Raw genomic sequence first — 288,358 nt, 5'->3', positions numbered from 1 at the left:
TTTTTGTTGCATTTGTGGCAGAGACATCATATGGGATTAAGAATCAGAAAAATTTATACCAACCTGCATTTCTATCATTCGCTTTTCATTAGTTGTTGATAAGACCACACTACTTAAACTTCCTGGGCATCTGTTTCTGCATCTGTAAAAGGGGGATGGTAATGATTATTTTAGAGTCTGGGGGAGGCTTACATGAGATAATTTGTTTGAAAATAAGTTGCATGATCTAAAAACATACATGCATACAATAAAAATTGTCCATGTCTTAACTGCAATGACCAGGGATTTGAATATAAACTAATTAGATTGATAATAGCAACTGATATTTATTGAACTAACAATGTAGGAGGCACTGTTGTAGACATTTTCCATGCCTTAACTCATTCATTTCCCTCATAACCCACAAGGTCAGTTCTGTTAATAAACTCATTTCCAGATGAGGCAACAGAGGAGCAGAAAAACTCAGTGATTCATCAAAGGTCAAGCAGTGAGAAAGAGCAACAGAATGTTAGCCAAACAAATGGCTGCAAAGTTTACATACTTATGGGAATTATGTGATGCCATGGTCTTGGACTTGATTCATGGAGGGGCCTCCCAGCCAGACGGTGAATACAGTCAAAGAAATGAGGAATTTCTGTCAAAAGCCACTGTTAGACCACTCAAGTGAAGGATGGGGCTTCTACTAGACCTCGTAGAGGATGTTTTAGAGTAGGAAGGGAATTAATATACATTGGATAGTTGCACAAAGATACTGTCAGGTACTTTACAAAGACCTGAGGCAGAATTGTTATTCCTATTTTACAGATAAGAAACAAAGACTTACATAGATTCAATGATTTGCTCAGATTCACAGAGCTAGGGATAGCATCAAAATTCAAACTCATGTATAAGCAGCTCTTTCCCCTAAACCAAATTTGTCAGGACATTTAAAAACTCCCAGTTAGGGGGTGGTAGGACTTATCAGTATCTTGGAGGTCATAAAAATAAATTAATAAGCTGGTGCTACCACCACAATCCAATATTATGCAACGTTAATAGCGCTTAATATATCTCTAACAACTAGAATTTTTTCTTACATACATAATTGAAAATAGTTGGAAAGGGCAAGAAAAGGCATGGGATCCTCCCTATGAAGCAACAGCAATGACTAAACTGAGCAAGGATCATAACAATAAGGAAAGTTTTCTATACTAACAAGCGACCATTCACTCATGATTTCAACCAAATCAGTGAAAACCAACAATTGCCTCTGATTGTTCAATCTGCTTCTCTCTGGGCTGCCTCAGAGGGATCTTAGATTAGATATGAGACAAGTTAATACCCTTTATGAATGGTCCTTCTGTGGTAGCAACCATCTGAACAGATACCTAATAATGAAGTTCTGGAAAAATTTCAAGTGGCAACAATTGCCTTGAAAAAAGTAACATTGAAGAAAAATCTCTATAAACATTTTCTCTAGAATTATAAAACCTATCAGGAAAATTAGCAACAATGGCAGTGAATTGTTCTTTGATTTTATAGGATAAAATAATTGGAAAAGCAAATTTATTTTCTAGACTTTATATGCACCCACACATATGAGAATTCAAAAGCATATATCTAAAATCAGCCAAAAATATGTTTGTATGTCCACAGATCAGGAGGATGGGTCTGGTATTTTCTCCCCTTTAACAGGGAAGGAATGCTTACATGTGAAATTTTTAAGATTTATATTGAAGACAATATATATATAAAGTACAGAACTATACAACTTTAAGCTAACAATCATCTTAATGCCTTTAAAATAAAGCCTATATTAATCAACAAAAATAGTTTTTATTAAAATATATAATGACCCTAATTATGTCACTTGTAGGTTAAAGGTCAAGCTAAAAAGAAAACCATTTCACAAAGTTCTAGTAGAATTCATATCTTCATTCCTTAGGGAAAGCAAAAGAAATAAAAAAAATCAGTTCTTGGCTATCCAGATGTTATATTCTTTCTTCCTACAGCAAAAGAAGGAGAGAATTTGTGGGAAAGATTATTAGCCCTCAAATGCACAAATCTGAAACAAAATAAACCAGCGACTAGGCTTCTCTCTGACCAGGCTTCTGTGGATGTTCTAGGTGTAAGGATTAGGCTATGTTGGCCTCAAGTCTTTGATTCTTGTAGCCATTCTCTGCTCGGCAGCCACCATCATGCCTGGAGCTTCCTCCATCCTCCTTCCTCTTCAATTCAGGGATATCACAGGAGAAGGAGCAAGTAGTAAGCTGGTTCTCGTACTTTCTTAGTTCCTGTCTCATGGCCACCCTGGAGTAATACTGTGATTTATCATCTATACTGTCAGCTGCATAGGAGAGATGAGGGAAGTTCCCTATGGCTCAGACATCAGCCACCGAAACTTAAATATGTACTTCTTAAAATGGCACCAGTTAAATGAAATGAAATTACATTCCAGAAGTTACCTTCTATCGATGCAATTCACAGAGACATAAGCAAAAGAAAGATTTGAATTGAGTCAGATAATTTTTGGAAGTCCTTGGTGGTGGGGAAAGGAGAAATCGGAGAAAACCTTTTGGTACAAAGGCTCTAATACCAACACCTGTGGAGGTATCGGTTGAGGGGAACATGAGCAAACACTGGGTTAGGGAAGTGTTTTGCTGGGATAGATTGGGGGAAAGTGAGGAAATCTAGACCAGTGTTTTGATATTCTAGAATAATGTAATTGGAAAATAAGAAGAGAATAAATACAAAGTCAATAAATACATTAGGCTGCGTCTATGGTGAAGAGATTTGGTCCATTTTCTCTTTATTGATTTTCAGAGTCAGACCATTTCCCCTTAATGGATTTTGTTTTTTTCTGCTGACACGGTGATGTTTATTAGATTCTTTCTTTATTTTTTACTTTGTTACAACTCTTCAATAATAATATTAACCTCTGTTACATGAGAAAACACCCTTAGCAAGCACTACTCACTTTTTCTCTGCTCCCCACCCCTGATCCATAAGGATTATGTGGAAAGGGTGACGGGGTAATACAGTCCTATATTTCATTTCCTTTTTCCTCTTGTCTTAAAGTTGTCATAAAGTATAGTTCTTTATATTATACTTTACATTACATATAGTAAGGCACACATGGGCCTCCTTCTTTGTGGTACACAAAGAAAGCTCACATATACTTTCTATTCATTCCTTCAGTAAACAATTACTAGGACCACATTCTGCTCTAGCACTCTCCTGGTACTAATCGGGTAGACCAATCCCATTAGGTCCAGGCACTGTTATCTTCATACTTTTCGGTAGTAAAACTATACTCCAGATCTGTGACTGGAGGAGGAGAGCAAAAATGAGAAAAGCATGGGTAGAAGAGATCCACTCAGGACAGTTTCTAATCAAGGGACTCTGAGTTCACAGTTTAATCTCTGTGAGCCTCAGTTTTCTCATCTACAGCACAGAGACAATGATATTTACTTCATAGGCAATTCTGAAGATGAAATCAGACACTGAGCAAAATGCCTCCTGCGGTTGGCGGGTATAGTACACACTCTGCAAGGGACCATCATACTAGTAGCAGAGAGCCAAGCATGCTCATGGCAAGGAAAAAGAGAGGATCCCACAAACAATCTTTGCTCTGCCCCTGGGGAGACAAGTGGTTAAGATTCTGCCTCAGAGTCTCCATAGCTATTAAATGACATAATCATATTCTCTCCCTGAGAGGAGTATCAATAAAATTAAATGAAAAATAGCACATTTCCTTGGGAATCATATGCTCCGGGAGAGGTAATACTGCATTTATGCAGCAAACTTCTGTTGCCAAGCACCATGCTCTGCCCTGGGTTTACAGTTCTCGGGATCGCAGAGACCTTGGCTCATGGCACTGCTATGTACAGCAACAGCAGGAAAGGGAGAACGAACACTGAGGTCTTCGGAATCAAAGTCACGTTTTCTCTTCTTTAAACATCACTATTGTTTTGTGCCATAGGAGGAAGAGAATGACTCAAAACTGAAAGAGAGGGGGGCACCTGGGGGGCTCAGGGGTTGAGCATCTGCCTTCGGCTCAGGACGTGATCAAGTCCCACATCGGGCTCCCCGCAGGGAGCCTGCTTCTCCATCTGCCTCTGTCTCTGCCTCTCTCTGTGTCTCTCATGAATAAATACATAAATAATCTTTTTTAAAAATTGAAAGAGAGAGAGAAAGAAAAAAAAGGAAGGAAGGAAGGAAGGAAGGAAGGAAGGAAGGAAGGAAGGAAGGAAGGAAGGAAGGGACTTAGAGAAAAATACCTATATACAGCTCCAGAGAAAAATAACTAAAAGGAAATACACCCAAATGCCAGTAAGATTGGTAGAATTGCTGCTGATTTAATTTCCTTTTGAAATTTTTGTCAATTTTTCAAATCTTCACCAAAGAACATATATTGCTTTTATCATCTGAAAAAAAAAAAGCAAAGAAAAAAACATAAGAAAATAGAGATACTTTCCAAAACTGAATTGCGTTGCAATCATCCACCACAGCACACATGGAATAATCTGACCTCCCATCATCCTTTCTACAATATCACTTGGGGTAGGTCACAGTCTCATCAACTGGCCGACAGAAGTCTGCAGTCTCTTAACTGGTATGCAAGCTTGAAGGAGAAAGCAGATGGGCATTTTAAAGATCTAAAGATACTCTCTCCACAAGAGTCAGGGGAAAAGTGAGGCAGGGAGTTAAAATATTTTGAAGTCATTTGGGGGCAAAAATGGCAAGTCCACTTGGAAATTTTCTATCATTTCTGGTAGCAAAACTAGAAACAAGAAAATAAATGATTCGGATTGAGTTATGGGGTAATAGCCTTGGACAATCATTTTTAAAGTTTCTGCTGTAGATGTTTGCTGTAACGTCTTTAACTTCTACATGTAAATTAAGGAAGTAACAGTTTGTGTAAATGGGGAAATGCAGCCTGCTAGCTGTCTGTTTTTCCAGTCGAAGACAAGCAGTATCTGAATGCCCATGGCAGTGAGGGAATGTGCCAGCCACTCATCCGCGACCAGGAAGAGAGGACACATCAATCTCACCGAACATTTCATTTCCATGCTATGAAACAGTGTGCAATGCCACGGCCACATTTAATGGCCCAAAGTACAAAAGGAAACCTGTCATCCTGTTAAAACTATCAAGCACTGAAGAATGAAGCTGGGACCAGAACAGTGTGGAATGTGCTTTTAATACACTTCTGATTTCCCCAAACAAGCAGAGGTTGATTCACATGAGCTTCTCCTAGCTTACAAGCACAACCTTCTGCAGTATTATTTCAGAAATTGCCCTGAAATTGTTTCCTCTACTTTTTTTGAAAGCAAAACAGTGTCTAAAACTATCCCAAGTTTTTCATTCTATAGCACAGGAAATATTTTTATCTTAAAGAGAGCAATCACGTCCATTTTAAGTATTAAAATGGTTTTATTTGGCTGATCTTTTTTTTACAACATAATCTGCATGTTATTAAGAGCATGTAATTCTAATGTCCATTGGCTTTGTAGCCTCTACGTACACAGTAATAAGACCTTGTGATCAGTTTTTATCAACTGAGATAGTCTGTCTCCATTTATTTCTTCATAAGAGCCTGGATGCCTCATGGTGCTTCCAACCCAGGCAGGCAGCATCATCTTCTCTTTCTTCTACAGGGTCTCATACAAAGCTATGGGAAGTAGTCCCTTCCCAATCCGATGGAACCGCTGGTGAGTCTTACAAGATGTCTCTTGGATACTTCTATGAACTCCCAGTCTTTACTTAATGCCCAGAATAATACCACATTTGTCATGAAAATTCATTTCCAACATCCACTGTTATTGTGTGTCAACAAAATCTGCAGAAATCCAAGGAGAATAGCTGCTACAATATCCCATCCATATCCCACCCCTCTCAGCTAAAACCCCTCCCTGCTTCATCAATTACAGCAGTTCCCATGGATGTCTCAATAGATTCAAGTAGATATGGTTTGGGGAAGGAGGAGATGTGGGATGGGCGGGGGGATGTTTATATAGATGGTATCTTTGTCTCAGCTCAGCCAGACTAAAAGCCCCAGAAGTAAGATTAACACATATTATTTTTTACCTACACTCCAGGGTGAAAGATTTCACTGTTAGGCTCATTCATCACACATGACACTTGCCCTCTAGCTGAAAAGACATATTGTGGAATTTGGAGCTGTCGACCAAAAAGTAGGAAATTTGGATTCCAGTCCTCATCCTGCCCCTTTCTAGCCTTGAGTCCATGGACACACATGAAGGGACACACTTTGTCTTGCCCCGAGCTCTGTTCTCACAGCTGAACAACTGTTCAACCAACGTTCTTAGCTCAAATTCCTTTGAGCTCTCCCCTTGAATTGTCCATATAGTTGAAATGATAACAGCTATCTCATGTGCCAAATGGAGCTGTTAAATTAAGATATATTACATGTGAACATGTGCATTCAGTGTCTCCCTTCTCCTTATGAGTCAAAACACAATCCTAACAAAGTCTGATAAGCTGCAGATACTACTGTTATTCCCCATCCAGAAAAAGAAGCAGGGCCCAGCTTTTCAAATCCTTCCTGGAAGGTACTCAGACATCTTCTTCAGGGGCCTCTTCACCATCAGAACGTGTGAGCACTTCCTCCTCACAAACTCCTTTTATTCAAGCACTGGCACTCGAGAAGAATTTTTTTGATGCGTTTATTATTTTGTCTTAGCTCAAGAATCTTCTACTATTTTCACCATAAAATGCTAGTGCCATAGGAACCAAAAAGGCCATGCATGCCCAATAATGCAACTGCAAGGCAGCAGACCATCTATTCACCTGGATTCTCCAGAGGCTGCAGAGTCAGAGTTCCTGCCAATACTCACTGGACATGTATCAAAAGCAAGAAACAAACTTTCGTTGTGTCAGCCACAAGAATTTCAGGATTAATTTGGGGTCTCAGCATAACCTAGTCTATCCTGACAAATTCTGGCTAAGGATAAAAACCCATTTTTGTTGGGATTTTAAGATAATTTTTAACTATGGCATGAGTTAAGAACATGTTGCCAACCACAGTAAAAGCCTCCCACACAAGGTGTCGGAAGACCAGACTCCAGCCCCACCTGGACCGCTACCTTGTCATGTGGCTTGGTCATCTCTTTGTATTGTACAGGCTTCACTCTCTCTCTCTCTTGCTCTTTTTTTTTTTTTTTTAACAAATTAAGGGAGATGACTCAATTAGCTTTAAAGGTCTAGCAGTCTATAAACAAACTTCTGGTTGTTTGTTTAGGAACCTACCCGCTATCTGTAATCGTGTATAACTATGCTTGCTTCAAAAAGTTAAAAAAAAAAATACTGACAGTTGTTTGGAACGTGATCTATTTGTAAATGTAGGATTATGGTAAAGCCTGCATCTCATTTACTGTCAGGTTACTTATAAATCCTATATAGAAACAATTCTACCTTAATATTAAAACATAAATAAAAGAAGCCGTTCTACCCTATGAAGGAAGTTGCATATGTGTGTGTATGTGAGTGTGTGTGTCAGTTAGGCAATGAACACTTCTACAATTTACACAACTTGAGTGCACAAAAATTGAACTCAACAGAATCCAAGCTTAGGTGCCTTATCAGTGAAAAAGCTAACAAAATGATCGTTGTATTCAGAATAATAAAAGAGAAGGTGCTCTAGAAAGAGAGTTAAATGAAAAATTATAAAACTAAGCTCTTGTCAGAGAAAACTGAGCCAAGACTTTAGGAAATGTCCCATATGATGAGGAGGTAATACTTTTCAATCTGCAAGGTCCAGTTCTGGCTTTGGGTTCTTTGCCATGTAACTTTCAGAGGGCTTTAGAAAAATTGAATTACCATAAGAGATCGTGCACAAATGTTTCTGGAAGGGGCGTGGGAGACCCAAGGCTCTTTGTTTTGATATGAATTAAGTTTTCATCTCTGGTTCTGGACCTGCACTATTGGCTGCTGCTCCGGTTTTTTCCTCTAACATCTGCCTTGGCTGTGGTGCTAAGCTTCAACTGCATCAATTAACATCTCATGCTTTGCCCAATCCATGTCCTGCTTGTCACCTAACATTTTACTTGAGTCATTTTCAAATTCTCTCTTCTGAACAAACCTATACTTATCCCATGATTGGGCACTGACATAATCAAGTCATGTTTGTGCATTCATTCCTACTGCTTAGAACCGTGTTTAGGAAAATGAGTACCTTTTACTTTTGAATAGTGGATCAAGAATGCAAATTTGTGCAGGTTAATTTTGTCTTCAATCCTGATCGCTACTCCTTGGTTGAGTTACCTGATTTATAATTTATATATATATATATATATATATATATATATATATATATTACATATTGTGTGTGTGTATATATATATACATATGTATCTATTACTACATACAGAAAATAAAATCAAACGTGTGTCAGAGTTAAAACTAATAATAAAAACATATTACCTCCTTCGAGTTTATGGATCTATAAATACACATATATATTTACCTGCTGATAGTAATTTGTATTTTATAAGAATGTATGTAAAACAAAGAAAATAAGTATAAATGGAATAATATTTTGAAAATCGTTTATGAGTTTTCCTTTCTACCCTCCATGAGTTTGTGCATTGGCCAGCACAAAGCAACCACATGGCTGAGCAGAGATTAGGTTTTATGACAGTGGTTAAGGAGAAAGAATGAGGCAATAGCCCGCATCTGATGTTCATACGATTTCAAAACAGGACAAGAGACTTGAGGGCATTGCTGAAGGGAAAGGCTTTCCAATCTTTTTCTCCTCCCTTATCCTACCTGCCGCAAAGCCACAAGACCCATGCTCTATGAGTTCTTCTTCAGTTTTAAGAGTTTTTCTTTCTATGCAAGAGGTAAAGGCCATGAACTTGACCCTCTAAGATAAAAAGAAGAGGAAATGCAAGAAAAGCCTGATCCTTTCTGGTCCCAAGAAGTGTAAGAAGAGCAAAGAGAGAGAGAGGAATGAGTCAGCAAGAGGCCTGGAGCAGGTGAGGTAACGGTTAGACACAGAATTACCAATGACACAGACTTCAACCCTGGGGGCCAGCAGGACTCCAGCACCCAGATTCACACTCCACAGAAGCCAGAGGCCACCAGGTTCCAGAGGCCCCCAATGTCTCCTCTCTGCTTTATGGTCAGTTTTGCTTTAGATGCATCTTTTTTTTTAATAAATTAATTTTTATTGGTGTTCAATTTACCAACATACAGAATAACACCCAGTGCTCATCCCGTCAAGTGTCCCCCTCAGTGCCCGTCACCCATTCACCCCCACCCCCCGCCCTCCTCCCCTTCCACCACCCCTAGTTCATTTCCCAGAGTTAGGAGTCTTTATGTTCTGTCTCCCTTTCTGATATTTCCCACACATTTCTTCTCCCTTCCCTTATATTCCCTTTCACTATTATTCATATTCCCCAAATGAATGAGAACATATGCATCTTGAAAAGGAGCCAGAAGAGGGATGAAAGACTGAAAAATCAGAGACACAGCATATTTACAGAGGTGACTATCAAAATTAGTATCTCATTATTTGTATTCATGGACTGAAATGTTACTTTTTCCCACTGACCACTGTGGGAACTCATAAAGGAAACAAGATCACTTTAAATAAAACGAGTTACATTATCTTTACTAGTCTAAGCTGTCATGTGAGTTAAAACTTTCAACGCACCTCGCAAATTAAAAGGAGGTTACCCTAAAGTAGATTTGAAAGCAGAGTCTATTTGACTCAAAGTTGAAGACGTGCTATGCTATAAAAGCAATATAAAAAAAAATCATTGTCTGTTATTGTAATTATTCTTTTGCTCCCATCCAACTCCCATCCAACATCCAGGGGTATTAAATGCAATTAAAATATTTTTATGCAGCATGGATTCTTTTAATATCAATAAGTATTAGATGCCTTTTCTGCAGGAGATTTACTCACCTCATCCCACTGCACTGAGGTGTGGCCACATGATTTGCTTTGCCAATTAGAGGTGAGAAGTAACTCCTCTCACTTCCATGCAGATCCTTAAGAGCCATATTACAGTTCACCATGATTTCTTTCTCTCAACACTGGGTTGTGGAAGCACATGCCAAGGTGGAGCCTCCATCAACCTGAGCTCTTAAGCAGCTACAATGAGCAAAGCCCCCAGCTGACCCAAAGAAATAGGTAGCATGTGCAAAAGATAAACCTTTTTTAAAGGCACTGAATTGTTCAAGCTGCATGTTATCACAATAAAAGCTAGCCTACCCTCACTAATACACATTAAGAAGCACGGAATGTTAGACTGTCTAATGTTTATGTTTCTGCTTTTGGTGAATTTAAAGAAATATCACAGGATGGTAATTTAAAAGGTGTCTGTTTTATTCAAATGATTTTAAGATCTTGCCAAGACATGCTCATATTAAGAAGATAAATCAGTTAAAGAAAACTACTATGAATACAAAAGTGTTCATGAATAATATCAATGTTCTATGCAAAGTGGCTTTCAAAGAAATTCTGTGTTAAGGGAATAAATACCATTAAAGCAATTGAGCAGAAAATATCTCTCATCAAAAAATTAATCAAGGTCATGAACTTGTTCGGAGATTCAGTGAAATGAGGATGGGAAGAAAAGGGCACACTGCCTTGAGAAGCAAAAATCTTTGTAATGGATATCATCTTTCTTTTCAATCGTTTTTATCAAGATTCTTGCCTTTTTATCATGGAAATCTGAGAACATATATGAAGTAGGTGGTGTGAGACCCAGTGTACCCACCATCCAGCCTCAACATGGTCAACTCATGCCTAGCCTTCTTTACACACGTTCATTTCAATATACCCCAAATTATTTTAAGCAAATCCCAGACATCATTTTATATATATAAAATATATAAAATATATTTATAAAATATATAAAAATCATTATATATCTATATTTCATATATCATCCTATATATAGATTAAATATATATATGACTCCATATTAGATATAGTTATTTTTTGTATATGCCCATAAATGATGTCATTTAAACATAGGTAAAATTGACAACTGTAGTTTCCTAACATTATCAAAAGTCCAATCAGCTTTCTAATTTCCTTGAGTTTCCTTATTTTTATTAGCTATTTGTTTGCATTGGTCTTAATTCAAGGTCTATACAATGATTACAAATGATCCATATAGCTCATGTCTCTCTTCCATATAGGTTCTTCCTCAATTTTTTTTCTCTCCTTGCTATTGTATTATCATTGTTGAAAAGACAGAATGGTGAGTGCTAGAGATTTCTCATTACCTAGATTTTACTGATTCTAACACGCAGTGTAATTGAATATGTTCCTCTGACTCCGTATCTATCATATATCGATATTTAGATCAATAGTTAGATTAGGCTTGGTCACTTGATGGGCTTTAATCCATAAACTATTGTGCTTATTGGATTCTCAAATTGTCCGTTCTTTGGTCTGTGACAATCTTTCCAAGTTGGGTCCTAAATCTTTGTGCCATGGCCCTAGTAATCTTGGATGCCTTCCTTGTTCTAACAAGATGCTCAAGGGCCATCATTCATTTACTGTTCTGGACCTGGGCTCAGCCGTTTTCTAAGAAGCCTTCATTTCTTTAGGACAAATTGCCACCTGGGGGTTCTCATTGTAGCAGAGTTGTACATTTTCTTCTAAACTTTTTTTAATGGAAGAAGCTAGAAAAACATATTTTAAGATAGGAAATGTCATAAATTTATACTAAAATTTTAAATTCAAAATCAGCTCTACAAAGTTGTCTACATAATCTCATCCATCTTATATCTCTTCACACTCTGAAAATTCCAGTTCTTAATGTCAAAAAGCAAATTAGCTCATCTGCTCCATCACATGCTATACATACATGGTCTCAGAATAACAAACTAACATCACCATCAAACATTTAAGATTTGGGGAGGGAGCAATATTCCATCCTTAGGGTATATATTCCGCTAAGTACGTACAGCTAAATTACTGTGCTGTAAAGGACTTGGAATTATTACTAAGTAGTGATGATGTCAACCTAATACACAGTTAAGTTCATTTGTTTCATTTTACTTCTGGCTTCTAAGGACTGCTTTTTAAAATTTAATTTTCTTTTCTAATTATATGAAATAGCTACATTGTTTTAAAATGATAAAAGCAAATCTACAAAATAAGACATATGCCAAGAAATTTAGCTTCTAACCATGTCCCTTCCACTCCATTTTCTCCCTCCTACTTTGGTTAACTTTTAGAATTTCAATTTATGATTTATTCCTATATATTTTATAAAAATTAATATTCCTATATATATTTTATATATAGGAATATATATAAGAATTTAATATAAAAATATGTGTGAATATATATTCCCTTGCTAGATTGTAATATACACAAGTTTCTTCATCTTGCTATTTCTCATAAAAAATATATTTTAGAGCTTGATCTAAAGTAGTATATAGAGACATTCCTCATTTTGTTTAAAAAAATACATAATATTCTATGACTTGAATATGCCATATCTTATTCAATCAGACCCTTGTTAGGTCCAAACAAAAAAGAAAAATGGTCATATATTTTTACCAGAGATTGCCAAACTCTCTCCCATAGATATTGTACAGTTTTACAGTCCTATCAACACAGTATGAGTTTGCCTGTGTCTCCACCATCTACTGACAGATTATTTTAATCTTTCTGAGTTTTGCAATCTGATAAGTGAGAAACTGTATTCCATAGCTGTTTTAATTTGCATTTTTCCCATTATAAACAATGCTTTTTATACAGCTGAGAATCTTTCAAATCTTGTTTCCTCTAAATGGAGTGTCCATCTCTGTAGCCCATTTTTTTCATTATAGTTGCTGGCATTTTTTTCTCTATTTTGAAAATCTTTTCTCTGTTAGGAATACTAATATTTTGTGAGGGGTGCCTGGGTGGCTTAGTCAGTTAAGTGTCTGTCTTTGGCTCAAGTCATGATCTCAGGGTCTGGGATCTAGCCCTTCATCAGGCCCCACACTCAGCATGGAGTCAGCTTGAGATTCTTTCTCTCTCTCTCTACCCATCCTGTTCGTGCTCTCTCTTTCACTCACTTTCTCTCTCTGGAATAAATAAATAAAATATTTTTTTAAATTTTACTTAATATTTTGTTACTATGTTGCAAATATTTTTGCAGTGTGTTCCCTTTCTTACTTGGCTCATTTTTTTTTCTTTTTTTAATTTTTATATATTTATGATAGTAACAGAGAGAGAGAGAGAGAGAGAGAGAGAGAGAGAGATTGAGAGAGAGAGGCAGAGACACAGGCAAAGGGAGAAGCAGGCTCCATGCAGCTGGAGCCCGACGTGGGATTCGATCCCGGGTCTCCAGGATCGCGCCCTGGGCTAAAGGCAGATGCTAAACCACTGCGCCACCCAGGGATCCCTTGGCTCATGTTTTTATTACTGTTCAATTTCATTTTGACAAGGTGATGACTGTCACACAATAATGATCTTTTAATGTAATCAAATGTATCAATCTTTTCCCTTCTTGTTTCTGAGTTTTGAGTCATATTTAAGATTAAGTTTTCCTCACTACCAAGTTACTGAGAAATTCACCTATATATTTGCCTAGTACTTGCTTGATGGCGTATTTTTATATGTAAGTCTCTGATACAGTATAATTACTCTTGAGTTTAATATAAGGAATTGATCTTTTTTCATAGCATAGTTTTTTCAATAATCCCAGAGCCACTTATTAAAAGTCCATCTATTTCCCATTTATTTAAAATACTGTATTTGTGCTATTGCTAAATGCCATTATGCAATTGAATCTGTGACTAGATTTTCCATTTCATTCCATTGCTCAGTCTGCATAAACCAAAATCAAACTTTAATTACAGCAGCTTTATATTACCTTTCAATATTTTGTAGGGAATAGCCCAGTCTGTTCCTCTTCTTCCTCTACGGGGTTTTCCAACTGTTCTTGCTGATTTTCTTACAAAGGAAAGCCGCCCCCACAAAATATCTGATGGCATTTTTATACAGAGTATATTAAACATATACATTGTTTTTCACAATAACTGGCATCTTCATGATACCAAATGGTGTTATTCAGAAACATTGGTTCTCCCTTTATCTACTCAACTCTAATGTTGTGTCTTCCAGGGGAGTTATGGTTTTCCTCATAGAGAATTGTGAAATTGCCTATTAAGTTAAAGCCACAATATTTTGTCTATTTTGTTGTCATAAACATCATCTTTTATTCTATTATATTTTATACTGATTTGTACTTGAACATATGAATGCATGAAGCTTTTGGTAACCTGCTACTTTCTCTCTCTCTCTCTCTCTCTCTCTCTCTTTTTACTAAATAATCTGATTATTTAAGGTAACTTTCCTTTTACTCTTTCAGATTTTTAAGTATAGATAATCATATTGTCTACAAGTACAAACAGATTTACCTTTTTCTTCCCAATTCTTAGGCCTCTAATTGCTCTATTTTTATCTAATTGTGTTCAGTAGTTCTCTTAACATAATGTTAAATATAATCCTTTTCCCTACTCACTTTAACAAGAAAGCCTCTGGTATTTCTCCATAAGTAAGATGAAGGTTTTGGGGAATGAAGTACACACACACAGACAGATACACACACATAGCATGCATAGTGTAAGTTAAGGAACTATCCATTAATTTTTATTTCATTTATTCTTTTTTACATGAATGGGTATTGCATTTTGTCAAAAGCATTTTCTGTGTCTATGGAGACAAACATATTTTTCTTCCAAACTCTATTATTATGATGGATTATAAAAATGGATTGCCTAATATTGATCTACCTTTGCATTTCTGGAATAAAACCTACTTAGTCATAGATTCTTAATTTTAATGTACTGTTGAATTATATTTGCTAATAATGTATTTGAGATTTTTGCACCAATACTGATAAGTGATATTGGTTTGTAATTCCTTTTTGTTGCAAACTTCATCAGGTTTGGGGAGCAATGTTATACTTGCTATATAAAAAATGTTTAAATGTCCTATCTTCTATATACTCTGTTTTCAGTAGAACTGGGATTGTTTTCTTTTTAACAGTTTGACAGATATACCCTGAGAGGCCATATGGGCCATTTTGGTTGGAGAAGCTCTTTAATTTCTTTATTCTACTATAATTTGTCTGTTTAGACTTTCTCTCCCTACTGAGGTCAATTTGGGTAGGTTATATTTTTCTCTATAAATAATGCTCAATTTCACTTGTTTTTCATTTATTGATTTCATTTACTGTGAAATCTGTTTTGGTCAGCAAAGCTTTGAATACATGACACAGGCTGGGGCTCAAAGCTGTTGCATGTTGAAGCTCACTCCCTTGCTACAGTGGAAGTGCGAAGACCACCCTGTAATGAACCTGAGTTGGCCTAGGTGAGGAAGAAAGGCCACATGGAAAGGAACCAAGATGCCTTAGCCATCAGCCTACCAATCATCAGACATGTAAGTGATGCCATCCTAGACCATCCAGACTCCAGTTGGTCACAGAACTCAGCAGAGATTAGCCAGTTCAGGGCACTTGAGTGGCACAGATAGTTAAGAACCTGAATCCTGATTTCGGCTCAGGTCATGATCTGAAGGCCATGGGATCGAGTCCCACATGGGGCTTCCTACTCAGTGGGGAATCTGCTTCTCCTTCTGCCCCTCCTCCTGCTCATGCTCTCTTTCTCAAATAAATAAAATCTTAAAAAGAGAAAGAGAGATTAGCCAGTTTAGCTCAGAAAAACTATCCAGTCAAACCACAGGGAGAGAAAAGCAGTGATTATTTTAAGTTGCTTACACTGAGCTTGTTTGGGGTTGTTCATTATGCAGTATCAGCTTATTGATAAAAAAAAAAAAAAAACAACTCAAAAAGAATTAGGTAGACAGTCCCTGAAGAAGTGATATTTATATGGAGACCTGAAGGATAGGAAGAGCCAGGTTTTGAAGGGGGTGGAGATGAGGAGGATGGAGGAGCAAGAGAGGAACCAATAACATAAAGCAGGAAGGCTATGCACAGCATTATAAAACAGCAGGCAGAGTTTGGACTTCAGGGGCAATAAGAAAGCCTTGAAAAGGCTCTAGGGAGGAATGGGAGCTGATCAGGTTTTCAGGGTTTTATTTAAAGGCTTACAGATGATTCTAATGCACAGGCTGAGGTACAGAATCACTATAATGGTGAAATTATAGGAAAGGCCAACTAGGAGATCTCCGAAATAAACCACTACTTGCTTTAAACTCCTCTTTCAATCATTTTTTCCATTATTTGTGTAGCTTCTACAGTGTACCAGGCATAGTGCTAGCAGCTGATGAGACCAACAGAAATGATAAATGGGTTCAATTGAGGAGGACAGCAAAAAAAAGAAAATTATATTAAAACTAATTAAAATTAAATTGTGCATTTGCCTAAAGTCAATACCATAATTTATATGCTGAAATTATCTCACACTTTTATAATTTTAGTTATTCTCTTGATTTGTGAATACTGAATGAGAGTAGGAAAAGGGGGAGAAAAAAGGTGCCACAGAAAAATAGAAAAGAATGGAGGCTGTGGGTCAGGCATTACTGTAAAATGTGCAGGTTCAACGTGTGATGATGGAGGGAAGAAAGGAAAAAGAAACATGGCACCAGCATCTAGGGATCAACTCTAAAGCCAATATGTGATAGGAAGGGGTAAGCCCAGCTTGGTGCAGGCAGCCCAGGCTTCAACCTCCAAGCAAGAGTGATTTTGTTGGCAGCATCTCAAGCTTCCCAGGCCAGGACATCCCTGGTGCTGTTAGGAGAGTAACACTCTGGTGCCTGGGCATGATGGACTTCATCCAGCAACATGAACACCAGCACAGCACCCACTGGGCTTAGCATTTCCATTTCCAACTTACAAGCTGATATGAATGGTTGGCTCAGGAATTTGGTGGGAATATAAAGCAGGTTGTAGTCTGAAGGTTTATACTCTGCAGGATGGACAACCCAAATACCATTAAAAGTAGGAGTCCGGTAAGTAAAGTAAAAGAATAAAACAGGAGAGATTTTTTTAAAGGTGGAGCATTCTACTGTTACCCTACTGGTTTTGATTTTTCTGTATTTCAACTGTTTTGGAGACATTAGGGAGTGGTGGGGACTGTGGCAAACTGACCAAAGTGGCTTCCAAGGCTCCGATAACTTTTTAACTAAAGAATGCTGGCCCAGTGTTCCTATGCCTTTTTTTCCCACAAGAGCATCCAGGAGATAACTAAGTCTTCCAATTTTTATAAAAAAAAATACTATGACTTTTTTAAAAATCTTAATTGCTACCCACCCCCCAACAACAGCAACAGCAAGAGGAAAATTGGACAGACAATACATCTGTATGCTGAATTTGGTCCTTAAGTTCTCAGTTTAAGACTTGCAATCTATGAACATTTCATTGCATAGGCGAGAAAGGGGCAGGATCTGACACGTGAGGTTTTCAGCTAGGAAATGAGTTCCTGCTACTCCACGATGCAGACAGCAGTGGTGCAGAGCTCAAAAGAAAGTTGGTGAACAGATGGCAACTGTGTTTATAACAAGGGTTAACATTAGTCCCTGGGCATCATTAGAGATGAAAGCAGGCCTTCGATATAGGATGCTAAAGAAAAAAAAGTCGGGATGTCATAGACTTTAAGAATCTCTTTTACTCTATCCTCTTTTTCTGGCTTTCTTGAGCAAATTATGCCTTTCTGGCTTCAAATTTCTCCTGGTTCCCTAGTCAAATGAGTCTATTGTACTGTGTCCGCATTCCAGGATTTATTGTTTCAGGATTCTTCAAATGAACTATTTGCCGGACCTCAAAAGTGCATCTTATGGCAAATCATCACATTAAAAGATGTACAACACTATTAGCATTCAGAGAAATGCAAATTAAAACCACAGTGAGCTATCACTACACTCTCATCAGTATGGCTGTAGTAAGGAAGGGCAAAACCGCAAATGCTGCCCAGGACGCAGAGAAACTGAAACCGTCCCATCGTTTTAGTGGGAATTGAAAAACAGCACCACTGCTCTGGAAAACAATTTGACAGTTTCTTATGAAACTAAACACATAATTACTATGAGACCTAGTAATTTCACTCGTGGGCATTTATCCCAGAAAAGGAAAACTTACGTTCATTCAAAAACCTGCACACAAATGTTCATAACAGCTTTTTGTTCATGACATCCAAAAACTAGAAACAACTCAGACATCCTTCCTGACTTGAATAAAGTGTCTGCAAACTATTGGTAGGAATGACCTTATAATTCTGTTTTTCTTATTAAGTTCTTTTTTTTTAAGATTTTTTTTTATTTATTTGAAAGAGAGAGAGTGAGAGACAGAGAGAGAACACAATGGGGAGGATGAGGAGCAGAGGAAGAAGCAGATTCCTGGTCCTGGCTGAGAAGGGAGCCCAATGAGACATGGGGCTCTGGGTTGCATCACAGGACCCTGAAACCATGACCTGAGCCGAAGGCAGACACTTAACCCACTGATCCACCCAGGAGCCCCTTATTAAGATCTTTAATCCACCCAAAGATCTTTAATCTTTGTAAAGAGCGTAATAAAGAGGTATAATTTTATTTGTCCTAGTGAGTCCGTGTTCTCAATACAACCAATGAAAAACCTACCACTTCCCCAATGTTTTGAGGTGCCAACTTTATTATATATATTAAATTTCCAGAGACAAATTCTCTGGTCCATTTGCATGATCTCTCATCTGCCTCTGAGGTTTTTTATCAGTTTCTGGTGCATGTATACTTGTGGTATACATTCAGAGTTGATCTGGTGAGTCTCCCCTCTTTGTTCTTTTTGTTCATAGCTATCTTGCCATTTAAGGATATTGAATGTCTCGTGTACATTTTAACATCTCATGTACAATAAATCTGTCAAGCTCTGCAACAAATTCTGCCAGATGTCTTACAGAAAGAATATTTAATTTGTGGGTTTTTATATTTGCATCTGTATAGTCACACAAACACCGCTGAGTTGTACCACCCAAGAAAAAACTATATGTTTTAATATAATCAAGTGTTTACATCTTTTAATAATGCTTTAAATTTTTCCTATAAAGCTATTATTCATCTCTTGTTAGCTAAAGCCATAGATACTTTATTCTTCTTGGTTGGTTTTGTAAATAATATCTTATTCTCTATTATACTATTGATTCTTTTTTTAAAAAATAAATTTATTTTTTATTGGAGTTCAATTTGTCAACATATAGAATAACACCCAATGCTCATCCCATCAAGTGCCCCCCTCAGTGCCCATCACCCAGTCACCCCCACCCCACCCACCTCCCCTTCCAACACCCCTAGTTCGTTTCCCAGAGTTAGGAGTCTCTCATGTTCTGTCTCCCTCTCTGACATTTCCCACTCAATTTTTCTCCTTTCCCCTTTGATTCATTTTTGTAGTCTAGAAGAATACTGATGATTGGATACATTTCTCTTGAATATGCAAACTTGTATTTTATTAGCTTTTTATTATCTTTCTATTAATTCCATTGCTTTTTAATGTAGATAACCATATCATCTGTCAATTATGGCCTTTTACAAAATGTATCATGTTAGGACAGTTCCATATCTTTCTTCTTTTCTTGTCATACAGCATTAGTGTCACCCCACATTAATCAGTAGCAGTAACACTGAGCATCACTATCTTAATGGTACTGCCTGCCTAGCTTCCCCACAAAGTATGATGCTACTTTGGCTTTGGGCATAGCCCTTGTGCCAGACAGGAATTCATTTGCCCTCAAATCCACTCTCTGCCCCTCCCCTGTTCAGTAAGCCCTTTATTACAGACAAAAGATCCCCTATGGTTGCACATCCTGGTGTCCGTGTTGGATCATTCCCAACTAGGTCTAGCCAAAAAGCACTGGCAAAGAGATTAATTCGATCATAGGGAAAATAGAACTGGGGTATCTCTTCACTTTCCTCCTTGCTTCTCTCCTTGGCTCCCACTCAGCCATCTTTCTGTGATTCCCATTCTTCAGGGTGACCTCTGCCACTGGGCTCTGGTGACACCATCCTGGGACCCCCCAGTGTTGGGGTGCTACAGCCATCCCCTCCTTGTGACCCCTCCAGGGTTGGGGTACTAGTGGCTTCCAGCTCTCTAGTTTCCTCACTATCCCATGTTCAACATCCCACCGATTATCTGTGAAACAAATTTCCTGCATTAAACTTTCTTTGATGTAGATATTAAAGTCATTTCTGTTCTTCTGGTTCAACCCTTAGAGAGTTGGATAAAAGTTGGAGTCTTGTCAGGGTGATAAATCTCCTTCTATGGCTAGTTTCTGAAGGTGTTATTAAAATAATAAATAGGTATTTTATGTTATCAAATATTTCTTCTGTACCATTTGAGATAATCATCTATTTTTCCTCTTTTTGTTTATTAATGTGAAGATTATGCAAATTTTTTCTGCTATTGAATCATCAAACCATTTGGTTACCTACTGTTTCATTTAAAATGATTGGAATTCTCCTGCCACTCCTGATGACCTGAGTTAGGTCTAAGCTTGCTATGTTTCTTGTACAAGCTGCCCTGGACCGCTTAGCAGCCCTTTGTTATTAGCCTCTGTGGCCAAATCCAGCCTGGCAAAGGCTTCTCCTCTATCTTTAACCTTCCCTGCTTTCTACCACTGAGCCCACCAATTGACAGAAATCTACCCAGAAACAAACTTCCTTTTTTGTTGCCCTAAACCTCATGCCACCATCATGGCCTGATGTTCACATGCATTCCGTCCTTGTAAATCATCATGGAATAATTTGTGTCCCCTTCAAAATTCATATGTTGAAATCCTAACCTCCAGTATGTCAGAAAGGATGGTAGCTGAGGTAGAGTCTATAAAGAATTAATAAGTTAAAATGACATCATTAGAATGGGCCCTGATCCACTATAACTTGTGTTCTGATAAGAGGAGGGAATTAGGATGGAGAAATGCACCGAGGGAAGACCACGTGAGGACACAGGTAAAAGATGGCCAGCTATCAGCCAAGAAGAGAGTCTTCAGAAGAAACTATCCTGCTGACAACTTCACCTTGACTTCTAGCCTCCAGAGTGTAAAAAGTCATTATCTCATACCCAGTTTAAACCCAGTCTGTGACACCTCGTTATTGCAGCCAATGCAGACTGATATAGAGGTATGGGGAAAGTGTGTATGTCGAGGTGGGTGAAAGCAGAAGTGGGCAGTGTCCCTGCAGGACAATTTGTGCATTCACTTTCCTTCATCCGTACATGTACATGAAAAGTATTTATTGAAGAAAAGCCAATCCATGTAAAAATCATTTTCAATAATTAATGGTCAACAGCTTATGCTTTTTTTTGGAAACTGACATAAAAGAAATAGTACAAATAATAAGAAATAAGAGTAATTATAATATTTTAAAATATTAATAATAGAAATTGGATATTAAGCAGATTATTACTCAAACATTGTTTTACTTTTAATCCTCAGAACCCAATGAAGTGATTCTCATGAGCCCCATTTAACAGATGGGGAAATGGAGGCTCACCAAGGAGATAACATACCGAGGATAACTCAGTAAATGGCAAAAGCAGATTTTGACTGAAGGTCTGACTCCAAACTGTATTCTCTTTCTAATGCAGCATATGTGTTTTTAAAAATTATTCTATCTCAGGGATCCCTGGGTGGCGCAGCGGTTTGGCGCCTGCCTTTGGCCCAGGGCGCGATTCTGGAGACCCCAGATCGAGTCCCACGTCGGGCTCCCGGTGCATGGAGCCTGCTTCTCCCTCTGCCTATGTCTCTGCCTCTTTCTCTCTCTCTCTCTCTGTGACTATCATAAAATAAATAAATAAAAAAAATTTAAAAATTATTCTATCTCAGTAAATTTTCATCGGGAAGAATAAATGCAAACATTATTTCATTTAACACTGCTGATGAAGTTGGAAATGATTTTAAAGCTTGCCCTGAAAGGAAAGTAAACCTATAATCAGTGCAAAATAAATTATCTTTATCTTTCACAGAAATAACTATAATCAAAGCTGTTCTCATATCTCATTGATGCTGACCTCCTTTTTAATGGCTTGTGTTTCAAACAAGCTCAGACACAAATAGAAGGCAAAATGAAATATGAATACATCTGCATTAGCCAGAATTTTTGGATTACCTAGTCTTAAGAATTTTATACTCCAAAAATATAATCTGTTTTACCCATGTTAAAAAAGTATAAGAAAAAGTTTTAATTCAGAAATTTAAATATTATGCAGCTTTAATTGGATGTAAGGACTTTAAATCTCTATAGAACTTAATATAAAAAAATGGTTATAAATATATCCTAGTTGAAAAAAAATGAAGTGTAATTTGAATACACTATTGGCATGTTTCGAGGAGATTGTGTTTTTTCCTTGAATTATTTTCATGTATTCTTTATTTAATTTAAGAGGATTTATTCAATTTAACAGGATAATAAGAACACTTTATAATAGTTTTATCAAGCAGTATCTTGCTTTTCACCTTTTATATTTTATCCAAATTCACCTAATGGAAGAGATCTGTGTTTCACTTTGCTGTCATTAGGAATTGTGACTGAAATCTTTATTAAAGTATCATCTCACTTTCTGTTTGCCATGTGAGGAAAGCATTCGGCTGTAGGGGAAGTAGTAGAAAGAAAGGCCTCCATAACCTAACGCATGTGCTTCAGAAGACAAATGGAATTAAACATTTGGGAGAACATGTTGGCATCTTTTAACTATATCAGTAAAGATTTTGTCTTTGAACAAAGATGAGTTAATATATTATTGGTTAGGTCTGGTCTGAAGAGAATGTCTTATCTCTCTACCCATCCCTGCCTGCCCCTCCAAGATCACTATTGCCTGAGATTTTATTGGGCTGTTTGTCTGTTTTCCAGATAAATGGTAAGACTTTAGAATCTGAAGTAAAGAAGTAATTAAATAATGGTAGTTTTTAAGGAATTATGGAGAGATTTAAAATTGAGCAATCTCCTGTTTTCTTCCAAATACAACTTATTCAAATGAATTTCTTCTGAATGGCTGTTTTGGATGATGCTATATTTCTCCAGAAGGGTCCTATTTACATGGTGTGGATGAGATAAATTTTATTCTTACCCCCACTGTGCAGGTGAGGAAGCCAAAACACAATTTTCTGCCTACAGTTTCTGATTCATGAGTGAAGGGGTGTATTAGCTATCTACTGTTAAATAGCAAATTATCCTAAAATTTAGCTTAAAGCAACAAAAATGTATTATCTCACAATTTCTGAGGGTCGGGAGTTCTAGAACATCTAGCCAAGTGAATGTGAATGGAGGTCTTCAGTTGTAACATCAGCTAGGACTGTTACAGTCACCCACATGACTGAGGGAAATACATCCAAGATGGTTCACACACACTATGGGCAGGAGGGACTCAGTTTCTCCCTGGTCCAATGCTTTGCCATATGGGCCTCTCTACAGGGCTGACTGTGGGTCTTCTCAACATGGGAGCGAGCACCCCCAGAATGAAATACAAGTGACTGACCAAGAAGAAAGCCCCAGGGCTCTCTATAGCTTGGTCTCAGATGGACACACCTTCACTTCCACTACATCCTGTTCATTAGAAATAAGTCTCTTAAGGGGCAGGAAATTGAGATCTACCTTTTGAAGGAAGGGACACATAATTAATTTGTGGACATATTTGAAATCACTACTCAGAAAATCTGTCTTAACCAATTATTGCTGTCTTGAGGTATACATTGCTTCAGGGAACTGTGCCTTAGACACACAAATGGGCAAAGGACACCCAAAAATATATACTTCCACTTATAAAATAAGTAAGTCTAAGAGATGCAATGGTGACTAAAATACTCTAAGAGTCAACATGGTGACTAAAATATGTAATATTATTATATAGTATAACATAATAATTTATATTATATGTGTAGCAGAATAAATAATACATACGAAATATAATAAATAATACTGTATCGTATATTTGAGGGTTGCTAAGAGAGTAGATCTTTAAAGTTCTCATCACAAGAGACACCTGGGTAGCTCAGTAGTTGAGCATCTGCCTTCAGCTCAAGTCATGATCCTGGGTCCTGGGATCAAGTCCCACATCAGGCTCTCTGCAGGAAGCCTGCTTCTCCCTCTACTTATGTCTCTGCCTCTGTGTGTGTGTGTATGTCTCTCATGAATATATAAATAAAATCTTTAAAAAATTCATCTTCTGAAAAAAAGTTCGTATCATAAGAAAAACATTTGTAACTGTGTGTGGTCATAGATATTAACCACACTTATTGTGGTGATCATTTGCAGTATGTACAAATATTGAATCATTAAGTTGTAAACCTGAAATTAATGTTGTATGTCAGCTATAGCTCAATGTAGAAATCAAACAAAATAAACCCACTTTTGTGGACAGATAGTAGCCTCTCAGTTTTGTCTATGTTCCAATCCTCAGAACTTTGAGTATGCTACAAGGGACTTTTTTTTAGAGTTTGATATGCCAACATATAGCATAACACCCAGTGCTCATCCTGTCAAGTGCCCCCTTCAGTGCCCATCACCTAGTCACCCCAACCCCCCCCCACCTCTCTTTCCACCACCCCTTGTTCTTTTCCCAAAGTTAAGTGTCTTACAAGGGACTTTGTTAATGGGATTTAGTTAGGATCCAAGATGGAAAGATGATCCTACATTATCTGCATGAGCCCAGTGTAATCATAGGAATCTTTATAAGGGGTAGGCAAGAAGACCAAAGGCAGAACTAGAAGACAAGATCGTAACAGAAGAGGTTGGAGTGACACAAGGAAGAAGTCACAAGCCAGAGAGGCAGGTGGACTCTACATATTGAAAAAGGCAAGGAGCAGATTTTCCTCTTAGAGATTCTAGAAGGAACCAGCTCTGTCAATAATCCTGACTTTAGTCCAATGAAACTGACTTTGGAACTTCTCCAGAACTACAATATAATAAATGTGTGATGCTTTAAGCCAATACCTTTGTGATCCTTTGTTACAACAGCAACAGGAAACTAATACAATCATAGTGGGATATTATCACATACCAATGACAGTGGCAGAAATTAAATAGTGTGACAGTATTTGTGTGGCCAAGAGGATACAGCAGTAGGAATTCTCATACAGTGATAATACACAATGATCAGAGTGCAAAAGGATATGGCAACTTTGTGAAACAATTTGCCACAAGCCAGGAAAGTGAAAGTATCTGTATATTCTTCAAACCAACAATTTTCTTTTATAGGCATGTATTCTAGAGAAAATCTTGCATGAGATTGCCAGGAACACACGTGGAATGAGCTTTGCAGGAACACTGTTTGCAATACTAAAACTACTAAAGACATCCCAAATATCCACTGAAAATTGATTGGAGAGAAAAAAATATATGGCTTCATAGACTGGGAAGTTATACTGCAAGAAAATGGATGCGCTAGAGTCACACACCTCTTTCTAGATGCATGTGCAAAATAGCTGGCTGTGGAAGGACACACATAATAAGATTCCACTTAGATGAAGTTCGGAACACATAAAAAAGTAGGCATACAAAACTGTGTGTTGAAGAATAAAGGGGAGCAAGCTTTGAGATGATAGGTCTGGAGCAAGCAGGGCAAGGAGAGATTTCAAAGACACAGACTGCTAGTGTTACACTTGCTAAACTGTGTGGCAGGATTTCATCCTTCAAATTGTTTTTTATATTTACATTTCAGTTACATACACTCTGTTGTGCATATGACAGACTTCAAAATACAAAAGGATTATTCTCTGGTACCTTTCAGTGATCTTTTATAATGTTCTCAACTAACTTCTTTTACACATTTTTGTTAGGTTTGTTCCTACGTATCTTTCTTCCCTCTTCTTTCTTCTTTCTTCTTTCTTCTCTCTTTCTTCCTTCTTCTTCTTCTTCTTCTTCTTCTTCTTCTTCTTCTTCTTCTTCTTCTTTTTCTTGGCTGTTATGATAAACGATAAATTTTGGAATCTTTGCTTTAATTCTTTAAAAATTTTCCTTTGAGTATAATTGATACACAATGTTATATTAGTTCCAGAGGTACAACATAGCAATTCAACATCTCTATACTTTATACTTCCTTTATGCTGACCACAAGTGTGTAAATAGTAACTTTTGAAAACTGTGTTCATTGCTTGTTTGTTAAAATGCAACTGGCTTATGTATATTGTTCTTCCATCTGAGGACATTGTTAAACTCATACTGTCGATTATTTGGGTTTTCATTTGATAACCATGGCACCTGCAAACAATAATAACTTGTTCTTTCCCTTTCATCTTTATAGCTTTATTATTTTTCTGTGGGTCTTATTATTATTACAATGAATAAAAGTTTCAGAGCAGTGTTTAATAGATCCAGTGAGGGTGGCTGCCCTCTGTTTGTTCCGGACTTTAAAAATCTCATTACTGAGTAAGACATCACGCTAGGTTTTTCTAGACATCCTTCATCAGGTTTTAAAATTTCTCTTCCGACGTAGACATGGCCAACAAGCACGTGAGAAAATGCTCCGCATCCCTTGTCATCAGGAAAATACAAATCAAAACCACAATGAGATCCCACCTCACACCAGTGAGAATGGGGAAAATTAACAAGGCAGGAAACCACAAATGTTGGAGAGGATGCGGAGAAAAGGGAACCCTCTTGCACTGTTGGTGGGAATGTGAACTGGTGCAGCCACTCTGGAAAACTGTGTGGAGGTTCCTCAAAGAGTTAAAAATAGACCTGCCCTACAACCCAGCAATTGCACTGTTGGGGATTTACCCCAAATATTCAGATGCAATGAAACGCCGAGACACCTGCACCCCGATGTTTCTAGCAGCAATGTCCACAGTAGCCAAACTGTGGAAGGAGCCTCGGTGTCCATTGAAAGATGAATGGATAAAGAAGATGTGGTTTATGTATACAATGGAATATTCCTCAGCCATTAGAAACAACAAATACCCACCATTTGCTTCAACGTGGATGGAACTGGAGGGTATTATGCTGAGTGAAGTAAGTCAATCGGAGAAGGACAAACATTATATGGTCTCATTCATTTGGGGAATATAAAAAATAGTGAAAGGGAATAAAGAAGAAAAAATGAGTGGGAAATATCAGAAAGGGAGACAGAACATGAGAGACTCTTCACTCTGGGAAACGAACAAGAGGTGGTAGAAAGGGAGGTGGGCGGGACATGAGGGTGACTGGGTGATGGGCACTGAGGGGGGCACTTGATGGGATGAGCACTGGGTGTTATTCTGTATGTTGGCAAATTGGACACCAATAAATAAATAAATAAATAAATAAATAAATAAATAAATAAACAAACAAATATAAATAAATAAATAAATAAAATTTCTCTTCCACTCCTGTTTTGCAAAAAGTCTGTTAACTGAATGATTTCTCAATGTGAACAGTGCTTTTTCTGAACCTGAGGGGATCATATTATTTTTTTCTGATTAAATCACTTTTTTATAATTTTTTTATTTATTATTTATGCTAGTCACACACAGAGAGAGAGAGAGAGAGAGGCAGAGACACAGGCAGAGGGAGAAGCAGGCTCCATGCACCGGGAGCCCAACGTGGGATTCGATCCCGGGTCTCCAGGATCGCGCCCTGGGCCAAAGGCAGGCGCCAAACCACTGTGCCACCCAGGGATCCCTGTTTAAATCACTTTTTATAGTGATTCAGGTACTATAAGTAGTGAATTAGTTTTTAAATCACTTAACATAGTAAATTATAAATTAGTCCAATTTGGTAATAATCTCTGTAGTGTCCACAGTTGATGTCCCATTTTCTTTCTTTTTTTATAAAGTTTTTTTTCATTTATTCGTGAGAGACACACAGAGAGAGGCAGAGACACAGGGAGAGGGAGAAGCAGGCTCACTGTGCGGAGCCCAGTGAGGGACTCAATCCCAGGACCCGGAGATCACCCTGAGCCAAAGGTAGACACTCAACCAGAGAGCCACCCAGGTGCCCCAGTGATGGCCCATTTTCATTCCAAATAATGCCAAGTTTTATAGACAGAGACATACAGAAATCTAAATAGACACATTATATAGTAATATAATGTAGATTTCTGTATGTCTCTTTCTATAGAACATAGCTACCATTGGCCTGTAAGAGAAAAATTTTTAAATGATGGGATTTATCTTCACAGACTTAGCTTGTGTCCTTCACAAAGATACAGAATCTAAGATTCTATAAAATTATCACCAACTTCATTGCCTAGAAAGCCATCGCTGTGGTTATAGCAATAGTACATTGCATTCGAAAAATATCTGATGTACCATTAAAAATGCCAAGTGTTCAGTCCTCATCCTTCACTTATAAGCAAGGTCTTTCCTGGACTGCATTAATTTCCTCTCAAGGTTGGAGGTTAAGACTGTGCGTTATGTATTTTGACAAGCCAAGAAAAGGAAATTTGTCATTTTTTTCCTCTTGCTTTTCCACGCCTTATAACAGCAATGAGATTTGCAGTTACCCATCCATTGGCTGCGCACATCACCTGCACTCATCAGCTACACACTCAATTCTCTCCCAAATGCATCACAAGGAGGAAGGGCTTAGGAATCCTTCTACTGGATTTGTACTATGAGGGCATTAGAAACTGGGAAAGAAGGAAATTAATAGACTTAGGAGGGGAAAAACCGCTCACATTTGCATATGAGAAAACTCAGTTCCCAAAGCAATGGGAGGACTTACTCAAATGTGTTGCTAGCAGGTAGGAGCAGACCCAGAGCTCCAGTCCAAGCTGGGACTCCCAGTCCAGGGCTCAGCCCCTGACATCACTGAGGAACTTAGTGGTGCTTGACAGAGGGCCACCGATAGGCTGCTCTGGTGATACAACCTCCATCCCTCCTGGCAGGTCAGATGGCAAACATCATTAACTGTTCAGTTGAAATCAAAATGAAGTATATTGAAAGGGACCATTATTTACCAAGCTCTGCCCTCGAAACGTGTCAGCAGTCTTGGCTTGACTAAAAAAAAAAAAAGGCTTTTATTAAAGTGTAAATAAAAAGTGGACAGATGGCATTGAAGTTTTCCTGAGAGGTTTCAAAACCATATTCTTTAAAGAACCAGGACTTCCCTTGGAGCAAAGCAATAGGTTAGTAGGCTCTAGAGAGAAGAAATAAAATGGTCTGATGTTCATTTTTCATTCTCAGTAAAATATTGATGGAGTACTGCTGTCAAAATCTATTTGGCAAACTGCATACTGTGCCTGGAATTACCACCCTTTGTGTTTTCAGACACAAAGAACATTGTCTTTCAAAATGTTCTGAAATAATAGGCGTAGAAAAAAATATTGAATTCTGGTTTACATGCTTAATAATAAAACCATCAATATTGTATTTAAAGAAATTTGTATATGTTATGAAAACCATCAAAAGTCAATGTACCTTCTGACTGTGCTTATACATAAGTACTGAAAATTTATTTTTTCTTTCCATTAAATTTCAAAAAGATCATCTGTGTCACTAGTTTTACAGGCCATTATTAAGCATTTTAAACATTTTATTTCTAGCATCGGTAATCATGTGCCATGCCAGTTTAAATCCCACAGCAATTGGAGAATAACTCAAACCTAACATGTATTTATTTACCAAATATATAAAGAATATTCTGGGCTTATAGTAGATAAAAAGTTTTTATATGCAGGTACAATATTTTTTACAGCAGTAGTATAAAAACACTGGAGAAAGTATTTTGACTTTTTTTTTTAATGTACATTGTTCTCTTTAGTTTAGTTTCAGCCAACCTTTACTTTAGTTCTTATTACCTACAGAGAAAAAAAGCAGCCAGACATAGCTTTCAGCAGGTAATTAAGGGTTCTGTTCTCTTTGAATTTCTTGTACTTTACCAATTACACTGGAACAAAGCACATGAAAACAGGAAGAAGAATATCCATCTAAGTTTAACACAACTTCTGAATTACTTTTACAAGCTTTAATTGAATTTATAATTTTAATCACGTTTTTATTTTAGAACAGTTCTCGATTTACAGAAACATTGCAAAGATATTATAAAGTTCCTGTAAACCCCACATCCAGTTTTCCCTTGTTGTTCACATCTTGTATTAGCCTGGTACATTTGTTACAATTAACAAACCAATACTGGTAAACTATTATTAACTAAAATTCTTACTTTATTCAGATTTCCTTAGGTTCTTTTCGCCTAATGTCCTTTTTCAGGTCTAGAGGCCACTCCAGTGTATTTAGTGGTTGTGCCTCCTTAGGCTCCTTTGGGCTGTGACAGTTTCTCAGACTTTGCTTGTTTTTGATGACCTTGGCAGTTGTCAGGTACACTGCTCAAGTATTTTGTAGAATGTCTCTCAGTTTGGATTGGTCTGATGTTTTTTCTCATGATTTGATCAGGGTTATATATTTTGGAGAGGAAGATCACACAGACAAAGTGCCATTTTTTATAAAAAATCACATGGTATCAATGACACCATTGACGTGATTTACCAAATGTTTAATTTGGTTATGTGGCTAAGGTAATGTTTGTCCTGTTTATTACTGTAAAGTTACCCTAGTTTTCCCCTTTTTCATACTGTACTCTTTAGGAAAAAAGTCATCAGGGGACGCCAGGGTGGCTCAGTGGTTGAGCATCTGCCTTTGGCCCAGGTCATGACCCCGGGGTCCTGGGATCGATTCCTGCCTCGGCCTCCCCACGGGGAGCCTGCTTCTCCCTCTGCCTATGTCTCTGCTCCTCTCTCCCCATCTCTCATGAATAAATAAAAATTAAAAATCTAAAAAAAAAAAAAAAGATACCAGGCATAGCTCACATTTCAGGAGTAGAGGATTATATTCTCCTTCCTTGAGGACAAATCATCTGCATCAATTATTTTAGATTCTTCTCCATAGGAGATTTGTCTATTCTCACCCATCTGTTTATTTATTCTTTTCTTTATTTCAATATAGACTTATGGATATTTATTTTAAACTTTGGGTTATAATCCAATGCTACTTCATTTATTTTGTTGTTCAAATTGCTCTGGCTTGACCAGCTGGAAGTCTTTCATCTGGCTCATGTCCCTTTGATATACCTATATCATTAAGTGTCTCTGGGGTCTTTTTGTTTTGTCTTGCTTTTTAACACTGTCTCACTTTCTGGCACTGTGAGATGCTCCAGGATCATCTTGTGTAGTTCCTGGCTCAGTCCTAGAATCAGCCATTTCTCCGCAGAGCACCAATTCCTTTTATTAGAGAATGGTTTGAGAAACCGAGATCTGGGTACTAGGTCTGCTTGTTGCTACTAGGGTACCATTTCTTTTAGGCATTCTCCACTAACAGGGCAAGGAAATATATGTGTGTTTACTAGTCTGCATATAGATGCATGGCTCTAAGCATTTCTTTCTTTTTTTAAAAAGATTTTATTTATTCAGAGAGAGAGAGAGAGGCAGAGTCACAGGCAGAGGGAGAAGCAGGCTCTACGCAGGGAGCCCGACGTGGGACTCGATCCCGGGTCTCCAGGATCCCACCCCGGGCTGCAGGCGGCGCTAAACCACTGTGCCACTGGGGCTGCCCCTCTGAGTATTTCTTATATGCAGCCGTGTATATGTATGTTACCATCACTATCTATATTAAGCCAAACCATGAGTTCATATAGATTTCTCCAATTCCTATCCATTAAAGCATGGATCATTCTAGCTTCCCCTTCTTACATACAGGAACCCCCCACTCCAACAGTGAGAGAACCATCCATCATCCACTTAATGCTATTGCTCAATTCAGGTACGCATGCATGGAGGTGTCAGAATTGCTAACCCATCTCTCCATGGGAAACCTTTATCAAAGAGAGTACAGTGCTTGTGTACGGGTTCATTTGCCTGGGCGTACAGGCTATACGCATCTCTGAAGTTCCTTAGGTCAGCACCTGCCTCCTCTCCACCCCCAACTGGCTTTACTTTTGAAAGAGAAAGGAAGCAGGAAATCATCAGCTAGTAAACTTTGGTGCGTTGGTGTTTCCACTTACAAATTAGAATATTGCAGCAGGATGAAGAACTCACCGTGCAGATCACAATTCTAATATTTTTATGTAAAAAAAAAATATTTTAGAGCAAGAATTAGACCAGCAGGCTCTGGAAGGAAACTCTGGGTGTGTGTGTATGTGTGTGTGTCTATTTTTCAAAGAGAAATTGAAAACACAGCAGTTCAGAATATTGATTTTGCTTAAGCTTAACTATCCAGCTGGCACTTTGTGTCAATAGCCCGGCTACGTAAACAAAAACAAAGCACAGGACAAGACATAAGAAAGTATCCTTATGATGGAAGCATTTTGCAAGACTCAGACTTCCCTGGATAGAGAGCCCAGCTGTGTAATCTACCTTTCAGTCTCAATAAAGTCTCATATTCAAATATATTCTTTTAAGGTGCTGTTGGTTTTTTGTCATTGGATTGTGAAATAATAGCTTAAAGAAGTTTTAGGAATCAAACTTTAGGGAATCAAACTTTAAGGAAATATTGTCTCTGTTAAGCTTGACCCTCAAACTAACCCTAAATATTTGAGCACAGCACTGATTGGAAGTGATGTTTCTTAGTACTGGAAAATAAAGACAGATAATGATGGACTAATTTCTAACATCTCTTTAATCACTGGGCGACCGCCTCAGCTCTGTGGCACTTACTTTAAATAGTGCTTTCTCCGTATTAATTTTTCTTTCTTTTTATTGTGTGACATCTAACGACCTAACAGCCTATTTTGAACAAAGATGAATAAATTAGTCATTTGTGGAGCTGAATGTACTTATCATGATTATGGAGTGAATATATTAAATACATTAGTTTATACTATATATATTGTCCTAGTTCAAGGTATAATACTGACCAAGGGCAACAACACAATCTACTTTCTATGCTTTCCCCTCCGAAGGTTATATAATGAAGACAGAATTCTATGACCATTTTGGAGAACTTCGTTTGGAATCTTAGTAAGATTTTAAAACTCTTCCCTTAATTTGGAATTAAGTTTGAGGATGCTAAAATTGACATTGAGGAAAAAAAAATCTCGTCTGCCTTCTCCCTCTCATCTTCAAATTTCATCCACTTTTTAACATACAGAAGGGGCAAAAGATAATTAGCTATTTTTCTACATTTCATTCTAAACAACGAGGCCGAGCTTTTTCACTGAATTGATTTCTGTTGAAAGAACAAAGGCATAACAACTGCTTAAAAAGTGATCAATTTAGTCCTTGCCTACAGTGACTTTGTCAGAGAGTAAGTCAGTCTAGCTGATGCTAGGTGCTGCCTAGGTCCTGAGTTGAAGAGGGGATTGAAAATCCAAGCTTGGGGGTGCCTGGGTGGCTCAGTGGGTTAAGCATCTGCCTTTGGCCCATGATCTCAGGGTCCTGGGATCAAGCCCCACATCAGGCTCCCTGCTCAAGGGGTAGTCTGCTTGTCCTTCCCCCTCTGCTGCTCTCCCTGTTCTCTCTTCCTCTCTCAAATAAATAAATAAAACTTTTATTAAAAATGCAAGTGTAAAAAAATGTAAGTGTGATCAGAGGAGAAGCATGCTGTGGGTTATAAGCAGTGCCTGTCCTCAGTGAGGAAATGAGAAAGAGTGGCAGACGTGCTGTATAAATATTTATCTTTTCTAGCTTATAATATTGACTGTTTGTGATGACATTAACTCCGTTTTAGAATCTAATTAATAAAATCAGCGTTGGCTTTTCTGATAAACATTTATTATATTTTTGCTTTACACTAAACTGAATCCATTTTGGGGTTCTAACTATATCAATTTTTCCTGCTCTCAAGAACCAAAGATCATAAAATATATTACATAAAGTCTCAAAAGATGTCATTTTCTTAAGTAATTCTTTCTAAATCCACATTACAGTATTATCATCTATGAGGAAAGAAAGAATGCCTGTTCAGCTCTCAAACTTTCTGCAATGCCCTAACTCATAATTTAAAGTCATGACTCCATTGCATAAACCTGGCTTTCCACCCCACTTATAAGTAAGTCCAAAGTTCTTACCATGATTTCTCACTCCCTACCCAACTTGGCTCTGAACCACTTCTCTGACCTCCCACACCCTCTCACTCACTTCAATCCAGCCATTCTGACCTCCATGCAGAGTTCCTTGGAGGATGAACCCAGTCATGCTCAAGAATCTAAGAATTCACTGATTCTTCTGACTGCAACTCCTGTCCCAGGGCAACTGCATGGCCCACGTCCTCACTCACTGCATTTCATCTGCTCCAGCACCATTGCTTCAGGGAGGAATATCCTGCCAGAGTGCCCCATCCACCCTGTCCCCTTCTGCTTTCTTTTCCTCCAGCACTCATCACTATCTTGCATTATAGTGAATACTTAGGTGCCATTTCATCTTTCTACCACCAGAAGGGATGGGGCACTGTGGCAGGATATTCTTCACTGAAGCAATGGTGCTGGAGCAGATGAAATGGCAGTGAGTGAGAAGTTCTTTCTGACAGTGCTTTATTTATCAATGAATCTATTTATTGAGCATTTACATGTTTCATCTAGGGCTCAAGGTATTGGGGCTCTAGCAGTGAATAAGATAACATTTCCTGCTTCTCCCAGAACCCAAGCCCCAAGTCACAGACTCTGCCCAGACCCCAGAGACATCAATATTGAGGGAAAGCGCTAAATTCCCACCCTTGAAAACCTGGGTTGAGTGGTTTCCATTTAAACTTTGTGTACAACAAAACCCTCTTCTATATGCTCAGACACACAATATGGAATTCTAAATATATAAAATAGAGCCTTCCTTTTCCTCCTGGAAGATCACTGTCAAGGCACTTCTCCAACACCAGGGGCTGTGCTGGCTTTACCCAGCTGCTGCCTGCTGAGTCTGTCTGCATATTGTCTGTGCATTGTCTGGACACAATTTGCTGTTCACAGCAGCAACTTAGGTCGTTTACACTCTCTTATTCTTGAGCCTTGAAATACAGAGCAGCAGACTCAAAGCATAGCGTTAGTTTTTATGAGGACATTGTAGATAGCACTTCAGTGTATCAAGCGTCTTGGGTGCAGGATGTTGAATATCATTCCTTTCTCAAGCTGGCATGCTAAAATGTGTGTGTGCCTCTTAATAAGAATGTAATTATTTTCACCAAGAATTATATACATTCTAAATTTATTTGTACTTGAGATAGGAATTCTTTCAGGATGTGATTGATACAGAGCACTTACAGAGGCAATATGTAATTTTCGCAAAAATATGGTGCTGTCTGCTACTTTTTCAGCTAAAAATAAACCATTAATAATCCATTTCCACCTTTTGAGAATGCAGCGAACAAGGAGACTGCAAAGTTGGAATGTGTATGTTTAATTGGAAGCTCAAGAAAACGACTTTGATGATGAATGTCCAGCAATAGAAAATGTACAGCTCTAAAATGGATTAAATTTTAGTGGTTTCAGAAGTTAAAATCTGAATAGTGAATAGTAGAAATAAATGCAATGAGTGGGATGGAGGGAATGTAAGCAAGCACAAGAGGGAAGTAACATCTTTCCTTACCTTAAAATTTGTAATTGATGCAACTTCACATGCCTCTCCTCCAAGCCTGCCAGCTAATTTAAAAATAAGACTTCATTTTAATCTCCAGCTTTCAGTTGGAAGTAACGAAGAAATGGAAGTTAAGTGCTCGATCCAAATTGCCCGAGCCTCCAAATTCTTCCCAGCCCTCATCTCCCACTCACAGATAGAAATAGGCAAATCTTTAAATGATATCGCGTATTGTCTATCCTTTTCTAATGGCTTTAAAAATCTTCCACATGGGCAATAACTTAAGAAGGGAGCTATGGAAAATCTACTACAGCCCCAGCTCAAGGGAATTCTGTCCTCTTCACTGCTCCTTTGTTATGCGTGAAGCTCTCACTCGAGATTTCCTGTGCCTGTCACTTTGCCAGCTGACAGTGAGTGAGCTGGCATTTTCTACACATGTATCAGTACTTTTTCACCATGTGGACAAAATCCAATTTAGGAACAGGTTATATCATCAATAAACTGATGTGTTAAGGCAGTAATTTGGATCTGGAACAGGTTCCCTCATAGAAACAGTGTAACATATGGTAGCTAGGTTTTAAGACAAGACCACAAAGACCGTCTAATCTGTAAATAAATAAAAATTAGCATATTAATGCATGGTTTTGATGATGCCGAGGCCCATTTTCAACTTTTTGTCTTTAGAAAAATGCACTCTGAAACCCAAATGGGCCCCTCAGGAACATGTGTTTTCAGAGCAGGTGACACTGGGGGACAGAACTCCATATGGAATGCAGGGTAAATGGGTCAGGCAAGCGTATTACAAACACAGTGATTTATGAATCTCTTCACCACTCAGAAAGGAAGGTGGCGAGTCAATCAGACTCTGAATGCTTTAATTCAAAAACCAAGGTGAGGTTACTTCTGAGAAGTAGACAAATCAGTTCTGGGATGCACCTGCCAGACATTTTGTATTTGGGGTTCTTTGTAGGGCAAATGACTATACATTGTACACAGATGAAGATGTGTTGTTAATGAGGCAAGCTCTGCCAGTAGGCTCCACAGGTGGTTGTCAGACAAGGAGTGTGCCATGAAGGGCCCTGAATGATCCAGTTTCCCGAAACTACTCCTGTTATCAGCTTTCTTTCTTCTCTAGTGTAACACTCCCATCTTAGCGTAACTCAAGGATTTGCAACTTACACGTCAACAGGTCTGCAATTGCAATTTCCACATTAAAAATAAAAGGGTGAGACTCTTCTACCTTCTTCTAAGATATCAGAAAACAATCAGGACAAAGAGAGAAAAAATTGTAAATGTCACCATTGATGAAGTAAGTAGAAATCTCCCTTAGCCTCGTTTGACACCACGGGGAAAGCAAAGGACCCAAGACCAAACAGGGCAGGGTTTGACCTTCCATCTCAGCACCCAGGGTCTGTGGCAGCCCTGCACCTGCCACCCTAGGTCACATGTGGAGAAGGAAACATCGAAGTCCCTTGCACATAAGACCCAACCTATATTGTGCTTGGCTTCACAGAGGCTTTGCTAAGTTGCCTAGTCAGAACACATCTCTTTCAGAGATGATAAGGAAAGAGCAGGCTGGCCTCAGTCTTCTCCATAGGAGCTAGAAGTGCTAGAAGACAGTAGCATCATGCTTGATCAAGGGGAGAAAGCAGGATCCAGAAAGTGCATGTCGAGTTGAAGACAACCTCAGACAAATGCAGATGGAAAGAATTTTATGAAATAATAGATCACTGCTCTTCCACAATATTAAGGTTATGAGAAACTGTCCCACACCATGGAGGGACAAGAAGTAAATACAATTTGAGATCCTGGATAGGATCCTGGAGCAGGAAAAAAAAAAGATATTCTTTTAAAAACTGATGAAATTCACATAAGATTATGTGAATTCACATAATTCACAATATCACACCAAAGCTAATTTTCTGGTGTTGGTAGTTGTTCTAGAGTTATGCAAAATGTTTATACAGAGAAATCCAATGTTACTTTTGCAACTTTCCTGTAAGTCTCAAGTGAATTCAAAGTAAAAAGTTTAAAAAGTAAGGCAGTAGATGATTATATTTAACATGCAAGACCTTAAGGAGTATAGTTCCTGTGAGTTCTTCTTAATAAGCATTAGAAGATGGATTTAAGCCAACGACTAAATGAAGGGAAATTATGACAAAAGAATGGCTAGTACTTGAGCACTGGATCCCTTAAACATAGGATTGAATTCAAACCAGCTTGGCTATAAGGTAAAGTGTGAGCAGTTTTTAAATTATACATTGCAATGATGTATTAAGAAATATTGCTATTAAAAGATGGCACTAGTGGTCAGAGATGAGAAGTGGGAGAAATATAATGAAGTATTTATGTATTAAAGTTAAGTCTTCAAAGGATGGGTAAATTAATTAGAGGTATAAGTACTTTAAAATACACTTGAAAAACAATGATAATGACCCAATCAGTCAAAATTGGGAAGCAGAAGAAACAAAGCAGTAAGAGGTGAAAAGGCATTAATCTCGTCATTGTTTACAGTGGGCAACAAATGGATGCTGTCCAAAAAAGAGCCAACTGTCTTATAAAAGGCATTCTTAATGGTACCACTGAAAGATTTAAAACCAGACTTTCTAAATTATAATAATGAACACAACTAAAATAAGGGGAATGTTTTAAATATTAAGAGGAATCATAACATAATAAGTTTATAAAATGGCAGCATAGTTTTATAATAAATAGTAAGAGACTAGAAACTACCTATAAAACTATCACTGAGGAGTGAGTTAAATCAATTATGATAAGAATACAATATATTTATTACCAATAAAAAGACAGTAGCTCTATATATTGATACGGAATGATCTCTAAGATGTCTTAAGAAGAAAAAGAAAGTTCAGTACCATTTGTGTAGCAAAGAAAAAAATGAAAGAAAAAAAATCCCTGAATTTGTGTTTGTGTGCTTATATCTTAGACGGATATACAGAAACTAATAGTCGTGTTTTCTTTGGGATTTAAGTGGTGAATTGTAGGAGCTGGATGAAAGGAAAACTTTCATTTCGCTCTAGATAACTTTATGTGCCTTATATACATTACGCATTATATAAATCTATTGCCTATTGAAAACATAGATTGCTAGATCAATAGATGGATGATGGAAAAAACCATTCACCAGAAACAGTGTTTAGAATAAAGCACAAGGAAATGCTGATTCCCAGTGTCTCCACATTACCTACAAAATTGTGCCAACAGTGGAGGCTTTCACAGTTAAAAAACTTTGGCTCTTAGAGAGAGGGGCATGGCTCACATGGTAGGTGAGAATGACCCAATAGAAGGGCTTTTGACTATGTCCATGCTCCTATTAAGCAACTAGGAAACTGTTTCAGCAAACAGAAGAGGCCCCTTGGTCTTCTAACCATTCCTAGGGCTCATGGTTTCATGACCAAGAATGGGTGTAAGAAGTAACAAGGAACGAAAGATGTCATCCAGAGTTCCAGCTTAAGAAAGGTTGAATGTGGCTCCATTCACAAGATAAAAGACAGAAGAGGAATGGTGGTTTTCCTAATAGAGGGGCAGGGAGAGGATGGAAGTGGAGGAGGGATTATTACTCTTTGCAGTAGAAGGTCAAGTGAACGTCAGGTAAATTAGGTTTGTGCCTGGAGCACAGACATCCACATGTAGATGCTCATTAACTAGTTAGAGTTAGTCTGTGTCTCAGAAGAGAGATCTGCCCAGGAGATAATTATGTAGACATCAATGTGTGGCTTTAATTTCAGCCTTGAGAAAGGACACAATTGATAGCCAGATATACCGACTGAGGAGGGAAGAGCAGATGGAAAAGGAAAAAAAAAAATCAAAAGGAACCTCAAATGGAAGGATGGGCAGAGGAGGAAGAGCTAGGAAGGAAACTAAGACGAAGAAGCCAGAGAACTCACAGATTTTACAGCATCCAAGAAAAAAAGAACATTTTAGTTCTTTCAAAAAGGAGAGCTGCATCCAGGAGATATGCAGCGCAGAAGCTGGAGGATGAAGCAGAGTCCAAAGAGAACTTTTTTAAGACAAGAGGCTTCAGATATTCAAATGCCAATGGGAGGGTCCACTGGACAGGGAGAGGCTTAAGATGTGGAAGTAAGAAGATTGGTGGTGCTCCTGATGAGGGTGAGGTGAGGGATTCGGAGCCTACAAGGAGGGTAAAGCCTTGGACAAGATGAGGACCACCTCTTCTGTCACAACCAAGAGGAGGAAGAAAAAGAAAGGTACAGGTGCAAACACACTGTGCATCAGCTGGGAGCAGGGGGAGTTCTGACCACGAATCTGAAGACAGCTCTTTCCTCATTGCAGTGAAAGGTGAGTCATCTCCTCAAATTGTGGGGTGAAGTGGTGAGGCTAGGAGATATTTTAAGGAGTAGACATGTTATTATTGCAGCACCTTGGCAGGAAAAGAGAAATTGCCTACTATAAAAGATAGGTGGAAGAAGTAGGAATCCATACATTTGCAGAGGCAAGAGTTGGCAGGGTCATGTGGGCTTTGTTCTGATTGGTTGGTTTGTTTTTAGCATCATTCAGCAGATGAAATGTGAATGCAAGCAAAAGGAAATTGGCTGGATTGATCCAGAGGGGGTTCAGAGAAAGAGCTGCGGGGGAAGGTGTTGGATGATATGAAAAGACGGTTGAACTAACAGACGATGAGTTAAAGACCAGACAGAAGAGACACACAGAAAGGAGTGAGCTGATGAATAGGAGTGGAGGGCCTGAAGTTCTGGAAGTCTCAGTCAGGTAGAGAAACACATGCATAGACTGAGGTGAAAACACTGGAGATTGAAGAACAGGTTTCAGTTTTCAATACATAGCTAATAAAACTCTAAAAGATGCTTCTGCATAATTTTATTTTATTTTGTAAAAAGACTTTATTCATAAGAGACACAGAAAGAGAGGCAGAGACACAGGCAGAGGGAGAAGCAGGTTCCCCATGGGCAGCCTAATGCAGGATTCGATCCCAGAACCCTGGGATCACGACCTGAGCCAAACGCATATGCTCAACCACTGAGCCACCCACATGCCCTGCTTCTACATAATCTTAAATGCAAATCAAAACCTTTTTATTGGTCAGATTGGCAAAAAAACAGAATAATAAGCTTGATATTGAAGTACAAAGTGTGGTGAAGATAGGAGGAAATGAACATCCTCCCACACTATCAGTAAGACTATAATTTGGCAATATCTACGAAAATGCCCAGTGGCCATCGTGCCCGAGCAGGCAGTTCTGTGGCTAGGAAGTTAAGCCAAGGACATACTCAGACAAGTTTTCCCAAAATGCATGTGAGGGATATTCTCTGCATTGTGTACTCACTCATTCAGCGATTATTTACTGGGCACCTACCATGTTCAGAGGACAACTGTCAAAATGTAATTTTCGAAAATGAAAAACATGACACTCAGACAAATACAGAATGAATTCATGTCACCAATTTTATTCAACTCATTAATTATTGAGGCCAACAGTAATGCAGCAAAGCTGGTTTAAAGGAGACTCTGAAGAAAGGGGAATTATATGGTCCTTTAAAAAGAGAATGTTAGAATAAGGTTGTTGGGGGTTATACAAATGGGTTAAATCTTACAGAGAAATAAGCTGCAATCTTTGAAGTTATCTTTCCTACGAGACAGAAATTATTTGCTCCTTGACTAGACATGAATCAATAAGTTAATGTGTGTCTTTATGGAGTCTAAGCCCTTAATTAATAGTAAATAGCGGTCAAACAACATATTCTCTTGGAAAAATAAATAATTTGAGAATGGACTTGTTGAATGATGCCCTAGAATGACACTGAAAGACTATTCTGCACTGTTTTGCATTTACTTCCAAATGCAGATAATTTTTCTTAGTGTGACCTTGTGCTTGGGAAGCAACAATGAACAAAGCAAACAAGTTCCTTGCCTTCCTGGAGGGAACCCCCACAGTGCCAAGGGGTGGTTATGGATGATATGGTATGTACGATATGATGAATTAGATGTAGCCTCTAGAAAGACTAAAGTTGATCTGTAACTATTGTTAGCCAGAGGCCAGAGGAAAGGTGTTTGCTTGTTTGTTTTCCATTAGAATGAATGACTTTGTATATTGGGGTAGACAGAGAACTCAGAATCTAGAAGCACTGTGTCTTCATTTCATCCCAAGGAAAGTAGGATGTCAGGAGGTAGAGAGGGGGCTGTGGAGCACCAATCCTGTATCAGGGTTGCCAAGAAAGCTGGATAGAATGAAACAGTCCATCTAGCTGGAAACAGAAATTTGAAAGAGTACACTGAAAACACTTGGCAGGAAGGGGAAGAGAAAAGGGGAGAAATACGAGTTTGAGTTTTAGAGCAAAAAGCTTAAAGCATGTAGAAATTAAGAGGAGGGCAGAGCCTACTGGGGCCACCCAGGATTGACACTGATGGGAGTGACCAAGGATAATGGTGCACGATGAGGTGATCTGACCCCATTTCTCAAAAGAATTAATCAAATTTCAATTTCAGCTTCAAAACATAAAGACCCTGGACATTGTCAATAACTGTCCAACAACTTCTCACAGCAAGATGGAAAAATTAAAAATCGGTGACTTTTCTTGGACCTGTCAGGGAACTCAAGTCATTGGGCAAATCATCACCCTGGAATCCAAAGCTATTTGCTTCTAGGGAGGTACAGAAACCAAGATCTACTTTCATGGAGCAAATGCCACAAGAGACATCAACTTGTAGGAACAGTGAAATGGTAATGTTGACCAATTGCTGGGGCCTAGTTGTGGACTATCATGAAGCTGTGACACTCCTAGATGTCACAGTCTTAGAGACACTCCCTCACTTTCATGGGTTTTTCTCTCCAGAACCCCCAAGAGGTGCTCCCAGTGAGAATCCAAAAAAAGGATCCCCTGTGACTCTGGTCAGGGCAGGGGAACTCTCCAGACAGAAAGAATTTGCAAGATCTCAAATCTTTTTTTTTTAAGATGTTATTTATTTATTCATGAGAGATACGCAGAGAGGGGCAGAGATATAGGCAGAAGGAGAAGCAGGCTCTGCTGGGAGCCCAATGCAGGACTCAATCCCAGGACCCCAGGATCACAACCTGAGCCGAAGGCAGGCACTCAACCACTGAGCCACCCAGGAATCTCTGCAAGATCTCAATTCTAAAACCCCATCTCCATTGGGAGAAGAGAATTCCTTCCAACACCAGTTCCCTCCAACCTTCCTGTTTCATTTAAGATGAAACACACACACACACACACACACACACACGCAGAATCAATAAGAGTCAGGACTTCAAGAAAATAGATTAGAAATTCTGTAGTCAGGGAAGAAAATAGGGTGGCACAGGGTAGATAAAGAACCACTTATGAAGGTCACAGGCCAGAGACCCAGGACCTCAAAAAGACTAAGGTTTTATTAAGAGGTTATAAGATGCTCTTTTCCCCCACACCTCACCACCACACCAACGGGGCCAAGTATAATAACAGAAGATCTACCTGTAAGAGCTACCAGATGCACTCTCTGAGGAACAGTACTTAAGTAAGCCTAACATGAAGAGAGGAGGCAAAAAACAGGATACCAAAGGAATTTGATGCCTCTGGTACCTATAGCTATAGTAAAGATTAACACAACCCAACATCTGATCAGATTAATATAAATATTCACACTAAAGCTCTATTTATTTCAGTCCTTTTACCCAATAAAACATACTTGAATTTCAGCAAAAAAATACAAGACGTGCTAAAAAGGCAGAAAAAGGAGAAACACACACACACACACACACACACACACACGTAGTTTGAAGAGATATAGCAAGCATCAGAACCCAACACAGATATGACACAGCTGTTGAAACTCTCAAGCCAGAAATTTAAAATAACAATGACTAATATGCTAACGGCATTAATGGAAAAAGTAGATAACATGCAAGAATAACTGGTTAATGCAACATAAGCAGAGAGATTAAAAGGCTAAGAAAATTTCAAAAACACCATCATAGAAATAAAGAATGACTTAGATGAGCTCATCAGTAGACTGGACATGGCTGTGGAAAGAATCTGTGAACATTCAGAAAAGTCCACTAGAAACTTCTGGAAGCATCATGCAAAGAGAAAAAAAGAATGAGGAACAAAAACCAGAACAGAAGATCCAAGAACTGATGGATATCAGTAAGTATAAGATATACATAATTGGAATAACTGACAAAGAAGACAAGGAGAAGGGAATGGAAGAAATATTTGAAGTCATAATGGTTGAGAATATCTCAAAATTAGTGACAGACAACAAACCAAAATACAGATCCAAGAAGCTCAGAGAACCAGGCAAGAAAAATACCACGAAAGACTCCACCTGGGCATATCATAGTCAAAAGAATCCACCCCAGCACTCATCTATAAGTGGGTAGGTGGTGGGAATTAAAGAAGCATTTCTTGAAGGCATTTCAAACTTGGACAATTCAACCCCTCCCTCTTTTCCACCTTCCACATCGAATTGCTCACAAAATGCTGCCAATTCTCCAAGAAATGTCTCTCAGATCCAGCATCTCCTTTATCTTCCTATTGCCACTGCCTGAGTTGAGGGCTTCATCTGTTACTTGGAATTATCACAACATTTTTTTAATCTGTCACCAGTTTCTTTCCCACAGGCATAAGCCAGAGTTATTATCCAAAAAAATTCAGCTGGCTCTTTGGTACCTACAAACTGAAACCCAAAATTCTGTTGAAAACCTGGCTACTGATTCATTTCCACTCCCCATCTCCATGCACCCAGACTGAGTTTAGTCCCTTGCCTTCCAGGCCCTGACACATGCTAGTCACTATTCCAAGATCACATTCACACCACTCTTCATCTGTCAACTCCCTCATCTTTTCATATCTAGCTAAAATATTACCTTCTCAGTGAAGTGGTCCCATATATATCCCTGTTGTTAAATTAGTTGCTCTATAATACTGTGCCTTCGGGACTTTTTTTTTTTTTTTAATTAGAGTGGTGGGGGCAGAGGGAGAGGGAGAGAATCTTAAGCAGGCTCCATTTCTAAGCATGGTTAGAAAATGCTTCGAAATGGAGCCTGCTGAGCATGGAACCCAACATGAGGTTCGATCTCATGACCCTGAGATCATGACCTGAGCAGAAATCCAGAGTCGGATGCTTAACTGACTGAGCCTCCCAGGCACTCTGCATTAGTGGAATTTTATTAAACTTGTTGAAGCACTTATATTGCAATGTATTTGTTGACACACTAATCTATAATCCTAGAATGAGAGCTCACCTAGGCCGGAGGCATTTGCACATAGTAGTCAATACATGTGTTTGAATAAAATGAAATGAAATGATGAGATAATTTTTGGAAAGGTGTTGATAATAATGGGCACTCGTGATAAAGACAAAGGGATATTTTCTGAATGAAAAGGAAACCTTATCTTGGCATTTGCAGCATGGCTTGGCATTTGATTTAACAATTTGGAAACCAGAAGCTGTTTTTGGACTTGTCTGCAAAGTGAGGTGGTCATGGCCTTCTTATACTTCAACATTCAGGTACCTAATAGACAATCTCATATCAGGGATGTCTTTAATACAGCAAAGTCTAGGCACTCTCTTGGTGGTGGTGTTCCATCTTCCTCATTCTCTCTGTCTGGGCTCCTATAACAAAACGTTACACACTGAGTAGCTTAAAAATAGGAAATATTTGGTTCTCACAGTTCTGGAGGCTAGGAGGTCCAGATCAAGGCATTAGCAGTTTGTGAGGGCCCTCTTCCTGGTTCATAACTATGACCACACCTGGTAAAAGGGGAAAGGTCTCTCTGTGGGACCTATTTTATAAGAAGCTCCACCCTCATGACCTGATCACCTTCCAAAGGCCCCACCTCCTCATTCCACCACCTTTGTGGGTTAGGATTTCAACTCTTGAATTTGGGGACAATCCAAACATTCAGACCATGGCATCCATGGTCTATCCTCACTACCCATCTTTGTCATTACTGGAAAGGTATGCCCTATATTCAAATTTTTGATAACCATGACTTATCAGAAAACTCTGGTAATACATAATAATAAAATAATAGATTTTTAGGAAGTATTTCCATTAAAAACTTTAAATATTTTTTGAAATGTTAGCAACCAGGTGACTTCATTTTCTAATGTTCTTATCTCTTTCATTTTTTTTTTTTTTTGGCCCAAATTCAGGGTCTGAACTAAATTATAGTCATTTAGTGTTTAGTATTTAGTATACTTACTGTTATATAGTATTTTCTGGAGAGGTTCCAAGAAGACCTGACTGCTTCTGGCTTGGACCTTTCTAGACTTCCCTAAAACTTGTCCACAGTTCCAATCACTACCAGTATGGCACCCCAGAGAACAGGCTATGGGTCAGGATAGTAAGGAGCAGGGGAATGACCTCACTAGCTGGACCCAGAGCTTAGTCAAGAGTGAGGCAGGAATCCTAGGAAGACTGAGGACCTGGGCTCTCAACTACTCCCTTCTCTTACTACAGGGCTTCTGGACTCAGTGTTCCAGATGCTCGTGTGATCTGCAGATAGAACTGTACTTCAACATCATTGATTTCCTTTGTAATTCTATGGATTTTACTTTATGGCTTAAAAACCTCATCTTGGGAAGAGTTCCATGGCATGAAAAGCGTACAAATGCCTGTAAGGCTTCTTTATCAAAGGATCATATTTCAGGGAGATATGAATCCCCTGAAAGAGAAAGACAACTTTTATGATCTATGCCTTTTCTTTGAGAATGCCCAGAGCTTTCACTTGTAACAAAACAGGATCCAGGGAGCCAAAAAGGTCTGAGTTGAGATTTCTTTAGTTTAGCAGGTTTTGGGGTGGCTTTTATAGGGATTCCAGAACTTTCTCCACCCTATTTCTAAAAGCAAGCACTATTTCTTTTCATTGCTTGTAGGTTTGGTGAAAGAGTGACTGATAAATGATGTGCATGCCAAGTGATCTTGCCTTTTACTTAAATCCACTAATCCAGACCAGGGCTTTAATTTTCAGTGCTTCAAGCAGCCATATCTATGTGACATCCCTGGAATCAGAATGAGTTCTTTTGGTTAGGACATTTTACTATTTACCAATCTTTCCCCAAATGCCATATAATTTTATTTTATTTTTAGTAAGGAAACTTGTATAGTACAAAGTAGTTTATTATAGTGCAGTAGTGTAAGTGTAAGTAGGTATAAGTAAGGAAGTATAGTCAGCCTATAATTTTAATTCTTACCTCTTCTAAACTGGGGTACTAATTCCTAAGAATTAGGGGTAGAATCCAAAAATGGTGTGATTTCAAGCAAAGTCACAGACTTAGCCTGATTCAGCAGGAGAGCTCTGCAAGAGAACAGGCTTCTGTATCCTTCCACTACCTATACCCTATTTCTTTGTTGTTGGTCATTGGTGGCAAGCTGCCCCAATGCAATGAGAGGATGGGGAATGCAGATTCCCAGGATCTTTGAACTCTCTGACATAGAGCAAACTGGGTCCAGGAACCTGAGAACAGTTCTATAAAAGAGTCACAGGTACCAACCATTAGAGGCAAAATCACACCAAAGTCAGAGATGGGTGCAGAGATAAAGGGATTCCAAGGGATTTGGATGGAGTGTTGACAGTATTGGCTGCAAAGAGTTTGAGTGATTTTTTTCAAGCAAATCTAAAATGAAATATAGGTCTTCAAACTTAAAATATCACTATTACATCGAGTCTCCTATTGTCTAGAAATCATACTTTTCAGAACATTTCTTATATTCCTGCTATGGGATATAGCTAAGACCTAATTGCCCCTCACTCTTGCAGACTCTATTACAAAGCTACCAAAGTCACTTAATAAATCCCAAATGATAAAATAACAGGTCTTGGCTAACTTGATTGCCAAAAAAATCAGTAACATATTTTGTCAGGTCCCTGTGATGACTGTGGCTTCCCTCAACAAAAAACAGGCTGGGACAGAAGTAGAGAGACCAATCACTGCTGAAAGAAGGGTCTGAATTGAATATCTCCAGTAAGATGAATTCACAGGAAATGAAGCTTCATTAGCTCAGATGCCTCCATATGGAACTACTTGTTGGGTCAAGAGCTTTCCAGAAAACCATATGAAACCCTGGGAAATGTCTGTTTTGGATACAAGAAGTCTCAAGAGGTTTTATGGATTCAGATCTTTGTTATGGAAAAAGGAACTTCGACTTTTGCTTGGGAAGTTTGCTTCTGGGAGACATGCCAAACTCAAAGCTGACGTGATTTGCAATAACCTAGTTAATCAGCCATAAAAATCAAGGCTTTATCATTTTTTAGAGATAATCACACACTGTAATTTCAAATCGTAAGACTTACTGTGAGAAAACCATGTGCTTTAGCTAGGGTATATGTTTGTTTAAAAGATAACTAAATGTAAAAATCTCAGCCAAAAGCTTGCCTTGTACATAAATATCCAATATACTAATGTTTTCACATACCACTTGCCCATATTTTTAAAAGATAGAGTGACATCAGAGGCCTTTCATGACTTAAACTTGGCTTTAGTAATTATAGAATCATTTTTTAAGCAAAAGAAATTGGCTTTCACTGACAAAAGTCAGAAATTCATTCATTACTTATGAGTAGTGTGAAGCTGAATTTTTATGTAAACAAATCAGAATTTTGAAACCAGGACACAGACACATGCATTCTTACTAGCATGACTCTATCTGAGACTGTTATTTCTTTTAGATAATTAGAATTTATACCCGCTTTAAATATATATATTTATATGTATAGACTCAGATAGACATAGACTATCTGAGATTGTAGGCTGAAATTTTATAGAAGGCCTAGAAAAGCAGTTTTGAGAGTCTGGCAGGAAGAGGGTGAAATTGAACAGAGAAGCAGATCAGACATATCCAGCCCAAGAGAAAGAGTGAAGAAAGCAAAATTGAGCTTTCTGTCTCCCACTTCAAGCCCCTTCCCTTTCAAAAGTGCTTTGAAGCCTCTCAGGATCCCACAGTAGGTCTCAGCCAGACATCTACAGTAGCATGACCTACAGACTTTTTTTTAAAAAAGTACAATTTTCTAAAACTTCAGTTTCCCAGAGTGTGTTCTCATTACTCCTGGGGATCCCTGCAACAGTATCAGAAGGCAACCAGGTCAAAACTATTTTTATAATAATGCAAAGATGCTTTTTACCTTTTTACTTTTATTTTCCTTTTCAGTAAGCAGTGGCATTTTCCATAGACTACTTGATAAGTGATGTCATAATAGATTGAAAGCATGTTAAAAAATAGCTAGAATAACAACTACATAGGCAGAAAGCATATACTTGCCCAAAAGGTGTCAATTTTAAAATAAAAACAGTTAATTTGGTTTCAGCTCAGGTAGTAATCTCAGGGTTGTGAGGTTGAACTCCACATTGGGTTCCATTTTCAGCATGGAGTCCGTTTGGGACTCTCTCTCCCTTTCCCTGCCCCTCTCTAAAATAAATAAATAGATCTTTAAAAAAAAAAAGTTTAAAAAGGGCAATCAAATAAATGGCAAAGAGGTAGTAAGTAGGGCAGCAGAAAAGAGAAGAAACAAAAAATATGGAATAATAGAAAATAAACTTGAGAAATCACAATAAAAGTAAATGGGCTAAACCATTCAGGTAAAGAAGAAAAATTAATCTGACAAATATTTTTAAAATAAATACTGTTATTTATAAGTAAGACTAAAACAGAGTTGGCAAACTGCAGCCCATAGGCTATGTCTAGCCCATATATATTTATATATGGTCTTAGGCAAATGATGGTGTTTGCAATTTAAAGTGATTGGGTAAAAAGAAGAAGAATATATGACAGAGACCACATATGACACGGAAAAGCTAAGATATTTAGTATCTGTATCTTTACAGAAAAACTGTATGAACCCCTGTATTAAAATATAAAATGATAAGATCCAGAGTTGAGACAGAATGGAGACAGATTTAGAACACAGTCTGGTTTCCCTCCACTATTCAGATATTACCTGGATACATGAATGCCCTCGCACGTTTATTAGCCTCCCTTGTAGTTAGATATGGCCAACAGGAAATGAGCTGCAGTGACTTATACAATTTCCAAGTCAAGTCTTCATAAAGCATACATATGTCTCCAACTCTACTTTCCCTCCTTCCTATAGAATAAAGAAAAAGGATGGATGGAACAAGTCAACTTTGAATTTTTGATTATGTGGATAAAGCCATCACTTGGAACCCAGCAAAGCAATGATATAGGAGTCTAAGTCCCTAGACAATTTATGAAAACAGAAGTTTGCAATAATCCCTGTTCTGCCCACCCCCAAATCATTATAGATTAGAAAGAAATGGACTTCTCTCTTACTTCAGCCATTGTTGGGTAGAGATCTTTGTCACTGTAACTTGGCCTGTATCCCAACTAATACACCAAGGAGACATGAACTAAGAAAAACCTATGCTGTTATAATGTCAGACAAAATACACCTTAAAGCAAAAAAAAAAAAAGATTAAAAGTATCATAATGGATGGTGCATGTGGGTGGCTCAGTTCATTAAGCCTCTACCTTCCACTCAGGTCATGGTCTCAGGGTCCTGGGATTGAGTCCCACATGGCGCTCTCTGCTCAGTGGGGAGCCTGCTTCTCCTTCTCCCTTTGCCTCTCTCCTGCTCATGCTGTCTCTCTCTCTCAAATAAATAAATAAAATTTTTAAAAAAACTGTCATAATGGAAAAGCTGATTTTACAGGAAGATTCAATCATTTTAAACCAGAATTTAACTCTATGATGTTATGTATCATCACAGACCCACAGAAAATTAACAAATCTCTCTAGTGAAATATTTAACACCTCTCAGAAATCAATGGATAAAGCAGAAAATTAGAAATAAAAGATTGAGGCAGAAAAGTGAATATGCTTTATCTAGTAGGTATATAGAGAACATTACATCCAATAATTGAGTAAGTTATAGTCTTTTAAAGCACAAATAGAACAATTTTGAAAACTGATCCCATTCTAAGTCATAAGGTTAGTTTTAACAAATTTCAAAGGATGATAAGGTATAGCATGTAGTCTCTGAGTACAAGGTAAATAACTTAGAATTTAGTAACAAAATCAAGCAAGAGAAATATTTACAAATTTTATAACATTCTAAATAACTCAGAAGTCAAAGAAGAGGGAATAATGCAAATTATAAAATATTTGTAAATGAGCAGTAACTAGAATACTATGTAACAAAACTTGTGGAATAGAGCGAAAGCCCTGCCTAATGACAAATGCATAACCGTGTTAAGTCTCATTGAAAGGTAAAATCATGACTCTCATACAGATGTAAAAGTGAACAAATGCTAAAAACTTTACCCTATTTGTTAATCAACAAGGGAATCAAGCATATGTCATAACTGCTCAAAAGAGAATCCAAAGAATAGACACATTTATAGATACAGGATATTGAAAAGAATACGCAAATGGAAGTAAAACTGGGTTTTCCACAGGGGACAAGGGAAGTCAGATGAACTTCTCTACCAGAATCTGCAGGTTTCTAGATAAGAATGATTCTGTGCTGCTAGCAGTTACTGGCAGTGTCATAACATAGCTCAAAGATAATGACAACAGTAGAATCAAGTAACTCAGAAGGTAGACAATGCATAGTTTTCCATGGAAGCACAAGTTTTTCCTTACAGTTGCCCTCCATATGATCAAAAAATATTATCACAGAAGGATTATTCATAACCACAGTGTAAAGCTGGTCTCATTACTGCTCGAGGCTCTGCAAGAGTAGTAATCTATCATATAGACCTCTTTGAGATTGTTTTCTTGCAATGAACCAAGCAGGTAGCTTTTGAAATATGGGAGGGGGGGAACAAATAATAACACAGCAAAATAAACCTAGAGGAAAAAAGATATGGTGCATAAAGATAAGTGGGAAAAACATGAAAAGCAAAAAGTTCCCGCATCTGCCCCAGGAGGCAGAGCGCTGGAAGAGCCTCACTCCCACCCTTATAACAAAGTCAGCCGTTCTCACTTCAGATTCATGAATGGGTTTAATTAAGCCCATTGGAGAACTGAAGTAGCAAAGCAACAAATGGCCTAAAATCAAAGGAGACATGGTACATGCAGAGAGAGAGGAGATGAACACCCAGCTGGGTGTGGCAGATGCAACCAGATGCCATTTAAATCATTAGACTAGAAGAGCTGAAAAACTGGTGAAAGTCAAGTGTGGACCATCCAGTGTGAAGCCCCACCCCCAGCGGTTGCAGAAATTGAGTTTGCCCCAGACTCTTTCTGTACAAACCCCATTGGCTGCTCATAGAAGAGACCAGAAAGGGCCCTATGAAGGAAGCACCCACACATCTCAAGTGAAGAAGGAAAGGAGAATTCCAGATGAGGTAAGAAACGACTGGTGTCTTCGAGGCACTACTAAAATTTCCAGGCAGCTGGCGAGGGAAACAGAGGAAAATACCTGGAGAAGGAGCAGGATTACACGGACCTCACAGCTACAGCCAGCGGTGGGGAAGGAGTTCACGTACCCCAAACCCAGATAAATACCGCAAGCCTAAATCGGTGGAGTAATCAAAACAAGAGACCAACAACCCCAGCCCCAAGCTAAGAAGCTTGAGATAATAAGGACCAACAGCAGAATATTAACGGTGGGAACAGGAGAACAAGAGCACTCAAGTGATCTTTGAGGCACAATTGCAGAGGGAAGACCTAAAACCCAAAATTTAGCTGAGTCTCCCCACAACCCCCTGCACTAAACAAAAAGTATCTCTTAGAGCATGTTGAAGCCTGCCGTATACTGACAGTTGCCATAGCAACCACAAAGCTCCAACCCAGGCAATCTCAGACTCGGCCATGAAGCAAGCTCAAATTTTAAAAAATAGAAATCGCACAAAATATGTGTTCAGACCCTAACGGAAAGAACTCTACAGATGTTACAGTAAGAAAACAAGTGACCCGTAAAAGGGGGAGAGGAGGAGAGGAGGAAAGATCTGAGCTGATACTTTGTCAGGGAAGATGTCTGTAGAGAAAAAAAGCACATACAAAGATGCTAAACATCACAAATGAGTCAGAAAATGCTAATCAGAACAAAAATAAGACACCGCTACATGCCCAGTGAGGATCTTAACAAAACAAAACAAAACTAGAAATATCAAGGCTTCACAAGGATGTGGAGCGACTGGAACTCCCATGGCAATGTGAGACAGTGCAACCACTTTAGAATCGACAAAGCTAAAATTAGTTGTTGGAAACCCATAGTGAAACAAACATAGTTCCCTTCCCTCAAGGCAAACAGAGAAAAGGCACTAAAAAATATGGTACCTATCCCTAATATCTTCCCTCAATTCCAATGCCAGGTTAGTAGGTTTGGGATATACCCCTGGACCCAGACACCAGTAGACTTTCAAAGATCAAAGTGTTTCCGAGAATCACTAAGGCACTCTTATTTTGAGCCTCACCATTGTACTTCATCTCAGTATCTACAAATACCATTTAGGTTAAGTCTTTCCTTGTTTCTCTTTGGCCTTTCCTGTCAAAGTCACATTTGATGAACAACCAGATTCAACTCAGGCCATCTATGACTTTTTGGCTACCCTCTTCCAGTGTCCTTAACTCTATGGGGTAATATGAGAAGAAGACATCAAGGCCTTTGGGGAAACCCAAAAAGGTTTGCCTAATTCCTGAATTCATAAGATGGGCTGAAAGGTCAATGATGGCAACATTCAGTTTTGGTACTAGGAAGATAGATGAAATGAGAAAGGAAACAGGTGACTGAATTTCTTTTTTTAAAGACTTTATGTATTTATTCTCAAAAGACACACACAGAGAGGCAGAGACATAGGCAGAGGGAGAAAGAAGCAAGCCTGATGTGGGACTCGATCCCAGGACCCCGGGATCATGACCTGACCTGAAGACAGATGCTCAACTGCTGAACCATCAAGGTGCTCCAATGATTGAACTTTAATCAGACTTTGCTAAAGCACAGATTCTAGATCCTGGGGTCATGGAGCTAACATGATCCAGACACTCGGCTGTACTTGTTTCATGTTCTCCTCACAATAACCCCCCAAAAGAAAGTAGGTTTATCCTCCTTTTACTTAGGAGAATACATTCACTCAGCAAACTTAAGTAAACAGCTTAGAGTCACACAGCTACTTAATTGGCAAACAGAGGGTTTGAAGCCAGATTCTTCCAACACGTAAGCCCTTATTAATTCTACTGTAACCGCATATCAGCCAATATGATACTTCATTTAAGTTTACAGTCAGGTGACTGAAGTGATTTTTTTTATTCGTTTTATTTGCTCCCAAACTGGCGTCACGTTCTTTATTTCTCCATGATGAGCCTTTCTCTTTAAAGCTAAAGAATGAGCCTCAACCTCCCATAAGATTTTCATGTTACAAAAGAAACTTTCATAAATCCTGTCTTGATTGACTCATCCTAGGGTGTGGAATAAGACAAGAGGCTTTTCATATCTGTGTAAAACTAGCCCTGTTCAGTGGTATTATGTATGAGCCCTACCAGCAATTCTTTCTTTTCAAAGTGATGGTGTACCTTGAATTCATTTGGCATAGCAAGGCATTCTAGTCTGAGCCTCACTGATGAATTACGTCCCCAGTGGGATTTTTTTTTTCTAAATAATGTTGAATTAAATTTAATCTGAGAACTTCTCCATCCGGCTTATTTTCTTATAGCAAGTATTGAACTGAATCTCTCTTCTGACTCCCTTGGTTCTTTTCAGATGAGAATAGCCCATCTAATCAGGTCTACATCATTCTTGGATTTGAATAAAACCTTCAAAGCCTGTGGGACTTAGCATAGTAATAAATACCACAAACGTAGATAGAAGACGCAAAGGTAGAACAAGCTGCCAGCACTAAAGAAAGGGAAAGAGTAGGCAGGAATTCTTTTAGTTAATTGCAAATTAAGTCTATCTGACAAGAAAGGAACTCTTCCTGATTCATATTTTCTCTCTTGGGATCTTAACACTAGGTTATGAAACATCTCTTGACAGTAACTGCCAATGGATATTGCCATTGTTTTGATGTATGTTATTTGAAAATTGATGTATGGAAGTAACATTCCAGAATAACTTTTTATTTGGATGTTTACTCATCACACCAAACGAAATTTGCCAGCTCCTTTCCTCCTATTTTTGCCTGATGTACATACTATTATACGTACATGAATATTGTTCAGTATATTACACATACTATATTAATGGCTCAAGTCTTCTTTCTCTTCTTGGCTTACCTCTCCCTGGCAATGGCCTCACCATTCCCATATTGAACATGGAATCAGCTCTAATTTTGTACCTTCTTTAAGTGGGAGTATAAGGCACAGAGGGAATGGCTTTGCAGCCAGATGAACCTGGGTTCAAATCCTGATTCCACCCCCTATTGGTATGTGCCATTGACTAAGTCATCTTAACTGATTTGAGACTCAGTTTATTCATCTGTAATGTAGGGATCATAAAGTCAGCCCTCCCCCATTATTGTCAGGATTAAATGAGATAAAGCATACAGAATATTCAGCACAGGGCCTGATGTATGTTAGGAGTTCAAAGTACTTACATTCTTACTATTAAAAATAGAACTGAAGCGATCTTGAGAAAAAATTGCCTGCTTTTTTACCCAAGCCTTGGAGTTAATAAGTTCATTTGAAATTGCACAATAAGCTGCCACAAAACAATGACAGTCTATTTCAAAGAAAACATTCAGTGGAAACATTCATTAAGAAGAAAACATTTTGGTTTATATATCCACTACTTTAAAGCTAACCAGGCTGAGAGGATAATGGACAACATTATCTAGAGCAGAACTCACACAGTAGGACATGTGGTGGCAACTAGTTGGCCACTGGTGAGTGGTGGAAGGTTCCAGATCTACGGTCCTTTCCTTGGCTCTCAGGGGAGTGCAATGTCCATTTCCACAGTATTTCTAACTTCACATTTGACTAAAGGTTAAGTGTTGGTAACCTACTTCATGAGTGATTAAAGGTTAATTTTGATTGATATTCATAAATTCATTTACTTGTTTAATAATGACTTTAATTCAGCATTCTACTAAAAAGTACCACCCAAACTTAGCAAACTGTAACCTACATGTTTTGCACACTCAGAGTTAACATGCTTACAATTTTCAAAAAAGCTGCATTCAGCTTTTGACAGATACTTATATAAAGGACATTTCTTTCATGTAATATCTCCCACATAGTAAGTGCTAATAGGTAGTAATTATTCATGTTACTTAATTCCCCACAACCATTCACTGGCCAACTCCTTCTATTCCTCTGAAAAATTTCCCCTCTCCATTTCTGTCACAACCACCTTAATTCAGGAAGGAATCATCGCACGGCCAGAGAATTTAATACTTGCCTCTAATACTTTCCTGTCTCCCTGACCTTTCTGCTAAACCACCCTACAGCTAAATCGAAATGCATGTATGTGTCTGATTTTTAAAACCACCCCCCAAAACATGCCCTTCCTGTCCAGCCATCCTTGATTCCCACAGTCTATCAATAAAAATCCTCCATGCCTTGCAAAGGAAGCATTTCACAGATTCACAGGGGCCTTTGGGAACTCAAGATTTATATTCTGAGTAGGGGATAGGTGGAGATTTAATAGTAGATGACTGGAGATTTGTGCTACACCTATCCCAATCTGCCAGTCATCAAGATCCACACTGATGCCTTTTTCAAACATTCTTTCCAAACCACTCTAACCACATTAATTTCCCCACTACCAAACCTCAGAGCACTTAAATACCGTGCCAACCAATCCAACACTTAATTATGCATTGTCTCACAAAGTTCTTTAACCACTCCATATACACTTCCTATATATTATCCTTTCCTGTCCAATAGATAATTTCCCCAAAGATAGAAACTATGTTTTATTCATCTCCTACATTTTTTTCATCTCCTACATTTTAAAATAGTGATGGGTGTGTAATATACATTACCACATAGCATACAATTATTACTACCAGGCATATTGCTAGGCATTTTAGCCAAATTATTTAATTCAATACACGCAACAATCTTATCTGGTAGATGTTTATCATTCTCCCCTGCAAAGATGAGTATTCTGAGATTTAAAAGCAAAGTTACTTGTCCAAAGTCAGAGAGCTAGAAGACAAGCAAAACCACAGGTTGATTCCAGGAATGTCTGATCTCTAGGTTTTAACTATAGCTGGTATCCAACACAAAGTTAATTGCTGATAGGTGTTTAACACCAACTTGCTCCAAGACAACCTCAGTAACTCAGTAACTCCTACACCTCTAAATGGAGAGTGGAGTCTCAAGTCTCAATAAATACTTGTTGGCTGATTTACTGGAGGCAAATGTCATGCAATTAGCCAAATAAGCTTTCAGTATTTTAGTGAATAATACAGCAAATGTCTACATTTTACAAGATGACTGAGAATTTTTTCAGCTTATTTTCAAAAACTTAGAATTCTACTACCCTTGAAATACACAAACAGAAGCTGTTCATTCAGATCTCGTTACAGCATGGGAGTCAACCACTATCACTTGGATTTGGCAGAGGCTTGAGGCAGGCAGGAGAGTGGGCATGCATTATAGTGGACAAAGGAGAAGTCTCTGGGCATGTCCTGATTAAAGATTGTTGGTCTGTGGTGGCTGGAGGTGGGCTAATAATAATAATATTTTGTATATCTCTGGTTGGCTCTGAGTTGAAATGGGGGTGGGAGTGACAAAAAATAGGGAAGCTGGCAGTCTGACCAAGTCCTGGCCTTTCTGGGCCAGTTGCTACAGATGCTGTGGGTCAGAGTTCTATTGTCCTGTATGGTCTGGCCATTGTCCATTGGTATGTTCATTTTCTCATACTTAGCTGGAAGCCACTTTTTATCCTAATTTACCTTTGGTAGATATTTGGAATGCTGTTTCTATTTGTTTGTTTGTTTTTTCTTATTATAAAGATATCTATTTATTTCCAATGACTTAAGTTTAGTGGGTTAACAAATTGCTTTCTTAGGAAATGCAGTTTTCTACAGAGGTTGCTCATGTCTTAAAAAATAATAATAATAAGGTTTTCCCTCCAAGAAAGGATGAAGAAGGAATTAAATTAAAAGATGATGATAAATGTCACTTTCTCTACATAAAACAGTGAAATTCTAGTAGTGACAAAGAATGTATTTCAAAGACTGGAGATTATAAACAATGGTATTGGTCTGGTTTCCATGTATACCACAATGAACCCTCTCCCATAACTACACTCAATACTATCTTAAATCTCTGAAGATTTTGACATGTGTAAAGTCATTGGATGTCTTTCCCCATTTTTACAAAGTTCTGTCCAGCTTGTATTTGGCAGTAGGAAAAATATAAAAAGGGGAAATCTTATAAGGTAATGCTGGACAGGGAGCAAAGGGAATTTGGGAAATCTCTGCACCTTCCTCTCAATTTTGCTGTGAACCTAAAACTGCTCTAAAAATCAGGTCTTGGGGGATCCCTGGGTGGCGCAGTGGTTTAGCGCCTGCCTTTGGCCCAGGGCGCGATCCTGGAGACCTGGGATCGAGTCCCACGTTGGGCTCCCGGTGCATGGAGCCTGCTTCTCCCTCTGCCTGTGTCTCTGCCTCTCTCTCTCTCTCTCTCTGTGTGTGACTATCATAAATAAATAAAAATCAAAAAAATAAAATAAAAATCAGGTCTTGCTGTAAATTAAATGTACTACAACTCTCTTCATGCTGCTTGCATCAAGTTAGAAATCATAACTGGTTTTAGTTTTTAGGTCCAAGAGAGTACAGTACTCCATTATTTAGAAGTGTTGTTATCTCTTGGAAATAAGGGAAAAGTCAGCCTATTCTTATCAAAACTATAAACAATTTTCTCAGGAAAATAGTAAAATAAGTATGTTCTTTAAAATTAGGATTCTTAAAAATGAGAGCATACAATGCTTTGTGCTAGTGAGTAGATCAAAGAAAATGGAAGCTTGTTTTCAAGAAATTCTGATCTAGTCAAGCATTATACTCTCAGGTAGGCACTGAAACCACAAGCCCAGGCCCTGAGTAGAAAGAGGGAAAGACAAAATATTGGAATGAGGGCAGCCCTGGTGGCTCAGCGGTTGAGCACCACCTTCAGTCCAGGGCCTGATCCTGAAGACCTGGAATCGAGTCCCATGTTGGGCTCCCCGCAGGCGGCCTGCTTCTCCCCCTGCCTGTGTCTCTGCCCCTCTCTCTCTCTGTGTGTGTGTGTGTCTCTCATGAATAAATAAATAAAAATCTTTAAAAAAATATTGGAATGAGACATAAAATGTATGCCTATGGGGGGAGGAGAATACTAATGATTAAGGCTTCCTGGAGGAGGTCAATCTTTAGCCAATTCTTGAAACATTTATGATAATAATATATATTGTAGAACACTTAAAATATATTATTAAAATATACATTATAGGTGGGCCTGACAAACACCTGGTCACTTCTACTTAGCTTGACTTCAACTTCCAAGCTGTAATTTCTGCCACTATCAAACCATAAGCCTAATTCAGTCCCTAAATGGGGTAACATAAGGGAAATTTGTTCAGAATTCAGCATTACATCAGCCCAGCTGCCAGTTAGAATATTATGCCCAAGGAAATAATTTGCTATACTCTCTCCCAAATGTGCCTGCAGAACACAATTTTCCCCTCTTCCCTTTTTCTGCTGCCATGAAAAATAAAAATAAGAAAGTCCCATATGTATGGTGTCAGAAAGGCAAGAGTAAATGAAGCAACATTAATGCACACATACTCACACACACATCTTGACTCCCAGAAGAGTGTACCCTTTTCAATCCAGTTGAATGAGTAAGTGGTATGGTCCAGGTATAGTTTGAAATTCTATCTCCATCTGCTTCTGGTTTTACTATCCACTGAGTCACATGCATTTAGAGTTAGTCTTGAGGGAGAAAGAGAAGCTTTGTCTGTGGCCCTGGGCCTTCTAGGGAAGGAGAAATGCTTTCTCATTACAATCTCATGGCAGCCATGTCTTCACATCTGTTTTCTCCACAATGGACATAATTCCTTCAGGATAGGGGCTGAATTCCCCACCAGGAAATAAAAAAATGACAATAGCAGGGGGCAAAGATTCCTGCCCTGCATATCTTCCCACCTGCATCTCTTTCTTCTTATTGGTAAAATCACCCTTCAAGCTTCGAAAATGTTGAGTTTCAGTTATCATGGAAGCCATAGTGGAATCACTTCTGGTTTGGCAATTGCTTCATGTGCTTCACCTCTGAAACCAGCAAAGCAGCTCTAACAATTTCCCATGTGTTTGGCAGTGCTATTACTGAGCACAGCGCAGTTAGTTTGTGATCTTTAAATAGCACCAAGTCTGACATTTCCAGTTGACAAGCATTTTAGGGAATAAGGTAAGCACCCTTGACAGCTGCATTTGAGTTCTGTTTTGATGAACTAGACTAGAAGGAGCCTGCCTCTAGAGAAGGGTGTGTGGGCCCATCTGTTTAAGGCTGATTATGAGTAATTGATAATGAGTGACCAGACTGAAGTGATGCCCTGATAACAAGACTGTTTGGACCAGCAAATACCACTCTTTAAAAAATATTAGAGATAAATGCTATCTCTTTGAATGCCTGGTCTGGTAGTTAGGAGCCAGGTTACATTTTTCCAATTAAAGTGATTCATTTGGGGTTGTGTTAGTGGCAAGAAAAGAAGGAACACTTTGGAACGAAAAGCGAATTGCTAGGGCAAAGGTATTTTAAATATGAATAAATGATTTGGGGAGCACTAGTAGCTATTTAACCACTTTCTCTTTAACTTCAATACCAACACACTGATGATCATTAAATGCAGTTAAGTGGGGAGGAAGGAAGAGAAGGGAGAGAGGGAAAGAAGGAGAGAGCTTTTGGACATATTTCAGATTTACCTGCCAGTTTTGTTCCTCCTAACACCATAGCTGTACTATTAAAAATATACAATGAAAACCTATACGAATTAACACACACTCATTATACCCACAGCAACCCAGATTAGGAGAGAATAAAATGAGAATTAGAAATCCAAGTTCTTTTGGTGATAAATCATATTTTTATCAACCTTAGAAACTGAAAAAGAATAATACAAAACCAACCAAACCAGTCACTGATGGAAATGTCTTTTAACACGGGAGTAACGAATGTAAGCTTCCTGCGCAAGGTTTTACTGGTAGTTCTGTTTTTCACCACCATTCCCATAATCCATAGCTCTGAGCCTGGCCCCATGCTGTCAGTCCACTTGAACACATTTCGATGAAGGGAAAATGGAAAACATTGTTCTCTAAGCTGCATCACAGTAATTTCTAACAGTGCCTGAATGTGCACTGAGTATCTTGGTGTTCACACTTGATTTAGAAACCACTTTGAAGCTTTGAATTAGAGACATCAATATAATAATTTGACAGCATTAATTCCACTTGGTAATAAAAAGTGCTTCTTTTTTGGAATCTCTTAGCATTACAAAGAAACAAGGGCATTCAAATCTCTCCAACACACAAATTCTAGCTCAAGGGCACTTGGGTTCTAATGTATATCCCTAGTGCATATTTTTGTTTAAAAATATTAATATCCATTTGCCTCTTCTAAGTCTCACCCTTATAATTTCACTTATCTTTATTGTTAAGGTCACATGAATACTGAAGATTAAGGAATTGAAGTATGATTCACTTTGAGACATTCTGTGTCAACAAAATCCCAGCTCAAACCAGTTAAATATGATTTTTAGTTTTCTAAAGAGGGCATGGAGTGTGAGAAATAAATTAGTCATTAAGATATCTAAGATGCCGGGGTGAGGGAAAATGCTCCAACCGAAAAATTCCAATAAATGGGAGCTTAACTAATGACACTGTCTGTTCCGCAACATGGATAAAGAGGAACAAGTGGATTACGACAGGACCTACCACCCTGATCCATGACACCAGGGCATTAGTAACAACATTCCCACATACATTTCCAAGACAGCTTCTGCAGTGCAGAAGACACCACATTTTTTTTTCTGTTTGCTTCTTAACATACATGCATTGTGAAAATTTTACTCACAAGGTAGTAACGCAAAAAGCAAACCTGACTATCAAAACAGGTGCAAGCAGATTTCTTAGAATAATAAAATTAGGCAGCTGTAAAAACTACTGAAAGTGGGTTCAGTGATTTCTTAAATCACTGATACTGTCAGTGAATAATAATAACACCATATGAGTCCAAATTAGGACTGGTGGGCCCCAGGTAGGTTTTGAGACAGACTGCTTTGTTGTTAACTGCTTGCTCAAAGTTAAGGAAATCAGAATTTGTGGGCTCTCAGTCAGATTCTAGGAAGCCAAGAGGTCTGTCTGTGTATCATGCTGACTGTCTTTCTAGTCCAACCTTCCTGTGTCTCTTAGAGAATACTGCCTATGTAAAAGTCCAGCTAAAATGCTACTTCCTCCAGGAAGACTTCCCTGAGCTTCCCCTACTCTGAAAGTTCACTGTTCTTTTTCCTATATGTTGTGGCACACATCACAGAAGCCTTGTCCATACAGAACAAAGACTCTTTATGTTTGAGCTCCCACACCATTAAGAAGCTAAAACAATAGGAGTTGCCTGGTAACCCATACTCAAACTATGTGCCAGGCACTGTTCTAGGCACCATGTAGCTATTAATGCACGTCTTTCTGAGAACATCCCACAGATTAGGTAGTCCTTTGATCTCCATTTTTCAAGTAAGGAATCTGAAACAGCAGTTAGGTAGGGTGCCCCAGAACACAGAGTTGGCACATGCTAAACTACCCTGTTTGTCACACACCAGACAATTGAACGCTGTGAACATGCCTAGATTTTATATTTGATTGACCAACCAACCAAAATTAGCCATGAAGAGCTAACTAAAGTCTGTGCATCCTTAATAATATATTCTGTGCATGTGTAGGAAATCTAAACCTACTTAGCCTCATAAATTGTAAATTTGTTTCCAAAGTGTTAAGACTTAGCACCATACTAATTAAGCTCTGGCACAGTCTCCCACAGCCCAGAATAGAAGTTCGGGATGGCCTGGGTGATGCCTGGCTGTACAGTGCTGACTAATCAAAAGTACTGGTCGGCTCCAGTCCTAACAGAAAGGTTGCCATTCCGTAAGGCTATGTATATGTGCTTTCAGGAAAAAGGAACATTTAGGTCTTTGTCTTTTCCCTCATTTTTTCTCCTTTTAGTATATTGGTTCTTTCTATTTACATAGTAGTGAAACAGTTATTATTGTTTGTAGTCTGTATTCTCTTTCTATTGTTGTAAGAACAAATCACCACAAGCCCAAAAAACAACCGTATTATCTCACAGTTGGTAGGTCAGAAATCCATGTGTGCTCAGCTGGTTTCTCTGCTTCAGGTTTCACAAAGATGAAGTCCAGGTGTCAGAAGCACTGTGTTACCATTTGGAGGCTCTGGGGATGAATCTGCTTCCAGGCCTAGTCAGGTGTTGGCTAAATTCTGGGTCCTTGCTGCTGCAGCACTGAGCAGATTGTTTGCTTGCTGGCTGTCAGCAAGGGCCCCTCTCATCTTCTAGAGGCCTCTATTCACTCCTTAGCTCACTGCCCCTACCTCCCTCCTCCTCTGTGTGATAGCCAGCAACCAGCAACCAAGAGGGTGATGAGGGGGCTGGTGGGGGGGGGATCTCTCTCCTACTTAGAATCTCTCTGTCCTCCCTTTGTCCTCATCACCACCACCCTCTCCTGCCTTCCTTTTTGTCATTTAAGGTCTCATGGGATTATACCGGATTCATTCCAATAATCCAGCAGGATAATCTCCCTGTTTTAAGGTTGGCTGATTAGTAACTTAATTCCATTTGAAAAGTCCCTTCACAGCAGTATATAGATTAGCGTTGGCTCAAAGAACCAGAGGACAGAAATCCTAGGGGCATCTTTAGAATCCTGCCAACCACACATGTTGACCCTCAAAATGTAAACACAACAATGTTTTCTTAATCAGAAGTTAAGAATTTTGGTGCATTTTAATTTTGTTACGCTACATTCTGTGGTTTCCCACCTAACAGCTCTTCTACCTATTACAAACAATTATAATGAAACAAGAATTTAGATAACATCCCTTTATGATTTGTAAGCATACTGATTGAATTGAATAATATAAAATATATGAACGTTATTAACTTTTGGGTTTTTTAAAACTACCAATAAAACGGTCTATAAAATAATTTCAACACCATGATTAAATTTTGCTTTGGATTTTGCATGCAGCATAATGATGCAAGCTTGCACAAATAGTAAGCTGGGCTTACTGGGAAGGGATAAAAATCTCTTTCCTAGATATAAGCTAAATTATGTCAAATAGATGATTGGTCACGATTATATCATACTAGTGGACTCAAGGACTTATGAGAATTTTATGTATTGTGAAGATGAAATCAATCATCCTCAAGATCCTTTGTGACACTATGGGGCACATGATAGTGTTCAGTTTATACTGTGGAAGAATGAATAAATGTGATTTGGTGGTGGTAGAAAGTTTACTGATGTGTTTATGAAATGCTCCATGCTTCTCATCCATGGAAAAAGGTTACAATTGCAAGTTATCTAATATCCCTCCAGCTTCATATCCTATAATCATGATTTGTGATAATTTTCCTTCTGAATTCTGTTTATTCCGCTCAAGATATTCACACATGTTCCAGGATAGAAAAAAAAGTAAGTAGAATTTTTCCTAAGGAAAATTTAGAAAGCAATTAAAAATAGGATTGCCATAAGATTGTATCAAGTGCATAGAGATGCAACTTGTTTTCAGTGATAGCTGTCCAAAATCTATGGATGCTCAAGATATTAGTCAATGGCCCTAACTGGGGAGACAGAGGCAATATGATGAGGAAGAAAGGCTCTGGTATTTCTTCCTGCAACCCCCGCCCCCACTCCCTGCCACAGTAAATTGAAGGCAGGACTTAGGCAAAGCACTTAAGTTTTCTAGATTCCACTTTCTTAATCTGTAAGAGAAACAAGACTTGCCAAATGAGGGGATATTTAATCTAAACAATTAATCTCTACTGGTGGATGAGGCTGCTTCTAGTGACTAGAGTTTTATGGGAGGTGGAGCTGCAGCCTACACCAAGTTGTTAGGAATGGCAGTAGGCATTGGCTCTTAATATTATTAAAAAAAAAAATCTTTGCAAGTTTAAAATCTGGCCTCTATACATTGAATGGCATTGTGTGCCTAGATCATTAGAGAAAGACATGTGTCAATCTTTTAAAAATCTCTAGCGATGATTCTCCTGTGCTGGGCTCTCACTGTTCATGTTTCCTCTCCTCTGACATTTCCACTGCTGCAACCAAAGGCCATTTCCTTTTTGGTCTGTCAACAGTGGAAATTGCAAACAGCTGCTTGCCAATCCCTTGGATAATAGGTTCACTGTGCACATCATGTTATCAGATCTTTAAAGTCACCTCCAATATCTGAAGAGGTCACAGAGGAGAATTTTGAAGTTGAAAGGGGCCTTAGTAAACATCTAATCCAACTTCTACCGAAGGCAGGAGTTCCATCTGTACCTTCTGTCTTTGAGGCATCCCTTGGCCTCTGCACAAAAACTTCCAACAACAGAGGATTCATGACCCCAAGGCAGCATACTTCTTGTTCAGATGACTTAAATTGTTAGAAATATTATTCTTATATTTAAGTGGAATCAGATGGTAGTTTCTACAGGATCTTATTCTGCTATCTAGAATCAAACAGAATGTGTTCATGTATTGTTTTTATCAGGTAGTTCACCTATAAGAAGAAAGATCTGTTCCCCCAAAAGGTTTATTCCAGTCTGAACTTTACCATTTCTTCATGTGAAAGGGTTTACATTCATCTTACTTCCTTTTTATTCGTTTCTACATGTTCTTTATTTTGTGAATGTCCCTCTCTTATAAAGTTATTTGAATAACAAAATTTGCTACAGTTCAGTAAAAAGAAATGATCTATAGTCACAGGCAAAGATGTGGCTGAAACTCAAAAACAGAATATTCAATAAAGGGACACCAGGGTGGCTCAGTGGGTTCAGTGTCTGCCTTTGATTCAGGTCATGATCTCCGGATCCTGGGAGTCAGGCTCCCTGCTCAGTGAAGAGTCTGCTTCTCCCTCTCCCTTTGCCCCTCCCCTGCACTCATGTGCTCGATCTCTCTCTCTCTCTCTCTCAAGTAAAAAAAATTAAAAATCTTGAAAAAAAAAGAATATTCAAAAAAATAAGTAGGACACAAAAGAATGGAGTATGTTTCCATTCATATAAAATCAAAGTCTAATAAGATTGCATATATAGATAATATAACCACAAAGAAAAACCAGCTAATGATGATTATGAAAGTCATAATAATGCTTACCTCTAGAGGAAGAACGAAGGTGAGATCACAGAGGGACATGTAGCTAGGTTTGGGGGATGTTTTGGAATGTCAGTAATGTTTCATTCTTTGACCTGAGTGGTGATTTCATGATATCTACTTTATAGTTTCATCAGTTTACATATATATATTTTTTTCTGAATGTATATTTTGCATTTGTGCTCATTTAGCATTTTACTCTAAAAATTTGCATGCATACATTTTGACCCCAAAATTCAGTTTCCAGAAAATTATCACAAGCAAATAATTAAGGATATACACAAAACTTTTAGTTCAAGGTATGTATAATGCAACAATGATTATAATAGAAGGACAAAAAAGCCCAGCATAAGTTAAATATTCGAAGTTAGACTGCATGTCTTGATATAAAAGTGTATTCATGATTTTTTCTGAAAAAAATAAAATAAAAGAAGATACAATCTGTAAGATTACATTCTTGAAAAAATATGAAAAGGATTTCAATTAAATATTAATAAGCACTTCTCAGAGGCTTACTAAAGTTCATTTTTGTTTTCCTTCCTCTTTTTCATCTATACTTTTAGAGTATTCTATGATGATATGTACATTGTACTCTTTTGTAATAAAATTATTAAAAATAAAAATAAAAATAATGGATCTGGTGGGCATAATACTCTAAATGAGGCATGGATCATGGCCACTTGGGTCCTACAGAGTCTATTTTTCAGTGCAGTGAAATTTTTTTTTTTGGCATCATACATTTATTAGCTCTCTCTCTCTCTTTTTTTATTGGTGTTCAATTTGCCAACATATAGAATAACACCCAGTGCTCATCCCATCAAGTGACCCCCTCAGCGCCCGTCACCCAGTTATCCCAACCCCCCACTCACCTCCCTTTCCACCACCCCTCGTTCGTTTCCCAGAGTTAGGAGTCTCTCATGTTCTGTCTCCCTTTCTGATATTTCCCACTCATTTTCTCTCCTTTCCCTTTATTCCCTTTCACTATTTTTAATATTCCCCAAATGAATGAGACCATAAAATGTTTGTCCTTCTCTGATTGACTTACTTCACTCAGCATAATACCCTCCAGTTCCATCCACGTTGAAGCAAATGGTGGGTATTTGTCGTTTCTAATGGCTGAGTAATATTCCATTGGATACATAAACCACATCTTCTTTATCCATTCATCTTTCCATGGACACCGAGGCTCCTTCCACAGTTTGGCTATTGTGGACATTGCTGCTATAAACATTGGGGTGCACGTGTTCCAGCGTTTCACTATGTAGTGAAATTTTGAACAAACTCCATAGGAGCAACTATAGGACACCGAAAAAAGAAATGGGGAATAGTCAAGTTAAATACAAGATCAACCGAATTCAATCCATATCTTTTTAAATTTAGTTTTATTAAAAGCAATGTTGTTCAATGGCATAAAGTCAAAGCCTTGTTAGAAAAAAAAGCAACACATCATGCCTTGTCCTTTCCCTATTTCCTACCTCCCAGACAATTTCAACTGTTTCCCCTTATTCTTTCAGTATATGCCTGTCTGTTTTATTAAACAACATGTTTACGATGCTTCATTCTGTAGCTTTAAACATAATCTATTGACTTCCCATGGCAGAAGGTAAAGATTTTTCTCTTTTTCAATATACCATGCACATGCATATTCCTGTCTTTGCAACCTCCCAGTATCACAAGTTTGATTATACATATTTAGTGTTTACATCATCATGACAGGAATGCAATACTCATAACTAAGTCAGGTGCCATCCATCACTGAAAACCTTCTCACTTTCCCTGGAGTTAACAATTATTTTTGTTTGTTCATTTGCTTGGGTTGCAATGTGCTTATCTTCCCCAGTTGTATAAACCCCAACTTATCCCCCTGTTGTAACCTCTCAATTCAACCAATGTGTCTTATATTTATCAGGTTAATAAATTTTTTTAACAGTTTCATTTATTTATTCATGAGAGATGCACACAGAGAGAGAGAGAGAGAGAGAGAGAGAGAGAGAGGCAGAGGGAGAAGCAGGCTCCATGCAGGGGACCCGACGTGGGACTCGATCCCGGGTCTCCAGGATCAGGCCCTCGACCGAAGGCAGGCGCTAAACCGCTGAGTCACCCGGGCTGCCAGATTAATAAAGTTTTTAAGAAATCTTTCCCAGAACTTCTGACTGTCTCTAATCACACCTGGGTGCTCACTCAGGACCTTTTTTATCTTTCTACTTAACTCTTTCACCTCTCTCGTTTGTTGACCTTCTGTTTCCTGGATCCCATGACTTCCCTCTTGGTATACTCTCTTTGTTTGTTTGTTTTAAGATTTATTTTTTTATTTGAGAGGGAGCACCAGCGGGAGGGACAGAGGGAGAGGAAGAGAAAATCTCAAGCAGACTCTGAGCTAAGCATGGAGCCCTACGCAGGGCTGTATCTCATGATCCTGAGATCCCCACCTGAGCCAAAACCAAAAGTCAGATGCTTAACTGAGCCACCCAGGCACCCGCGTGAACTCCCCTGTTTTGATGAGATGCATTCTTTTATAGCTTCCTAACAAGGGGGGCATGGAAAGTAATTTTTTGAGATTTTGAATGCTTCAAGATGTCTTTATTCTAACTTCTCACTTAGTTGATGGTTTTTGCAAATACAGAATTCTTTTTTTTTTTAAATTTTTTTTTTTTTTTTTTTTTATTTATGATAGTCACACACAGAGAGAGAGAGGGAGAGAGAGGCAGAGACACAGGCAGAGGGAGAAGCAGGCTCCATGCACCGGGAGCCCGACGTGGGATTCGATCCCGGGTCTCCAGGATCGCGCCCTGGGCCAAAGGCAGGCGCCAAACCGCTGCGCCACCCAGGGATCCCCAGAATTCTATGCTAGAGTCATTTCCCTTCAGAATTTTGAAAGCATTGCTCTACTATCTTCCACTTCCCAGTGTTGCTATTGATAACTCTGAGCTCAATTAGATTTCCAGCTTTCACATATGGGCTTATCATATCTCTCTGAAAAATCTTGGGGTCATCTCTTTGTGAAAATTCATCTATTCCTCTCTGTGTCTGGATACTTTGTGAAATGTTGAGTCTGTCAATTCTGGGACCTTGTCTTGAGTTCCTTCTTTAACAATTAATTCACCTCTGTTTTCATGCTCCTTTCTTTCTGAGTCTTCTATTATTCAGATGTTGAAATTTCTGGAAAGTCTTGATTTTCTTATTTTTTCTCTCCTCTTCCCATACTTTGCCTTTTGTTCTGCTTGCTGAGAGTATTACATCAAATAATTAGTCTCTACCAGAGTCTGAAGCTGTTTCCACTAAATCGAGTCACTGAAAACTATAGCTCCTGATCATTCCATTGAGGTTTCTCTTTCTACTATTACACTTTTAATTTTAAGACCACTTATTTTAATCTGTGAATGCTCTTTTCTTGATGACATTCTATTTTTATCTCATCAATGGAATAGCTTCCCTTATCTCTCTAATAATAGTTTTCCTTTTCATTTTTTAAGTTATCTTCTTTCTGTATTGTCTGTTTCCTCCAAATTGCTCTTGTTTTTCTCTTCTTGTTTTGGTCTTTTTCATATTTTACAGTTCTTGGTTAGGCACCAAAAAGCTGCTTGGGAGCTCTACAAAAGAGAATAGGGCTTGTCAATTATGGATGTCACTGTGGGGTCATCTGGCTGAGCCCACTCGTTGGAGAACCTCCAATGTTCATATCTTTAGATCTTTTTCCCTGGGGTTATTTGGCTGACAGAATTTTCTAGTGTCTACCTGGAGTGAAGAAGCCAGCATCCTAGGTCAAGCTGAGGGAAGAAGTCTGGAAGTGATGATAAGGAAGTCTCAGTATTTAATATGCATATATTTTCATATAATCCCCCATTTTCAGTGAAGAACACCAGCTTTCAGCTCCACCAGAAGTCCTCCAGTTCAGTCAGAGAGCCACTATTTTGCCCTCCCCAGAGACATATATCCAGTCTTCTATCAGAGCAAGAAGGGAACCTGGGAGCTTCCAGCTTCTTAAACATGATTTCATAATGACTTCCAGGCTCCAGGCCCACTTTCAGCCATCTTCCAGGGGTACTTGGCACTGCCAATCCCTAGCTTTGAGGAGTTTCTTGTAAATCAGATGCTTCTCAGCTTTACCAGAGCCAGCTGAGATTCAACTTTCTCAAGTGTGCTAAATTAGTAATCATTCCTTCATCTGCTTTTTAGCTTTCTCGTTATCTTCTCTTAGAGTCTCTTTGTGCACACTATGTATATATACATATTTTAAATAATCCAATTTATTAGGGATTTGGCAAGATGCACATGTAAACATGTGCATCTTAATTGGAAACTACCTATCTATTTTGCCCCATGAACTTCTTTTATGACAAGTTTTTCCAACTTTTATATGTTTCAATCTATTTCTTGGGGGTGGAAAAAGTTGGCATATATACTTCTAAATTTGAATCTTGTACTTTTTGCCCATGTTTCACCTTTTTGATGTAATTTGGAAACCCAATCATGTGATAGGAATGATAGTAATAATAAAGAGAGCTACTAATTTATATGCTTCTGACACTATACTAGATCAAAGTTATATATATGTATCCTTCATAATTTTGTATTATCTGCACATCTGATAACCACATTCTTTGCCTTCCTTTAAGTCATGGGTTGGCAAGCTACAGCCCATGATCCAAACCTGGCCTGCTGCCTGATTTTGTAAACAGTTTTACTGGAGCACAGCCATGTCCATTTGTCCACATACTGTCTATGGCTACTTTTGTGCTACAGTGGCAGAGGTGAGTAGATACAGCAGAGACTATATGACTTGCAAAGCCTAAAATATTTATTTACTCTTTGGTCTTTTATAGATACAGTTTGCCAATGCATGCTTTAAGTATTGATAAAACATAGGTAAGTATGATAAGGTTAGATCTAATCTCATTGGTGAGTCACCAGACCTTTCCAATGGCTGACATTGGTTTATTAACCAGTACAGTTAAACAACTAGCAATAAACCTGTTTAACTCCATGTCTTTCAGATTTTACGGATCAAGTACATAAAAGGTTAAAAAAATTACAAAAATTAATGCTAACCTCACATTGAATGAATTGTCTTATAAGATAAGAAGTCCCCTGTCAGTGTGTGTTTAAAGAGCGATAACATGCAAATACAAAAGAATCACCATAGATGATATTCATGATCCTGTGCATCAGATTCTGGGGAAGTATGGAATTCTAAGAATTCACAAAATGACTTCTAAAAAATTTTACATCGGTGGAAGGGAGAAAAAGTTTAAGGCTACATCAAGTTAGTGAAATATTATTTACTACATTCTCCTTCCTGGAGATTTATAATATATTAGCACATGAGAGATCCAGAAAATTTCTGCAAAAGAAAAATATAAACACCTTTGTTTATGCAAATATTACCCTTTAGAAATTATCTCTTCCAATCCTAAAACTATGATTTCATCATATCTGCATTTATATCATTAGAAACATTGTTAAACCCTTTGCTGACTGAGATGAATAACCATGTTTTCCAGAAACTCAAACAACTTTATGGTTCTGTGTCTATTAGAGCAGTGTTTTACCTGGAAGCTAGTTTGAAAGAAGCTGACAGTTAATCAAGACAGAATCAGAGCACTAAGATAAATGGTGTTTATCATTCATTGCTTCCCTTTTCCTTATTCTGAAGCCACCAGAAAGGAATGAGGGGAAGGTAAAAGCAATAACTATTGGGCTAAGGACAAATGGGATCATTTGGCACTGCTGGAAGCAACTGGAATGTTCTGCATTCCACAACCAACAGGCAAGAGAGCCCCTCAGCAGATTTCATCTGGAGTTTGTCTGATCTTGGACAGTAATGGCCACTGCTTTTATGCTCTATTGGTATAGATCTGCTGAGGACCACTGATAGATGATGGTTCAGTCATCTCTCTGGCCATTGAAATCCTCTGTATTGCTCCAGCATTTTCATTACTCTTTTCCCTATCAGAGGTGATTCTAATCATTAATAAGAGTAATTTATTTGAACTCTATCTGAGGCTTTAACTAACATAGAAATAACAAAATATAAACTTAGTACTACACACCAGGTACACATTCAGGAAAAGCTACCCTTACAAGTTATTTCTTTTCACACAAAGTATAAAATGGAAAGGGTCCCAAAGGAGTGAGAGGTTTTTCTCCACTTTCAGCAACTTAAAATGATTTATTTCCTGATACATTATGCCATCGAAGAATCAAGCTGCATTACCATTCCTGTTTTACAAATAAATAAAACAAAGCTTCGAATGATTAAATAACTTGCCAAAGGTCTCAGAAAAGAGCCCAGGATTCACACTGAGAACTTCTATCTACAAATTCCAAGCTCTTTCTAACAAACCATGCTGTCTGACCAAATACTTTTTGTTTTTCTCATTCTCCAACTCTGTTAGCCTAGTAGTTCTATTTAAAAAAGCAAAAAGCAAAACCAAAACTACAACTAAAAATGGTATGTGGTTCACATCATATTTCTGTTGAACAGCACTATCTCAGATTTGATGCAATCCCAATAAAAATCCCAGCAGGCCTTATTATAGAAATTGACAAGCTCATCCTAAAATGTATATGGAGGTACAAAGAATTTGGAAATGGCTAAACAAATTTGAAAAAGAACAAAGCTGTAGAACATATACTCTCTGATTTCAAGAGTTACTAGAAAGTTATAGTAATTAAGACAGTATAATATTAGCATAAAGATATGCATAGAGATTAATAGGGAAATGTAAGACTACAGAAGTAGATCTATACTTGTATAGGCAACAGATTTTTAACAAGTACCAAGGTATTTCAGTGGGGAAAGGATGGTATTTTTTCATGTATGATGCTGGAATGATTATATATCTGTCTGCAAAAATGAAAATAAAATAAAAATGAATTTGACCCTTACTTCACACCAAATATAAGCATTAATTTGAAATGAATTACAGACTAAAACTCAAAAATAAACTTTTAAACTGCCAGAAGAAAAACATGGTAAGCTATATTCATGAAGTTGAGGTAAAAATAAAATTCTTGGATAGAACACCAAAAAAGCATAAATCATTGAATTTAAAAAATGATAAATTGGACTTTATCAAAATAAAAAAAAATCTGCTTTTTGAAAGATACTGTTAAGAAAACGAAAAAACAAGCCACAGACTAGGACATAGCCACAATATGTAAATCTCACCAAAGGACCTGTATCCAGAAGGTATAAGGAACTCTTATAATTTAATAATAAGAAAATGAAAAACTTAATAAATAATGATTTGAACAGTTCCACTGCAAAAAATACATTTAGATATATACATATTATATATGTTATATATTATATATACATATACATATTATATATGTTATATATTATATATTACATATATTATATATATAATATGTGCATATTACATAATATGTATATATTTACATTATATATATATATATAAAATGGTATACCAATAAGCAGATGCATGAAAAAAATGCTCAGCATCATTAACTATCAGGGGAAATCAAACTAAAGTCACAAGGAAATACCACTATGCACCCACTACAATGGCTGAAATTAAAAAGAGTGACTCTACTAAGTGTTCACAAAGATGTAGAGCCACTAGGACTGTTTATATATTCCCATTAGGACTTGGTGGGATTGTTACAGAAGGCAAAAGGGGGAACCAGACAAAAAATGGTACAGATACTTCAGAGAACAGTTTGACAGTTCCTTATAAAATGTCAATTGGATAAAAAATCCAATTGCTAAATCACCATGACCTAGCAATTGGATTCCCAGGTATTTACCCAGAGAAATAAAAATGTGTGTTGCCACAAAGACTTGGCCTTGAACGTTCAGCACCTTATTCAGAAGAGCTAAAAACTCTTCAATAATAGCTGAATGGACAGATTATGGTACAATTATGTAATGGAATGCAATCTGGCAATGACAACAAATGAACTAGGATACATGTAACAACGTGGTTGAAGCTAAAGTAAGATCCGAGCAAAAGCAGTCAGACACCAAAGGGTGAATGCTGTATAATCACATTTTATGAAATTCTAGAACAGAGAAAACGGTGTAGAGTAACAAAAAGTAGATCAGTGCATGCCCCAGATTTTCAGTACAGATGGGAGGATTGACTCTATATGGGCAAGAGGGAACTTTTGGGGGCAATATTCTATATCTTAATACTGGTAGAAATTACATGGTTGTGTATATTTGTCAAAACTTATCCCATTGCACATTTGAAATGGGTGTGCTTTGTACACCTGAAACTAGTAGAACACTGTATGTTAATTACACTGGAACTTTTAAAAAATTAATTAATTAATTAGTCACATGTGTGTGCTTTATTGTTGTAAACTATACCTCAATAGAGTTGATTTATTTAAAGTATATGTACAGAAACAGAAAAAAAATCCCAGAGTACATATGTCATCATAGTAATGCCTAGATGGTAGAACTGTGGTTGATTTTTACTTCCTTTATCTTCCCTTCCTGTGTAAACTAGCATTTCTATTATTATATCTAATGTTAGTGATAAAAAAGATAAAAGTAGAAATAATATCCCTTCATTTAAAAAGAAAAAAAGTCATGTATGTGTTTTTCTCACCCCGGTAGTAATTTTCTTATCTAATCATGAGAGAGTGGATAGGCTTATTCATCCCTGAACCAGCTCCTGGCCCCCAGTAATATCTAGTGAATTGAACTGAAATGTTGGATTCACTGTAGTCATCACCAATACTTAGACTACCAGTCTATTGCCTCTTGGGAATCACTCAGAACATTTTCCACCCAATGCTCTTTTTCTGAGCTTTACCTACTGTCTTCCATCTAATTTTATCACCCTATAGGGTGTGTCAGAGAGAATCCAGAGATGGACAGTAGTTAAAAAGGTAAAAACAGATTTATCCAAAAACTATTGCAATAGGGGGGAAAAAAATGTCAGTGTAGAACTACGCTCAACTCCAGATACAGCAAGGAAAAGTGAGTCTTTATAGCCAAGGAGCAGCACGAAAAGTAGTAAAAGGAATCAAGAGGATGGGGAAAAGGGAGTGTCTGGCTAACCCAATTTGGTGGGATTGTTGCAGAAGGCAAACAGGGGGATCAGATAATCCCCTGGGTGGGGGAGCGGGGTGGACAGTGGGAATTTGATCAGATATGAAGGGCTATCAGGCATTGAGGGCAGAGGATTCTCACCAAACTGACTTAGCAGGATTCTTCTTGCTCTTGAGGTCAAGGCCCAACGATGGGGCCCAGTCCAAATAGGGCTTAGAGGAGCCTGACAAAAGTTGAGTCTTTGTCGGGTGCCTTTTCTCTTCCCACTTCAAATTGCCTGCACTGGGTTGGCCGGCTCTCCTTCCCTAAAAGACCCAGGCTGGTAACAACCCCTGGAGGGGGTCATGGGTTGTGATGACAACTTCTTCTCCCAGAATTGGGCTGCTGCCCTTTCTCGGGCCCTGTATGTGCTCCTTGCTGGTGAGAGAGCTTCTCCTTCTTTGCAAGGTACTTCAATTATGGGGGGCCCCTTTGTGTGATTATCCCTCCTGTTCCATTCGCTCCTTGAAATCTTTCTTTCTTGGCTAGCTTCTGCTATTGGATTTTGATCCTAGGAGGTATTCCTTCCCCTGCCTAGAAAGTCAGAGGATACAGGAGCATTATTTAATCCTTGTCACTTCCTCATTCCTCTGGCATCGTAGGCCTTTGGTGTGTGCCTTCTCCAAGACAGATAAAGAAAATATCTAGTCTATCCGGTATAGCATAGGAGGTTCTTCTGGGCCAAGGTGACAGGACTGATAAATGGAATCAGGGACCATGGATGTATTCCTGGGCAGAGAAAGGAAACTTCTTCTACCCCAGGAAGCTAGCCAGTAGCAGGCAGCAAACTGGCAAAGGTTCCCTGTATGTCTTACCATCTTGCTTTACAGTGCCTCCTCCAAAGCTATTTTTCATCAGAGTCTTTTACCCACCATGTCAATGGATCATAAGGAATCGCCCAGAAAGTGCACTTTCAGAGACTGTAGTCAAGAGACTTGCACTCCTGTCTAGCTGTCCTGTTCCCAAAGCAGGGTTGGGGACATCACAGAGAAGCCAAACTCTTGGTGGCATGAGCTCCTGGTGCAGGCAGTACTGGCATTTGTGACAACTTCTGGGCCGTAGAAACAGTGGTCCAGGTCCCTGAGAAGTCTTGCAGACACGTTTAACTGGAGGAATATAGTTAAATTGATTCCATGTCTCCCCCAATACGGCGCACTTCCTTCTTGATCTCGAGTACATACTTGCCTGTAGAAGAAAGATAAGGGAGTATAGTGATCTCTATAGGACTCATATAGCTGCGTATAGATCGGTTGCCAAACGATATTAAATTACTTTAGTTCTTGTAGAAAGGAAGAACCTGAATTTCATTCTAATGGGCAAATCTGTGGTACTTGAAAGATTGCAAGCCTTGCAAGGACACTGTCATATTCAATATTTGAAAAGAGCATTTGTAAATGATGCACAGGCCCTTTAAATGAGGGGGAAACACACCCTCTAGGCTGCCCTAGGTATTCTCCATGAATGAGTGTTCGGTGCTGAAGAGAGGGCTCAGGGCTACCATACAGCACAAAGTATTATGCCAAGTTCAAATCTGAACAAGCTTGAAAATACAAGCTTCCCCTCTTTCCCTGTGTCTTTCCTATTACATTTAAAGGGAGGGCTTTGAACATGCCCTACTATCAGTAGAACATGCAAGACAAGGAGCATACAACTTTAACAGTTGCTCACTAGAACCCTGAGAATCTATGTGAGCTCTTCCCCTTCCAACTTAATGCTCTTTTGTTTGCATGAAAGGCGCAGGCACCTTAATTAAGCGTGATCAATGAGATTACCCTGTGTAAGATCTTAATTAGGTATAAGATTGAAGAATAGATTAATCCATATGAAAGTTGCCTTTTTGCCTGCAATATATGGTGTTAGTCATTGAATAAAATGTTTTTGAGCCCAATCTTCAGTTACATAAAAACAGGAAATTCATTTATTCTAAAAAAAGACAGAAATGTAGAGTCATAAATTTTAAAATTCAGAAAAAAAAATTGAAATGCATGTTTGCTGACAGAAAGTTTTCTTAGCATTCCAGTAAAGCGGACTCACAATAAAGTTGGTTCTCCAGATAGATAGGAATGTTGTTACATGAAAGTAAAATCAAAATCAAGATATATGTATAATTTACCAACTTTCCTATTTTGGTCTGAATTTATTTATCTGGGAGAAAGGGTAAAAAATACAGTAAGGTGTTCTTTAGCAGTCTTCTCTAAAAAATAAAAACAAAATTGTGCTTTTGAAATATACTTCATGTACTTCTGAAAATACTGAAGAATATTTGCATTTGTTCATTAAAATAATGAGATAAATAGGTTTGATATGTTGACAACTTAAACGTGTAATTTTCATTTTCATCAAATTTATGTCTTCATTCTGAGTGTATAATAAGTAGCTATTTTGGGATTGATTGGCACTCATTATTAGGAAGGGGAAGGCAGGATAGGGCTAAGGAATCTTAGGACTATGACAATCTGTTATCTATGCCCAGAAAAAAAGTTATCATCATTGGTCTAAGCCTTAAATAATACTACTTTGTGCGGATTTTTTCCCTGAAGGATCTGTCCAGCTCCAGGATTCTGTAATTTTACAAGCCAATTAAATTATACTTATTGGTGGAACAGAACAATTATTTTAAATGTTCTGTGTTATTCTCCACAGTTCATACTCTTCTGCTTATTGGGATTTTAAAGTTAGTACAATAGTGAGCAACACTGATTTCACCAAATTTCTAAACAACTGAGAAATAAGATAATGGAAAAAGGCAGTTGAAGAATAGGGCATGATTGGAGAATGTGGCTCAGACTAAAGGATTCCTTAATAGTGAACCTAAAAATTTATCCAGGGCAGCTTGGGACAAAGAACAGTGTGGGACCAGGAGAAGCCTGCCCTCACCCCTACCCTACATTTCTCTTTCCCACAGAGCCTTCCCCTAGAGGGATAGTTGAGGAGAATGCTTATTTCTTATAGGCAACAAATCCCAAATGAAAGTAGCTAGGCTAACATCCTCAGATTCTCCTTCCAAAATCACCACATGGGTCGCTCCAGGTCTCCAGAAATAGAATGATTAAGATGCATAGAGATGCACAGATGTTTTTTTTCCATCTAGAAAGGCACATCAGGATGGAATCATCTTTTAACCCTCTTGTTCTTTGGCAATGGCTGGGGGTTTTATGACTGTAGCATTTTCATTGTCCAACCCAAGAAAGGCAAGTTAGGTTTTATCCTGCATGACACATCCAAATACTGTGACAATCTTCTTGGAGTAGTGGTTGGCCAGGACAGTGAGGACATATGTATCCTCTGTGGCAAATAATATCATAATGGATTTGTATCATCTGCTATGGACAGGCACAGGAAAGTGAGTGACTGAATATATGCAACCAAATTCCTAATCCTATACCCTGGGGTCTATGAATGCAGCTCTTTGGAATCAGGAATAATACAAGTAGATAATAACATTTTTGTGACACTAAAACACTCATAGGCACCCCTCTTGCCTCCAGGACAAGGTTCAAGTTCTCTTCTTCTACACCAGCATTTTCTCCCATATTCCTCTCATGACTCTTCTGTGTCAGTCAACAAGAACTCTGTCTCTACTAACATAAAAATAGACGAAGCCAACCTGGCAGAAACTTCCAGCTCTTACTGATGCTCAAGAATCAAGCAATTGGGTGGCTCAGTGGCTGAGCATCTGCCTTCAGCTCAGATTCTGATCTCGGGGTCCTGGGATTCACGGAAGCCTACCTCTCCCTCTGCCTCGCTCTGTGTGTCTCTCATGAATAAATAAGTAAAATCTTAAAAAAAAAAAAGAATCAAGCAATGTGTACTATGATCTGAAGGTTAACATACCCTCAAAATTCATATGCTGGTGTTAGGAGGTGGGGCCTTTGAAATGTGATTGGATCATGAAGGAGGAGCCCTCATGAATGGGATTCTTAATTTTCTATAAGAGACCCCCACTGAGATCTACTGACAATTCCACTGTGTGAGGACACAGCAAGGAGCCTGACAATGAACCAGGAGAAGGGCTCTCACTAGAATGTAACCATGGCAGTGCCTTGATCTTGTACTTCCAGCTTCCAGAACTGTGAGAAATAAATTTCTGTTATTTATAAGCCACCCCCTGGTATTTTTGTTATAGCAGCTCAGATGGTCTAAGACACTGTGAATCCTTTGAAATTGCATGAATACATGTGCAGTTTTCTTGGGAGAGGATCCACGGCTTTCATTAGACTTTTCAAAAGATCTGGACCCAAAAGAGAAACACTCTGCTCTTCACAGTCCCTGGCACAGATCATGGACAGAGAACAGCATGCTTTTCTAAAATACCCTCCTTGTCATAAATCCCTTCACCAGGACCACTTTTCCTTATAGAAACATGTCAAAAGTGTCATGTCACAAGAGGAGCAGGGAGATATTTTGCATCTTCTGATAGCTTGGTTACAATCCTTGCTTCACTATCATCATCCATCACTACTATAATGATAGATCCAATTCTGCTCACATTCCTACCAACACCACAAATTCCAGGGCCTGGCTTTTGGAAATATCTAGTGGCCCTGTTCACTGAGAATTTCTTAATTCTGCTTTTATGTCAATCAACCTAATTGAGCACTTTTCCCGGTAGGGACTGGGTGAATTAGGGCACTACTGTATTTCCCCCAGAACTGTTCAAGTGCTGGGCATGGAGTAGACAAAGAAGAGAATTTTGGCTGAGGAGGAATCTACCTCAAGTTCATAGTACCTTCAGGTAGGTTTGAAATGCCTGCTCTGCAGGTATTTGCCATTGCTCATGGATGCCATTTTTAACAAAGGGAAGAAAGTAAACCACTGTTTATGCAGGTTCTCCACTAGTTTGGAACTGCAAAAAAATTCTCAGACTGGCTGTCTACTGGGGTCCTTTTTCCAAACATCTTTTCAAAGCTTGATCTGTAAAAGCAGTAACCATGTTCTCAGAGAGAGCTTAAATCTGTCCTTTTCTCTTCCTAAGTTTCTAAGATTTCCTATTTTCTACTGAGATAGACGAGTTGCTGGAAGAACTCTTACTATAATGTTTTTCACTTCTTTATATACAATCCAATCTTGAAAGTGGAAGAGAGCTGTTTGTGGGAAGTTAAAAACAAAAGAAGACAAAACAAATCCCCAGTTTCTTAAGTCTCCAGTTGGTGAAGCCCAGACCTTGTCAACTTTCTTTGATATGCCATTTTAAAAAGAACTTAATTGTGGAAAAAATAATGAAAAAAAATTTCATTCAATTTGAATTTAAGAGAAATGTTGGTAAAAATAAGAAGAGTATATAAATTTGAAAGTTGGTTCAAACTGCTCTCCTAGATTCTCTTCTTCCTCTTACTTTCCTACTGAAGTGAGAGATTTATTTATTTTCATTGAGAGCCAAAACTCAGTTTACAAGGGGCATATGCTGAAATGGTCATTCATGGTTTTCTTCTCCATTTGTCTTTCTTCTATCTTTTCCTCCTTCTTGCCTTTGGTTCCCCTCTGACCAATTCCACCCATATCTAAATTATTTAGTTGCTAAATTATTTAGTCATTATGATTTTTCCTCGATGCCCAGGAGTTTTACAAGTATTCTAGAGGTGCTCACCAAGCCTCCTCCAGCCTCATCCAAAGAGAAGGACAATGGATTCCTCTCTCATCCACCTCATGGACAGGGAAAAAATTGCTCTCATCCACTCTCCAGAAGAACATGGCTGTTTCTATGCTTATTCTGAGAAAGGTGCGAGGAACTTACTCTAGTCAAAGGTGAGAGAGACAAACTCAATCTTGTTGCCCAGAAGAACTGGTAGCTTCCAAGGAGGTTTCTCTTCACTCAAAGCCACCCTTTCTCCACACACAACCCCCCTGGGCAAACCTCCACCCCCACTTGGACTCACAATTTAAGATTTGGAGGTGCTGAGGAAGTATCACCTACAATCCATGCTCAGGGACGCACCTAGTAATAACTTCTTCACCTCAAGGAAGCAAGTCAGGCACAGTTGAACTTGGAAAGTTTTCAAATCAGAATTCCTTTGCTCTAAAATGAAGTCTCCAAAACTACCCTGAATCAACTTCATGAATTTTTACCTACAGATGCAGCAGATTCTCTTGTCTCAAGTCATGGCATTGATTAAAGTAATCTGTATTTCTTAGTTAGGTAGAGTAGGTAATAAATTAATTTGCTTGATTACAAATGTTATATCAGTTTGCTTAGTTATGCTAAAAAATGCTATTCATATCAGTAGGTTAAAGAAATGCCTCTCTTCTGTTTTCATTTCAGTGGTTTAGTAGAAAAGAAAAATCAGTTGAGAGATCTTGAATTACGCTTAAATAACAGGAAAAAAAAAACATTTTCAAGGGATTTCTTAGTAGAAATGTTGATGTTCTGGTTCTCAGCTAAGAAGAATCCATTTATGAAAATATTTTTAACAGTCTATGAAACATCATTAAATTTAGAGGAACCCTCTTGGGTGAGATCGAAGTATCAGATTGCAACAACTAGCTTCATTTATATGATAGTTATTGTGCTAATCTTCAAATCAATATTTCTACAAAAAAGAGGAAAGAAGTTTCCCTGAGTTATGATATGTTCTTAGGACTTACTCTGTATTTTCTTCTCTGGATGCCATTTCTAAAACCATGTAAAGCAGTTAATGACAAAGTTAGTCATGAGATTTCCTATTACTATGCATGTTGTTTGAGGTTACAGTTTTAAATTCCTCTTCCAAAGTTACTTTGTACTAATCCTGAATTTGATGTATTTAAAGATGATCCGATTTTTAAAGTGGATCCAAACAATTTGGCCTAATATCTCACCAAATGACATTTTTCAATGTACAGAGACATTTCCATAGTCTGATGAAATTCTGTTATTGAAATATAAGGATATGCCCTAAGTGTGATCTTATTATGAGGATACTACAAACACACTCTGCAGATGTCCACTTTAAATGTAAAAAACTTTCCCAGGAAACTTTGGATAGTTTACTGTAATTCTGGAGCTTCTATGGTTCTCTGACCTACAGCCTAAGTTTAACTTAAGGAAAGTCTTTAAAAAATGTTCCCTTTGAGAAAATGAGTAGGAAATATCAGAGAGGGTGACAGAACATGAGAGACACCTAACTCTGGGAAACAAACAAGGGGTAGTGGAAGGAGAGGTGGGCGGGGGGTTGGGGTGACTGGGTGACGGACACTGAGTCGGGGCACTTGACAGGATGAGCACTGGGTGTTATGCTATACGTTGGCAAATCGAACTCCAATTAAAAAAATATACAAAATAAATAAATAAATAAAAATGCTCCTTTTTAGAACTGTTTCTAGGAAACAGGGTAATAATGAATGACCTCCAAGTAGACTGGCCACTAGGATAGTCCTCACAATATACAGAACTCAGACACAGTTGTAGGGAATTTTTCAAATAAATAATTATAAATCCACCACCATGAAGATCCAACATGCTAGGTTAAATCAAAGAATAATAATAGATAAAAGCCTGCAGTTGTGCATATATATTCTTTTCATTTACAAACTGAATCAAAAAGTAACTTGATTTTGTGGGTCATTATTGTTTGCTGTCCATTCTTTAAGAGGACACTCAGTGGTTTCTTAAATACTTTGATACAGTTATCGTATTTAATGGCAAGATTGTGTAGGCATATGGGGTTGCTTTGTAAATCTGTAGAAGTTTCTCTGGTTAAAAAAAACTAATAAATCTTGTTCTGTTCAATATCAACATTGACGTCATGGTGTTGAAAAGCTTTATTCTTTAAAATCATAGACCCTCAGAACTTAGTGTTTGCAATCATATCAGGAACTAGAGCAGAATAAACAAACTGTACACTGAGCTAAATTAGAATGCTGAGCATGGTAACATAGCCCCACTTTAAGTCTGGGAGCAATGGAATTCTTTTTCTTCTCTGATAGAGCCAGTCATAATCTTCCTGCTTCTATTAGAACTAGTCGAAACCCTATTAATTTACCCAACATGATATAGGTAAGATCCAGTGAGAGACTGCTGAGACCCTGCTTCCACGTGCAGGTCTTTCTTGCCCAGCAAGTGTAATAAATTCAATTTTGTCTTATAGTTGCTTTCAGATCCTTGTTAACACTTGTTCTGTGAAATATATTTATCTGGTCAAACGTGGATGTGTTTCTATTTGTCATGCAGACAAACACTTGGAGCACAAAAACATCTTAATACTGCTTTGCTCTTAAGCCAGTCTCTTAGACCTGTCTGAACCATTGCTCAAATATGAATAAAAGTTAATGTTTACATGATTGTTGTTATGACTAAATGGATTTTTTAAAAAGCAAAACCACTTTGCAAATTAATGTTTACAAACATTATTATAATAATATTTAGATGCATTTATTATACACTTCCTTAGATCTTATCACAAAGAGAAAGAAAAATTAATACTGCACTAAAAGACTTTGTGAAAATACTTAGGGATTTAACATGCATTCTTAACATTTTTGAAGTAGATGCTGTTTTTCAAGACCCTGAAATTCATTAACTTGGAAAAAAGGATTAAAAAAAATATGTAACCTTTGAAAACTAGCAATTTAAAAGCATTATTCACTATCTACATTACCTGTCCATATCATACTAGATGTTGGAGTGGATATATAAATATGCATTCGAAGACAGCTCCTAATCTCAAATAATATACAATTGATTTAAGCAGATAAAACCAATGCATACAAAGTAGAGAATAAGTAATACTAAATGCCATGATCCAGATTAAAATACAATGTCAGTTTTAATAAATAAAACTATTAAAAGTTAATATATATATATATATATATATGTATTCCTTGGCACTATTTTAAAAAAGAGAATCTTAGTAAGAAAGAAAGAAATCCATCAGACTAAAAGAAAGAAGTCATGAATCAGCCTGAAGGTATTATGAGCCTGAAGCTTTATCAGTTACATAACCATAGGAAATTACAATCTCGTGGTTTATTTTATAATTATTTTTGTCTCTAAAAAAAACCATTAAGGGATCCCTGGGTGGCGCAGCGGTTTGGCGCCTGCCTTTGGCCCAGGGCGCGATCCTGGAGACCCAGGATCGAATCCCACGTCGGGCTCCCGGTGCATGGAGCCTGCTTCTCCCTCTGCCTGTGTCTCTGCCTCTCTCTCTCTCTCTCTCTCTCGTGGTGTGTAACTATCATAAATAAATAAAAATAAAAAATACTATAAAAAACCATTAATATAGGGGAGCCTGGATGGCTGTCAGTTAAGCATCTGCCTTCAGCTCTGGTCATGATCTCAGGGTCTTGGGATTGAGCCCCACATAGTGGGGGGAGGTCCCTGCTCAGTAGGAGGGGAATCTCTGCTCAGTGGGGAGTCTGCTTCATCCTCTCCCTCTGCCCCTCCCCCTCCTCATGATTTCTCTCTCATCTCAAATAAATAAATAAAATCGAAAAAAAAAATAATTGATAGAGCTCATAAAGTACTCTTTGAGGAAGAAAATCTAACTGATTTGTTGAGCAAAAGAGGTTGATTAAACAAGGGAAACATATTGAGACTAACAGTATTAAATCATTACATCCCAGTGGACTACTTTCTATAGTTACCTTAAAAATTGTGTCAAGTGTAGATTCCTTGTCTAGAACCTAGAACTATAAAGAATCAAAAATTTTGGGGAGACAGGGAGTAGTTCCCATCTACCTGAAGATTTAGCAAGCACTCCAAAGGTTCTGATGCAGTTACTCTAGGGAAAACCATAGAGAAACACACCCTAAAAAGTAAAATTGTTTATTGAGGACATGGTCTCTTATCACTTAAAACATTCTGAGTTTAAAGTTAGAAAAAATGTTTTATTTAGTGAGTATAATTAGAAAGAGACTATATACATACCTTTCTTAGACACATACGTAACATTTATAAATGTTCACCACATTCAGTATAATATGGGCTACAGCATAGGTCTATAACAAAAATGAAAAGAAAACTTAAAAAAATTTAAACTATGTTTGGAAAATTTAAATTACACTTTTAAATAATTAATTTATTAAAGGTTATATTTTAAGAAGAAGTAGAAAGTACCTGGAACTGAATGAAAACACTGTATGTTGAGACTTGCGGGACATAGCTTAAGCAGTACGTAAAAATAGAAATTTATAGCCATAAGTTCTTACCTTACAAACAGGGAAAGTTAAAATTCAATGAGCTAATTGTCAAAACTAAGACACAGAAAAACATAACTTATTGGTACCAGAAAAATGAAAGTAATCAGATGATAAAAATAAAAACAGAAACTAAAGAACACAGCAACTGTACCATAATGATAATCAAGACAGCCAAAATTTTTTTGAAAAGACTACAATAAAATAGACAAAAATCTCTGCTGAAACTGATCAAGACAAAAAGAGATGGTATACACATAGACGCAAAAATGTTAACAGCGAAGATGGGATATAGCACAAATAAATCATAGATTGAAAAGATAATGAGCCAAAAATATGGATGACTTTATACCTATTATATTTTAAAACTTGGTTAAAATACATTATGGAAAAGACCATTATACAAAATTCATTGAAGGAGAAATACACATTCTAAACAAGCCTATAATATGTAAATAAATTGAATTTAACAATTCTCTACCCACGATAATATAGAATTTGGTTGTTTTGTGAAATATTTCAATATTTTATAAAATCATCCAAGTAAGAGAAAATAAAGAGCACTCTGAAGCTCATTTCATAAAACTAAAAGTACCTTGATGCTAAAATTATATAAGAAAAAACAAATAAAAATTAAATTATAAACCAATTCATTCATGTGCATAGGCTCAGAAATATCTCTTAGCTAAATTAATCCTAGCAATATATGTAAAAATGTAATCAATCATATCAAAGTGCTATCTTTCAGGAATTCAAGGTTAGTTTAACATTAGAAAATTTATTCAAATAATTCAGCACATTAGTAGATTAAGAGAGCAGAAACATAACATTCTCAATAGATTCAGAAAAAAATATTTGATAAAACTCAAAATCTGTTTATGATGAAAATTTAAACTCTTAGCAAATTAGAAATAGCAAATAATATTCACTAGCAATTTACAACAAATCTTATACTTAATGATCAAATGATAGCAATCAGGAACAAGACAGTGATGCTTTATATCACCATTTCTAACAGACATTGTTCTGGAAACCCTAAAATTCAGGTCTGCATACATTGTACACAAGACTTCCAAATGTCACCACAGCCATATTGCCAGACACCAAATGTCACCTGGTACAGAGTTGGCACTTCACACACCTGTCTTCTGTTAGAGATGCTTTTCATACCACAGCCTCCTAGATAGTCACCCAAGTCTATAAGCATTTAATGGCAAGCATCATTTCAAAAATATCTCTGTGGGTCTAAGCTGGACCAAGTCCTTGCAGAATCAAGGACACCTGAGGCATGACATCATTCTTCAACTGAAGTTAGAGGGTGACCTGCAGTCATTGATCAAGGTACAGGCTCATAAAACCCCAAAATCTGTAAAATCTGTGATGTCCAAATGATTCCAACTGAGGAAATTCTTTATTCATTGTGCTTATCTAAGAAACTCTTCATCAGCTGCCTCTCTCATCTCTCTATTTCTGATTTCTGAAGATAAGAAGTGATCACCAATATGGCGAATTAAAACAATAGAAATTTTTCATAGTTCTAGAGTCCAGAAGTCTGAAATCATCTTTACTGGGCCAAAATCAAGATGTCAGCAAAAATTTGCTCCCTTCAGAGGCTCAAGGGAAGTATTCTCCGGTTCTGGTGGCTGCTATCATTCCTGCTTGTGCGGTATCACTCTCATCTTTGCCTCATCGTCACATTGCTTCATATCTTCTGGGTATGTCATTTGCCTCTGCTTGTCTCTTAGAAAGACACTTGAATTTAGGGCCCACCTGGATAGTCTAGGATAATTTCCCCCATGTCAGGATCCTTAACTTAATCATATGTGCAAAGACTCTTTTTTCATATAAGGTAATATTTGCACATTCCAGGAATTAGGGCCTGATATCTCTGGGTGGCCATTATTTAGCCCATGACACAAAGTGACCCAACATCATAAAGAGCAGCTGAAGATCTTGACTGGTAGCAGTCTCTATATATCCTGGCAGGGTTCTACTGGGCTTTATCTAGGATGGCTACCTTCAAACAGGTGACAATATTAGGTTCTGCCTTTGCAGGACAAAAAGTGATAATGCCTGTAGCTGCCAGCATAGTAATATGTAGCCACAAGCTTGCAATTGCTGCTGGAATATATAGAAGATACTTATTTTAATTTAACAGCACATCGGTATGCTCAAAATGAAGAGACACTTGCCCACTGAGTAGCACATACCTTGATGTATATGACAAAAAGCCACTAAGTTAGTGTTTAGTTGAGCCAAAAAATTCCATAAAGATATTTGTCAAGGAGATTAGATTTGGAGAAAGTGTTCCTAGTTTACTTCATTACAATAAAAGCTATAGAAAGTGTACCAGAATATTTGTGCTTTAGCGAGGGGTTTTGGGCTGCAAGGGACAGAGATCTACACAAGAAAAGAGGGCTGGGGGCAGCCCGGGTGGCTCAGTGGTTTAGCACTGCCTTCAGCCCTGGGCCTGATCTTGGAGACCCAGGATCGAGTCCCGTCAGGCTCCCTTAGTGGAGCCTGCTTCTCCCTCTGCCTGTGTCTCTGCCTCTCTCTCTCTCTCATAAATAAATAAAAATAAAATCTTAAAAAAAAAGAGGACTGGGATGAGGTTATTGTTAGAATGTACACAGTGTACACAATTAGACCCAAAGCTGTTCCTCTTTATCTCTTTCTCAGACCCTTTGCATTTGCCTCTGCTTCTTTACACTCACTGTGCTTTTCTCCAGATATACCCACTTACTGATGACTTCAGTCTGAGAGGGACCCATGATGGTTACCCCACTCAGCTTGTCTCTCAATAGCTTTTGGCAATTTCTTTCTGAGTGACTTACTTCAAAAGATGAAATGTCTGATTTCTCCAGCTTTTGTGGAACTAGAGCTATGGTCAGATGTTATGGATTGGTTGACTTTGAATTCCTTGTCAGTTCCCATCCAAACACAGAGCAGGGAGAGGATTAAGACAGGGTCGTGCTCTAAAAAACACAGCCCCAGGGATAGAAGGGGCTATACAAGGATACATTTTCCCAACCTAAACTTTAGGCACCCTAAACAGTATCAACCACACTCTTCTGTTGGAAATCTAGATCGTTAAAATTCAAATGACTCCTCATAAAGCCAGCACAAATGTAAAGGTTAAAAATCTTAAAAAGCAAAATACACCATCTGGCTGTTATATTATAGGCATTTACTGGGGAATGGATTTTTTAAATATAAGTATGCTCAAAATCTAATGTCACATTCACAGTATTTCACTACTCTCTCTCTCTCTCTATCTCTACTGTTTCTAAACCTTCAATGAATTTTCTAAAATTGTGGTCTTACCTTCCAACTTCTCTGTATTTCCCCTCTGTTCTCACTGACCTCTTGGACTAAAAGGATGGCTGAGATCTGTAGGGCTTAAATCCCAAAGAAGGGACACTCTTTGTCCCTTACCTAGCCATTTCTAAGATGCCTTGCTTTCTGCTTTATGGGAAGACTATTCTTAAATACTGAAGAAATGAGAAAAAAGAGAAATCAGTATAGAGTTAAAAATCCCAAACCAGGCCAGCAGCAAAGAGCTTGCCCAGCTAGTTAGTTCCAGAAAAATGTGATGTCAATTGTAGTGAAGATCTACTTAGACATGTCCAGCTTTATATGTTGAGTACCACTATGAATTGAGAATGGGGCAAGGCACTGAGTTAGGTAGGGCAGGACAGCCCCTGGACTTGAAGATCTCCCCCTAACAATTAAAAGAGTCATGAACCAAATGATCACAATCTAACATTCAAGCAGAAAAAGAGGTCTGTACATAGTGCAGTGACAGCTAGCAGGATCTGGAAGGATCTGGAAACACAGTTGGGTATTCAGGAAAGGTTTCACCAAGCTACTATCATGTTTAGCATATGAAGGATGTGGAAAAATTCCTCAGGCAAAAGACAAGGTAGCTGGGGGGTGGGAGGAGCGTACAAAGATAAATATGTGCGGAAGTATCTATTTGTATAAATATACTGAAGCCTAGTGGTTCAGAAGACAGTGGTTGGAATTTTCAGAATGCATGACAAGGGAAGGGTAAGGAAGTGAGACAAGAAGCATAAACTGAAGCCACATGGTGAAGGACCTAGATAGTCTGCAAAAGAATATGGATTTATCCCTAGGTCGTGGAGACACAGAAGGGTCTGAGATGAAGAGAAAGATGATCAGATTTGGGTTTGGCAAGACAAGGTCAAGAGTAGATTAAAACAGAGAAGGAGCTGCTGGTGAGAAATCATTTGGGACACCTTCATAACAATCAGAGTGAGGAAGTAGGGAGGCCTGAAACAAGGCTCAGAAATGACAGGAAGGGAGACATTTCAAAGATGGGGTCAAGTGGAGTGTTCACACTGAGTGAGGAGAGAACCCAGACATTTTCAACCAGGCTTCAACTGGGCTTGCTAGCTTGATTCAGAGATGTGGAAAATGCCGTTAACTGAACTACTGCTGCAAGAAAGAAGAGTTGGAATGAGTTTGGAAAATTTGAGTTGAGAAAGGGGCTAGATGGGGACAGGGACAGGAAAGCACCAATGGTGAACTCCAAAGGATTGGGTATCATTTAAATCAGGCAAAACAACTCAGTGATTATACTAACAACCAATGAATTGTACCCTTTAAAAGGGTGAGTTTTATGGTTTTTGAATGACTTCTCAGTAAAGCTGTTAAAGCACATGAAGTCAGGCCAGGGAGAAAGAATTCACAAAAATGACAGAGCAAAGGTAACAAAATTTCAAGGAGTATAAGGTAAATACCCTTCAGATTTTACTTTTCTTATTCTGTTATTTTTTAATTCTCATTTTACCATTCCTTATTCTGCTTCCAATCTCAAGTTGCCTGTTTTGTAATCCCCACCAGAAAGGGCCTACCATTCCATTTTAATGGACCCAAATTCTAACGACTCTGAGTCAGTAGTAAATTCACACATGCTAGTAGTAAATTCACATATTCACATTTCTTATAAAGGGAACTTGTGGCTAGAAAGAAATTGTAATTTTTATTTGAGCACGTGCAGAATGTCACAAGAATTTAAAGCTCTATAATAAAGTGAAATGTTCTCTTTGCTAAATTTTTGTAAATGATTTTGAACAACCGTATCAGGGGAACTTGAGGGAAAATTTTAATTGGAAAAAAAAGAGAAAATTTTAATTGGATAAACTGTAACCATACATAAATTTATATGTGCTAGAAGCTGACAACCACAAGTTTTCTGAAAAAAAAAAAAAAAGAATGAGATTGACACCAAAATATAACTATAATTTAAAATTGGGGGTGAAGGGTGCAAAAAGAAGCCCATTCAGTGATCCTGTTAAAATGTAAGTCAGGTCATGATTATGTTGCCCCTTCTGCTCCAAACATTCCCAAATTTTCCCATCTCACCTGCAATAAAAGCCAAGGCTTCCCCCTGTCCTATCAGACCCTGAGCTTCTTGGACTTTCCCCACTCCTTACTTTCCTGACTTGGTCTCCTATTCTCTGCTCCCATGTCACATGCCCCTGGGCCTCTGGGCCTCCATGTGTCTTGAACATGCCACTCCCATGATATGGCCCTGACTCTTGCTCTGCCCACTGCCCAGAAAGCTCTTGAGCTGGATAGCCTCATGGTCAGCTCTCTCACCTCCTTTAGACCTTCCTAGCCTCTGTCCTGGACCTCCCCCTCTTCCACCCCTGCTGTATATCTCCCTATAGCACCTGTCCCCAAAATGACCACAATACTTTTTATTTGGTTTTCCTGCCCCCTTTTCTACACTTCACAATGGCTCCACAGAAACAGAGATGTTTGTCTGTCTTGGTCGCTCATGTGTCATCAGAACCCATAAGAATGCCTGGCACATAATAAGCAGTCTGTATATATTTTTGAATGAATGAAAGAATCTATTCCTTTAAGTTTTGGCAATACATTCTCACCCAGTAAGCATTATAGAAATCAACACATTCTGGATAGTGATAGAAGATTTTTCTCATTACCACATATTAAGAAGTATAAGGTATTTCCAATTAGGATTTCACCTTTTTGAAGTGCTGAGAATCTAGTGTGAATCTTAAGTACTTAAAAAATAATACGCATCCTCTAAAGGAAATCGGTATATGCAAACATGTGTTTAGCCCAGGCTACAGTTCACTGCTGTTAACATCTGGTTATGTATCATGAATCTATAAGAAGCTAACTCATACAGTGAGCGAGGTGAAGTTCTGTGTATATTTCTTTATCGAAAATAAGTTTTAGAAAAATAATCTTAGTGAAGTCTCTTGAATTCTTTTGCATGTGTATATATGCTTTCTTTACATATATTTTTATGTTTATTCCTTTGTGTTATACTTTCTGTATTGGTTGATTGTGAACTCTGGATGCAGAGATTATTTATCATTTTTTTCTTAGTATCATTTGCACAAATTTTACCAAATAGATTAAAGAGAACTTATGATCTATGTTGCTGAATGGTTGAAAGCACAAAAAGGTGAGACTAAGAAAGTACCATATACCAATACTGTTGGCATAGTTCCCAGACTATCAGCTTGATTTTCTTACACTTGTTTTGTCCAGGGCTAACTCTTCATAGAGCTCTGCCTTGATTAAATAAATAAGAGAAAAATAATTGGGAATCTTTGGCATTTATACTGTTTGAAAAAATAACTCTCATGAGATATCAGAAAACATACACATGCACATTTTAATGAGATCTTCTATTTCAGAGTCTAAAGAACATCTGGTTCATTTGGGGACATATATCATAATGTTGAGAACATGGAGTGGCTAAAACCCAAGAGAATAAAGTGCAGGGAAAGTATATTCAGCATTATTGGAAATGCGTTTTATTGCAAAACAGTAAAGATTTATGACTGAGTCAGGAGGATTAGCAGTACAGTTTCCTCATTTTCTTTAATATATAAATTATGTTAATAATGGCTTTAAAAAACATCAGCAAGGTACACTATAATTTTTAAGTTACATAATAAATAGTGACTAGAAACATTACTAGACCAATTAAAATTTATATTTAAAATTCCCTCCTAAATGTATCTATAATTCTTTTTAGAGGTCTGTAAGGGTTTCCGTCTTGCTGACCTGAATTTAATTACTGCTTAATGTGTTTTATGCACACGTGTTCAAAATTTTAAAATGCTTTCTACAGACTATTAATCAATATGTCCCATTCCAGGTCCAGTTGAAAGGCATATGAAGATAAGGTGCACTAACAAGGAGTATAAGTTAGCTGTGCATTATTTCATGTTCTGAAATTTCATTTAACAGAGTACAAATATTATTCTTTTAGAAATTCATTCTTCGAGGATGGTTTCTTTGAGCATAAATAAAAGAGATTCATAATGTTATAAAGACAAAGCTAATTGGCCAATGTTGAGGTAATTAGCTAAATGTCCCCTATGGAAAATAAACTTTCTGACAAAAGATAATGAAGAAATACTTCAGGATTTGTAATAACTATTCTGATGTCAAATTTATAATATTACTTCTTTCTTCATGAGTTTGAAGAACATGAGTGGGATTATCATGAAATTCTCAGAGCCCTGGGGTTAGTATGGTGTCAGCAAGCAAGTTTTTCAGAGCCAGATCCTACTTGCCTTTTACCCAGGTGAGCTCCGTAAACACCATCTGTAGGACCCTTTCCCTCTAAATAAAGGAATATCTAAATATTCCCTTATCTAATAATATTCCCTTCTAAATATTACTAGATATTTAGAATAATTGCTTCTTTGGGGGAGGTATATATTGCAAGACTTTTGCAGAAATATGGTAAAAGAAATCATAGGCAATGCTCCTCCAACAATTTTACATTTAGATAAGAATATTCTCTTACAGTAAGTTTCAAATTTTAAAACCTAGAACTTCTGGGGGAAAAAAAACACGTTAAGCCGTCTAATAACAAATACCCCAGGAATAAATGACCTCTTCCACGACATTTCTCCCAACTTCTCAGTCCCTGTCTGACTATATAACTAGCATCTATCATGGAGCTAACTAGAAGAAAGCATCTGAGGAACAAATTTGAGGGAACCTCTAAGCCTAGTTTGAGGATGTCTCCATAGATTTTCTGTTGCCCAGATGTGCGCTCTTACTTCCAGAGGCTCCTCAAATATTCTTCTTGCTCTATACTCTGCTTTCTGGCCTTTTGGAGGCAGGGCCAACTTTACAGTTAGTAGTAGCCGAAGCACACAATGTCCCTTGAGGAGCGTTGGGCTTTTTCTCCAGAAATCCTTCTCCTTTATCCCCTTAAGACAACTGACATTTCACCATCAAAGAAAACTTCACACCTTTGGTTTTCCATACCTGAGAGACACCAATGGAGGGCTGTTTCCAGACTTAGAAGTCTAATGGAAACAATGAATAATTCTCATGTTAAAAGACCAACTTGCCCGGTTTCCCATTTAACAAGGAAAGGTCCAAATACCACTTGGTTCAGTTTTTCCCAAACATCCATTAATATTCTGAGATAATATTTTTTAAAAATATGAAAGCTTACATTTGTATTGTAAACTAAGAATGACAGTAAATGATACTCCAAGACTCTAGGGCAAATTTTTACTAACTACTACATGCATAGGGCTCAAAGCAGAAAAAGAATCATAGGTTACCCCACACTCAAACCAGTATAGTGTGGCTGGGAAGAAGGAATTAGGAAAACATGTTGATTTCTGATACATCATTCATTCATTTCAACTTCCACCCCTACCACCCACCAGAGACTGAAACTGCCAGTAAAAAATACAGCCTGCATCCTAAAGGCAAACAAAACAAAACAAAACACACACACACACACACACACACACACACACACCCCTTAAGAAAAAAAACATTACAGGCGAGAGGAGAGAGAAAAGTCCTCAAAGAAATGCATACTAAGAGATCTTGTCTTTCATGTACCTAACCTGGACCAAAGAAGCTACTTTCTAAGCAATGAGAATGCAGGTAAAAGAGAATAATACAAATGCTACCTCTCACTTCAGTCTAAGAGAATGGCACTGAATAAATATTGTATCAGTCAAGAAACTTTCTGTGGGAAATGACAGAAACCTAAATCACCTTGTGCCAAAGAGGGAATATTTTTTTTTGAAGATTTTATTTACTTATTCATGAGAGACACACAGAGAGAGGCCAAGACATAGGCAGAGGGAGAAGTAGGCTCCCCTTGGGGAGCCTGATGAGAGACTTGATCCCAGGACCCCAGGGTCATGCCCTGAGCCAAAGGCAGATGCTCAATGACTGAGCTGCCCCGGTGTCCCAAGAGGAAAGTTAATTGGCTCAGATATCTCCATGTATGGGTGGGTGGAAAGGACAGAGGTGAAGTTGGCCTTGGAGAAAGCCAGATACTACATCCAAATATCTCTCTTGCCTCTCTCCCTTTCTTCCTCCCTCTCTCCTTCCTTTCTTCTCTTTCTTCCTTTTTCACTCACCTTTCCTCCCTCTCTTCCTGTCTCCTTGGCTGCAGACCTTCCTGTCTCTGTCCCTTCCTTCTTCTTTCCTTCCTCTATGTCAGCTTTATTTGAAGTGCTACACCTTCCCCATGGGAAGGAAACAGGCTCCCAGAAGTCCTGTTCTCATATCCAAAAGGCTCTAACAGCAGCAAGAAAAGAAGTCTTCTCTGCCAGTCTAATCTTGAAGGACATTGAGAGGTTTGGCTTGGGTTACATGCCCATCTCCGTGACAGGGGAGAAAGTAACATAACCAGCATGGCCCGAGTCATGTGTCCCTGTCACTGTGGTTGTAGTGAGAGCACAGGGTAGCTCAAAGGAAGGGAGAAATGTTTTAGGAGAAAAGGTGAAAAAATCCTGTTTGTGCTTACTGCAAACGCCTGCAGAGCATCAGAGCTTTGGCTAGGTCAGTATTAACCTCCTCTTCAGATATGGATTTTTTGTTTTTACAGCTTTATTGTGGTATCATTAAAGTACATTAAACCTCATGTGTTAAAACGTACAATTTGGGCAGCCTGGGTGGCTCAGCGGTTTAGTGCCGCCTTCAGCCAGGGCGTGATCCTGGAGACCCAGGATTGAGTCCCAAGTCATGCTCCCTGCATGGAGCCTGCTTCTCCCTCTGCCTGTGTCCCTGCCTCTCTCTCTATCTCGTGTGTGTGTGTGTGTGTGTGTGTGTGTGTGTGTGTGTGTCTCAGAAATAAAAAAATAAATAAATAAATAAATAAAATCTTTAAAAAATAAAATAAAATGTACAATTTGATCAGCTTTGACATATGTATACTCTTGAAATCATCACCACAATCAAGATGACAAACATTTCCATCACCCACAAAATTTCCTCATGTTTCATTGCAATTCATCCTCCTATACTCCACTTACCTAGGCAGCCACAGAGCCTCTCACTGTTACTACAGATTAGTTAGTATGTTCTAGAATTTTGTATAAGCAGACTCATGCAATAAAGAATCTTTTTTGCCCTGACTCTTCTGACTCAGAATAATGTGTTTGAGAATCATCAATGTTGTGCCCATCAATTGGTATGTTCCTTCTTAGGGTTGAGTGGTACTCCATTATATGAAGGCACTATAATTTATTTACTCATTCCACTGTTGATAAACATTTGTTATTTTCACTTTAGGCTATTATAAATAAAGTTGTTATGGGTTTTTGTGTATAAGTCTTTGTGTAAGCAGTTGGTGTATCTTTAATTCTTTAAGAAACATGCGAATCTTTCCAGTGTAGGTGTACCATTTCACTTTCCCATCAGCAGTGTGTGAGAGATCCAATTGTTCCACATCCTCACCAACACTTGGTATGACCAGTCTTTTAAATTTTAGCCATTCTATTGAGTGGGTAGTCGTATTTAAGGGTTTTTATGTTTTGTTTTGTTTTGTTTTGTTTTTTGCATTTTCCTCATCATTAATGATGGTGAGAATCTCTTAATGTGTATATCATCCATTTTTAGACTATACATTCAAATTTTTTTAGTTGTTTCTCTTGTCGTTAGTCATAAGAGATCTCTATATGTTTTTGTTATAAATTCTTTGTCAAATATATATGTTATAAATATTTTCTTCCAGTCTGTGAATTGCTGAGGTATAATTTTTTTAAAAATGAATATTTGGTGTTTGTATACTGTCCCCAGCACAGAGCTCCTAAAGCCTTTGGAATTTCCTGAATCAAATCATTCATTTGTCATGAATGACAATCATTCAAAAAGTAATGAATGCTTTTTTTTTTTTGAGCACAGTCCACACACACTATTACATTCCTTTCAAGTGTACAGCATAGTGATTCAATAACTCTATAAATTATGCTATCACAAGAGTAGCTACTATCTGCCATCATATGTTATTGCAATACTATTGACTATATTCCCTATGCTATTCCTTTCATCCCGGTGCCTTATTCAGAACTATCTTTTGTTATTCATAATAAACCTCTTTCAACCACATTTGAGTATAGGCTAATGAAGTGACTTAGGATAAGGCCACTAGAAAGCCTCAGAATGGAATAATCACCAGAAAGACCAAGTGATGAGATGATTGGAACTTTAAGCCCCACCCATCTACCTGAAGGGAGGAGGTCAACTGGAAATTGAGCCCTATAAAAATTTCTGAACAAAGAGATTTGGAAAACTTCCCAATCCATGTCCTGGGAGGGTAGCATGCTCCAACTTCACTAGAACAAAACTTCTGCATTTTGGATCTTTCCAGACCTCACTTTATGTATGTTTTTATCTAGCTATTCATTTGTATCCTTCACAAAAACTAGCAAACATAAATAAAGGATCTTTTTGAGTTCTGTGAGCCGTTCTAGAAAATTATCAAACCTTCAGAAGGTGTCCTTAGGACCCCCAGTTTATAGCCAGGTGGTCAGAAGTATGGGAGGTCTGGTGCCTGCAGCTGTCATCTGAAGTGGGGGGGGGCAATCCTATAGGACTGAGCCTTTAAGTTATGGAATGTGTGTTAACTCTGAGTAGCCAGCGTCAGAATTGAATTGAATTGTTGAATACCCAACTGAGTATCTGGAAAGTTGGAGAACTGGTTGTTTGTATTGAAGAACACCTCAAACTTGCCTTTTCATTTTTCTTAATGGTGTCTTTCAAAGAATAAAGGTTTTGCCTTTGTTATAGTCCAGCTTATCAATTCTTTCTTTTGTTTTTCATGCTTTTGGTGATCTAACAAATGTTCGCCTATTCTGAAATCTCAAAGATTTTTTTCCTATGTTTTCTTCTTAAGATTTTAGAATTTAGGTTCATATTTAGCTCTATATCTATTTTGAGTTGACTTTTGTTTATGATGTGAAGAGATGAGGATTTTTTCTTTTTTATTATTATTTTTTAATTTTTTATTTATTTATGATAGTCACAGAGAGAGGGAGAGGGAGAGAGAGGCAGAGACATAGGCAGAGGGAGAAGCAGGATCCATGCACCAGGAGCCCGACGTGGGATTCGATCCTGGGTCTCCAGGATCACGCCCTGGGCCAAAGGCAGGTGCTAAACTGTTGTGCCAACCAGGGATCCCAGATGAGGATTTTTTTTCTAAACAAATATACAATTAGTTCATCACTATTTGATTAAAAGTCTTACCTTTTCCACATTTAATTTTCTTAGGACCTTTGCCTAAAATAAATTGATTTATATGTGTGGATTAAGTCACAGCACATGGGAGTAATAAGTGCCTCAGCATACCTCCAACATTCCAGACATACTTTTTACTCTGTTCCATTCATCTGTATGTTCATCTTTTCACTAATACCAAACAGTTTCAATTACTGTAAAGTAAGCTTAAAATCAAATAAGGTAAGTCATACTTGTGAGAGATTATTTCTTTCAAAACTGTGTCATCTATCACAGGTCCATTGCATTTTAACACATGTTTTTCAATTGGCTTTTAAAGTTTATAAGAGAAAAGTCAACTGGAATATGGATTAGGATTGCATCAGATTGATACATCACTTTGGGGATACTTGTATTTTCACAATACTGAGTCTTTTAATCCATGAACATTGTATACATGTTCAATTTGTTTGTTTCAAACAATTTGTTTGAATTTGTTTAGGTAATGTTTAAATTCCTCTATGCAATGTTTTGTAGCTTAGTGTGAGGGTCTTAAATTTCTTTTGTTAGATTTATTCCTACATTTTTGTCTCTGTCAGAATTTTACATATCTATCCATTTATAATAGGAATTTGATCTAATGCAATTGTAATGCAATTCTCTAAGGCTGTTGTTTTCTGTTTAATGCTGGAACAGAGCAGTTAATTCTGAATGGAAGATAGACATAAAGTGAGGAACAGCAAAGACAAGCTAAAAGCCATAAATATAAACTTAAACTGAAAAGTATCATTTGTCTGAAACCCATGAGGACATACTCACTGGACCCTTATCAGTTCTTATTGCCTCCACCATGGTGAATTGCATGTCCTACAGGAGAAGCTGACACCCTGAAGAATGGAATTAAATCATATCTAGTCATCAGTAAGAGCAGAAAGAGGATTTAAGGGTAAGTGGAAGAGTTGCAAACCTAGTTGTTGCCCTACACCAAAGAGATAAACAAGCAGGTGGACACAAACATGAATGAGGTGCAGAAGCTGTTTGCCCCAACCTCTCAAGCAAATACACAAAAGAGCTACTACTTCACTTCTGTATTCCAAATCTTGAATGAAAATATGACTATGATTTGTCTGAACTGGAAATATTCTAAGAAGGAAACCCCAGGAAATATTCCATCTCAGGTGAGTTTGACACATTACAAAACCACACCAGTTCACTCCTTATCAACCTGCCATCCATACTTATGTCTTCAAACCATACTCAATGTCCAAATACAAATAATAGCAAAGTCACATTTCTACCAAACATGAAGCAAACAATAAAAACAGGGTAAGACATTCCCCCAAGATGCAAAGAACTTCCTGAGTCTTGGATTGATGTTCATTCTTCTTCCAGATGATTTACAGTCCTCATTTGACATTTTGTAACTTAAATATTGAAATATAAGATAAACTATTATTAACATATCTTATGTTAACTAGGAGACTAGGAAAGATTAAGAAAACAAAAATGTTGGTTAATATAAGCACTCATATCAAGACAAGAAAAAATACTCAACTATTACAGTACTTAGTTCTTTAAATGTTTACATGGTAATAGCTGGTAATTACAACTAAATTATTCTGCTATCCATTCAAAATTCCCTTTGCTTTCAGAAAGTACATCAGCTGGTAGTGGTTGGACACTCTTGAGTGACCCAAACCTTCATTCTTGAATGCTCTGGTTATTAGCAATCCTGCCTGAATTGGGTTTTTGTAATTTCCAATGACTTTAAATTCAGGACATGAAAGTACTAAGAAGTGCCCCCAAGGGATCTCTTACATTCCAAGCATGCTGTTCCCTACCCCCACTGTGGAGTAACTACTCGATTGTTCCTTAATGGTCATGATCAATCAATCATCCCAGCCAATTTAGTAACAACTTTCTTTCCCTGTTAGTTTACTGGCTAAAGCATCCCAAAGTGGCCAGGTAACAGTATTAACTCCTAGTTTAGTGGAATTATTGTTGTTCTCACTGGTGGAAGCATTCATCTTCTGGAATTAAGATCTCCAAATAAGCAGTATCTATAGTTGCAGAAACAGGAAGTACAAATTTTTCTTGTAGATCACCAAGAGACAGAGTAAGACATTTCCAATCCCTCATTCCTAGATGCCTGAATCCTGAGTATGGAAGAAACAATTGATTTGAAGTACATACTACATCCTGGAGGAGGTTTTCCTACTTATCCTACGTACTGCCACCTAACTGATGCTATAAACAAGTCTTCAAAAGGCCAGTTTGCCTGTTGCTTCAGGATAGTGGGAAACATGCTAAGACCAGTTAATTTCATGAGACTGGACCCATGTCTGCTCTGCATCTGCTATAAAGTGAGTTCCAACGATCAGAAGCAATGATAAATGGAATAGTATGATGGCAGATAAGGCATCAATAAGTCCATGGGTGATGGATGGTGTTGACAGAAGTGTTACAGTCAGGGAAGGGAAATTCATATTCAGGGTAATTGTCTATTGAAGTGAGAACAAAGTGTCTCCCCTTCCAAGATGAAGTAGTTTAAAGTAATCAACTTGCCACCGGGTAACTGGCTGATCACTCTGGGGAGTAGTGCCATAGCTGGTACTCAGTGCTAATCTCTGTTACAGGTTGGACATTCAGTAGTGAGTGGTTGCAGTCAGGTCAGCCTTGGTGAGTGGCAGGCCATGTTGCTGAGCTCATGCATACCTTTCATCCTTGCCACTAGGGCCATTTTGTTCATGAACCCTTTGGGCAGTGACAGGAGCAGCCAGGAATGAAGGTGCCTGGTATCCACAGAATGGGTCATCCTCTTCACTTGATCATTAAAATTCTTCTTTGCTGATATCACTCTTTAGTAAGCATTCACATGGAACACAAATAGATTGACATTCTTCACCCATTATATCAGGTCTACCCACTGTCCCCTTCCCCTGGTCACTGTCGCTAGTACTACTGTGAGTGAGAGCCTCCTTAAATTGTGTGTGCTAGGGACCTCAGTTGTCTCACTCACCCTAGTCCTGGCCAGGGTCTATATCTCCATGTCCAAACTACTTAAAAGACCAAGAAAATTCTGTCTACAAACTTCTACCATTTATTTTTAGAAATTGAGGAAAATGGGAAAGATACCAGAAGCCTGAAGAGGATTAACTATTGAGAAATTCTGCCCAGAAATTTCAGAAACCATTCATTCATGCATCCCTTTACATGACATTGATAGCATGCCAGACTGGGCAATTTGGACTTTATGCTGAAGACAGCAGGGAATCATTGAAGAGATTTAAGTTTATGGGAAAAGGCTGATGTCATTAGATTTATAGTATTCATAGAAGTCTCTCTGATTGCAGTATAGACTATGGAACAAAAGGGGAAGGGATCGAAAACAGAGAGGACCTATTTTTTTCCTGAATGAACGAGAGAGAAGTGATAGCCATTGTACCTCAATAAAGCTTCTATGAAAAGAAAGAGTGGTCAGTTTTTCTCAAGCTACCCAGGAAGATACTCAAGGGCTGAGGATATTGAAGTGGGAGCCAAAGAGAAGTTTCAAGGATGGGATAATAGTTGCAGAGTCATAGAAAAATATGTAGATAACTAATAGATGAAAAAAAGGGTAAGGTGTATTCTAGATAAAAACCACCTGATGATAGAGGGTCTAGTTTAGGAGTTGACTGAGTATGGAAAACAACTTTTTTCACCAAACCATGAAAAATTCTAGTGCATTCCGTGGGACTCACATTTATGTCTGAGTTCTAACTGTTCTATTTCCTATTTGTTGTAATTAATTCACCCATCAGGCAATTAATTCACCCATCCACTCCCAGGCCCAGGTAATTTTAAGGCACAATAACTGTGAAAGTTGTTTAGACAATTATGTAAAATTCAATTTTAAGCCCTCACATATTAAGTGCTCATAAACAGCAGTTTTTGTTACAATTATTAAAAATGGTACCTTGAAGAATTGTGTAGTTATGTAAATTTGTGAATCCCTCTCTAAAACAGATAATTAATGAATGTTACCCTCAAGTAGAATCTTGAATGACACTCTTTTGGGGTTTCTCTCGATTTAGATTTATTCAAAGTATTATCAATTATTTCAATAAATCCTAGAATATAAGCTTATTAAATTTACAAATAACATCAAGGCTGGAGAAAAAGTATATTTGATAGCAAATCAGAATTCAAAAAGGAAGCAAAAATGGTAGAAGCCTAAATCATTAGGTACGGTTAACAGAGTTTTAAAAATAGTAAGAATATACCTACATTAACTTTATTTCTGCTTTTCAAACACAGTGGGTTGACTCTTGCATTGCAGCCTTTGCACTAGTTTTTTCCCTGCCAGGAATGTTCCACTCGCTTGGCTGGCTACACTGTGTCATTCAGATGGCAGCTCAAAGTGTCTTTTCTGCAGTGGCTTCCTTGCGCACCCCATCTTATATAGCACTATCTTCCTACCTAGCAGCAAGTTATCATATCACTTTCTATCATTGTTTTCACTACATTTATCAAAGTCTAACGGATTTTCATTTCATAAAGCTCATTTGGAATGCGGCAGGTGTTTCCTTTGCCTAACGAATATTTCTCTGATAAGATTCTTTGATAACATTCACAAACCCCACATACACTGTTAACTGGACTCTGTTTAGACTCTGCTGGTCCCATACTCAGTTTTCTTCCTTAATTTCTAGAAGTAGCCATCTCCAAGCTAGAGACGCAGCTCTTGGTGAAAGCAGAGAGAACAAATAGGGAGGTCATTGTCTCCATTGTCTGTTCTCTGAATGGTACAGACTCTTGTTTTCTCCTTTGGCTGGCAGGAAGTGAGGGAGAAATTGCTGGATTCCAACCATTATTCCTGCCAGTGGCATCCCTCCATTTCATCTGACCAAATAGCTTCAGGCTAGCAACTGTAATTCTTCATTCAACTCCACTGATCCTTTATGATACCTTCTGGAAAACTGTCTCAGAAAATGGTCTAATTGTTGCAGTAGGTTGACTGACAGTTTGGGTCTTTTCATTCTATTTTCAGGATCTTTCTTTCTTTCTTTCTTTCTTTTTTTTTTTTTTTTTTTAAAAGCTAATGGGAGTCACATAGGGGCTACTATCCAGACTACTTTTTAACCACTTCAATCTCCTCACTAATATCCCTTGTATTTCTTTTATGTGTATTGTTGGCTACTTCAGAGTAGGCTATTTGTTGTTCTTTTAAACACACAAGAATCACTTTATACTTAGACCTCTTTAGTTTCACCTTGGAGATTTGGTTTATTGTCCGAACCTGATGTGTGATCTCTTTAAAATCTGTTTCATAGTTTTCCTTTAATTCTATGCAACTTTGTGCTGCTTGAGATGTAATAGACTATGTTCATATTTAGACATTTTGCAGTGTTAATTTAACTCCTTTCTTTGTATGTTTTAATACAATTTTAATTGAAATATAACTGGCATTCCAGCATATATTTACATATATTTAATTAAAATGTAACATGTAAAGATTTATATGCTTATATATATTTCATTAAGGTATAATTGAATCTACAAATCTTGAGTGGAAGCTTGGTGGATGAGCACAAAGTGAACTTCTATGTAGTCACCATTTATTAAAGAAACATCAAATTGCTAGCACCTCTTAAGCCCTCAATGCTGCTTTCTGATTACTAATACTACCCCGTTCCCCCCAAAGAAATCCCTTCTATCCAGACGTGTAAAGGCATAGATTAAAGACCCTATTATTAAACATTATATAAGTGGAATCATAGTACACATTCTTTTTTATCTTTTGCTTCTTTTGCATTTGAGTTTCACCCTTGTGGTTGCACATATCGGCAGCTTATTTGTTTTTATGCTGTAGAGTATTCTATTGTATGGTATGAATATACCACAGTTACCTGTCCATGCGACTATTGAGAATATTGGTTTTTGCCAGTGTTTGACTCTTATAAGTACTGCTCCTTTGAGCATTCCTGTGAATGTCTTTTGGTTCATGTATCTACACATTTCTTTGGGGCATATATGGAGAAGTAGAATTGCATTTGTTAATCCAATGACCTACTTCTGATTCCCTAAGAAATTATGTTTGCTATTTTTAAAATGTGATAATAAAAATGAGGCAAAACAGAAAGCAAGGGAAAGCCTATTTCTCAGACTTTGAAGTGGAGCTTTTTACAAATATACCTACCATTCCAGTATCATATTGACTTTCATGAAATAAAAAGAATCAAAACTATCTCATATTCAGCTTATGAACTGCTGAATGAGGTGGGCCCTCATTAGTAAAATAATGGTTTGCCGGGGTGTTTTCATCACTACAGTGCCTAAGCAGAGGCCATCAGCCCATGATGAAGTAGGCACTTTGAATATGTGATTGGACGACACATCCTCTCAGATCAAAGGCTGAGATTATCTGACCCTCCGGACTTTTCCTTTTAGTACTTCTTTAGCCTACATTATGTTGCATTTTCTGTTGTCAGTATTTATCAGTAGGGTTATCATTTTTCCTTATTTTATATCATCCTATCTCTAATATACAATCCATTTTCAAGTCCTATTGGCTCTGCTTCAGAAATACAACTCAAATTTATTAAATATTCCAGCATCTTAATTATTACCACCATGGTGCAAGCCACCATCTGCTTCCCTAGACCACTGTGAAATTTCCAAGCTGGTCACCCAGCTTTCATTCTTAACTATCCCACCACCTCTTGCAAATTTGTCACATCTCAGCTAGAATAGTCTTGCAGGAACATAAGGCAGATTATACAGCTTTCAGGAGGCATGCAGAATAAAATGTAAATTCCTTACCAAGGCCTTATCTCTTCCCCAGCCTCACCTCCAACTTTTCCTTGATCACTAATATCTAGTTGTGCAGGTCATCCTGGACGTAGACCATGGGGTATGTCCCAATTAACTCATTGTAAGTTGAAAATATAAGAAGTCAAAAATGTGTATAATACACCTAACTTACTAAACATCATAGTTTAGCCTCACCTACCTTAAGGGTGCTTAGAACACTTATATTAGCCTACAGTTAGGCAAAATCATTGAACACAAAGTCTATTTTATAATAAAGTATTATTTCTCTCATGTAATTTACTGTACAGTGTACTGAAAGAAAGTACACTGGTTGCATGGGGACAGAATGGTTACAAGCGTGGCCCTTATGATCACGTGACTGCCTGGAAGCTGTGGCTCTTTGCCCCTGCCCACCATCACAACAGAGGAACCTACTGCGTATCACTAGCCCAGGAAGAGCCAAATTCAGAATTAAAGTACGGTTTCCACTGAAATTGGATATGGCTTTTAAACCATTGTAAAGTTGAAAATTCATAAGTTAGACCATTGTTAAGTCGGGATCCAATGTACTTGTCTTCCTTTTTCTCAAATACACCTAGCTCATTCCTCCCTCAGGGTATTTGCATAGCCATTCCCTCTGCTTGGAATACACTATCCCCTCATTTTTGCATGGGTGGTTCCTCAGACATCATCTTCTGAAGGAGACTTTCCTGACCACCTGATCTAACTCAGCCCCACCCCTCTGCAGTCACTGGCTTTCTATAGCATCATTCTGTGGAAAACAAGAACAGTCATTATCATATAAAATGATTTTATACATTTTTATTATTTGATTGCTTCTGCTCTCCTACCATGAGAACACAGTACAAGAACCTGGTCTGCTTGTTTCCTGTTGTATCACTGTAGAGAAACTTTGCAGTGTATGTTGCTTGAGTGATTGAGTAATTTGTCAAACTACTGAATTAGTAAATTCACTATGATATGATATGCTCATTTTTTTTTATGATATACTCATTCTTTCTGCATTCTTCCTCTAGTGTCATCCTCCTAATTCTGACTTGTTATTGTAAAAACCTTACATGTAATTTATGCTTGTAGTATGCTGAGTACATAACTGCTGAGGTCTCATCTTTCTTCATGAAATCTATTTATACACAATCATATAAACATTATCTTCATCATATCAATATTTTACATTTCTTAAAAAATGTTTTGTATTCTTTAATCTTGGATCAGTTAAATTGTTATAAATGATCTGCCTGTCATTTGGTGAAGCACCAACAATATACTATTGCTGCCACCCAATTCATCTTTTCAAACACCTGGAATTTCTCTGCTATAAAATATAATTCTTAGATTCACTTTTAAGTGTTCTGAAGCTTTTCTTATCAGTGCAGAGGAAAGAAATCCAAGTGAAATGACCAGAAGCTGGAACTCTGCAGGCATATTTCTGGCTGGGTTTATCCTACTACTTGTACATTATGTGGTTTATCTCAACATGTGGAAAAATCCAGTAAGTCCTTCATTGCTCAGGGTGTAGTTAGTGTCTCATGTAACTTAGATGCTTTATTCTTTTTACAAATATCTCACGATAAACACACAATATGTTGAAATCCATTTTCATGTCTATTTGCTTAAAGAAACAGAATGTTATCTATAAAAACTTTTAAATAAGCATGTTTCCACGTCCCTTTTACCTCTACTAAGAGTGTTCCAATCCCATAAATGTGGGGAAAATGCCTTTAGGTTTATTGAAGTCATTTATTCATGGGAGTATGCAGAATGAATCAGACCTATCTATCAGGAAAGACAAAAAGAAAGAATTCTGAGTTGTGACTATACCAGATTTGCTTACAACAGGAAATGTACAACTTTTCTACTCCAGGTAACATAATTTCTCTACTATCGGGGTGATAAATTAATGTGTACAGTGCACCCAGAGTTTATGCCTCACTTATTACATTTTTAAAAAAATAGCTCTAAGAAGTCATCAAAATATTTGTTTTAGTTTTCCTGACACTTTCAATGACCTCTTCAATTTCACTAATAAGAAAAAGAATTCTTTTTGTATTTAGTCTTGAGAATTAAGAGGATCTTAAAGATATATTGGTTTATTTTCTTTGGGATCTTGAGGATTCATGAGGGCTTACTACTATTTTGCTATATCTATAGTAATATTAGACATACTAATCTGAATATAAAATTAAGATGATCTTAAAAATAGGCTAAAACTTTTCCTTACTCCAAAATCTCAAAGTTGTTTTTTATGTACAATTTAAAAACATCTGTTTTATATAAAAATTTGTTGAACATTAAATCACATAATTATGATTCATATTACTGTATATTTCTATTAATCCTGCCTATTCCTACATTTAAAAATCTTATTTTACCATTTAATTATGCCCATCAATAGAGGTCAAAAAGGGGGCACCTGAGTGGCTCAGTGATTGAGTATTTGCCTTTGGCTCAGGTCATGATCCCGGGTCCTGGGATTGAGTCAGGTATCAGGCTCCCTGCAGAGAGCCTGCTTCTCTCTCTGCCTGTGTCTCTGCCTCTCTCTCTGTGTCTCTCATGAATAAATAAATAAAATATTTAAAAAACAGAGGTCAAAAGTACTCAGCAACAATATTTTATATTCAAGTTAGTACTAAAAGATCAGTGACTCTCTTATGACCATCTAGAATCTTTGGAAACATTGTTTAGAAGCAGTCATCCAACTGGCTGGTGTGTCATTTACTGATGATTCTTATTCTCGTCATTTCTGAAGTTAACTTCCTGTTTTAAATATTTGTTCACCATAGACCCTTAGAGCAGTTATCAGTTCTTTATTTTATTTGCAATTATAATTTCTCTAACAGAAAAATGCTATGCTCCTCTTTTTAACCCTCTCTTTTTATAAAGTCATATTAAAATTTCATTTCCTCAAGGAAATTTTATAATCAGCCTCCATCTGACTTCTCCATACAGCATCTGTTTGGTACTTATTTGAAACTGATCTTGCATTATATTTATTTGGCCTTGTTATCCAGTTTTTTCATGTGTATATTCTATTACTTAAGGAAATAAAAAATTACCCATGGATTGAAATGACATCTTATAATTTGCTGATAACTCTGACTCCTTCCAGCCCTTTTGCATTAGATGCACAATGTGCTCTCTACAATTTCAGTAGATCATTGGAAAATCTCTCATATGACCAAACTCATAATAGAAGGGCACATCTCCATAAATTATGCAATCGCTTTACTCTAGCATTGCAGTTAGGGCAGAAGATTGCAACCTACATGGCCCAATCTATTCCTCATGCAATAATTTATTAAAACAGTCTCTTAAATATAATAAGCTTCTCCATTTAAATAGTTTTGTCCTTTAAAAGATTCAATCATTAAGAACAGCAAGGGCTTTCCCATGTAATTATTAATACGTGTTCATACATAGAGATAGGCAGATAGAAGCTTACGAACAACAGTTATTTACTCATGTCTTATAACATTTTGCAAAGTGATTTATAGTACACTTAGAGTTAGAGCATTAGATCTATTGCACCAGAGAGAAAAGCAGAGTCTGTGTGAAGAAAGATAAGGGGAAAATCGCAAAATAAAAATTTCTAGCACCAGGGTTGCTGTGTGCACTTCTCCAGGCAGTGCCACCTGTGGAGTTGGGCACTGGAGGCCATTTGGTTTTGTGTGGCATCCTTGCAGAAACCAGAGTGTAGAGAGAGATATAAAATAATTTTAAGCTTCGGTGCCAGTCCTTAGTTAAATAGTCTTGAAACTTTTATGGATGTCTTGTAAATCTATTATAACCCATTCTATCAAAATATACAATGGTCCTTACCAATCATTTTTCTTAGTTGAGAATAAAAATAAATATAACAATAAAAAAGTAAATTATGTATTTAAGATACATGTGAATAAAATAGAAGTGAGGGAGAAAGCACAAAATATAATATTACCAGCATCAAAAATTAAATACTTTTATAGTCAAAACTGTCTGCAAATAAACCATAAGCATTAAAAATTTATACTGCTTATATGAGTCTTATGTCTCAAAATAAGAGAAGATTTTGTAGTGACATTTCAGTCTCTAAAAAAAATCATCATTCAGGAAAGCTAAAATTATTTTATGCTAAATTAGTAGCATAAAAGCTTTCATAATAACATATGATCTTTCATGTGAATTATATGTCCTCTGTTATTTCTCAGTCATATAACGGTATCTTTTAAACATTATTCAACCACATTAAAAATTGAAACATTGAAATTTGTTACCTGACATATCAGAAAAAATATGTATACTTTTGAACTTAAATCTTTTTTTAGAAGCAGAGGCACAGGAAAACAGATTTATTATCTATTACATCAACAAATTAGCTCAATGCAAGTTAAGGAGTAGGTTGTTTATATAAGATAATCTTTCTGTATTTATAAAGCTATGTGGAAAGTGCAACATATCAGATGGGCTATATACTGGTAGGAAATGAGTGTGTATGGGTACATATTCATTTTAATTAGTCGATTTTAACTAACCAAGAATATAAATCATATACTGTGTATATAGCTGCCTAGATGGAGCTACAGATAGCCCATACCATGGAGGAAAACATCTTTCAGGATTTTACAAGCTCATTACTTCCTCTGCATATGTCCTGTTGTCCTGACATCTAAAATTATGACTTAAGAAAATATTATTGGAAAAACTGTCTTTCCTCTGGTAAGAATGAATCCTTTTCCAAATATTAATTGACCAGATATGCATGAGTTGATTTCTGAGCAGTCAATTCTGCTCCATCCATGGGTCAAGGTGTCTGTTTTTATGCCAGTACCATACTGTTTGGATTACTATAGCTTTTTGATATAGTTCAAAAATCAAAGAGTGGGATGTTTCCAGTTCCATTCTTCTTTCTCAGGATTTCTTTGACTATTCCGGTGTTTGTGGTTCCTAGTGAATTTTAGGTTACTCAATAGAGAAAAGAGTTTCATCAGTAAGTCTTGCTGGGAAAATTGGATATTCACATGAAAAAAGGAAAAGAAAGAAAGAAAGAAAGAAAGAAAGAAAGAAAGAAAGAAAGAAAGAAAGGAAGAAAGAAAGAAAGAAAGAAAGAAAGAAAGAAAGAAAGAAAGAAAGAAAGAAGAAAGAAAGAAAGAAAGAAAGAAAGAAAGAAAGAAAGAAAGAAACTAGATTCTATCTTAAACCACTTGCAAAAATTAACTCAAAATAGATGTAAGACTTAAATGTAAGACCTGAAATTACCAAACTCCCAGAACAAAACATAAGGAAAACTCCTTGACATTGGACTTGGCAATGTTTTTTACTTTTTTGTTTTTGGCTATGACACCTAAAGCATAAGCAACACAAAAAGAAATTAGTGAGACTACATAAAACTAAAAACCTTCTGCATACCAAAATAAATGATCAGCAGAATAAAGAGACAATCCATGGAATGCAAGAAAATATTTGTAAACCATTTATCTATGATAAGGGGTTACTATCCATAGTATATAAAGAATTCATACAACTCAACAACAACAAAACATACACACAAATAATCCAATTTAAAAATTGGCAAAGAACCTGAATAGACATTTTTCCTAAGAAGATATTCAAATGGCCAGCAAATACATGAGAAGATGCTCAACAACATCACTATTCTCAGGGAAATACAAATCAAAACCAAAAGAAGCCATCACCTCACATCTATCAGAATGGCTATCATCAAAAAGACAAGAAATACGTGTTGGAGAGACTGGGGAAAAAAGAAAACCCTTGTGCATTGTTGGTAGGAATGTAAATTGGTGCAGCCACTATGGAAAACAGTATGGAGTGGCCCCAAGAAATTACAAATAGAAATACCACATCATCAAGCAATTGCACTTCTGAGTATTTATCCAAAGGAAATAAGAACACTAACTCAAAAAGATGGGATCCCTGGGTGGTGCAGCGGTTTAGTGCCTGCCTTTGGTCCAGGGCGTGATCCTGGAGACCCAGGATCGAATCCCACGTCGGGTTCCCGGTGCATGGAGCCTGCTTCTCCCTCTGCCTATGTCTCTGCCTCTTTCTCTCTCTCTCTCTCTGTGACTATCATAAATAAATAAAAAAATTTAAAAAAAACAAAGGAAATAAGAACACTAACTCAAAAAGATATGTGCACCCATTCGTTGCAGCATTAGTTACAATAGCCGAGACATGGAAACAATCTAAGCGTCCATCACAAAAGAATGGCCAAAGGAAATGCAGTATATATACACAAAGGAATATTATTCAACCAAAAAAAGGAAAGAAAATCCTGCCCTTTGCAATAACACAGATGATCTATGAGTGCATTATATTAGATGAAATAAGTGAGACAGAGAAAGACAATAATGTGTGCTGTCACTTATATGAGAAATCTTAAAAACTGAAACTCTTATCAACAGAGAACAGACTGGTTGTTGCCAGGGGGCAGGGCAGAAGAGTGGGTGGTCAAAAGGAACAAACTTCCAGTTAGAATATAAATATGTTCTGGGATGTAATATACAGCCTGGTAACTACAGTTAACAATATTGTATTGTGTATTTGAGAGTTCCTAAGAGAGGTTCTTAAAGGCCCTCATCATAAGACAAAAAATTTGCAACTATGTGAGGTGATGGATGTTAACTGAACTTAGTGTGGGAATCATTTCATAGTATGGTCATGTATCAGATCATTATGTTGTACAGTTTAAATTTATACAATGTTATATGTCAATTACATCTGAATAAAATTGGTGGGTTGGGGGGTAGAAAATATTAGCAAGGCCTGTACTACTGGGAGAAGAAAGCAGAGTCAGCTGTTAAGTATGCCCAAAGAACCGCTCTGCTTCCAGCTTTCCAGTATTCTGAAAAGCCCATTTTACTGTGACTCCCTACCACCCCCACCATTCTTCTGGGTGATTCACATCTTCTTTGCTACTAAAACTGTCATCACAACTCTATTTTCTCAAATATAATATTTTCATTTAGAGAAAAAATAACACCTTGCACATGGGAAATTAACAAGAATATTTTGCTATTCATATCCTTAACAATGTGGCTTTATGAATCTTTTCAAATCCAAAAAGAGCTAGATCTTCCTGTAATTCCCCATTTTCATTCTCTCCTGGATTCTGATGTGCATTGCCAGGTGGGAAAAGTGCCCTGCTGACTGTTGGGAGCTGCATGCAGATTAGGGACTTCTCCAGCCTGATAGCACTTTCTGTTCTCCACTTGCTCATGCAAGAAATGCTGCAGTATAGAACTTTAGACCAGTTCCTAGGCATTGAAAGTTGACAAATATAAAGTGACATAATAATTACACCACTATCAGAGCATGGATTTATCTCAGTGACTATCTGATGAAATGTTGTCAGGTGCTCTGATTTTGCTAAGTAGTGTGAGAAATTTCACAAGAGGAGTTATCTGCATCCCCTGTTCTCATATAGCTTACAGTCTTAATGAGGTTAATGAGGAGACACCCGAATGCATAGTAAGGACTAAGTTCTGAGAAATAGGCAATCTAATCAAATGTAACATAGGAAGACCTTCTAAGAACACCATGATTAAGATATTTACTAAGAGTTTGGGAACCCAGCCAATCCAAAATTCAGAGGATTATCATGGTTGATGATCATGAGAAAATTACGCTAGTATTTAAATTTTCTCTTGCTACTTTGCATAAAACTCCCAACTCACAGCTAAGTAGAAAGCAGAGAGTGTCACGGGAGATGTGCATATTGATAAATGCCATTAATTACATATCAACATTTTTGTAGCCTGTGTTGACCATGCGTATCCATACTTCTATCAGCAACAGCAAATTGGCAACATATGCTGATTTGTTTTTTTCCCAAAAGATTTAGACATACTATGATTTAGTCTTCCTGTATATTCTCTGGTGGAGTTTGGACAAAGAATTTTGATTGCTTGGAATAGTGAGCTGAGCAATAGAGGTATTCTCTTTATCACTCCATTTTGTCTTTTACTAACCTTTCTCCTTCTGTTCCTCTACCTCATTCCTCTTCTATGACAAACTAGCTGGCAACTTGCAAATGCTGATTGCTAAAGTAATATCTACTTAGGAGTCTTGACTGCTGGTGGTGAATCTAGTGGAAAATTTAAAGTATGTGTAGTTCGTGAATAAATAAAATGAATTAGTCATTGAAGTACTGCTCAGAAGATTGATTTTTACGAATTTGGGGAACGGAAGAATAATATAGAAGAGGTAACAAAGAATGTGTTTGACTGGTTTGTGTGATTACACAACGAACCAGGAAAGCTATTGTACTAAGCCCAGGTAAGATGTGAATGACTAGATGCATGAGTGAAAACATTGAAAATGAGAGATTTGGTGACAGAATAAGTGAGGGAGGAATGAGTGGGTGAATGAGCTAAAATTCACATCTAAACCAAAAGCACTCTGACATTTTGTTAAAAGTTCCTAATAATTTACAGATGATTTTTGCAAATGTCAGAAATACCATTTCTCATCCTTCAGATTAATACCAGGTGACTAAAAAATAAAATGCCTACACAAAATTCTGAATATATTTTTACCAACATTTAGAAGCCATAACATACACTTTAAAAATGAGCTCACAGGGAAAAAACACTCATTGAACCCTTAGACTCATGTCTGTATACCTACTTTAAGCATTTTTTCTATTTTTAAATAGAACAAAATAGCTATTATGTATCAGTACCATCTGTGGCTCAGATACCTAATAGTCTCTCACTTGTCCTTTTCTCCTTGTTCTCTCCTGCTTATTTCCTATTTTTGCTTGTTAGCATCTTTACTATATAATGGTAAAAAGGAGGAGAAAGTTCAAATTAGTTCATTTTTCTGGCTACTAATGAACTGGTTTAATATTTGATTAGGACAAGGTTTGAATGAAATTAGAGATTTCAGTTATTCATGCCACTTCTGATTTTTGTTCCAGGGAAAATAAGAATTAGTGAGCTGTGCACGAAATGGATTATATTTCTATTAAGTAAGTAGCTTAATGTTCTAAGCTTACCTTGCCACAAATAGTTTAAAAATGTTCCATATATTTGGTATATTATTCCATATCATGAGAGTACAGAAGGTATATATACATATTTTTTAGAGATTTATTTATTTATTTGAGAGAGAGAGAGAACATGAGCAGGAGGAGCAAAAGGAGAGGAAGAGGGAGAGAGAATTCCAAGCAGACTCCATGCTGAGTGTGCAGCCTGAAATGGGGCTCCATCCCATGACCCTAAGGTCACGACCTGAGCCAAATTGAGTTGGATGCACAACTGACTGTGCCACCCATGTGCCCCAGAAGGTGTATATATTAACCTAGTATTCCATATACCATGCAAACAAATTCTGGCAGCTTAATCCTTTCAAGTTTTGAAAATATGGAAGCAAGCAAAAGTTCTGAGCCAAATGATAACAAGAGTTGGTGTATTGATTTTGTAAAAGCAGACACACTACATCTCAGTTTTGAAGCATAGATCAGTTTTATGGCTGGGAAGGACCTGCAGAGTTTCGAACTCCTCTGCATAATTAATTCATTATACACAATATTTGGCAATCTAGACTTTCTCAGGACATTTTCTATTGTGTTTGGTGTCAATAACAGACTAGGAAAATCATCAGTTCATCTGTGTGTTCTCCATGGTCTTAGCATCCAGGGGGCATTTCATCATCAGCTCCAGCTCCTGGGTGCCAACGATATCAGCTTGTCCTTTATCTGTGTTCTTTGTAGTAGCATTTCTGGCTCCTGCTAACATCTAGACTGACTCCCTTTTCTTGTTTGTCTTTCAGCTTCTTGAGAACTTTTGTAAGGATAACCTTAGTTATTAACAGGTGGTAGATGAGCATTAGGGGTGTAGGAGATAGCCAGATGGAGTCAGGTACAGCATTTGGGTTTGTTGCTTTGTTTTTAATCTCTGATCCATTGCAGTCCATTATTTGCATACATACTATACCATACAATGCAATATAATGTTCCAACAATGGCAAATTGCTATAAAACTTCTTGAATCCCAGCTTCCACTTTCTAACCTCATCTTGTCCCAGAATAATAGTCAACTCACAGAGTACTGCTGGTCTACAGACAGCACTCTGAGTAGCACTAGTCAAATAGAGGGCAGGAAAAAGAAAAAAAAAAAAACCCTGCTCTGAAGGTTAGAAAATGATCTGGAAGTTGGGGATCAAAATTCTGGAGTCCCTGGTGAATTAGTGGTGGCTGGGGACATGGAATTGGAAGACAACGCATAGGAAGAATGCGTTGGGAAATAGAAATAAAAACAGGTTGGGGCAGAACATCAATGAGCCCTGTAATGTGGCAGACAGAGAAACAAGAAGTAAAGATGGGCAGAGAGATGCCAGAAGAGGAAAGAGAAGCAGAAGCTCCACAGCATGCCATTTGGGTCCACTGAGGTATTAAATAGGCATTCCATTCTGTGTGCCCTACTGACAAAGACAGGCTGCGATTCACGTTGCCTACCCCAAAAGTCAAACGTTGAAATCCTAAACTCCCCAAGTGATGTTATCAGTAGGCATGGCCTTTGGAGGTGATTAGGTCAAGGGCGTGGAGCCCTTATAAGTGGGATTAGTGCCCACATAAAAGAGACCCCAGAGAGCCCTCTGCTCCCTTCTCCTTTCTGACACTTAAGGACAGAGTGAGATGTCCATCGGTGAACAAGTAAGCTCTCGCCAAACACTGAATCTTTAGTATGTTGATCTCTGACTTCACAACCTGCAAACTATGAGAAATGAACTTCTACTATTTATGAGCCACACAATCCATGGTATTTTTGTTATAGCAGTTCAAAAGGATTAAGACACAGGAACATAAATGTATTACATATTTTAGAAAGAAATCCATCAAAACAGTTGGAGCAATTTACTTGAAAAATTCAATCACAGAGAACAGTGCCTTTCTTCATTAGTGATACAAATATGTGAAGCATCAGAGCAAATAGAACTTTCTGCAATAATGATGGAAATATTTTTTATCTGTGCTAATGGGGTAGCCATCGGCTATACATGGCTATTGGACACTTGAAAAGTGCCTCGTGTGACTGAGAAACTGAAGTCTTCATCCAATTCAACTTTTTAGAAAAGATTTTATTTATTCATTCATGAGAGACACACAGAGAGAGGCAGAGACATAGGCAGAGGGAGAAGCAGGCTCCCTGTAGGGTGCCCGATGCGGGACTTGATCCTCGAACCCTAGGATCACAACTTGAGCCAAAGGCAGATGCTCAACCGCTGAGCCACTCAGGTGCCCCTCATCTAATTCAATTTTAATTAATTTAAATTTAAATAGTCACATGTGGCCAGGCAGTATTTATTAAATAGATGATTTGTATGACTCAGAGGCAAGTTTGGTTTAGAATAAAAATATATAGGCTTTGAGGTCACATGGACCAGCCTTTGAATCCTTTGATTACTAACTCAGTGACCTTGGATACACCACCGACTTTCCCTGGGCCTGAATGAAATGAGGGTTATAATATTTACGTTTAGAGCCAGTGCTACAATTAAAAATGAGGCATGTAAATTGCCTAGCACAGACCAAATATTCAATAAATGATAGCTGTTAGTAATCTTAAATGATGCAGGTCAATATTCGTGAACATAATTCAATTGTTTTGATTTCTCTGATCATCAGTATGAACATGTAACAAACTGTGAAATATGCAGTAAGAGATAACGCTAGGGGCTGTTGCCTCTGGTGGAGTAGTCTGTTCCGGTGATAACTGACAATGCTTTTCTAGTTAGTGATTCTCTTATCTCTGCCTTGCTGTGAGCTGTCCTTTTACAGTGTGATTGCTTCTGGCAAACCCACCCTGCTCCTCCAGAGAAACATTCCTCACTGCTTTTTCTATAACCTCGGAAGAGCTAGGGGCTGTTCAGGAAAAAAAGACAAATGGAGTTTGTTCAATCAATACCTTTAGTTTTACAAACAGTTCTAAGTCAATGGAGTCTGATCAGATGGCCTCTCAAGTTTTTTTCTGTGGAATGCAAAGCACAAATTCAGAGACATTTACCTTAACCCCGGCTGATGTCAAACTCTTGGGAGAACTTCTAAAAACTAGATACATGACCATCCCTCCCCCCTAACCTGGTGCTGTTAGGAGCACTCCAGGAGATTGTTTCATGGTTTGAATATTATTGGTGTATCCGTTTTTCCAGGAGAGGGCTGTGGACAGATGAAAGCCCAGGTTAAATGAGAGATTTTTGGACCACTCGAGGGCAAGGACATGGCACAGACATTACGTGGATCCAGCACAAGGATGTGGAGCAACCCTGAACATTGGGCTGAAAATTTCCCTTGGAGGATCAGAGCCAATCATTTTAAACAAGTGTCACTCAGAGCTGGGCCTGGATTCCAGAACTAACTTTTCTTTTTCTTCTAAGCTACGCTGTCAGGTTTTTGGAGATGGTTCAACTACTTGTGCTTTTAGAGGGGCTCTAGTCTATTTATGATCTACTACTATTCAGCTCACGGGCTTTCACGAATGAAATTTCACTAGTTGTGGTACCCCCATCTGAAGAAAAACTAGTGAAAAAACTTTTCCCTTTATTTGTTTTTAAAGATGTACTTGTTTAGAGAGAGAGAGAGAGAGAGAGAGAGAGAGAGAGAGCTCAGAGTGCGGGGGCGGGGGGGAAGTCTATCCTCAAATAGACTCCCCTGCTGAGCAAGAAGCCAGATCCCAGGCCTCTGACAGATCCGGACCTGTGCTGCTTAACCAACTGAGCCACCCAGGCGCCCCTCTTTTTCCTTTAGAAAACACTCCTGCAATCAGAAGCTCAGGGCAATGTCTTCATGTCTGTCTGACCCACTCCCTTGCTACCCGAACTCTTACTGCTCACAGTGACCTGGGAGTAACGCAACATACTGATTAGTGTACGGATGCTTGTTAGGGTACTAGCCAAATATTGTTACATACTTGTGGAGACTTTCTGTGGAACAAAAGAATTCCAAGCATAGGCCAATGGCCCACTTCTCCTGAACAATATGCAACACAATAAAATTCCAGCACAACAAACCGATTTCAACAGTCCCTGAAAGTCTGTTTCAGGCCCTAAAATTTTCAGTCCAGAAAAGAGGAAAATGTCCTATATCACTAAATATTGGGGATTATGAAGGCACGTTTCATTGGAGTAATGGACAAGACAAAAAATTTACTGAAATGTAATGGTTTAGACATATTATTGTTTTCTCTCTGGTTTTCTAACCACATCTTTTATTAATTTTTGGTTCTAATGGTGGGGGGCAACGTGAAAGTTTTAAACGTATACTGGGCAATAGTAACACCTTGAATGAGAACCTTAGACCTATTAATAATTAAGGTTTCCAGGGCACATGGTTGGCTCAGTGGTTGAGCATCTGTCTTTGGCTCAGGTAGTGATCCTGGGGTCCTGGAATCAAGTCTTGCATTGGGCTTCCTGTAGGGATCCTGCTTCTCCCTCTGACTATGTCTCTGTCTTTTTCTCTGTGTCTCTCATGAAAAAATAAATAAAATCCTTTTTTTCATGAGAGACACAAAGAGAGAGAGAGAGAGAGAGAGACACCGCTGTGCCACCGGGGCTGCCCAATAAAATATATATATATATATAAAAACAAAACAAAACAAAACAGTAGTTAAGGCTTCGTACTAAGTGACCTTCTTGGCACATATTTTATTATGAAGAAACCATTTAGGTGACAGAAAAACTAGGACTCATTGATTATATCCCTGATTTTCAGAGCCTGGATCCTGTAAGAATCTTTCATGGCTTTTAAGTGAGTATTTTGGAAAGAAATCTAACTTCCAATAAGCTAAAAAGACAATTTATTGGTGCATTTCTTTAGAAATCCAGGGGTTTTGACTGGTTTCAGAGATGGCTTCCTGGAAGGGCTTATTAATGCCATTGGGACTCTTCCTGTCTAGTGCTCAGTTGGCTTTCATCTGGTTTGCCCTTTATCTTTTTTTTTTTTAATTAATTTATTTATTCATGAGAGGCACAGAGAGAGAGAGAGGCTCCAGAGGGAGCCTGCTTCTCCTTCTGGGGAGCCAGCCCATGTAGGACTCCATCCCAGAATCCTGGGATCACTACCTGAGCTAAAGGCAGATGCTCAACCACTGAGCCACCCAGGTGCCCGGCTCTTACTTCCTTATGGGCTACCTCCAACTGCTACAGGCTTTCATGACACCCTCTCAGAAACTGCAACATCAGCTGGCGAAAAGGACCCCTATTCACCCAAGTCGGGTCATGTACGTCTCCCCTCCTCCCTGCCTATGCAGGGGCTGAGAGGCACTCTGACTGGCAGGCCTGGGTCACATGTCCTGTAGTGGCAGGGAAAGTGTGCCTACATGCTGTGACCAAGTAATTCCCAAAAGTAAGGGGTTGGGACAAAGAAGTTAATTTTTTTAATAGCTTACTTTGGGGTGAGAGAACTTAGTTCCAATTTGCTATGCGAACGGTGAAAAATAACTTCATTCTACCATCACACGACTTTTGGATTTAGTGAAGACCACAACATAATGGGTGATCATCACATGGAATGCATTCCATCACATGGAATGCAAAGGAAAGTTCCATTCAGAACCCTGTCACTTTCTTAAAATGGTTCTCTTGTAAATAGCCAGAAATTTACTGTGGAAGTCTGAGTTTTATTTATTTGACAATCTCTGAACTGGAATGAAACAAGGCACACCATTCAAATACAGATGATCCGAGAAAATGGGATGAATGCAATCTTATTTCAAATGTACAAAAGGTATAAAGAAATCTCTGCTAAATATTTCGGAGAAGTAATTATGTTGTGAGTTTGTGTCTCATTCATTCGTTTTGATAAATATGGATTTCATCCACTAGAGTTCCCAATGGTGAAAAACTAAAGTGGAATGTGCTCCGCATTCCTAAAACAACAAATCCCTGGAAAAACCGACCGGGTGATTAAGCAAATCTAAAGAAAAAGCATGACGAAACCACACATCACGACATGAATGATGATGTACCCCCAAAACATTTAGTTAATTCGGAAACATCAGCCGGCCCATACCGTAGGGGCCGCACACCGTGCTTGAGGTATTTTTCTATATTCTTTTCTGTTTTCTCCACACCGCTTTGGAGTCTTAAAAATGCCTTCAGAAATGAGGTGTAGAAATGCTAAGCAGGGTGCACTGGGTGTGCAGAAGCGAGTCCGTAGGAAACGTCAGGCGCCACGATCATCTGGGTGGGGGGACTGCCAGGTGCGGTTATCGCAGCCACAACACGGACTCCAGGTGCCCCGCCCGCAGGGGTCGGGTCTGGGGCTTCCGGGCGGGCGGTCGAGGTCCTGGGGATGCTTGCACCGGGCGGGGGCGGCCGCCGAGTCTGGAAGGGGTTGGAAGGTGGGAGCGGGGGCGGGCGCGCGGGAGGGGCTTGGGGTGGGCGGGGCCGGGGGCGGGGCCGGGCGGCGGGGGCGGGGCCGGGGCCGGGGCGGGGCGCCCGATGGGGGCGTGCACGCTCCGCGGGGACACGCGCTCTGGGCCGCGGCAACTCGCTCCAAGTTCCCTCCCTCGCGCTCCGCGAAGCCCGCCCGAGCCCTCCCCTCGGCGCGGACCTAGCCCTCGCGGCCGCCGCCCGCCGGCCCTCCACGGCCTCGCGCCCCCGCGCCCCCGCGCCCCCGGCCCGCCGGCTCGGCTCCCCCCGTGGCCCCGCGGGGCGGCGCGAGGACTTGGCGGCGGCCCCCTCCCCGCGGGCCCCGGGAGCCTGGCGCCGGCAGGGGCCGCACCTCCGGGACCGGGCAGCGCGGCCGAGGTAAGGCTGCGCCGGGGGCGGGCGGGCGGGCGGGCGGCCGCGGACAATGCCCGAGCGGCGCGCGGCCGGAGCGGGGGGTCCGCCTCGGAGCCTCGGCCCCGGCCCGGAGCCGCACTGGCCCGCACGGCCCCGGCGGCGGCGCGGGGGGGGGGGGGGCGCCGGGCTGCGCGCGCGGGCTGGGCGCGGAGGCCGGGCAGGGGCCGCGGCGCGGGGCGAGGCTCGGGAAGCGCGGAGGGACCCGGGCTGCGCTCCGCCCTCCTCCTCCTCCTCCTCCTCCTCCGCCTCCTCCTCCTCCTCCTCGCCGGGGCTCGGGCCGCGGGGCTGCGTGCGGGGCCGGGCGGGGCGGGGCGGGGGGTCCCAGCATCTCCTAATCGCGGCCGGGAATTCTGCGGGAGGTGCAGATCGGAGGCTCCGAAAGTTCGCCGGCGGTTACCCCCTGCGGCGCCCCGCGGCCTCGGTGGTCTCGGTGGTCTCCGCCTGCTTTGAAAGCGGGCGGGTCGGACGTAAGCGGGACTGTGCGGGGCTCCCCCGCGCTGCGCTCGCCCGGCGCCCGGGGGCATCCGCCGGTGCCTGCCGGCCGGCCCATGCCCTCGGCGTCGCCGCGCGGGAGGTGCGTGGAGGCGGCGGCGGGGGCAGGTCCCGCGCTGCGCGGGCTGCTGGGGCGGCCGCGGAGCCAACTTCGCCGAGCGCTTCGGTTACTTGGGAAAGTGGAAACAAGACACCTGGGGCCCGGCTGTTCGACCCTTGGAGTTGTGACTCAGATTTCCTGAGCCCCAAAAATGAACAGGCTTTCTTCGCTGCCTAGGATGCAGGCGGACTCTGGGTTTTTCCTCACCCCCGTGTCCTGTGCAAAATCTGCCCACATCTGTGACAAGGCTGCACGGCTGGTTTGTTTTGGAGAAGGGGACTGTGACAGCAGAAGAGGCCTTTTTGCAGCGTAAATAGCACGACTTTCATTTTTCTCCTCTCCCCTGTTGGTGTGGAAGACCCACGTTCAGCATCGTCTCCCCAAATTGCAGTGGAGTCACTCCACGGAAAATACCTGCACTGACCTGTGACGTCACACCCCCGGTCTTCCGGAGGAGCTATTGATTAAGCATAATTATTTTAACGTACGGGCGAGGTCACGATAAGCCAGACTCCTTTGTCCGTAGCATCCCATCGACTTATCCTATGGTATTTATGGTGCTGCTGCGGACCTTCCAACAGTAAAGTCACTAATTGAGCGGGGAGGTGGCCTTGCTCTGTCAGCCTGATAATCTGTAAAGTGCTTTGAGCAGTGCCTGGAACACAGTGCTACATAAGTGTCACCTAGTCTTATTTTCGATTTTTGTTATCAGTCCATGTGTTTTTCTGTTTGGAAAACAGTTGTTTTGTTTTTCAGATCCCAGCTCTTTTCAAGTCATGGTCTATTTTAAGTCTGTGGCTTATTTTTAGATCAGAATTGAGGTTGGGTGGTTGTTTAGCTTATGACTGACAATCTGCTCAGTATATTCTTATGCACAATGTATAGCAGATCTGTAAGGACAAGAGAACACAGTCCTGAGCAGTCCTATCCCACCCAGTACATTTCATACTAAAGAGACTTAGTTATCCTCAAGGGCCTAAATGTCTAAGGAGAAGCCTAGACATTAGGGGAAATGTGGGCTCTGGACCCCACTATGACCCATCCTCATTGTTGAGGTTGACAATAATACTTGCGATTCCTACTTGAAATTCCACCATGGTGACACAACATTTAGGTGACTCCCACTGGGTCCACAGGTGGTGAAACAGAAACAGGCGTGTTGTATATACATCGACCAGATCCTATAATTCTTGTGCTTTAAAATCATTAGAGCAGCGCAATTAGCTAACGTAAGAAAAATGAAAACCACTTACTTGGCCATGTAACCAAATGATTATGTTTGCTGCCTGGATATTTTAAGAGATTGTCAGAGGTTTACTTTTATTTTGAATTTCCTCCTCCACCCACTTTTAACTTTCAAATGATACCTCTTTCATCCCTAAACAGTTTACTTGGCTAATCAAAGTCATGGCTAATTCTTGGGGCCCTGCGGTACCAAAGCTGCTGTAGGCACAGTGTGGCAGTAGGTGGTGCTGTGGATAATGCTGGTGGACAAGGTGCATTTGTGTTCCCGTAGAGCTGGAGGGGTTAATTTAGTGATCCCACTGCTTGCCCTCTCCCCAAAATAATGCTCTCACCACACGGATACTGTCTAACAATCTTTTTAAGGAATAAACACTCTTAAAAGTCTCTCTTTTGTATTTCTACCTTTTTTGGACTATTTCCTTGGGCAGATTTTTCTTTCTGGAAACCATAGTGTTCAGGTGTTAAGACAAACACTGCTTGAAAATCTTACTTAATCAGCTGTACTCTTTACTCTTAGTTTTTCATGATAGAATAAGTTTGACCATTCTGGGCCTCGGGGGGTCTCCAACTAAGCTGGACTTTTTTTTTTTTCAGTACTTTTAAGAGAGAAACAAATGCTGAGAAACCCAGTTGCATCAGGACTCTAAGAAAATAGCTTCTCACTTATTCTGATTTTTGCCATTTTTCTGACTCCCAGTATGATGCAATGAGCATTGATATTCAGGATGAAGACTCTGAAGCTCTGCAAAGCCATGACTCATCCAAGAAAAATATATTCATTCTATTTCGTACAGTACCAAGGGTAGGGCATGAATAAGAAGGCTTAGAACAAGGGCTTTCTGGACTGTAATCCGAGTTATCTCTATGGGCTGGCTCAGGGCCTGGCCTCGTCCTGGGTAGTTGACAGTGCATCCTCTTTATTCCAACACAGGATAGCTGTCGTTATCTTCTTTCTTTGGGTGACATGAAGTGACTGGCTGAGTCACGTAGCTAATAAGTAGCAAAGCTGCGATTTTTAAGCTGGGGTGTGTGTGCCTCGGGAGCCCATGGATCTTTCCACTGCACTGTGTGGAATAACCTCTGCATATTCAAGAGGTGCTCACTAGTTTCTTTTGGGATTTGTTACCAAAAAAACTCTTCTTTGTAACTTAGTGACATGTTTTGAATTGCCTGGGTAGCATTTGGAGTCTAAAACAGGAGAAATTAAGCCAATTTTAATGTTCGGTGACCTCCTCAGATTTCACACTACTTATTAAAGATTGCTTGTTTTAGAAGGAGGTAGGTGAAGGATGGCAGGTTTAACTTCTTGGAAATAATGTAATGGCCACTGCAAATGGTTTAGATTATGAAGTAACGTTGGGTCTGTTTTTGGCTTTCTTGCTCAGGTCATCTGATAAAAGTCCTAGACTCCCCAAACCTCCATTGACTTTCCTTCCCTTGCGTTATAGGAACTATATTCTTTTTAATCACTTAAATACATCAAATAATTAAATATGTTATGATTAATAAGACATTAGACCAAACCCTCCTTTCGATGTATTCATTTTTTTAAATTTTACACTTTAACCAGAGCATAATCTATTTTTTAACGGTCATTTTTTTTTGTTGAAAGTATTATAAAAATACAAAAAAGTAGTATTAGAGAATTGTTCAGAAATGAACACAAATTTTGTCTAAAATGTTCACCAAAGAAGCTAAGGGTAGCTTTGATTCTACAGTTTGAAAGGGTAAGTTACGGGATCGTCCACATGGAAATTTGGGAAAGAAAGTAGTAAGAAATAGCAGTTTTTCATCGTTTGTGGATGTCATCACCCACACAATAAACTACAGATAATGAAGGTATGGGCAATGCTTCAAAATGTTTGCAGAATACGTTTTCTTCCTGTTTTTAAGATTAGGTTTGTTTCTAGATGATCTCTTGTGATACAAAATTAATGACCTTAAATCATGCATATTCCTATTATGACACATTAGGTTTTCCTCCTTTTTGTGAGAAGGGAGTGTGTGTGATGTTTATGTTTTTAACATTTTGAGTCTCATAAGGAGAGTCACATAAGAAGATAACATCCAAAGACATGAATAGTTTGGTTTGTTTTTGTTTTGAAACTTTAGTATTTAGTAGATGAAGCAAGTTATTTCTTCTTTCCAGTGTGTTTGGTGATAAAAATAGTGAATGTGGATGATTAAACAATTTTAAACTGGGAACTAGAGCTAAAGCTGGGATTTTAAAATTGTAAACACTGTAGAGGGAAGTTCAAAGGTGAACACTAAGCAAAAGGAAACAATATGTCATTTGGCAGACAGGTTTCTAGAAGAATTATAAGAATTCTGTGGTATGTTTTATACTTCATTGCAAGATCAATGGGTTTTGAAATTGTCCAGTTCCAGATAAAGCTTTTAAAGATACAATTTAGAAGCATATGGGAAATTTTTGAGTGGTTATGTTGTAAGGCAAAGCATTTGCTCCTCAGAAACCCCACTGGAAGTTTGTTTCTTTTTTAAAATTTTTGTCTTTTTGAGGAGGAATCACAAATACACTTCAAAATAATCATTGCCAGCAATTTTTTTGGTTTCATTAGCTGGAAGTTAATGAAAGAAAGTAACTATGAGAAAGAATGTAGTTTAGCAATTTCTTCTATTTTGGTTCTTGTGTTAAATGGATATTTGTAGAGGATTCATTGTGTACCTAGGACCTGGGGATAAGCAGTGCTCAAGAAAGACAAGGTTCTTGACCCTTTGAGGCTTTATGGTATCAAGGAAGAAAAAGGTAATAAAATAAATAAATGTAAAGCTAGTTCTTTTTTAAGATTTATTTATTTAAAAAAAGATTTATTTATTTTAGAGAGAGAATGGGTGCACTTGAGAGAAGGGAGGGGCATAGGGCAAGGGAGAGCTAGAATCCTCAAGCAGACTCCACGGTGAGCACAGAGCTTGACAGGGGGCCGATCCCACAACCTAGAGATCATGATCTGAGCTGAAATCAAGAGACAGACACCTAACCAACTGAGTCACCCAGGTGCCCCGTGAAAAGCTAGTTTCAAGCATTTAGTAACTGCAGTCAGGAATGAGGGTGGCATTCCCAGCTGCGTTGGGTGGTCTAGGAGGGCTCCATAGAGGATGTTTGAGCTGAGACCTAAGTGAAAAGAAAAGAAAGGAAAGGAAAGGGGAAGAGGAAGGGGTAGGGGAAGGAAAGGAAAGGAAAAAGGAAAGGAAAGGAAAAAGGAAAGGGAAGGGAAGAAAAGGAAAGGAAAGGAGGCAACCTCCACAAAGCCTTTGGGCACAGAGGGCAGCTTGTGCAAAGGTCCTGAGGCAGGCTGAACCTGGCCTTTGTGAAGAACAGGAGAGAGCATCAGAGATACCAGGTCAGCAGGGCCTTGTAGTGGAGGATTGCTGTTATTCTAAAGTAGTGGGAGCTGTTGGAGGGTCTGACACAAGGAGAGCCAGGCTCTAGTGTGCAGATTTGGCAGCTCACATGGCCTGCCTTATGGAAATGGATTGTCAGACAAGAGTGGAAATGGGGAGGCAGTTAGGAAGCTGTCATGGTGACCAGCCAGTTGGACAGGAAGGAAAGAAAGGAAATGGGAGAGAACCCGCTGTTTCCACAATTTTGAATTTCTCCTAAACCGCTATTGATCTTAAGATCCATCATTCTTGTATGTAACGTCAGAAAGAAAACATAGGCCAGTTAAGCTGCAACATACTTGGTTTCAGGTACTATAGTGGAGAAAATAGATGTGTCTGAGAATTGGTGAAATACAGTATATTCTGGAGCTCAAGCTGAGAGGGCTTGCCTGTTCGTATTTTATTTTTATTTGTGTATCAGTGATACAAGTGGAATCCTGTTATTTGGAAGGATCTGGGGGTCATAAGTAATGGAATCCCCTACCTCAAGGATTGGGAGCTGGTGTAAACAATTGCAATCCATGTAAGTAGTCTTTCTGAGACTTTAAAAATGTGTAGAGAAGGCATTCACGGGTTCTGTTGCCCCAGATGCACTACAGACCATTGGTGTCAGAGATCAAGGAGACCTAGACAGCCCAAATTTGTCAGATTCAAGGGGAATCATAGACACTGTGTGTGCATTCAGAGTGGGTGACAGAGCCCTTAGGGATTACAGGCTTTATTTCTGTGACACCAGGAGCAGGGCAGGGGGTGGGCAGGGGGAGGGCTCCGTCAGGGCCATGAGGACTCCAGGTCGAACACTAGGCCATTACCGAGAGACGAGAGACGGATAGAACGTTTTCTGGTTGAGTCTGTGTGGGTGCAAAGATTGGCACTGTGTGAACTTGAGTGAGTTACGGAGGCTTCTGGAGCTTCCATTTCATCCTGTAAAATGGGGATAATCTTTGTGTAGTACCTACTTCATAGGATTGCTGAGAGGGTTCAGCAAGATGGTGTTTGCAAAATGCAGAGCACCCTGCCAAGGCTAGTTGCTGTTACGAGGTAACTGCGTCACGGTTTTCAGGGGCATCTGTCTTGAATGCTCTCCTCATACAGGTCATGGGACGAAAGTCACTGTTTCAGAGACTCACCCTGACCACAGGAGCCAAGGTAGCCCCTTCTCCAGCCACCCTCTTTCCTGTCATCCTGCTTTATTTTCTTCACAGTCCCACTGTCAAACTAGAACAGTGTTACCGGTTTACATGTTGAAAGCACCTTCTCCAGGTTGAAAGGGATGTTGTCACGTAAGAGGCCAAGTCCAGATTGCCTACAGCCGTGCCAGGCACCTTGCAGGCCTTCCTATGTACTTACCAAATGGAGCCCGAGGGTGACCTGCTGGTTATGAGGTCCTTGCCTGTGGCACCTTAAAAGCACAGCAGAAAGGGCCAGAACTCAAGCAAAGTTGTGTTCTCACCTTTGCTTTGGTGCTGTGAGATGGCTGGCTTTCCAGTGAGGTGGATGGATGTACCTGAGGTTCAGTGGGCAGGTTTCAGGCAGCCCTCTGTTGCCCATTTTAGGGACAGAGAGAGGCGAAGGAGGATTTACATATTAAGAAACAAGGATTTTTCTGGGGGTGGGACATGCTAGTTGTTTGAGCCTGGCCTTTCAGAGAGTGTCACTTGCTTCATCATCAAGCCAAATATCACCCAGGGCCTACTCTGGCAACCAGTCCTTCTGTAAAAACCACAAGGGGAAACATGGTAGAGAAGTGTACCCCCTGTAAAAAGCAGCCCTGGCCGTGCCAGAAGCTGGACCTGAAATTGGGGCCGCAGTGACAGCCTGATGGACCTGCCAGGTCAGCAGTCTGGACTGCGGACTATCTCCCCTGCCCCTGAGCTGAATTATGTTCCTTATGATGCCACATCTCATGATAATGGCTTTGGTTGGGGGCGTTTTGATGCTATCTGTATTTTGTAAAACGCAATCATACTCATTTTAGAAATAAGAATATTTTATATTCTCGTCCAGGCTTTTTAGCTTTCACAGTGCTTGCTTGTGGGCCACAGTGTTTGGGTGAAGTTAGTGAATACCGTGTAAGGACTTCTCTTTTTATTTTTTTCCCCTTTTATTTATTTTTTTGGGTAAGGACTTATTTTCAAATCCCTGTGCAGACGCACTCCACAATCATAGGTATATGCTCGTATTTATTCACACACACCTGCACACTATTCGTCTGCTTTCCTTCCCTGGCTGCCATGGGGCCATTGCTCTCACGGTTGGTCAGAAATAGACAGAAACAGAACTCAGAAGTGTTGAGAAATACCAGTGAATCTGACAGCACTTCCTGACTCTGTGGTTAGAGCAAGGAGAAATGGGAGGCTCATTGTGCTCTTGACTATGAATTGGGGATTTAAAAAAATCCGTTTAATCTATCCCTGGCCTGTGCTCATTCAAATGATCATTAATTGGAATGTTGTGATTTTTAAGCATCAGATGTTGTTCTTCCCAATAAATTCTGTTCTTGTTCAGTGACCATGAGAGAAGGGGAATCTTTGTGTTGGTGCTGAATATGATTGGTCATGGATGTTCTTAGCTTCGGGCTTTGTTCTAACCTGCAGCATGAATCGGGTGTGTAACCATATAAACCTTTTTAAAATGTTTTGGTCAAAGTGGCCACCATCTTTGAGGGGATGAGACGGCTATCTAGCAACTCAGTTATTAAATTTAACGAAGATTTTCTTTTTTTCTAATTCCTGTTAGCGATTTTATAGTTACGGCTCTTGTACGGGGAGAGTATTACAATCATATAAATCTACATTTTCTGGAAAGTTGAAATAAGGTTCTATTAGTATCGTTTGGAAATTGATTTTAAGTGAATTTTCCACAGAAGTGGTGGGAGTCCCATGCATATCATGTAAGTTTTGCATGCACATGCAGGGGTGTGTGTGTGTGTGTGTGTGTGTGTAAACGTCTAGTTTACAAAATGAACTTTGCAGTGGCCACATTTCCCAGTTAGAAGTGGCTCTGCCCTCTCCCCAGGGTCACATGTTCCAGCTCATATGGCCTACTTTGCTTATCTGATTTCTCCTTCAGGTATTTTTTCCTTTCAGAATGCACCAGCACAGGACCAAACTGCTTTAGTTGTTAATCCCCATTGCTATTTCCACATGCCTTTTCCAGAGTCATTTCAGTGTGAGGCATTCAGCTGTTGAAAAGCTCTGTCTGCCCTTCGGACCTTTCCCAAAAGGTGTTTAGATACTGTGAGTTAATGATAAAGAGACTGCATCACCAGGACCTTTTGATTCAGGATACTAAGACATAATCAAACAGCTTTATACACTCTGTGTCTGAAATATTTAAATATCCTCATTTTAATATAGACTTTTTATTTTAGCAGATAGTATTCATTGGTCGTAGATACCTCGTGTTAGGGTTCTCCAGAGAAACAGAACCAGTAGAGCTCTGTCTCTGTCTCCATCTTTTTTAAAAAGAGATTTGTTATAAGGAAGTGGCTGGTGAGGTTATGGGGGCTGGGAACGCCCAGATCCATCATCTGGGGGCAAAGCATCCGACTCTTGATTTCAGCTCGAGTCTTGATCTCTGGGCCATGGGATCGAGACCCAGGGGAGCCCATGGTGTAAGTTCCAGAGTAAGGGGAGGGGAAGATGAATGTCTCCGCTCATGGAATCAGGCAGAGATCAGATCTTCCCTTCTACCTTTTTATTGTATTCAGGCCTTCGACAGACCACCCACATAGTGGGGGAGGGTGATCTGCTTTACTCCATCTGCCCATTTGAACATCAGTCTCATCCAGAAACATTCTTGCAGGCACATACTTGCTCAACTAAGTATCTGGGCATTTTGTGTCCCAGTCAAGTTGATGCATAGGCCTCTCTAGTCCTAGAGTACCACGTTACTGCCTGTTGTAGGGGAATAGAGGTGACCTTGGTGGCACTTCTCACCTTGTCCATCCTCTGAAGGGCTGTTGCCCTTGTTGAAAATGTCAGGGTGCATTGTGAATGGGGTCACGTGCACCTCACTGGTGCCTACTTGATGTGGAGGGTGCGGCATCGAGGAAGCAAAGATTCATCTTTTTTTCTTTTTAGAGAAGAAGAAAGCTTTGTTCCTTTTTCTATTTTCTCTGTTTTCGGCCCCTCTATCCCCTCTTGGCATAGAAAGTTATATAAAAGGAATATGATGCCAGCAGGTGTTTTTTTTTTCCCTTGCATTTTGATACATAAAGAACCTAAACTCCTGTAAGCAGCTTCCTTCCACCAACAGAAGGATAAATTCCTCAAACCTAAAATAGCAAACATACTGTCAAGCAAGCCCGCTTTTGTCTGTGCTCGTAGATTTTTAATCGATTCGTTGATGCTTTGTGGTCTAATGAAATGACATTGCAGGGATCATGGAAAGCTTGCATTTGGAGAGGGGTGAATTCTTCCCCTTGCAACTGAACCTTCTTCCCTTCCCTGCTCCTACTCTACTGTCTCCAAAATTAGTTGAGGTATTGGTCTATCACAATGCTTACCTGCTCCAAGCCTGGACCCCATGTTCAAAACAAAGTCTTTTTAACATACCCTTCCAGTTCTTCCCAGTGTGGCTTCCGTGCCTCTCTGGCTCCTTCCCGTGGGCGTCACCCTGTATTACACCTGCTGTTTGCTCTGTCCCGAGTGGCGGCTCACCTCGCTCTGCTTCGTGCAATCCCAGTCACCCAAAAGGCTTCTAGCATGCATCCTCTCTAATTATTTTTCTTGAGCATATATGGTCTAAATAAAAAAGCAGAAGAGGGGGCAAAGCATCCGACTCTTGATTTCAGCTTGAGTCTTGATCTCTGGGCCATGGGATCGAGCCCTGCCTCAGCATAGAGGCTGCTTGTTTCTCTCTCTGTACCTCCCTTTCTCTCTCTTTCTTTCAAATAAACAAACAAACAAATAAATAAATGAAATCTTAAAAAAAAAAAAGAGTAGAAGAAACAAACATGTCTTTTATGATGTTTGATTAATTTGAATGCCAGGGCATGAAAGCATGTCTCTGCCTTATGACTACTGTATGACTTGACAGAGAGCATAAATCATATTCAAACCAGCAGCTTCTTGTGAATATCTGCTTCAGTCTTAAGCCACTCTGCTACGTGAGTAGTTTGTGTCTCAAGATTGAGGTGAATGATCCCTCAGATGCTGAAGGAGTTTGCAGCTGGGACCAAGCCATCCCTGTTGATAATACCCTGAGAGAGCGTGGAGAAGACGAGAGGTGCCAGAAACTAGTCAAATGCCCTGATTTTTCAGAAAGGGACAAGATCCTAGACCTGCACTGTCCAGTATGGTGGCCCCTGAGCACTGTCTGTGTGGCTAGCCTGAATTGAGGTATCCTGTAGGTGTAGAGTACCAGATTTTGCAGATTTAGTTTGAAAATAGAATGTAAAAGAACTCATTAATATTTTTTGGATATTTTGGATTGATTGGGTTGAATAAAGTATATTATCAAAAATAATTTCATCTTTCTCTTTTTAAGTTTTAATATACTGATTTGAAATAACATATGGTTCACCTTTGCGGCTTGCATTGTATTTCCATGGGAGGATGCTCTTCTAGATTCTACAATTCAGTTATTTTACTCCCTATCCTTGACAGCCTTCTAAAACAGTGTTAAGCAGATGGTTGTGTACTTGTAGAAAAGAAAGTAGTAATAACTAAAATCAAGAATAGTTTCAGTATGAACAAATCATGCCAAGCTAACCTCATTTTGTTTGCATAAGGTTACTAGCCAGAATATCAGAACAATTCTGTATATTTCTCTTTGGATTTCTGTGAAACATTTGGAACATCTCTTATAAACTCAAGAAAATTTCGAGTATACAGAGTTGTGGTGATTGCGTTGCTGTGTCCATAGCTGGTTGGACTTGGTTCTCAGAGTATCTTGTATTGATTGTTGTGATTGTTGTGTCAGGAACAGGCTGGGGATGCTCTCAAGCTTCCCATAAAGCCTGTTCCATTTTAGTAACGTGAGGGAATGTAAATTAAGTTCATTTATGAAGAAGTCAAGTTTGACCAGGTTTCGGTGGTCTGAAAGGTATTCCACACCAGCCATGTTCTGCCGAATGGTCTGTAGCTCATTCGTTGATCACATTTATTGGATTCGTATGTGCTCACGCACTACTACTTTGGGTGCTGAGCAGAAAGATTAATAATACATTGTCCCTACCTTCCCAGTTTCATAACGATTGGTATGTAGGCTGCCTGGCAGTGTAGAGAATATCACCTCACCTCTGCTGCCACAAAGGATGGCTTAGTATTAATTGGTCTGAAACTAAAATCATAATCTTTAATGGTTCATATCTAACAACTTAATGCATAGCAAATTAATACATGAGAGTTTTTTTTCCTAATTGGTTTTATTTGTATTTTTCAGCTTTATTGAAGTATAATTGACAACTAAAAATTGTTTAGTGTGTTTTGGTGTATGTATGCATTGTGAAATAGTGACCACAGTTAAATTATCAACACACGTACTACCTTACAAAGTGTGTGTGTGTGGGGGGGGTGGTTGGTGAGAACATTTAAGATCTGACGCTCTTAGCAAATTTCAAAGAGAATAGGGTATTATTAACTATTAACTATAGTCATCATGTTGTACATGAAGTCTCCAGAACTTACTAGTCTTATAACTAGAAGTTTATTTTCTTTAAGTATGTTTTCTCTCTCTCTTGCTCTCTTTTTAAAAATTTGTTCTCCTTGACCAATATCTCCCCATTTCTCCCACCCCCTACCTCCTGACAATGACCATTGTACTCTCTGCTTCTGTTGGACTTTTTTAGATTCTGCGTGTAATAAATATGTGAGATTTTTTTTTTCTGTAGCTGTGGTAGAAAGCTTGGTAATATCCACTTTGAACCATTTCTAGAACAAAATCACCTTGATAATATACTTTTGGGGGTTTATTGAACCTATGACCTAGACTGAGTCCTTCAAACTATTACTTCTCAGAGAACGTTTGGCTTTGCCCCCTAGGTACCTATATGGCTGCATCTGTTCAGAAGCAGATAGTTCTACATTCTGGTCAGGCTTTTGGAACTTTTTTTGAAAATTACAAATTTACTGAGCTCTTAACAATCTAAGAGGCCTATTTATTGTGGATGATTCTTTCAAGAGTCTACAGAGCCCTTTCACTGCTTTGATTTTGTCAAGTTTGATCTTCCAAGTAGAAAGCTCTAGGCAACACTCAGGTGGCAATGAGTTATCTTAGACCCTTCCAGAGTTATCTTCCTGATTGAGTAGCCCTCTTACCCATTCTGCTCTTTGATTTGGTTGAAGGAAATTCCAGAGGTGGCCACGTGATATCGCCTGTATTTTGGTGGAGATGTCAGTAAGTATCTCTTGTGTTGTTATCATCCAGTGTGCTCTACACTTTACACACTTAAAAATTTGTCAGAAATATGCAAGGCAAAGAATTAGATTATAAATAATAAACTTGAAGCAGAATTGAAGCTCAACTGTAGCAACTTAGTAGGAAATTATGACTAGTCTCTTTTCTATCTTGAGCTGTTTCTGGGTTTAATTTTCTCTAGGTCCTGAAACTTTATGTTTCCTCTGATTTTATTTTATATTTTTTTTCTTCAAAGTATCTCGCATCTTTTTGGGAAAGAAGGCAGGGTTAAAAGTAAAACCAGAGGCTTTCTTAATATAATTTTTGGTCTGTGAATTGGTTGTTTAGACTTTTTATATTGGGAAGGCATGAATTATATATTTGACCTTGTTGAAACTTTAATACTAAATATTTTAATCAGTGGTGGTCAGCTTTTTAATTATTTATTTTTTGTAGTTGGGAAAATATTTAGAGGTCATTTCCTTTTCTATCTCATATCACAAGTTCTGTTGAGCCCTGTGGCAGAAACATTCTTACAATTTAATGATCTCTTGCGCAAAAACATCTCAAAGGGGGATCTGGTGATGTTTCTGGGCCACAAACAGTGCGTTCCCCGCGGGGGACTGTTGGTGGTGGCAGTGTGAGGCAGGCATACCTTTGGGTTCCTATGAGGGAAAGTGATATGAAGTTAGATTTCAACTTAATGAAGGTGACCCAGACCAGAATGGGCTGCCATATAAAATGGACTCTATTGTTGGGATTGGAGTGGGGGTTCGGAGGAGGCTGGACAGTTGCCTTTCCATCCCCTATGCTGAGACCAAGACTGTTTTTATCCTGACACATATCAGCTTGACCACAACCCTGATGGCTGTCACCATTTCTAACAGTATCATTTTGACTTCTCATTTTGGGTTTATTTCATCATGCCTTGGAAGCTGAGTCTGCTCCACAGTAGACCTTTAACAGAATCTTACTCAGGGCACTCTCTCCAGGGGCACAGTGTTGGAGAATAAGGTCATGTTTCTCTTTAACACCGAAATAAACTGATAAATACTTGTAAGCAGAGTAGGAGAGGAGTCAGATGGCTAGCCTTCAGTTTGGGGGCATTTGTTACCATGCTGGAAAGGAGACTGGGACTTGTGCTTCCCGGGAACGGGGATTTTCTGTGCATCAAGGTCCTGGCATCTACATGTGCAGAGTTAAGCTTTTGCCTTCCGTTCTCTCTGGCTTGGCAAACACCCAAGCAAAATGGGAACTATGGGGGCTGACTCGGTGAGACAGATTCAGTTCTTCCTCGAAGGGCCCTTCTAGATTGCCTGCTCCAGTGGTCCACACTGTCAACTGGATAAGAGCATCTGGGATTCTGCTGTGCCAGGCAGGGGCATGGGGGGTGAGGAGCTTCCCTGAACAGGAATTTGGGGGCACTGTGGAGGTTACCTGTGACCCTGCTGTACAGATGGCTTTGGGAACCTTGGATCTGGGTCAGTGGTTCACACACTGTAGCCCAGCAATCACCTGGATGCAAATTGCCTGTCTGTTCCCAGAGTTCCTGATTAACAGGTCCAAGGAGGACATGAGAATTTGCATTTCTGACAGGTTCCCTGTTGATGTGGAACTGCTGATATGGGTGAAGTTCTCATTTAGGGGTGCATGGTGCTAAAGTGAGAACCCCCAGCAGCAGTAAACTTTGTAGGAGCCTGGGCAGGAGGGAAGGAGGGAGGGTAATTGAAAATGGATGTCTTGCAGGAAAATGCTGGGGAGGGCAGAAAGGGTTACAGACATTCTCCCAGAGAAGATCTGCCTTGGGTCATAGGCTTTAACTTCTCATCCAGAATCTGAAACAAAGTCCGTAACTTTTAATAAGCCAGGTGTATGCATGCTTTTCCCTAACCATTTTGAATTCGTTTTTTATAATCTGTGTGGCTATTCATGTTTAAAGTATCAGTTAAGATTTGCTTTCTGGAGTACCATTTATTAAACATTTTTAGACATTTGGAAGCAAGACTATGATGAAACTATGTTTTATTTAAAAATTTAATGGAAATCTGTTTTGGAGCATGTTCAGCTTTCATAAAATATTTTTAAATGTAGTCATTCTAAGATGTTTTTGTTAACATCAAAACTTTGGGGCCATGAAAATGTACTTACTTCCCTAGGTTTAAAAAACGTTTTTATGAAATGATATCTTTTTGGGAGTTTCTGGTTTTTTTGTTTTTGTTTTTGTTTTTTAAGCTGAGGAATTTGATGTTCTTTGAGAGAGCTAGCCCCCCCCCTTTTTTTGTCTTAGAGTGTGTAACATTTATATTCTTGGAACAATTTTTCTTCTTTCTTTTAATTTTTTTTTTTTATTTTTGATAGTCACAGAGAGAGAGAGAGAGGCAGAGACACAGGCAGAGGGAGAAGCAGGCTCCATGCACCGGGAGCCTGATGTGGGATTCGATCCCGGGTCTCCAGGATCGCGCCCTGGGCCAAAGGCAGGCGCCAAACCGCTGCGCCACCCAGGGATCCCCAATTTTTCTTCTTTCGACAAAATTATTGTAGATATTGTTAAATTGATTAAATTTGGAGGAATAAATATAGCAAAGGTGATTTCTAAATTTAGTCTTAGGTGCTTAAGTAAAAATGTCTTCAGTGAACTGAAACCTGTTTTTAAAACGTTACAGGGGCTTACAGTAATATCTAATGAAATGTGTATTCTATAATAAGTCCTATTTGGAAACAAATTTAACTCAAAGAATATTGAACTATTTCTTCTTATATTATTCCACTCATTCTTTTTTTGTGGTTTAATTATATAGTCGACCCACTTAATCTGAATACTTCACAAAACCGAAACTAGGGTATCTTTTAAACAATTTTAGAATCTGAGAAATCTGATGTCTCTTTGGTGAAGGTGGCCAGAGGGAACTAGAACATGTATTCTCTATGGCTCTTTGATGATTTTTTTTTTTTATCTATGAAATAGATACTTTAAGATAAGTGATTATACTGAGCAAAAAGGAAGCTAGGAGTTGAAGTAAAATCTGTATTATCTCTGTTACATAAGAAGTAACCCTAAAACTTAGTGGCTCAAAAAAACGATAAGCGTCCCATCCTGACATTTCTGTGGGGATTCGGGGTGTCTCAGGAGGCTGCAATCAAGGTATTGTTGCGGCTGTGGTCACCTGGAGGCTGGATGGGACCTGGAACAGCTGCATCCAAGGGGGCTCAGCGAGGTGGCTGGTGGGTTGAGGCTGGCCGTTGGTTGGGGAGTAGAGCTCAGTTCCTCCCCACCTAGGGCCTTTAGTACTGCTGTTTGAACTGTTTCGGTTATAGGTCCAATTCTTGGCCCCGGAAAGCACCAGAGAATGATTTTTCACAATGTCTAAGGCCGTGCTCCTTACCTAACTCCATACATTCACCAAGTTTTTTTCTGAGATGCTTCTTTGCTCTGGCAAGTGCCCTGGGTAGATACCTGCCTTTTTTTTTTTTTTTTTGCCTCCAGATACCCCCCAAAATGGTGTGGTGATCAGAATGTGCTAGCCTAAAAGGTAGGGAGGGAATAGGCCAAGGAGGTCTCCCTGAGGAAGGTCAGATATGAGCTGAGTCACATCTACCTACCCAAGGAAATGTAGGTGTTAGCCAGGGGTGGGCTAGGGGTGGGTGTTGGGGGAGAAATTAAAGAGGGAGATTCCAGCCATATGGAACAGACCCAGTCAAGGGACTGAGGCATGAAACAGCACGGCCAGTCTAGGATGCTCCATGCAATTTTGTTTTGCAGTGTAAGGTGAAATATTTGAATGGGGGAGATTCGAGGAGTAGAGAAACCTAGTGTGGCAGGTAGTGGCGTTTGGATTTCCGCCTGTAAGTCTGTGCTTTTGAACCATGCAGCTTGGGCACATGGTCACCTTGCCTCTCAGGCATATTTTTTCATTCATTCCTTCAACAAAGAATTTGAGCACTGATTAGATTTAAGGCATTATACTGCTTTGCTTACTCCTAAAAGGTGGAGATGTCTTCATTTTATAGATGAGAGAGGAGTCAAGGGGGAGTAATTGACTTGCCATGGTTATGTGGCTGGTGATGCAGGGCTGAGCATCTTTGCATCTGTTTGAAAACCTGAAGGTTTTTGGTAAGAATTGCCAAAGACACATATTTAAAATAAAGATTTCAGGGCCCCACCTTAGACTTTTTTATTTTTAGGTGATGCTATTGGTGAAGTCCAGAATGTAGCTTTTTTGCTTTAGGCTTGAACTTTGAACAGCGTGGGTTGGGAAATTGAGGGAGATGAGATGCACTCTCTTTTTTGTATGGGATGAGGGGCATGAAGACCAAGAGATGATTTCTCTCTAAGAGAAATTACAGTGGACATTAAAGAAATATCTTCTGCTAAGAGATTTCCAGAGTCTCTCAAAAATAAATTGTGAAGGAAGACACCCATCATCTTCCTTATCTTGGAAAGCAACACAGAGTTTGATTTTTGATAGTTGATTTTATTGATATTTGTTATTTGGTTTGATTTAATATTTCACTTGAGTTAGTAGCTGATAGGTGCTAATGAGGTATTTATTAATACTTGTACTGGAACCAAAAGTTGAGAAATATGTGAATATAAGAGCCTATACCAGTATTAATGTTCTGCGGTTTCCTAGGACTTAAAGAAAACCAAAAAAGAGTGGAATTCCTAAGAATTTCTTAAAAAGGATACTTTCATGTTCAGGATTCCTTTGTATTTTATAATGTACTGTTCTAAACATTTCACATGTTTTGGATCATTTTGTTATCAAACCCCAAAAAACTAGGCTTCTATTTCCATTTCACGTGGCTATAGAATTTGAAGTTTATTAGAAAATGTATAGGGATACCTGGGTCCCTCAGTTGGTTAAGCATCTGCCTTCAGCTTAGGTCATGATCTTGGGGTCCAGAGATTGAGCCCCACATGAAACTCCCTGCTTAACTGCTTTCCGTCTCCCTCTGCCACTCCTCACCACCCGCCTTTGTTCATTCTTCCTTTCCCTCTCTCTCAAATAAATAAATAATATCCTTAAAAAACAAACAGAAGAACATATATGCAGGTAATCTTCAACTATGATTGTGGATTTTTCTATTTCTTTAGTTTGGTAAATTTTTGTTTCATTTAGTTTGAGATTCTGTAGTTAGGTGCGTACATTTAGAACTCTTAATGTCTTTGTGCTGAATTGACTCTTTTATCATTATCTAATATACCTCCTTATCTTTAGGGATAGTCCTTACCTTGGAGTCTACTTTATCTGATGGTAATGTAACCACACCAGGTTTTTATGACTGGTGTATGTATACACACACATACACACATACACCATGATATACGTATGCATATATTATATGTATATATATGTGTGTGTGTATATATAAATAAAATTTGTTTTTAACCTATCTAGACTTTATACTTAAAGTGTTTTTTTTATAAATGGCATATAGTTATGCATTGCTTTTTATCCAGTCTTGAACGTTATCCCCTCTTCATTGAGGGTTTTGTCCATTTATATTTATTGTAATTATTGATATTACATAAATTGATAATTTTAAGTCTGCTCTCTTATTATTTGTATTGTACTTATTTGCTGTATTAGTCTGCCTAATTTTGGATTACTCAAGTAGTTTTTGGTATTTTACTTAATCTCCTTGGCTTTTTAGCCACGGTTTGGTTTTAATTTTTAATGGTTGTTTTAGGGATTCATCTATGTTAAATTCATATTACAACTTTGAATTTAATCTAAAAATCTTAGAACTGTACATTTCCATGTACTCTCCTCTCATCTGTTGTGCTGTTGTTATATATTTTACTTCTAAGTTATAAACTCCATAATATAATAGTCTATTTTACTCTATGGCTAATTATCATTTTTAAAAACTTTGAAATATTTATCCACACTTTTACCATGTCTTTGTTGTTTATTCCTTCTTGTAAATCTGATTTTTTCTGCTTGGTATTATTTCCATCAACCTGAAGAACTTCCACTATAATTTACTGTAATGTGGATCTGCTAGTGACAAATTTTCTCAGCTTTCATTTAGCTGAAAACATCTTTAACTTTGCCTTCATTTTTTGAGGAGTATTTTGCTAAGCACAGGATTGTAGTTTGACAGTTTTTTATTTTTTCCTTTTAGCACTTTAGGTAGGTTGTTCCATTCTGGATTCTGTTGCTTCTAATGAGAAGTTGGCCATTATTATTATCTTTGTTCCCCTGTACGTAATGTCTTTTTTCCTCCTCTTGCTTTTTGTTTTTTTTTTCTTTTTATTGTTTGTTTTTAGAAATTAGGCCATGATATGCCTAGGTGTGATTTTGCTTGTATTTTTCTGTTTGGGATTCATTGAACATCTTGGGTTAATGGTTTCATGTTTTTCAAAATTTGATATATTTCAGTCACATTCCTTGAAATATTTTAAATCCCATTGTTCTCTGTTTTTTAAATTATTCATATTTTGGGTAATTTGCTGTTATTTCTCAGGTCACTGCTACTTAGTTCATTTTTTTTTCCTGTTCTTTTTCTCTGTTTATTTTGGAAAATGTCAGATTTACTGACTTGTCTTTTGTGATGTCCAATTAGCAGGTCCATCCAATAAACTTTTTTTTCCAGATTTTTACTTTTTAAATTAAGTTTTCATTTTAATTTCAATATAATTAATATACCATGTTATATTCGTTTCTGGTGTGAAGTATAGTGATTCAGCAATTCTATACCTTCTTCAGTACTTATCATGAAAAGTGTGCTCTTTAATCCCTATCACTTATCCCCCCACCCCTCTGGCAACCATCACTTTGTCCTCAAGAGTCTAGTTTTATTGATTTCTCTCTTTTTTTTCCTTTGCTCATTTGTTTTGTTTTTTAAATTCCACATATGAGTAAAGTCACAAGGTATCTGTCCTTCTCTGACTGGCTTATTTCACTTAGCTTTATATTCTCTAGTTCCATCTATGTTGTTGCAAATGACAAGACTTCATTTTTATGACTAAATACTATACCATTGTGTGTGTGTGTGTGTGTGTGTGTGTGTGTGTGTGTGTATTCTTTATCCATTCATCTATCAATGAACACTTAGGCTGTTTACATAGTTTAGGTATTGAATATCGTGCTATTATAAACACAGGGCTGCATGTATCCCTTTGAGTTAGTGTTTTTCTACTTTTTTGGTAACTACCTCGGAGTGTGATTACTGGATGGTAAGTACTCTATTTTTAATTTTTGCGGAATTTCATACTGTTTTCCGAAGTGGCTGCACCAGTTTGCATTCCTACCGGTAGTGCACAAGTGTTCCCCTTTCTCCACATCCTTGCCAACACTTATTGTTTCTTGTGGTTTTGATTTTGGCCATTCTGATGTGATCTCTCGTTGTAGTTTTGATTTGCGTTTTTCTGATGATGAGTGATGCTGAGCATCTTTTCATGTGTCTGTTGGATGTCGTCTTTGGAAAAACGTCTGTTTATGTCTTCTGCCCATTTTTAATCAGACTATTTGGGTTTTCTTGGCATTGTATAAGTTCCTTATATATTTTGGATACTAATCTTTTGTCAGATATGTCATTTGCCAGTATCATCTTCCCATTCAGCAGACGGCCTTTGAATATTGTTGATTGTTGTTTTTGCTGTGCAGAAGCTTTTTATTTGGATATAGTCCCAATAGCCCATCTTTGCTTTTATTTGCCATACCTCAAGATATATCCCATCCAATAAACTTTATCCCAGGTGGTGTAAATAAAATAGTAAAGACTGAAGTATAATATTTTGTTTGTTTCAAATCTCAGAGCATGCATGCTTTTTCTTCATGGAGATTAGGGTAAGGAGCTGAATATTCAGATCCTTTAGAATTTTTTTTTTAAGACTTTATTTATTTATTCATGACGGATACACAGAGAGAGGCAAAGAAATAGGTAGAGGGGGAAGCAGGCTCTATGCAGGGAGTCTGATGTGGGACTCGATCCCAGGACTCCAGGATCATGCCCTGGGCCAAAGGCAGGCGCTAAACCACTGAGCCACCAGGATCCTCCCCACCTTAGAATTTAACTAAACTCTTGAGTTGCACTTTTTTTTTTTAAAGATTTATTTATTTATTTATTCATGATAGAGAGACAGAGAGACAGAGACACAGAAGGAGGGAGAAGCAGACTCCATGCTGGGAACCCGACATGGGACTTGATCCCGGGACTCCAGGATTGTGCCCTGGGCCAAAGGCAGGCGCCAAACTACTGAGCCACCCAGGGATCCCCCTGAGTTGCACGTTTAATCAGACTGAATTCACCTGATCTTCCCTTTTTTTTTTTTCCTTTTTTTTTTTCTTTTTTTACTCTGTCAGTATGTCAGCTGGGAGAGTTGGACTCCCATTTTAGATATTTTGATTCTTCTTTGCATTCAGAGATTGAAGTACCATGAGAATATATGGGCTGTGTGTCTTCTCTTGGCTTTCTAACCTCTTCTCTGTTGCTCTCTTGCCTGGTTTTTGGGATGATGGTTATGGGGGTAAATTCTAGTAAGTGATTTGTTGTTGCATTTCTTATTCTTTCAGATTCCAGTCTTTCTGTCCTACCTGTTCACACTGTCCTGTAAGGCTGGTCTCTCTCTCCGTGTTCCTGGCAGGTCAGGTCCTGTCTGTGGGATTTCCTCCCTCTCTGCAGGCTAGCCAGGCACACACAGCCTTCAGAAATGTAGCCTACACTGGCTTTCAGCTTGCCTTTGAAGGACTTGTTTCTTGTTGAAATTAGGTCATCAAGGCTTCTATGTTATTATTACTCTTTGCTATACTGACCCACAGAAAAGTATGTTTTTATTTTGCCCAGGTGAAATTTCTTTTTACCATGAGATCAAAGACCTTTCTACATGCTCTGTATCCTAATTGGAAATGGAACTCGTATTAAAGCAAATACCCAAAAGTTTGAAATCCATCAGTGAGTTCTCTGGATTCTGGTTAGGTTTGACCAGTGGAAAACATTGGCAGATAATCAGTGCAAGTTGAAAGTGCTGAGTGACATCCTTCTACTTTTTCCTTTTTCCAAGACCAAAATCTGGTACCTATACAGTTCTAATGAGCCATCCCTAGTTACTGATACCTGACAATAAAATAAGATATCTGAAAGAGAATAAAAGTAAAATCAAGTCCTCTTGCACTTGCCCTTTTCAATTCAAGTCAGAAAACAGGAAAAGTTAAAGATACATAAAGTGAATCCATAGCTGTCTTAGTCTTTTTAGGCTACTGTAACAAACTACTATAGACTGGACAGCTTAAATAATAAACATTTATTTCTTACAGTTCTGGAGACTGGCAAGTCCAAGATCACAATTCAGGCAGATTCCGTGTATCATGAAGGCCCATTTCCCATTTCATGGACAACTTTTTAGTCTTCTGTCCTTACATGGCAGAAGAGATAAGGAAGCTCTCCTGTGTCTCTTTTATAAGAGCACTAATCCTATTTATGAGGTCTCTATCCTCATGACCTAACCATCTTGTAGTGGTACTACTGCCGAATATTATCACAAGAGGTCTATTGCAACAACATTACTACCACTAATGGTGGAAATGTAATGGATTATTTACTCTATTTCACATTTCAATCCGGTGGTATTGAATATGTTGTTATGTAATTCAGAGTAACTCTTGAGTAAAACTGCGATTTAAATTGGGAAGTGCTTGACCACAAAACAAACAACTTTAACCACTAAGCTATAAATACTGCCTTGTTTAACTACTTTTTTTAGTGATCAATCAGTCCATTTATTTTTTATGTGTTAGATGATCAACCAGTAGCATTTTATCCAATACCTAGTTTTGTGTGAACATTGATGTGAGATGGATATAAAAGAATTCAAAGACTATGTTTTTGAAATATATAATTTAATTAGGGAAATAAGGCTTACATAAAATAGCCACACAGCCAAAAAGTGCTACAAAAGATAATATAATAAATGCTATATTTTATGAAGCAAGTTGTATTTTTTATCGTGCAATTTGGTATAAACCTCAAGATAGCAAAATTGGTAAATGTAATGTAGCTATTAATTTGATGTTTACTAACAGTGTCGCTCTTTCCCAGCCTGTCATTTATATCAACATTAATTTCCCCAAAGCCCTAAAGATCCAGTATGACAGACATTAAAAATGAAAAGTTCAATCCTCAGTGAAACCATACCCTAACTTACTTTACAGACATGCCAGGTGGCCTGGCTCACACACCCTACCTGCTCACTTGCTGGAAGCAGCATCCTGTGGTGCTGTGGATGCTAGTCTTCCTGGATCCTGCCAGTGCAGTCAGACTCTTGCTTTAATAAACACAGTAATTTATTTGTGTATTTATTTCAAGTTGTCTTTTTTTAAAGATTTTATTTATTCATGAGAGACACACAGAGAGAGAGAGAGAGAGGCAGAGACACAGGCAGAGGGAGAAGCAGGCTCCATGCAGGGAGCTGGATGTGGGACTCGATCCCGGGTCTCCAGGATCAGGCCCTGGGCTGAAGGTGGCGCTAAACTGCGGAGCCACCCTGGAATCCCAACACAGTAATTTATATTGGGACTCTCCATTCACAAGGGCTTCATGGATGGAGATGCATCTGGCTCTACATTTCTGTTCTGAAGATAAATGTTTTCCTGTGGTACATGAGGTAAGAAGTGCCCAGTAGACACATGCTTCAACATGGATGAACCTGGAAGACTTAGGCTCAATGAAATAAGCCAGTCACAAAAGGACACATGCTATAATTCCACTTACATGGAGTACTTAAAGTCACATTCATGGAGACAGAATCAGTGTTTGCCAAATATTGTGTGTGGGGTGGGGTAGGGGTGGGTGTAGGGTACAGAGTCTATTAACTTCTATTTAATGGGTACGGAATTCCAGTTTTTGAAGGTGAAAAGAGTTCTGTAGATGGATGGTGGTGATGATTGGACAAAAATAGGAATATATTTAATGCCACTGAAGTGTACTTAAAAATGGTTGAGATGAAAAAAAATGGTTGAGATGGTGAATTTTTTATGTGTATTATACCACTAAGAAATGTATTAATACAAAACATGATGTCTCAGTAAGTGTGTATTGAAACATTAAAAAAAGAAGTGCCTAGTAGATTGTATTACATTTCATTAACATTATGCTTCATTTCTATAGGATAGCAGAAAATGCCAGTGTTATTGTTCTATACTTATTAATGACACTTATTAATGAGACAAATAGCTTTTTTTAGAGAAAGCTAAAAGTAAAGATTCTTTGCCCTGAAGTCATTGCCACCTACTCTGGAAAGTACTTGAAAGGGACTCCAGTAATACTTCTAACCTAGACAAAGAACCCCAGAACTCAATGTTGTTAAATAGAGATCCCTCCCCTGAGGACCAACTAAAAAACAACAATGTGGGAAAGCTGCAGTGCCTGCATGTTTGATGAGCATAACAAGTGTGTGTGTGTGTCTTACAAACAGTTAATTGATTGTTAGAGTCCCTGCGGTCCGGCACTGAATATATCATGGAGACTAATCTTTTAGGCAAAAAAAAAAAAAAGTAAAAGGTGGAGGGTAGCTAGCATCTCATCAGCACTCTTTTTTTTTTTTTTTTGTATTTGGACATGTGGACATGCCTGGTAGGATGGGACATTGCCAGCTTATAATAATAGCAGAAAACAGAATTTTGTTGACATAATGTCTTGGAATGATGGTGTTATTTAAGTACTATTACATAATCTTTGTATTTGAGGAACATAATGATTGATTTAATTACTCATTGACTGAATATACTCATCCAAAAATTATAACTTGTAAAAGTAGATTTATCGTATGACTCGGCAATTCCACTTCTGGGTATACATCCAGAAGAATCGAAAGCAGGGTCTTAAAGAGATATTTGTATTCCCATGTTCATAGTGGTATCATTTATGGTAACTAAAATGTACATGTAACACAAGTGTCCATCAGTAGATGAATGAGTAAGCAAAATGTGGTATGTCCATAGAACGCAATAGTATTCAGCCTTCAAAACAAAGGAAATTCTGACACATGCTACAACATGGATGAGCCTTGAAGACATTATACTAAGTGAAGTAAGCCAATCACAAAAGGACAGATACCATATGATTCCACTTTATGAAATACTTAGAATAATCAAAATCATAGAGATGGAAAGTAGTTGCCAGGGGTCACAGTGAGTGGGAATGGGATTTGTTATTCAATCGGTACAGAGTTTCAGTTCTACAAGATAAAAAGAGTTCTGGAAATGGATGTTGGTGATGGTTGCATAACATTAGGAACATATTTAATACAACTGAACTGTACATCTAAAAACAGCTTAAGATGGTAAATTTTGTGTTGGGAATTTTACCACAATGAAAAATTTAAAAAATAATAATTTAGGGGGTTAATAATATATATTTGTTATTTACATATAGTAAATAATATATATTTGTTATTTACATATAGTAATATACTTTATACATTAATAAATTACATATGTAAATTAATATATTAATATATAAAGAATAAGTAAATATTATCAGGTTCCAGATAAGATAAATGCTTTTTGCCTTAGGTTAGTAAGTTCTTTACTCCTATGTTTTTTCTTGAAAGAAATGTTTTCCCATAATGTAGATTAATCAGAGATTTTTGTACATAAAAATTTGAGTAGCTACAAAATACATGTTTTTTTTTTAATACATGTTTTCTATAACAGTTTCTGCTGGACAAAGAGATAGTTACTTGACTTTGGAAGAACCATTCTGACAAAAAATGAGTATCTCAATATATTTTGCATTTAGGAAATCTGTGGTGGTGTACAAGTTTAAAAGTAATTCTTTTTAAAGTTTTATTTATTTAAGCAATCGCCATACCCAGCATGGGGCTTGAACTCACAACCCCAAGATCAAGAATCGCATGATCTTCCTCCCCAAGCCAGCCAGGCACCCCCACAAGGTTGAAAAAAAAAATTTTTTTTAAGATTTATTTAGTTATTTGAGAGAGAGAGAAAGAATGAGCAAGGTGGAGGGCCGAGGGAGAGGGAAAGAGAGAGAATCCATAAGCAGACTTCCTGCTGAGGATGGAACCCCACACATGGGACTCTATTCCAGGACCCCGAGATCATGACCTGAGCCAACATCAAGAGTTAGAGGCTCAACCGGTTGAGCCACCCAGGTGCCCCACAAGTTTGAAAATTTTAGTGGAAGGAAGCCCCTCTATTCTTTATTTCCGAAGTACCATATTAGTCCTACAGGATATATCAACATTATTCTTGCTTATATTCATGTTTTTGCATCTGAATAGCTGTCCCACCCAGCTGCTGCTGGCATGTAGGTTGAGAGCTACTTACCATAAACTGTTTGCCTTGTAGTTTTATTCATCTTTTCTAAATGAGATATTATTTTAGCTACTGACTCAGAATCATTAAAACCTTAGAAAATGACAATATTAGTAATTGGATCATAGCCAGTCAATAAGGTGCTAGGTTTATAAACATTTATTTGTATAATAGGCTCTGTGCTGAGTGTTAAAAATGAACTTTTGAAATGTGCAACACTGTACAAAATGTCTTGTTTGGAACCAGGTGCATTTATCCCTAAGATAAATTTGTGAAATAGACACTGTACTTAGTATTTTATGGATTTTGCCATTATGACATTTTCCAGAAACTTCTCTCTTGGATATAACACTTCTTTGACCAAATGCAGTTTGAAGCTAAATGTTATTGTTTATAGAGAATTGATGAACAAAAGTGATGGGATACATTTGAGTGAATTTAATGAAACTTTTGAGTGTGCCTTTTTTTTTTTTTGTCAAATATAGAGAAATACCGGGATCTGTTTAAATTCTGTCTAAACAAATTAATTATTGGAATACATAAAAAGCTTCTTTTTAAGGGATCTTCACAGCATGTAAGGAGTATTATGTGAGGTGATTATGGTCTTTGTGCTTTGAACCTCATGAAGATTCTCTAGTTGTATAATCCTGGAAAGAAAAAGTAATTTTCTTTTTTTTTTAAATGTTTATTTATTTATGATAGTTACACACAGAGAGAGAGAGGGAGAGGCAGAGACATAGGCAGAGGGAGAAGCAGGCTCCATGCACCGGGAGCCCGACGTGGGATTCGATCCCGGGTCTCCAGGATCGCGCCCTGGGCCAAAGGCAGGCGCCAAACTGCTGCGCCACCCAGGGATCCCGAAAAAGTAATTTTCTAAGTGTAGAAATGAGTGATTCATGGACGCCTGGGTGGCTCAGTGGTTGAGCATCTGCCTTTGGCTCAGGGTATGGTCCTGGGGTCATGGAATTGAGTCCCACATTGGGCTCCCTGCATAGAGTCTGCTTTCCCCCATGCTCATGTGTCTTCCTCTCTCTCTGTGTCTTTCATGGATAAATAAATAAAATATTTAAAAAAAAAGAAATCAGTGATTCATAATCCAGTGACTCCTATGTACCCAGCATTTTTACACATTTAGTTGAAACACCTTATTCCAGAGTAGGTAGTATTTCCAATCGTTAATGGAAAAGCAGGCAGGACAAGGTTGCTGAGCCATCAGACATTTAGTGAGCGTTTTCCATGTCCTGATTCCTTCACTACCTGCTTTATAACACATTGGCATGCAGTCCTCACAGTGACCCTTTGAGGTAAGGGCTATAATTATCTTTATGCTGTAGACCAGGGAACCTGGGCTTTGAGACCTTAAGTTAATTACTCAAGGTCACATAGATAATGAAGATTTGATAGGAAGCAAGATTTGAACCCAGCTGATTTCACAATGGCCAAGAGCGTCTGTGAGGTACTCATTTTGGTTCTAATCCTCTATCCTGACTAAGGCTGCCTGGATTGTTCAGAGTTGCCCCAAGATGACAACATTTGCCTGGGCTCACTCTGTACTTCCTCCATCACCCCAGTGGATACACTGCTGGTGGGTGTAAGGTCAGCCAGGACATACAGAACTGGGCTGTCTTGGAATCCCTGACTCGTCAAAAATATCTATGAAGTATTACAACCTGAGCTAAATCCTAGGGATCAAAGGAATCAGGCAAGGGTTTAAGATTTAGCAGGGAGATACAGCTGTAACTTGGTATCTGGGGTGAATGTTTTCATGGAGACCAGTAAGGCACCATGGGCATGGAGAGGAGGAAGTGGTAACGCGTGGGATGCTTCTCGGAGGAGGGATTGTATGAACAATGTGAAGGCCGAGTGGGCTGAAGCCTCCAGACACCCATCAGGAGGTGTAGGCTGTTTCACACAGTGAATGGCAGGCACACAGTGAACGGCCAAGCAAAAGCAAGGCCCCACGAGAGTGTTGTGCAGTGATTTGGAATTGCTGGATACAGCATGTAAGGGAGCGTGGCCAAAGAGGCAAATTTGACAGGGGACTCTGTCTGCCAGCATGACAAGTGTTTGGCTTTGATCCTGTAGGTGATAAGAGAGCCATTGAAAGAGTGTCAGAATTGTAGGCACGGGGGTGTGTAGTCATGGGCCTAACCAGATAGGAGAAAGATCGATTTTGTTGCTGTTGTGGAAGGTTGAAAATCTGGGCGTTGGGAGACAGGTTGTGGGATGACAGGTATCCCTACCTCATGAGGCAGCCTCTTTAAATTTGCAGTTGTTCAGTGCTGGAATGCTCATATCGTGAGCCATATATGCCCCTCTACTTTCTGCCACTCAGAATGAAGTCTCTTCCCTCATATGGTGGTCCACCTTCCACCTACACTTCCCTAGTTGATTTAAATATTTCTGGGTCCTTTTGCTATCTGCCCATGCCTCGGTTTGTCAAGATCTGACCTTAACTAACACTCTTCTCAGCCTGGATCGTATAGGAGGTACAGGGTAATTCCAGGCTTGTGCGTCATGTTAGGGACTTTAGTGGTGGGGGGATGGCCACATGTAGCAGATTCAGGCATCCAAGCTGGGCTTTAGAATGGACCTGGAATGAGGACATCCTGAGCATAATCAAGAATTATCCACACCCTACATGGTTGGCCATTTAAAGCAGAGTAGTACTTGTGTTTATTTGCCTTGAATCTGATACTTCTGTTACTTCAGCCAGTAAGTTCACTAGTATTTATGCCATAGGTAAGAGCTGAGTGATAAACTCAAGCTCGTAGGTCTTTTTCAGATTAAGTAGTTAATAACTCCTACCTTGGAGCACATTACTTACATTTTTTGGTTGATAAACTTTGTGAGGGCAAGGGCTCCTTTTTAGTTTTGGTATCTTTTTCCATCTGTTACCAATACATGGTAGAGAATATTTGTTGAATAATGAAATGTTTTTCCTCCGTATTTGACAATAACACTATCATATTGTTCCATCTTTATACATTTAGAATCATAGTTCTGTTATATTAAATTTTAGCCGTTTTTATTTTTACTTTTTAAAGATTTCTTATTTATCTTATTATCTTACTTATTATCTTTCTTATTTGAGAGAGAGAGCACAGAAGGAGAGGGAGAGGAGGAAGCAGAGTCCCCGCAGAGCAGAACCCAGTGCAGAACTCAATCCCAGGACCCTGAGATCACGACCTGAGCCGAAGGCAGATGCTTAGCCCACTGGGCCACCCAGGTGCCCCTATTTTAGCCATTTTTAACCTCTGAGTCAGCTATACCTTTGATAAGCCTATCTTACATCTTTATTTATATCCTAGATAAGCATGTCCAGTAGACCAGGTCAAAGCTTTGTGAGTGCTTAAGAGGTGTCTCCCAATTAACACATCAAAGAGTTTTAAAGAATAATTTTGGAGTTGATTTATAAACTGACCCATATTTCTTCATGTTTCTGTACTTGTTGGTTTTCTTCTACACATTTCTTGGTAATTCTTCAGACTCATATATATATTGCCCTACATGAATCACCAATAGCTTTAGGAAGATTATTCTTTTACAACGAGGAGGTTTATTTTATTTATTATTTGTTTTTATTTATTTTTTTAACTGAATTTTCTTAAAAAAAATTTTTTTAAATTTATTTATTCATGAGAGACACAGAGAGAGAGGCAGAGACACAGGCAGAGGGAGAAGCAGGCTCCATGTAGGGAGCCCGATGTGGGACTCAATCCCGGGTCTCCAGGATCAGGCCCTGGGCTGCAGGCGACGCTAAACCGCTGAGCCACCCAGGCTGCCCTATTATTTGTTTTTAAAGATTTTATTTAGTTGAGAGAGAGAGCATGAACGAAGGGGTGGGTAGGGAAGAGAGGGGGAGAAGCCGATTTCCCACTGAGGGAGCCTGATGCGGGGCTCAATCCCAGGGTCCTGGGATCATGACCTGAGCTGAAGGCAAACGTTTATCCAACTGAGCCACGGAGGTACCCCAAGGAGGTTTATTTTAGACTAAGTATTATTAGCCCACTTTATGGAAATCTATTATAAAAGTAAAATCTATTGGAAGTTGTAGAAAAGTGGCATAATTTAGTTTCCCTATAAAGTTAATTTGACTATTGGTTTTTTTCTTTTTCTCTTTTGGTGGTCTCTAGCTACTTACCCATCACAGATTGTTAAGTATTTAAAGATGGAAAGTACCGTCTGCTGAAGGATTTTCAGATCTTAGTGATGAGGTTACTCATTTCCAGGTTAAATGATGGTGGCCCTGAGTTTCGTTTTGTTTTTAACCAGTTTAGTTGGAGTATACTTGAATATACAATTAACTTCACTGGTTAAGGCTACATTTCAGTGACTTTTCACAAATATGAGCAAGCATGTAGCACTACTACAATCATGATGTAGACTATTTCCATCCCCCCCACTAAGTCCTCTTTGCCCCCCTTTCTCTCCACACCCTGGCCTCTGGCAGTAATTGATCTGCTTCCTATTGTTACAGTTTTGCTTTCTGATTTTAGTATTGTGAATGATTATGAGGGATTATGAAGAAATATGTGGAAGGTATTTTGTTGCTGACTTATTTTCAAGAAAGGAGTCCCTTTCAAAGGATATTTGTTTTGTTTTGTTTTTTTTTTTTTTTTTTTTGCTGTTTGGGGCATGGTTAGAGGGATTCTTCTGCTTTCTGTTGGTTTATTCTAATTTATCTTACCCTGCTTCTGTACATATGTAGTTGGCCCTTGACCAATGCAGGTGTTAGGGTGATGATCCCCCACCTGTCGTAAAAAAAAAAAAATCCACATATAACATTTAACTCTCCCAAAACTTAACTACTAGTAGCCTGCTGTTGACCAGAAGCCTCACCTGTAACATGAAGCGTCAATTAACATATGTTGTGTATGTTATCTGTATTATATACTGTACTCTTAGAGTAAATTAAGAGAAAACAATGTTACTAAGAAAATCATAAGGAAGAGAAAATATATTTACAGTACTGTACTGCCTTTACAGAGAAAAAATAATCTGGGTATAAGTGAGCCTCAAAGTTCAAACCCACACTGGTCAAGGACCAGCTGTACTGTTTACTAAATCTGTCAAGTCATGTTCCCTGAGAAAAACCCAAGTAGTTCTATTAACTGCCCCTCCAAGTGCACATTCACAGATATACATTCATCACGTGCACACCTTGACTCGGTCAGATGCCACTATGAAAGCCTCCTTAATTATCTCCCTCATCAGCCCCCAGTGAGCAAGGACAGCATCTCCTGCTTTTGGGTTTCTGTGCACCTGGCACTGGCAGTGCAGATTGTTGAGGAGTCAACAAATGATTGTTGAAGATAATAAGTTTCTGAGCTAGGTAAATTAAGTGCTCTTGAGTTTTAGAGAATAAGAGTTCTGTCTGCACTGATGGATCTAATGGTAAATTATCTTTAAAATTCTCACTTTAAAAACTGCTTATATAAGCTTTTACTGTAGTATACCTACATTTTGCTTGCTAGCTATCTATAAAACCTTCTTGAAAATATGTTTAGCAAAGCTATGATTATGATTTGACTGTGAATAAGAGGGAAATTCTATTTTTAGAGTAGACGTATCTAGGTTAGACAACCTAAAAGTATCCCAAATTTTATTTCAGATTTCTCCTGGGCATTGGTGGTTTAATCTTTTCAGTGGAGCGAAAGGCAGAGTTATGTTTTTGATCATTTTGAATAGTGTTTCATATTAATAGAAAGTTAAGTTGACTCATCAAGTGGTGTTCATGCTGTGTGGAGTAATAGATACATAGAAAATAGATGAAATTGTAAGCTCTGAAGAGCTTGTTTATGGAAATTAAAGATCAGTTATGATCTAATAGAGCACTAGATTGGCACCTATGAAATCTGAGCTCTAGAACCAGCTGAGCTGTATGACTTTGGAGAGGTCAGTTGACCACTCCAGGCTTTCATTTCCTTAGATGTAAAAGGAGTGGGTTACAAGCCCTTGGCTTTAAACTATGTGATATGAATTCTTTTTTATTAGAATGGTTTTGATGTCACATGGCGACTTTGAAGATAAACCCAATCCTGAAATTCATTTATGGTGTTATTCTCCATCCCAATCATAATGGTGTGACTGGCATTTCTCAATCATTAGAGGAAGGATTGACCTCTTTGTTGTTTTCTCTCTTCATAAGTGAAAGAAAGGAGAGCAAAAATAATGATAAAGATGAAAAGGATTTTTTAAAGGCATTTTTGATATAATTTAGGGCAAGACAAAAAAATACTATTTGGAAAAATAGTTAAATATAAAACTTTTTACTGTGTTATGAGTCACCATCAATCTCAAATAGCTCTGGGTCCAATTTCAATAAAAATTTCTCCAATACTTTGTTAAATGTGTATGATTTTATTCATTTGAATTCTGGAATCATATATTTCAGCAGGCGAATAAAACCTTAAATTGCAAAGAGTAAACAATAAAAAAGATCTGAAGGACATAGAGTTCATATTTCTATTTGAATCTGGTACTAATTTTTACCTAATGTTCTTGTTGAACATTGTCAGATACAGGGATGGGGGAAAGTAGATGATTTTGAAAGTTTTAAATGTGGGTGTGGGAAGTATCAGTCTTAGTTGTTATTTAAATAGACATTTTCAGGCTCTGTTTTTTTATTTTTATTTTTTGAAGCTATGCAAAATCTAGGTCAAGATTTGCAGCCTTGTTAATAAACTTCTGGCATACTGTTCAGTACACATTACTCCAGAAAGAACGTAATGATGGTTGGGACGTTGGCATTGAAGTGGTTCTTAGCCATTGCCTGTCGAAGTCCCCAGTGCCTCCTTAAAAATTTTACTATTGATTACTCCTGTATCCATGGGGAAAATACAGTGCATCTGAATAAAAAAAAGATATCTTTTGCAGTCTGCGCATCTTCCTTCCCTGTCTCTAGCTCTCACTTTCAAGTAAAGAAAGATGTAGTTATTTGGATTGATGGCATCCAAGGAAAGCAGATGCTGAAGGGGGAAGGTGTTTAAATTTTCCACCACTGCATCGTCTTGCGAGTTGCCAGGTATTTAGATAACAATCACTTTCATGATTGATCCAAGTCTAATAAAAGCATTGATGTGTCAGACCTGTGGTATCCATCAACTTTCCTCAAAAAAGCCTCAGTTTTTCCCCTTTGTAAAATGGTATCTCATTGTTTCTGGGCCTGAGTAAGTGCTGTCAGTGTTCATTGTTTCCTTTCTGAAAGATGAAACATTGTGTGCTCGCAATTTGGGACAATGTTGCCTCCAAGCTCTGCTGTCCTGGCTCCAAGAGAAAGAAGCCCCTGGACAACTGGGCATGTGTGTGTGAGTTCATGCATAGCGGCATTTGGAGAATGAGACTGGCTAAAATGCCTATTTTATAATATTTTATTCGCTTACAATCATTAGCAAAGTTCCTAAAGTCTCTCAAATTCCTTCTGCAGTGATGCAGCTGTTGGTGAGGGGCTACCTTGTTTCCTGCATGGTTTAGTGACCTAGAAGGACTGACCAGGTGGGCGGAGGTGTTGTGTTCAGAGTGGCACAGGGCACCGCGGCGGGGGCTATAGGCAATAGCAGTACACAGGCTCCTTGTTTGGTTTGTTTTCCAATAAATGCACAAACAAAGCCCACCCTACGATTGATGTTTGTTTTCTTCTAGAATCAACTTCAAGTTTGCTAGAGCAGCTGTATTTATTTGCAAGAGGCTTTGGGCATGAATTTTTTTCCCCAGGTATATTAGGAAATACACTGTCTCTTCAGTGAAAATCGGTCTCTTTTTAACGATACTTGAAAAATTAATCACTTTTGTTCTCCAAATTGATTTTTAAATCTTTCCCTTTAGAAATCGCTGGCTGGACATCCAGAGCACCTAGCCTGTTTTTTTCTGCGTCTTGAATTGAGCATTAACAGGACTCTTGAAGGTATGAAAGGGGAATCAAAGGTAATTCTGTATTAAAACGTCTATTATTAAATGTATGTGTAACACTGACGATCGTAAAGTAAAAACGATCTTTTATTTGTTGAGCAGAATTTAGATGTCCACTGTTTCCATTCCGATTTACCTTCTATTCCTCCCTTCTGTTCCCTCCTTTCTCTTCTCGCCTCCTCCGCTCCTTCCTCCTCTCCTTTCTTGCCATGAATTCGTCCAGCACGCCTTTGGGAAGTCCGCCCTGTGCTGCGCACAGTCCTGGGCACACATACTCCGTCCCTGTCTCTTGGCCCGTGGCAGGAATGCGAGGGCTCTCCTGGCCCTTTCTCAAGTTGCCCGAGTGTTTACCTGCAGTGGCTTTTTGTGAATCCTGTGGATATGTATAACCTCCCCGGTGTGGACTGTTAGAGTCACAGTCGCTTTCAGGGATGAGTAAAAAGCACAGCAGGTGTACTGTCTCCCGACGAGTGATTTTCTAAGTATTCTCACTTGGCATGAGATTTGCTATATTTTTTTTGCGACCACTAACACAGTACCTAGATTGCACAAAAATGAGATGTCGCAGGTCTATAACATAGAATGTGGCTGTCTACACTAAAGCCGCTCTCCAGAGATGCTTCATTCGAGGTGTAGACATGTTACATTCCTCTCCATGAGTAGACTCCTGTTAATAAAGGTGTGCAGTCTGTACTGAGTGCCTTCATCTAGTTGGTAAACGTGGTTTCATAATTTCTGCCAAATATACCTTATTTTTTTAGCACCTTATTTATTTATTTTTGTTCTTGGTCTTTGCTAATTGAAAGGGCAGTTTCTATGGTGTGGGGTGGCTGCTGGCACTCCCATGTGCTTTTAGTTCACGTTGGTGTTTTGAGGTTCCTTTGTGGTTAAGCTGTCACAGGCCAAATGGCATTAAGAATGCGTTAGTCATTGCAGTATTCCTTGGGATGCCTGGACTTAGGTCAAGGTGAGCACCCTAGTTTTGGGTGCTGGGTGGGAATGGAGAACTTCTTCCTAAGCCGAAAACATCTTCCGTAGTGAACACATACTACTCTGTGATTCTTGGGACATTAGTCTCATTTTCCCAGTGCCTCTGTCTGTCCTTAGGTCAGTGGTTGTGAGTCAGCTCATGGCCAGCACAGGTGTCTTCCTCCCAGCGGGACTGCTGCTCACCGTGGCTTCTTGCCTTCCTCCTGGAGTAAGGCTTCCTGGCCTTACTTCCAAGACTCGGCTCCCTACTACCCTTCCCTTTAGGCTTTGTTAACCTCCATGCACACTATTAGAATCAATGCCCTCCCTCCTTGATGCTCCCTGCTGCAAGAACTTTGCCATGATTCCAACAGCTTTTGTTTCCATGTTGTTGGTCTCCCTACACTGTAGGTTGTTGAGGTTGGCCTCTGGCTTATTTAGCTCAGTAAGCAGGAGCCTAGTGTGGATGGGCACATAGTAGGTCATAATAAGTAAGCAGTTGGTGACCATTGAATGGACATAGGGCACCTATTCAGAACAAGGCTCTTTATTGGGTCACACATACCTGGGACCACTGAGCTGTGCCAGCTATGAGGCCGGATTTCAGTTTCCTGGTTGTAAGTTTCTTCAGGGAACCTTGGGGCATAGGTCCCAACCCGATTTAAGAGTTGGCTTGTGGATTAGGGGTTCAGCTCTGGCCACACCAGCCCTGGCCCCTTTCCTATCTGTTCTTCTAGCCCTTATTGTAGATGGGATGGAGGGCAGACATGGAGAGCCACATTCCTTGGGGACGGTGGATAAGATCGTGGCTTTGGCATCCCAAAGATCTGTGTGCTCTGTCACATGATGTATGTGATGTTGGGAAGACTGGTGGCTCTGTGCCCTGGTGTCTTCATCTGTCAAGGATTATGGTGAGCATTAAATGAGTGAGCTGCAACATAGAAGTAGCTTTTGTTGCACTTTCTGAAGAGCAGAGATAATAACATTTACTTCTCATGGTTTTAAACAGGCTGGTCCTATACAGTTGATCCTTGTGCAACATGGGTCTGAACTGTGTGGATTCACTTATATGAAGGTTTTTTTTTTTTCAATAAATAAATGTACAGTATTGTAAATGTATTTTCTATTTCTTATGGTTTTAACATGTTCTTTCCTCTAGCTTACATTGTTGTAATAAGCTGTATAGAACACATGTTACATACGAAATACAGTAAATCGATTATGTTATCATTAAGGCTTCTGTCTGCAGTAAGCTATCAGTAGGTAAGTTTTGGGGGAGACAGAAGTTATATGTGGATTTTTGACTGCATGGGGGTTAGTGCCCCTAACATGGGGGTTGGTGCCAGGCACATAGCACTCAACAAATGGTAGCCCTTAGGGGTAATGGTAACCTAACAATAGCATTATCAGCAAAGGTATTTAGAATGGGACAGATATGGTGACCCTGAGTGCTGGCTAATATCTAATAGTAGTATGTGAGAATGGCTACAAATTCATGGGGCACCTGAGAGGCTCAGTCAGATAAGCGTCTGCCTTTAGCTCAGGTCAGAATCCTGGGGTCCTGGGATTGAACCCCTGCCTTAAGCTCCTTGCTCAGCAGGGAGTCTGCTTCTCCTTCTGCCTTTGCCCCTCCCCCTGCCCCTGCTTGCTTACTGTCTCTCTCTCTCTCTCTCTTAAGTAAATAAATAAATAAAATCTTTTTAAAAAAAGGAAAAAAAGAATGGCCACGAATTCAGTTTGTCAATCAGACAGTATGTATTTATTGAAACATTTTTGTACAATCTCATCATTAGCTTTATTAAATCACTGTCTACTTAGGACACAAAAGTTAACTCCAAAAGGCTTTGTTTATGATTAACTATTGGAGTGAATAATTAAGAGTTATATACTACTATAATCTTTTTGTTCCTATTAGCGTCCACTTTTTAAATAGGAAGGACAGCCTTCTGTTGGATTTTTATGAAATTGTAAAACTACTGTATGAATAAAGATATTAGATCTTGAATGACTTTAGAATACCTTAGCCTACCTATATATGTCTTTAATCACAATATATATGTGTAAATATTTTGGTCTTTCTCATTAGACAGTGCCTTTCTTTCATCATTCTTAAGTATTAAGTATATTGAAGTATTATCACCCATGTTATATGGTTCCAAAACTATAAAAGGGGAAGCGAACTGAACTCTAATAACATTTGATTCTACTATACCTAAATGAAGTGGAGCTTCTAGGAAAAACTTTGACATTCTTTTTTTTCCTATACTTTGAACCAAAACACATTTGAGTCTTTGGTATATTAGAGAATTTCTTACTATTTTTTAAAAGATGTTATCCATTTATTTGAGAGAGATATTGTTGGGAGGCAGGGGCAGAGGGAGAGAAAGAAGCAGACTCCCTGCTGAGCAGGGAGCCTGATGTGGGACTCGATCCCAGGACCCTGAGATCATGACCTGAGCCAAAGGCAGATGCTTAACCCACAGCCATCCGGGCACCAGTCTCCCTATTTTTTTTTTTTTTTTACACATTTACTTTTGGTACACTTGAAACAAATGACATTCCATGGCTCAAGAATGTCTCTTAAAGAAAAAAGTATGTAATTCAAGTGACCGTGAGTCACCTGAGGATGCAAGTATGTTTGAGCCCTTCTGGTGGTAGAAGCCTGTCTTGTGATCCTTGCACCTGGGCCTGGCAGAGAGCATGCTCAGTGAAGATGGGAACTGAATTAAAGACACAGCAAGGCAATTGGAGAACTGAAAATGCCCTTGTTAGAATACTGAGAATATGATGATTTTTCAAATTTGCCTTTAGTATTACTATAATTGAGTTTAAACTATAAATAAAGACCTTTCAGTGGGAGTGACATTTTGTGTGTATTTGAAAGCAGTGAAACTAGTTCTTTGTTCTGTCCTTAGTTTAGGATGCTTATGGCCTGGGGATCTGTCTCCTCCGCCCCTCTGCCCTTCTGCCCTCCCTTGGAAGCTTCTACTTCTTTCTTTTCTTGCCCCCTCTCCCTCCTGCCCTCCTGCCCCTCCCTACCCACCTCCTGCTTGGTTTTAAGAAGGACCTTGAACCAGGCCTATCTGGCCCTGCTCTCCTATTCCCGGGCAGTGGCCTCAGGTGTCTTCTTCAGAGGTCCTGAGGAGAATTCAAACTAACAGCAGCAACCACCCTTGAGTAATAATGCAGCCACCCCTGCCCTTCTGCTGACTTGGGGCACCACCCCCCCCCCAGCCTCTCTGTTAGAATCCGAGGTAGTACATCTCTGACATGGAGTTAAATCCAACTCTTTGAGTAGTTTTGTCAATGTCCTTTGCTACATCTTTCCTCAGCTAACTTGGGAAGAAAACATTTCTGCTTCTATTAGCATCACTGTTTTCTGGCAGAGAACAGTATTCTGGTTGCATTTCACAGGAAAGACCCAGGTTCAGCCAGAAGTGCACAGTTCTGTTTGAAATCAGACTTACTCTTCTCTTATCTGCCAGCATTTCTTCCTCATGATAGTCCTCACTGTAACTCCTGAACTGGCTTATTAGCATTTTTTCCAGCAACAGATATTCACCTCTTTTCATCACAATCTTTAAAGATTTTTGCATTTGAATGAACTGACACACAATCATTATGGGTTTATTATTATTATTTGGATATTTGCACAACTTAAAAAATTTGACTTTGTTACCTGGTTGCACATAGATTATGGTTTGCCCTGAGATTAAACAAGTAAAAAAAGTGCGGCTACTTAAGATTTGTAGCACCACAAGTGAAAGTTTCTGGAAACCAGGGAGTAGTTTAATTCCTGTTCTGAATGGGATGTTAGTGAGCTCCTCCCCTCCGTGCCCCTGGCCCCTGCCAGAATAACCTTTGGTTTAAAACTCTCATGGAGACTTCTTTGCTTTTGGTTTAGATCTGACCTGAGTACCATCAAAGAACAAACCATTTAAGCGGGAATTTATTTGTATATGTAATATACATACAGTTCTTCAAATCATAGGAACATTTGAGTTTTTCTTTTCCAAGTACTGTTTTTATTTTTCTTTTTTGAATTTCTGTAATATAAACTCAGATTTTCCTAGACTGTGTTTATCTGATTAATAATCAATCCTCCTTCCTTCCTTTTCTCCTTCCTTCTTTCCTTGCTCCCTTCCATCCTTGTGTTATTGTTTAGTTGAAGAAAGAGAAACATCTGATGGTATGTTTTAGTTTTTCAGACTTTTTTAGACACCAGTAAGTTATTGATAGATCTTTCATATATGAATGACATTAAGTACGTGTTAATTTTTTGTGCCAACTTGGTTTTCTAATCCTAGGCTCTGATGAACCTGCAAAACCTGTTATTTACATTACATAAATTCTAATTGTTACTACATACGATTCTTTAAAAAAAAAAAAATACTTACTGCTTTTCCAGGGTTCCATACCCAAATGTGAAATTTGGCTTTCCTTCTCTGAAAGGAAATTTGCCTGTTGTACTGATTTAAAATGTTCCCAATTTAAGTTGCACACTCGATCATGTAGATGAAGCTCTGTTTTAACAAGGAGTACTGTGTATAATCTTTAAAGTTTTTCTAGTAGCATCCCTTTTCAATGAGTACCATTCTTGGCTACGTTTTGTGACTTGTTTCCTGAGTTAATTAGAACCAGAGAGCAAATATTTCCTCTCTCTCTCATTGTTGTTCAGGGTCACCTTTCCACCCACCCTGGTTAGCATTCCACTTCAGAGGCTGCTCTTCTCTCTTTGTCTGCTGAACAGATAGGCATCACCAAAACATGACACAAACAGGGACTGTCTGGGTTTGAAATGCAGAATGTAGGGGCCAAATGAATTCTAGATTGTTCTGACCTAGGAACTCACCCAATTTTTGTTTCTTAATCTTCAAAAGGTACGACTAGGAGGATCATTGCACCTCTTGAATAAGCCAGCTGGCAGGGCACCTGGTTGGCTTAGTGGTTGAGCATCTGCCTTAGTCTCAGGGCGTGATCCCTGGGTCCTGGGATCTAGTCGCACATTGGGCTCCCTGCAGGGAGCCCGCTTCTCCCTCTGCCAGTGTGTCTGCCTCTCTCTGTGTCTCCCTCTGGTTGTGTCTCTGCCTGTCTCTCTGTGTCTCTCATGAATAAATAAAATCTTAGAAAAGAAAAGAAAAAGCCAGCTGGCCTTTTCTCCTTGAGTGATTGCTAATACACATATAAATGTGTGTTAGCCTCTTTTTGCTTACATTTTAAGTCTCAGATATTACTCATTCTGGATCAGGTGGCAAAGCTGCCATCATGCCTCCCCATCAATCCTGGGAACATTATTGATGACTGTTCTCTGTACTAGAAGCTATATTGTATTTGCATGTGAAATCATGGCATGCTTAAGATAGAGATGCAGATTTCACTCCAGCTTCTTGATTTTACAGAGGAGAAAATTGAGACTATTTTATAGTTGCCGTCACTTAAAATATTTATAAGAATTCAGCAAAGATAAAATTTTCCATTGTTATTCTTTTTTTTTAATAAATTAATTTTTATTGGTGTTCAATTTACCAACATGCCCCTCCTTCCCAATTGTTATGTTATTCTTAATATAAGTATTTTATGTAATTAAAATATTTATGGGAAGTAACTAGTACCTTAAGTCATATTGAAAGTGATTAAGTACCTACTCCAGCAAGGGACAGACTTCTTTTATCTGGGACCCATAGGAGGAGAGCTGGTATTGGGTTTCCTAAATAGTCATGTGTTTCTATTTGTGCATCTAATAGTTCACGTAACAACATGTCTTGGGCAGCCACTGGACTGACCTTTTGGAAAGTCTGGGCTCCTGCCTTTGGAAACAACAGACTTAATTTGCCAAATCGATTTCACCTAATCCTGGGCTTCTGTAAATTTCGCATTCTCCTGGGCCACAGAGATTTTTTTTGTTTTAAGATTTTATTTATTTATTCATGAGAGACACAGAGAGTAGAGAGAGAGACAGAGAGGTAGAGGCACAGGCAGAGGGAGAAGCAGACTCCATGCAGGGAGCCTGATGTGGGACTGGATCCCAGGACTCTAGGATCACGCCCTGGGCTGAAGGCTGCGCTAAACCACTAAGCCACCCGGGCTGCCCCAAAGAGATTTTTTGATAGAAATTTCCTGAGGGAGCTGAAGAAAGCATATCACCACTGTGTTAATTCAGGCAAATGCATTTCCCCCTTGTCCCTGAGGTAATTCTGCACAGTATCACCTTCAGTGCCTGGGATTAGGGTACAGTTATCCTGGCTGGCTGGCAATCCCCAGGCCTTCTTACTGGCCCTGCTATAGGGAGGTAAACTGATCCTTGAGTCATCCTCACACTAAGAGAACTGGGAGACTGTCCTTGTGAGAGCCTTCTATGTAGGGGTCATGTTAAAAATGCAGAGAGCTTAGATGATTCTTAATGTGATTCAAAAACTGAACTCGAGGCTCCTGGGTGGCCCAGAGGTTGAGCATCTACCTTCAGCTCAGGGCGCGATCCTGGGGTCCTGGGATCGAGTCCCACATTGGGCTCCCTGCAGGGAGCCTTCTTCTCTCTCTGCCTGTGTCTCTGACTCTCTCTTTGTGTGTCTCATGAAAAAAATAAATAAAATCTTTCAAGAAAAACCCACAGAAAAGACAAAGACTGAACCCATTTCCCTCAGAATGCATGAAATGTGTTTAATACCTATTAGATCCCATGCTGCTTGGCAGAGGCGTGGCGGCAACCTAAAGCACCATGGGCTTTGTGTTCTACAGAAGGTGATCCTTGTCACCAGCTCCCTGTGGAACTTCTCACCATCCGTGTAGAAAGTCTTATCAATGTGGGATCGCACACAGTCTTGGAATTTTACTCCCTAGTACTCTTTTCACACGATTTTTAAAATAGTAATTATATAAATTTAATAAATTTATTAAATAAGTTTAATAAATTGTTTCCATTTCATAGGCTGTGTTAGGAGCCGGGCAGGTCTGTTGGGTACTGGGAAGGGCACCAGGAATTTCACAGCTGAGTCCTGCTCTGTCCTCTCGCCACCGTGGTTTGTGTCACCTAGAGAGGTCATGTGACCTCCTTCTCTGAAGGTCACCTCTTTTTTGACAAACCATACCTGCCTCCACTCTCTGTTCTTTTTCTTTTGCTCTTGCAAAACATTTACTTTTTCCTGCTTTGGGGCACAAATTATTCTATCCCCAAAGCTAATGCATCAGCATTCTGTGACAATTTTTTTGAACATAAAAGCAAAAGCAGTTTGTTTTTCTCTAAGCATTTCATTTTTACCAGTATCTGAAATAATACTCATGAAGAGAAGTTGATATACCCACAGAGACCCAGGTGCTCCTGGATGGTCACCCCCTAGATCAGGACAAGCATTTTTAAACTCATTTTCAATGAGGCTTAAAATGTCCACCCATGATGCTTTTCCTTTCTCTACTGCCCTTCTTTTTTTTCCAGCTGCCTTGTTGGCCTGTGGTAGTTTATCAGTAAAATAAATTTTAGTGGCAAATGCACACAGTTTTTTGTTTGAAGCAGGGGGCTAGGAATAGGGAAGTCTTAGGGTACAGCACAGTAACTTAATCATGTGAATAAACATTAAGTGGAAATGTTTTTTCCAGCAGGAAGTAGAACCAAACTTTTAATGTAAAACATGATATGGGACACCTGGGTGGCCCAGCGGTTGAGTGTCTGCCTCTGGCTCACAGGATCCAGGATCGAGTCCCACGTCCAGCTCCCTGCATGGATCCTGCATCTCCCTCTGCCTATGTCTCTGTGTCTCTCTCTGTATCTCTCATAAATAAATAAACAAATCTTTTAAAAAAAAATATGGTGATGTTTCCCACTCTTCTCCTAATCTCCCCTTTTACCAAAACTGAAAACAGACTGCCATGATTAGATATTTGGTGGACCCCATCACTTAATAGGTGGTAGTGTCTCAGCCACCATGTTAGCAAATGTTCTTTCATGACGCTCTGTCCCCTCCCCCCCAATTTGGATTGGTCAGTGTCCTGTAGCTTCTGCCTACTTAGGGAAGCTACAACCGGAAGAACTCGCAGCAGGTGCACCTGTAAACTGGGGAGTGTTGCAGCCAGATAGGGAAAGTGAGGGCGTTACACTGAATGGTGCAGTTCGCTCACCATAGTGGTCGCCAACTGTCACCAACATGTGACCTTGAGGTTCTGGGCTGCAGTGGTTGGTGGAGGAACAACTTGGGATGCACAGGACTTCCTGGCATGAACCATCTGGTAAGTGAGGATGTTCCCTAAACATTCTCCATTTTAGCTACAGGACTTGGTAATCCCACAGTGATCTTATCACCAGATGGTTGGCAGACGGCTAACTTCTGCTTTAAGTCTGGAAGTGGCGCTGAGAATTACCCATATTTCCTTGTCCCTGAGTCCGTCTGGTAGGGAATAAGCATGGGGGTGGGAGGGTGCCTAGCTTCAGGTCTTGGTAGGATTTGACCTCAAACACTGTGTAAATTTTCCAAGCCTTAGCCTCCTTGTGTTTACCACGCAGAGAAGTAGATTCTTGCTTTCTTTGCTTCCGTAAGACATGTAATTTATGATTTGACCCTTACAATCAGGTGGCAAATTAGAACAAGTAATGTTATTGGGCTGAAAATAATGTTATTCCTTCTTCCTAGACACCATGCTCTATCCTCAATCCATGTTATTACACTAATTGCATTTATGATGAAGACATTTTAAAATCACAGATGTTAATTGGTTTAAAAATAGAACATATGCATTTTTATTAAGCTGTTGAGAAACAGGGTTTGGGTGCTTTTTCCTGATTTTCTAGCCCAAAGCAACTGTAATGAGAATGGTGGGTAAAATGTCAATGTCACGCAGAGACAGATATTGTGTGACCTATTTGGGATTTGGCTGCTTTGTACACAGATTGTTTCACACAGCAGGTCTGTTTCTAGTTCATTCACCCTTCTAGTTTACCTGGATATTTGGCTATGCACATTTTAATTCTTCCCACTGAGCTCTCCCTGTCTCATTTCGCAAGTGAGGGGAACTGGTTAGGTGATGCTAGTACAGCGGCCTCTCTGGAATGGTTTAAGAGGTACTCTGAACGGCTGTGGCATGCCTACGTAATGTGTGCACCCCCGTGTGCCAGAGTTGATGGGGTGGGACGGCACTTTGCAGTACACTAGGTCGAGATGGGGGTAAGGAACTTGTTTCCTGTGTGTCCTATTGTTTTCCACTATCTAAAAGCTACAATCTACGTCAAAACCAGTTACCAAATCTCCCTGGATCCTTGTAGGAGAATTGAAATAGAGAAAAAGCAGCTGTTCATTAGCATGCCAGGCCTTTTTATGATTTCTGGCTGCCCCACTTCACACTGTGGAAATGGGCCTGGCTCTTTTCGGCTCCTGAGACTTTGAGTGATGCTTTCATCTTCAGAATACACCCCTCTCCCTCAGGGCACCCGGAACAGACACTGTTTGCACTGAAATGGATGACATGATTTTCCAGGGTACGAGCGTAGCACACCAGGGATCGGCTGATATTTAAAGAACATGAATGAAAGCAGTAGACACCTCGCTGGGGCAGGGCAAGAGAGCTTTCAGACCATTATTCCCATCTAGGATTGGAAGTCTTATTGACGGCTGATTGTGTAAACTGGAGTTATTTGTCTACTAGGTGAGAAGGGGTGGCTGGTAAATAAATGTCAGCCCCCGGCACATGGCTTTGGAATGCCCTGTGTATCAGCCCTGGTGGCCTGTGAAGGATGACCCGTGTCAAAGCACTCAGGTGCATGGGAGTTTGCTTTTCAGGTATCAGAATTACTTCAAGTTATGGGTTTTACCTTCATCAGAAAGTTGGGATGTAGAACACTGTGGTCTCATGAAGACTCTTTCCTGTAAATCAAGAGGTGTTATTTCCATTCTGGAATAAATCACTGGCTAATTCTGAAACCCATGACAAGTTATCTAATCTTTCTCTGCTTTGATTTTCTCACCCAATGATACTCATTCTAAATCTGAACACTTAAACAGTGTTTATGTTGGTCAGGCACTATTAATAATAGTGAAAAAGGATTTGCACATAATCAGACTGATTCTAGAATTCCATTCTCTTAAATGCTATGCTGGTGGACTGTCTCTCTGAAAAATTAATATAATGGTCCCTGATTTCTTCTTTATGTGGTTTGATCGTGTGAATATACATTTACTCTTTGACAAGAGGTATTTGACCCAATGACTATGACGACTATTTGTCTGGTACTTCTATAGCTTTTCGAGGTGGTAGGGGCTTGCCTAAAGCACTATGCTACCTGGAAATTACTTTCTGTAGCAGCCTGGACTCATACCTAGACATTTAAGTGCTCAGAGGTACCATATACACTTGTACAGATGAATCATATGGTCCTAGGGTGCCACTCACAGAGACCACCATGGTCATGACATTCCTCTGCATCATCTACAGTCTATACAGCTGTATGCCCAGCCCTTTATAAGCTAACCAATAGCTTATTGGTTATTTAGAAAACTTCTGTGGACATACAGAAAATATATTGTACCTATGATAATAGTTTATGCTTTATAAGCTCACCTTAGTGTATCAAAGCTACCTTTGAATTAAGTGAAAAAAATAAATATTTTACACAGCAAACCCCAAGTGCTAAAATCCCCTGGTAGCAGTGGCTACCAGGCAAATAAAGAAGCTGTTAGGATTGCAACAAAAGAATGAAAGTAAATCCCTGTACTAATTTCTCAATTGGATGGACATTAGTTGGCCAGACTGTGGGTATTAGAATTGCAAACTAATCAGCTTAGTAATTTTGCAAATTATAGACCTCACCCAACAGAGTCACAAAATAAAAGCCAATTTGAAATATTTCAGCTGTCGCTTAGCTTCAAGCCAACACAACTCACTCCCCCATCAGATTTTAGAGATTCATGGATATTTGTTAGAGGAGTACCAGTTCTAGTTAAAGTCAGGTAGCACTTGGAAATTCTCATGAGACAAGGGCAAAATACTATGTGAATGAATTGAAACAAGGTCCTCAAACTGTTGTATCCATTAAATATGCTGAGTAGTAAAGAGGTTATATAACACTTAGACCATTTAATTTTAGGAAATAATGAGTTAACTGGGTGAAATAAAACTCTCCTTTTAAGCAGCTTTAATTAGTTAGAAGTTGAAGCTTAATAGTCTGTTAAAAAGTTATTTTAAAAATTAGTGAAGTGAATTAATTGTAATCTGACAGTAAGTCAGTGTGGTGTACGTCTGTGCAATTAGAATAGTTATTACCACGTTTATTACAGGGGGAGGCATAGCCCTGAGCCTGCCATCTTGTGTGGTTCAGAGCACACTAGAATTGCATTCTCTAGCCGCCCAAAGCAATTCTGGGTACATCAGCAGTAATTAGGGCTGCACAGCGCTGTCCCCTCTCTCATAGCATGATCAACTCTCCCTTGCTGCTGCGTGGCTCTTCGGTGAGAATGTTTTCTAGTTGAGGTGCATGGTAAGCTCCATGAGGGCAGGAAGGTCTGTCTGTTGACTGCTCTATCCCCAGGGCCTAGAGAGCAGTGCCTGACACCCAGTGGGTACTCTATAAATATATAGTCACCAAATCAACGAATTGAACTGTTTTCCTGATCTAACCCATACTATATTTATAAGTATTTTATAAGTATTTTATAAGCCTTATTGTAAAATCTTAATAATCCAGTCTCCTAGGACTTCCACATTTTCAGAAATTATTTGCATGTTTCTGTGGCAATTCTGAAGAGGGCCCACTTCATAGATAAAGAAACTGAGGCACAGAGAGGTTGTAGGAGTTAATGTATCTGACATTAACTTTCAGATATAAAATGAAGTCTTGTACTTCCATGCACATGTATTTCTTCTGTTAAGAATACAAATGAAGCGTGTGGTCACTGGTTAACAAACCCAAGATAATCAGAATGGCTTCCTTACCATTTCAACTTTAGGAACCCACTTAGAGCAGAGATTTGAAGAAGGAAATCATACCCACATCTTACTGTAGAACACACGGACTTGTGTTCACATTTCTTAATCTTCAACTTGTATCATGTGCAGATTCACTTTTGTGAGAACATGACTTATGTCAAGTCAGGCAACCACTGCTTGGGCAGTTCAAAATACTGCATCTCCTGTCTTACACTAGACTGCACCATTCTGCCAAATGATGGCTGTGGAGGTCCGATTTATTATAGTGACCAATGTCCAACTGAATGTGCAATGCTTTGTGGCTTCACAAATGCTGGAGAGAATTTGTTAAATTTACAGTCCATAGGGTCTTCAGGTCTTACAGCTTGAACTGAGGAGACTGGTGTGTACACACATTTGACACATTTCAAAGGCTGTCAACAAACATGGACAACCATAATGCTAACGCACTTTAAAAGTCGAAGAAGGTTGGGTGGAAGAGTTACAAAGAGAAAATACTGGTGACGGTAGGGAGCATTTTCAAACAACACTGAAATGATATTCCAGGAGTGAACCTAAGTGAGTGGGAAATGGAAACTGTCAGTAGAATTCTTTTCTTTGAAAACGGTGAAGACTATAGAAGAATGAGATACCCTACATCTTTTGGAAGCATGAGCATTCTGGAAGGTTTCAAATGGTGAAGGAATTCTCATCCCCTCTAGTCCAGCAGTTGTTGCCTGTCTGGGGAAGAGGTAAGTACTAGTTCCCTGAGCTTTGACATCATGGTCTGTGTTTGGTAGGATTCTTGTTGTGAGGTTTGAGGGCTAGGGTGTATAACTGCGGCTGTACCTGGGGTGTACTTGGAGGGCACCATGTTTGCTTCCTCCTCTGGTGTCCTCAGCATTGTCCCTGGAGGCCATGGGGCCAGGGCTATGGTTCTAGCCACTGAGGCAGGGCAGCTGACCAACCAGGGGCACCAGAGACCTCCTGAGATTGTAATTAATCTGTGTTCTCCTTTTCCCTCTCTCTCTTTTCTTCAAACTGATTTTAATCAAGCAATGATACTTTGTAAATCTTCGAAGAGGTCATTTCCCATCAAACAGTAATAGAGGAATTCTCTCTTTGTACATTTTATACTTGTTTCGGTAAATGATTGCTCACTTGTAATACTTGAGAGGCTATTTCATGTGTGTAATGAATATTGAGATTTTAGTGTTTTGTTTTGTTTTTTTTTTTTAAATAGCTTCCTCCTGTAGGAGGTTAGTGTGCTTGGTCACCAATTTGAGAATTTTGGGAGAAAAACGTTAATGTCAAAGTAGGACTTAATTTCTTTAAACTCTCTTTCAGCTTCTCCAGAACAGTTATTAGCATATGAGCGTAATAGATTCACACTCCCTGGGTTATATATGTGCTGCTGAAATTCAGTATTTGGTTCTAAATACTTGCTTAATAATCCCGAAACCCAGCCTGAAACACTAGTGGGCTTAAGCATAGTTCATTATTACAGAGCCAGTAATATTTTGAGGATAAAAATAGAAGCATTGAATGTTCTTTTGTTGAAGGGTTGGGGAAGAATATTTTGGTGCTGCTGAATATTTTTCATTTTAAAAGGATGTTAACATTGATCTCACTGTTGTTCTTACCCTGCTGAACCCTGACTCCCTCATCTCCACTGTGGAGTCCCCTCTTTGCCTTGTACCTCACAACATATCTGTGTGTTGCTGTCCTGCCTGTGCTCACCCTGGACTCTCCTTCCCTTCCGCCTTCCCTCAGCACCACCTCTCTTTGGTACTTCCTGGAGGTTCGCCATCCTGATCTACAAATCTGCGACACTTTCATTCCTTTTTTCCCTGGCCTCAGGTCCTTGGGACTTGCTGCTCTGTTTTCTGTTGACTTGCTAGATCAGAGGTGCTCATCTCCCCCACTTCCTATCCTCTTTGTCCCCTCACTTCCTGTGGCTGCCATGTGCACCTGCACCAGGGCACATGGCTCAGCCATTTGGTCATTCTGCATCCGGGACATCACGCCCATGCCTGATTCCACCTATTCTTTGCACATTGATGATCTCAACCTTTATGTCACTTGCTCGATTCACTTAATGGATCAGCTACTCAGAACTCAATTCACGTGGTCACAAATGGATCTCTGGATCTTCCTGCTAAACCAGCATCCTTTGCTAGCTTTTCTGCTAGAATATCACTGAGCTCCTGTTACTAAGGAACTGTCTTTGGAAAGCCGTGGAAAATCACCTGAACCCCACAGCATTCATTCATTCATTATCATGGTTCCTTGACTTTTTTACATGTGCTCTTTTCTCTGTCTTTCCCGAGTTTCAAGTCAAGTGCCCGTCTTCTTTCATCACATACCATCATCGCTGAAGCTGTCTCTAGTTGGTGACTCTGCCTCAGGTGTTCTCTTTCTAGTCTACCTGGTGTGTTGTCTACAGGTGCATCTTGATAAAATTGTCTTCATGTCACCTTTATTCTTACAAAGCTTTTACTAACTCCCGTAGACTTGGGGGCTAAAAGGTACAGGTAAAGTATGGTGGATGCTCACCTCTTGCCATCGGTGAGCTCTGATTTACCTGACCAGCCATTTCTGTTCTCCAGCTTGGAATCCTCTTCCTCAGCCCTATTGATTTACTTGAGATCTTGAATGTTTTTTTGCAAACCCTGCTCATTGCCTCTGCTCTCACCCTGGCGTAGAGTCCCCGCCCCCTTTCTTCACTTGGCTAAGTAACGGTAATGCATGTTGTAGTCAGCAAAACTGGAGGCGCATCTGGTGCCTCCTTTAAAGACAAAACTCTCACTTGAATTTATAGCACATATTGTTTTGTGATCTCACAGTTAGTTTTGAATTACTGGGTTTTTTCTTGTTTTATTTTCAACTGTAGTAAAAAAAAAAAAACCCACATCGCATGAAATTTGCCATCTTAATATCTAAGGGTACTGTTCTCTGTGATGATGTTATTTTTTATAAAATTATATCTGCTTAATCACTTTTAGATTTTCCATGAGTTTATTAGCCACATCTCTACAGCTTATATATAAACTCAGGGCTTGGGTTAGGTATTGTTTGCTTCATTGCCTTCACTCATGCACTCATTATGTGCCGACTGTTTTCTAAACACTATGTTCTACATCCCTGACTTTGTCTAGCTCAGACAGCAGATGTGAAACATCTGACAACCAAGTTTAAGAAATTTCTTTTAGGAATAATTTTTAATGGTGGAATTTGAAAACAGCTTGTGTGAAGAGTCATAGCACATTCTTTTTGAAAAATAAATGCCAAATAAGATAAGCATTATCCTGGGGGGAAATTTCTCACTTAAGAAAAATCTTTGTACAGTAATAGGAATTAAGATTTTTATTTCCTCCCAACAAGACTGGTATGATAGATATTCAGGGTGTGTGTGTGTTCCAAAATTGTAACGTTCAGTATTTTCTATTATAATCACTCTGTCTCTTCAGTTACATAGTTATTGTCATTTTCATTGCTGGGTAAAGAATGAAAGGTTTAGTATGTTTGATTTAGGTCCCAAACTCTCATATGCTCTACTCTGTTTCTAGGAAGTCAGTTTGATTTTAATATAAATTTCTATTTGGAGAATTTTAGAAGTTCGTGAACTAAGTCGTATTCTGTTCCCATGGATCAGACACTATTTTGTGGTACTCAGACTATTGTTTTAAACATGGGAGAACTTGATTGTGGCAGGTTAAGAACTGTCAACTACCTTTCATATGTAAGCAGATGACAGCAGATAGAAGTATTTCATGAAAAGCTAGTTTTCTTTAATAATAATAAAAAAAGGCCACTGGTCACAATCCTTAGGCATACAACAAATGTCAGAACTGCCCTGAATTACATGCTTCCGTGTTTCTGTGTAACTCTTTAATAATCTTGGATGGGGGCATCCCTGGTGGTGCAGCGGTTTAGCGCTGCCTGCGGCCCAGGGCATGATCCTGGAGACCCTGGATCGAGTCCCATGTCAGGCTCCCTGCGTGGAGCCTGCTTCTCCCTCTGCCTGTGTCTCTGCCCCTCTCTATATATGTCTCTCAAGCATAAATAAATAAAATCTTTAAAAAAAAATCTTGGATGGATGGAGATACACACTTTTTTCAAAATTCTGACTTTATTTTACTCTTTTTTTCTTTTATTTCATTCAATTTTTTAAATTGAAATACAGTTGACACAATGTTACTTTAGTTTACTGCGTACAGCATAGTGAGTTAACAATTCTGTGCATTATGCTATGCTCATCACAAGTGTAGCTACCATTTATCACTATACAACTCCATTACAGTAACAATGATTATATTCCTTATGCTGTGCCTTTATCCTCCTGTCTTATTTATTCCATAACTGGAAGCCTGTAGTACCCACTCTCTATCACCCATTTTACCCATTGAGAAAGTACTATGAGGTTCCTCAAAAATTTAAAAATAGAAATACATATGATCCAGTAAATCAACTACTGAGTACTTCTGCAAAGAAAACAGCCCCCGTGGCGCAGCAGTTTAGCACCGCCTTCACCCCAGGGTGTGATCCTGGAGACCCGGGATCGAGTCCCACCATCCAGCTCCCCGCATGGAGCCTGCTTCTCCCTCTGCCTGTGTCTCTGCCTCTCTCTCTCTCTCTCTCTCTCTCTCTCTCTGTGTGTGTCTCGATGAATAAATAAATAAATAAATCTTAAAAAAAACTTGAAAAAAAGAAAAAAGAAAACAAAAACACTAATTCAAAAAGATAGGCACCCCATGTTTATTGCAGTATCCTTATTGGCCATTGTAAATAAGCAAAGATATGGTAGCAACCCAAATAGCCATCTAGATGAATGGATATAGAAGTGGTACACACACACACACACACACACACACACACACACACACTCACTCTTACATATGCATGCACACAATGGAATATTACTTGGCCATGAAAAAGAATGAGATCTTCCCATTTCTGACAACATGGATGGACCTAGAGAATATTATGCTAAGTACAGTCAGTCAAAGAAAAATACCATATGATTTCATTCATTTGTGAAATCTAAAAAACCCAAACAAATAAACAAATGAAATATACACTTTCTTAATTGATCACTCACCACCATCACATCAAACATTGTGTAATTCCCAGACTATACTACATCTTATGTATCACACATACCGGTAAATAATATTGTATTGATTGAAATTGTTTTAATTCTTTAAAAAAAAATTTTTTTTTTTTTTGAGAAAGCGTGTGCTTGTGAGCAAGAGTGAGGAGCGGCAGAGGGAGGGGGAGAGAGAATCTTAAGCAGGCTCCACTTCCACCCTTAAAGATCCCCAGGCAGGGTTCAATCTCACACCCTCAGATCATGAATTGAGCTGAAATCAAGAGTCAGACATTTAACCAACTGAGCCACCCTTTGTTTTAATTCTTAATAGACTTTTTTTTCCCTCTCTCCTAAGAGTTTGAGGGTTACTGGAAAGCAGGGGCTGACTTACTTATCTGTTTTTGGTGGCTAGCACAGAGCCTCATATGGAGTAGAAACAAATGTGTATAAATTGAAATAACAGCCGACTGTTTATAAAAGCAAAAGGAAATGCTAAATGTTTATATTTTAACAATACCTATCTAAGAAATACATATCTTTTTCTTAAGAAAAGCAATGGGCAAACATCCTCTGATATTTACTTTTTCTTACACTATGTGGATGGCATGTGTATCTTACCATTCCTTGGAATTCATCAATAAGCACTTACAAAGGATATAGTAGATAATCAATTACCATTTTGATGAATAAAAGATGAACGCTTTTCCTAATATATATCATAGAAACCTAAATAAGTTATAATGTTGATGTTACTCTTATTGATGTGAACATTAGTAAAATATTGCAGAAGGGCTGATTCCTATTTTAACATTTCTGAGAAGTCACTATCATTAAAGATGTGTATGTCCTGCTCGTCCTCCGATTTCATGGTTTCATAGGAAGGATAGAGATTTCCTTTAACGCTTCTTATACTTTTCTTTCTTTTTCACTCATTCAGTACACATTTAGCCCATGAGGACAATTGACAATCCTGGAATTGATGGGAGGTACTTTCAGGGTGATGTTATTTTTATGTGATGTTATTTTATGTTATTTCTATGGCTGGCTTACAAGAAAGCGTATTAGTTTTCTGTTGCTGTGTAACAAATTTTCACAAGCAACTGTTTCTTAGTTCATGATGGTATTGCTCAAAAGTTTATCATGGATCAACTGGGTTCTCTGCTCCCACACAGTCTGACACTCAGGGTGCTGGCTGGACTGTGTTCTTGGTTGAGACTTTGGGGAAAATCAGTTTCTTTCTTTTTTTTTTTAAGATTTTATTTATTTATTCATGAGAGACACACAGAGAGAGGCAGACACATAGGCAGAGGAAGAAGCAGGCCTCCTGCAGGGATCCTGATGCAGGACTTGATCCCAGGACCCTGGGTCACGACCTGAGCCAAAGGCAGACGCTCAACCACTGAGACACGCAGGTGCCCCAGAAAATTGGTTTCTAAGCTTATTCATGGTTTTGGGCAGGATTGAGGTCCATATGTCTTGGCTATCAGCCAAGGGCTGCCATCAGTTCCTAGAAGTTTTTATAAGCCACTGGCATTTCCTTGCCCTAGGCCTTCTCAAGTGCCCTCTCACCAGCTCCAGCAGAATCTCGTATCAGATCCCTCTTACTTCTGATCTCTTTAGTTTCTCTTCTGTGACCAGCCAAAGAAAACTCTCTGCTTTTAAAGGATTCATGAGATCAGGAGAAGTCCATCCAGGTAATCTTCCTATCTTAAAATTAAGGCACTGTATAACATTACCTAAGCATAGCAGTAAAATCCATTATATTTACTGTCCTGGGATTTATGCAGGGTGTGTACGGGGTTGGGAATTCCTGGGGACTGTGTTAGAATTCTCCCTCCACAGAAGGTTCAGTTAAGATCCTTGGGAAATGCCAAATGTACCTCCACACTTTTTACTTTGAGAGGCTGAAGACTATGTTTGATAGGCTTTCTCCTTCTCAACCCTACTGTATTTCTATAGGAAAGAGCAGTAGTCTCTTCTTCATATAAAGAGATGTTACTACAGTCAGTAGGTAGGGCTTACGGTTTACTGTTTGTGGTTTTCATTCATTGATTTGTATTCTTTGAGCCAGTTGCTCCAGGGCCAGTAGTGACCAGATGAGGACTGGAGTCAAGTGTGCAGAGTCTTGGCAATTAACATGGAAACCAAACTGACCCAGGGTTAAGTAAAGACTTAATCCAGGAGAAGAACTTGACAGGTGAGGCTATGGGGAAGGCTATGAACTTGGTGTGCTAGACCATAGGGAGCTGCCCTCGCTTTGTGACCAGATGAATTACTTGCCAGAATCACTGTTCTTAGCAGATTAACCTGGAAACTGTATTATGGTTAAAGCTGAGAAGCCAGAAGCAGGAACGAGCCAGGAAGTCAGAAGTGAATGTTTATTGATCAGTGGCAAGGGAGATTTAGAAATGAATTGAGTTCCTTGAGTTACATTAATAGTAGTGGTGCTAGTACAATAAGCAAGAGTGGGGAACCTTGAACATGATTAAAGAGAAAATCAGGCTGCTTTGTATGATCTGTGATCACCTGAGTAGAGTTTGGTTCATTTTAATGGAGACTATGGAACCACTGTTTTAGGCTGCATGTCAGGTAAGTAATCAATTTGGTATTAACTTGCTGTTGCAAGTTTATAAGTTTTGCTTTAAGTGCCTATACATTTTTCTTATCATCCAAACAGCTTTGCTAACTAGAGGCACATGGGGCAAAATGGATACCCAATGTGTATTTTACATGGAGTTGTATTTCACGTTTATAGCATTTGGCTTTGCCCATTCACCTACCTCTTGCAAAAAGCAATACTCCCTTTAAATGAGATGGATAATGGATCTGTCACATTTACTACTGTAGTGATAGGTTGTTCATTGCTTCTGAATACCTTACTTCCTTGTTTAAATCACATGCTCCTGGTTTTCTCAGTCAGTATTCAAAGGGAGTTTGGCTTTTACTTCCTATTTCCTCCATTCATTTTTTTTTTTTGACTGAAGAATTTTTTTAAGATTCAAACAAACAAACAAACATAAAAGCCATCTCTGAGCCTGGGAACCAGACAGTGAACAGATCTGTTTTCACATAAGTATAGAAATGCTGGTTTTGGAGATATTCACTGTGGAGTTCTTGCCACATAGTTGGCTGATAAAACTATAAATAAGCTAAAACTACAGAGCTTCATACCATGAGAAGAAGAGCGTTTAGCTTCATCTTCTGTGACTGAAAGACGCAATGCAACCACAGTAAGAAGAGGACATGGTAATTTGCAGGGTAGCGGTGGAACCAGAGATGTTGACATGCTGATGGTTTTAAAGCAAACCTACAGAGTAAATCATTTATTCATGCCATAAATATTTATTGGTAACCTGCTCTGAGCCTATTCTTCTACAGCTGGGGTTATGGTAGGAAACAAAAACAGTGAGTTCTGTCCTTGAGAGCCTTCTATTTCCATGAGATGGAGCAGAAATACAGAAGATAAATAATATATATTTGATATTTTGAGTGGTTAAAAGTAGTATTCAGGAAACTGAAGGCTAAGGGATAGACGTGTGTTATAGGATGAGGCAGTAGCGTTTTAGAGGGTATGCTAGGCAGGGCTGGAGGATGACCCTTGTATTGGGTGGTGAGGCTCACAGAGCATGGTGAAAGTGGTATCCTGCTGGAACTATTAGATGATGTTATCTAAGACTGCATCTCTGCAGACTGGGGTTAGAGAGTCTCCTGCTGGCTGTGAGAAGGCCACGTGGCCTCTGGTGGATGAGAGTGGCCCCAGCCTGCAGCCAGCAGGAAACCTGGGACCTCCGTCCTGCAGCCCCAGGGACTGAATTTTGCCAACAGCCACAGGAACTCAAAGGGGAACCCCAAGCTTCTCAAGGAAAGTTGTCCAGAGGACACCGTGGTGGCAGCCTTATGAGACCTGGAACCAAGGATGGAGGTAAGCCACACTTGGGCCTTGACAGATACTGTGAGATGTTAACTGGGGCTGTTTTAAGCCACAGAGTTCATAGTAATTTGTTACACAGCAACAGAGAACTGGTCAAGCCTGTACCTGGGAGAGTATGAGCCAGCCAGTACAGCTTTCTATGGGAAAGGGCACTGGGCAGAGGAAGCGACCAGGAGGGCAGCATTTATGGGATGGAGGGGGAGTCCCAAGCTATCAGAAGTGAGGTCAGAGAGTAGAGTGGGCTGTTGGGCTGTTAGAATTTGGGCTATTGCCCTGAAGGCAATGGAAAGTCATTAGAGGGGTAGGGACAAGGGTGACAGAGTCTGACCTTCATTTTAACAGGGTCTCCCAGGCTGCTGTGTGAGACTGGTTGAGACCAGTAAGACACAGTAATTCAGAGCACAGGTTTGGCAGCTTGGGCCAAGGTCCAGCTGTATGGAGGTTGAGGGTGGTGAGTAGTAAGGAAAGGTCAGGTTCTGGAAGTATCCTGAAATTGAGTGTATGGGATTTAATAACATCTTGGATGCACAGTATGATAGAGAAAGGAGCATGAAGGATGACTCCAGAGTTTCTGGCCAAGACACCTGGAAGGAAGATGCTGCCAATGATTGAGAAGTTCAGGGTGGGCATAGGATCAGGAGGGGGTTCGGGAGGTCCCTTAAGATTAAGCTCCTAGAACGCCTGGGTAGCTCAGTGGTTGGGCATCTGCCTTTAGCTCAGGGCATGATCCCGGGTCTGGGTATCGAGTCCTTCATCGGGCTCCTTGTGAGGAGCCTGCTTCTCCCTCTGTCTCTGCCTCTCCTCTGTGTGTCTCTCATGAATAAATAAATAAACTCTTTAAAAAAAAAAAAAAGATTAAGCTCCTGACAATATACAAAGGAAGGCGCTGAATTGCTACTGGTGGTACCCGTCTGGAGTTCCAGAGAGAAGATGGACTGAACATATACATGGGGAAGTAGTTAGCACATATATGGCACCTAAGGCCACGAGGACCCTAAGACAGTCACCATAGAAAAGGCAAACAAAAAATTGGAGGCCGAATATTGGTGAAATATTTTCAGTTGTTTTACCTCAATGGTAAAGTGTTTCTCTATTTTTCTCCAGCACTTCAACTCACTCTTAACATTTCAGTTTGCTTTCAACATATGGTACTATATGTTGGACTCTGGTGGGTAGGGAAGTGAAGCTGGGTATGAAATCCCTGTTGCCACCTCCTGCTGGGAAGGTTCTAGCAGGTCTAGGGGCAGATCTCTTCTTCCTAAGGGCAAATAGATGTGTAAGCCTAGGGCCTCCTTCCAACCCCAGCTGAACAAGAGTAAGTGAAGCATTCATGTATCTCATCCTAGACCTCAACTTCATTCCCAAAGAATCGATAAGCAGTCAGTGTGGCTTTCAAGATGGGGTTTGCAAGAAGTCCCATAGTTTGCTGTATAGTTTACTTTTTAAAAAATTTCTAAAAATTATTTATTTATTTATTTATTTATTTATTTATTTATTTATTTATTTTAGAGAGAGAGAGAGAGGGAGCAAGCACAAGTGGGGAGGGGCAGAGGGAGAAGGAAAGAGGATCTTTCCTTCAGTGCGGAGCCTGATATGGGACTTGATTGCATGACCCTGAGATCAGGACCTGGGCCAAAACTGAGTTGGATGCTTAACCAACTGAGCCACCCAGGCACTTCTACTTTGCTATATTTCTTCAGTTAGATAGCTAAACTGATAGGCAAAAATAGGAGGGTACCTTCTGGGACTTTAGGGGATAGGGAAGATGGAGTCTCCAAAGAGGGCAGTTGAGAGGAGGTGAGAGTAGGCTCTGGACCACTGTGTAATCTGCATTTACTGAGAGCCCCAGCACTGGTGTATATAGCTCAAGCCTCATTGGAGTTGGTGGGAGTGGGGAGAGCTGTGCCTCTCACAAGCAAAAGACCTCTTCCTATGGACACATCCATTTTTATATAAGTAATCTCTTTAGTTCATAAATTTCTTTTTCAGGCAAGTTACCTATTTATTCCTGAATCTTACAAATTAACAATTACTATATAGTACTTTCTCTTCTTTTTTTCCTTTCTCCATTTTCCATCATATTATCAGATGGGCTATTTAATCTAGTATCGAATTGCTACATTGTCACAGTAGTACCTTTTTAAAAACGAGACACACAGGTGGTGATATAAAGTCTTTGGGAACTGAGATCATTATTCATACCCTCTCGTGCTCCAGAAAGAGCTCGAGCAGCAAACCTTGAGAGTTTGAGTTTCATCTGGTTGACCTTCTGGAATGAGGATAGCATGCTGGCCTTGTCACCCAGGACAGTGAGCAGTGAGGCCAAACAGTGTTTTGAATGTACGCATCCTGATATATGTGTTAAAAGTCCAGCGCACCTGTCCTTTCTACCTGCCTTGAGCATTTGCTCAGACCTGACTGCACACCTCTGACTTCATTTGCACAGGCTCACCCTTCTCCTACCCCTGTATGGCATCTTTCTTTTTTTTTTCATTTCAGGTTATATTCCCTTTTGACATTTAAATAGTTACCATTCCTGATCTAAAGATTACATTTCAATTAATTTTCCTTCAACCTGTGAAAGCAAAAATTCTTTTGCATCATTTGAGAAAAATATATCCTGCTTTTCCCCCACTCCCTTACTGTTATGTGTGCACAGCATTTTCAAGTGCCCTTTTCAAGTTGAGCGAATCAATTGTGCTCTTAAGTAGCAGTGGTGACCTTTTTTTTTTTTTTTTAGGTGCTTTGGGCCTGTGGAGATCCATTCCTGGCCAAATGAATCCATTCCTTCCCTTGTAAGAACACTTTCTCTAGCCATCTTGAGTCACGCATGGGACGTGGCTCGTGGCTCGGTTTCCAGCTGTGCTCAGCATTAACACCTGCTAATATGTTGTGTGCAAGAAAGGATAAACACCCTCAAGTCTTCTGCTTCTTGATAAAGATTAGCAACTTCCAGAAACTCTAGAAACATTTGCCACATCTAACATTATCCACTTGGATACAAAGAATTGCTTATTTAGAGGTCTTTTTTCTTTTTTGCTCTGAAGTATCCGTTTCCAATATATATATATATATATAAACAACACAGATTCCCACGTTGTTTTTAGTCTAGTCTAGGTCAGAGGTTGACAAATGATGTCCCATGGACCAAACCAGCCCACTGTCAGGTTTTGTAAATACAGTGTTATTGGAACACAGCCACGACCATCCGTTCATGTGTTGACTGTGACTGTTCCATGCTCCAGTAGCAGAGTTGAGAAGTCATGACAGAGACTGCATGGCTTGCAGAGCCTAAAATACTCACTATCTGGCGCTTGACCAAAACGTTTGCCAACTGTGGTCTAAAATACATAACTTTTTTTAAGACTAAAAATTTTCAGTCATAACGTAATTTTGGAATCATTGATATCTCTGGCTTTTTAAAGGTGTCAGGAAGAGTCCCTTGAGAAAAGAGTTCCAGTGGTTTAAAATAAATAAAAATTCAGCATTGTTTGGTTTTCTGATAGCACTTCCATTTCCACGGGTCATCAAAATGTATTTAACTTAAGCACAATGTGTGGAAATGTAAAATATAAAACATTTCAGGTCACACTGAAAGGGAACATTGGCATTTCTATATAACCTAAGTATTAGATTGCATTTTCACAGGGCTCAATAACATTTAAAATTAAAATCTTTGTGAAGGCATAATTCACACGTCTCCAGAGGTCTCCCTTATAAGCCACCCAGTTTGACATATGTATAGCCTCAGGTGAAGGCCGAATTGGTTTTACTAAAATCAAACGAGTGCTTGGTTTGCATAGGCTTCCGTGTGCGCGTGCGTCTGTGAAGATTTCACTGCTTTTCTGGTAGGTTAATTACATTTTCATACTAAAGCGTAATTTCTTTGAACTGCTGTTCTATTTTCCATAGGCTTTGGGTTGTTAGCATGTGTTCCAATATGATAAGGACAGATCCCCTCTCTCCCCGTGTCCTTTCCATCCCCATCACTGGCATAATGGCAGGGTATTGTCATACAGCCCGGACCCCGAGAGAACGTTCTCTCCGTGGCTGTCTTGTGCTTTGAGGGCCAAGGCAGGACACAATGCTCAAAGCAAAGAAGTCTTGTTTTTTCAGTGGGAGTGCTCTGCCTTTCTTATGCATCCAGGCCTGGCAAATGAGGGCAACAGAGGGGTTGCGTTCAATGTGGCAAAATCTAATTAGTGCTTGATTGATAGCCACATGCACACTAGAGCCGAGGGGCGAGCTCACTGCCATGAAGCACACTCAGCCGGTTATGGGCTGCCTGAAGGGCTCTGCTCTCCTCTGCTGGCCCCTGCAGTGGGTGCCTGCCCTCCTCGGGGAGGTCAGCAGCCCTGGGGAAATCCGGCCAGGGCTGCTAGGGCACATGATGCTGGCACAGGTCAGGTGCTGCTGGCGTGCTGGATATGCACACGTGCGCATGCGTGCGCACACACACACATGGTACGTTGAATCAGCTACCTGAAGTAATTTTGGCAGGCTGCTTGCTCATCCCCATTTCTTGGATCCTGGGAAATGAGACTAGTTTATTTTCCTAAGGAATATAACCAGATGCTCTTGCCCTCTAAATGGCTTTTTCTTGTGCTGTTGTGAATCAGGCCTGAGGATCCAAATTCTCCAAGATGACTCTCTTCCATCGAGAGACCCCCACCTTTTCTGCTCCATCCTCCTCCCCTCCCAGTCACCCCGAGAAGGCTCTGAAGCTCAGAAGCTGTAGTGTGGCTTCACGGTGGCAAGAGTGCGTGTCAGGGTCATGGCCAGCATGCCCCTGATTCGACAAGTACCTGCTGGCAGCCCCCAGGTGACACCTGACTACAGAACGGTGACAGTAGTTAGTACCTGCTTCATAGAACTGTGGTAAGGAGGAAGTGACTAATGTGTTTCCTCCTGGGGCCAGGCACAGAGAAAATATTCAGTGAAGGTTAGCTGTTCCTGGACCAGAAGTGAATAGAAGACTCAACCCATCCTGTGTTCTCCTGCTCCTTCCCTTCACCCTTGCAGGTGGGCAGACTACGCTGCTTTCATTTCTTTTGCATTGTCCCTGGGGACAGGCAGTTTATCACTGATACATTTTGAAATTGTCTGCATGGGGCTGGGCTATTTTTTAAAATTTTCTACAGACCGTACACCCCCTTATTAGTTTCAGGGAGCCAGCTCCCACCTTTCCTTCTCTCCTGTCCCCTCTCAAAGTTGTGAAAGAGTTATCCATACAACTGTTTTTATTTAAGAAGAAACTGAGTCTTAAGGAAGTTCAATCATTTTACCTAAATCCATGTAACTAGTAAGGAATAACATAGATACTCAAGCCCAACACTGTCTAAAAGCCTCCTATGACCTTGAGATGCTTAACTGAGTTCATTTCTGTGACATACAAGTCAAAAGAAAGGTAAATGGATATAGTATTTTCCTGTAAGATGTGTTTTCATTTCTTCCAGAAAACTGCTTTATTACAAACGAGACAAAAGAGAAAAAAATGGTCAGGTAAAAGCAGAAAAGGTGAAAATAACTTACAAGAAAGGTGTTTTAAATGGGTGCTAACTGGTTAACTGTTGCAAATAAGCTTTCCTGGGGCCTATAAATAGAAAAAAAATTCTCAGGTCCTGATAGAGTAATCTAAACATAAAGGTGCAACATGACCTTCAAATGAGTAAACTATAACTGACATGAATTATGTGGGACCAAGTCATTGTTTCTTCTTTATATATAAATATGGCATACTACACATAAATACGGGGTTGGCAAGTTCAGAAGAATTTAAAATAAAAATAGTTTTAGGAAGATGTCAAATCAGCAACAAAACCTTGAAAACTTTGTAATGCCGACTGTGTTGGTAATTTCTTTTAAAAACTACGGGATTTCTTTTGAGGTAAGAATTACAAATCTTAGGTGTACAGTTTGATAAGGAAGGTCTAGCAAACAAATACTCTCCTAGAATGAGCCTAATAAAAATGTAGATCATTTCCATCACCCAAACAAATTCTCTCTTGCCATTTTTCAGTTTCCCCAGACAAAATCATTATTCTGCTATCATCATAAATTATTTTATCTGTTTTTAAGTAAATATAAATGGAATCACAGTAAATACCCTTTGTGCTGATGCCTTTCATTTGATAGCATGTCTTTGAGATTCGTCCATAGTGTTGTTTCAGGAGCTGGTTTCTTTTATTGCTGAGTAGTAGTATCCCATTGTGTGTATCTAGTGCAGTTGCTTTTTCTCCGATCTTCTGCTAATGGATATTCGGCTTGTTTCCAGTTTGGCATTTTGAATAAAATTACTATGGACATCACTGAACAAGTTTTTTTGTGGATGTGGGCTTTCCTGTGCCTTGGATAATACCTCTGAGTGGAATTGCTGGGTCATAGGCCAAATGTTTGACTGACTTCAGACTTTCCCATTAGCAGTGTGTGGAAGTTCCAGTTATTCCACATCTCTGCCAACATTAGGTGTCATCTTTTATGTTTGGTGATTTGAGTGGCTGCGAACTAGTGTTTTATTGGGTTTAAATTTGGATCTCCTTCACAACTAATGATGAGTCCCTCCTCACATGCCTACACATCTTTTATATATCTTCTTTTGCGACGTGCTATTCAAGTCCTTTTCCCTTTTTAAGAAGTTGGCTTGTTAGTCTTTCTGTTATTGATTTGTCGCTCTTTATTTTTTCTGTCTAAAAGTTCTTTTCAGACATATGTATTAGGTATGTTTTCTCCCATGTAGTATTTGCCTTTTCATTTTTCTGACAGTGTCATTTGATAGGCAGAGGTTTTTAATTTTTTTAAAAAACAATTTGTCAACTTTTTAACAGTGTTTTCTTGACTCTAAGAAATTTTTACCTGCTTTAAGTTTGCAAAAATATTCTCGTCTGTTTTTTCTAGAAACTTCACAGTTTAGATTTTAATTTGTAGGTCTGTTATCTGTTTCAAGTTGATCATTTTGGTGTGAGGTAGGGGGTCAATGAATATTCAGCTGTTCTATCTATCATCATTTATTGAGATTACTCTTTATTCTCCATTGAATTGTCGGAGTTACTTTGTCAAAAGTCAGTTGTGTATTTGTGGATCTATTTCTAGACTCTTCTGGTTCATTGATCTAGCAGTTGATTCTTATTAATGCCACAATGTTGGAATTTCATTGTCTTTATGGAATAGATTATGGTCCTTTTCTAGGAGGAAGATGCTTTCTTATCAGTGGAAGCACAGATGACCCAGCATGCAGGTTCCTCACAATGGACACATTTCCACAAAATGTAAAACATCACTAATACTTGACTCTGACATGGAATTTTGCAGGTGGAATTTGTTTTGCAGTTGGATTACTTCGGTTTATTCAGATATGAAAAATTTGGTGTAATAGATTCCATTTCATTGCAATTTAGGTCCAAGAATAATGCTGAAAAGAAATATGTATGAAGGCCTGAGTGAACATAGACTATAGAACAGCCCAAAACTAGTATATCAAAAAGGAAGATAGGTTAATTGAAATTCCAATTAATTTCACACAACTGAGTCCAACCAGTGTTTGAAATGACAGTACTTTAGTACTGCTCTTTCTTGGTTATCAGTGGAGTATTTTTTTCCCTGTAAAATACATCCTATCCAAAAGCATTAACACAGCATTAACACCCAGCATTAACATTTTGGGCATCTTTTGGGAGGACAGAGATTACGTTTTTCCAAAAGAAAAACATAATAGAAGAAATTCTGTTTAAGTTCCATTTGCTGAAAATGATGAAATTTTAAGAAAAGTAGTAATTACAAATCAAAAAAGATCTTCTTTCTCTGCCCTTCCTCCCTTGTCCTATCCTAGGTTGGGTTTGAGGCAAGTGCTCTGGCCCACCTTTGCAGGGCCCTGACTCTTTCACCTGGAGCATCAAAAAGAGTAGGAATATTGATTTTCACCAAGTGGACCACCCATCACTACTGATGGAGAATCAGGACCTTTAGGAATTTCTAATTACTTCATCCAAAACCCAGGATCTGCTCTTTTGTGTGGATAAGCTGTGGTCATTGTAGGCAAAATGAAATTAACTAAGAACCACCTCCTGCACCCCCAACTCACTTTCAAGATAATGGAACATGGGGTACTATCTTTTTAAAGCCTGGCCTTGACTCACATCACATATTCAAATTGTATTTGTTCTCAAATAACATTAAAAACAAATGTAAAGATTATGCTTTTGAAAGAAGATGATTAAAACTGCAAATGCTTCTTTAGTCTATAAAATGTGCCAAATACCATCAAAGTGTATCAAGTGGGCAGTTTCTGTTGCCGCCCTCTGGGTTCCTCTAGTGCTTTTCCTCCAGCCTGTTAGGGACTTTATGCCATTTATTACTATTACAGAACATTTCTGTGATGTTAATTTTTTTTTAATTTATTGATTTTTATTTATGATAGTCACAGAGAGAGAGAGAGAGAGACAGAGACACAGGCAGAGGGAGAAGCAGGCTCCATGCACTGGGAGCCCGATATGGGATTCGATCCTGGGTCTCCAGGATCGCGCCCTAGGCCAAAGGCAGGCGCCAAACCGCTGCGCCACCCAGGGATCCCCTGTGATGTTAATTTAAAAGCCTTCTCTATAATTTAGTACACAGGCCACTTGTGTAGGCTTGACTCAGACTTATGTTATGATAAAAAAACATTTATCATGTGCTATTCCATGTAAGAAGAATCTAAACTCTCCTCTTCATTAGAAGACCTGCCTGCAGTAGAACTAAAATAGCTTTTCCCTGAATGGAAGCACTGATTTGGCAAAGATCGTGAGCAGTCAATTCAAGAGGAATGTAATCGAATACTTGAAATGTAAATTAGCTTGTAATCTGACTTTGAAAATAAAGCAAAAGAAAAGCCCAAGAAAGTTTCCTAAAGGTGAATTAATGTCCTTCAAACTGCTTCTAGTTTCAAAGTTAATAACATACAGACGATAAAAATAATATGCAGTGAAGCTTATCTTTTCCTATGCTTGTTCCCTCTGATACACTGGCACCATACTTAGAGAACATTCCCTGCAGAGAGAACCCACATCCACAGAAATGATGTTCAGATATCACTAGAGATTTACAAACTGTCTCAGTAATGTTTGGTGGACTAACTTTGTTCCTTATTGTGTCCATAAAGCATGAAGTGATAACCCAAGATAGAACCTTAAATAAAATAACACATATTTTCTTGCTTCTCTAGTCAAATGTTCCTATTTTCAGAGAATTCTTTTTCTTCGAATAACTTCTTCCTCATTCTTGAAGGACACATTATTTCTCCCCTTAAATCACTGAGCGGGGACCCCTGGGTGGCTCAGTGGTTGAGCATCTGCCTTCAGCTCAGGGCATGTTCCCAGGGTCCTGGGATGGGGTTCTGCATTGGGGTCTCCACAACGAGCCTGCTTCTCTCTCTGTGTATGTCTCTGCCCCTCTCTCTGTCTCTCTCAGGAATAAATAAATTTAAAAAATAAGTAAAAATAAAATCACTGAGCACTAAATGCTCCAAAAGAACACTAGTTAAATGAAGGTCCCATAATTATTGTCATTGCCTATAACAGGTTTACATAATGCAAAATTGTTTCTTTGCTCTAAAAGAAACCATGAAAAAGAATGTTTACATGTGGAAATAGGAACAGGAGAAATATAGGGAATCCAGATTCAGAAATGAGTCACCTGGTATGAAAAACTTAACATTCAAAAAAGAAACTGGGTGGGATGGGGTGGGGAGAGTGATTATTTTCAGTAGGAAAAAAAAAAGTCTTGCTTTACAGGTAATTACATACCTAACAGTATAGATGGAGTAGAGCTCAGGTTACTTCAAAGCAAATTTCTTTTAAGTAACTCCCACTTGCACACTAATTTCTATTGTGGCACTTAAAAATTGGTCCCTAGATATAATAAAATTACCTTTAAAATATACACAGATAAATGGAAACACCTTTCTGACAAAACCTTTGAACCATTATCTATTAATGATACTGAGCCGGGGTTCACAAGACTTTTTTCACCTGTGAATGTAAAAAAAGTCTGTAGAGGCAGATACTGAAAGGTGATTGTTTTGCTTTACTGTATTTTAAACTCACTTCCTACTGTAGTAACAATCCATGAGGCTTCAGAAACCTGCCACGGTCCACAGTCAATCTTGAAGCATGCTAATGTTCCTAACTTTATATCCAGAGAAATTATTTTCCATTTCCTTCATCACTTAAACTTACTGGCTTCTTTCCAGGCATTTGAACTTGGCCATGTCTTCCAAGTGTGTAAGAATGCTTTTAGGTAAAAGGAGAGAATTATCCAAATAACTAAGGCAAGGAATAGTTGAGCTGCACTTGGCAATGAGGGCTTACACCGGAGCCAGCAGAGGCTTGCTCTGATGTCTAATCAGCAAAGTGACTGACAGTCCAGTCTGAACTTTTGATTCCCACTCTAATGGTTTGACTTATGGCTGGGAGCAGTTAGCTCATCAAAATCCTTTTTTGCTGGGGCTGCTACTTACTAGCCAGTTACTTACCTGCTGGTGAGCAAAGCTAAGTTGCACCATGAAGACAGGCTGTAGGCTAGATCTGTTGACCAGGACATGGGGCAGCAAGAATCTCCAAGCCTGAGACATTGGAGGGGCTATACTCATTAAAAACTTGCCACCTCAGGTTTTTCTTTTCCTTGGGTGGGAGTGGGGAAAAACACAAAGTTTAAATAAATAATTTATGTTCCATGTTAGTAATAGCACAGTAGAAAAGTTTAAAAATTCAGACAAGCCAACCATGCAGGGATAAAAACGATTCACATCATGGTATTTGCTCCTAGACTTTTTCTCTGTATGTATTCAGACATATATGTGTACGTACACAGAGAGGTAATTTTAACAAAAATGGAATCATAATATATGTTGATTTAGGACTCTCACTTAATATTTAGCTGATAGTCTCATTTAATAAATCCCCTTCTAAAATATCACTTTTGAATAACTGTATAATGTTCCATTCATCTTATTTATACACCATAATTTATGTAACCCATTGGCTGTTATTGAATATGATTTTCTCTCTTTCTTTTTTGCTCTATAAGGGATACTGTGATATGACAAATACCATAATTTTTGGTATTTTTTGTATATATCCTCAATTATTTCTAATTTATTTTTGCTCATATTCCTTAGAATGATTTTCCCATAGTGGATGGCTATGGGTAAAGGTGTATACATTTGTAAAGTTTTCAATATGCTTTCCCAAATTGCACCTCCCCCCCAAAAAAAAGCCATGTTTATTTAAGTCCCAGAATTTCTAGATGTTATTAACAACCTCTTAACAGTGTAACATTTCCCATGTGGGTTGTGCTCAGGGCATGATGATTATATATTAATATTATACACTTCTTTTTCTAGGAGAGGGTCTGTTTTTCTAATACTATTAATGCCATCTAGCCTGGGTGTTTAATTTTGCAGTCAGCCAAGTGTGGAGAACTTAGATAATGTTTACAAAATGCTAGGTACTCTCTAAATGCTTTCTGTATATATTAACTCATTTAATCCACATAATTTCATCATCCTCATGTTACTGATGAGAAAATTCAAGCATGGAAAAGTTCAGTAATTTACCCAAGGTTACCAGCTGGAAGGTAGCTAGATTGGGACAAAACATAATGGGATAGGAGGTGAGAAGTACATGATGATGTTCTAGCAACATAATTTCTCCCAAAGAGCATCATTCAGGAGGTTATAACGTCCAAAATTTTGATATGACCCTTCTCAGGACACCTATCCTTTGGCTTCTACTGATTTCGAAAGTTTCAGAAAGACCCCAGATGAATTTCATAACAAATTATGTTTTGTAGTTTCATATTTGTTTGGATGAAAGTAATCTTTCAAAGTTAGTACATTAAAACATAATTATGAGCATTCATACCATGCATAGTTGAAGTTCTTCCATGAAGCTTTTGCTTAAAATAGCAGCATGCATTACTCATGCAAGAGGATACGCCTTGATTTTGGACAATAATTGTAGAGATAGACTCAAGCACCAGTGCTGATGCTATACAGAACTATTTATAATTATAGGAAATGTCATTTAACTGAAATCTGAAATGTTTATGCATTCCACTTAGAAGACAAAGCTACAATTTAGGATGTTAATCCATTTATTGGAATTATCCATGGTCAGTAGAGAAAGAGTCCAATCCGGAGCCTTTCCAGTAGAACGGAGATTATTGATAAGGTAAACACTTTCACATCTTAGAAGATGCCTGTCAAGGTCCATAAAACATGGTATGCTTTGAGAACAGAAGGGAAGGTAATAAGCTCAGGATAATTACTACAAATTAATTCATAGCTTAGTATATTATAAAAAGATCATTTATATAACGTGTATGTTATGTGTGCTATATTTATATTATCTATCATTATATATAATATATGATATATAAGATTAGTAATATTTAATTATTACACCCATGGGGTAACTAATTTTTTGAGTGTAAGAACAAAAATAGTTTTCATGAGAAAAGGAACAAAATAGAAACAAAATGAGTCTGGAGTCCCTGAGCAAGTCCTAGTTTGTGGCTCTCCTTCCTGAATTCCACACCCCACCCTCCCCACCCCCCAGGAAGCAAAACTCCCAGGTGCCTACTGCCTCTCTCACCTGTAAATTCTATCGAAGGAGAGGATATATTCTCGATCCATGATCACATAATAGGGGCTTAGTATACATTTCTTGAACTACTGAAGCAATGTTGCCATAGTATTTTAGATTCTGAAATAACCCTCTCTTCTTTGTTCTTAACTTCCATATCTTAAAAGCTGCAAGTCAGAATGCCGAGGATTAGTGTTATTGGTTACTTAAAATCATTCCTGTTAAGGTTTAAATCGCTGATGTCTTAATCCACCCCTTTGTTGTTGTTAAAGAAAGTTCCTCTTTTAAAAGATTTTATTTATTTATTCATGAAAGAGAGAGGCAGAGACATAGGCAGAGGGAGAAGCAGGCTCCCTGTTTGGAGCCCCATGTGGTACTCGATCCCAGGACCCTGGGATCAAGACCTGAGCCAAAGGCAGATGCTCAACCACTGAGCTACCCGTGTGCCCCAAGAGTTTCTTAGTGATGTTAATTTTTAATTCCTGAATGCCCATTCATGCAGGGCTCTCTGTTGTCCATTGCCATTTGGACATGTGGGTTCTGATACCAATATGTACTTAGCCGTGTATAGAAATGTCCTTGTACATTTTATCTCATCAGCTGAATAAACCCATGTTTGACTTGTAGATGTATGTAAGTATAAATGAAAGAAAGGGAAAAAATAAATGAAAAAAAGGAGTTTTGATTTCTGGAGAATATAGAAGTTCTTTTATTATGCAGTGCTTAAAGTTGTGTGCAATGAGAGACTTTTAAAATTCCCTCTAATTGACTATTTGACTTTATAATTAAGAAACAATCATTTGGGTAAAACTGGGCTGCTCTAGAAAACAGGTGAATCAAAATGATGCTTTCCTAAGAATATTGTTTGTGAGTTAGAATCCTGAGATATAAAACACTCTTAATGAAGTTTTTCTTAAGCTATGTTCATGTAACTGTGCTTTTTGCATCAAAATTTCAAAACTTCCTTATGTTACCCTAATCATTTAGTTTCTCAGATTTTGGGGGCAGGAGAGTCCCTTTTGCACTATCCTAGCTCTCTCCTTAACCCTATCGACCTGCACAGAAGTCCCTCTGTGGGTCCTTAATTTGAGCCACCTTATGCTGAATGTTGAAGTTACCATTCTTTTAACAAGTTGGAGAGCTCACCTCCAGGGCAGGAGTCTTGTGTACTTCTTCTGCAAAGTTAACTAAGTGGGAACAGGAGTCCAGCTTTGTGTTTTCCTATAGGAGGATGAGGGACTGGCTGGTTAGTTTTAAGACTTGAGGAGTGTGGGGGCTGAGCAGACTGATGCAGTCGGCTAAGTTTGTAGGCACTTAGTACTTTTTGGTCAGGGTGCTAAGTGTTAGAGAAGGATACAGAGGGTATGGGACATAGATACGAATTTTGTCTCTATAGACTTTTTTGACAGTCCCATACCTAAGAAATTCTTTGTTTGCTTCTTTTATCAAGTGATTTCTTGCCTTCTAGGCCTAAGAAGCCAGGTACATTCCTGGTTAAATAGGCATAATGGGGCTAATCCCAGTGCAATATTGACATATGATTAAGCCATTTTAAAATCCAAAGTCCTAACCTCAGTGGTCCATGGATTGAATAGGGTGGCAAACTGTAAGAGAGGCTGAGAGCCTCTAGGATTTCATAGGTTTATCATAGGGGGCTACAGCAGGAAAGCGGCCTGAGGAAATGGGGAAAGGGGACCCCTGGGAAATGACCTGTCCAAACACTGTGGTCAAGGCCCCCTGATTTGTGCTGTCCAGAAACATACCTGTGGGTCCTGTGAAGTCCCTCAACCAAGGTGTTCAGGCTGCGCTGGATCTTCACTGTGCTAGCAGCTGCTGGCCATTCAGAGCAAGCCTCCGTGACAGTCTCTCCTGAGCCAGCCACCCCTCAAATTCATAACTCCTCAGCTGTCTCATTGTTCCTATCCTTCCGTCTCTCCTCCTTGATACTATAAAATATGAATCATTAAAAGAAAAAAGGCGATGGCATAGGCAAGGCTTTGAGAAGACACTACAAGACACAACTGAATTGTAAACCGAGCCCCTGCCTCCTGAGAAGACTCATGCAGTCTGCTCTGTGAGGCCTGGCAAGATGATCATCCACACATAATTATCTTTTTCAGCAGACAGCTTCCCAGGCGGCCCCAAGAACTGACTCCCAAGAACGGTATCCTGCACTGATGTGTAAAGGAACTTTTGAGGTCCTATTCACACGGGGGGGGGGGGTCACTTCATGGTAAACAGGGCAGCATGGTAAGTGTCTGAATGAAGAGGGGCCTGAGAGCTAAAAGTGGCCTTGGAAGCAGCTGGGGTAACTTCCAGCAACCCCATTTCGTCTTTCCCATCCTGTCACCTTTACACCTGCATTGAGCACCCTGTATGCTGCATTCTTTTTTTTTTTTTTTTTTTTTTTTTTTTTTTTTTTTTTTATGATAGTCACAGAGAGAGAGAGAAAGGCAGAGACACAAGCAGAGGGAGAAGCAGGCTCCATGCACCGGGAGCCCGATGTGGGATTCCATCCCGGGTCTCCAGGATCGCGCCCTGGGCCAAAGGCAGGCGCCAAACCACTGCGCCACCCAGGGATCCCTGTATGCTGCATTCTGAGGAAGGAAGGAAGGAAGGAAGGAAGGAAGGAAGGAAGGAAGGAAGGAAGGAAGGAAGGAAGGAAGGAAAGAAGGAAGGAAAGAAGGAAGGAAAGAAGGAAGGAAGGAAAGAAGGAAGGAGAAAAGAAAGAAGAAAAAGAAAGAAGGAGGGGGGAAGAGAAAGGAGGGAAGGAATGGATGAAGAGCCAGGGTTTAGGTGTTATGAACAGAGAAAGAAGGAGCACTATACCTCCTACCTACTCCTATGCTGTTCCACCAGTTGGCCTACCCCTTGTAGCCAGAAGAGACTCTCACAACCTGGGCATGCTTTTCTTTTCCTTGGAGTTGGGAGTAGGTGGTATGCTAAAGCCACCCCTTGCATGATCTGAGGGGAGCTGATTGTTAGCATCTCTGCCCAATTCCATGTACGGTGACTTCACTTCATGTCAGTTGGTGGCTTGAAATCCCATAATGGAAATACTACTGGTCAGGGCCACACCATCCCAGGCTGGCTGTTCTGACACTTGCTAACCCATACTCTACAAGAGTTGGGATCCATGGCACGTCCTGGACTGTGGCTCGACTGCTGGTCCTTGCTCTTTCCCCTGGCAGTGTGGTGGGAAATAGAGCTGGGCTGGGGCTCCCCAAATAGAAGGATCATAGGTCCTGGAGGTCCAGCTTTTGAGCAGCCCACCCTACACACTGATCCTGTTCTTCAGAGCAGAAACAGCCCTCCTGGATCCCTTTTCAGCAAGTTGGGAGTTTGGCAACCAACCAAAACTGAGACACTTCTGATCAGTCTAAAGTTATCTAGAAGCCATAGGCTTAAAGGGAATAATTTTTAGTATGTGAACCCTGGTTTCTGTACCAAGGAAAGAAAACTTTGACAAAACTCTACATGGAAATTCTTGACACATAGGCTTTCTCCTTCTCCTTGTTCTCGAAGCTTAGAGAATCAAAGCAGAACTTGAGGAAATCCATTCCCAGAGGTAAACGGTGTCTCTGGTGAGTGACTGTCTTCCTTGCCCAGTGTAGCAAATGTGAAATGCACACATTTTTGTTCTTTGTACAAGGAAGGGTATGTGAAGGTTTTGACTTGGAAGATAGTGGGAACCTGTTAATTTTGGAAAGAACTGAAGAGGAATCAGCAGTCAGATTTTCAGAGGGGTTGAACCAAAATCCCTTCCCCTTTGGTGTATGCTGTTTGCAGCTGTGTCTGCGTGTCCTTGCTCTGTCCTCGGGCCCCAACAGCCTCTCCAGGACCTTCACACACTCTTGGCCCTCACCCACGCTCCAGCCAGAAACCTTCAGCCACAGACCAGGCAGTCCACCCCCACTTCACAGCAGTCTACCCCATCGTAATTACTTATTTGTTAATGAATCACTTAATGTTTATCTACCTCATTAGCTTGGAAGCTCCATTAGGAATCAGAACACTCTGGCTCTCTCCCTGCACTATTCTCAATGTCCAGCAATGTCTTTGCACACAGTAGGTGCCACAAAGTGTTCATTGAGGGAATGAATGTTTTTGCAGAATCAAGGATGAGTTGACAAAAGGTCAAAGACAAAAAGTGCTCCTTCCTGAGGTCAAAAGAATATGTAGGCTCACCTCGCAGAGTGACAGATGACCAATTAACTGTTACTCAGTTTCAAACAAATATTAGTTCCAAACATGTTGAAAGATAAGACCAAAGAAAGGACGGTGGCTTCTGTTTCTTTGAAAGGGTCTGTTTAATTCTTATACAAAACAGGCATGAGAGAAATTAATCAAACGGCTTTTAAAGTGCCTTTTTTGAGCTAGCAGCCTGTTAAATGAAGGGGAAGGCAGAGCTGTTCGATGTTTCCTAGATAAATGCCTGGAAGTGTTGCTAGTCTGTATCCTGGCAGCCTCTGGGGAGCTGTGCCTTAGGCCAAATCACTGAAGCCAATTCCTCTTGGAGATTTAGCTCCTGATGATACTGATTGCACTTTGATAATTCAATGGTCGATGCTTCCGGGTAGCGCACCCAGCAATCATTCTTTTTAGCAGGCTTGTCTCCATCATATTTTCCCAGAGTTTTTGTCTCTGTGTACATTTCTCCATACTTCTCCACTCTTGAGCTTATGCATCCTGAGTTTCTGTGCTCTCTGTTGAAGTTTATGGGCCATGCCTTCCCATTCTGTAGCTTATTTCCCAAACAGGTTGTGGGACACAAAGACTAGAGGATGAAAAATGATCCTTAGGCATGATTCCTTTTCCATGGCTACTGATTAATCTCTGGGGATATTTGGTTCCTCGGAGCAAATCATAATGCCTTTTGAGAACGGCCGCTTTCTATGAAGGTTTTCAAATGAAAATCAGAGCAAAACAAAACTACAGAAGTGAAAGGTTTGCATAGTATCATTGGATTAGAACTTGACTGGTAAAACATACCAATTTCTGGGAATTACTGAAGGAAAGCTTAAGATATTAACAGATCTGATTAATATCACCCCAGGATTGTTAATTTTGTAAAACATACCAAGAAGAGAGAAATGACTCTAAGGGAGAACAAATATATAAACAGGCTATAGGGATGAAAAATTGTGTTTGACTAGCTGACTTCTCTTAAATCTGTCATTTTAAATTTTATCAAACTTCTCATTATCAACTTTCCCCAATTTATTCAATAGAAAACATTTTTAAAATGTATATCATAATCGATATTGCAAATCATTAATGAAATACTATTATATGCCTATAATTTCCTGAAAATACCTTTTAAGATTGGTTTACGTAGAGTCAAGTGAAACTGTAGGAATTACATAGACAAAAAGGGGGTATAATTATTTTTGTTACTAGAGTGAATACCAATAATGATTCTCTGTGATTATTCAAGTCTGCCATTAGCTTGTCACTGTTAATTCTAAATGATGTTTCTGACAAAACCCAACGGTGGAGAAGTATTTAGATAATTTTTTATAGTATGATGCTGGAAAAGAAGGTAGACAATACGATGTAGCAAGAAGATTGCTGCTATTAATAATTGCTTGATTGGAACTCACTGTGTGCCAGGCCCCGTGCTAAGTGCTAATAGATCATTGACAATAATCCTGCAAGGTGTCTCCCATTATTGCCTCGGAGACACAGAGAAATCCAGTCACTTGCTGAGTCACAAAGGTAGGAAATAGCTGATCCAGAACTTAAACCCAGCCAGTCTGATGGTTAGATGCGTGCCTTTTGCCTGCGCATCAAAACACCTCTCACAGGAATTGGCTTCTAGAACTAATTTTACCATTACATTGTGAGTTGGGCAAATTTATTTAATTTTTGCTTTTATAATAACCTCTGATACCCTTTTTCCATCTCTTGTAGCTTGGAATTATCACCATAGTCAAGGTTATGACTTTTGACCCCTTCGTTAGCCCTTTTCCACTATGGATGGAAATGTGCGCAGTATTTCCAGTGATATTGATTGATTAATTAGCACTTTAGGACAAATGAGTGGCAAATTGCTAACCAGGGTAAATAAAGTGAGGCTCACAGTCTTACAGCACTCAGATTTTAATATCCGGCTAGTATCGATTTTATTATTTCTCAGTGCTGGCATCTGTTAAGTTTAAGTAAGCTGGTAGTACTGTACATTGATTTAACCACTCTTTGTTTCTCTACGTTGGAGAAAAAAACAAGAATGCACTTTTAAAAATCAGTTATAGTTCATAAGGTGATGCATTAATCTCCAAAATGACGGGAAATCAAGGTGATTTTTGTCTGTGGGGTTTAATTTATTAAAATTTAATTTGCTCCTGTGCTTCGCTCCAAGAGCTCTGTGCTAGCAAACTAGCTATAATTAGATTAGCAGCCTGCTAAGCGCTGGTGACAGCCTGCGCCTCAGAGAGCATGTGCTGGATTCTGCATGAGCCTCTCCTCATTGGTTGCTAGCACTGCTGCTCGCCAGTTTGATAGGTTTCCACAGCACTCTTTATGCTGCATTGGAGACATAGATACAGAGATACTCTTCGGTGTTCTTGCAACGGTGGAGGTGCTTAGCTGGTGACGGGAAAGAAGGAGCAGGGCACCCGGGAGAAGGTGTCTGCCTTTGTTGTAGCGCATCGGGGGCACCGGCTGCCGGGGACAGTGAAGAAGTTTCAGTTCATGGTAACTACTTTGAGGCTTTCTCTCGCAGGAAAAACAGGGCCATGCATGAAATGAAGCGTGTTCATCATGTCATCTGTTTAATTTCATCTCGCTTTTGTTAATATCACGCGTACTCCAGTGTCCCCGGACTATAATATATTCTCCTGGAGAAGGCTCGGCTGCTAAACAGCTACCCTGGTCATGAAGGAATATTGTTTTTACCTGGATTCAAGAGTGCATGTAGTGGGGAATGATGCTTATTGGTTCTCCTCTGTTTTGGAAAGTCTGATGTTGCATCAATTTATGTGTCTTTGGAGGTGCGTTTCAGCAGCCGGTTGACTTTGTTTGCATGGAGTCCGGACTCATGAATAATGAGCAATCAAGGAGAGTTCGGTGAGACACACTTTAATTAGGACAGGGCAGCGATTCTCCTGGTGTCGGCACAGGGTCTTAGCAGAAGTAATGTGCTATTGTTTCTTCACAGATGTGTGCAGCCTTCATTTTGGACGATTTCCTTTGTTTCACCTTTTGTAGTTTTCATTAAGCCTTTTTAACATGGAGAATATTAGCAAATCCCATTGTGCCCAAAATATGCCTAGGTGTGTATTCAGCCATTACAAAGAGAGAATTTGTCACTCGGGGCTTTGTTTTACAGAGACGGTGCTTTCGGAGTTGAAATGAAATTGCGGAAAAGGTGGGGTTCTTCCCACTTTGACTGAGGTCTGACAACATTTAAAAATTTCCATTAACGATGGCCTGGATTATTTTCCAGATCAAACCATAAGTAATCTTAAATTCTGTAATAAAGATGGTATGTTCTGGGGTGGGGGTGGGGGGCATCTAAATGGCCAAGGCTGAGCTGAAAGAAACCCAGACAAGCGCATTGTGAGTTTCTGTTTCTGTGTACCTTCGCCATAGGGTGGTTTTATACCAGGAGAACCCCTTGGTGTCATTTAGTCCTCAAACTTAAAAATTGATATCCTTACCGTGTCAGACTGTGGAGACCACAGAAACTTGTGTATTGACTCACCAGTCACACGGCTGGCTGGCTGCCACCATGCGTCTGCTATCAGTGGAGAGCCCTGCTGCTCTCTGAGGCTGTCAGGAATTATTTCCCTGCTCCTGAGAAGCCAAACCTTGCCATTTAACTGTTTTGTTAAAATCACTGCTTTGATTTGGAGCTATAAGCTGGCTGAAGGGGTTCCGTATATTCTTTAGCAGAGGAAAACTTCAGAATACGAACTGTGTTTCGCTCCCCCACCCCAACTCAGAGTCCCCCACCCCAACTCAGAGTCCCCCTCCCTGGCTTATCCTAGGGTGTAATAAGTCATCCAATGTAATATGTTTCTCAAGTCACAGTTTTAAGAAAAATAAAGAATACTGTGAAAGGCTGCCATTTATCATGATAGAGCCTCATCTGTAATAACAAAGTTTGCTAGTTGCTCACTGTGATGCAGGGTCTCTATGACTCTGGGCAGTCTGCAGCAGTTTGGTTTTAAGGTAGCACGTGTGATGGGTTGAATGTGAGAAGGGTCCCTCTCCTGAGAGCACTTCCTTCCTGTTTGGCCTCCCGCGGACACCAGCCGCACCTGCTTCAGACTTCAGAAGGTTGGGTGGCCCAGGCAGAGGAGGCACCATTTGTTCCGGTGATCTTGCTCTCCATGCCCCCCCATCTCGCTCTCCATGCCCCCCGACCCCGCTCTCCCTCTTCAGCCGTCCATTCTGCCCCTGACAACGCTTCCTGCCCCCAGGCTTGGAAAATAACCTGCACCTGACACTCAGGCTTGGCCGCTCATTGGGGGAGGAAGGAATTGATGCATTCCCATGACTGTCTCTCCCTCTCCTCCTCTTAATCTCCTGAAATACTTCCTAAATTGCCTTGGTCTTACAGAATTTCCAAGAAGTAGGGCTGCCTTAAGAGTAAATTGTTGCTCTCCTCCTCTGTAAACATTGTAAACCACCTTTTGTGAGCACAGCTCCATTAGGCTGTGTGTCATAGGAAGCTGCGGGGAAATACTTCTAAGTGACGTTGACTTTCAAGGGCTGGATCCTAAAAGACTTGCTGCGTCTAGAAGGAACTCCTTAAAAATGTGATGTAAATATAAATCTGTGTGGATATTGCATAATGTGCTATGATAGCCCAAAGGGCCTTTCAACATATACTAAATGGGCATTTTTCAGATAGTGCTAAATAAAATGTTATTTATCTTTTTGCAAAGAAACAGAATCTGTACTTTTATCCTCAGATGAATTACAGCTCTCTCTCTCTCTCTCTCTCTCTCTCTCTTTTAATGACATTCAGGGAAATCTTTATGTGTTTCAGAGATAAGACAGTAAAAATAAATTTCTGAGACACTTTAAAATTTTGTTCTCTCCCCTCTTGTAATTCTGTAGCTCTTTACCGATGAGGGAATGGCATTCCTAACCAATCAAAATTAGGTCCGTTAGCGTGAACTAAAATATAAAATGTATAATTTTTTAAATTAAAACTTTAAGTGATACTTTCTAATTTTTTCTCTTGGGGGCTCATAATCACAGCAGGAAAGATGGTCATCAGTTTAAAAATAAAAAGTCATTCCATGTAGAATTCCATGTAGAATATGATGCACCACAAAGCAACTGGGCTGAACATAGCCTGAAAATAATTGTAGAAAAGAAGGAGCATTGTGCACTACATGCTCTTGGATGTAAGGTTGCAGTATAATACGTGTAGGTGGCTTTCTGGCTGGATACTTGGGCATCTATGATACCAAAGGAACTGAGGGACATCTGTCATTAGCAATTGATTACTATCTCAGGAATGACCCTCCAAAATATGCCTGGGTTGGGAAAATATTTGAAGAGACATTGGGTCTTTTATCTAAGTGTATTTCTTTTCTTTTTTTTTTTTTTTTCGTTATTTTATCCTGTAGTTACGTGCACCTACCATGTGCTAGGTTCTGTGCTAAGCCTGAGTGAGAGAAAGATAGATGGCACAGCCTTCTCTGTAAGAAGTGGCCCTTTTGAAGAGAAAAGAGAGTGAAATGATAATAATACGGGGCACAAGGAGAACAGAGGCATTTAGTGATACCAAAGAGGGGTAACCAGTTCTTAAGAAAAGATACGGAGGGAGAGCTTCAGAAGAGAGATAGTAGCACCCAGTCTCCAATCCAGAACTCTCTAATTGCCACTCATCTTACACCGCATCCACTACTGCTAATGTCTACTACGAGTTGGTGTGGGCCACAAATCTGTTCCGTATTTTATATTGACCTTCAGTTTCACTATGTGGTGTCACTTGTTATCTGTAATAAATGTAGTAAATAGTACTATAGTAAATAGTACTATCATTTTTTTTCCTCCTGCTAAGCCTTTTCAGAATACACAGTGGATTGTTGCATGGAAGTATTTTTGTTTTAATAGATTTACATAGCATGGGACTTTAAAAAGATTTTTTAATATCTCCAATAATTTTTTAAAGATTTTATTTATTTATTCATGAGAGACAGAGAAAGGCAGAGGGAGAAGCAGGCACTCCACAGGGAACCTGATACAAGACTGCATCCCAGGACCCTGGGATCAGGACCTGAGCTGAAGGCAGATGCTCAACCACTGAGCCACCCAGGTGTCCCATTGTCTCCAGTAATTTCAATGTATCCAGTAGTTTTATCTTAAAGGAATCACAAATACTCTCATCATTGTTGTACTCCTAAGTAATTTAGTGATTACTTTTGGAACTGTTTGCATTGCCAGGAATTATCATTTGCTATTGAATGCCTGTTGACTCCTTTATTTAAGTCATTTATTTTGTACATGCTCATTAAAGACCAGCTTGTAAAACCAGGGCTTGGATTCTAAGGCCAGCATTTAACCTTACTTATGATTAAGGCCTTCTGCTTTCCTTATACGTTTAATTGAATTTAGACCTATCTTAAATCTCGCCAAATTTGGTGGGAGGATCCGCTTTAAGGATCATGTGTTTGCATTAGATCTCGCCAGCAGTGAAACGTCCAGGTGGAAACTGCATTTCCAGTATGCAGAGCCTGCAGGCAGGGAACCCTCCAAACTCTGCGGTGTTTTGCCCTAGTCAGGCTTGCACATTCCTTTCTCACAACTGGGCATATAGCAGCCTTTACTTCTCTCTGGCTTCACCCACCCCTGCTCCCTGTGTTGCAAATATTCACTTTCAGTTCTGATGGCCAGAGCCTGCAGCTCGCCCACCTGCTGGCCTCTGGGGAGACAGCTCCCTCCAGTTTTTCTCCTGTTTCTTCCCAATCTCCTCCTTTCCTGCCTGCCTTTTAAGTAGATACTCTCCAGAGTTCTGTGCATCATCAGTTTCCCATCGATTGGATCCTCCAGTGCCGAGGGCTTGGCCACTTCCGTGTCCCCGTGCATCCCCTGCAGCTGTGCCACCAGACCTCCTGTGCTTTCTGTGTCTCGGGGTCCTCGCTGCCCCTTCTGCCTAGAATGTGCTCCCCCAGTAGACTGGTGGCTTGCTCCCTCACTGCCTCCCCATGTCTCCAGCCACCATTGCAGCAGGACCATTCTGAGATAGTACTTACTGGATTTAGTCTCCCCTCTCTGGAACAGAAACTCTGAGAGCTTTTTCTCTTAACCCACAGAGCCTAGGACAGGACTTGGTCCATAGAAAGTACTGAGTCAGTACTTGAGAATGAATGAATGAATGAATGCTGGCATGGGAGCATGATTGCAGGGGAAGGGTGCTCCTGTGGCTCTCAGGAGCTCTGTCCCAGCCAGCTGAGTGGTCTGTGCCAAGCACCTCCGCTGAGTGGGCCTGTTTCCTGTTCTGAAATGGGGGTGGCGCACCAGATGAACCCTCAGGCCCTTTGAAATGTTAACACCCTATCACACCTTGTGTAGACTCAGACTTGGGATATGCAGGGCAGCCATTCAGGAGTGAGATGACATCCTGTAAACCTTTATGTGACTTCTCAACACCTGCTATTTATATGTATAATTGCTATGTATGGTTAAATGTCTCCTTAAAAAAAAAAACAAGGGATCCCTGGGTGGCGCAGCGGTTTGGCGCCTGCCTTTGGCCCAGGGCACGATCCTGGAGACCCCGGATCGAGTCCCACATCGGGCTCCTGGTGCATGGAGCCTGCTTCTCCCTCTGCCTGTGTCTCTGCCTCTCTCTCTCTGTGACTATCAAAAATGAATAAAAATTAAAAAAAAAAAAAAAAACAGTTGAAGTGAGCAAAACCCTTAGCTTCTAAATGAAGTATGTACGAGTGAACACATTTCTGTGTACTTACATGTTTATCTGTTTTTTCTGATTTATTCACCAGATTTTAAAAGAATTACCGTTTTCTGTTGCTATGTGTATTTAGCAGTCTACCTGTTTGTGTCAAGTAAAAAAGCAATAGCAATTTTTTTTCTGTATTTTCAGAATACATCCTGCAGAAAGTAGCTTAAGCTAGAAAGGACTGCCTGTGACACCTGCCTACTATCTATAAAGCACTCATTCCTCTTTCAAGTAAGTACATTGCTTTATTTTGGCCCATTCTAAGCAGAAGGTATTGATTCTCTCTGAAAACGTGTGACATTATTACATTAAGACAAAGAGGCTGAGAGGCTGAGGTTTCAGATATTTTGCTCTCTGGCCAAAAAGAAAAAGAAAAAATAAAGAAGAAAAGAAAAAGGAGTCCCTGTCTTCAAGGTCTCTGCTAGGACTGAAATAACAGTATCCATGATTTACTTTTGTTTTTGCAGGGTTTCCATGATATGTCTTCTATGTATTTGCTCAGTAGTTGTGGGTTTTTTTCAAAGGCCATGTTATATTTACCAATAATCATTAATCGGGTATTTGGAAGTGTATGGATTTGAAGACAGTATAAAAATGAACATCTTTGCACTTTAATGAGAAGTACACTGTCTGTGGTTGGAGAATGAAATGGTGTTTTCTGACAAGCCAAATAGTGTAGTGCCAGCAAGGAGCTCCCTGGAAGTTTTGGGGAGAGCTTTGCAGGATGGCCTCCCAAAGGAGGCCATACCACGAGGGCGGTGTGTGCTTCATGGAAGGTACTATGGAAGGGTTCTTTGCCACATGTCCACAACACCCCAGAGCTGATGGAGAGCCAGGACACATCTAGAACCAGACCCATCTTCCCATGAAGGAGCCAAGGAAGTGAATGAATAGTGGTCAAAGTCCAGATGGTTCCTCCTGTTGCCAGAGAAGAGTTCAGTATCACCAAATGAGGACACTGGGAATGGTTAGAAAGTTGGAGACAGCTCTCCAGTTGACTGATGTCTGCAGTGACATAAGAAGTGGTAAAGAGCAGCTCTCATGAGAACACAGTCTTAACCTCAGTGCCATATTCCCAAGTGACCATATGCTTCGAGTTTATTGATAGCCTTCCTTGAGCCTCCTTTCCGGCATCCATAAGTAATGGGCCATTGCCTATAGAGCATGTAATGCACTTTATAGTTTATTATTATTGGATTATGCATGACCTTTGTTGGGTAGATGTTACCACTCTCCAGGAACCTCAGAACCTAATTTAGGCCGGCGGATAAGAACCAGCCTACGCCAGGTAGAATCCTGCAATCCATGGACAGAGAGGCATTACAGAAAAACCAACAATGCCCGTCAATAATACACCCTGATATCCATCACTCGTCACCATATGACCTTATCTTCTGATCCCAATATAAGAAGTTCTGCGATGACAGCCCTGGGTTCCTGTTGGCTGGAGGGTACTCACGTCTCCCATCCCTAGGTCTGAGATTGCAGAACTGCACCTGGGCACAGGTGGATTTAATGGGGAATGCTTCAGTAGCGCTGGCGTTCTCCACTTCGCCTCCTTCTAGGAGCCCACCCATCCCCATTTGCCCACAAGTGAGTAGTTTTCTGGGACATGTGCTAAAAGCAGGAGAAGTCCCCAGCAAATGGGCCTGTTGGTTGCCCAGCATGACTGCTCTCTCATACACAGCCATGTGATGTGAATGCTTACTGATGCCCACCGAGCTGGCTCCTAATGGCAGGTAAATTTGCAGCCCTAGTGGCCGAGAAAGACCTGAGAAGTTGAGTGGACATGACTGTGACCTCAGCTCCACTGCTTACGGACTTCACTTGTCTGAGCCTCAGTTTCCCCCTGCCAACTAAGGATACCAGCAAATTAGTAGAGATTTGAGGAAGGCTAGGGACATAGCATAGTTATAGCATAGCATATAGGATGAGAAGTGAAGGACCCTCTTTTCTCCCTTCCAGACAAATTCTGGTGAAGACAGTCAGTTACCTTCTCAGGCATAACCGTCTTGAGTTTGTCAGTATTTGTCAATATTCTTATTTAGCTAGATCTCGAATTGGGGAGATTAGGAAGGATTCAACCACATGACTCCATAGTGCAGTGTCACTAATTCTTGGCCCTGTATTGAATTCTCAAATAAAGTCAGGTCATTGTGTACAAGTTGATTTTAGGTGTTTTTATATCAGTTTTCCCATAAATAAAATGGAAACATTTATTTTAAAAAGTGCTCTAAAGATTGCTGTGAAAAGCATCATTTTTGTCTTACCATCCAAATATTTTTAGCTGTTTTTTGGCGACTTTTACATTTAAAGTTCATTATAACTTCATTCTTTTCTGAGCTCTTACATTACAGATGAGTAGCCTTATGAAGACATATGTACTAATCTTGTCATTACTGCTTCTCACTACTTCTCTATATGTGCATTTAAGATTACTTTGCTGTCAAAATACAAAATGTGTCTTTTTACAACAGGGTTCCATACTTAAGGAAACTAGAAAAGAAAGGTATAAAATGACCTTGTAATGTTCTTTTGGTTAAACTTTTTAAGTTTTTTCAACCTATAATATGAGACCTCCTATATGATGATGTATATTTGAGTCCTCTGTAAAGGAATCCACAAACACCGATTTCTGTGCATTATCCATGTGATTGCAATTTCAGAGAATAAGTTGCAATGTTCACTTTGTCTTTTAGTTTCTTGTTATTTGAGTCAGACTTAAGTCACTGATAAGGCCAGTTTCTCCTAGAAAGTTTTCTTCTTCAAAACTTCCCTGGGATTGATTTTTTTATTCTCTTAGAGTGTAAGTGCTAGGTAATGAAGAAGTTGCTGGGAGTAGAAACAACCTTTGCAGGCTGTTTTTGTGGGTTAAATGGTCTTGACCAAAAATACAAATTAGTTTTCCCCAAACAGCTCTTTTTTTTTTTTTCCATGTCAGTGTTTCCCAAAGCTGGTCCTCTATAACGAAAGATTTGTTCCTTGCCCATGACTCATCTACCTTTCATGCCAGCATCTCTGACTTTTGCCTTTTCCCAGAACAGCTCTCTGCCAAGCAAATGACTCAGAGCTCAGGTTCCGTAGGTACAGCCAGGTGTGGCTCCTCTGAAGCTGGCTCAGCTGACCTTGAGCAAGTTCTCCCCAGGAGCCAGAGAAGCCAGCCACAGTAATGAGAGCCACCGTGCAGCCAAACGGAGCCAGGTTTTGACCTTGCTCACACTGCTTTTTAAAAAAGAAGAAGAAGGTGAGGGGCCTTCTCTGGAAAAAATAGCCAGGATTTTACTTGTTTTTTTCTCCTTCTTCACAAAAATGATCCAGGCTTCTGTAAGGATAGACATAGGGATATTCTCCTCTCTGATGCAAAATACTCCTGTACTCAGGTAGAAAGTATCATTCTGTTTTTGAGGATTGAGCACATAGTTAGTATGGTGTTCAAGAGGCCACTACTGATTGCAATTTAAATTGTTTAATTGCCAATTAGGTTATCTGGTATATGTAAAAATGCTGCTTTTTAATCAAATGAAAGAAATTCTATAAGTTACTGTGTATGCACAGTTTTTTGTTGATGTTAGTGATTAATGGCTGCTATGGTACAGATCAGTTTGTTGTCAATGTAGTCACTGTTTTTCTACAAAGATCAGCGGAAGAGTTAAGCTCCTAGTCTGTGGAAGGCCTACTCGAGGCATCATGTCCCTGATCTGAAGGCTACACACTTGCCCTGCAGAGAAGGTATTAGAATTTTCATTGTGTGGATGAGGATACAAGAATTGAAGATTCTTACACCTGATTAACCTAAGGTCAACCATGTGAAAAGATACACTGGGTATAAAACCCAAGTGTACTCTAGGTTCTTCTTTCAGAGTTTTACCAGACTTGTCATATCAATTGATTTGTTTGTAGTGATGGGTTCATAAGTGGAGTGGGAAAAAAGATGATAGAGGATAATTGGACAGTGGGAAAGTCAAAAGAAAACATGGATGTCTGGTGGAATATTAGATCAACTCCCTAGAAACCATAGGAAGTCTTCAATTAATTAGAGAAAGGATGAGACCAAAAAGTTAATGAGAGAAACGACCATAAGAGCACACCCATGAGAGAGAGAAAGACACACATGGAGTGATTGCGGTTGTGGTGGGTGAAACGCTAGACTATCATGACCTTACTTTTTATTCTCCAACCTGTTGAGTTTCTACTCCATCATTAGGTGTGGATTGAAAAAGTGTTCATGCAGCCCTACTACTCCGAGAAGTTCAGAGAGATGGAGGCTCATCTCTCTAGTCATCTCTCAGGTGACTAGTGAGCATTGGAGTGTTGTTTCCACACACTGGTCTCTCTCTTCCATAGCCTGGTGCTGTGGTCTGAATGTGTCCCCTACCCGATTCATACTGGAATCCTAATGCCCAGTGTGATAGTTCATGGGGTCTTTGGGAGATACTTCAGTCATGAGGGTAGAGCCTTCGTGATTGGATAGTACCCTGGTAAGAGAGGTCCAGAGAGATCCCTTGCCCTTTCTGCCATGGAAGGACACCATAAGAAGCCTGAAACCCAGAAGAGGGCCTTTACCAGAACCAATCATGCTGGCACCTTGATCTTAGACTTCCAGCCTCCAAAGCTGTGAGAAAGAAATGTTTGCTATCTATAAGCCACCCAGTCTGCATATGGGTTGCAGCATTGTGTTGTAACTGCCCTCTATAGAGATTAAGGCACCTTGGATGAAGTTGGTCTGTGCACATGGCTTTGGGTAGTGTTTGGACATACCTATTCTTTAGCTTCGCATAGCAGTGGTCTGTCATTGTCTTGAAATATCTCTCTTGCTCTTACTCGATTCTCATGGTTCTGACTTCTCTAAAAGGCACATTTAAAGCAGAGCTCAGCTCAGCAGCATCCTCAGACAAAGAGATCCAGTTTTTACCACGACAGTCAACAGAAGGAGCTTCCTCTGGAAGGAAGCCCCACTGAGGAACTGCTGGCTCTTTACCATGCATTCCCAGGAAGGCATCAAGCCCTGCTGGCTTTTCCTCATGCATCATACGTTGGCATCACCATCTCAACACCAGGCAGCTCCATTACTGACTTAGCCTTATTACATCAGCCAGCCTGCCTCTGGTCTCTGCTCCCAGACCAGTTCATTTAGCAAGCAGAAAATTATTTTACAGGCACTATGTTCATCTTGTTACCTCCCTGCTCCAAAACCCTGATTTCTCCCAGTTACCTGTCAATCAGATTTAAAGTCCAGAGCCATGCCCCAGGGTTAAAGCCACCTCTTACCTGGACTCCCCACACTCCTCCAAAGTCAGCATCCATTACCCTTCTCCTGTTCCCTACACACCTGGTTCATCAGAATGTGTGCTGCTTCTTGCCCGGAATTCCTTATCAGTTCCTCATTCTCCAGAGCCCAGGAGTTCCTTGAGGAAAAGTTTCTGACAAGAAAAGTTTCTTTTTCCTTTATTTAAAAAAAGAAAGAAAGAAAGCTTTTTCTGAGCAAAATCCAGGAACATCTAGTCATTCATTCAACAGATTTCTTCACAGTTCAGTATATAGCATGTACCTTTGCAGGTAGTCTTGAAATTATACTTTGCTCTAAGCATTTATAGGATTCTCAAATTTCATGATGAGTTTATTTAAGACTTTTCTTTTACCATAAGGAACACAGACTCTTGGTGGTGTACGAGCCCCTGCGGGCATCCATCTGGCACCTGCCCTGAGGGAGCACGGGCTGGGCTGAAATTCTTAAAGACTTGCGGATGCTCTGCAGTCTTTAAGACAGTTCTGTGGTCTCATTAACTTCCTGAAGAGGAATGAAGTTCTTTACCAGCACTGCAGCCCCTTCATGAAGATAACCATTTCGTTCAGCAGCACAGATTGGAAAGCTATTATCAGTTCTTAAATCTTCAGGATACAGTGACATCTAAATAGACTTAGAGAAAACAAAGTTGAGAGGAAAACACAGCATCTCCTCTGGAAAGTAAAATGGACCCACTGACAGCAAGAAACACAAGTAGAAACTCAGTTAGAATCCCATCCATTTGGGGGCTCCTGGGTGGCTCAGTGGGTTAAGCATCTGCCTTTGAATCAGGTCATGATCCTGGGGTCCTGAGATTGAGTGCCACATCAGGCTCCCTACTCGGCTGGGAGCCTGCTTCTCCCTCTCCCTCGGTCCCTCCCCGTTGCTCATACTCCTTCTCTCTCAAGTAAGTGAGTAAATAAATAAATAAATAAATAAATAAATAAATAAAATCTTTTTAAAAAAGAGTCCCACCCATTGGTGAGGCCCTCATTTGGGTTTTCTCTCCTATGTGGAAAACCTCACTTTTCCCCAAATCTTCATTTATTCAGAAGGGGCATTATGAGTACTCAGTCCCTTGTGACTCTGAGTGCACGTCATGTACTTTCTTCACTCTGTGAGTACGTACAGTGCACTTACTCATTAAGTTGCTTCTGCCTCTTGCTGGAGCTTTACAAGTAATTGGAGGGTAGGAATTATGTTTGAACCCGATGGCTTTGGAATCCACCACGAACCCTAGCAAACTACATTAAGATTAAGAACAGTTTGTGGACTTTAATAGGGAAGGAAGGACCTTCTCTACATGGAGAGAAAAGTCACTGTAGGTTGCTCATCTGCCTCTGATGGCAGCCTCTGCAGATACAAGACACGGCAGCACCAGGGAGTAACAGGACCAGGGATATCATTTCACTGAAAGGGAAAGACACGGTCTACTCTTGGGAAAGGGAAGGAGAAAATGAGGTCAGAAAACAGGAAGAAAAACAGAAAAATTTGAGTTATTTGTAAGTGGGTTATTGTGGATGAACATTATGGAATAGAATTATAAGAACTGGAGCTTCAGCTTTAAACTAGGCAAAGTAGAGAATAATTAGGGCATGATTAGCTTTATCATAAAGCTCTTTAAATCTGGACTTCTCAGCTGTATTTAAATATGGTTTTGTTTACAACATTTAGTTTAGATACAGTCTGTTTTTTTAGCTCAAATTCAGTGTTCCCTAGGGACTCATAGATTCAACATTCAAAAGCTCAATTATTGATGCTTGACCCCAAGTTCAATAGTTGCCTTAATTCGCAATTTGAGGGAGGTACCACCTCAAAAGACACACATCAGCGCTGATGAAAAACAAGGAGTGAGCGCGGCCATGCCTGCTGTTCACACCCCAGCTTCGAGTTCTGCCTGTGTGTTAATCCATTCATCTCTTCCATTACAAAAATATATGTGTGTGTGTGTGTGTGTGTGTGTGTATGTATATGTATATACACATTATAGGCAGAACAGAAGCTCTGCTTACATGCAAGAAGAGTGCAACTAATTCCTGGTTAGATTAGATTTATGACATAGGAAAGATTTGAATCCTAATGAGCTGTGGATTTGAATCTTTGGTCTCTTCTCATAGATCATAGTCTTTGAATGCCAAGGGTCTATTCTCTGCGTCCTCTGAAGCCTCCGGCTGTGTTTCCTGAGAGGTGTGCTTGTGACCAAGACCTTGCTGGCTGGCATTCATCTCATATAGTGGAGGTACTAAGGAGGTGGCGCGGTGTATCGATGGGGTGCCCCCCCACTTAAGAGACAAACACACTGTTTTCAAGTATCATTTAAATGGCAGTTGGCCTATAAATAGTGTCAGAGTTTCAGACATTTAAGTGGTTTTATCACATTCTCATGGTTGCTTTCCATCCAGTTAGCAGTGGACTTGAAATCTTTTCTTTAAAAAAAAAAAAAAAAAACAAGACTTTTCACTGAAAAGCTTAACCCTTTCCTACCCTACCACCCTCCATCTCCCAGGTAGAGAGGGGGCTGTGAAGCTATTTTCTTCACCTGTTAATGTGGATTACTTCCCAGGAGGCCCCACCGAGGCGCCGGTGGGGTTTTTATACGTCATCACTAGAATCATGGTAAATACCCCAGCCAGCAGCGTTAGATCCTAAGTAAGCAAGGTGCTAGCTCTCATCCTGTGTTCCCAAGAGCCCCTCTGCCACCGCCTCGCAGGGTATGTCAGAGTGGTGGTCATCCCTGGTCAGTCAGAGTGGGGATTGATACGTGACTGTCTTCCCCTGTCCCATTGCCTATCCTGCGTCAGCCTCAGGCTCTGTCTCCTTGCTACAGATCTATCAGCAGACCGAAAAAATAAGGGGAGAAGCCAAGGGCTTCATTTTCTCTTATTCTCCTGGTTTCATTTGTAGTTCATTTCATGTTGTCCTTTTAACTAAAAAAAAAAAAAAAAAAAAAAAAAAAAAAAACCTCCCTTTTTTTTCTCATACCATCTAATCAACAGGAAATATTAGAAAGTTGATAGATACCCTTATAGATTTAAGATTTTGACCATCAGATTTTTGCAAGCCAGAAAGATGCATGCATTTGTTGAACTTGAGCCCGAGAAGGTTTTACATTAGTAGTTTTTAGAGAATGTAATCAATTATCTCAGAATACACCTGGTATATTTATTTATAAGGCATTTGAAGACTGTGTTCATCTTCTCTCCCACCGATGTGTATTTCTCCACTTTGAACCTTCCCTGAGACTTGTCCCTGTTATGCAATGTGCTGCATTCTGCTTTTGATTATTCTGTACCGCATTCCTTGATGCTGCCCGTTTGCAGATGAGGCATTGCCCACTACCCTGCTGTTCATCTGCTGTGTACAGCGCTCACATCTTCATAACTGACTCTCCAGCCATACTGAGCTGGTCTCCAGGAGCACCAGACCAACACAAATAGCCTCATTTGGAGCCTTTGAGAGCATCTCTTATTCTTAACATCCTTTGGCCACTAAGTATTCGATTAAGAGAGGCTAAAGTACAATTAAGAAAAATCATGCGAATATGTGACTTGAAGTCTCTTAGTAAGAAACAGAAAGTTAAGAGATTACTAGAAGATATTTTATGCCAAATCTGCAATCTTTGGGGGTTTCTCATTGTACTTTATTAATGACACTTGATATCATGCATTAATCTGAAATAAAACAACTGTATTTCAAACCACTTTATAATTATTAGACTTTTGCATCCAATTGATCTCATATTTTTAATTTTTATTTATTTTATTTATTTTTTTTATTTATTTATGATAGTCACACAGAGAGAGAGAGAGGCAGAGACATAGGCAGAGGGAGAAGCAGGCTCCATGCACCAGGACCCCGACGTGGGATTCCATCCCGGGTCTCCAGGATCGCGCCCTGGGCCAAAGGCAGGCACTAAACCACTGCACCAGCCAGGGATCCCTATCTCATATTTTTTAAAGATTTTACTTATTTATTCATGAGACACACAGAGAGAGAGGCAGAGACATAGGCAAAGGGAGAAGCAGGCTCCCTGCATGGTGCCTGATGCAGGACTTCATTCTAGGACCCTGGGATTACTCCCTGAGCCAAAGGCAGGTAGGTGCTCAACCACTGAGCCACCCACATGCCCTAAATCTTATATTTTTAAGACTGTAGAAACCTGGCTTTGAAGTGCTGTCAAGACATTCTCATATTTTCAAGTAAGAAGTAGCCACATCTTTGGCACTTAGTCCCGTTCATAAGTAAGACTTCTCACTGTGCACTTCTTAGAATATTTTGTAGAGAATGTGACGTCTGTTTTAAACTTATGCATTATTGCTGTGATGTGTAAAATACTCTACAGACTGCCCCCTTGACTTCCAGTCTTCACACTGGTTAGTAATGGATAGTGATACTCTAAGAGTACTTATTAATACTGGTATGTTTCCCGGTGAAAACAGTGCAATGTTAATGGACAAACAGCCACATAGCGTAGTGATTTACATAATGTGGCTAAGCAGAAGATTGTGGAGCTAGTGTTTGGCTTAGCATTTACTGGGCCCTTTTCAGGGGGCCAGTTAGGGTGGGAAAGCCTTTATGTGCATCAGTCATCTCCCTTAATTCTCCTAACAGGTAGTTATTGAAAGAAAGCAGGTAATGAGGGGGTAAGGTACAAGCTCACGTTTGTCTGTCTGCAGGTGCAGATTTCTTATACACCTTGCCAAAGTGTATCAAGAATGATGGTTCATGTGCCAGATGTTTCTCAGACTTGAGAGCTAAAATGTTTTCTTCCTATTTAGAAACCATCATCTTTTGGCAGATTAGATTTTTGAAAGGATTCTCTGAACCAAGAAACTTGGCTATAGATGCCAACAAGAGTTCCACTTCAGACTGTTTATTAAACAGTGGCCTCAAAGAGACTCATGTCCTCCATCATCTCCATACTCATCAGGGAGGTGGGGGTTGGGTTGGGGACTTGGATGGGTCACCTGGCTGTCTGGGATGCAGGTCATTGGACTTGGCTGTCAGCTCTCTGGTTTGAAGCTGGCAATTTGTTTTTTGTTTTTTTTCCCCATAGATTTACACATTTTATAAAGCACTTTGCCTTGAACAGCCTTGAGGGGTTGGGGGGGGGGCACTGTCACCTTAGCTTTATAGATGAGGCAAGAGAAGTATAGGAGAAAAGTGACTCCTCGAAGTAACATGGCTCATAACTGGAAGGCTGGCTTACGAACCCATCTATCTCCTTCTGTATCACAGCTCTAAGACAAGACCTGTGCCGAGGGGACCTCATTTGCTCATCAGTAGAATGAATGCACTGAACTTCATCAATGGTTTTTGCTACTGTTCCCCGGAGTACAGAGGTTTCCAGGCTGATGGGGCACTGAGATTTGAGGCTCTGCTTCAGCCAAAACCGCTGTGTGTCTGTGTGTTTTACACACCAATGTTCCACATAACCTTTACTTAGAGACAATTTCTGTAGCTAAAAAATGCTCTAAAGGCTAATGAACGTCAAGGTTCTTATTACATTCTAAGCTCTACCCTTTAGAGTCCAGTGCCAACTGAAAAACCAATGAAATTAGCATAAACATGAGTAAATGGTCAATGGGAAAATGGGAGTTGGCTTACCAAATCAATTTGCAGCTTTCCAAAGACGTTTCTCTTGGGGAAGCCTGAAAGAGCTCTCCAGAAGTAAGACTCCCTGATAGCTAGCTCAATACCAGCCACTCCCTTCAAGTCCTAGTCCTACCTTCCCTAAAGTTGTGCTGCTCCCCTTGTCTGCTCAGATCCACCTGAATGCTCCAAATAGCATCAGTGATTTTAAGTATCAGGTTGCTCCCTGCTCACCACCAGTCACTGGCTCCCATCACCTGCAAGGTCAAGCTCAGGCCCCTTCACTTCAGATTCAAGATTCTCCTTGACGGTCCTCTATTCACCTTCTCTGCTTTGTCTGCCCCCACCCACCCACATACACGTGATTTCCCTGTAGGATCCTGAAACGATCCACAGCCTCTGAATACCTGGTTCTCGATGCCTCTGGGCTTGAGTTTAGACTGTTCCTGGCCTGGCACTCAGCTTCAGGTGTCTGCTTACACGTCATTTCTTCCAGAATGGCTTCTCATCACCCTTGGCTCCGTGATTTACCTCCACATGCTCTTCTCGGGTGGTTTTGTGGCTTCTCATACACTTCCATTTCTGCACTGAGTTCGATCCTTTGAATTCCAGTGGTATCTCTTTTCCTCCCTAATCTGATCTTGTTGATGACAGAGCACAAGATGCCAGTCATGGTTAGGATAGCACCTAGTTCAAGAGAGGGGCCCAATAAATGTTTGCTAAGGTGAAATTCAATGAAAAAATAAATTATAGTATATATCTTAATGCACATAATATCAAAACTTTACTTATTTTATACCTGTTATAGTATGCAAGGATTATAAATAATTTCATAATTAATTTTAAAGGATAATCCCATTTTTCAATTTTTCCATTAAATCTTATTTTACTATGTGCATACATATATTTAGTGAATTTGTGTGCAACAGTGAATTTCCCGGGACACCTGGGTGGCTCCATGGTTGAGTGTCTGCCTTCAGCTCAGGGCATGGCCCCAGGGTCCTGGGATCAAGTCCAACATGGGGCTCCCTGCAGGGAACCTGCTTCTCCATCTGTCTATGTCTCTGCCTCTCTGTGTGTTTCTCATGAATAAATAAATAAAATCTTTAAAAAAAAAAAAAAGAATTTCCCCACTTACCCAGTCACTCTATAGCTGTCTTCATTGTTTTACTGATTTGATGAATTTCCAGTTCCATCAATGTCCAAATGTTTTCAAGTCACATACTTAGTTTAGAACTCCTGTAATAAGATGACATTTCCAGACAAAATTCTCCATGTTTTGTCGTTAAGTTTTGAATTCAATGAAATGTTCCTTTTTCTTTCCATAATCCATTGTCTGTATCATCTTCATTCCTGGAGGAGATTTGAGTAGAGGGATTGTATATGCTTCTTTTTATGGGATGCCATGAACACTTAGTTTAATACACCAAATTCTGTTTTCCGCATTTTCCAAACTTCAGAAGGGTTTCTGATTGTCAGATGATTGCATGCACTAGAATTTCTGTGAAAGTCCCAAGAACACTGAATACTGCTTCGAGTTATGCCTTCTGCTTGGCGCAGCCCCATCTTGAATGTGAGGAGGGCCAAGAGTTATGACCACATCCCAAGGGAAAGTGATAATTTATCTGAAAACCATCAAGGATAGTTTTTTTTTGTGTGTTTCATGCTACCTTTTTGATCGGAGGGTTTACAAGATGAAACCCATGCACCTCAACTTGCTGCCTTGTAAATTTGATCCCTTGTAAATCTGTGACATTTTTCCTTGTAACAACAGTTTTATATTCCTTTGTACATAAATACTGCCTTTGACAGGATCAGAGCTAGTGCCATGAATATTCCTTTAGCAGTGGTGAAAACTCTGCAATAAAGCATTGAAGTTTTAGGATGACGATCAAACAGTCCAACAAAGGGCAGGGAGAAGCTAAAATAAAACCTTCACAGATGAGTGGTTTTATTTCACATCAACTATGTGGTCTTAATACTGTCTATCAATTGCTGCCTTTGTGCATGATCCACGTGAATCGGTGAACTTAGTGTACGAGAATCATAAAGTATTTTGTCACTTGAAGGTCATCTGTGACTAATCTATAATCTCTACGGTTCTGAGAACATTCCAGATCTCTGTCAGCCTCATCTCACTGGGGATCTGTTTTGATGTTTACTGCTTCTATTTTGACTGCTGCTTCCCTCAGTGCTTAAAACATGGTGCCTTAAATTCACAGTAATTTAATTTCATGGTTTGATCTATTTGTGGGTGCCTTAGTTTTATGAGTTTTGCTTTCCATAAATATATCTATATAATATATACATAATAGAATCTGAGTCCAAAGCCATTACCTTCTACTACCCAAAGTACATTTCTTTCCCTGGTCGTTTTTTACAGATTAGCATGGTTTTACTTTGCTGTTACTCTGTTCAGTGTGATAAACGGATTATGACCAAAATAAAGATGAAAATAATTATGACAATTTGAAAACACGTTATCTGGGTGGCAGGAAGCCATAAACATCCTAACACTGTAATGATTTGATACAGAGAACCTGAGAAATAGATATAATATGAATGCATTGATAAGTTTTACTTCTCATCTAGTTATTCATGGTAAAAGTTAACATAGTCTCCATTTATTTTTAGATCAGGGAATCATCTTTTTGAAGAAAACATTTCATAAAAGTAAAATACCACTAAAACTGATTTTTACTTTAAAAACATATTTTTGCCATGATAGCATTTCTTAGAAAGTTTTATTCTTTTATACATCTGAAGTCTGATTTCTGTACTTCTCCCCAAATGTGTCCCATATTAGCAAGACTCGAGGGCAAACCTTCAAATAATTAGTTTTATTCAAAATAAAGCCTGATGTGTCCATATACTCTTTTTTTTTAAGATTTTATTTATTTATTCATGAGAGACACAGAAAGAGGCAGAGGGATAAGCAGACTCTCAGCGGGGAGCCTGATGTGGGACTCAATCCCAGGACCCCGGGATCATGACCTGAGCCAAAGGCAGATGCTCAACCACTGAGCCACCTAGGTGCTCAGGTGTCCATATACTCTCTTGGAGAGTTCCTCTGAGAATCTCAGTGTTGCCATCTCATCATTTATAAGGGTTGACCTGAGGTTTTCCCCACAAGATCTCGCGAAGGACACTGCCTCATTTTTGATAGTCATAATACAAATAACATCCACAGTAATAATACATAGCAGCTGACATTTGTTGGATGCTTGCTGTGCTCTTTGCCCCCTTTTAAGCATTTACCTGGATTTTTTCACTTCATCCTCACAGCATCTCCTTGGTACAGATGAGGAGCCTGAAGTGCACAAGCTCCAACCTTGTGGAAGCACTTTCTGCTTGCGGTCAGCTGTGCATTGCAGGTGTGGCCCAGCTGTGCCTCGCAGGTGCAGCCTTGCCTTCACCAATCTAGTGAATCATTGGGACTATACAGTCTCTTAATGGACCAAAAGTTAGGGCCACTCCAAAGGTGAGCATTGAGAGACAAAAGAGAAGGGCATTTCCGTGCTTGTCTCTCCAGCTGGAATTCTATTAGAAGTAAAGCAGAATGAAAACATTTCCTTAAAAAAAAAATCTCTAATGAAGACTCCCTGACTTAGGGATCTGTGACTTCTCTTTTCTGGGTTATGGAGCATCTATTGTGCTCCTTGTTTTCATTTGAGGCATATGCCTCTGTCCTTATAGAAACCATGCTTCCAGCCTGATCCTTCTAATGGCCCCTTGGTCATTTGTCCCAACTCAGTTGTCCAGCTGTGTTCATGAAGCCCCTCCTGGACAGCAGCCGCTGGCTGTGCTTCCTCTGCATGAAGGGTGTTGTAATGTCTAGCTTTTTGTTTTTTAAGATTTTATTTATTTATTCAGGAGAGACACACAGAGAGAGGCAGAGACATAGATAGAGGGAGAAGCAGGCTCCCTGCAGGGAACCCAATCGGAACTCGATCCCAGGACCCCAGGATTACACCCTGAGCCAAAGGCGGACGCCTAACCACTGAGCCACCGAGGTGCCCATGTCTAGCTAGCCACCCATGTCTAGCTTTTTGGCTCAGCCCCTCGCCCATCAGGATTCTGCTTCAGACTTTTGTAACCAGGTGTGCTATAACCTACAGGATAAATTAAAGTGAAATCTGTGGGTGACTTCCTTACCACCATGCCTCCCTCAGAGCACATGCCCAGTGGTCGTGGACACTGAAGAGTAGAGAAAAACATGAAGCTCGCGTAACTTATAAACATTAATGCCATGTGCATTCTCATAAAAATTAATATGCTAGCAAAAATCATAATCCTGAAAACCCCAAATACAGGTCTCCCCCTTCCCCATGTGGTCGCTGGGTTATAGGGAATGTGTGAACTGATCTCTCCTTGGCAGAGCAGCCTGTTACCATGGAAACATGCTTACTAGTTTCTAAACCCTTCTGGCTAGTTCCAGAAACATTAACTCTGTACTAGTACTAAAAAAAATAAATCTAACATTCATATCTGGCTCTTGAATATGTATAATTATTGAAAGGAGCGTTCATTTCAAATTACAAATAGACTCTGCTCATCTGAAAAGTAATACATTTGCTATTATTAATAATAGTGCTTCATTTATGTGGAGTAACTGCTAGTAGACTGACGTTCTCTTGCCACTAAGTAAGCCCTTTCCCCCCCGTATCATAGTTTCGGGTTTGGCGCTGTAATCATCTGGGAGAACATAATTTTATTTAGTCATACTTTGCTGTTTATGTACTATTTTTGTCTTTTAAACCTCAGCTTCCTTATGGAGACATGCTGTATTTACCAAGCCTACTGTCCCTGCACAGACAGGATGAGTAAGTGTTCACTTTTCCCCCTTAACAGTAGATTTTAGGCACAGTGTCTATACTCCTGCTAATTTCTTAGTTTAAAAGTAGGAATAGCAGGCAGCCCCAGTGGCTCAGCGGTTTAGCACCTGCCTTCAGCCCAGGGCGTGATGCTGGAGACCCAGGATCAAGTCCCACGTCAGGGTCCCTGCATGGAGCCTGCTTCTCCCTCTGCCTGTGTCTCTGCATCTCTGTGTGTGTGTGTGTGTGTGTGTGTGCCTGTCATGAATAAATAAATAAAATCTTTTAAAAAATAAAAATAAAAGTAGGAATAGCATCTAAAGTAAGGTGCCAGGGATGCCTGGGTGGCTTAGCAGTTGAGCATCTGCCTTCAGCCCAGGGCACGATCCTGGGTCCGGGGATTGAGCCCCGCATCAGGCTCCCTGCATGGAGCCTGCTTCTCCCTCTGCCTGTGCCTCTGCTTCTCTCTCTGTGTCTCTCATGAATAAATAAATAAATCTTAAAAAAAATAAATACAGGAAAGTGTCAAAATACTCCAGGCTATATAGTAATTGATGGTGATATAGTAAATATTTAAATGAAGTTTTCAGAAATGAATATTTACTTTTAAAAAATTGAACATGCGTCATTTTCAGTATTTAAATGTATTTTGTAAACTCCAAGGAAAGTTAAGTTCGTTTATTCATTCCAGCTGTTAAGTTCTTGCTTGTAATTTAGGTCTGATCCTCTGTTCTCCCTGGGCGTATTCAGTGCTCCCATGTAGACATTAATTTGCAGACATTTACATAGATGTTGAGACGTTTAAATGTATATAAATGTGAATGCTGTACATATATACATACACACACACACATATGTATCCAACCATACTATCCTTTACTTTCAGAGTAGATCTCGTCTACTCCTGTAATTTTTATAATCTTTCTTAATACGTGGTTTCTTTTCACCCATGTAGCCTGTGGCCATATACACATAGGTGTGCTTAATGAAGGCTGTGTGTTTTATGTGCTTCATTTTCATTTTTGAAAATTTTCACTGATTTCTGTCCATCCTTTTATTTTCTTTCCCAATACCCAATTGCTGAGCATTCAAAAATATCATCCTTTTGTTCCAGTGTCCTAGTCACACTTTGTGAACTTATCTATGCTTTTGCTTTTGCCTCTCTAGAGTGCTCTGTCAATACTGGCTACTAAACTTTTCCTGGCCCCAATCCCTGATCCTTGCCCCTTTCTTTTCTCTAGTATTGTAGATTCTAGGAAATCTTTTGGAAGTCAGGGATGATAAACTCTGTGCTTCTAATTCATCATAATACTCAGCACATAGACATTCACAAGTTGCAAATACTGAAATGACACTTCCTAAATTTCCTTGGTGCTTCCTCCTGTACTTTGGACAAAACAGCTATTAATTCAACCTTGGGTACTTGAAGTTATTCCCAAAAGATGCATTCTGAAGGCTCCTTCAGAGAGCAGCATGCAAGTGGTTATGTTTTGGTGCCATTCTCCTTTGAATACATTTCACATTGGCCTGCTAGCACTGCCATAACAACTTACCTCAGCCTGAGTGGCTTCAGAGGCAGAAACGTATTGCCTTTCTGTCCTGGAAACAGAGAAATCTGAATCAAAGTGTCCAGGCTTCATTCCTTGTTTCCTGCCTTTCCCCAATGTTCTGGTGGTCTGCCGTCTTTGCAGTTTCTGGTGGTCTTCTTTAGTATTCCTTGCTTGTAGAAGCATCACCCTGATTTCTGCCTATATTTTCATATGATGTTTTTCCCTGTGTGCATGTCTGTGTCCAAATTTCCCCTTCTCATAAGGACCCCAGTCCTATTGCAGTAGAGGCCACCCTTCTCCAGTATCACTTCATCTTAAGTATTACATCTGCAAAACTGTATTTCCCAACAAAGTCACATTCCTTGTTACTGAGGAGTAGGAGGGACTTCAACGTGTGGGTTTTAGAAGGACAAAATTCAACTCATAATTCATATTATTACTATAAAATTCATTTTGTATCCTAAGCCTATTCAGTAATTTACGACCAGTAGATCTTGTGTTTGGATCACATTACAAACGAAACATAGCTGGTGCAGGTGCTTTTAACAAATGAAGTCTTGAGCGTTTACGTGTTGGCCAGCTCCACGAGGCACTCTGATTGTTCCTGTACTCGGAGGGTCCATTTATGCCTAATCATACTAGCTTAACTTCCTTTGAAAAATAAATTCATGTGTCTAAACTTGTGCCAGCAGTTGTTACTTCCAATGACAATGAAATCTCCAACATCTTTGTAACCTTCTCATCAAATGATAATTTCATTTTAATCCAAAAATAACCATGACTATATGAATATTTAGGCCGAAAAAAAAAACACAGTATATTATTAATTAGAGCTGTATTGATTTCCAATCTAGATTAACTGACTTCCTCCAAAATCTAATATTTTTTTCCTGTTTCAAGAATTAATTTCTTGGTGGTGCTCTATGACATTGTCATTTAATCATAGTGGTTGTAAGACACCAGCCAATAAGAGCACCAAGGCATCTGTGAGGCAGATGGCATCTAGTACCTTGCTCAACACTGTAACTCTTTGTACCCATTTCTTTGAAGCTACAGGGCTGTGACCTCCAGCCATGAGTCAGTAGAAACTACCAGTTCAATTCCCAGGGCATAGGCTTCCTTTATCCCCAAGGGGAGGCACAAAAGCAGTAAGCTAAAGCTATAACTTTTTAGCATAAAGTTATATTTATTCTGTTTAAACGGTGCTCCATTATAATATAGGTGCTCCCTATATCTAAAACTTGAACAGAAAGGAAATCTTCAGTATCAGTGCTACTTTTCATTATTTTCTGGACCATCACTTCTTACTTTTCCTTTCATTCAGTGATGCTGACTTATTCACCAACACTTTCCAAGAATGTGTTTACATTAAAGCAGAGCCAGGATGTTAAGAGTCCCAGATTGCAGATTACTTTGCCATTGCTTCAGTGGCATCCAGAGTGAGTCACCCTGCCTCAGTTACAGCAAGAGGAGCTCTGATTGACAGAACTTGGAAAAGATGACACAGAGCAACAAATGGATATTTCCACAAATCACTTTTCTTCTATTTCAGAGCCTGAAATTGGGAAATGATCTATTTGCACTGTACCAGTTTCTTATTATGCAATTTGATTTTCATGCTAGAGGCTTACTGTTGTTTATAGAATTTGATCTACAATAAAATACATCATTCTCATGTCTGACTCTTGGTTCAGATCATATCTAAGTCAACTGTTCAAGATGTTTTTTTAGGGCCACCTGGGTGGCTTAGTGGTTAAGCGTCTGCCTTTCGCTCAGGACATGATCCCAGTCCTGGGATCAAGTCCCACATCGAGCTCCCAGTGGGGAGCCTGCTTCTCCCTGTGCCTATGTCTCTGCCTCTGTCTGTGTCTCTCATGATTAAATAAATAAAATATTTTACATATATATATATATATATAATGTATGTATTTGTAAGTGCAGCAAACTACTTTAAACCAGAATCCACAAGTTCTAATTGTGGGAAGGAATTTATTTGGGAAAGTGTTAGTGTAAAGCTAATTATATTTGTTGCATAAACAAGTTGATTTCCACCAAAGTCATAACAACATATTTCCCTTTGCAGCCCCCAAGTGGGGTTCACATCTTAACTGCACACAAGCTCACTGCCTTCTTGCGTATATGACTCCTCATACCTTAGCCATGCCATTTCCCAGGATGGACATTGATCACTCAGTCTAGAAATTTCAAAACTTGAGGTTTTGAAGAAGTTCAAGAGAAGAGTGACATGATCACACTTGTGCTTTAGAAAACTCCATCATCTCATCTTTCCATATGCAGTATTATATAGTGTGGTGCCTATTACAAAAAGACCTATTGAATGAAGCAACTCTTCAAAGCAATAAAAAGAATATGTACCAAGGGGTTTTAAACCTTAATTTTTAAAAAAATTTTATTTTGTTGAAGGAAAGATTCAGTTCTCAAAATTTTTTTTAATTTTTTTTTATTTATTTATGATAGTTACACACAGAGAGAGAGAGAGAGAGAGAGAGAGGCAGAGACATAGGCAGAGGGAGAAGCAGGCTCCATGTACTGGGAGCCCAATGTGGGATTCGATCCTGGGTCTCCAGGATCGTGCCCTGGGCCAAAGGCAGGCGCCAAACCGCTGCGCCACCCAGGGATCCCTAGTTCTCAAAATTAATTAAACTTTGGAAAGAAGACACAGAGAGAGGTTTATGCTGTTGACCCAATTAATGCAATATGTAGAGTATGACATGTATTTCTACAAGCAAATACCCGTAACCTGTCAATCAGTCTTGATAATAAATTGCACATGTGCAGTACCCCTGTGTTCCCATCATTTTCACTACTTTGACTCATTCCAGGAGACATAAAGGTACAAAAATGAGTCCTAATAGTTTTATTTTCCCAACACATTCTATCTCCTTATTTTCCCCTTGCCAGCCTTTCCTTGAAGCTCCCCTAGTGCTCTGTCCAGAATTCTAATAGACTGTACATGACGCTCTGATGTAGCCATCTGGTTGCCTTGGCCAGCTAGAGCGCACTGTCAGAGCTGGAGCCATGTTATTCTATGACTCGCTGCTCATCATCCAGCACCGGGCTTATTACTCAGCCTACTCAATATGTATTTGCAAAATGAACGAATAAAAGATGAAGACAGAGCTGTCTTGACTCTACAACCCTTTTTTTAACCTTTGCTTCTCTGCACACTTTGATTTCAAGCTTTGATTTTTCCCAGGGCTAGACTTTCGAGGTTTACCAGTCATCCTAAGAAGCACATTAATTGGCTAAGATGTTTCTTGGAAGTGTAAGATGGAATCCTGTGGTTAGAGGGGGACACTGTAATCCACCTGTTCTTCTCCCAGAATGGCAGCGAAGCCTTCACAATCTCATGAGCATGCCGCTGATGCTAAGGAAGCCTAATGAAGGAGACTGCAGAACACCGGAGAGCGGGCCCTTGGACGAAGTAGAAATCCTCTGTTGAAACTGCAAATAAAAAGGAAATGTAAACACATCTCTCTATGTAGGGACCATTTTCTTCCTCACTTTGCACCAAAAGGAAGGACCACAGGGCAGAGTGAGACTAGATTAAAAGACCGTAGACCTTTTTATAACGTAAAATTGATTCTAATTGTTAAAAGTCAGCCTGCTGCAGTAACTGGCTTGCAGCCTTCCATGCGGCCATGCAGGATTTAATTTCTTTTGCAGTAATTATTTCCCTTAGTTTTTCTACTGATATTCTTTATTTTTATGTTATTGTTACATATTTTCAGAAATTTGTGTTCGATTACCTTTTTCACTGTTGTTTAAATATTTGAAATTGTGCTTTTATACGCAAATGCAGCCAATCAGAATAAAAGCGCATTGTGTGAAATTATATTCCAAAAAGTTTCTCAAATGACATGGTTCAGTGATTTCTTAAAGGATAGAAGAACAATTTGTTAATGGAGAAAACCAGAGTCTATCTTCTCATTGGGAATATAGGTTCCATTTTAACTGAGTAACTGTTAGCCGCTTCATATTATCAACATATATTAGGCAGTGGATTTCTATGCCAGCAGTTCTTTACAGAAAAAGAAGCCTTTCTTCTTGACTTTCCCAAGAGAGAAGAGCTTCCTCAGATGGGTAACCATCAACTCCGCAGCCCGAGAGCTGTAACCAGTAGTGGAATTAGGTGTTCTGGGCCGGTGTTGTGTGGGCATAGTATCAAAGACTTTTGCCATTCTCCTAAAATTGCTTTGGGCTCCATGTTGCTGAAGGTTGAAGAACAAGTTCTGGAGCTGGAAACACCTGGATTTCATTATAGCTCTACCATCTAATAAGGGAGGTGATCTTGGCAAGCTAGTTAACTTCTAAAAGCCTGTTTCCTTGGGTCCTATGCATGAAATGAGAACTTAGATATGAGGAACTTAGTATGTAGTACTAACAACACATAGTGTCGTTTTCTTATTATTTTGATGGTCCAATTTTCATTACATTAAAAAGGACAGTTGAATTATTTTTCACAGTGTTTCATTTTTTACAGTTTTCAGGTGTCACTTCCACTCTGTGTAGGCAAAGCTGAGGAATTTGGTTATTGCCCCCAGCTAAACAAATAAATAGTTCCAGGCCTTGGAGTTAGAACGAAAATGTCTAGTGGTTTTATATTCCACCCAATCATTTCTCTTTCCTTTACGTGGTTCTGATCTACATGAATTTCAGCCACACAGTTTAGTTAATAAAACCAGTTGCCCAACACCACAAGTCAGATTTCAGTTACCAAAGTATATTAACCGTAATTGCATAAAGTGGAGATGTCATAGCCAGCTCCTCAGTCCACAAATCAGTACATAAATAGCAGGTGCTCATCATGATGAATGAGCAGTCATGTCACTTCTTTCAAAGTCTGTCAGGGATGGGTCACTGCCCATCTAGGGTCCAGGTCATCCACAGATGTGTGTGTAGTTGCATTGTCCCCTTGTCTTCCCGTAATAACTCGCAACATTTTATAAAAAGGGAATTGGCCAACCAACATGGAAGTGCTGCAGAGGAATGAAATTGGAGTTGAAGGTAAACAGAAGAAATGACTTCCTGGAGAATGTTGACCCTGTGTCATTTGAAAGACTCCAGATATGCAGTAGGAGCCAAGTGAGAGATGCTGATCTCATCGGTGAGGAAAAGGGTAGTGCCCAAAAGGATGAAGATGTTCCAGAGGAAGTGACACTTTCAAAGGCTTCGTGTTAAAGGGGTTTTCGAGGATAGTCATGGCATTGAAAGCATAAAGGATTAAATGTTGGAAGAGGAGAATGACAGTTCACCAAGACAAAAAAGATACTTGCCTCATTCCTGTAGGATGAAGTGGGGAAGGCAAGCATCGATCATTTGAACTACTCTTGCTTGTTCTCACAAGAAATTAAAAATTCTCGATGTGTTTATGTTGTCAATTATAGGGTTTTAAATTACAGTGTTCTGTTCACTACACATTGATAACCAACAATAAGAGAGTTTTAAAGTTCTGACAAGAAATTTTAAAAGCCACAGAAGCTTCATAATTCTTGGCATGCATTAGTAAGTACCTATTGCATAGTTTTAGCTTTTGTGGTTCTTTTTCTAGTCATAACCTTGGAAAGCAAGGCCCATCTGTAGTGAAAAATAGTCAAAACAAATACTGTTGCCATTTGAATTTTCTATTACTGAAAACTTAGTTCACACATCCTCTTCAATATTGTCATTATTCTCCCTTTAAAAGGACGTTACTTCTTTTTCCTTTTATTTATAGCCTTTTAAAGGCAGTTCATCCAGTAACAGATGCCTTATTGATCATAGAACTTCCCTGACTTTCAATGTTTGCTATTTTTAATTTTTAAAAAGTCCAGAAATTAAATATTCAAAGACTCCTATTTTTGTGGTACTTTTAGTAAAATATTTTTGCACTAGGAAAGTTGTCTGTTATTTCTTTTCATCATAAAAGAAGGCCACGCTGGCATGTTTCATAGGGAAACAGCCTGATCACTGTATTGGACATAGCAAGTTTTAGTGATAGTTCTATAGTGATTACCAGATTTACTTTTCATATCTGCAGCCTCTTGAGGGGTGAGAAATGTAATCTTGTTTGCTAGCTTAAGTCAACAAGCTGAGGGGATCCATTGTGCATCTTGTAGTATGTGTGCACAGTTTTGATGTTAAGACCTCTGAAATAATTAAAACTGTCTTGTATCATTCAACCTTACAATAATTACCTATAATTTAAAACCTCCAAATAGGTTGGTTTTGAAAGATGTTCATCTAATGAATAATACTAAGGGCCCCTGGGTTATCTTTAACGTCTTGTGCTATGGTCTGTGCAAGAGAGAGGAACCTTGATTACAATTCTGGAGAGCGTCCCCAGTGCCACCAGCATGTCCATGTCGCCTTGCCCTTCCCTGCAGGGACTCACGCTAATGGCAGGCTTGGTCACATACAGTAATGAAAAGCCTTGTCCGGAGAATGTTGTGCTTTCAGATTGCTTTAATCATGTTCAGAGAGTGAAGTTGATTTAAACAGAGCTCAGAGTAATTCTTGAGAGTAGAAAGGTTGACTTTTCTGCCTGCTTTTCCCATTCTTCCTGAGGGGAAGGAATTCTTTCTCCTAGTCAGTCACATGGCAAGGAAGCCAATTGTTTTTGTTCTTTTCAGGATCTGCCCCCTTTGTATACATGAGTTAGCATACCATTTTTCAGGTAATTTATTTTATCATATTCATCAGCTTTATAAAGAGGAAATATATATATTATATATGTTAATTATATATGATATATAATTATATATATATTAATTATATATACATATAATATTTTTTTTTACTCTGAAACATTGTTTTGTGAATCTGAGGTGGAGATTCCCATGAGGCATGATGAGGAGGTGACAGACACAATCAAGAAAGGGGTCGGAAATGGTGATTTTGAAGATCCTTCACCAGTTCTCAGATTCTAGTTATTTTATTTCTTTACTTTCATCCATAAAAAGGACAGTTTCAGGAATAGGAAAATGAGGAATGCATAGACCCGAGCCAGCACGGATGCAGGTGAGACCTTCAGAATCACTGGCCCACAGCAGGTGATCCTGAGCCCCTGCAGACAGGCCTTCACCTCAGGCTTGGTCTACAATGTGACGGGAAGCTTCGCCTTTGGCTTGAGTCCAGTGGGAAGCTTTCTAGCACATTCAGGATAATGGGCAACTTGGATTTGTGCTGTTTCTTATTGGCCTCCTGGCCAGTGGTGTGCCCTGCTCAGGGGTGCTGGGGGACTTCCTGACTGCGGCCTGCTGCTTCTGATGGCCAGGAGGACGGCCTGTGCACAACAGCCCTCTAGGCTCCAGCCTATCCTCCCCATCCTTCAGGAGCAGCAAATTCCCACCCCACCCCCTCATTAGGCCCCTGGTGGCTCATGACCTCCTTGGGACCATTCCTTCTGCAGGAGTGCCTGCCTCTCTCCGGCTCTCTCTTTGTGAACACCAGATGCTGTTAAAGAATTCTTTCCCACCTTTCCCAAGAGCTTCATTACTTGTCTACCTTCATTACTTCTTCTTCCAGGAGTAATTTATTCTTGACCCCCATGATACCTCCTGTTGGGGGCGAGGAGGGTACCTGTCATACACTGAGACACTTCACATGCATGATGTGGATCCACCCACCAGCCCGCTTCAGCCCCATGACAGACTTTCATAGATGAAGGAATAACTGCCCCACTCAGGAAGTTCCTAGTAAACAGTGGAATTGGGATTCAAACACTTGTCCACTTGTACAGCACATCACACGTTACTGTGTGGTTACCTTGTGTCTCTTCATTTTTCTCTTCCCCAATAGACTATAAAGTCCTCTGTCTTACCTGCTTATCATTTCTACCTCCATCCTAAACATCCAGCACCACCCTTGGCCCATGGCCCTCATTCCATAAAGTTTATTGGAGGACCAGATGAGTGACTGAAAAGTTTGAACCAACTCCCAAGAAGCTACAAAGTAAGAATAAAGACTAAAATCTTATTTTATAGGAACACCTGGGTGGCTCAGTGGTTGAGTGTCTGCCTTTGGCCCAGGTCGTGAGCCCAGGGTCCTAGGATTGAGCCCCACATAAGGCTCCCTGCAGGGAACCTGCCTCTCCCTTTGCCTATGTCTCTGCCTCTCTGTGTCCCTTGTGAGTAAATAAATAAAATCTTTTAAAATAATAATAAAATCCAATTTTATAAAATTAACATAATATTTGCAGGAATATTTTTCGGCTTTATCTGTTCGGCCATGTTGAGAATCTATGGAAATAGCACTCTTAAAGACTCTAGTGCTAAATTTACCCACTGGCCATGAACATAGACATAGCCTGTATGTCTACTAAGCGTACTGAGAAGTGACAGTTTAGTTTTTCCACAGTACTCATCCTGCGTAGGTCCCTTTTCTGGTTACTGGCCAGGTGGCGTGTGAGGGTATTTTGGGGAGGCCATTATTGTCTAGAGTCTCTTATACTCCAGCCCAAATGTGTGTTCCATGGCCACAGTGGAAGGGCAGACAGGAAAATGAGGTCGACGATCCTGGTTGGTGGCGAGGTGCCCAGGACACTGATGGACAATCCCGAGGGCCAGCAGGCATGCCACTGCCATCAGAAAAAAGAAGGTGGTGAGCTTGCCAGAGTGGCCCTTTGAGCCAGTACAGTGCCACCTGCTGTGATCGGTGACCCTTCAACTAAATAACACCCTAGTGCCCTTGAGTCATTAATCTGCCCTTCTTTGCAACTAATTTATTATGGAAGTGAGTGCGGCCTAGAGAAAGCAGTCTACTGACTTATTAATTTTATTTATCCAAAGGCTGTAGTGACTGGCTCAGAGAGAGACAGGGCCAAATAGAAAATTTGGAACATTCTACTGCCCATGTTTATTCTGACAATTCTTCTCTTTCATTGCTAACAACTATACCATGCAAGGGGCAGGAGTCCCTGAAAAACTGAGCTGCGGAGTTCCATCTAACAGAAGTAATCTGTGATTTGGGGCTAGCAAGAATTAAACTCGCTACCAATTTCCTATCCATCGTCCACATTTAGGCTGCATAGAATGATTTATTCAAAAAACCCTGCAGAGGCAAATGATTATATTGTTATAACTGTTTGTTTGGAGGAGGAAATGTACTTACTAGTCTATTTTCCCTACACCAGAAAGTACTACTAACTGCTTTGATCAAAAAAAGGAAAAATAAATCTATGTTTATTTATGACATGACTTGTGTGCATTATAATTAGTAGAAAAAAAAGGAACTGGGTGAGATGCTTAAAACTCAGTTTTTTCTTTGGGGAATTAGTGACTCAAGAAATGGCTCAGAAAGTGGTCATAGTTGCAAATGTTACCCTGATTGATTGATTGATTTTTTAAATTTTTTTAAAAAGATTTTATTTATTTATTCATGATAGAGAGATAGAGAGAGAGAGAGAGAGAGAGGCAGAGACACAGGCAGAGGGAGAAGCAGGCTCCATGCAGGGAGCCTGACGTGGGACTCGATCCCGGGTCTCCAGGATCCTACCCTGGGCCAAAGGCAGGCGCCAAACCGCTGTGCCACCCAGGGATCCCCTGTTACCCTGATTTATGTGTAATGAAAAGTTAATTCCATTTTAAGTAAAGGTAACAGTATTTCAAGTATATTTTACTTGGTAGCATTATCTTTCTAATCATTTTTTTCTGTCCCTAAATCAGAGTCCCTGACCGAAGAGTCTTTTTCTTTTAGAAAAAAATTATCCAAAACTTGATTTGGAAAAAAAAAAAAAAAAAAACTTGATTTGGACTGTGATATTGGCCAAATATTACACTTTCTTTTTTATTTCAAATGCAGACCAACATGGGTTAGAAAATCAGATTAATACACACATTTTGGGGGGCTTTTTTCCTTTCTTGAGAAAATTTCCATGCGAAGTCAATTATATATTAGGCATTTGAATGTGTCACTTGAACAATAGTGTAAAATTGTCCCAAACACTTTGAGTGACACAGAGGGGGAAAACACTGATGGTGATTATTTCTCAAATAAAAGGTTAGTCTTTAAATAGCTATAAAAGATGCTACAGGAAAATAGATTCCAGATTATAGTAGGCCAAATATAAAATCCTTAAAATGTTATTTTAGAACATCACTTTTCAGAAGATAGCATAATTTCTTAATTGTATAAAATGGATTTGATTAAATACTGTTACTTGATTATAACAATTCACAAATTTTATGTTCTAAAAAATATTGGACTTGTGAATAATATGAATTAATTAATCTTATGAAAATAATTTTAGGTTTTATATTTATTTACAATTCTGTGAATCTCTTTTGGCAAAGAGAAAGCAATGTTCTAAATACACATGTTCATTTTGCACCAGACCCAGCATTCATCTACTAATAAGTTTAAAATACAATGCTGTGCTCATAAATGGGCTATATCAATGTCATGGCACAAAAATATGCTCCTCACCCCTAGGTTGTCTATTCAGTGCCTTACTGTCTTATATTTAATGCAAATTTTAAAAAAATTAGTTTACTGGGTTTTGAACTCAGTAGATTAGAAGCGGGAATTGTTTGAGGGGCTGGGAAACTTTTGGACACAACGAATAATGACAAGACAATTGGAACTAGCAGCCTGGTTCCATGAAGAACACCAGAAATCTAAAAAGCTGACCTCTCCATGCAGTGTTTCTATGTACTGTTGTTCCATAATAACCACGAATGATCAATAAACAGATAGTATAGAAGCGGCTTTTAAAAGATAAAATATTCCGTCACAAATGCTCATTTAAACAAACTGTTTGAATCCTTCATACACATGTGGTGAGTTAGTGTAAAGACATAAGCCTCTGATTTCTCGGTCTCCCCAAGTGTGTATGAGCCCTTCATGCACTGACAGTGGGAAACAGCTTGTGTCCGGCAGAGTGCTAGGCACTTTCCTTCTCTTATTTAGCTGAGAGAAGGAAACCGATTCACCCTCGGATATCCAGATATCCATCCTTCAGATCAGTTACACGTAAAGAAAGCAAAGGCCATCAGTAAAAAACAAATCTGTTTTGAGTTGGTTTTAGTACTGTTTAAATTGTAATGATATTTAAAATCAGCATCTTCTTGGGGTGCCTGGGTGGCTTAGTCAGTTGGGTGGCTGTCTTAGTCTCGGGTTGTGATCCTGGAGACCCAGGATCAAGCCCCACATCGGGCTCCCTGCTCAGTGGGGAGTCTGCCCCTCACCCGACCTGTGCGCGCTCTCTCTCTCTCTCTCTCTCTCTCTCTCTCTCTCTCTCTCTTTCTCTCAAATAAATAAATAAAAATCTTTTAAAAAAAATCGACATCTTCTCATTGACAGTCCACCAAGTAATTTTTACAAGTAAATTCTAATTTGTTTTTGCTTGAAAAATCATGAATATATCCTTGTAAAAAGCTAGACTTCCAGAGTCTGGATATCCAAATCTGTACCTTGAGCATTTGTTCGTTGCGCTAGTAACGACCCCCACTCATCCTGCAGCAGAATGTCACCTGGCTCTGACTCCCCTGTGCTGTACAGAGAGCTGCTGAGGGCTGGGCCTGGTCCGTGGGTCCCCCTGGTGGGCTTGTGGCCCTACCTCATGGTTACGTAGCCCTGACCTGATCCAACTTTATTCCAGATGAGTGCTGATTCCCATGAAACCTGGGAGCGATTTCTAGATGTGTCTTCCCAAGAACACTCCCATACGAAATATCATCTGGCTTTATGGTTTTAAGGGATCTTCTAGTTTCCTGCAAAAGAAGAAAACACATCTCTGACTGTGGGTGATTCATTAATAAACAAGGGTCTCCTGGGTGCAGATCTTTAATGGTATTTTATAGGTATCGGCGCATGCAAATGCTTTGGATTCATGTCTTGGCTCAAACTTGGTAAGCACAGATGATAAATGTCAGAGGAGAGTGTAAGTGACTTCATCATTTTTTAAGAGGCTCATGTGCACTCACAGCCCCTTGTCCCTTTCCTTTGGTATTCTGTGTTTTAAAGTAACTCACATCCTGCCCTGCCATTAATGTCATCTGCAAACTTAGTAAGTTTGTGCTAGCTTCCCCTCTGGGTCTTTAATAAGCATGCCCTGTCCCTTGCGAAGGGAAAGACTCACTAATAACTCAAAGGCTAATATTTGTAGAGGGAGCCAGTATTTCCCCAGATTATCATTATGATATGAGACAGCATCAAAAGTCCCAATAGGTTCCATCTATGACTTGTCCACTTTCCAAGACAAGAGATTGTAACAATCTGAGAGAATGATTCCTAGGACCATAATTGCTGTTCCTCAATTCAGATATATTTCTATTCCATATTACTTATTCTAGGAATGACACAATAATAAATATTTCCATGGATTCTCAGAACTTCCTTTGAAAGCTGTGATTATGAATAATATTTGTGGGTATTCTCTGCGAGTGTTTTCCTCCTCAGGCCCTATGGCCCCCACCGTCACAGCCAGCCTCACACTGACCTCAGTGACCTGACATTCTTGATAATCAGACTCCAGGTTCATCTCTTTCGAACCCCAGGCACAGGACACCAGGTTTTGTCCTTCTGGACTCAAACATCATAAAGGGATTCCTTTTCTTAGTTACCTGGATGAGTTGGCAGTAGGGGTGGGGTTGGAGATGGTAATTTAAGTGCCTTTTGTGGCACCAAGGCGAACCCTCTAGGGGAAGTAGTGTTCATTCAGTAAGGGCCAACTATCAGTGGGAGCCGGCACTGTTCTAAATGTTTTGCCTGTGTTAATATAGTTAGTCCTGACTGAATATCCTAGGAGATGGGTAATATTTTATCTCTTTATACAGATGAGGAGATTGAGAAACAAAGAATTCAAGAATGTTGCCCAAGGATATTTAGCTAGTCAGGGAGAGGCGATATCTCAACCCAGCAGGTGCCTCTCCAGACTTGATGCTGTGCTGTCCTCTGATTAAGGGCACCAGGAGAGAGGCTTAATTGGCATCAGACCTCTAGAGCAGCTGAGTGCTCTCGGGTTACCTGTTTCTCTCCATTGGAAAGTTTGTTGTCGTTTTCATTTGTAGCTGAATCACTAGAAGTTCTAGGAAGATCCATTTTCCTCAGAATCTGTGACTTAGGGCAGCCCTGGTGGCGCAGCGGTTTGGCGCCGCCTGCAGCCTGGGGTGTGATCCTGGGGACCCGGGATCAAGTCCCACATCGGGCTCCCTGCATGGAGCCTGCTTCTCCCTCTCCCTGTGTCTCTGCCTCTCTCTCTGTCTATGAATAAATAAATAAAATCTTTAAAAAAAAAAAAAGAATCTGTGACTTATCCTCACTAGCACTTTTTTTTTTAAATATTCCCTTGCTGACCTACCTGTGCCCACCCTGATGCCCCACTCCATTCAGGTTCTTAAAGACTGCTTCCCTGGCTCATTTTCCATTTTCATTAGAACTGCAAGAAGGAATTTCCCTTGTATATCTTTTGTGTAGCTATCGAGCGCTATTAATAGAGTATCTTTACCAGAAAGGAAATTCTATACACACACACACACAGACACACACACACACACGCACACACACACACACACTCCAACCAGGGCTGTGTTAGGGTCATGTTAGAGTATGTAGGAGCTTCTTAGGACCTTTCCTTGTTTCTGACCCTTATCTTCCAGATGTCAATACTGTGCACAGATGGCTAATGATACCTTGTGCCTTATAGAGAGATGTTGAGGAGTGCATTGCCCTGAGTATACCTTAGTGTGTGTGTGGGAGTGGGGGGACCTTTTATTCCTGGTAAAAAGTTACGCGAGTAGAAGCAGAATAGCATAGTGACTATAAACTGAAACTTGGGAGTGAGAAATCCCTGGATTGGAATCCTAGCTTAGCCTCTTGACTGCTTTTCAAACTCTGGCAGGTTCATTTATGTATTGCGGATATTTGCAGAGTTGTTATGTGCCAGGCACTGTTCTGGGCTCTGGGGACACAGAAAACAAAACAAACCAAGACTGCTCTGGTGCAACTTAATACTAGTGTGGGAGACAAACAGTAAATAAATAAATACAAGATCACCCTGTTGGCTGCTCCTTCAGTGTATTTCCAGAGAATGGCCGTACTGTATTCCAGTAGAATTCCAGAGAATGACTCATGACTATACTGCTGTTATGGAGGTGGGAAGCCCTGGGATCATGGAAGTAGTTTTTTCACTTATCCCTGCTTCCATCCTGCCCTGAGCTCCAGCTAACTCATGAATCCGAGTTCTCATTCCTGGGCTTAGAACACTACAGTGGCACTCATTCCCTGTGGAGGTGGCCGTGGTCTTTATAGCATCCCATAGCATTGGACAGTTGTGCCTGTCCCTTAGGTGGCCCCCTTCCTTCCTTCCTCCCATGCCCACCATACGTGAACCTCCAGGCCTCTACACTTGTCTTTTCACATCTCTGTGATCACTCCCTCACCTCCTTCAAAACTTTGTTCAGAGGTCCCTTCTTCAGTGAGGCCCTCCCTGTTTGACATATAGAATATCGTCTAAATGTGGAAAGAGCTACCATTTGTTGCGCAGACAAATATGCTAACCCTAAAATTCAGACCACACGTGTTCCTTAATACCTTTAATAATTCAGTAACCCACCAGTGGAATCGAGGCCTGTTCTGAAAGCCTTGGGTGTCCCCTTCCTTACAGACACTGATATGTGGATGTGTCATGATAGCAACCAGAAATCATGATGAGGGAACATTTAGCCATATTGGGAAGAGATGAGTAAAAGGAAATAAATTATTTGTTCCTTTCCTGAATGTCTTACATTTCAGGCTTGTAATTCTGGGTTCTGGAGGCTGGGGGATAAAACTGACTGTAGAGCATCAGGAATGGTTTGTTAGCCACAAACCATTTCAAGCTTCTCCTGAGTGCAAGCTTCTTCTCTCCTCATGCATCATGAGGGGGCTGCCTCTGGGATTGGAAGCCTGGCAGCTCCCTCAAGACCTAAAGAAAAGGGAGTGAGAAGGCCAGAAAGCCCATGGCTGAGGACCCCGTGGGATGGCTTAAAGCAAAGAGCCTCTATTGTGGCAGGTTTATTTTATAGCATGTTTGTGCTCGCCCTGTCCAGAATCCCTTAAGCAGAGGGGGAAAGATCGATAGTAGGTAAACCAATTAGGGAACCTAAGTGAAGTGGTGTCTGTGAGTCTAATAAAGCAGAAGGCAAGCTGAGCTACATGAGAAGAGCTGATAGGATTCTGGGCAGTGCTTTCATGATGGCAGCTGGACACAGATACAGGAACAAAGAGAAGTTTCTTCATGTTTACTCCCCAGTGGGGCGATCCATGAACCAACATTCAGGAAAAGAGCCAGAGAAAACTTAGAAAGGGGAGATCTGCAGAGGCCTCGGTTTGCATGTAGAGGCCCAGAGCCACAGAACCGTTGCCAAAAGTGGGGATGGCTGATAAGGGGGGTGGGGGGAAGTGGGGCCTTGCCTCTCAGGGCTGCCATTTCTTTGTTGGCCAAATGAGATGGTGAGAAGCATCTGGCCTGGAGCCAGATTGCCTCCTTTGCATTCTGGCCTCACTTCTTTCTAGCTGTGGTCGGCAGGGCGCTTTCTTGAGCAAATTCTTGAACATCGTTAACATCTTAGGGCCTCAGGTTCTAAACTTGTAACGTGAAGGATAGTAATGGCCCCTCCTAAGTGCCCTAAAGAGTTAATCTGTTAATATTCATGAAGCACCTCAGAAGAGTTCTGGCACACAGTAAGTACCACTTTGGAGTTATCTCTGTAGTCATTCCTACTATTTATTAGGCACCTAACGAATATGTATATCAATAAACATAGTCTATAACCAAAAGGCATTTTTGCAATTTCCTTATTTAATCTGCATTAAACTTACTAGATACTTAGGTCCCCTAAGTATGTATTCTGCATGGGATTTTCTCCTTCTCCCTCTGCCCCTCCTCCACTTGGTCTCTCTCTCTCTCTCTCTCTCTCTCTCTCTCAAATAAATAAAATCTTAAAAAAAAATTTTAAATCAAAAAGTCTATCTATCTCTATGAACACTTATACAATACTGTGAAATCTCTAGACCTCCAAAAAAGTGCTGGCAAGATTCTAGAGTAAGATCCTTATATATGAAAAAGATATTTCCTATGTGTACAAATGTCATTAACCTTAAATTTAAAAAAAGATGTTTACCCAGTTATTAATTTCTATATTGATAATAATGCCATTTCCATAATCCCAAGAGACTTAATCTGATATATTCCTTTTCTCTTTCCCTTTCTCCCTTCCGACCTTGTTCCATGACATCATTTTTCATACATTTGATGGATGAGCATGTACTGTCCTGGAAATGCCAATCCCTGCTACTCCAGACAGTGTGGGTTGATACAGTCAAGAAGCAAGCATCATTCCCATCTCGAGAGCCAGAAAACGTCTTCCTGACAATGAAAAGGGAACTAGCCATACATTCCAGGGCATTCAGATTTCAACCGCTTCCCATTCCAAAACTGGTCATGTATTTTTGCAGGTTGTGGGGGGAACCAAACGTCAGGTCAGAGTGCTGTTATCAGATCAGTGCAGGGAAGTTTAGCTAAGTGGCTAGTGGGAAGTTTCATTGCCAATGATTACTTCTAAGCAGAGCCTTCTCTGCTTAGGGGAAAGCATGGCCATGGTATGGGTTGCCAAGATGCTTCTGTAGAGACTGCGTAAGGAGGGTGCTTTTTACTCAACACACTCAGATTTTCAGTTGCAAAACAGCAGAATCTCTAGTACCTTCTGTTGTGACCATCTTCCATGCTTAGGTTAAAAAGTCCAAAAATTCCTCTTTGAACCTTACAAATGTGGTTAGCAAAGTCCCTCTCTTTTACAGATAGAACTTCAGAAGTTAGTTTGATGCACGCTGCCAAAAACTGTTTACCTTTGCTACTCTAAAACACGTGGTGATAATAGTAATGATGATGATAATAATACATCTACAAAAGCCACTCAACCGTGTTTGTGCTTCTGGCCTTATAACCTCTTTTTTAGATTCTCATTTTAACATTGGCTGCAGACATTATTCCTACATTTTATTTTGAACATTCAGAATTAGTATTATTCATGATTCTTTTGAGCAAGAAGGATAACGGCATGCTCTAGTAGCCAAGTAAACTCTGATAAGTGCCCATCCCCATGCCCACGATCTCAGGATGGTTGAACTGAAATTCAGGATGGAGCAAATAAAAACCAAGTGCCATCTCTGAAGAAAGAATGCCTGCTGTCTATTGTCTTAATTTGTTTTTCTCTTCATCTGGGTTTGGGGAAATGGTGGTATGTAAATTTCTCATTGTGATAGAAGATTTAACACTTCACATAACTTGCTTCTTGTCGGCAAGGTTTTGAGAAATCGATTGCAATAAAGGCTTTTCCTTGTGGGTCCTTGTAGGTCTGTTGCAATTGCCATAATTTCTATTCAGACAACTCTAATGGCTTTAGTTCCTCCCACTGACCTGTTTTCAGACATTCTTTGGGACTGTACCACTTCTCACATGGCCCGTGGAGGAGAGTGGCCGATGGCCGCTACTGGTGTGCCCTCTGCTGTTCACTGTGCCTGGCAGCGTGCTAAGTGCTTTGTACATGTTGGGTCCTTTTAAGCCCATGTCCATCTGGTAAGATAGGTTATATGTGTCCTCCCTTACTGTCAAGAAAGCCATAATCTGCTTCAGGATCATGCAGCCAGTAAGCCACGGAGCCTAAAGTTAAGCCAAGATCTGTCTGATGTCCAAGTTCATAACCTTTAGTCACATTCATACCGTCACTGAACAAGTGAACAAAACATTCTGCCTCTCGGACATGTGTCCCAGACTCAGTGATTCCAAGGGCACCTTCCACTAAGGCATGTGATTTCTGAATGAATGAGGGCTGAGGAAGGGCACATCGCCTGAGCATCCTTTTTAATATATATATATATATATATATATATATATATATATATATATATATTCATGAGAGACACACAGAGAGAGGCAGAGACACAGGCCGAGGGAGAAGCAAGCTCCCTGTGGGGAGCCCGATGTGGGACTCGATCCCGGGACCCCAGGATCACGCCCTGGGCCAAAGGCAGATGCTCAACCACTGAGCCACCCAGGTGCCCCTCACCTGAGCAACTTTAGGAAGATAGACAAAATGCATTTGTTCAAAGATACTTATTATGTGAGATACCCTGTACATTTGACGTTGCTTTCTTACTGTGATTGCCTTGGGAAATCACTTTTTCCAGGTGGTCTCCTTTTGAAATTCCTGATCTGACCTTTCTTGTGTGGGATGCCCTATAAATTATTTAATAGTGAAGAATGATGGGGGATGTAGGAATAAGAGAACAAGCCCACTGATACCTCTTCTCTGTCAGGAGGAATTCCAGGCAGGCTACCTCAAGGAGTTACCCCTGGAATTTCAACAGGTGAACTTCTTTCTGTGTAGTTTATTTTTGCATCAGAATACTAGCTTGTAGACTGCTGGATCCCACCCCAGAGCAGCTGCCCCTTTGCTGTACATGAAGATAATCCACAGCGAAGGAGCTGCTCGGGAACTTAAAGGGAGGGAATACCTCACCCATACTGTTGAGGTTTGGATTTCTCTGCCCAAGAGCCATGTTATAAAGAATCTAGCATTTTAAGAAGATGCCTCTGTGGGATCCATGAGGTTCCCACAGTGAGGAAACAGGAATGGATGTAATGGAGCCGTGAGACTGGGAGGAGAGGGGGTTGTGATTTTCCCGGAGGGAGCAGCCCAGGTGGCTCAGCAGTTTAGCGCCGCCTTCAGCCCCAGGGCCTGATCCTGGAGACCAGGATCGAGTCCCACATCAGGCTCCCTGCATGGAGCCTGCTTCTCCCTCTGCCTGTGTCTCTGCCTCTCCTTCTCTTGTGAATAAATAAATAAAATCTTTTTTTTTAATTTAAAAAATAAATAAATAAAAAAGTAAAATCCCGGAGGGGTGACTGGAATTAGAATCAGCTGAGAACCTTGTTCAACAGACACATCCCTTACCTATCCAGACAACGTCCACATGGGGTGGAGTTTAAAAGTTAGTGATTCAGGGTGTCCCCCCTGAGAGGCACTAGTTCAGGGGATGCTCAGAGAAAGCTGCTTTGGAGGCACAGGAGAAGCATGTTTCTCTCCTCTCCTTACCCTTTGCTCCTCTAATCCCTTTAACACTCATGGTGCTCCCCAGGGATGTAGAGGTGAGTACCAGATGCCATGATGTCCTCATGGGGCTTACATTCTGGTGCAGGAGACAGAAAAACAAGATTTCCATTAGTGGCAGAAAACTAAGCATTTAATAGGTTGAGGAGTGGTGGAGTGCACAGGCTGTGTGGCTTCTGGTCTGAGGAAGTGACATCTGAGCAGAGGCCCTGGGAAGAAACCAGAAGGGCACTGATCTCCTTTGTCCATGTGCATAACAACAGCAGCTTCAGTCATCTCACTGATAGAACCAGTGCAACAAAACCTTCGGTTTATTGTAATGTGGGTCTGAGAAATCTGGTTAGGGTTCAGTGAACTTAGTAAAAGCCATTTGGAGGGATCCCTGGGTGGCGCAGCAGTTTGGCGCCTGCCTTTGGCCCAGGGGCGCGATCCTGGAGACCCGGGATCGAATCCCACGTCGGGCTCCCAGTGCATGGAGCCTGCTTCTCCCTCTGCCTGTGTCTCTGCCTCTCTCTCTCTCTCTCTCTCTGTCCCTCTCTGTGACTATCATAAATAAATAAATTTAAAAAAAATTAAAAAAAAAAAAAGCCATTTGGTTTTTGGTCAGTATTAGGGTCCCAGATTCCAGACATCCATCTGAGAATGCTCCATACTGAAAGTGTTAAAGGTAAAATTTTACTCTCTCTGTGCTATAATGATTTCAACTCATTTTTTATTGTTTTCCTCTTCATGAATTTAAAGTAAAGGTAAAAAAAATTGTTATTAATGGTAAAAAATTTAATCTGTGCTGTAATGATTTCAACTCATTTTTTTATTTTCTTCTTCATGATTTGCCCAGGGAATATGCCAGACAGCAGAACTATATTAAGGTTAGAGTCTTCCTAGTTTATTCTTTAGTTAATTTGATCATAAACAACATAACATAGCTACACATCCCACATAGTGTACTAGAAGCATACCTCCGTTCTTTTAGAAAACTGCCCTACTTCATAGAGTTGTTCATGGCCTCCTCTTGTCTTAATGCCTTCTTTCCTGATATACCTAGAGTCCCTCTTTCCCCCAAATGTTCCAACATTTCTGCCATATGTCTTTGAATAATATTTCACAAATACTCAAACTTGCCTCCCTCCTGGAGCTCAGGAGGGATACTTCAGGGTCATTTCCAGGCCGGTTCCTCTCTAAGCTGCTCCACAGCTGCTGTGCTGTGACTTCTCAACACAGTGTTAAAACCTCCCTTGACCCTTGGAGGTGCTGGAGGGGGGATGTTGGGAGATCTCTCTTCTTGGATTCCTGTATCTTTCCTTTCTAGGTTTATTCTCCCATCTGACAAAGCACACCCTCTGTGAGTTCCCTAAATAAAGTTTGCCTGGGAGGTGTGCTTTTGAATCCCTGCATGCCTGAAAAGTGTCTTTATTCCCTCTGTGCTTGAAGAAAGATGGCCTGAGCATACCACTGTAGGTTAAACAAGCATCTTCCCTCAATTTTGAAGACATGGCACTCCTGTTTTCTGGAATCTAGAGCTGCTCTGAAGAAGTGCAGTGCCATTCTGGTTCCTGTATGTGTCTTGTTTTTCTCTCAAAGTATTTTGTAAAAAAGATCTTCTGTTTATCCTGATGTTTTGAGATTTCACAGTAATGTGACTTTCTGTATTTGCTTCTTTGTTCTTTTTTTTTTTTTTTTTTAGACTGCTCTTCCCAGCTCTGGATGCCCGTGACTAAGTTTTTAGTATTCTTTCTTAAATAATTTCTCCCCTGCTTTAACCTCTGTTCTCTTTGCCTAGAATGTTTGTTTATTACTTGAACATTGGACCTTCTGGATGGAACCTCTCCTTTTTATCACTTTTTTCATAATTATTTCCTAATTCTGTTGTTTGATTTTTGCTCTACCTTCTGGGAGAGTTCCTTGATTTTCCTTCAAATCCTCCTATGGAATCTTTGTTTCGATTAAATATTTAATTTTCAACTCTTATTTTGCCTTTTTTTTTAAGGAGCATTTGGTTTTTATTTTAGGGCTACAATAGCTTTACTTACTTCGCTAGACAGTTTCCTAGGCCTTTTGAAGTTTTTGAAGAAAAATGTCCTTTGGATATCTTGTTTTCCTCCAGGTTCCTTTTTTCTGTTTGATTTTTTTGGGTCTCTGGCTTTCAAGTTAGATGCTTGTCTGCCCATTAACATTTAAAAGGGAGTTACTGAGAAATCTGATCAAGATCTCAGTATGAGAAGGTGAGACCTGTGGATGGTGGAATGTACTGTATATGAATCCTATGCTGAGCTAGCTTTCTCCAAATTGGAACCCCCTGAAGTTCCAGGAGGTGCCCCCTTTCCCTCTGTCCCAGGGTATATGTGCATGCATGTGCATGGATGCACCCCTACCTGGGCTGATGAGTTTCTGCCAACTTCATAGAGTTGTTCGTGGCCTCCTCTTGTCTTAATGCCTTCTTTCCTGAAGCATTCTGTGTCTGGCTGCTGGCATTGACAGCTAGGCAGAGGGAGTAAAAGACAAAGACCCCAACACTTGGCACCTTGGCTGCCAGTCAGTCTTGCTTTTGGCTCATGCTGTCCACCTGGAGTCCTGTGGGTGCTGGCAGAGGTAGGGTGGGGGTGGGGGCCTCCATGCCCTATCAGGGTGAGGGTCTCAGGGGCCCAGCAGTACTGCGTTTGGAGTTTCACAGGCTCTCTATTTTCAGCTTGGTTTCTAGCCCTGCCCACCACCACCACCCCCAGCCCAGGCTCCCATCCTGCTCCAGGGGCCTGTCTCTTTGGGGGCATTGCTAGGAAAATCCACTCCCTTATCACTGGGATCTTCCAGCACACACTTAGATGTAATTTCTACTGTCCTGTTAGGGTAGCTACTGCTCATTCCTCTGCTTTGTCTCTCTCTCTTGTTCTTCTGGCCATTTTTATTATCTTATTCTCATTTTAACAAGATTTGGGTAAAGAAAGGAGATAAAAGAAGTCATGCTACCATTTGGAACCAAAAGTAACATTTGGGATTTTTTTTCTCCATTTTCTTTATATATATTTCACATTATTCAAATTATAGCAGTTGCTCTAGCTATATTCTCCATATGATGCTTCCATCTTTAGAAACCATTGTGCAGAAAATGCTAACATTTTCTGTAACATATCAACATGATATGGCAAAGATTTTGTACACTGATACTAATTATAGGTTATTTAATTAACATGACTTATGCTTTATAAAGATCAATGGAGAAAGAATTTGTCAGCTGTGCCAGACTTGTTTCTATAGCTGTCCTGATTGTAGATGCTGGGATATAGTTTCTTCCTATACAGACTCGCTTTGGAAGACAGAATAAAAGCAGATTTCTAAGTTAATGAATAGTGTTTGTAACAGAGATGCAGTTTTGTTCTATTTATATGGAAAATGTGTTATTTGAAAACGTGTTCAAAATCAGGAGGATATGATATCCGTATAGGAAAAAGGTCTTTTTAATTTAATATGCTGGTTTTTTAAAATATTTTTGTTTATTTATTTATGAGAGACTCAGAGAAAGAGGCAGAGATATAGGCAGAAGGAGAAGCAGACTCTTCAAGGGGAGCCCTATGTGAGACTCGATAGCAGGACCCCAGGATCACGACCTGAGCCAAAGGGGGACACTCAACCACTGAGCTACCCAGACATCCCATTAATTTGGTATGCTCTTTTACATCTCTGCTAACCTGCCTTGCTTTATCTCTCTTTTATCCTTTTTAACATCTTATTCTGGGGAGAGGATCCCTGGTGTCAATCTATGGAAGATAATAATGGAAATATTCAGCTCTAAAAGGGAAGTCAGGGTTCCCAAGTAACATCCCAGCCACTAGATCTAATGATTAAGCTTGGTCTCTCTTCTACAAAGTAGAGGCCATAATATAGATACTGACGGAACCTTTAGTATTAGATTAATTAGGATACTCTGTCATCCTGAAATAAAATGAATTGGACCAGATGGGTCTCATAAGTCCCTTCTGATGATAAAACCCACTGTGAAACTCCTCTTTCTTGGTAGCAAAGCATAGTGGATCATTGCTCCCAAAAGTTCTATTGGATCCATTCTTGGGTTGTACTATCTACCAAAAGTTTCATTCCCAAGGCCAAACAAATCTAATAGAGTAGCTGTATGTAGAAATTGGGATTTCATATTACACTGCACACTTAACTTTTTCATTATCTTTGCTTTCAATCCCAGAAGTGCCATAACAGCCTGTACCCTAGTGACACATGTAGAGAAAGGCAAGAAGGGGAAGATATCCTAAATTGGCCTGGTATATTCTGGGATAGGCCAGAGGGTAGGAAAGTTACTTTTTTTGCATCACCAACTCTAGAACAGCTTTCCATACTTAAACAGAACTTAAATTTGCAAGACACGCGTTTTTAATACTTTGCCACTGACTTAACTCACTTCTCTGTTAGAATGGTCATTTAAAATATAGAATGAATGAGGAACACTTAGGAAGTGTCAAATATGAGATCACAGAATCATGTTCTTCTAAGTCAGTTACATAGAAACTGGGGAACTTAAAAAGAAAAAATGATTCATTCCTTTTAAGTTCGGTAGATCAAGAAGTCAGTTCTGCCCCAAATCCTTTTTCTTTGATGCTAATTTTATTCTTTTAATTTCTTGTTAAAATAAGTTTAAAGCACTTCAATCTGGAGTAGGAAATCATTAAAATTCTGGAATTGTTCCATTTGAGTTATATGCAATTTTTCCTTGAAAATAGTTTTGAGAAACAGTTTCAGAGAACACTATGAATGTATTAAAATGTCTTTTTAATTTCTAATCTCATACACTTCCTTGGTATCTTCATGAGCATGAGTAAGTTCATATGTTAATGCCTTATTGTCTCCAGTACTATTTTAAAAACATATTCAATCCATGCAAGATTCTGAACCATAAAAAAGAAAAATTTTTTTTCAAAACAAAGTTTAATTTTAGAATCTTATAGCAACTCAGAAAACATAGTCCCTATGTTTATGATGTTGAGGCCAAAGTTTGAGTCTTCAGTTATTTTCTCAATATTAATATATGAGAAATGTTAAAGCCTATTTCTCCACATTAAATATCTCCTAATCTGACGAACATGTTGATTTCTATTGTAGTTTCACCTGTTAGTTTTTAAATCTGTGTTATTTTTAAAATAATTTTTTACTTATTTGGGAAACAAATTGTGTGTTCCCCCCACATCCTGGACAAAGCTTTTTTATTTTTCACTTTTTAATCTGAAATTATAGATTCATAGGAATTTACAAAGGTAACAGAAATGCCATATACTGTCTCCCAGCACCCCTACCCCCATGGTTATGTCCTATAATTATAGTACAGTATCAAACCCAGGAAGTAAACATTGTGACAATGTGTGTGTGTAATGACATATATATGTTACTTTATCTCGGGAGTAGTTTCATGTAACTACCACCACAGTCAGGATACCATTCCATATCACAAAGTCTCCCTTTCCATACTTCTTTACACACACATATACAAACACACCTCCCTAACCCCTAACGACTATCTGTGTGTTTTCCGTCTTTGTAGTTATGTATTTTTGAGAATGTTATATAAATGGAATCATTCAGTATATGACTTTTGGATATTGGCTTTTTTCACTCAGTATAATGCCTTTGAGATCCATTCAACTTGTTGCATGGATCAGTAGTTCTTTTTTATTTCTGAGTAGCATTCCATGGTCTGAATATGCTGAAGTGTAATTAACCATTCACCCATTAAAGGACATTTTGGTTGTTCCGAGTTTTTGACTGTTACAAATTAAGCTACTGTGATCAAGCGTGGATAAGTCCTATGTGGATATAGTTTTCATTTCCCTTGAATAAATGCCCAGGAGTGCGATTTTTGAGCTTATATAAGTTATCACTTAGCTTAAAAGAAAAAAAAACCTGCTAACTATTTTCCAGAGTGTCTCTACCATGTAATATTCCTACTCCATGCATACAGTGATCCAGTTTCTCTGCATCCTCACCAGAATGATTTTGGTGGTGTCACTTTTTTATTGTAGTTGTTCTAACAAGTATATAGAGATAACTATTTGTCATCTTAAGGGTTAGTGATGTGGAACATCTTTTCCACGTGTTTGTCTGTCCTTCATATGTCCTGTTTGTTGAAGTGTCTCTTCATATCTTTTGTACATTTTCCAGTTGGACTGTCTGTTTTTTCTTAAAGATGAGTTTCACGTTTCTTATATATTCTAGATATGAGTCTTTTGTCAGATACATATCTTGCAAGTGTTTTTTGAGTGTGTAGCTTATCTTTTCATCCCAGTAACACAGTCTTTCAAAGAGCAAAAGTTTTCTAATTTTAGTAAGTCAAATTTATCTATTTTTCCTTGTATGGATCTTGCTTTTGTTGTCATATCTAGGAACCAAGCCCCAGTATCCCAGAGATTTTCTCCTTATTAGCTCCTTAAAAGTCTATGGTTTCATGTATTCCAAGTAAACCTGTAATCCTTTCTGAATTTTTGCATAAGGTATGAAGTTTAGGTCAAGATTCTTTAGCCTACAGTTGTCCAGTTGTTCCACCACCTTTTGTTGAAAAGACCATTCTTCCTTCATTGAATCGCTTCTGAACCTTTGTCAGAATAAGCTGACTGTACTTGTGTGTGACAATATTTGTACTGTATTTGGGTTCTCATTCAGTTCCATTGAGCTGTATTTCTATCCCTCCATAATATCACACAGTCTTTATTACTATAGCTATTTAAGAGTGATTCCTCCAACTTTGTTCCTTTTCAGAATTGTTTTACCTATTATAGTTCCTCTGCCTTTCCACATAAATTTTAAAGAATGTGTTTGTTTGCATGTAACTGATAGAAGGATTTCCTTGATACACTTGCTCTAAGTTTCATTTAACCTACTTTGCTTCTCTCTGCTTCTTCTTTGTTGTCTGTATTGTCTATGACTGTCTACTTGGAAAATATCAAGGAGTCTAAAAGTTAAAAAAAAGTTAAAAAAAACTATAATTAAAAAACAGATTCAGCAGGTTGCAGGGTACAAGATCAACATACCAAAGTTAATTATATTTCTATATTAATAACGAGCACATGGAAATTAAAATAAAAATCCACTATTACTTACAATGGCTAAAAAAAAAATACTTACGGGTGAATCTAACAAAATATGTATCAGACTTGTATTCTGAAAACTATAAAACTGACAAATCTGAGAAGACTTAAATAAATAAAGAAATATGCTGTATTGGGACACCTGGGTGGCTCAGCGGTTAAGTATCTGCCTTTGGCTTAGGGCGTGATCCTGGATCCGGGATCAAGTCCCACATCAGACTCCCTGCAGGGAGCCTGCTTCTCCCTCTGCCTGTGTCTCTGCCTCTCTGTGTCTCTCATAAATGAATAAATAAAATCTTAAAAAAAGAGAGAGATGCCGTATTAATAAACTGGAAAACTCAATTTAGTAAAGATGTCAGTTGTCCAAATTGCTAAGCAGGTTTAATGTCTGTCAAAATCGCATAAAATATTTTTTTTATAAATTCAGTTTGCAATTTTTTTTAACAGGACCCTCTAGAATTTTCACGTTTTGAAAATGATGACTTGACTAGGGAAATGACTTTCCAACACTACCAAGTACTTTTTTAATACTTTAAATTAAAGTGGCACCTGGGTGACTCAGTCAGTTAGGCATCCGGCTCTTGGTTTCAGTGCAAGACATGATCTCAGAGTCATGGGATCAAGCCCCTTGTCAGACTCCACCTCAGCAGAGTCTGCTTGAGATTCTGTCTCTCTCCTCTCCTCACTAGTGCACACGCATGCACTCTCTCTCTCTCTCTCTCCCCCCTCTCTCAAATAAATAAATCTTTTAAAAAATAATTTCAGTTAGAAATAACACCTTTACTATAAAACTTGAACATAATAGCTTCTGTATGCCAGGGCCCATGCTGAGTGCCTTCCATCCATCACGTCATCCTTCACAGCCACCCTGCAAAGGTGCTGTTGTCATCTCCATTTAACAGACAGAAAAGTGAAAGCACATGGAGGGAATCTACCCACCCAAGATCACGGAACTAGAGCATACAGAAGCAGGATTAAGAATATATACCAACCTCAGTCCAGAGTCTGCCCTTAATTCAGAGGTCTTGCTGTCTTCCTCAGTGTCAGCAAGGGACTCACACCAGCTTCTTTCTCAGAAAATCCTACTTTTTGAAAATCACCGTAATCCTTATATCATTTTGATTCCTAGTTTCCTGCAAGGTTGGTGTTTGTTTTGTTTTGTTTTGTTTTGGGTTTTGGGTTTTTTTAGAAAGAGTACGTGAGCCGACAGTGGGAGGGTTTGAGGGGTGGGGTAGAGAGAGATAAAATCTGAAGCAAGCACCATGCTCAGTGCAGAGCCTGACTCTGGGCTCAGTCTCATAATCCTGAGATCATGACCCGAGCTGAAATCAAGAGTCCTGATGCTTAACTGACTGAGCCACCCAGGCACACACCCCCACACACCGAAAGGCTATATTTTGAATATTCCCAGTGTACCATAGCATTCCAGTTCTAGCTAGAGAACTAGACCCAAGGATAAAATTAAATTGTCCAGCTATAGGGCAACATTTAATAGATACTTTTCAGGATGACTTTTTTTGGGAGGGTGGGGCGACTCCTCTAAAAGAACCTTTCCCATCTATCAGAGAAGGATGACTTACAGAAGTGTTGTCTTTTGCCCTGCAATTGGAAGAAATGGATTTTGGAATGACACATTACTTTTCATGGGTGTCAGGGGAAGTAGGTCACTTTATAGTATTTATCATAATATTTGAAAAAGCTGACATTGAAAAATGAGAAGTTGAATATTGAGTAGCTCTTTGTCCAAAGACTGGAAATGGATTACTGAGATATTTTCTTCTGAGATAGACAATAGCTTTTTTTAGATAGTTTCCTGTCTCCTGTTTCTCCCTAAGATAAATTCAATTTAATGGTCAATTGTAGCTTCATAAAAGGAGTCATTTTGTCTTTATTTATATATATATATATTTGGCTTCATTTATTGAAATATTTTCCTAGATATACTTGTATACTTGTAAGAAAGCTCTAACCAACTTGTGCTCCAGAAACAATTGGAGAGATCCAGAGACTTAGTAAGTAAAAGAGGTGAACGCTTAAAAGCCTCCATCTATCTTTAAAGCTATTAAACAAAAGAGAAATATTCAGTGCCCTCCCTCTAGAAATCGATAAAGAATATCACAGAAGAGTTAGATTCCCTCTAAGCTAATGGAGGGGGAAATTACATGAATCAAAATGTTCATTTAGGAGACGTGGGCATTGCGTCCAGTGGATTTCCTAGTGATATCTCTCAGTTCAGAGCCAGTGGCCTCCTGTTGCATGTGTACCAAGTCCTGACTACGGGATTTAATGGCTCCATTTCTAAACTGCAGTTGTGGATAAATGTTTTCTTTCTTTCTTTTTTTTTTTTCTTTTTTTTTTTGATAAATGTTTTCTAAAGAATTTGGGATGACATGATATCAAAAATAAGCTGACACATCATATGCAAATGTAACGCTCTGTTAGCGCGGTACATCATTGTTAGCCACCCAGCTCTTGATCACAGTAGAGGCTATTTCTGACCTCCAGGTATCAACCATGCCTTCCTTGCCCCTGTAATCATTTCTGAACCCAATACATGGCTCCTCCATGGTTATTAACTTGGTCAGTCCATAAACTCATGGGGCATCTTCAGGGCCTGTGCACTGCTTAACATATATAATACCATATACAGCCTGTATATGGAAACACACTGTGTAAGAAGTATGAGAATTTCAGAGGCATAAAAAAACGTAAGAGATCAACTATGGTGCAGATCCAGAACTACTAGAACAGTATGGGAAGAAAAGTGGTCTGCTTGCAAAGCACAGGTGGGTCTCCATGGCCATGATTGACAAGATGTCCTGCCCCCTCTTCCTTCCCCTCTCATTCATCCAGCCCTCTTCATCCATACATACCTTCCTTTTCTTTACTATTCCCTGGAGGATTTAAAGTGCTTATCAGAAATACTCTTGCCACTGTCTTGGGGCACCTGGGTTCCTCAGTCGGTTACTGAGGTTGTCTGACTCTTGATTTCAGCTCAGATCATGATCTTGGTTGTGAGATCCAGCTCCATGTCAGGCTCTACACTCAGCAAGGAGTCTAATTGAGAGAGTTTTCTCTCTCACTTTCCCTCTACCAGCCCCCCAAAATGTTCTTGCCACTTTCTTGACAGTGTATTCAGTTATTCTCTCAGCCCTTAATAACTTAGGACAATTTATCTTTAAATGTTTCTGCTAACTTCATGTTATGTCTTTGCGTTTTCTCTGTCCTCCTGTTCCTGTCTTCTTCCTTTGAGCATGGCATATTAAATCTGGGCAATGAGGACATTTCAGAGAAACAGACCTATTGGGAAGGCACTGGACATGCACCTGTCATACCCTCTCTCCCAGGGCAGGAACCCCCTCTGTAATTTCTTAGACAGATGGTAAGCCTTTGTCTGCACAAACCCTTCCTGGGAGAAAGACCTCACTCTTTACAAAGGAGTTAGTTCTAGTTCGGGCTAGTTTTAATTGTTCAAAAACTCTTCAATCAATGTGCAAATTGCCTCTGCAGTGTCTGATGTTCCGTGGTAATATTTCTGCAGCTCATTAAAAAGAGCAGTGGCTAACACGTATTGCCCCTTGCGCTGAGGTAGATCCTAGGGCCATCTGCATGGCACAGGTAAGGAACAAGAAGACCAGGGAGATGCGGTGGCAGAGGGTGGAGCTGGGGTGGGAACCCCAGAACCATGGAGGACGCAGCCGCGTGAGCCCTGTCTCCTCATGGGCGCTGGCCTCCGGGATCACACATGCCCGGTCTGGGCACCTTCTTTCCTCAGTGCATTTGGGCCTCTCTGACGTCTTCGCCTCACTCGCCGCTGGAATGGGTTACTAGTATTCCCTCCCTTTCGGTCTTTGGCTCTGCTCCCCGGCTATTCTTCCTTAAGATGCAGACATCAGATCTCACTTTACTCTGAATTGTGCAGTCCGCTCGCTGGGATGCTGTGAACGCCACACTCAGCGCCGGCATCTCGGGCACCGGGCACCTGCGGCAGCGGCTGGCGCGTGGTAGACACTCAGTCGCTATTTGTCGGATGATTGAATTCCTGCCTTAGTTACTATATACTCTGTAGGTTCCGAGCTCTTTCTCCCTGGGGTCTCTGATTTCCCACTGGTAAACTCCAAACTCACGGCAGCAGTATGTTCTTCCTCTGTCGGTTAGGAGATGGAATTGTGATTGAGCAGATGATCTGCTTTTGGCCGAAGGAGCGGCAAATGGAGAGTTGTCGCTTCCTGTCACTCTTCCTCGGTGGCGGTTTGTAATCTGTGCTGGAGGGGAGCTGCTGACTCGCTGGGGTCCAGTAACAGCCCCTCGGCAGCATCCCTGGTTTCCTGTGCATCTCGCAGCGTGCCCCCCTGGCGCTCTTTGAGAGCCCTTACCATTTAGAACGGTCTCCTCCAGGGTCCCAGGCCACTGACAAGACGTCCCATACGGCCTTCTGGCCCCTCGAAGCCATCACTCACCACCTGTGTTAAAGTTTGGGGTTCTCGTGGTTATTCGCTTGTTCTCAGCACTTTTGTGTGATGTCTCTCTCCTGCATCTACTGGATCATATTGTCAATATACACACGTGCTGTCATTGCTAGTGTCTTAAAGAAAAAACCCCCTCTCTCTATCCTGCTCATCCTCCAGCTGTCACCTCCTCTCAAAGCTCCTGAAACAAGCCACCAACACCATTCCATTTCTCTCCCCAGTAGACACTTTACCACACTCTTTTGACTAAAGTCAGCGGGTAATTTCCACCTTTCAACATCTTTGCTCTCCTCTAATTTTCAGCAACTATACCTAACCAGACTGTGTACTTTCTTTATTTCTCTAGCTTATTGCCACACCGGTGAGCTCCATATATGCTGTTCGTTTTGCTCATTGCCTGGCGTATAGTAGATGCTCAGTAAACATTTACTGAATGAACCAGGATGCTGCTGGTGCTTCCTGCATTCTAGAACTTCTGTGTATATAAACTTGCTTAAACATGTCCCCTTAAGGGTCTGCTCCCTTGAGAGCAGGGAGGTTATAGAACGCTGTCTTTGTCCTATCGAGTGAGTCTCTTTGGTCTGAAGGATTCGTGCCCTTTTATGGGCAAGCCCAGAGATGGGCTCAGGCTTCATCAAGACAGAGTTTGGTGTTTATCTCATCAGGTGGTGGCTAAATTATTTTTTTCTCTGTTGTTAAGAAGTCTGATTTCCTTAGCAAGATATTGGTATCATCATTTTCCACTAAGGAGAGTGAAGTGAAATTTTGAGATCCCTTTAGAGAGTCTTACCAAAACGAGTTTTTATTGTCACTGACACAAATTGGATTTATTGGGCCTATCTTTTGTATTTTATGAATGCCTTCTCACAAAGTTTTAAGAACATCTTCCTGTCTCTTATTCCCCCTTACTGTGTTATCCTCTAGCACAACCAACACTGCTAACTGCAGTTTCCCCCGACAGATTCTGCTACCACAGCAGGAAGGAGGTTTTGTTATGAAAGCAGCCTGAGGCCTGGCATCATATGGTTGGGGGTGGTGACTTGGGAGCCTGCTCTGTTCTTTTGCCTCCCTTCCTTTCTGGCTCATGTCCAGATCCAGCCCCTCTTCACTCCTCACAGGGACAGATGTTTCCATGACTGTTCAGAGCAGTGCAAGGGCACAAGCTTAGAATACAGACAGACCTCAGGTTGATAACAAGCTTCTTCCAACTGACCAGCTTCAGGCAAGTCCCTTAAACTTTCTAAGCCTCAGTTTCCCCATCTGCTAACTAGGACAGATGATACCTGTTGGGCAAGGCTGACAAATATAAGGCATCCATCCCATCTGGCCTGAGGTCTGGCAGAGGAAAGGGAGTCCTCCCCACCACCACCACCACACCACCACACACACACAAATGGTTGCTGCTCTATTTCTCTTTTTAGACTTAGTGACTATGCCGCAGATCAAAAACTTGAGAGATCATGAAGCACGAAAGAAAACAGCCACCACGTTTTGGCACAAGCAAAATAATTCTTGTTAAAAAATAATGGAAAACTCCCGTTTCTTACTAAATGAACCAAAAAATGCTAGGGACTGAGGAAAAAAAACCTATTTCAAAAAGCCTCCCCCCTTTTACCACTTTGAACGAGTCAGTTTTCTTTTGTAAACAGGAGTGAGAAGCTTAAAATTAATCAGGATGGAGGCAGGTAGCATCATTTTAAAGTGAAAGCATGGGATCCCTGGGTGGCGCAGCGGTTTGGCGCCTGCCTTTGGCCCAGGGCGCGATCCTGGAGACCCGGGATCGAGTCCCACATCGGGCTCCCGGTGCACGGAGCCTGCTTCTCCCTCTGCCTGTGTCTCTGCCTCTCTCTCTCTCTCTCTCTCTCTGTGACTATCATAAATAAATAATAAAAAAAAAATTAAAAAAAAAATATTAAAAACCTTTAAAAAAAAAATAAAGTGAAAGCATGAAGGAAGGGAGTAAAAAAAAGTTCATTGTATGCGAGTATATTTTTAAGGCAGAGTGTTCAGAGCTCATGGAAGATGCGTTTTGTCCATCCAGCAGTGTCTGTAGTTCTTTAGGTTTTTATCAGATTACTTTTACTATAGATTTGCATTATTGTAATCCTTAGAGAGCGCCTTAAGCGAGCAGCTGTGGTTTGTTTTGTTTGTTTTGGCAGCAGGAGCAGGGAGATGGGGAAGGAAGCAAAGCCTTTTTGATAGTTTTAGCTTTTGTTCTTTTACACTGAGGCGGAGTCACATCCTGAACTGGACACATGTGAGACAGGGTCCCTGCAAGAGATTCTGAACTCTGTTGTCACCTGTGTGAAGTGTGGTGCAGGGTGGATGAGAGTCAGGCAGCCTGTCCTCAGGTGTGTGTGGTGGGAGAGGAGAGGGTGGCAAGGAGGGCTGGGGGGTTCCAGGGCAGGGGGAAGACTATGGAAGCGGGCATCAGAGAGTGTGGCCAGGAAGAGGGGATCCTGGCAGTAGGTGAGGATGGCCAGGTGGGAGAGGGCTGTGGCCACACACCCAGATGTATCCTGGTCACCAGTATCTCCCCCTCCCTCCTAATGGCAGCCTGCCTCCAGACACATCTCGACTGAACTGCCTACCAGAGCCAACAGTTTGGCCTTCTGCCTGCTGCTGTAGTTGCTGGGAGCTCAGAAGCAAGAGCTGGAATGGGCCTGGGCATGTCAAATGAACTTACTAGTCATTCCTGAGTTCCTTGTTACCTGGACCCAAAAATAATATTTCAAGTGCAAATTGTGGTGAAGCCTTCCTTTGTGCCATTCTAGGTTTGAAAATGATTGGTGTAAGATGCGTTACGTGCTAACAATTAAAATACGTGCTGCAAAACTAGACGTCTATCTACTTACATATCTTACTTTGAGAATTATTAGTTGTGCCACATTTCACCCTGAACCCTTAAAAATGAACAAATACGGTTGTCGTTTCTGAGTACACTTGAGGCAAAGAACTAGTTGTTCTAACAGCTGCCATACTAAGAGTGATTCAAGAAATAGAAAGTAATTCTGGGTGCTCCTTGGCAAATGAGAGCAACAGTATGTGTTGGTTTGCTTTAAGTGAACTTAGTTGGTATACTTTAAAATTCTACCTTGTACTTATTTCCCTTTGGGCCATATTTGTGCTCTAAGCAGAATTCAGTGCTAATCTGATCAGAAGGTTGTAAATGAACAGTTTCTGTGCATTTGTGTGCTCTTGCCCCGTACCCTCCAATCAAAAGGAGGTACTTTGAGTGTTTCAGAATTCTCAACAATTTAGTCCAAGTTTTACTTCCCAAGCTTTTCATCTAACATCTTCTTTGAGTTTTTACAATATAAAATGTTGTGCTAGATCTTCTCCTGGGTATTTAGCATTTTACATCAGCCTACTATGTGCGTGGCTGGCAGCTTTTCTAGAAATAGCAATAAAATGTGTGTGATTCCTGCTCCCCAGTGCTGTGTAGTAAGAAGAGTATGAAATTGCAGTCTTACCTTGCTTTTGTTGTTCTTTTTAATATGGTTCTCATGATTTTCATCAAAGTTCAGTTAACTTTGACAGATCTGCAGTCAGTGGTATCAAGAAAATTAATGAATGGAACCCAATTTATAAACACTTTACTTTCTCTGCTTGTGCATTTAAGCTGTTAGCAAATAGCATGGTTATTTGATTTAACAAAAGTTAGGAAGGTAAACAGTAAGTAGTAAATACCTATTTGCTAAACAGTAAATAGCCAAAAGAGTAGATTTTAGGAACTAAAATATAATTAGTGTGAGTTCCTTAGCCATATTACTTAAACATAAGACATTTAAAATGCATCATACATATCTTTTTTAAGAGCAGTGACAGTGGGACCTTGTGAGGTGGGCCAAGGTGTACTATACAGACTTGGGTGTGGATCATTCACCTGCTCAGTAGCTGAGTATCTTACTTAGCTTTCACCATCCGGACATCAGTTTCTTCATCTGGGGACATAACATGGGGACATATAACACTTGCTTTAGAGACATTGGCAGGATTGAATTTAAAAACCTGCAAGATGCATTAGAACAGTCCTGGGAACATCCTATGTGCTTACTAAGAAATAGTCATCGTTAGCAGGTTAAGTTTTAAACATAATACATAGGAATTTACCTAATCCATTTACAGTGCACTTTGTCCACTGCCCAAAAAGATGATGCTTTGCTTTCTCTCCCTTCAAGTTGAAAAATGTTTCATGATTTTAACTTAACACACTTTCATGTGTATTTGAGAGCAAATATCCTTTGCCCCAAAGGCTGATCCCTAGAAATGAAAAATATTTTCGGAAACAAAGGTTCGGTCTGAATTGCCATCCTTAATCTTTGTTACTGTACGTATGTGCCACCGTTGCTGTAGAATACAAGTTGACACAGCTAAAGGACAAGGCAATTCGCATAGTGCAAATGCTTAAAATTGATGTTGGGGGAAGAGCTGGGTACAGGGCCCCCAGATCTGCACAGTGGTGGATAATTCTGGTCAGGGCTCTCAGAGGCCATTCACAAGTACTTAGCCTCCATGCCAGGGGGGATCAAACAGCCCTGAGGGAGTAATCGTGAGGATGGATGAGGTGGCACTCTTAGCAGTATCTTCCTGAACAACACACGTTGCTGTTAAGAGTTCATAATCTGTGAGATCGTTGAGCCCTGCAAGATCCTTGGGCTCCTGGTCTGCCTAACTAGGGAATCCAGCTAACAGTGAGACCCACGGTAACTAGTGAGTCTTCTAAAGCCTGTGATTTGAGTGTACTAGTCTGTAGAAAAGGACAGTGGTCTCTCGAACTCAACATTCACTTGGAATTTGGCCATGGCCTCCCACATTCTCACAGCTGAGCATAAAGCCACATAAAACTCTCTAGGAGAGGATAAAAGCTTTCGAAATTGGGATCACGATATGTTTGTTTGGAGAAGGCAGGCAGTCCTATTGGGTTTTCATTAGGAATTCCAGTAGCTCTGCTTTTTAATTACTTGTAGTTATTTTCATTAAGCAAGCCATTTTACTGGCCAGTGATTTTTGGCGCCAGCTACACGCTACACCTATAGATTGATTTCTATAATCTCAGGTGAAAGGGCAGGTCTCCCCCACACTGGAACAAGTTAGTGGCCCTCTTGTAGCAACATTTTCTTTACCTTTGGCCAAGGAAGAATGTTGAACCAGAAATGTGATTTTTTTTTTCCCCCGCTGATGCACCGTTCTGTTTTCTTTTCTTTGTCTTAGATAGGAGAAAGGCATTTTAAAAGAAACCCATAAGATTTCTTATAATGGATTGCCTTCGAAATGAAAATGAAGCATATGAATACATTTTCTAAATGACCTTGGAGAATGACATTGAAGAATCCATCATGGATTGAGATTTGACCTGCTATTTTTCTCCTACCAATTTTAGGTTTGATTTCATTTTTAATAATGGCTTTATTATTTACTCTAGCCTGGTTCACTCATAACTGTTTGCTTTGAAATGCGAAACCACATATTTTCTCTGTAACTCAAATAAAAATGGGGTCATGCGAATGACCTTTCAGACAGAAACGGCATAGTCCATCCACTTTGACAGAAATAGCACGCGCACACACACTGTCGCTCCAGAGTAATGGAATCATTTTAAGACAAAAGATCATTCAGTCACCGTAAAGCCTGAAATCTAATGACCGTGATTATCAGTGCCAAGTTGTGGACACTGGGGACGAAATTTAATAACTGCTCACATTTACTGAGCAAACGTGGTGCCGAATTCCACGCTGAGCACTTGCAGTGTATTACCTCCCGGAATTCCCACATCAGCCCTAGGAAGTATAGGAATCATTATCCATAAATGAGGAAACTGAGGTTCCCTGAGCTTGAGTAAAACTTACAGGTAATCTGTGACCCTGGGAAGTGGCCAGGCTGTGGAGGAAGCACAGTTGACCTTGACCCTAGGACCTGGGCTCTGAACCAAAGAGGGGCAGGAATCCAAAGGCCAAAAGGCCACCTGAAGGATACTCTCCTGTAGAACCCTTTTTTGTTTTCTGCCCAGGATTCATGATGGGTAAACAGGAAGTGGGTTACTCTCCCCCACCCCCACCCCCACTCTGTGCCCTGAGAGGTCACCCTGCCGAGTTCTCCTTTCCACCCCTGGGATGAAATCTCAGATGGGACCTGTAGCCTCTTCAGTTCATCTTGAATAATTGAAAGTTCTCAGATCAGTTGCAGGATGAAAGAGCCCAGTCCAGCATTTGTCAGGACGAAAACTCCAGCCTCTCCTCCAGTTGAAATTAGCTTCTCCCTCTTCCAGCTCAGGCCCGTGTGGGCTTGGAAGGGGAGGAGGAAAATCTGCTGGGCAAAGGGGATGAAATAAACAGGGTGGGCTTTCCCCCCCTCCTTCTTGCTCCAGCTCCTTTCCCACTTGTGATTAGGTGTCACATCTGACCTCTCCCAGTAGGTCCTGGGACACTGTGCGAATATGCAGGGCAGGCAGGGTGCAAAGGGGAAAGCCACAAGGCTCCCCTCCTTGGCTCTTGACACCTGGGATCTGGTGACCTGGGGGCTTTCAGAGCGGGCTCTTTGGGGCTTCCCGGGGACAGCCACATCCCTCCCACTGCTAAGGGGGGCTCACAGCCTTCCCCTCGGTGCAGGGCCGCTGGCTTTTTTGGGGGTGAATCTCTGGGGGAATTCCTTTACCATAACCTCAGACCACCTTTTCCCAAGTACGTATGTGGACCTAGGAAACTCCCACGCCTGTACTCATGGAAACACAGCTTCCTCTCCCTGTTTGAGACCAGGGTAAGCATACGGAGCCGCTGCCCTCCATCACATCAACAGCAGAGAGCTGGAGCCTGCCCTTGCTCCTGCTCTCCTAAAGCAAAGTTGTCTCCCCTTCCGCCTTCGTTTGCCACCTGACATGAGGAAACACCGTGGGTGCCGGTTTGCACCCCTCCGCTCTTCCCTCCAGCCTTGCTCAGCTCACGGTGCCACCTGGAGGATGTTTCCATAGCGCAGTGCCTCCTCCACCGGGAGAATAATTCTCGCACGTGTATCGGAAGGCAGGCCCAGGCGTCGTGCCCCAGCACATTGTAGGGGAGCCAGCGAGACCGACTCCCTTCTGCGTCCGTATCTGTGAAGTCATCAGAAGCTGAGAGTTGGCCTCTCCCGCCTCTGCGCGCTCACTGCAACATCCGTCTCTGTCCCGCAGATGTGGAGGATGCACGTGGCAGGGGACAGTGCTGAGACGTGGGGAGGTGGTTTGCCCAACGTGTGGAAAATTAAAACAAAGCAATGGAAACCTAGGGCAAATCCGAAGACCTCCTGTAGCCCACTGAAAAACTAAACTGCAAAAACGACGAGGCTACCAGAATCAAAAGTCGAAATGTTAGTAGGAAAAGCCCCTGGCTTCCAAGAATACACAGAGTGATCCTGTGGCCGGCCAGAAGATTGTGTCACTTGCAGCCCGGGAGCTGATGCTGACAGCAACTCCGAGGTCACAAAAGGGAAGAAGATTCAGTCGTCAGAGTTACAGATGAGCGGGATTCACGGGACGATAAGAAAGCACGAGGCACGTCATCCAGTAATTGAGAAAGTACAGCCCCTGCAAGGGCAGTGGTTTTGACTTAATGCTTCCAGATGGTTGGCCCTCTGGTTTCTTAGTTTCTGTTCAGTCAGTACTGTGAGAATTCTGCCTGGGTTTGTTTGTTTTTGTTTTTGTGGGTGTTTTTTTGTTTTTTTTTTCTTTTTGGTGACTTCCCCATTTACTTTTCTCATTTCACTCCTTTGCTTTTGCCTTGTTTGCAAGTTACTCTGCAGCATTAAAAGAAACGAGTACAAATGAGTATGCGCTCGGAAGGGAAATATGAAAACATGGCATATTAGCTAAAATGGATAAATGAGTGTCTTCCAAGTGGAATGGCATTGCTTCCTTTAGCCCACAGAACTAAACATCATTTATGAATACATTTTGCTTCTAAATGGAATTTTTTTGTGATAACCACGGGATTGTTCACTTGGTGCAGTGTGTATGAAGGTGACAAATTTTGTGAGGCCCTGCTGCTTCAAAAAACATCAGAGGCAGAGGTACGGGCAGATGCGTGCGAGCACACAGCTGGTCTGGAGGAGCTGCCATCGATGGGTTTGGCTCAGGCCTGACATGCAGAGGACAAAGGAGAGTGTGTAGCTCGCCACAAACCGCTCCTCGGTAGTCAGACTGGAAGCCCAGAGTCGGCCTCAGCACACCCCCTCGCCTTCCACACCCCGTCCATCTCCCAAGTGTGGCACCTCACCAGCATCTCTTGAAATTGTTCACACTTCTCTCCATCCCCAGAGACACCGTCCTCATCATTGTTTAGTGAATGAAAAGCGTCTGTGCCCATATTCAGCCTTCTCCAATCCCGTAAAGAGGTGGGAACTATCATCATCCCATTTTGGGGATGGAAAATTTGAGGCAGAAAAGGATAGTAACCTGCCCAAGGTTACTCAGACTTTACGGGGCTGAGGCAGGATCCAGACCCAAAGGCAGCTGCTCTGAGCCCGGCCACAGTCTCCCTCCCCTACAGTACTGACTGGCCTCTCTGCAGTCCCTCTGGCTCCCCTCTCCTGCCACCCATGCTCTGCCACCAGGGGGATTTCTTAAAAATACAGATCTGACCCTGTCACTGATGCTTCACTCCCCTCCAGCGTGCTCCCTGTACTCTGCCTCTACCCCCACCACCTCCACTGGTGGGTCTCTGATCCCTGTCCCCCTAGCACTCCACACCAGCTACTGGCTGTCTTTGAAGTTTCTGGAATGTACCATGAACTCAGTAGACAGCCTCTTTGAGAGTGGATGCCTCCGCCTCCCGTGCCTTTACTCCAGATCCTCACCGCCCTTCATCTGACTTCTGAGAAGTGGTTTGTAGGGAAGGACACCTTTGGGACAGTCCTGCCACATTTGTCACCAGCATTATTCAGCTCATACTTGTCATATGCATGCTGGATCTTTTTTTCTAAATTGTCATGACTTTCTGTTTCTTTACACCTGACACTTAATTGCTCCATCAACAAGTACTAACTGACCACAGCCCATCATTCAGTGAGCACTCATATATTGTGACGGCATTTCTCTTACATTTGTAAAGAATTCCAAAGTTAACATTGTCAGTGAAACTCTGGAATTTTACTTCATTGACGAGGATGTTTCTCTGTCCTTAAGTGGGATTCAAAAATAGAGCTGCGAGAGTGACCCTCCCAGCAAGTTCAAAGCAGTGGCACAAATAGTATTACAAAGAAAAAAAAAATCAGAAAGCAACACGGCACAACTTTATACATATCGTCAGTGTTCTGTGAGCAGACATATTAGGAAATTAGATCTTTTTTTTCAAGAACCCTTCTTAACCTCAAAGGTCAGCTGCTTTTTTTTGTCATTTGCCGCCAAGAACGTTTGACCTGAAGACGTGTTCAAGCTCACCAAATTCAACACATTCGATTGTCACAGACAAGGTCACGACGCGGAGAGGTTTGATGATTGGAAGTTGAATTAGACTCCCAGTGGACAGCGACATTACCACCATTTCTGTGTCGTGACACACGTGGGAAATGGCCAGTCTTCACATACTTAAGAAACTTCTGTGGGTGGATCTGGGACTCTGTTCAATCCCAGGGTCCCCACTCTAACTGCAGTGCTTTCTTCCTATTTAAGATTTAATGGCCAATTAAGCATCAACTAGCTCTTGCTTTTTACTTACCAGAAGCACTCGGCCCACAGTGTTTCATAAATGAATCTTAAAATCAGGAGAGTTTCTGCAGACATCTGGGTTTGCCACTTCCACGGTGAGCGGCAGTCCCTATGGCAACCCTAAGCTGGGGGTCCCTTCGGAAGGCCACTGTCACCCGTGATCAGCCTGACTGCAGAAGCATTTGAGGCGCCTTGTGCCTGGTGCCTAGATTCCAGGAACTTTGCCTTTAAGTATTTTTCATATAAAGTATATGCTTTGAGGCTCATTTTCTCTCTCTGACGGCCTTCAGGGTTGCAAATGCTCCTGGTCCTAGAGCGCTGGGTCTTCCCAACATTACATGTTACCTAGCAGCCCCTGTGAGCAGCTGGCAAGTTTGGAGTTGGAAAGATTCAGGCCACTTTGGTTTTTAAAGTTTTGAACTCTCTAGTTGCTATGTCCCCAAAGCCCCAGACTTGAATTCATTTAAGAGGCAAGAAAGCTTGCCTTGTTTTCTCCGGTGCCAGAGGCGTTTCGGTTCTAACCTGATGCTCATCAGTACAGCAGGGGGCTGTTGTCCCCTTCCCCTGGCCACTCAAGGGCTGGACCAGCTTCCTGGGCGTCACCTGGGATCTTCGAGATACCCAGAAGCCCAGGCCCCACCCCAAATCCACTTCAAGACCCTGCCTTTCAAGGACATCCCCAGGGATGCTCAGGCACATTCAGGTTTGAGAAACTGCTAGTGTGAGTGGGAGTCACTGTCTGTGGCCCCCACTGTCCCTGGCCACTGGGCCCCTTCAGCCTCCCCACCCGGAGCAGGACTCCTGCACAGGTAACCGTGACCCCTGGAGCCCCACTTCACCATCGGAAAGGAGCTGGCGGGGCTCTGCCCCCCCGTCACCCTAAGCCAGATTGCTGTGGAGTTCGTGGCGGGCCCTGATTCAGTGGAGGTACCATTTTGTACCTCAGTTCACCAAGCTTCATTCTCCAGTTCGTTTTATTAGTCTATGAAATTTTCAAATGGATATTAAATGGGGTAGAATGTAGCCAGATAGTTTGTGAGTGAAAGTTTCTCCCTCTTTCCAGCTTATGTTCCCCCTTCTTAGGGATCAAGCAGGACTGTATAATTACTGTTGTTTATGAATCCTATGCAGCTGAGATCTAATTCTGCTTCCCTGGAAGAAGATGAGGAAACACAAGCCTCTCCTGGCCTGTTCTCATCAGAGCCTTAGCCGCACCTGGGGGGGTGTCAGAGGCTGGTGAAAGGGCTGCAACAGTGATGGGGTGGGGGGCCGGGGATAGGGGGAGACCATGTGCCACAGTGCTCCCTGAGCATAGTTCCTGGCTGTCACATTAATGGCGTCAAGATGTAGCCCCAGGTATCCAGCCAGGTGTGTCATCTACCCTTTGACCAGCCTTTTCAAACGTACTTGGTCTACATCGTAACAAAGTGTATACTCCGGAACTCTGGGAATATACAGCTCTGTCCCAGCAGCACCGTGTAAGCATTGAAAAAATAAAAAACAAAAAAAACGAGAAGTTAGAGATGATACAAGCATTAGAAAAAGAAGCAGCCTAAGCCACCTTCATTATTTTTGAAGTAGGTAGTTTGCTGGCTAAAACAGATCCTCTGGCACCCAACTTGTTCCTCTTTAGCATTGTCTTACGCTTTCCATTCTTCCAGGAAGATGATTTTTCTTGTCCTTCTCCAAAGGGTCCAGATTAAAACTTTTAAACTCTGAACACAGTCATCTGTAAATATAAGTGTGCTGAAAATTATTAGGGAAATTGGGAATGACAGACAAAAGAGAGAGGGAAGGAGCGGAACGAAAAGGAAATGAAGTGGAAAGTGGTTACAGTCACTACCTTTCCAACATAATCCTTTCATACTGGTTTTGTTCTAGAAACTGCTCCCTAAGGTTAGATGGCTTGGAGCGGTTGGGAGTTCCTGCAGGAGCCCTCCTGGGGGCATCTGCCTCTGTTTACCCATTTTCACGCCCTTTTTTCCATGAAGAAGGCAAACAGCGTGAAAGCAGGACTGTCAGCTTCCTGACACATGCACCTGCCTGGTAAAAAGACTAGTGTCCATCAATCCTGTGGGTTGAGAGGAACGATTTTTATTAAGTGTTCCGATAGTCTCAGAGCCCATCTTAACAGACAGGGCATGCTGGGAAGTTGTGTCAGTGGTGGGGGATTCTTGGACTTCTGGTCCTAGCAGGATGGAATTGGAAGGGAAGACAGTCATACAGGCCACCGTGGGCATCAGTGCCAGTTCACCTTATATGAAGGACAACTCATCATTCAGGAAATGTTTTCCGAAGAAGAGTAAATGCAGGAACCTGTGTGCAGTCACGTGCCAATAGTCCCATGTACCATTTTGACATTGGAAAAAGTCCACTCATTCTTAGCTCCTCAGAACCACATGATTTAGAGGGAGAAGGGGTCTGGGGAAGCTCATCCAAAACGTGGCCCTTCCTGGGGAGGGCAACCCTCTCTCCAGCACTGTGGATGTGATCCAGTGGGGTTGCCTCTGAGCCCAGGCTCTGCCACCTGCTCTGGCTCTGAGCTCCTCAGTGAAGGGGGGACCCCATTTCACCTTCCCGGTCAGGTGGGCCCCGGGTGGTGGCTGAAGAAATGCAGAAGGTTCCGCAGAGAAATTGCTGCTCCCCTCCGGCATCTCATTCAAAATTTGTTCAAAGAAACGATCTCGCTTAATCTTCATGGGGGGGGGGGTGGCTTTTTCAACTAAATTGAAGTATCATAAGTATGAGCTGCACAATTAAAGGAAGTCATTATGTAGGAATTGCCTTGGGCTTTCTCAAGGCTCACATAGGAAAATATTTTTATTAGAACAAATCCTTTTGCAGATTACCGGAATTGTCTCTTAGCAAAACATGGTGATGGGTGTATTTGGAGATTAAGTTTTAAAAGATGTTAAGGGAGAACTATCAGGCTTCCTTTCCCCCACCTCCAAGCTTGTTATTAATAGACTCTCCATTTTCTTACCATGAGAGCAGATGATTTTATAGTAAAGCCACTATATTTATTTTGTAAATTAGTTATTTGATGTTGGTTGAAAATATTACCCTTAATATTCCTAATTCTAACCAAAGATGCTGAAAAGGTCTGTAACCAGTTACCCTCTGGGATGCTGATGTGTTCACAAGTTCACAAATGTTCTCCATCGGCAGTAATAGGCAGAGGAGTCACTCTTAGAAAAATGCTACATATTATTATTATGCACTAAGTAGAAAGACAGCCTATAAATTTATACTAGGAGGATCCATAAATGTTTCCCTTAGACTGGTTTTGGTTGAGGGAGGGGGTGGTCAAATTGTTCAGAAAGCCATGGCTAGTAAGGCCATGAATAATTAACTATTAAACCAGTTTTCTGTAAAGTAACATATTTAGGTGTGATTGACGTCTTAAGATTTTTTCCCCTGGGGGGGGGGGGGGTCTGGGGAACTACACACCACAAAGAAAACTTTTGATTTCTGCTCGTTAAGTGTAAAAAAAAAAAAAAAAAAAAACTATGGAGCACTTTTATAATCAAATTATCTAGGTACAAGGTTAATCCGGAGGTATCTCTTAAGTTTTCTTGTTTAGTTCAAAACTAACCTTGTAGTTAGGGGGAAGAAGTCCATGCCTAGTCTTGGTCTTCGGGAGAAGGCGTTCTCAGACACACTGGTTGGCAAAAGTGGAAGGGCTCAAACGTGCGTTTGCGGAGTTGTTTCATCTTGGCCGCCAGTCCCATCTCTTGCCGAATTTCTCAGTTTTTGGAGAGTCACAGAAGTGCTCGTTTCAGATGTTGGCGAGAGATTGGGCAGCAAGAAATCGGAAGTCGTGCTTCCCGGAGAAGGAGACGGACGGAGCTCCCCGCCGCGGCGGCCCGAGCCGACACGGGATGGGGGAGTCCCGGGGAGCCCGGGGGCGCGGCCCGGCCGAGCCCGCGTTTGCACCTTCGTGCAGGATTTCCTGGGTCTGGTGCTAGGGGAGGCAGCCGGGCGTGATCGGGGGGCGGACCCCAGCCGCGGGGAGGCGGCGGCACGGGCCCACGCGGGGGACAGCCCCCCCCCAGCGCCCAGCGCCCGCCCCGGCTGCGGGAGCGGCAGCGGCAGCGGCCGGGCCGGCGGGGCGGGGGCGCGGGCGGGGGCGCGGGCGGGGCGCGGGCGGGGGCGCGGGCGCGGGCGCCGCGGGGTGGCTCTGTTGCTACAGCCGTGATGTCACTCGCCCATCCTAACCCGCGGTTGGTTGTTGTGTGTTTCAGCTCTGCCTGCAGTGGAACACAAAGACCTGGAGGAGACTCCCACATCCTTCGGGGAGAAGAAAGGAGGCGGCGGAGCCGATCCGGGGAGCTCGTGGCTCGTGGCCTTCGGGAGGGGGGGAGGTGCCCCGCGGGCGGGCGGGCGGCGGCGGCAGCGGGCGAGCCCCGGGATGCGGCGGCGCCGCGGCGGCGCCCGCTGACGCCCCGACCCCCGGCGCCGTCCGCTGCCCTTTGTGCTTCGGGTACATGTGCCTGCCCAGCGCACCCGCAGGCGCCCAGACCGGAATCCAACACGGCCGCCGGGGAGAGACCGCCCGCCATGCCCACGGAGACCCTGCAGACAGGTAGCATGGTGAAGCCGGTCAGCCCCGCGGGCACCTTCACCTCGGCCGTCCCGCTGCGCATCCTCAACAAAGGGCCCGACTACTTCCGCCGGCAGGCCGAGCCCAACCCCAAGAGGCTGAGCGCCGTGGAGAGGCTGGAGGCGGACAAGGCCAAGTACGTCAAGAGCCAGGAGGTCATCAACGCCAAGCAGGAGCCCGTGAAGCCGGCCGTGCTGGCCAAGCCCCCCGTGTGCCCCGCCGCCAAGCGCGCCCTGGGCAGCCCCACGCTGCGGGTGCTGGGCGGCCACGCCAAGGCCGAGGGCGGCGTGCAGCGCGAGACGCTGAAGCTCGAGATCCTGCGAAACATCCTCAACAGCTCCGAGGGCTCCAGCTCGGGCGCGGCGCACAAGCTCGGCGCGCGCAACTGGCCGCCGCCCCGGCCCGACGCGCCCGACCCGCACCGGCACTCGTTCGCCGAGTCCCTCAAGGTGTACCCCACGCAGGGCCGCGGCAGCCCGCAGGAGGGCGGCTCCCACGCGGCCAGGCGGCTGCCGGAGCCCGCGGCCGACGCCCTCCTGCACGTCTCGCACAGCTCCTCGGACGTGCGCAGGGCGACCGGCGCCAAGCCGCTCCGCGCCCTGCCCTGCAGCAGCTCCGCCCCGCCCCTGCCGCCCAAACCCGTGGGCGCGGCCGTGGGCGCGGGCGCGGGCGCGGGCGCGGCGGCCGCCAAGCCCCCCGAGGCCGCCGAGGCCGCGGAGCCGGCCTGCGGGGTCAGCCGCAGGCCCTCGCTGCAGCGGTCCAAGTCGGACTTGAGCGACAGGTACTTCCGCGTGGACGCCGACGTGGAGCGCTTCTTCAACTACTGCGGACTGGACCCCGAGGAGCTGGAGAACCTGGGCATGGAAAACTTTGCCAGGGCCAATTCCGACATCATCTCCCTCAACTTCCGCAGCGCCAGCATGATCAGCTCAGACTGCGAACAGTCTCAGGACAGTAACAGTGACCTTAGAAACGATGACAGTGCCAATGACCGGGTGCCCTACGGCATCTCTGCCATCGAAAGAAACGCTAGGATCATCAAGTGGTTGTATAGCATCAAACAGGCTAGAGAGTCACAGAAGGTCTCCCACGTGTAAGACGCACGTGCGCGCCGAGGAGGGACGGGGGGGGGGGTCCCTGTCCGTGCATCCGAAGTCGTGAAGGTTGTGAGGTCTCCCCCCAGTGCCCTGAGCTCCTGCGCTCCCTCTGCGTGGCCCGTTGTGCAATGTCTCCAAGTTGCATGCCTGTCAACACGGGGGCTGACCTGGCCCCCGCGCCCACCGTCGCTGCAGAGCCTGGCCGCACACGACACGGCGCCACCGGCCCGGGGTTTCGGGCCAGAATCCGATTAGGGCTTCGATCTTAAGCAAAACTGTTTACACGAAAACGGTATACGACTTCTTCAGTATTTATGTGGTTCTTGTGTTTTTATATCCCGCGCTATTGTGTCTTAATTAAAAGTCTTATCAACTGGCTTTTAAGTTGAGAGTAGAATCTTTTTGAAATATAAAAAGCCAATTTGCCTACGGGTGAGACCGAAACAGTGGGGAAAATCGGTGGGATCCGCCACCAGACAGATAACAGTGACTGACCTAAAAGAGAACCGGGCCAACGTTTTCTGAGAAAGAAAGCGGTGAGCCTGATGTTCGTCGCTTGCATATTGGAGTTCTCCCCGCCACTCGCTTTCAAGTGATGGTTGGGGACCTCAGTGCTACGTTTCGTGTCCGATTTAAGTGTGTAAATGTTGGTGCTTCTGTGTGACACTGACCCCAGGGAAAGACAATCAGAAACCATGAAGGTGATTAAAGCTAAGAGTTTGGGGGGAGGGGGTCGGGGGGTTTTGTTGATACTGCTCTGATTTGGCTTGATTCCGAAAGTTCTACTATTAATCATTCGATGGCGATGGCCATCCTAAAGCTGATACTAAATGTCTTTAAAAAAAAAAAAAGTCGTTTGTTTTTTGATCAAGAACTAATTCTATGCTGACTCTCTTCCCTCTCTCCCTCCCTCCCCCTGTTGTTGGTTTTTTTCCCCGGGAGAGGGGCGCTGGGGGCTTGTGCAGGGTCGAGCTATGGGAAGACATGAACGAATGGGAACACCAGCCCTATCGGTATAGAGCCTCCCACGTAAAAGGGGATCCCTTTCGCAGCTGAACCCTATCTGAGCAGTGCGATTGTGTTGTCTTGCATATGTTACCCTCCTCCTAGTGTTACGGCACTAGAAAGCTCTGGAAGCAAGATGCCATGCCATGTAGCTCTTCCACCCTTTGGTCTCTATCGACTTATTTCCATTCTCCCCAGTAACCTGTCTTGCGGGTGGTTCGTTAGCTGTGGACCAGCTGACAGTTGTGGTGCGGTGGCCGGGAGGGAAACGTGTAGCCGTCTGCTCCATTGCTCTGTGGTCCTGCTCTGAACCTCTCAGCAACGCTACCTTAGACTTCATCAGCTAACGGGCAACTTTTTATGGTGTGTAAATGCTGTAAGACTTTGTACATACTTCAGTTGTTATGAAATCTTTAAGAAAAAAAAAAGAAAAAGTGACGCTAATAAATAGCTCTGGTGCAGGCACTAATGGTGGTGGTTTCTCTTTGTCCTTTTCTTTGCTCCGGCCCCGAAAAGTTTGACTTTGGACTGTGAGCCAGAAAGCAGATTTTTGATAGTCTCAAAGGAACTTTTTTTTTTCCCCCTCATTAAGTGACTTTGGCCATATCACAATTATTCTGAACAGTGATGGCAGTGTGCTTTTGCTAAAATGGTTTCATCAAGGTTCCTAAAATATGCTGCCTCTTCTTTACTTAGTTCGCACTTGCGTTATTTTTACCTTTTCTTAAACATCAGAATTTTTCCCGTCTTCCGCAAGACTCCTCAGTTGTAAATATTTATGAGTTCTTACAGTGGAGACCTACCTTTGAATGTTCTTATTTGTAAAAGCCCAACAGCATTAGCATCACACGTGTTCATAGATTTGTCCACTTGTTCGTTCGTTCATTCGTTCGTTCCTCTTTCAACAGGTTATTTGGTGAGTGGCCCCCTTTTCAGGCCTCATGGTAGGCACAGGACTGCTTTGGGCAACAAATAGCCTCTGCCTCGAGGAATGTAGATGCTCACTTTTAAGAAGAACAGCATTCCTCTTAGGGGACAGATCTTATTTCTTCTTATTAGGACGCGGAGTATTCAAGTATCTCTTGAATCAAGTTATTTGAAGATTAACACCTCTTCAAAAGTTCCCTGTACTATGTAAATGCAAAAGAAAGCATTATTTTAAAAAATATTTTCAGAAGCAGAAATTGTAAGATTCCCAACTATTACTGTTTGAAATTGTTTCCTTCTGGAAACCAAATGTGATTCCTTGACTCTGCTGGCTTGGGATCCTTTCTGGTTCTCTGATTAATGTTCAGTTCCACTAGAGCTCTACTTCCCGGAAGAAACATTTGGAAATGTAGCTTTCAGTGGGGATGACTACAGTGCAGTTAAGATAATAGAATAAAAATAGGTTTCTTTCATTTAGTTCATTCATTCTTCCCTCACCATTAGGGCAGAAACGTGGCCATTTCAAACATTTATGGCTTAGCATTTAGATTGCCATTTCTTTCTAGGGCTACTGCGATACCAAAAATAGATGTCATTTTTATAAGGAAACCAGTTTTTTGGGAGGCGAGCACTTCTTAGCTAATTTAATGTCACCGTCTATGCTGTTTTAGTCATGGATTCTGTTGAATCTTTTTAACATTTCAAAACCACGTTTAATCTGTATCCCACCATAATTCAGTCTAATCCTCTGTGGCCTTATTTGTACAATGGACAAATGTGAGCCTTCTAGTTCCCTTTATGGAAGGGGGAGCTCATTATTTTCTTTTTTGTTAGTGAAATTAGAGTTGGTATACAGGACTGGGTCAGAGGCTTAATATTAAATCCTAAGAGTGAGACATTTCCTAATTGTGAAGTCCTTTTTACAAAGTGCTGATTCTGTTAGTGCATGAAAAGTATCTCGTGTGTGTCTGTGTGTGTGTGTGTGTGTGTGTGTGTGTGTGTGTGTGTGTTTGTGTGATGATAATGATCATGTCAGCAGGAATATTCAGTTGTCATGTAGTTCGGCATACTTTTTCCCTGACACAGGGCAGAGTGAAGCGTGATTTCACAGGATGGCCCTAAGTACTGAAAACCACCAAATTTTAAGTCCTCCTAATATTCACCCCCTCTGCCAGAGTCTTATTTCAGGCTGTCATACCTAAACTATTGTTCCTGTAACCTCCTAACTGGGGGATGCTTAGCCCCCAGCCAGTCTCCCTTCCCCGCCATTTCATGCCAGAGATAACATAATCAACTCTGATTATGTCACTTCTCTATGTAAAAACATCCTCCAGCTTGAGTATGTTGCTGAAAGGATAAATATTTACTTCTTATTAGAGAATGTCAGGATTTACCTTTCAGACCCCATTTTCTGTGTCCCCCAGGCCCCCAGGCTCCAAGCAGAGGAAATTTCCTTTGGGAGCTCTTTGCCACTATGTTAAGTGATCTTTTGCTACAAAACAAATTTCCCCAAAGCTTAAAATGATAAATATTTATTTATTATCTCCCTTTTTGTGAGTCAGGAATCCTGGACTGTCTTAGTCAGATGATTCTGGCACAGGGCATCTCCTTAGGCTCCAGACAAAATGTCAGTGGGGGCTGCATCATCTGAAGGCTTGACTGGGGCTGGAGAAGCTAAAATTCCAAGATGAATCATTTGATGGTGGCAAGAGACCTTACAGCATGGCATCTGGCTTCCTCTAAAGGGAGTGACCCAAGAGAGAAAGCATTGGGAAAGCCACAGTGTCTTTGGCAATCCAGTACCTGAAGTCACACACCTCCACCATGCTCAGGTCATTAAAAGCATATCACTAAATAGAGCCCACACTCATGGAGAGGAGAGTTAGAATTCATCTTTTGAAGGAAGGGATGTCAAAGAACTTTTGGACATGTTTTAAAAATCATCACTACTGCTGAGTTTCAGTAGCTTTCATTCTGTGAGTGATGCTTTTTTCCTTCCTCCTTGACCTTGCAGACTTCTGTTCTTTGAGACTCAGCACAACTATCAACCAGTGAGATTTCTGCATTTCTGTGTTGCCTTTTCCCATTACCTAGTAATTTTTGCCCTGCCCATGGGCCCAGCCTTTGCTACCTTAAACAGTGCCTTTGTTTAAATTGTTAAAAGGTATACCTTCCTCAAAACTATTTTCTGTCAGGTTAAAAAAATCTGTCCTAATTCATAAATCTCTAATGATTATAATGTGAATTGTGATCCCAGAGTCGGCCAGTACATAGCACAGCAGCCCAGAGTATATAGCAGGTGCTTATTAAGTGTTGACTGGATTTTTTTTTTTTTTAACCTATGGCTTTTAAGTCCTCTGCTAGTTACTCTGTAAGTGTTATCAAACGAACCCAAGATGGGACACGTGGATGGCTCAGTGGTTGAGCATCTGCCTTCGGCTCAGGTCGTGATCCCAGGATCCTGGGATCCAGTCCTGCATTGGGCTCCTCGAAGGAAGTCTGCTTCTCCCTCTGCCTATGTCTCTGCCTCTCTCTCTGTGTCTCTCATGAATAAATAAATAAAATCTTTAAAAAAAAAAAACATATTAAAAAAAGGAGGTATAGTTATTGTCCCGTTGTCCCAAGGTATAGTTATTGTCCCATTTTACAGGTGAAGAACCTCAGTTCCACGGAGGTGAAGCCCCTTAATCAAGATCCCAGAGGAAGTAAGTGGCAGAATGGGATTTGAACTCCATACTGCGATTCCAGCTCCACCCCTTCTCCCTGCCACAGCCCAGCTCAAGACAGAGAGAGGCAGACTAGAGTGTGTTTTTGTACTTTAAAACCAAAGTGCTCTTTAATCATCTTGTTCGTTTCATCTGCTGCCTGTATATACAGACATGTCTCAAACACTCAGTATTTCAACAATTTCACTCTTACCAAAATGGCACCCAATAAAATTTAGAAAAAGACTTCAGCTGTTCCATGATACGTAACATAGAGCCGGCTAAATCCAAAGAGGCAAGGCTGTTAGCATAGCGTTCTTTCCGTTTTGAGCATGCTGTGTTTTGGAGGTACATCCTGTCTTTTTTGGCCAAGGACTTTTAGAAGGGTAAACAGAGATAAATGTCTGCCCACAATTCAACAATCGGGAAACACATTTTGGCGATCTGGTGAATCAGCATCACTCGCTCCTGTGGTCCTTGAGGCACGTGGTGTGTCCTTCCCCAGAAGATGCACTGGGGAAAGAATAACAAGGTTAAGGACGCTCTGAGGAAATGAATAGATCCTTAACTCACAACGGATGACTAATCTCACTACAATTTTGAAAATGTGAAACCTGCCTTGTCCACTTAGCCCTATAAGATGACCGAGAGTTCTCTTGGCTTCCAAGAGCTGTACTGTGAAGGACCACAGGCCCGGTGGCTGTACGTTTGGCCCTGAACGAGACCCCTTTATGGAGATTTTCTCTCATATGTTCAACTCACACCCCCTTACTTTGGCAGAAACCCCAGCAGAAGGAAAAGCCAGAGGGAGATGGGCCTCAGCAGCCTTTTGAAACTTCTTCCTCCAATAACTGAGATCCGTCTGCCTAAAACTTTGCCTCCATTCCCTCATCTGTAAAACAGAAACTCCTGTGATGTGTGTGTTCCCTTGACCTCAGGGCTATGAGAGCACAGAGAGCTGTTTTCGGGAACATTAGAATGAGGTGCAGGGTTAACAAAAATTCAGAGAATACTGGGTTCATGGTGTCATGGCAAGTGAGATGGCAGACAAGGCCTGATGGGGACCAAATACTTCACTGACATTTTATGTACCAGCTGCCTGAGTGAGTTCTAGTTGGTGAAAGAAATGCAGTCTATAAAAAGATTCTTCTCTGAGTAGAAAGAGTCTCCAGAAACATTACAGTTGTCCCACAGTGTGGCCAAGTGTACACCAACATACAAAGCTATGATAATAATAATGATATATTCACTAATTGGACATTTTTTTCATTCCGCGTTCATGAAACAACTATTAGTATGTCTTAGATTGATGCTAAGCCCTTTGTCACATCTCATTTTCTCAAGAACTTTAGAAGCAAATCAGAATCCCATTTTGGCGATAAGAGATCTGAGGGCTGAGCAACTTAAAGGCACACGTCCCATGAGGGGCAAGAGTGAAATGCAAACCCATGTTATTAAAGCACATGATGAATTTTTAGTATCTAGGAGGGTGGGAGCCATTTTCATTCCTTTGGAGCAGGTGAGATGTGTTAGGGAACATTCCCCAGAAGCTTAAAACACAGCTGTGTATCCTGGATTGTGGTTCTTCCATACAGTGAGTGGCTCAAAACTGGTTCTCATATTTGATCGCATCAGGACTGCCTGGGATCGCATCGCGTCTGGGTTCTTCTGAGAGGGACATTAGTGATCACTATCCCTCTCTATCCTATTTTACAGAGGAGGAAGCAGGTGCAGAGCAGTGAGCTGGTGGGACCCTGACACGGCTGTGATGGCGCTAGAACAGGGAGATTAGTGCTCCACTACCCCCGATAAGCACCGGGGCCAGGGAACGGTGGGACTGTGCACCGCTAACAATTCCATCACATGACTCAGTTAATATATATTATTCCTGCGCGATGTTCCTTGTCCTCAAAAACTATCAGATATTTAAAGAAATTTTAATGAGATTTTCTATTAATACACATTAACTATTCTTCTATTTAACCACAGCAGATATCAAATACTTAATAGAGATTAAGAAATCTCTCTAAAGAAGCTTTTAGCAACTTGGGAAATACTACTATTTTCATGTTATTTTAGTAACTCCACTGTCCATGGATGCCCCGTATTCCTCGACAGCTTAGGGACCATTTTTATTGGCCTGATTTTTGCCTCCTGTATCCTCGGGTGCAGAAGTTGCCATTGGTTCCAAGATCCATTTGCTTCTCCTTCCCCCTCACAAGAGGATTGCATGTTCACACCTCAAAGCGTTAGGTGTGGCCAAGGAACCATAAATGGAAGTGAGCACGTTAGAGTAGGGAGGAGCCAGTCCCCAGATCCTCCATCTTCTCTTCCCTCAAACGTGGCAGCCAGCAAAGTTCCAGAAGGTGGAGTTCCCATGAGAGTTGCCATTAGGATCCTGAATGAGCACAGTGCGGAACAGGGCCCTCCACCCGCAACATGGAATGGATATGTAACCCCCAGGGGATGTTGTAAGCCAGTGATTTGGGGCATTATTTTGTCCTGCAGCACAACCTGGCCCAGCCAGACTATTGTCTCAGTTGGAAACTAACCAATAAGACTCAGAAGACTGCCATAGGATTCCAAAGGCAGGATGGAAGGACCAGCCCTGACACATTGTTTCTCAAACTGTGCTGTATTTGACTTCCTTGAGATTCTCAATACAAGTTCCTGAGCTCCATTCTAGACATCCCGAGTCTGAATCATGAGGAGTGGGCCCAGCAATCACCCTGCCTCTTTAACCCGTACCCTCCAGATGAGTCTTAGGCAGGTTTAAAATTCCAGACTTTCTAAGATCACAGTTAATCAACTTTCGGAGTCACTAAATGGAAAACAGGGCGAATGCTAGAGTTGTCAGACCCTGGAAAATACTTTTGGTACATTTGGGAGTCCTAATTACAAGCGCTGCCCCCCAGAGTCTTGTCTTTTTTCTTTTAAAGATTTTGTTTATTTATTCATGAGAGACACAGAGAGACACAGGCAGAGACACAGGCAGAGGGAGAAGTAGGCTCCGTGGGGGAAGGAGCCCGATGTGGGACTCGATCCCGGGACCACTGATCCCAGGACCACTCAACCACTGAGCCACGCAGGCATCCCTAGCCCCTGGAGTCTTATTTTCGGGAATGAAAACCCACGGGGGACCGCCCACCAGTGCCGAGACCACAGCAGGCAGAGAGTGGCATCGTGTTGCCATCTCTGTCCATTTCCTGGCCTCCCTGACCTTGCTCTACGACCACCACCGTCGCCCCTGAGTGGGTGCTCCACTCTGCTCTCCCCTCAATTTAATCCCATCGAGCAACTGCAGGTGCCCTTTGCAAAACCAAGAGCGTGTAGGGTCATTTCGCTGCTTGAAACCCCTCAGTGTTTTTCCTCGGTGGTGGTGACAAAATTAAAAAATGCCTCCCCTCTGGCTGTGAGACGGTGTCTCCTTACGGCCTTGGCGCCCCCGGCACCAAGACTCCCCATTCTCTCCGCTCCCACTCATGTTTGTGAACAACACGAGCTCCGCTCACCCCTACCCCGGAGTCCGGGATCTGCTCAACAGACCCTGATCCCTCCTGATAGCCCACCCTCGCCCGGCGGACTGCTCCTTTGGGATTTCACTTCAGTTGCGACATCCCCTTCCTGCCACTCTCTATCTAAGTCCATTCCGAGCATTAATTCATCTCTATCCTCTGCTAATTAACTTCCAGGCACTGAGCACAATCTGAAATCCTCCTATTGGTTAAGTTATTGTCGATAGTGGGCATTCTTCTACCCCCTTTGCCTGGTTCAGTGCCTGGCACACGGATGCCAAATAATATGAATCTTTGGAGCGAAGGGATGGGTTCCAAACCTACCTCCTCACCTGATCCCACATCGTGGCTTCGGAACGCCCTCATCAGCTTGTCCTTCTGCCCTTGCTGTCTCTAACTGTGACACTGTCGTTCTACTAATGAGAACTGGAATTGGCCTCTAAGAGTCTCTTGTCCTAGTATTTGTTTTTGGGAAAAAAAAAAAAAGAAAGAAAAGAAAAGAAACAGCAGTACATTTAAGGTCATGGAAGTCCACAATATGGACTTCTCTGCATAAAAGGATTTTATAAGCAAGAATTTCTCATTCATTGTGCAATGACCTTAGGAAGAAGTGTATCCTACTCCCTCCTGACCATAGCCCAAAGCAGTGAGGAGCTCTACTTAGGACTTGGGATGGGTTGGGGGCAGGGGGGGGGGAAACCATCTAAGAATGCATGATCTTTATCTTGACCTTGTCTCAAGGAACAAACATGCCTCATTTCCTTGCCTAAATACAAAACTTTGCCTTTTCTATGAAAACACATTCTCAGGGCCCCTGGGTGGCTCAATGGTTGAGCATCTGCCTTTGGCTCAGGTCCTGGGATTGAGTCCCATACTGGGCTCCCCGTGGAAAGCCTGCTTCTCCCTCTGCCTGTGTCTCTGCCTCTCTCTGTGTCTCTCATGAATAAGTAATAAAAAAAAATTTTTTTTAAAAAGAATACATATTCAAGGTAAGCGCTACCGGGCATAAAACATTGAGGCCCTCCTGGCAGACTGTCTTGAGGTAAATCTGCTTCAGAAACACCTCCCATTTTAGCCTGTTTCTGCCCACTGACCTCTCAACCATGGGCTCACCGTCCTGTTCTCTGAAAATTCTGCTAACTGGGAAATTAAAAAAGAAAGAAAAAAAAGGCAAGCCACGCATGAATGCAATTGCTCTCTCAACTGAATGAAACTGTGGTGGCTGGTAATTGAGAACATATGGAAGATCAACTGGGAAAAAGGAAATCGGGAGGGAGAGCATTCATCGCACTGCCTCCTAGATGCTTGGGGTAGCATGTTTTGCCTTCCTAAGTGTAAATAAGTTTGAGGCTTTCGAGGATTTCTAGGCATGCTTAATGTGTTCTGGTTGCCCCCCCCCCCCGCCCTTTATTTTATAATAGATGGAGAGCAGCAGCCAGGTGAGTTATTTATGTGCAACTGAGCTTCTGGCAGCCAGGCACTCCAAATGTTTCAGGCAGGCGCATCATTTCCCTACCGAGTTCTCGATCATTTTAAGGACTTGAGCTCCTGAGCATTTTATTTTGGAAGAAAATGATGACACATTTTGCCCACTTCATGGGCATGTGGTTATTTCACTAAAGGCTTTTTCCTGTTTTCTCCCAATGAACTGACAGCCGCACATGGTACAGGAACGTGGGGCCGATGTCTGCGGCTGCGAGAAAATTGCTCCATTTGGTCTGAACAAAGACTTGGTGTGTTTTGTCCGTGTTTCGAATTTCTCAGAGCATCTCAGTGGATGGGCATCCGATATAAAACCGCCCCACTCTCCTAAAGAATCCTTGCTCTGAGTTTATGGATCTTCTTCCATCTGCTGAGAATTCTTCAGTTTAAAGAATCTGCCAGTTGAGATTTTCACAGCATTTCAGGTTCCCAAGGTTTTGTTTTCAGGCTTTAATTCACCACCTGATGCCTTTTAAATCCGGTTTAATGGTCAAAATGGATTTTTGTGCTTTCTCCTCTTAAATGGTTGTGTGTTCTTATGCACGCACATGTCAGATTTCTTAAAGAATTTATTCTAGACAAATGTGCCGAGGGTTGAATTACATGGCTGTTACTTTTTTTAAAAATTAAAATCCTGGTGGGTTGGGGAAGGGGGTCTTTGCAGGGAGAGTTTGACATGATATGTAGCCCAGCAGGTAGTCAGGCCAAATTCAAACTGGAAAGAAAATGTAAAGCACCATCCTTTCTTCAACATACAAGGACCCTTAACCCTCTTCTGGTGATTTAGTTGCCTTTCCGTACATTCTGATTGCGAGGAAAAGACACATTGCAGAGCAAACAGCTTGCCTGGTGAGAAAACAGAACTACAGCTAAGGCGGTGACATAGTGACATAGTTGTGTTTGATTTTCCTCTCCCATTCATACTGGGCCCACAAGGAGGTAACCTCCCCTGAAAGCAGGGACGGTGACCACTGCCTCGTTACCTGTCTGGTATGAGTGGGGTATAGGTGCTTAAAGTTTGTTGAATGAATAGGGGTCCAAGAAAACCCAAGATCTCCTTAGGACTCCTAATGTGAAGGGAGAGAGCAGATAGGCTCCACAGGGTGCTCTCCCTTCCATTGCGCCCAGTCCCTTCACAGGTCTCCAACTACCCATGTGCGGCTCATCCTTCCCCTTTGGGCTCCTCTGTCGCAGGTCCCTTCTGAGAGTGGCTGCCCTGTGGCAGGCTCTACTCTAAGCCGGGGGATGTCACGGTGAGCCCACCAGGCAGGACATGCCCCTACCTGGCCACCCCCAAGGAGCTCTGGTCTCCTTCTGAGACCAATTAGTGGATGCGCTAAATAAGCAGATACATAGAGTATGAGACAACGACCCAAGCTTAGGAAAAAAGAATATGGTGCTGAGGCACCTGCATGGCACAGTGGGTTAAGCCACTGACTCCTGGTTTCAGCCCAGGTCATGAACTCAAGGTCCAGGGATGGAGCCCTGCTTCAGGCTCCACACTCTGTTGGTCCGACTACTTAAGCTCAGATTTCAGTTTTCAGAGGTGAGTGGGAGAAGGTGTTAGCCCCTAGCCCCACTTGGAGAACAGAGACGATAGAGACCAACAGAACAGTGCAGACCAGCAAATACTCACGGGGTGGAGGCACCTGGAGACAGAAAAAGCAGTCACCTAGACTGGAGCCAACCAGAGGCAGGCAGAAGCATTTCTGAGAACTTGAAACTTCAGTGTCCATGGCCCAGCCAGGGGCAGCACCTCACCCTCTCCTATCTGCTCTGGAAAGTGCCAGGCCCTCCCCACCTCCCTCTCTGCTCTGAGGATTCCATTCCCAGTACCTCCTCTTCCTGCCCTGAACCTTCCTCACCTCACTCAAACTTGCTGAACCTCTGCTTCCTTATCTGTAAAATGGAGTCATTTTGCCTCCTCCTCGGGAGGGATAAATTTGTGTGCACAGTAGCCAACAGTGGGGCCTGGTATCTCCCTTCCTCTACCCGGTTCTCTTCCATTTCATGACTTGCTGACTGCATTGTCACTTCAAAGGGGGCTTGAACGTTAGAAAATGATTAGCCTAGGGAAAACTTCCTTTCGGTCATTTACATAAGAATTACCACTGCAGACTGGCTTTTCCTGGGTTTTGTGGGACACAAAGGGAAGTCAAACAGGTTAGTAGTGGAGAGGACACTACTCGTGGAGCATCCTTGCCCCTCACCTCAGCTCAAATCCTATGAACCCCATATCAAAGGACCTCCCTTTCTAAGCCTTCCCGTCCTGCTACACCAGATGCCTGGTCCCTCCCACCCCCCTCCTGCATATGCGTATAATGATTATTCATCGTAACAGAACATTTGGCAATAAATCACATATGGCCCTGTGGCATGTCTTCCATTGTTGTTTTAATTGTTGTTTAAAGATGTTGTGTAAATCTCACATTAGTCTATTTGACTTTTCCCACTGAGAAAGCAATGGAAAACCCACCCATCTAACTGTTCACACTGTGGCTTCATCTGGGAAAACCCACTTTGCATACACACTGCCCAGAATTAACTCCCACTTGAATTTACCTTGTAAGTCTTTCTGGGTTTGTTTTATCTATAAAGTTAACCATAGTTCTAAGAATCATTGTAGTTCAAATGGGAAGTCGAGACGTGTAGACGTGTACAGTTAATTAAGACCCTAGGTAGACAATCCCCTCTCTGAATTGAACATTGCTATTTTTTAATTGTGAATTCCTGCAGTCCAATATCGTTTAAAGCCATTGGGTTTCCCATTGTTCTGCTTTGTTACAGTAATAGGACCCTTAGTGAATTTGGGTAGGAGGGAGGGAAGGAAGCCAAGCAGAGGGAGAGAAGTTGTCCTAAGTGCTGTGTGAACTTGATTTATTGAAATAAAGCTTTTTGTAGAACTTATTATTCATCACAACTTTGCATGGGCTGGAAACCATACTATATGCTGTACCTAGTAGATAAGTAGTTCTATCTACGCGCGGTAATTCAGGGCTCAGTTGTGCAGAACTGTATGATAGCACTGAACTTGAAATTGAATGAGGCAGTTGGCCGCAAAACAGACCGAGAATGGTGACTGAGTGAAAACAACCATATTTGCAGAGCTTGTCTGAGTTGATTTAGCTGTATAGCTCCTACCGCTGGCCCAGAAAGGCTGAGGAGCTGCAAGGCCAAGCAGGATTAAATGATATTCTAGATGATACTGGAAAAGTGAAGTCTTTGAACGACTTCACAGTGTTGAACTGACAGGATTTTCTGTGTGAAAGCTTAATACAGATGTCGATGTGTATGTGTGTATTCGTACTTTTATTAGAGAAGTGGTACTCTATAATTTAGGGATTTGAAAATGTGAATAGAGGGGACAGGATTCTGCACTGTGGGTTTGGTTTGCTGATTCTCCATCTCTCCGAGCCAGTATTTGAAGCACACTGATCTCATTTCCACCCTGAGACCTTGCAGACAAAAAGGATGTTCCTGCAGATAAGACATAAGGCCGGAACGCACACTGCGCACCAGCACCAGCTCGTGGCAGGGGCAAAGACGCCCCCACTGGCACTGTCCCCTCCCTGCCCCCAGTCAGTCACAGGCCAGCAAAAACAATGGCCCTGGCTCTCCAAAGAGCACTCGGGTGCCCAGCATAGCTCGTTAAAACTCCACCAACCCCGACCTCTGTGTGAGGTGGCATTTCTTTTAAATGGCTGCAGTTTGTCAATCTGCAAATCGAATCCTATGTATCCCTGAGAGTGTATGGCTGACAGGGGGACTCTGGTGCTGTCCCCAGAACAAAGGGCAAAGTCTGTTCTGAGGGTGAGTGGGCTAAAGAAGTGAGCAGCGACATGCACCCAAGAAATAGAAGGCAGAAATAGGGGTGGGGGTGGGGGGAGGTTGGTGGCAAGCCAAGACACTTCCAGAACTAAAAGTCTAACCAGGTCAAGGAAGGCTCCTAGCCTCGATTTTGGTGGTGGTGGTTTGATTTGGAAGTGCTCAGATGTCTGCTGACCTCGAACAACTCTTCTCTTTCGAAATGAATACCTAAGTATTTTGTCAAGCGGTCGCATCATCGATTACGCCTGATTGCTCCAGTGTGACAGCCCCGAGGGCCTCCACAGAGCAGGGCAGCCCAGGGCAGCCCGCCTGCAGAGAAGACCAGGCCGCCTGGCACTGAGCCCCAGAGCTCTGGCCACATCGCCAGGGAAAAGGAGGTATGCATAAAGGGCCTGCGCACTGCTGTCCCCTTCTCGTTAACTGTTTCTGTTGCGTGGACTGTGAGGGAATTCGAAGTGGTCTACTGTAAATAAGCTACACTGATTGATCTCAGATATTTCTCTGTGTGCTGCAGTCCTTGGAGGTCATGCCACTGGGCACCGCTCGTTTGATTCTGCCGTAGCCCCTGGTCCCCTCTGTAAACAGTGCCCCTCATTCCCTAAGGTGCCCCACGCAACCCCGGCCACCACTTCCCCTCGTGCGTCCAGCTCTCAGCAGAGGGTCTGCCTATGACCCAGGCAGAGTCAATTATACAGTGTCCTAAGTCTTGGGCCACAAGGCCTAGTCAGAGATCTTCCCAGGGGGAAGGGGGGAGAGGCTCCACCATGACAAGCAGTACGGGTGACCCTGGAGCTGCTGGGGGCAATGCCCAACCAAGACAGGGCCACTGTTCAGCCATGCCCATCTGACATTCAGTTCTGTAGGCCACCCCCTGCCTTTTATTGCATTTGTTTCAGTTGGGTTTTCCATCACTTTCAACACAAACAGTCCTGCCTAATGCCCTGTGTATGCTGTCTTTGAGAGTTTTTTAGTTCAAAGACGGTGAATAATTACATTGAGTTAGCTTTAGTCAGTTTCCAGGACTCATGCTCTCCTTGGAGACTTTGCCTGCTTGAAGTCTTCATGAGAGCTCTGGAGTGGGACCAGAAAGAGTCCATCCTTGGACCATTAAGAATGATCTGGGCCAAATAGCACCATTCAACCACTGAAGCCAGGGACTCCCTCTGCCATGGGGTGAACGGTCTTCTGAAATGAAGGGCACTTTAAAACATAAACTTGTTTGTTCCTATTTTGCAAGCAGTACATCGTAGTTCTAAAAAAACTGAGGAAGTTAAAGAGAAAACAAGGATTATTTCTCCATAATTCTCACTATACGTGTAAGTAAAGATGTCGCTAATTCTTGTCTACCACGCCATTGCACTTGGAACACACAGACAGGACTGTTACGATTATAATTCCAAGATCTAGCACTGTGCTTGCCTCATGATAAGCATGACAAGTGATTAGAATAGTGAGTGAGGGAATGCATACAGAAAACGGTGCAGCACATCGTAGCTCTTCCAACCCTTACCAGCTCCCATGAAAAAATTATATTTGCAAAGCACTCTGGGATAAGTGAGGCTTCTTGCAGCTGGAGACAAGACCTGTCCCCTTCCTCAGGCACATCATGTAATACAGTTTGGGGAAGCTGAGGAGCAGTTCTGCACAGCAGTTGGCTTTGGAGTCAGGTTTGCATTCAGTCTTGGCTCAGAGACTTACTAGGCTTTTGAGCTTCAATAAATGCCAGGTGCAATGATCTTATGGGCCGGGTCCTGTTCTCCCACTACCATGGTTCTTCTTTCTACCATAGAATCAAAGCTCACCTGTACAGTGGCTTTTCTCACCCCTTGTCCTGGGACAGGGAGTACCCTCCTTGGTGTGTGAACTTGATCCCTGGCCCACAAACCTGAAGTGGGACACATTTCCCTTTGGATGGATCATCTTGATATTTAGAAATTGGATCCAGGGATCCCTGGGTGGCGCAGCAGTTTGGCGCCTGCCTTTGGCCCAGGGCGCGATCCTGGAGACCCGGGATCGAATCCCACGTCAGGCTCCCGGTGCATGGAGCCTGCTTTTCCCTCTGCCTGTGTCTCTGCCTCTCTCTCTCTCTCTCTATGACTATCGTAAATTTAAAAAAAAAAAAAAAGAAAAGAAATTGGATCCATTTGGGGAAACAACAAAAGGAGAATAAAATGAGTGATCAAATTTAGCTTTTATTTTAGGATAAGATACAATTATAGAGGATGCATTGATCATTCTTATGTGTTTTTTTTTAATGTATCGTAGAACCATTCCAAAAACAGAGCTCCAGAATATTTTAAGAAATGACACCTCTGTGAGAATGTGTGTATCCTCTCCCGCAGTAACTGCTCTGCAGGAGAAGCCTCATTTAGATGTTTGAGTTCCAGCCAGTTTATTGAAAAGCATATGTCCTTATCGTAATACCGTACAACTCCAATCATTTCGGAAATACGCAGTCACCTTAGTTTGGAAATGTGTAATGTACTGTTTGTAAGGCGTCAGGTGCCTCTCACAGCCACGTCAATTTATTGTCGAAGAGAGCGTTAGTGAAACACAGCCAATAAATATGTGCTTCATCGCACCGCTGGCCCCCACAGAGCCTAGTGACTCTGCTCAACCTCATGGGTCCCAGGCACTGAAGAGATTAGAAGGAATATATATATACTAATATAATATATGTGTGTGTATGCTGCATTATGTATGTTAGTGGCATCCTATATTAGGCCATACTGTATTGTAGTAACTGTCGGTGTGTTGTACCATATTAACAACAATCACCAAAATACACTCTGTCTCTAAATGAGAAAGAAATGAAATAATAACGAGAACCAACCACTAGTACATGCATCTTGTTAGTTACGGGCAGGCACTAAACAAAAATGTAATCACACTTTCTTCTAGCAGCATCCTTGAGAGAGAAGAGTGTGATTCCTTGGGCCAAGGAAACTAAGACTGAGGCCAACTAGGTAAGATTTTGATTGTACATCCTCAGTCTAAGCATTATCTCAGGACTTCAGTTTCTGGAGTAAAATCTGGAGGATTTGAGGTCCAACCCAGTACTTTCAGGAAGCTCTTTCTTTTTTCTCTCTCCAAGACACAAGCACATATCTCTGACTAGGTCTGTCTGGGACAAGAGGCTGGAGGTCAAACAATATCTCCCTCCAAACAAGCTGACCAATGGGTATTCCCTCATGATGAGGGGAATTCAGACACACTGGCCTTCACTTCCATGTGAGTAGCAGTGGAGGTGGGTGACTGGGAGGGGTATTGGAGGGAGAACTTCCGTGGGTGAGAAGGGGCATCCCTAAGAGCTGTCTTGTCCCAGCCTCTGCATGTGAGGGGCCCTTGCCTGGCATGTGCTTTTCTTCTTTTAACACCCTCACCATCAAATGCCACCTTCTTCTCTGTTTCCTTTTAAAAACCACTTATGGAGATTAAACAGCCTTCCCTGACACCCTGGTCACATGATCCCATGGCACTTTTTGCACATTTTGCCTACTTTTAGTTGTTTGCTCTTCTGTTGATTGTCGTATATTTGGCATTGGACAGTAAGCACCATGGAGAGAGAGACAGTGATGTTTTGTTGCTTGATATACCCCCAGTGCTTAACCACAGTTCCTGGGACATGACTACGTATTGAAAGCACTTTTAAAAAGCTATGTAAATCCCTTGATGCAGCCTTTGTGCTATTCATTGTTAATATTATCAGCATTCAGCTTAGGCAACTAATGAATGTGGAAGAAATTATGGGCTTCAGATTTCACCATGTTACCACCAACAGAGCAATAATTGATTCAGGCAAGAATCATCAATGCATGCCAAAATTTCTAGATACATGTTTGATGAGGAACAAGGATATTTACATAACCTCAGAGAATCTCCCCAGAAATGATTAATTAGAAAGTAAAAACAGTCAACTTACAATAGAGAAACCCAGTGGATACCACCTTAACCAATGGATCCCAGTCAACATCACCAACACTGGGGCCAACCAAAGTCATGTGATTCCTGGAATGATGCACCAAAAAGACAGAGCATCACCATGAAGTAGGATTGGAATGCGGAAGAGCAGAAAGTCTTTTCCTTGGTTCTTATGAGCAACCCTGGTGATTATAGGAATGACCCATCCTATAATATAAACAAAGAAGCCCCTTCAGTGGAATTAGATGACTTGGCCAACAATTGCCTAGAAGGTATCAGAGTCCTGCTTTTAACCAGGACTTCCAGCTCCAGCCTGTCTTCCCTCCATGTCCTGCTGCCTTTCCCAGGGCCTCAAATCCACAAGAAACCTAAGTGGTTCCAACAATGGGAGAGAGCTTTGTGGGAGGGCATGGAAAGGGAATCTGTCAGCTGTGAGTCCAGTCCCGCCACAGCCACCATCCATGGGAACATGAGGGAGGGATACTCGGCATCCCTGCTTCCTTTTCTGTGAAAGATGGTTCCTGTATCATCTATGATTCCAAGAAGTAGATCTTTCCATCTAGACTTTTGATACATAGACTTGGCAACCATCCATTTGCAGTATGATTTGGAAACTTGCTATGCCTTTTAAGAGAAGTAATTTCCTTCAGAGTCAGATGTTTTGACACAATGACTACAATATCTTAGATTTGAGACTGGAATAAAGAAAAGAGAAATCATACACAGTTAGGAAAATCCTTCCAGGTGTAATAGAAAATGAAGCAAAATTTCTAGCAGCCCCAACAACAGGTCAAAACCATCCATCCATCCATCCATTCATCCATTCACTTGTTCATTCATTCATTCATTCATTCATTCATCAATCATTTGTTTGAACCATAATTCCCAAAGCCACATCTCTATCAAACAAATCCTCATTATATAAAACTTCTCTAGAGGTTAGAAACCTAAGTCTTCACTGGCTTAACTGAAGCACAGAAACACACTGCCCCCACTATGAAAAGGAAGGTGTTTTCACTTATGTGTCTTCTTCCAGGGATATTTAATGAGAACTAGTATGTGCAAGGCATGATGCTTTGGGATACCAATGAAGGTTTCATGTAGAATGTTAATTAGGGGGATAAAAGATGAATAGACTGTGCATGTGAAGATGGGAAGAAAGAGCCCTACAAGGAAACATGAGGGGTGAGAAGCACAGGACCTGTACCGAAAGCTCTTGGCGCCATTTAGTTCAGCGGCCTGCAGGGTGTGTTGTGTGTATAGGGAGAGGACAATAGGTGGAAAGGGTAGCTTTATGGTTAATGAATCTGAAATCTGTCTTGTAGCCCTTTAAGATTTTGTCAGGATCATTTTTTTTTTTTTTTTTAGCAGAAGTTCAATGCTGAGGTGTTTGTTTGTTTGTTTGTTTGTTTGTTTGTTTAAATGATGCTGGCTGAAGGAACCTTGGAATATTTGGAATGTCCTGGGAGTAGCTAACAGGCAGCAGCTAGGTAAGAGGTGGAGCTCTGACCAGGGCCCCAGAAATGATGCCTCTGATTTCAATGGATACTTGAAGTACAGTGAGTTGAGAGACTCTCATGGTCTCTTTTGCTGTTCAGATTTTTTAATTCTCTCTGTAGATATCATGCAGTGAAAAATAAATACACCTTCTCATCCACTAGATGAGGTTGGTTTCCCTCACCCCTGGGGAACCTTGTCACTTTCCTGGACACACCCCTGGTTATCTCCAAAACCTTCCCTACACCTCCCACCCACTTACACTCCTCCTGTCTTGCACAGTGATGAGGCTCTAGAAATGGGGGTAGAAGATGGGAGGAGGAATAGCAGGAGAGTCCCCGCTGAATTATCAGATCTGGATGGGTCAAGGATCACACCCCACCAACAGGCTGAAAAGGCGGAGGGGGTGGTGGTGAGAGAGAGATTGGGGTATTGGAGGGTAAAGGCACATCCAGTCTGATGGGGAAGGCTCCCTTGCCCCTGGAAGTAGGAAGCACAAAAGGGGGGTGACCCTACTGCACAACCCTCCGCTAGCTCCTGGAGGTTGGGGGGATCCAAAATGCTGTGCCACCTTCCCCTGACAGATAAGAGCTCCTCCAGTGCAGATCAGTCGGGCCACAAGAGCAGCAAATGAGATGCAGAAGAGAGGGATTTAGGCTACAGGTTTCAGACACCTGTTCGGGGCCTGAGGCTCTTCATTCTTCGGGAGCCTTGGATCTCACCCCCTGCCTAAATTATGCGGAGTCAATGCTAAAGTCACAGCTGGAAAGATCCACTCAGGTTATGCAATAGGCTACTTGAAAATCCAGAAGTAGACAGGAGGGAAAGAAACGGCCCATAAATACTTGATGCTCTGGCACTTGCTCTTGTCCGGGTTCTCAGCAAATGTTATTGACAGTTCTGGGCGCCTCTGAGAAAATATTTGTGCAATTCTGGCAGAGGCCAAGCTCTTTTCCTGGTGGTGATAGTCCCTTGCTGGAAAGGTGTCAGAGCCTGCAGCACTCTCAGAAACCCCTGAACTGAATTCTTCGGAGTCATCTGCCCTCCACTCATGCACCCGCCTCTGCAGCAGCTTCTGCTGTGTCTTCATAGGAAAACCAGGCTGTGGAGAAGAAGCAGGGATGCATTACCTGAGAGAGACCGCTGACAAAATAAACAATGGTTTTGCCCCTTGGCTCTAAGTATCCGGAAGGATCGCAGAAAGGGCGCACCTACTTATCCACATACTTTACTCCAAAAGGATTTTCCATCAGACTGTATAATGAGCAAGCTCACAAACTGTACAGCATCACCGTTCCACAGGGGGGCGGGGGAACTGGTGCCGGTCTACAGAATGATTGCTGCTGCTTCACAGAGAGATCAGTACAGAAATAATGGGTAAACGTTTAGAAACTTCTTTGGCTATTTGACATGGCCATGACACTCAAGCATATAACCAAGGGATCCGTCTCACTGAGCAGAGTAGAGACAAAACACACTGGTCTGTGACAGACTGGAAATGAAAACAACAAACAAAAGCCAAAGTGATCCTCCACTGAGGCTAGTTTTAACAGCAACAGTGGCCAGTACACTGGGGAGAAGACTGGATTTCGGTTTACCATGAACACGCATTGAGTGCCAACCATGTGCCAGCAGTGGGGAAGGAGGCATCAAGATTGTCCTTGGGGGTGCACAGGCAATTGGCAAAGCAGATGGGCCCATGGACCCATGTAACCTGATGGGACAGACACTAGACTGAGAGCTTACAGTAATTTCCTCCCGGGCACCGCCAAAGCAAGGATGCTTTTCCTGGTTATTTGGGATGCTGGGTATTGATGACGCTAGTGTCCATTTACTGAGCATTTACTCAGTCGCTATGCTGGCGACTACATTGAAAACTGTACATGCATCATCTGTTTAATCCCCACCAGAGGACTCTGCGGTGGCTACCTTACTGTCACTTTCAGTTTGTAGATGTGCAAATTGGGGCCCAGAGAGGATACAAAATCTTGCACAAGATCATAGACTTCATAAATGGAAAAACTAAAATTCTACAGATCGCCGACTTCAGGATCCAAATTCTTTTGTTTTTTTAAAGATTTTATTTATTTATATGAGAGAGAGAGAGAGAGTGCACAAGCCAAGGGAAGGGGCAGAGGGAGAGGGAGAAGCAGACTCTTCCCTGAGTGAGAAGCCAGATGCAGGGCTCAATCTCAGGACCCTGAGATCATGACCTGAGCCAAAGTCAGATGCTTCTCTGACTGAGCTTCCCAGGAGCCCCCAGGATCCAAATTCTTAACCACTACCTATGTTGCCTTTAATGATCACATTGTACTTGCCTGCTTAGTGACAGACTCTACACTTCTAGAAGGCATTGCTTCCTTAGCAGCTTTCAAATGCTTGGTACATAGTAGGTGCTTGGGATAGCAGACATTCATTCCCTCCCTCCCCAACCAGACTCCAAGAAAGTTGCATACGCCCCACATCATCGGTGGTGAATGTGGCCAGGTGACTTTTTTTGCTAACAGAATAGCAACTTTGACTTTCAAAAGTGCCAACTTTGACCACAAGAGCATCACATTTCCACTTGCCCCTCTTGTGCTTCTGCCTATGCCATTAGAAGATCCTTGGGGATCCGGTGGTCTAGATAGAAAATAAAGAATGAATGGAGCAGACCTGGGCCTATTTCACAGAACCAAACTCGGCAAAGCCAGATTCCATCAGGCAACACCCATCTAAGATGACAAAGAAATGCCTGATGTTGTATGTCAAGGAATAAATGCTCGATGTTGTGTGTATGAGGGTTTGTAATCATGATTGCTCATTTTGTAGCAGAATCTGACTACCAAAAGGTGCAAGAACATCTGTAGAATAATATATCTATTGAATAATATATCTGGCTCCATGGGGGGCATAGAAAAAGGTACTGACTCACTGGAAGGGGGGAAGAAAGGAGTCCTCCTAGAGGAGCTCCTCCTTGAGTAGTTATTTATGCACACTCTTCTGTATGCAGATCCCTAGTGCTGTGACAAGCACCCAGCACTGGGTGGAGAATTAACATAAATTAGATGAATGAATACCAAAAATAAAATTAGATTAATATAAAACGATATCTGTGATCTAAAAAAAGACTTTTTTATCTAAGAGATTAAAGTTATGAATACTAAAATTTACAACTTAGAGGCAGAGTGTCCCTCAAATTGATAATAATTCAGTGTCTCCAGTCTGCAGATTGGTCCTTCAGGCCTGTGCATCCCTCAATGGCACAGAGAGCCAAGGCCAAAAATGCAGCCCTTTCTTTCTCTCTCAAAATGTGGGTGTTCTCTCAGTACCTGCATCTGTCCTTTGCTGCCTGGGCTCAGAGCAGAGGTGATGGAATGCCATGAGATCAACAGTTGGCCAATCTGAAAGAAAGCCAGACGTATTGGGCAGCCCAGGTGCCTCAGCGGTTTAGCGCCATCTTCGGCCTAAGGCAGGATCCTGGAGAACCAGGATCGAGTCCCACATGGGGCTCCCTGCATGGAGCCTGCTTCTGCCTCTGCCTGTGTCTCTGCCTCTCTCACTCTCTGTGTCTCTCATGAATAAATAAATAAAATCTTTAAAAAAGAAAGAAAGAAAGAAAGAAAGAAAGAAAGAAAGAAAGAAAGAAAGACAGACGTATCAACAAACATCTGAGAGAGGCTGCACTCAAAAGATTCTGGCCAGATTTGTGCAGATGCAAGAAGTGTTTTGTTTTTGTTTTTTTAAGATTTTATTTATTTATTCATGAGAGACACAGACAGAGAGGCAGAGACACAGGCAGAGGGAGAAGTAGGCTCCCTGTGGGGAGCCCAATGCAGGACTCCATCCCAGGACCCTGGGATCACAACCTGAGCCCAAGGCAGATGCTCAACCACTTAGCCACCCAGGCAACCCTAGATGCAAGAGTAAACCTCTTGCTTAAACAAACATCCAAACTTTTGTCTGCTTATCAAGACTACATCTCTGAACCTGTCACGCACAGAAAGACTGAAAGCAAGAGAATAAAAAAGACTGAGTGAGCTCATGAATAAAAATTACATTTAACTATGAATGCCCCCTTGCCCCTAGTGGCTTCCCACTAGAAGGAGGATACAGAGTATTTTGAACAGATCAGCCAAAACCATCAGCATATGTCGGTTACATCTAAGACAAAGTCAACAGCATGTGGTATGTGCTTAACAGACACAACCCAAACAACAAAATGCAGTAGATTTGTGTGTTGTAGCACATCTAGAGGTAGAAACGTTTTTTTCCTGAAGAACATATTTCCATTTGATCTCCATGAATATTTGATGTATGTATATTCCTGGGCTTCCAATTTGTCTGCTGCTTGAGCAGATGGCTAATAGTATAAAATTTGGAGCTTATTAAAATATCTGAATCCCAGGCCCTTTGGTTTATTTTGAATACCAAATTGAGTATTTGAATGTTTTAAATTAAAGCGCATAATTCTTACCACCTTGATTAGAGGTTTAGCTTCTGTACTCAGATTAACTAATGAAATCACAAATCATGGAGAGTTAAAAAAAATAATAAGGCATGATAGAGCCTCTTTAAAAGTTAATTTGTTCCTCAAGATGGAGAAAACAAAACATTTCATGCCAACCCTTTCTACCCAGATTATTTATTTAACACACATTATAAAGGCATCTTATTTTCTTCTATGCCACTTATGTGCACTCTCACTATGTCACTCATCAGTCAAAACGTTCTTATCTTATTGTGCATTAAACCAAGTTTGTCTCCTAGTTCTGAAAATCCCTGGACATGCCCAAGTCTCATTAGCTTTACCTCCTTTCATCAGGGTTTTATTATTCTCTTCTCTCTTCTACCCTAACCAATCCACTCCTGGCTGTAGCTTCCCAAATCATTTGGCAAAGAAATGGCAATTAATTAATGTGCTATGATACTTGGTGACTCTTTGGGGCAACAAGAAGGAAGAAGCCCAGTGTCTTGCTGTGCTGGGGGAGCAGGAAAGCTGTGTCCTGCTGCCTTCTGTTCCCTCCCAGCAACTGTCCTGGGCACCTTCTCCCACTCCCCAAGGACTCAGTCCCTACAGAGCTGATCCCTCGTGTACAGCTTCAGATGTCCCCTCTTGTGTGGTCAGGCCTATCTGCCCTTAATCTTCATGTGGAATCCCTGAAGCTAAAAGTCCCACCAAGGAATGCAAGCTGGTGCAGCCACTCTGGAAAACAGTATGGAGAGTCCTCAAAAAGTTGAAAATAGAGCTACCCTATGACCCAGCAATTGCACTACTAGTTATGTATCCTAAAGATGCAAATATAGTGATCCACAGGGGCACCTGCACTCCAATGTTTATAGCAGAAATGTCCACAGTAGCCAAACTATGGAAAGAGCCCAGTTGTCCATCAACAGATGAATGGATAAAGAAGATATGATATATACACAATAGAATAGTACTCAGCCATCAAAAAAAAAAAAAAAAAGAAAGAAAGAAAGAAAGAAGAAATCTTGCCATTTGCAATGACATGGATGGAACTAGAGGGTATTATACTAAGTGAAATAAGTCAATAAAAGAAAGACAATTACATATGAGCTCACTCATATGTGAAATTTGAGAAACAAAACAGAGGATTATAGGGGAAGGGAGGAAAAATAAAACGATGAAATCAGAGAGGGAGACAAACCATAAGAGACTCTAATTCATAGGAAGCAAACTGAGGGTCACTGGAGGGGAAGGGCTGGGGATGGGGTAACTGGGTGACCTGCATTAAGAAGGGCACACGGTGTAATGAGCACTGGGTATTATATAAGGCTGATGAATCACAGACCTCTACCTCTGAAACAAAGAATACATTATATGTTAATTAATGGAATTTAAATACAAATAAAAGTAAATAAAATTCCCACCAAAAAAACAAACCCCCTTCCCTGGGTTGACCCATATCGTCCTCCAGCTACCCTGCCTCATTTCTATCTGCTCAAAGCCGAACTTCTCAGGCGATTTGCCCACAATCTCTGGTTCTGCTTTCTCCCGTCCCATTCACTTCTTAACTCACTGCCATTAACCTCCAATGCTTTCAGGTCACTGAAACTCCCCTTGTCGGGGTCCCCTGTGATCTCCATGTTTCCAGATGAAGCAGGCATTCCCAGCTCACCTGGCTCTTGGTAAGTTTGCAGCAGCAATGGGCACATTCACTTGTTTCCTCCTTGCGTCGCCTTCC

At 40.6% G+C, this 288,358-nt stretch overlaps 1 protein-coding gene across 8 annotated transcripts; it reads left to right on the top strand.

Annotated features, from left to right (window-relative positions):
* Positions 1-119,687: 119,687 nt before the first annotated feature.
* On the top strand, positions 119,688-264,858 carry FAM110B (family with sequence similarity 110 member B). 8 transcript variants are annotated; one of them, XM_055318455.1, is made up of 6 exons: positions 119,688-119,816; positions 153,543-153,621; positions 178,242-178,296; positions 180,420-180,523; positions 200,183-200,269; positions 261,838-264,858. In XM_055318455.1, the coding sequence occupies exon 6, from the start codon at positions 262,154-262,156 to the stop codon at positions 263,291-263,293; it is 1,140 nt and encodes a 379-aa protein (XP_055174430.1). In that variant the 5' UTR covers positions 119,688-119,816; positions 153,543-153,621; positions 178,242-178,296; positions 180,420-180,523; positions 200,183-200,269; positions 261,838-262,153; the 3' UTR covers positions 263,294-264,858. The 8 variants fall into 8 exon arrangements, with proteins under 8 accessions (XP_055174430.1, XP_055174432.1, XP_055174429.1 ...); XM_055318457.1 differs by lacking the exons at positions 178,242-178,296; positions 180,420-180,523 and adding an exon at positions 253,132-253,300; XM_055318454.1 differs by lacking the exons at positions 178,242-178,296; positions 180,420-180,523.
* The last annotated feature ends 23,500 nt before the right edge of the window (positions 264,859-288,358 follow it).

Source organism: Nyctereutes procyonoides, unplaced genomic scaffold (assembly GCF_905146905.1).
Source record: "Nyctereutes procyonoides isolate TBG_1078 unplaced genomic scaffold, NYPRO_anot_genome, whole genome shotgun sequence".
NCBI lineage: Eukaryota > Metazoa > Chordata > Mammalia > Carnivora > Canidae > Nyctereutes > Nyctereutes procyonoides.
This window is presented reverse-complemented; position numbering and strand designations above follow the sequence as displayed.

Bases quoted from the DNA above. Each gene is read 5' to 3' on its own strand.
- FAM110B (XM_055318460.1), top strand. From the start codon at position 262,154: ATGCCCACGGAGACCCTGCAGACAGGTAGCATGGTGAAGCCGGTCAGC.